The sequence below is a fragment of the Heloderma suspectum genome, chromosome 7 (genome assembly GCF_057233095.1).
Source record: "Heloderma suspectum isolate Gila_16-S chromosome 7, 16-S_ref, whole genome shotgun sequence".
NCBI classification, from domain to species: Eukaryota; Metazoa; Chordata; class Lepidosauria; order Squamata; family Helodermatidae; genus Heloderma; species Heloderma suspectum.
In genome coordinates this window covers 40673951-40949609 of record NC_139464.1, presented here as the reverse complement: position 1 = coordinate 40949609, position 275659 = coordinate 40673951, and the positions used below count along the sequence as shown (strand labels likewise).

The 275659-nt window shown below is 44.9% G+C and overlaps 2 protein-coding genes across 3 annotated transcripts; both read left to right on the top strand.

The window, feature by feature from the left end:
- Nucleotides 1-24550: 24550 nt before the first annotated feature.
- IFT27 (intraflagellar transport 27) lies at nt 24551-35987 on the top strand. 2 transcript variants are annotated; one of them, XM_084809806.1, is made up of 7 exons: nt 24551-24847; nt 30680-30759; nt 31469-31528; nt 32509-32568; nt 33743-33860; nt 34242-34351; nt 34534-35987. In XM_084809806.1, the coding sequence occupies exons 1-7, from the start codon at nt 24814-24816 to the stop codon at nt 34630-34632; spliced, it is 561 nt and encodes a 186-aa protein (XP_084665932.1). In that variant the 5' UTR covers nt 24551-24813; the 3' UTR covers nt 34633-35987. The 2 variants fall into 2 exon arrangements, with proteins under 2 accessions (XP_084665932.1, XP_084665933.1); XM_084809807.1 differs by lacking the exon at nt 31469-31528.
- A 33347-nt stretch (nt 35988-69334) lies between these two features.
- CACNG2 (calcium voltage-gated channel auxiliary subunit gamma 2) lies at nt 69335-219224 on the top strand. The gene is made up of 4 exons (XM_084811738.1): nt 69335-69545; nt 195659-195742; nt 212317-212457; nt 218689-219224. Exons 1-4 carry the CDS (start codon nt 69335-69337, stop codon nt 219222-219224), a joined length of 972 nt encoding a protein of 323 aa, XP_084667864.1.
- The last annotated feature ends 56435 nt before the right edge of the window (nt 219225-275659 follow it).

The window sequence follows — 275659 nt, the reverse complement described above, 5'->3', positions numbered from 1 at the left end:
GGAGTGGGTTGCCATTTCCTTCTCCAGTGTGCCTTACTCCCAGGTAAATGTGTACAGGACTGCAGTCTCAGACAAGGTTTGCTAACTAGGGATGTACGCAAGTCACTTACCTTTTCGAAGGGTGACATTCGTGAGGGGGGGGAGGCGCTCCATCCCTCCCCCCGAAATTCTCCCCAGCTGGCTCCGCTCCACAGCGACTCCACGGAGCCACCGGTTGGGGCCGCCCACAGCCGGACATCCGGCCACTGGGCAGCCTGCACAGGGACACAAATAGTGGCCACCGTAGCCGCCACCATTTGTGGCCCTGTCTTTTGCCATGATAGGCTACGTAAATATTTACGGCAAAAATATCACGACAAAAAATGGGAACGCAAATGGCAGCCGCCGTAGCCACCGCCATTTGCATTCACTTTTTTTTTTTTTGCCGTGATAGGCTATGTAAATATTTACGTAACCTATCATGGCGTATGCAGGGACACAAATGGCGTCCCTGCGTTAGCTGTGATAGGCTACGTAAGTATTTACATAGCCTTGTTGTTGTTCAGTCGTTAAGTCATGTCCGACTCTTCGTGACCCCATGGACCATAGCACGCCAGGCCTTCCTGTCCTGCGCTCTCTCCCGGAGTGTGCTCAAGTTCATATTCATTGCATCGGTGATGTTATCTAGCCATCTCATCCTCTGCCGTCCCCTTCTCCTTTTGCCTTCAGTCTTTCCCAGCATCAGGGTCTTTTCCAGGGAGTTTTCTCTTCGCATTAGGTGGCCAAAATATTGGAGCTTCAGCTTCAGAATCTGTCCTTCCAATGAGCACTCAGGGTTGATTTCTTTTAGTATGGACTGGTTTGACCTCCTTGCAGTCCAGGGGACTCGTAACAGTCTTCTCCAGCACCACAGTTCGAAAGCATCAATTCTTCGGCTCTCAGCCTTCTTTATAGCCCAGCTCTCACAGCCATATGTTGCTACTGGGAAAACCATAGCTTTGATTATACAAACCTCTGTCAGCAAGGTGATGTCTCTGCTTCTTACTATGCTGTCTAGGTTTACCATAGCTTTCCTCCCAAGGAGCAAGCGTCTTTTAATTTCATGGCTACAGTCACCGTCTGCGGTGATCTTGGAGCCCAAGAAAGTAAAATCTGTCACTGCTTCCATTTCTTCCCCTTCTATATGCCAGGAAGTGATGGGGCCAGATGCCATGATCTTAGTTTTTTTAATGTTGAGTTTCAAACCAGCTTTTGCACACTCCACTTTCACCCTCAACAAGAGGCTCTTTAGATCCTCTTCGCTTTCTGCCATTAGGGTGGTATCGTCTGCGTATCTGAGGTTGTTGATAATTCTCCCAGCAATCTTAATTCCGACCTGTGATTCATCCAACCCGGCATTTCTCATGATGTACTCTGCATATAAATAAGCAGGGTGACAATATGCAGCCTTGTCGTACTCCTTTCCCAATTTTGAACCAATCGGTTGTTCCACGTCTGGTTCTTACTGTTGCTTCTTGACCCTCGTACAGGTTTCTCAGGAGACAGGTAAGGTGGTCTGGTACTCCCATCTCTTTCAGAATTTGCCACAGTTTGTTGTGATCCACACAATCAAAGCGTAGTCAATGAAGCAGAAATAGACGTTTTTCTGGAATTCTCTTGCTTTCTCCATGATCCAGCGAATGTTGGCGATTTTCTTGAAGAGATCTCTAGTCTTTCCCATTCTATTGTTTTCCTCGATTTCTTTGCATTGTTCATTTAAGAAGGCCTTCTTGTCTCTCCTTGCTATTCTCTGGAACTCTGCATTCAGTTGGATGTACGCTTTCTCCCTTGCTTTTTGCTTCCCTTCTTTCCTCAGCTACTTGTAAAGCCTCATCAGACAGCCACTTTGCTTTCTTGCATTTCTTTTTCTTTGGGATGGATTGAGTTGCTGCATCCTGAACAAAGTTACGGACCTCCATCCATAGTTCCTCAGGCGCTCTGACTATCAGGTCTAATCCCTGAAATCTATTCCTCACCTCCACTGTATATTCATAAGGGATATGATTTAGGTCATTTCTGAATGGTTTAGTGGTTTTCCCTATGTTCTTCAATTTAAGCCAAAATTTTGCAACAAGAAGCTCATGATCTGAGCCACAGTCAGCTCCAGGTCTTGTTTTTACTGACTGTATAGAGCTTCTCCATCTTTGGCTGCAAAGTGCATAATCAATCTGATTTCGATATTGACCATCTGGTGATGTCCATGTGTAGAGTCACCTCTTGTGCTGTTGGAAAAGAGTGTTTGCTATGATCAGCGTGTTCTCTTGGCAAAACTCTATTAGCCTTTGTCCTGCTTCATTTTGTACACCAAGGCCATGCCTGCCTGTTATCCCAGTGATTTCTTGACTTCCTACTTTGGCATTCCAATCCCCTATGATGAAAAGGACATCTTTTTTTGGTGTTAGTTCTAGAAGGTGTTGTAGGTCTTCATAGAACCGATCAACCTCAGCTTCTTCGGCCTCAGCGGTTGGGGCATAGACTTGAATTACTGTGATGTTGAATGGTTTGCCTTGGATTCGTACTGAGATCATTCTATCGTTTTTATGATTGTACCCCAGTACTGCTTTTCCCACCCTTTTGTTGACTATGAGTGCTACTCCATTTCTTCTAAGGGATTCTTGCCCACAACAGTATATATAATGGTCACCTGAATTAAATTTGCCCATGCTTGTCCATTTTAGTTCGCTGCTTCCCAAGTTGTTGATGTTCAATCTTGCCATCTCATGTTTGACCACCTCCAGCTTACCTTGACTCATTGATCTTACATTCCAGGTACCTAAACAATATTGTTCTTTACAGCATCGGATTTTCTTTCCACCACCAGACACATCCACAGCTGAGTGTCCTTTCGGCTTTGGCCCAGCCGCTTCACTCTTTCTGGCACTACTTAGAAATACCCTCTGCTCTTCCCCAGTAGTATATTGGACACCTTCCAACCTGAGGGTCTCATCTTCCGCCATCATCTCTTTTAGCCTCGTGATACGTTCCATGGGGTTTTCTTGGCAAGAATACTGGAGTGGGTTGACATTTCCTTCTCCAGTGGACCACATTTTGTCAGAACTCTCTGCCATGACCTGTCCATCTTGGGTGACCCTGCATGGCATAGCTTATGGCTTCACTGAGTTACGCAAGCCCCTTTGCCACAACAAGGCAGTGATCCATGAAGGGGATTTACATAGCCTATCACGGCTACAATGAAGAAGCGAATGGCAGCAGGTAAGTGCTCCGTTTTGCGTGCCTTTCGCGGGGTGGGGGGGCGGGGGGCTTCATTCCGCCACGGATTTCGGGGGGCCGAATGCACTGGCATTCGGCCTCACCGAGATCCGTGGCAGAATTCTCTCACATCCCTATCGCAATACTTTTTTCTTGGCCGCCACTGGCCTCCTGTGGCAATAAGATGCAATTACACTGTCTATAACTAGAGCTACAGAGAAACTGGCAACTACTTCAATATTGGTAGATAATAAAGTGTGCCATTGTTGTTTAACCAGCATCCACTGAACAGTCCTGAAGAGGATCATCCCTCTCACCATAGGAATAAACTGGTTCAGTCTATGCAGTCCAACTGGGCTGAACATCTCCAACTCCATAACAGCACATGGTTTACCTTTATCTTTCTTCTTCTGCCAGAAGGTATTGAAAAGAGCTGACTTTTACTGAGTCATACCAATGTTTGTTCTAAGCCTAGCATCATCAGTTATGACAAGCAGCAAGTTTCAAGAGGGGCGGCAGGGTGGGAAGGGAACTTTCCCATCCTGCTATTTGAGATGAGAGCAGACATAAAACTGCGCGCATATTAGAAATGTGATGCTGAGATATACCTAAACAAAACAAAAAAAATCTTTAAGTCTCATTGAAGAACTTTATGGCAATAATTAGGCTGTGTGTTAACATGCTTCAGCCAGCATTGTTTGCACCTTGTTTTTCCTCCTTACAATCAAGAACATCCATAATGATCAAAATAATAATGAGAGTACTGCAAATTCACATTTTTGTAAACAAATGTGAAGGAGGAAGCAGAATTGGTTTGAGAACCACACAACACCCATCTCATGCCAGGTCTCTTCAAGATCTCTTAATGTGGAGAACAGGACTGGAATAAAATCTGCAATTTCCTTATGGTCCCTAGATTCAATATGGATAGTGGTTCATCTCTGCTGTTACCAGCATTCGTTCCAATAGACGTGCAGAGGATGTGTCGTATCAGCATTGCCACCTTCTCCACCCCGGAACGCCCCATTTTCACTGCTCCGCACTCCTCTTCCAAGCGTGGACTGTGGGGCCGTTCCGAGCTGCCTGTGAGGCAGCACGGGAGGGGGGGAAGGTCGGTCCTCAGGGAACTGGCCTCGGAGTGTGGGCTCCAAGGTCGGTTCCCAGAAACCGACGTATCCTATGGCTGTCTAGCTACTGACTAGCAGCCATAGGATTGCTCCCTAAATGTAGTTCTAATCTATTCAGACAATAATTACACATTTACTGAGTATATTTTTAAAAGTTTTAAAATATAATGATAATTTTATGAGTGAAGTCATACCTACCTACGAGGGGGTGTGGGAGCGGGTGGGGGTCAGTTCTCCAAGAACCGACCTATCCTATGGCCATCTAGCTGCTGACTAGCAGCCATAGGATTGCGCCCTAAAGCAGCCCTCCTCAACCTGGTGCCCTCCAGTTGTTCTGGACTACAGTACCCAGCATTCCTGACCATTGATCATGCTGCCTGAGGCTGATGGGAGCTGAAGTCCAAAATATCTGTAGGCCATCAGGTTGGGTAAGCCTGTCTTAACGCAACAAAGTGACTGTCGTTGTTGTTGTTCAGTCGTTCAGTCGTGTCCGACTCTTCGTGACCCCCTGGACCATAGCACGCCAGGCCTTCCTGTCCTACACTCTCTCCCGGAGCGTGCTCAAGTCCATATTCATTGCATCAGTGATGCTATCCAAAGTGACTGTAAAGAGCACTAAAAAAATAGTGTTGCTTATTTTTCCATTTTTCCAACATTTCCAAATATTCCCCCAAAGAAACTGGGCACACAATACCAATTAATGCAGGGGGGGGGGAGGAATATTCCAGTGGTGGGCAGGGCTGAAGGCAAAGAAGGCAGGACCAAAATGCTAAAAAAACAAACGAACAGGACATTTGAGCTTAAATGTCTTATACCTAAGCCTTAGGGGAGGCATTTGGCCCCACCAAGTATAGTGGGCACCAGCTGCTACTGATTTCACCCTTTTAGAATGGAGGTGGTGGAGTGCTTGGGGGAATTGTGCAAAAGCTGGAAACCCCAGCTTTAATGCACATGGCCCATCTGTCCAGGGATATGCGCACAAAGGCTGTGTCCAGGTCCTTCTGCCTCAAGCAGGCTGGGACAATTACGTCATAGTGGTGAGGGGTGTTGTACCTCTCTGCCGCACAGCTACTACTGGTCATTGTGTCCCATGCTGAATGCAGTAATCCCAAGCCTTGAGGACGCAACACATTTTATTGCTGAGCTACAGACCCTTCCTTCAAAGGCCCCACCACTATCACTTTGTGAATCTTCAACTGCACCATTCTATCATCAATGCAAACTTGTCCCAACTGAAGATATTTAGTCATTTCTTTATTGGTTACTTTACTATCCTACCTTTTCTTCCAAGGAGACCAAGGCAGGCTAGATGATCCTCCTCCTCTGCATTTTATCCTCACAACAACCCTGCGAGGTAGGCTGGGCTCAGCATCAGTGATTAGCCCAGTCACACAGTGAACATCATGGCCAAGTGGGGACTTTAACCTGGGTCTCCCTCATCCCAGTCCAACACTCTAAGCACTATACACCAGACTAGCTCTCACTGACAATTTTGCTTGTTGCATGTGTAAGCGTTAAAACTGGAGTAAGGTCATACAACCAGCTGGGAGTCTGGAGCATTAATAACTGACTAATCAAGTGATATGCATCCACATGTGAACCAGCCCTATCTGGCTTTCATTTGAAACCTAATGTTTTGTTTTTTAAAAGGAAGAGCTAGGTTGAAATGGCTTCAGTAATGGTTTATTCTTCATTGCCCAGTGAAATGTTTGTTTTGCCATTCTGGAGAGTTAAAAGACCACCTTCACCCATATCAGCCTGCCCACACTTTAAGATCAGCAAGGGACGCCCATCTCATTCGCTCAGCTATGAGAGCAATTAGGTGGGAAACTACACATAAGAGGGCATTTTCTACACTGGTCCCACACCTCTGGGAGTTGCTATCGGGGCTCCGCCAGGCCCTGAAAACATACTACTCTACTTTGGCCTTCCCCTAATTATGTTTGATCGGACAGGGTTGTGGCTGCAGTTGTCTGATGGAAGTTTTATTTTATGCTGGTGTTTGTTATTTTTTGGAACGTTTGCTGCTGTTCCTGTTTTTATTGTGTTTTTACCATGTTTAATAACACATTGGTGTTTATTATGTGTTTTATTGAAAGGCAGCCAAAAATATTTTAAATAAATAAAATTAAAATTGTTAAAATCTTGAAAACAATCTGAAAGAAAAGTCATTACAAGGCCAATAGCAAGGGAAGGTGACCACCTTTACATGTGGATTTTGGCTGGGTACGGGGCCAGCAACAAAGATCGGCATGGTTAGGCACCTGCTGATGACCCATGCCCCAGCAGGGGCCCACAGAAAAGAGCCCCCTGGAGTTCTCTTCCTCCTCACCACTGCAACCTGCTTGCTCACCCGCCTCTCACTCAGGCCCAGACACCGGTGGTGTGAAGGAAGAAGTAAATGCCATAGCTTGCTTGCTCACTGGCTCTCTTCCTGCCAAGGAAACAAGTGGTAGCAATGATAATAAAGAGGGCGAGGAGCAATAGCAGCTGGTGACAATGGCGGTGAGAAGGGAGACTCTCTGGGAGAGGGCCCATTCACGGTATCTTGCCCATGGGCCCTCCAAACCATGGAGACGGCACTGGCTGGGTACCAGTAAAAGTAGCAGAGTCTGATTTTTCTTTTCTTTTTTTAAAGCTGCCCTGTGGGTACAGTAAGATAGTAGTGGACAAGATAGTACTGGACAAATGCATTGAACACAGGTTGCCTGAGTGCTCAGCTTAGGATAGTACCATTAGGCAAATGCTTCCCTGACACTGGCCCCACCTACATTGGGCTTTTACTCTGGGGCAGGTGCGAGTTGAGGTCCTTCACGATAGATGACACAGTTGCAACTTCACAGCCATCTGTGGTTTTCACCCGGAAAAAGCGGAGTTTGAAGGAGTCGTTTTACTGCAATTTTTTGAGTTTGCTGAGGGTTCCCCTGTGGTTGCGGGCCATCTGTTCCTTCCCCAAACTGACTTTGCATCTTACAGTGGGCATGTTGTAGGCATACATAGTGCTTGCGTCACTCTGCGATGCCCCTTTGCTCCTCCATTGTCAGGAGCACCCTAGCGGCCTCTTTCAGTCTACTCCAATAGCCAACTCAAGACACAGATGAAAGGATTCTTTTCAAGGCTTTAATCCTTTTACAACTTAATGACTCTTTCAGATGCCAATCACCAGCGACTAAGCAAGGAACAGCAGAGTAGCCTATGCGCCGAGTAGGCACTTGGTCCCCGTTTGAAGGAGAATCACTTGCAGACTCTGAACTTATGGGCTAGGGAGAGTTCCTCCCTCTTTCCCTTGGGTCCACGGGACGCGATCATTGCTTGCGCGCCAAACGGGCGCTACGCCTCCTTTCCGCACCCTCCATCGCTCGTCGTTCCTTGCGTCTACGTCAAGCATCTAGCAAGCCCCCCTCCCACACTTTCTCACTGCTAGGATCACTATCTATCTCAGGAATGCTGGCAGGAGGAATCTCTGCCAGCTGCTGTGCCTGTGAGGGATGAGCGGGCTCCTCTCCTACGGATTGCTGTTCCTCGTCAGAATCAGAACTGCTCTGGGGTTCTATAGGCTCAGTTTCCAACGTGACATCCATCCCTTCACAGCTGCGCAGTTACAGAGGCAAAGAGGGGCGTTTTCATCTATTTAATCACACTTCTGCACATTTTTGCAGCTTCGTATCTTCGCAACGGTTGTTTTTGGACTCGGTGCCCAAGGGCTGGGGAGGGTCTTGGGGGAGGAAAAACATCACTCCGGGCACCATCTCAGAGTGTTGGCTAGGCACGTAGCGCTCATGCTTATGAGTGTGAACCATCGCAAGTGTCTCAGGCTGGGGAACTGACAAACTGATGGTGAGGAAATGATGGAGCACAAAACACCCAATTTTACCTAAAACAGGGTCAGAAAGACACAGCAGAGCCCCTCAAATATAAAACAGCCGCTGAAGTGTCACACCCCCACACTCATGGGGGTGCAGTCCCCCATGACTGCAGTCACTCATGGGACTGCACAGTCACTCATGGGACTGCACAGCTGCGCATTTCAGTATAGTGGCAAAAAAAAGAGAGGGCACGGCGAGCCTCTTAGGGAAGCATGCCGTACATTGCGAGTGTATCGCAGGGCATGGTGATTCAAAGCCGCATTGCTACGCAGTTGCGACAGGGTGGGGGATCAAAGTGGTGCCATATAGATGGAGCCACTGTCACACTGTCAACAGAGGAGGAAGGCAACCTGTTTTACCAAAACAGCTGCTGCCCTGCTCCTCATAAAGGTGATCCACCATACTGAACAGTGAAGGAGAGGGTGGACCTTGAGAAAATAACAGAAAGCAGCCAGGCTTATCTTCTGCTAAAAGAAAGCAGCCAACAAAAACAAGTTGTCTAGATGACTGAGCAGAAGAGTGAAAGACGGTAAATTCATTGCAAGATAAAAATGGCTGGGGGTGGGGGAGAGACAGAGAGAGAAAAGGAAAACATTCTGATAATTTGAATGGAGGGGTGGGACAATTGGTCAGGTAGGAGGGTGAAAGGCCACTGCCCAGATGAATAACAGATGAATTTTGTATTTCTTTAACAACGTACAAGATTGTGCAGGAAACAAACCACAAACAGAGACTGCTTCCAGGATTATATATGAAATGTAAGTAACAGATTGTTACAAAAACACTGCCAACCTGGACACACCCTAATATTGCCTACTTCACAATCACATATCCACATTCTGTCTCATCAAGGTTTTCCCTTTACATCTGGCAAAGCTATCGCCTGCTTCTTGACGCTGTCTCCATGCTATTGTGCACTTCTCGTGAAATATCTATAACACAGGAGAAATTTAGATTTGGGGACATTGTAACCTCAAAACATTTTTTGGATTGAATAATGGAAGGTGATGTCATGATTCCATTATTCAGCATTATATTTAATTCATTACCATGTTCAATTTTTTAAATGCATCTAAGGCTATAGCAGAATCTGTAATCAGCTGCGTTGGAGAACGCAGGAAGTTTCCAAGAGAATTTAGGTCAATCTTGCAGTCGCTCACTCAGGGCCTGAATTATAGTATGACTGTTATACACATAAATTAGGCACATTATTTAATGTGGTGTGATTATTTATTGAAAGAACCTACTGCTGTGTGGTTATGCAAGGAGCATGAGTTAAGCAGCTGGGCCTGGGAAGCTTACCTCTGAAATTGCAAATTGCTGGGTGTGTACAACTAGCTTTCTCCTGAATACTGTTTTCAATACTCCTCCAGCTGTGACAAACAGAATCTACTACAGCACAGCCACAGAGGGAGAAGATTCAGAAAACACACACTCTCCAGTGCCCAGTCAACCAAAGGCTTCATAATCTCACTCAGCTGGCTGCTGCTACCTCATTAGCTTCTGCTAAAGTGGACACACCACCATTAAAGAGCTGTGTAGTTTATGTACAGTTAACTTCCTTCTCTCCACAGATATGCCTATTTAGATGTATTTCTTGATACCAGTGATTTAAGGGCTGGGGGAGGAGCTCACACTAGAGCTATTTCCAAATATTATAAGCATGGAAAATGTGCATAGGCAAGCAGCCTGGGGCATGGAGGATCATTTCAGATCTTGAAACTCTTATTTGACAAATGTATATCCCGCCTTTTAAAACATACTGTTTTCAGAAATTCATGTCTAAATAGGGCAAAGCTCTTTTTTTTTCTACCTCGGGTATAACTGCACCACATTGGAACTCCAGGCCAGACTTGAAGTCAAAGTCTTGGCTGGTCCAAGACATTTCTTTTTTACCTGAGGCAAAGGACAAAATGGTGTTTTCCATTTCAGATGTAGCAGCTCACCAGACAACCAGTTGAAACTTACTTCAGTACTGGCAATGGGACATCTTTTACCACACCTGAAGGCAACAGGTTTGTTTAAGGGGTGCAGGGCAGGTAGAGCTCCTCAGTGCTGCTCTCTGGCCCCCAGCATCTGCTGCCTGAGGCAACCACCTCATTCTATCTAATAGTAGGACCAGCCCAACACACACACCCCTTAGACCTTAAGCCACAGATAGAAATAGTCATGTATGGATGAATGAATGACTAGTTGATTTTAAAATTAAACCTACAAAGTTGGAGTACTGTATTCAGTAAGCAGTGCCACCAACAAAGATGAACAAACCATCATCTACAGTGGTCACCACACCTTGCTTCATGATAAGGTCACTCTGGGAGCAATTGCAAACAATATTTGTTCTCCTGCCATGTGGACTGGATTGACACCATAGATATCAGTATGACCCTGTCTGCATTTCCAATAGATCAAGTGCCAGCACAATAGATCAAGTACCAGCTAAAGATCCAAGCAGCATGGAAAGATGGATGATGGGTCATCAACATGCAACTGACTCATCCTCCCAACATCGATCACAAACCCTAGTAACAGAAAATGAAGGGACAATTGAGAGAGCATTTGCTAACTTAAGGAGATGGTTAGGAGATGTTGGGCTGCTAGTTGGGTATTATATCGCTAGAACTAAGTTTCACCCCAAACCTGTTATGGTCATTATTCCAGAGGCCAAGGATGTGATGGGAGGTGAGGGGTTTCCAGATCTGGGATTACAGAGGATTTCCCCCACTAGGGTAAGATCGCTGCATTGTACATATATTTAAATTATAGTACTTCTTTCCAAATGTGCATCTATACATGCAACTTAGCATATGTACGTTTTATGCAAATGCGTATTGAGGAGGAAATTTTTCAGACCTCCCCAAGGAATACAGCAGGCTGGGGGGTCTTCTGACACTATGAGCCTTTATTAAGCAGAGCATGCAAGTATGGGTGGATCGCTTGATCAAAAAATCCTTTCTGAACAGAGCATACTAGCATGGGTGAATCGCACACATGGGAGGTCCACACCTTGGTACAGATAAGAAGTTATATAGTTTGCAATTTCTTGCTGTGCCATAGCTGTCAGCCAATCAGATACTGACATGCTAGTGGGGGCTACTGCAGTTGAAACACATACATACATACATACAGGGAACAAAACCTTCCACCACAGATTTCTTATCTACTTACAACATTCCAGCTTTACAACATCCCAGCACATCCTCTTTCTCTGTTTACAATGCCTTTCGCTTTTCCCACCAGTGGCAACATTCGAAAACACTCAGAAGGAGGCCTGCCTTTTCGGCTGCAGCCTGAACAAAACTAGTTTTTCTCTCTCAGTATCCTCTTTTGTCCTCTTTTTGGCAGTGCATTTCCTCTTTTTTGGTGATGTATAAGTGGCCACCCAGGCTGAGATTGGGGTCCCAAAAGATGCAGTAACTCCAGTATCGGAGTTTTGTTGGGTGGCAGGTGGAAAAGAGGCCACTGGCTTTGGCTCAGGGGATATTGAATCCCTAGGGTCTCCATTTGTACTAGGAGCCACCACCAGATCCTGTGCCCCTTTCTCTTCAGAGGCGGTCTCATCAGGGCTGCAGTCCGAGTGGGTGGGTCCTGATGTTTTTTGGAGAGGAAGACTCCAAAGCAGACTTCAGGAAGAGCTGAGGCTTGGGTAACAGTTGGTGGAGTTCTAAAGGCGAAGCAGCTGTTGGACCAGATTGAAGACTCTCAGGGAAGACTGGCAAACTGTCATTAAAGGTTCCAGGTGGAAGCTAAACCTTACTAGTATATCATGCCCTTGGCAGAAGACCTGTGTATTAACTAGGGTGGAGATTGATAAGGGAATTAACATAAATTTAGTTAGGGTTAGGCACTGTAGCTTCTACAACCTGATTGGTGGTAACAGTAACAATACAGAAACCTTGTTCTTAAAGTAACAGCAGTCATAAATAATCTTTCTTGTTTTATTTCTTTTTAATAAAATACTATATCACTTTGTTTACATTCCCTGTAACTCTGTTTGCCTCACGCCTAATGACCAGCTGCCTTAGATAAAAGAGGTATATTAAATAGGGAGTGTAGATTTGTGGTAAGAGCAGAAGTGAATGGTAGGATAACTTATGTGGTGTTTCTCCATTTTCATATTAGTAGCAATAGGATTTCCCAGTAGTGAAGGGAGGATCCTCCACCCAAACATAAAGCTAAAACAGTGAAATGCCGTGAAATTAAGCTTATTTTAGATGGGTGGTTTTCAAGTTATGTTTCAACGAATCCTGGTGTTCTTTGAAGCTTCTTAGGGGGTCCCTCAATCAGAAGACTAGCAAAGGCAGGTGAGTTCCTATGAAACCCATACAGGAGACAACAGACCTGTAACATTCTGTCAAGAGGCAGTGAGAACTTTCTTTACCACATACCAGCTGTAGCTGTGTGATAAAATGTGTGATAAAACAGTTTGCCCACCACTATCCATCATTCCTGGCAATGGGCAGCCACCGCAGACAGTGGTCATATGTTGTCAGACACATGCTAAGTTTACACAGGATGACACTGAGGTTCAATACACCTGGCCAGTGCCCCAACAGAACTGAATGGGCATCCCAGAATCCTCCACAACACACAGGGATTCCTTGGCAGACAAGTCAATATGGAAAGGGTTGCTTCAAAGCAGAAGGTCTGAAAGCCACTGTTAAGGCAAATGAAGATTCTCCACATCTGGCATTTATACCATTGCTTCATCACATAGGAAATAGCTATCAACTCTAATGAAAGCACCCACTCTTCTAAAGGGTCATGGGAAACATGGAGGGAAGGTGCATAATTGCTTCAAAGAAAGCCGTTTGAATGGTTTCCAACTCCTTGAAGCAATTATCTCCTACCTCTATTACCTATGAATGATATAAAACATTATTGTGCTTTTTATACATACTAACCATCCAGGAGTCAAATACCTGTTTGACACCCTCCACTGCTATAGGGTGCTTCCAGATGGATGACTCCTATTGCTACCAGTCAAAAGGCATCATGCAGCTATTCCATCTTTTCCTTCTTAATGGATTTTTGCTGGAAAGAAAAAAGACAAAAGAAGCGGTGGGAAAAATATCTTAAGAGTGCCAACAGACAAGCCTTTTCCTATGCAATTGCCATGCCTTGTTCATAGAATTTTGCAGGGTTTCCAGATATCATTGTCTGGAAAGCCTGTAAAATTCCATGAATGGGGCATAGAGATTGCATAGTAAAAGCCTTGTCTGGAAGTACCTTAAGATGTGTTTTCTCCACAGAAGCTGAGAGTTCTGAACAGAGTGGGAATTCAGTCGGGCCATTACAAAGGGCAGGCTTGACCTGATTATGATGCTTGGTTGGGCAGAGTGAAGATAATATGCAAATTTTGGATAGATTTGTTGAAAGTGTGTTTATTTTGTTCATAGAATAGTAGGGTTGGAAGGAGCCTACAAGACCATTGAGTCCAACCCGCTGCTCAATGCAGGAATCCAAGTCAGTGCATCCCTGACAAATGGCTGTCCAGCTTCCTCTTGAATGCCTCCAGTGTGGGAGAGCCCACCACCTCCCTAGGTAATGTGTTCCATTGTCGTATTGCTCTAACAATCAGAAAGTTTCTCCTGATGTTCAGCCGGAATCTGGCTTCCTGTAACTTGAGCCCATTCTTCCGTGTCCTGAATTCTGGGATGATCGAGAAGAGATGCTGGCCTTCCTTTCTGTGACAACCTTTCAAGGTCTTGAAGAGTTCTATCATATCTCCCCTCAGTCTTCTCTTCTCAAGGCTAAACATGCCCAGTTCTTTCAGTCTCTCTTCATAGGGCTTTGTTTCCAGTCCCCTGATCATCTTTGTTGCCCTCCTCTGGACCCTCTCCAGCTTGTCTGCATCCTTCTTAAAATGTGGTGCCCAGAACTGGACACAGTATTCAAGATGAGGCCCAACCAGTGCTGAGTAGAGAGGAACTAGTACTTCCCGGGATTTGGAAGCTATTCTTCTATTAATGCAACCCAAAATAGCATTTGCCTTTTTTGCAGCCACATCACATTGTTGGCTCATATTCAGCTTGTGATTGACAACAATTCCAAGATCCTTCTCGCTTGTAGTGTTGTTGAGCCATGTATCCCCCATCTTGTAACTGTGCATTTGGTTTCTTTTTCCTAGGTGCAGAACTTGGCATTTATCCCTATTAAATGTCATTCTGTTGTTTTCTGCCCAGCGCTCAAGTCTATCAAGATCACTTTGAATTTTGTTTCTGTCTTCCAAAGTCTTAGCTAACCCGCCCAATTTTGCGTCATCTGCAAATTTGATCAGCATTCCCTGCACCTCCTCCTCCAAGTCATTAATAAAAATGTTGAAGAGCACTGGGCCCAGGACTGAGCCCTGCAACATCCTGCTCATTACTCCCCAGTTTGAGAAGATCCCATTAGTAAGCACTCTTTGAGTCCAATTCTGTAGCCAACTGTGGATCCACCTGATCGTTGTTTTATCTGGCCCACTTTGAGCTAGTTTGCTCATCAGGATATCATGGGGCACTTTGTTGAAAGCTTTAGTGAAGTCGAGGTATATTCACTTCATTTCATTCACTGTATTATTACATGTTTGTTAGTTTATGGTTTAATGTTTTTTCCCACCCACCAGGGGCTTTATTGTGCCATGATTATAGGATAGGCAGACTTGGGCCAGTTTTCCCTGAGATGGTAAACCTGTCTCTGGGCTATACCACTTCAAACCACAGGTGGGATCACACATAATCAAATGCTCCTGCATACCAAAAAACCCAAAACAAAACCAGGGAGGATTCTGACGTAACCTCTCCCCTGACATGCTAGTTGCCTATGTAAAGGGAGGGGGGATTATAAGGAGTGTAAAATCATGTGAACCCCCCACTTGCAGTGGTACTGCCCAGACACAGGCTTAACACCTCAGTGAGAACTAGGCCATAGACAGTTAACTGTCATCAACAGAGGCAAACTATTCTGTGATGCTACCAAGTTACTGTGGTAATATAATGCTGTTCATCTGGATGCCCATTTGGTTTCTGCTCTGCTGCAGAAATTTTACAGCTGAGAGGTGTTTCATATCCCAAACAATGTATGTAGACTTTCCTACTTTCAAGAAACACTGATTTTTGCTAGATAAAGCATCACTGCATTTACTGGCAAAGCTGCTAAGGTATGTTTCAGCTGACCTCCTTGAACCTGCCATAAGTCACAGACCATGAATCAGAGGTGAAGGAGAAGAAAGATTTTGTGTTGTTATCCATGTCTTTCTGCTTTGCTGCCTTTTACACTTGGTTGCTTTCTCTAACATTCACCATTTACTACAGCCTTGAACACTCACTCAACTTCAGAGTTCATGTTGGATGGCTTTCTTATTAGGGGATAGCATTATGGGCAGAAATGTGACCAGAATTTACATAGGTTTTACATTCCTGTGGCCCACTGAGCCAATGTGCAAATGTGGATCTAAAATTCTGAGCATGTAGCAGCCTAGAGGATACGTACAATATTTTTGTAGTCTCAGAACTGTCCTTGCCCCGTAATTTTCACTAATGATCAAGAAGAGATAATTAGAAAATACTACCATCTCTCCAAGCAGCTTCCTTTTTATTAAAAAGCCCCCAAGTCATTCAAGATGCTATTGACTTTTGCTTCCTGATTCAGGGCTTGTTTGTAACATCAAAAGAGAATTCATATCTCACCCCACCCCCATGTCCAATGCACAAACCTGAAACTCCCAATGTGGGGATAGTTTGCACATGTGAGTGCAGTGGTGTGTTTGCAAACATACTGCTGTGAAGACATTACAAACTAGCACAAAGAATTGACAGGCAGACTCTTATACTACATCTCCCTCTCCCCATCTCAATATCCAAAACTGCCCTTAGGTTCGCTAGATTCAAGCAACCATAATCAAGGCTGTGTGTGGTTTCACAGCAAACAAGCACCACAAGTGGTACGAGGCACAGAATTCATATTGCCCTGGTTCTGATGACATGACAGCCCATCCTGGGTTAATCAACCACTAGGGTTATGCAAGGGTTCCTCGAAGAACCCTCCCCAGCAGGCCACGGCAAGCCACGGTGGGGGGCTGCATTTTGATAATGGCAGATGGTATGTGCTGCTGTGCCCAGAGGGTTAATTAACCATTGATGGACTGTTGTATCATCCAAACTGGCCCATTGAGAACCTCCGCTTTCATTTTAAAAATGAATAAATAATGTTTGAGCTCCAGTCTGTGAAGGTAAGTTTGAAAGTTTGTGGACAGTGTTCTTGGGTGCAATAGTTCAACTAGGTAATTTTAGACCCTGGACTTATGGATGGTCTTATGGTGAACCCCTTTAGATGGGCATGTGTATTCCTTCAGTTGTGAAACACACAATTAACATTTATCTTCCCTACCTCCAGCCAGAATTCCATGCTTTTCATTTGATTCTACTTTCCTGATTTGTTAGAACAAGAAAACTGTTTGTCAACCCTGATTAAAAAAATACTCTGAGTATGTGCAGCTTTCAGTTTTAAACTCATTTAAATCATAGTATCATCATGACTACAGGAATACATTGGAGTTTGCTTCTGCACCTGCTGCTCTCTCAGTGGTCATTTCAGGGGGAAGGGACTGGGCTGGGGGGGCCCAGACTTTGACCCTAAGGTCCTGTCCTAGCTGCACCACTGGTTGGGTGAAATCTCAGAAGAACAACTGACCAGAACTGATTCTTTATTGCTATGATTTCAGCAAGTTGACATCAAAATGTTGCTTTCAGAGAATATTGATAGTTGGTAAAATTTGTCAAGAGTTGCTTGAAAAAAGATCTAGTAGTTGGTTGCTTTCTTGCATTTTTCATGCAGAAAAATAACTTAAGTTATGGCCCAAACAGATAATACTGAGGGTAGGAATCTTAATACCAAAGTTTCTGATACTTTTTATGTATGTATGTATGTATGTATGTATGTATTTAGTTATTGCATTTATATCCCACCGTTTTTCCTCTTGCAAGGAACCCAAGGCAGCTTACATTATCATCCTCCTCCTCCTCTCCATTTTATCCTCGCAACAACAACCCTGTAAGGTAGGCTGGGCTGAGAGTCTGTGACTGGCCCAAAGTCACCCAGTGAGCTTCCACGGCCAAGTGGGGACTAGAACCTGGATCTCCTGGCTCCTAGTCCAATGCTCTAGACACTACACTACACTGGCTCTCTATAATAATAACACACACACAAATCTTATGCTTTTAGTATAAGCTTTTTTAATCATCTGTTTTCCTTTCTCTTTTGCCATCCTCTCTCTTCCTGATCCCCGGCCATTTCTTCCTTTCCCACCCTCCTTATCCTCTGTGTTTGCCCACACTTCTTCTATCAAAGGCTTACACCTCCTTCAGTGTGGGGGTGGGGGAACTCACATTTTAAGAGCAGTGGTTTTACAGTTTGTTCAGAGCATAGGTGCATTGGCACTGTAACTATTTTATTTCAAGGCTCTTGCCAGTTCTAACTCCCACAATGTTTGACCGCCTCACCATTTTGTAAAAACAACAACTGTTAACCTCTACGGATAGAAAGCTAAGGTACAGTGTGAATTGAATCTTAAGAAAATGAGTACAAGAGGGAACTGAACCCACACCTTGCAAGTCCCAAATGAATATCATAAGCAACCTTCTTCACACTTATGTCAAAAGCTCCCTGCCTCACCTTTCTTATTTGAAAGCCTGGCTCCCTCAGGTAGTCACAAGGAACTGATGCATTTTCTAAGGTTCCTCTAGTACAGCAGTTTCCAAATAGTTTTCCAAATCCTCAAGCTTTTTTTCTGCTGTTTTTACATATGTTTGTATTTGTTATTTTAATTTTTTTTTATCATAAGCCACCTTGAGGCTATGGTCCAGTTCAGACAGAGGCTCTCTTCACACCTGGCATTTTATCCCACTACAAACTGGTCCTTTTGATTCTGGATCCTTTCCGGATTTAGACTGGCCCTGTATAAAGGCATCTCTCATAGCTAGTCCCTGTGCTCTATGCCTTTTAATAGCTGGGCGGAGCTGCACAGAACAATCAGGGCAGGAGGGGGCTGCTGCTGCTTCCTGTAACATGATTGATGGCTCCACCAGTCCCTCCACTCCTCCACAGCAGGAGGGAAGTTGGAAGCCCTTCTAGTGGCCCGGATAGGGGTCCATGGGAGCTGGTCCCCTCCTTACTCCAAGGGAGAGACAGTCCTCCCAGTGGCTTACCCCGAGGTTGCTGGTGCTGCTAGTCCTTCTCTGCTAAATATGTCAGTGTGCGATGGAATTAAATGCAGTATATTGCTTGCACTACTGAGTTTGAAGGGTATACCCATTTCCGGGTTCCCAACTACAGAAGTAAGAAATCCACAAACGGACGGACTTGTATACAGTCAGTGCACCAAGCCATCCCTAGCAGCCCCCCAGGCAATTGCTTCACAGGGGACACCTTCTTCATTAGACCTGGCTTGCTCCCCTGCCCCCGTGATGTTGTTGCTCTTCCCCCTTATTCTGGCTTCCCAACCATCCTGCAAGGTGGGCTAGGAGAAGAGACAGTAGCTGGCTAAGTGGGAGGGAGTGAAAACCACCTCAGCATTACTGCCTTATCTAAAACTACTCCACACCCCAAAAGGAAACTATTAAAAATGACCATTCCAAGCTCTGCATGATGAATTTATTCAGGGGAGGAGAAAAGGCACTTTTAATACCCATTGAAATCCTAACTGTCAAGCCTTTGTCCTGTGTGGCTGAGAAGGGAGACTCCCCCATCCAACCTGGGAGGAAAAAAGCCAATCAATCTGGTGAGCAAAATGGAGAGGAAGCAGTCAGTGAAGTCAATGAGGGGGGAGTTCAAAGTGAATGCACTGAAGGGGATGGGGGACCTTAAGACTAGGGATGGCGGAGAATTCCACCATGGACTCCAATGAGGCTGGATTCTAAGAATCCGTCCCCCCAGAGTCCATAGCGGAACAGACTGCTCCCCTCCACTACCCCGCGAAGCCCAGTCAGGATGGACCCTACCTGGCGCCGTCCATCCGCTGCCATCTGTCCCATCCATCCCATCCGCTGCTGCTGTCTGTGGACAGGACGCAAATGGCGTCCAGCGTAGCAGACACCATTTGTGTCCCTGCCTTTGGCCATGATAGGCTATGTAAATCTTTACGTAGCCTATCACGGCAAAGAGCAGGGATGCAAATAGCGTCCGCTACACCATTTGCATCCCTGCTCTTTGCCGTGATGGGCTACGTAAAGATTTATGTAGCTTATCACGGCCAAAGGCAGGGACACAAATGGCATCCGCTATGCCGGTTGCCATTTGTGTCCGCAGACCAGCCACGGCCAGAAGTCTGGCAGCAGCTGGAGCTGGCCAGCGGCTCTGTGGACTCCCCACAGAGCGGAGCCAGCCGGGGAGGATTCCGGGGGGAGGACCATATTGCCTCCCCCCACCTGTGGACCCCCCCACAGGTAAGGGGATCTGTACATCCCTACTTAAGACTGCTACTCTAAGTAGACTTACAATGCACTCCTATGCATGCCTACTCAAAGGCAAGCCACACAGATTTCAATGGCACTTACTCCCAGAAAAGGAAAGCCTGAGTTTATGAGAAGTAAGCATCGTTGTGTTCAGGGGGATCTCAGAGAAGCATTTGGGATGGTTAACCACTTTACAGTTCAAGCGCCCTTAGTGGAATGGGAACGAGGCAGAAACCCCCATGCTCCCACTGATTTGTTGTCATGACAATGTTATTCAACACCATCCAGCAACATCCCCTAGCACACGGCCACACAAAGCAGGACAAAGCGCTAAAGGGGAAATAAATAGGGGGGAAATGGCGATTTCAATCACAAGCACAGAAAATGCCTGGTTTTCCCTGCTCTCAGATAACACAGGAAGAGGGAGTTGTGAGATAGCAGCAGGAGAGCAGCCGCGTCATTTAAAGCTCAGTGAAAACCAGTAATTGAAGAAGAACAATCCTGCTAAAAAAACAAGGTGTGAAGAGAGCCATAATGAACCTAGGCTGATAAACCATGGGTTCTGGTTTCGTATCTTGATTTGGAGAGAGCCTTAAACCTCTTTCCCAGTTCATAAGAGACTGTGATTTAAGAAATGAAGATAGCTTTGCCAAGACTGAACATAGGAGGACCTGAGGGGTGAGGAGGGAACATGTGGACATAAATATTTCCCAAGCTAATAAACTATAGTTACCAATAGGGTAACCACATGCAAAAGTGGACAGGATTCCTGCACCTTTAATACCGGAACATAAAAGAGGGAATTTCAGCAGGCATAGCCTGGATGACAAGCTATACCTGCTGAAATCCCCTCTAATACACAGCTGTTACAGGTGCAGGAGCCCTGTCCTCTCTTTCACCTAGCCATCCTAGCACTGCGGAACTTACAGGGGAGAATCCTTGACTAAGAGGAAGGGTACGTAATTTCTCCTGAACCTGCTAATTCTCTCCAGCAAGTGCCTTCCTTAAGCCATTCCCCCCTAGCCTGGCTTACTTCTGGTTTCAGAGGCCAGCTGAGGGGGAACATCTTTAAAAAGTTATCACAGACGGTATAAGCAGGAGAGAATCTGTAGGTAGTAGAACAGCATGTTCTTCCCAACTGCTGTTTCTCTCCTGCAGATATCCCAAAGCTTCTGCATGTTTCCCTGCATAGTTCCAGCTGATCTATAGCTTTTAACCAAACTTTAGTTGATTAATCAGCGGGATAGATTTTTATTATCTAGGACGAATTTTAACTGGCAGGGCTGCAAGTTGATGGCATACTTGCTTTTTGAGGATATTTTGTGTCTGGTGCTTTACTGCAATGTAGAATAAACACAAAAATAATCAAGATGGCATGGCAGGTTTTATTTACGTTATCTTACACTTTCTTCAGTACCAAAAAACAGGCACCCATGTGGGGTTTTTGGTAATATGCAGATTTATTTTAAATGACTCAGGTAACAATTAAAGCAGTTGACAATCCTACATATACATGCAGCAACTCTGGGTTGTGGTCTAATAACCACCCATTAAAATCTATGCTTGTTCTAGAATAAAGGGCTGCTTTCTAGGAGTGATGGGCAACTAGTAATTTGCAGGCCAGATCTGGCTCAAAAGTATATTTAAATATTTACGTAGGCTAAAACGGTGAATCAAAAAGGGATGCAAATAGCGCCCGCTACGCTATTTGCGTTCCCCTTTATTTTCGCCGTCACAGTCTATGTAAATATTTACGTAGATTAAGACGACCAAAAATAAGGAACACAAATGGCGGCGGCCATAGTCGCCGCCATTTGCGTACGCGGTTGTTGTTTTTTTAAACCCAACCCAGCCATGATAGACTACGTAAATCTTTACGTAGCCTATCACGTCTTTTTTTTTTTTTAACCCAGCCATGATAGGCTACATAAATCTTTACATAGCCTATCATGTCTTTTTTTTTTTTACAAGATTGCAAATGGCTGCGGCGGCAGCCAGTCGGAAGACCAGCCGCCACAGCCGCCGCCGCCGGAGCCGCCGCCGCCCGCAAGATCCACCCCAGGTAAGTCTCATCCCGTCCTGGGGGGGATCCATAGGGGGGCGGGGGGGTGACAGGCCGTTCCGCCACGGAATTTGGGGGGCCGAATGCACTGGCATTTGGCCTCACCAAGATCCATGGCGGAATCCTCTGACATCCCTATTCAAATCCCACTCAGCTAGTCGTCGTCGTCGTGTCCAGACCAAACTCCGCTCCGCCAAAATGTAGCCACTGCCACACTGTCGAGCTGCGGTTCGATCAGGTGGTAGAAGGATTAGCCGGCGCAATGCACCGTTACCAGGGTACGCCCGATTGTACAACCATCTTCAAGGAGGCTCCTTCTGTGTACCCCACTCAGCTAGTGAGTCCAAGCTACTTCAAGGAGCACCTCCTCCCCTATGTCCCAGTCCACCACTTAAGGTCCTCTGAGGGTTATCTGCTGCGGCTGCCTAATGTGAGATTGGCAGCCACACTTCAGAGGACCTTTCCTTCACTGCCCCTCGGCTATGAGGGCAGCGGAGGGTTGCGCCTGATGTGCATTCCAACCATTCAGCTGCAGGTTGAAATGCGCCTGCTGCTGACCTCTTTGAATGTTTTAAAGTGGGAATTAAAGACTCTGTTATTCCGGTAGGCCTTCCCCTTTTACAATCCTTATCTCTCTTTGCTGGTTGTTATATACTGTTTCTAGGCTGTATTGTATTTTGTTATGTGTGTGTGTGTGGTTTTGTTTTTAACTCTATTCCACCTAGAGTATTATGTATGTAGGTGGCTTATAAATTGAATGAATAAATAGTGAACTTGGGCTAGTGATTACCTCTCAGTCCAACCAACTCCACAGGATCATTGTGAGAACAAAAATGGGAGGGAAGCACACATGACACCTTGTACTCCTTGAAGGAAAGGCAGAATATACCTGTAATAAATATGAAATTTTCAACCTCGGAGCAATGTCTGTCAGTTAGGCACAGCTTTAAAGCAGTAAGATTAGGTATAAAATACTCTATACTGGCAGAAGGGTTAGGGTTACTTTTGAAATTGTGAATTGAAATTGTTTTTAGCTATTTGTTTTATATTTTGTATTTTTAGACCTCGTTTTATTATAATGTCGCATTATAATGTTTGTACCGTTGTAGTTTTTGTATTTGTTTTTATGAATGGTTGTGAACCGCCCTGAGAGCCTTGGCTACTGGGAGGTATAGAAATGAAATTAAAAATACTAATAATAATCGTGGCAAGTAGCGACAGTTTCACCCCCACACACACACTTCCTTTTCTCCATCTCTTCAGAGCAGGAATTCTTGGGGTGGGGGGAAGCAGCCGTCTTTCCCTCTGCTCCCACCTCCCTAACCTTTTGCCTCAGAGAAAGAAGCAGTCCGCCCACTACTTGCCTGAGGAATCCTATGGGGAAGGGAGGATCACACAGCCCAGCCCCCGTCCCCTCTTGCAGGCTAATTGCAGAGGCTGTTCAGCAGATGGTAGACTCCACCATGGCCTTGGGGCCAGGTTATCTGAAGGATCGCCTCCTCCTATATGTGCCTGCCTGGACCTTAAGATCATCCTCAGCAGCCCTTCTGCATGAGCCCCTGCCAAAGGAAGTGAGGCCGGTGGCTACTAGGAGGAGGGCCTTTTCTGCTGTGGCACCCCGGCTCTGGGATGAGCTCCCTGGTGAGGTTCGCCTGGCACCGACGTTGTATTCCTTCCCCAGCCAGGTGAAGACCTTTTCATTTTCCCAGGCATTTTAGCTTTCTAGACTTTTAGCTTTGCTTTTAAAATCTGTGTTAAACCTCTGCATCGCTGCTAGGTTTTATTCTGGTTGTATTGTTATAGTGTGGTTTTAATGTTTTTATATTTTATATTGTTTTACTGTGCGCTTGTGGAGTTTGATTTTTGTGAACCGCCCAGACAGCTTCGGCTATTGGGCGGTATAGAAATGAAATAAATAGCCGTCCCAGCCCCCATTACACAAGTATTAAATGCGGCTGCCAGTCAGCGACGAAGCGGGGGCGAAGGGCAGCCGAGGCCAGCGGCCGTTGAAAACGGCTCGGACGCAAAGCGCGCCAAACCCTCCGCTGCCCTCTCCCGAAGGAGGGCGGGAGTCCGGAGAGCCAGCGTCAGTCTACGCAGGCGCGAAAAACTCAGTTCACCTTGCGTGGAGCCACCCCAGACCCAAGAAAATTCATAGGAACTACATAGGGCCTGAGAAGGTCCACTATTGAGGGGCGGGGGAGGAGTACTGGGGACTTGGGCGGGGGGAATAAATTCCGTCCTCCGAATCTTTGGGGCTTCATAGAACCTTCTAAGAAAGAAGCTGAATCTTCAGATTACGGAACATCTTACAACCATTAGGGTTGTTTTTTTTTTCCCCTGGAGGAATTTCAAATCAAAGAAAAGGATAATTCCGTCCTAGTGGTACAGTCCAGCTGAGTTTAACCAATCACAAAATCGGCTCTTTGGCGCATCATAAATTACTAGGTAGAACAAGACGCCACAGTCCACGCATGCTAAATCGCAGCTTTGAATGACATCATCGCTTGCCCGAGAGCGGCGGGGTGGGGGTGACGCTATCGCTGTGGTGGGCCGGAATGCGTTTGATTTAGATTGACACTCAACCCAATCAATCGCTACTTAGATTTCATTTGATCGGCATGCGCTGACAAACCATGAACGGAGAGAATGGATGGCGCCTTGACGAAAAAGGCGGGAAGGTATGACAATGAGAACCAATGGGAATGTAGGCAGGCACGAGGCGTAACCAATCGTTTCTTGCGATTTGGGGAGTCTCCACCAATCGGGGCTTCAGTGGGGGTGGGAAACAGCGTTGGGGTTGCTAGGAGAGGGTTGCTAGGGGAGCGTTGGGTTGCGTTTTTCTGTGAGTAGGGGAAGAGTAGGGTGGAAGTCGGCTCGCTAGTCCGGGACTGCACTCTTGCCCCCCTCCTACAGCGGAAGTCATAGTGGTCCCTCCTGTAGCAGAGTACCCAGAGGCCCTGCGGTCTTCCCATCACCACGGTGTTGTCTCTGACTCCCGTTTAATCCTTACCCTCCCGCAGTAAGTGGAGGCGTCTTCTCTGCCCCCCCCCCCCCGCGCTTCTCATAGTCTTTCATGGTGAAGGGCAGTGTAGGCCATGGTGAAGCTGGCAGCCAAATGCATCGTGGCAGGTGAGTTCCCATTTTAGCCGCCATGGCAGCATTATTTTAATTGTATCTTCTTCCAGGGTCTCGGCATCCCACGCAGTGGTGCAGCTAGGTCATTTTAGCTCTTTGGCTTAGTAGTTGTGTGGAGGTCCCCTTTAGACGGCCATGGGTATTACTTCAGTTGTGAAGTGCACAACTAACGTTTCCCACTGACAGGAACTGCCATTCCATGCTTTACCATTGCTTCTACATCCCGTATATGTTACAACAACAACAACAACAAAAGTGTTTGCCTGATTTAAAAAAGAAGTGCTCAAAAGATGTGCAGTTTTGTATTTAAAAGTCATGTAAATCATAGCACCGCTGGGAAAGACTGAAGGCAAAAGGAGAAGGGGACGGCAGAGGATGAGATGGCTAGATAATATCACCGATGCAATGAATATGAACTTGAGCACACTCCAGGAGAGAGCGCAGGACAGGAAGGCCTGGCGTGCTATGGTCCATGGGGTCACGAAGAGTCGGACACGACTGAACAACAACAACAACAAATCATAGCACCATCATGGCTACAGGAATAAAATGAAGTTTGCTTCTGCTGCTCTGATGTCTTCATCACCTGCTGCTCTCTACGTTGTCATTCGGGGCAGGGGGGCGGATGTTGGCCCCAAGGTCTAATCCTAGCTGCACCAGTGATTCCATGCCAAGAGCTGTTCTCAGGACAGATATCCCCACTGGGGTGAGAGAGCTTAGCTGCCTCCAAGCAGCCTGCCATCTAAGACTGCAGTTATAAGTGGTAGGTACTTAACTAGGAAATAACTTTCTCTGAAATCAGTGAGAATTACTTTTCAATCAACATGGTTAGGATCGGGCTGTATATTACAGTACACACCTCGGATTAATTTTTTGCCTTGTAAATATAGAAACACAGGAGCACGTCAGGCAGGTGCAGTCTGAGCTAAATTTGAGCTACCAGTGCCAAATGCAAACTCCCCAAATTAGGGCATCATGGGTTTTGTCATTCCCATCTTTAATTTAGTTACTGTGATGTGAGTGGTTTGCCATTGTTGTTGTAAACTGTCTTGAGTATAGCGTACATTCTGTGCAATAACACAGAGTATAAACTTAATAAATAAGGTAGCATATAGACTTAATAAATAAGTATTTCAATTCCAGCAGCCAAAAATGACTGTTTCTTTATCAGACAGGAATCAGGTTTCAGGAGGCAACGTTCTTGTAGTGAACATGTAAACAAAAAGAATAGGTAAAAGACAATGTTGGGTCAGGAGACCTCTAGTTCAGTTTTATATAAGTGTGGACTGGAATGTATGAACTGATCCCATCTTAGCATGGGTTTGCCAGATACCATACTGACTGTTGGTTCATCTATTAAAATGTTCAGATCAAGACCCATTGCAGGATTTCAGTCTACAAACAAAGTGTGTGTGTTAGTATTATAACAGTTTTTGAACATGTGAAGATGTCCCAAATATAACAAAAAACACCAAAGCAAAGGAGTGTTGATAAATGTTGTGGTTTGTCACATTTCATTCAGATTTTTTCTTCCATATCTAAACTTTAAGAAACAAATCTTTTACCTTCTTGGATATAGAGAAAATAATCAGTGTATGACACCATTTTATCCCAAAGAAATTTCTTTTCTTGCTGAAATATAAGGTGGCTGGGGGGGCCTAGTCATTAAGGTTTCTATAAATTTGGCCTGGATTTGACAGTAGTTTCTCCTCATGCAAGATATGGTCACATCTTCCACTTCTGTTCAGTGGGTGCCTCTGTCCTGCCATACATCCACATCAGTATAAAGCATGAGTAGGGTGTACGCCATTAACTGTGCTCGTCAATCTGAGTTGGTCAAGCAGCAGCAAAGAGAAATTAAAAGTGCTCTCAACCCCAATCAGCTGATACCAGACTTGCATGCTCTACATATTGCAAAGAGAATGCTATAAAAATAAAAAGATGTACCTGAATATAACAATCATGAGTGGTTTCCACAGCATTCGTCTCAACAAAATGTATATAACAAGGGCCAAGGCAGGAGGTGATGTAAAAATTTAACATATGCCTGTACTACCAGCCCGGATGCAAAAGCAATATGCCAAGGATGCAAAAACAAGGACCACAATGCCGAAGTCTGTTGATTTTTTGTAGGAGTCGATGGAGTTTTAAAATAAACCTCAACTAAAAAAGAAATAGTACTTCTAGGAGAACTGTTTTGTCCCAAACTTGGCAACAATCACAAAACCATGGATGAGAGACTTAGTAATTAAAAGGAACATTAATGTGGAATTTTATTGTTTTAAACTATTATATTGTACATCACCCAGAGTGGCCGTGTGACTGGCCAGTTGGGCAATTAAGAAATTAATTAAATAGATAAATAAATAAACAAACAAACATGAGTTTGGAACTCACTGCAATAACTGTCTTTAAACAAAATCAAAATTATACTTGATTCTCCTTAGTACTAGCCCAGTATAGCCATATTCAGGAGATAGAAGTTGCTGCAGATGCTTCATGCTTCAGACTGGGAGGCGTATTACAGAATTGCCAAAGCACAGGACATTGGTCCCCAATTGTTTTGTCTCAGGACCACTCACACCAGAAACAAGATACCTGCAAATTGAAAAAGAAGCCTTGGCAGTGATGGATATGTGAACACATAAGTTTTAATCTGGTTTTATGATGTGGGAGAGCCCACTACCTCCCACACTGGAAGCATTTAAGATGAGGCTGGACAGTCGGGGTACTCTGACTTGGATTCCTGCATTGAGCAGGGGGTTGGGCTCGATGGTTTAATAGGCCCCTTCCAACTAGGGGTGCACGAAAGTCACTTACCTGGTTTCGCAGCTTGCTTCGTGGTGGGGGGGAGGCGCTTCGCTGCTCCCCCCGAAGTTCAGGCCGGGGGGGAGGCTTCCCGCCTCGCCCGGCCGAAATTCAGGCCGGGGGGGAGGCTTCCCGCCTCGCCCGGCCGAAATTCAGGCCGGGGGGGAGGCTTCCCGCCTCGCCCGGCCGAAATTCAGGCCGGGGGGGAGGCGCCTCGCCCGGCCGCGAAATAAAAAGTTTAAAAAAAAAAACGCCCCCGTGATAGGCTACGTGATGATTAACATAGCCTATCACGGCTAGATCTGCAAAGTCAGCCGTGATAGGCTACGTAAATCATCACGTAGCCTATCACGGGTGACTTAAAAAAAAAAAAAGCGCGTACGCAAATTACGGCCCGCATAGGGAGCCGCCATTCGCGTTCCTTATTTGGTCGCTGTAGTCTACGTATGTAGTCTACGGCGACCAAATAAGGAACGCGAATGGCGACTCCCTATGGGGGGCGCCATTAGCCATACGCGCTTTTTTTTTTTTTAAGTCACCCGTGATAGGCTACGTGACGATTTACGTAGCCTATCACGGCTGACTTTGCAAATCTAGCTGTGATAGGCTACGTTAATCGTCACGTAGCCTATCACGGGGGGAGGTGTTTTTTTTTTTACTTTTCTTGGAATGGCGGCGGCGGCAGCCGGTCGAAAGACTGGCTGCCGCCCCTGCCCCTGTCGAAGCCCTGCCGAACCGCCGCTGCGACCCGCCACCGGGAGCAACATTCGGGAAAGGTAAGTCCCATCCCGGGGGGGGGGGGGGGGGGCGGAGAATTTCTCCCCGAAACTACTTCGGGGGGCCGAACACGTTGGCACTCGGCCCCCCGAAGTTTCGGGGAGAAATTCTCCCCCATCCCTACTTCCAACCCTACTATTCTATGAGTCTATGATTTTATGTTGTAATAGTTTTATTCTTTGCTGCTGGCTTTATCTTGGTTTTATTCTCTGCTGGTTTTATTTTTTGCTTAAATATTTGTACTGTACGTTTTTAATGTATTGTACATCACATGGAGAACTTCAGTTATTGGGTGGTTTAAAAGTACAGTAAATAAATAATAAATAAATGACTTGTTGACTTGACATTCACCTTACAAATATACCATAAGCCTCTTGTATCCCTTTTTGGAGACAATCCCCTTGATGAACTTCCTCCAAGGGTCCAAAGATTTTGTCTCCAGATGGCACAATTCACTTACATGATTGTATAAATCCCTGGGGAAGCATGAATTATGACAGGTACTCTGCCATATGCCATTATATCTCTACAAATAACACTGAGAGCATGAAGTTGCTATCTATGTGGATTTCATTGCAGATGAAACTCATATCAGGCTCTCTACAAACAAGAATTGTGGAAGACTGATAATTTGTGTGACAAAATAAAAAATACTGCTTAAATTGGTAGCCACAAGAAAAACTCAGACTCCAAACTAGCTAAATTTCAACTTGAGTCTCAGTTCTCATGTGTTCAAGAATTTCAGAAGGAGTAATGAACCCACCAGATTCATGAAGCTCACCATGGTTCTACAAAATTTTGAGTCTGAGCTTGACAGACATTTGACTCTCTATAAAGGAAGACATGCGGACTTGGGTAGCCAAGTTTGTGCTCAGCACTGGTCAGTACAAAAGTGTCTTGTATCACAGTGGAATTTCCATGGCTTATGTTGGCAGCTGTTCAATTTACCTCAAAAGACTCTGTTTATCTTGTTGTCATTTACTACTATTCCTACTACTTGGAGACAGCAAAACTACAGAGCACAATCATGGAAAAAGTTATTACTGTGCTAAAGGATATATTTCCTCATTGCGGCATACCTTCCATTTTGAGATTATGGGCCACAATTCTCTGGCATTGTTTTTTATTTTCAGCATACAACCAGTAGTCCACATTTTCCTTGTAATAATGGGGAAGCAAAGCAAGCTGTTTGGATAGTGAAGAACGTCCTCCGAAATATACACACGTGCATAGCTCTCGTGATATACCATTCACCCCTGTGGAGCACAGGTGAAGTCCAGTAAAACAGCTCATGAGTTAACAACTGAATGCAACCCTACCAACCACTGTAGCTGACTTGACTCGAATAGTAGTGAATATAAAATACTTCTGTCAGAAAGATTGACTGATAAAAGCATGTTAGAGGCACAATTTCAGTGGTAGACATGCAAACAGAAATGCCTCAACTCTTTGGCCACAGCAGGAAGTTTGGATTCCAGATACGGGATTTCAAAGAACGGTCCAGACTAGTACAGAAACTCCTTGTTCATATGCAGCGGGGACAATGAAGGGATGTCTCCACCGGAATCAAGAGCACTTCCATCACATTCCTCCTGCTTATCATACTAAATCAGGGTACAAGTCAATTCCATCAGAAGTACTAGATTTGCAGAACACTTACTAAAGACTTTTCCTAGAAAGGAAGGGGGAAAGCAAAATTTCAATAGAATATATGCTTGAATATTTTCCAGAGAAAAGGGGATGGAATAGGAAGAGTTAACTTCTGTCCAGCTATGTGATCTGATCAGGAAGGGACAGCTTTATTTGGAGTTAGTTGTAATACAGCATTCAAACAAATAAAACAGACATGCGTCAACTTCTTAATACAGAAAGGAGAGAAAGAGTTAGCATTCCCTCCCCACCCCCTGTGGTCTGAGACTGCTCATGTTTTTGCCATTTACGTAACAAAAACATGAACATTAATTGCATTCACACAATCAACCTTAAGTCTATTTTGGCTTCAATCCTTTGCAGACTTAGATGTGCTTAATCCTTTTGATCTCAATTGGCTTAGGTTTCCCATAGAAGTCATAGGACTGGTTTCTTCATCTTTTACATCAATTTTATCTTTTGTTAGTATTGCATGTAGTATCTCATTGGAAGAGAAGCAATAATTTCTTAAACTATAGGCTTTCTTAGGCAGAAAGAAAGTGACTTTGTCAAATTAGAACAAAGGTATTTTTTCCTCCATTTGTCATGCAGGTGATTCAGCAGTGGGGAAGAGTGCCCTGGTTCAGATGTTCTGCAATGATGGGGCTCATTTCCAGAAAAACTATACATTGGTGAGCCTTATGGTGGAATGATAGATACTGGGGAGGAGAGGAGGCAACGTAATCTTTATAAACCTGGAAGATAAATTGTATCAAGGGAGTTCATAATCAATGCCAAATGTCTTGGGCATATTTTAGAACAACCTATCAGAAAAGTGCCAAGAGTATCTACAGCCAGATAATGGGCTCACCCAGCCCATTATCTTCCGATGCAGGAGGAGCAGGAGTGTATCTCATTCCATTTTCCACTATGTACCTAAGGAAATGTGGAACAACACCCCATGCAGTGGTCTGTACATATGGCAGCCAAATTTGAGGGAGAGGAACTGTGCAAAACAGGTCTCTGAATGTACAGTCTCCATGTTGAAATCAATATTTGGCATTACCTTAGATGAGCAGAGGAAGGAGGGCTAGCCAAGTAAATGTGTGAACCAGACCCTAAAAAATCTAAAGCAAATGTTAGGCTCATGATAAAAATAAAATTTATATTTTTGTAAGCAAATCATTTTTTAGTCTAGTTTTGTTTTTCCAATCTAGTCCCTAACATCCAATTTTCAAATTTTGAGTATTCCTCTGACTGAAGAAAAACTATCATTTAGAGCTACTGTGAGGGTGATTTGAAAGACCTGAAGGGTTCTGTTGGCTCTAGGCAACCATAGTATGAAAATGAACTGGCTTTCTCTGAATTTTTCTGACATGTTTTCCACACTCTGATTGACAGACAACAGGAGTAGAACTGCTGGTGAAGACAGTACCTATTCCAGTGACAAGTGATAGTGTGGTGAGCCCAGCTATGATTTAAACCGGGGCGGGGGGGGGGGGGGCTAAGAAGCCATTTAAACTTCTCAGTTTTTTTCAGGACTTTGTCTGAATTGGTCTCATTCTGTTGGATGACTCTGACTATGTTTGTATTGAATTATATGTGGAACCTTAATATTAGCAATGCAGAAACCTTAATCATTGGATTTATCTTAAGAACTTTATAGGCATTGAGATTCCTATTTGGTTAGCAGCCATTCCAGGAGGCTGCATTGAGTGAGATGAGAGGGGGAAGCAGGGCCATTCCACCAGCCCTGCTAAAATAATTAATTATCCCCCTCTTCCCTTGCCATTCCTTTTTCCTTGTGTGTCATGCCTTTCTAGATTGTAGGCCTGCAGGCAGGGACTGTCTTGTTTAATTGTTAATATGTAAGCTGCTCTGGAAGCCCTTTTGGTTGACGAGTAGCATAAAATACTTAAAATAAATAAATCTCTCTTTAGGATAATAGCATGTGCCTACGTTAGAATCTTGATTGCCATTTTGTGCATGCAGCAAGCTGACACTGGGAACAGAAATTGAGCTTAGTGGTTTATGGCAGAGATAAGCACTTCAAGATATTTGGACCATCTCAAGTGTACGAAGTCTCCCCCTGTTCTCCCCCAGTACAGGTTTGTGCTACCACCATCTGGTGACTCTCCCGTGGGCGGGTTTGTTTTTTTTTCTAGGATGGGGGACAGGATGATGAAATGTTTGCAACTTGGATATGGCCTGCAAGACTACTCTGGACTATGGAGTGCACATTCTTTAAAAATTGAAATAGTGAATTTATTTATAGAATTCTGTGGGTCACAAATACTTCATATGCTACAAAGTAATTCGCTTCTTGGAAGGGAGACCTTTTTTGTGACCATTGCTGTGTCTGAAGGGGTCTAGTATTTAAAAGCCGTTTGCTTAGTATAGAAGATTCCATGGCTACACATTATTTCTGTTTCTGCTTTCAGGAACTCTTCCTCTTTGACTCAGCAGGCAAAGAACTCTTTTCTGAGATGTTAGAGAAACTGGCAAGTAGAATATAAATCTTCATTCAACAGACGTGCTGTGAAGAAAACCTGACCTCCACATCCTAATTAAAACTTGCATAAGAGCAAGGAATAATCCTTTTGGCCTTCTGTTTTGTTAACACTTGGATCATCTCTGGGGGATAAAATTCCCCAGAGTGCGTAGTATGGTGGGAAAGGGAAGGGGCCAGTCCCCTAAAATTAAGGTGAAAGCAATTATACTACAGCAGAGCAGTGCACCCCTGGCCAATTTCTGGTGTACCACCTAATGCCTATTGGATTAGGACTGTGGACCTTGGTCTGATCTAGCAAAACACATGAGCAAGAATGCATATTTGGGATCATTTCACACTGAATAGTTCTGCCTTAATTGTTCAGAGATCCTGAATATGTATCCTTGCTTTGTAAGCTTAAAACCCATTAGGTTTTAGTTTTTTTAAGTAGACTATGCAAAAACCGAACTTAGCCAACCTTTGCCTAAAACACTGGTAGCTCTCTGCGAAACAAATTAAAATGTATGAAAAAGCGTATTTGCATAAAGGAACACCTTCTTCTGTTACCTTAATATATCTTTGACTTGAACAATATTGCTTTGTTCCTTTTTGTGCTTGGCTTGCTCTCCTAAGTTTAAAACCCTGGGGCAATTACTGTGCAGTTTCGTGAACACTGGGTATTAGTAAGTTAGCTTGCATCAAGACCTCAGTATTGGGTATCCCAGAGAGAACTGTAATCTGAATTGTCTCTTTGCCTCTCTCAGTAGTGCTATTATACCTTCATTTGGGGTATTTTTAGAATTCTACTGTGATGACTTTATTGTATCCGTTTATACTACAGACTATGGTGTTTTGATGCAATATGGGTCAGCCACTGCTGCACCATAAACTCCCAATCCCAATTCACGTCGTTGAATGTGTTTATTTTTTGGAAGGTTTGGGGGTAGGATTCTTGCTGAAACACAGAAATGCACATTCCCCTTTGAATATCAGGATATATTTCAATACAGAATGGATCCTGGGATCCTCTTTATCATACTCTTTTATTTCTAGCCCAGGTTTTCTGATGTTCTATATATACCAAAATTACTTTCTTCTCTCCTTCTGAAATCCCTGTGATTATACTAGCTATTGACCACATCCATTTCAATAGGGTTGACAGTATTTTTCCTCTTGCTGTGCAGTGGGAACAGTCCAATGCCCTGTGTATTGTGTATGATGTCACCAATGAGCAATCTTTCAGTAACTGTGCCAAGTGGCTAGAGAGGCTGCGGACCCAATCCTCTGGAATGCACATTCCAGGTAGGAAATTGTAAATGTCTTTGCATGTATATTTTGTGCTGGTATCTCTTATTCATGAGTTATGGCAGATAGCAGCATCTTAATTCCAAGTGGTTAGGATGACTTTCCTCAGTTTATTCAATCAGCATGTAATGGCACAATCCTGTGCATGCTTAGACAGAAGAAAATCCTACAACATCCAGCATTCCCCAGCCAGCATGGATTGTGCCCTAAAATAAACATGGGAAGTACCTATTCTAGGTGACTCCCTTGTGATCTTTCCATCCATTATCTTGTCAAACAATTTTCCTGTCATTTTTTAACCTGTTAGCCTGCTAGGTTTCATAGTGCTTATTGTTAAAAATTCAGTGTTTCTTTTCCTCTTCCTTCTGTCTTGTATAGGTGTGGTAGTGGGCAATAAGACTGATTTGATTGACAGACGAGTTGTGGAACAAAAACAAGCACAGGAATGGGCACTAACCAATGGCCTAGAGTACTGCGAGATGTCAGTGGTGAGTGTCTTTGTATCATTGGGTGTAGATAAAGAATTGTCTTCACTTTCAGATTGAGAAGCCACTGGGTTGTATGTTGGTATAAGACAATTTAAATTGTTTTCAGCAGTAGTTGTTTCATGAAGTAATCAACTAAGACCTTTTACTGTCTTCTTCCCCATCTGTTTCTTTTTTCTTTTCAGAAAGAGATGGAAAACTATGAAGCCCCTTTTCACATTATGGCAAATTCCTTTCACCGACTATACAGAGAGAGGGTGGAAACCTTTCACTCGCTGGTGTGAGGTGCATCTGAGTAGAATATGCTTAACTTGTTTCTTTATCTTGAACCTGGATATAATCAGATGTTTAACAATCACAAACTAAGGCCTCGGTCCTATGGGGATAGTCAGCTGCCTCCAAACTTGGAGGTGGCCGACTATCCAATGCAGGGTGGGCAGAGTGCAGAGGGGTCTTCTCCACACTCTGGCTGCCCTGCATTTGCAGCAAGACTGCTGATTTCAGCTGTCTTGCCAGAACGGCTCGGAGAGCTTCCACCATCCCCGCCCCCAGGAACGTCCCCTTTTCCCCTGCTCTACGTTGCTCTTCCAAGCACGGACCTGGGGACGAACCACACCACCTATGAGACAGCGAGGGAGGGGACAGGGAGGCGGTTTTCTGGGAACCAACTTCAGAGCACTGGCTCCGAGGGTGGTTCCTGAAAACCGAAAAATCCTATGGCTGTCTAGCAGCCATAGGATTGTGCCCTAAATCATATATGAATGGAAGTTACACTTTTATTGTTTAATTATCATTTGCTTTCCAGAATTTCTAAGCCAAACTAAACCTATAGAAGGAAACTTAATCTGTTTATTACCTATCCTGTAACATACATTTTAAATGGGGTGTTGTTGTCTGTGCATGATTTCACTGTTTAAATACCGTGAAAGCAAGTGTAATGCAACTATCATGAGACATTTTCAAAAATAAATTTTAATCTATAAAATTGACTGGCAATATACCACACTCTGTACATCCCAAAGAACAGCCCATTTACCCTGGTAGAACCCAACCATCAGGAATAAATAATGTATTCGTCACTCTTCTAGAAGAAACCAAAGATGTGAGACATAAAATAGAACCATGATATCCTGAATTGTAGAAACAGCCTCTTAAGGTAGAAGTCCATGGGGTAGTTTCATAGGTTGGAGTTCTGCAGCATTATTATCAAGACTGATATATGTTCCTGACTTCACAGAACATTGTTTATATTTTGATTTGGCTCATTCTCTCTGGCTGTTGGAGGCTATCTGGCTGCCAAGGGCTTTTCTTCTATTATCCTTTATAATTTGAGAATGTACTGCCCTCTGCTGGTGCACAGATCATTTAAGGGGGGGATAAGGGGTAGGAAGCCATTGCCTCCAATGGCTTTGCAAAACATGCTGTTTGATACCATATTGTGTTAGAAAAACTTGCAGGGTTAGGAGTTTCTTTTGCTAAATAGTTTCTTCCCATTTTTGTAGCGATTGTCACATTGTAAAGTTGTAACTGATGGGCTTCTGACATCTCCATGGTGGTATACAAAGAATAAATCTTGTGGGAATGACATAGAATGCACTTGTTACTTTTAAATTAAAAGATTATACTGGAAAGACCTGTCAAAACGTATTTATTTATTCTGATTTTTCTCCTTCCTTATCCCAAGGGCTTAGGGCAGGTTGTAACATGCCGCACATAAAATAAAAGTATAAAAATATGACATTATAAAACCCACACAACCCCCAACAATATTAAAATGTTCCAACATATGCAGAGTTTAGTACTCTGGATATGTTGGAACATGTCCTGCTTGTGGGTTCCTGGTCGACTGCTGGTTGGCCACTGTGTGAACAGAACGATGGACTAGATGGATCCTTGGTCTGATCCAGCATAGCTCTTCCTATGTTCTTATGCACACTTTCTGAAAGCCAATGTAAATAGTAAAGGCTTATGAATTTCAGTATGTCATCCACAAGTGCCAACAAAATATAAGTGGTAAATGTAATAAAAGCAATACTTGAGCAGTCTCATTGGTGATATGAGGTAGAGGTTACCAAGAATTTCTGCATGTGTCCAATTCATTATGTTCTTGCAAGGGCCCATTCATTTCAGTAAGGCTCACCCAAGAGATGTTCTTGGCAAATAATGTAGGATTTGCGATTGATGAAGACAAGCAGCCTGTTGTTTGAACGTCTAATGAACGTTAACATATATTTACTGAAAAAGGAATCTTCATAGACTCAGTAATTTGTGTAGAACCTGCCCTTTAAAGGAGAAGTACAGGAGATAGGTGAACTCATTTCATACAAGGTGATTAGACAAGAAAACGTGGTGGTGCTGTGTTTGGACAGATCTGAATTATGCCAGAAAGGCAGCAGTTAGAAGAAGAATTAATAGGGCTATTGCTAAAAACCTGTAATAAATCTCAGGAATAGTCTTAAGAGAAAGTGAGATTCTGATGCTGGTGCTGAGAGGAGGAAACATACTGAATTTCCATTCTTTCTGTGGCTCTCGCTTGCTTTCTTTGGGTGCTTGCACACAGGCACGGTTAGAAGTAGTCTGCCTTGGTCCCAAATATGCCCCCAGCCCCAGCCAAGTAGGCAAAACATCTGAAGTAGCAACAGCTTCCATGTAACAGATACTACCATAGGTTTATGCACCTTCTAGTGAATAAAAGGGACTGGGGGGTGTTCCATCTTGCAGTTTAAAGACAGTTTCTTCTTTGTGACTCAAAACAGCAGTATGTGCAACTGCTCAGCTGCAGGTTCTGGTTTTCCAGTCCTTTGCAGCATTTGTTATGCAGAATGATACAGCTTTCCAAATGTAATGTTTCCCCAAGAAGCTGCAGATCTAGGAGAGGCTATGGTGTCTTCCTCACATGCTGGCCTCTAATGTTGGCAGCCTAGTCCAGACTTTGCTGAAGTTGCTGCAATATAACTTTTTCAGGTACTGGCTGTTCTTGTTCTGTTTTGGGAGACTTCTCTCTCCCTCTCCACTCTTGAGGGGGCAGTTTCTCTCATTCTTCTGTCACAGCTCCATGTATCTTCCTCGGATCTATATTCTTTTTTTCTTCCTTTCTTCAAAGCAAAACCTGGAATTGCTCTTTTCCCTAGTCTCTGAAAACAAATCAAAATCTGGCAATGTTGATAGGTGAATATGACAGACCCTACATATCAAGCAGAGGTTGGAGAAGGGGTCAGTTTCATGCATCTCTCTCAAGCCACACAAACATGAACTGGAACAACATGGAGCTTGTAACAAGATCTCTGAGTAAGTACTAGAAAAGTGAATAACTTTAGCCAGAAAGTGATCACTAAAAAGGAAATTAATAATAGGCCCAGAAGGTTAATTTCTGTGTCCCAGACATCTGAGAGATTGTGTCCATGTAACTGACATTTAACCTAGGCTAATGTAGTCTTCCCTAGCCTAGTCACCACATCCCTATAAGTACTGCTAGTTAATTATTCCTAGACGCTGCATAGGACTAAGTTGTCAGCTATCTAGAGGTAAATACAACAGTTACCCCTTGATATAGCAAAATGTAAGACTTGCAAAAATCATGACGCAACTAGATGAAGCAGAAGTTAAAAGGGAATGTGTGGGGGAAGTGCTGTTTCTGGCTTGTCTACCCAAACTCTGTGTTTTTTTAGTGTGTGAGCATCAGCAATTTAATTGATTGATTGATTCACTGTTCTGTCCCACTGAGTTGTTTGGTGCCTTGTCTTCTTTAGTTTTCTTGTGTGTCTTCAAATCTCAAATCAAAATTTGCCTTCTCAGCTGCCTCAGCATGGGCCTGGGCTTCTGTCTTCACTGTCTTCAAATCCCAAGTCAAAATTTTCCCTAGAAGCTGCATCGTGGTGGGTCCGAACTTCAGTCTTTCCTGTTTTCCAATAAGTAACTCCCATGTCAAAGTTTGCCCTAGCTGCCTTTCTATGTGTGTGGGTTTCGTCTACTTCTTCATTTCACCCCCGCCCCCCCCCCCCCCTTAATGATAAAGTACCCAATCCTGGTTTTGGACCTATTTCTCTAGGTTAGATTTTAATTTGAATCAAGCAACTAAGGTTGCATTTCCCACCCAACCTCAAGGTGGGACCATTGCACTGGATTGCATGCCTACCCAGCCACAGAGTAGAGGGAGTGAACTACAGCCAAGGAAATCACAACATATTGTCCATCAACTGTTTTAGTTGTCTTTGCTGCCATGAGGCTCAACCAGGTTTGGAAGGCATCTCCCATCTGGATTGCTCCTATTTCTTTGTAATTTAGCAGACTTCATCCCCTCAGAAGGGTGTAGCATTGGTTGCTTCCTTGAAATATGCTGGATGTTCAAGTGCTGCCTCTGCCACTGTATGGTCCACATCCATCATCTACACTGTCTTACAGCATTTTCTGTGACTTTGATGCCAATTGAGCAAAAAACAAAAGCCTTGAACTATTTTTCATTCCTAATAACTACCTAGCCTCTACACCTATCCTTCTGAAATTCTGCAGGTTTCTTAACTAGGGATACCTCTATGACATATACTATTTGCATAAAACCAAAAATACGGAGGGAGGGAAGGAGAAGCAAATGCCACCAACCCCACAAAATTTCAGGACTCTTCTTCCACTAAAACCATTTACCCAAAGCTTACAAAATGTTGCAGGTTTCTTAGCTAGGACAACCTCAGTGCTGGGTCGTTTTCATAACAATTGACCACACACACACACACACACACACACACACGGATAAGTGTATCCTCTTTTGGAAACTGCCAAACTTTAAAATGCTGCTGTTTTGCATAACCCCCTGCACCTATTCATCTGAAACATAACAGGATTATTCCTCTAAGAAAGGGCCACTCTGCCCACAGATTTCATCCAATTGTAACAAAGAAAAATAATTATCAGCTGTTCTCTTTCTAATCCCCCAATCTTTGAAGATGCTTAGCACAGCCCCCACCCCTCCACCCTGTTCCTATTTGTCTGAAATGTGGCAGATGTCTTTCCCTGATAAGGGACTAATAGGCCCGCGAATTTCATCCAGTTCTAGCAAACAGCAAATGAGTTATAGCCGTTTGTGGACTTCCTGTGCCTGTTAGTGGGAGACATGAAACTTTGTTTTTCTGAATCTCATTTCAGGTGTCGTCCCCCCCCCCCCCCCGTCAAATTGGAGGACCACTGGATCAGCCAGAGTTGAATTGGTCTGTTTTCTTAATTGCTGAATCGGGGTCCAAATCAAATCTTTTGGTTGGTGCACATCCCTAGATTAAACCCAAGAACTGTAGCTAAGAAGTAACTGGAAGATTTCCTTCAGTATTGCAAGTGGTGCATAGCTTTGTTTAAGCCTGCCTTGCTAAGGTTTAGAGTTGATTTCCAAAAATGGATACTCTTCTAGGGACTGCTGTTTTTTTTCAGCCCGTTGCAGCTGCTTCCTGCTCTTGGCAAAAGGTCAACTGACTCGCTAACTCTGAGAATAATCTGCAGTTAAACATTCCGTTTGGGTTGGCAAGATTTAATTAAACCAGATTCCTCTTTGAGGCTTAAGTCTCACCCCCACTTAAAAAAAATACTTATGTTGGTGTAGGTTGCTGGGCATCCAGAAGAGGTCAGAAGTTAAATGACATGGGTGCATACCTTTTTGATATGTACAACTGGCTCTCCAACTGAGCCTCTTTATTATGTCAAATGTAGTGGGTCCAGCATATAAGAAAAGAGTTTTGGTTAGCCACTGATTTGCAATGTGCTAGGTAAAAGAAGGCGACCTACCTGTTGAACAAAATATTTATTCAGGAAAATAAATGCTTCAGGCTTTTCAAAAGAAACATGAAACAGCACTCTACCTAATACTTTGTTTTTGGCATATTAAGTTAAACACCATAGGTCAGGGCAACATCTTTAGAGTTACAAGGAATCTAAAGTGATCTCCAGATGTGGCAGGTGGAAGCAAAAATGACAGGTATTGCCAATGGCAAATAAGTCAGACAAACTGCTCCAAGAAGGAACTAGCCCCCACCCAAAACATGGGCACCACAGCCAGGATATACATCAACATTCACTTAATTTCTTACCTATAATAAATATTTGGCAGGAACATAAAATAGTACAGCTGATAAAAGTTGAAAGCCACCTAATAAAACAGGAATAAAAAGAGAAAAAGATTATAAGAGGACAAGCAGCGCATAAATGCAATAGATGCGTTATCAGGCTTCATCCTTTTTTTATTACATGTACAGAGCACTTAGTATATTGTGACGAAGTTAGACCAACTACAAATGGAGCTGGAGAAAAAAAAATCCATAAGATTACTAGTTCTGCGTGCATCCCTTGATCATGCTTTGTTTCCAGTGTGGTATGCTCTTAGTCAGGGGCACATCTGTACCAGAAAGCCAGTGCAAATGCCTCTCACTGATCTCACCACCTTACTCCTCATCAGAGCATGCCCCTTGTTTACATCTGTAGCAGAGTTCAATGGTGTCTGGAGCAAGGAGGAGTAGAAAGAGATAACAAGGCTGTGTTTGGGATGTGCAGGAAAGAGAACCAGCACCAGGAGGCCATTACGTCACCTGAGCGGCCCTAGCTTCTGTTGCTTCCCCTTCCCCTTCCTCCCAAGCATGAGTGTCAGAATGGTGTCTGGGGCAGCTCAGGGAAGACCATGCTTTTTGCCTTCCATTGGCTCAGCGGAAGTTAGGTTTATCAAATGTGTTGTGTTACAGAGGTTCCTAATTCTTTCACTGAGTTGACCCTAATGGATTTTTGTTTGTTTGTTTGTTTAAGACTCTTCTCAATACTAACTATGAACTCATAAGTGATGCTCTCTTGAGGCCCGTGTGCTGCATAACCCCAGTGCCCGGTATTTGCAGCCTAGCAACTAGCACCCCATTTAGAAAACACAAGGTGGCATAAGTGTAGAAATGGGCGTGCTTGTATGTGAGGATCATTTTGTCTGATAGAATTGTATCCCTAGGGAGAAGGGGAGTGGAAGTTAAGCCAAGTTCGTCAAGTGTATGTGAGGCAAGGCAATCTAGGATGGGCACAATGAATTTAGGCTTTAGGAATCTATGAAGGATTAGAGCCCAGTCCTTGGAGTTAATTCACTAAGCCCACTTAAGAGAAGTAGATTGACTGGATCCAGACTGCTGTTCAGCCTTTTGGTCTTGATTGTATGCTTCTGGCTGGATGCGCCTGATCTCATCTGATCTTGGAAGCTAAGCAGGGTCAGCCCTGGTTACTACTTGGATGAGAGACTGCCTAGGAATCAGGCTTCCTGCATTGAGCAGGGGGTTGGACTCGATGGTCTTGTAGGCCCCTTCCAACCCTATGATTCTATGAGCTCAGGATCCACATGGGAACCTAGGTGTGGAAGGTTTCTAAATTTAAAAAATAAAACAAGGTGGAGACAGGCTCAGCAGAAAATTCTTGAGGGATGTTCGTGGCTACATTTATGTCTGTGGTCAACATACCAGATCAACATACTACATTAGACTTGGGTTTAGTGGGAGAGTGTTATATGTCTGTGTCAAAAGCTGAGTTTCAAAACAAAGCTCTTTCCATCCTCTATGTTCTCATGTTTGAAAGCCTAGGGACGTTTCTCTTGGGCAAGGATTGAATCACAGCTGCTGCTGCTGCTGCTGATAGCCCTGTTGCCGAAGTCAGCCTAGTAGTGTGGCTTTCACTTGTTCTCGCAGATAGGAGACACCACTAAACAGAAGTGACAGGGGCTTGCAGGAGCGATGGGGTAGGGAGTATATAGCCAAAGAGTAGGCTTTTGGGCAGCAGGCAGTTGTGTGTACCTCTTCTCTTCTACCAAATTGAAATGAGTTGTGCCCTGCCAATTCTTTCTACATGTCTATAGCCACTACCTATGAACTTCATTATCGAAGCCTGGGAAAAACAACACATTTGAGCTGCTGTGCATGTCTCCCCTTCCCCCTTTACAAAGCCAGTTGTGTATCTCCTCAACGGCTTCCGGTCTCTAGCTTATCAAGCACATTTTAATGTCAGATCACAAGTCCCATCCTGAGTATATCCCCCTCCTTTCTCCTGGTGTGCATTCCTGCTTCTGTGTCCCACTTGATGTTCAAACCACAGCACTGGGGAGCGGTTGGGCTGAAACAGGATAATCAGGATATTACTTGAGTTTTGTATGTGTATGTTTGAGTGGGGGGTTATCCCAGGCAGACACCCCCTTCATCCCCCTATCAGACTGCACTTGTTTATTATACCATCTGTTTTCTCGGTGCTGGAGATGATGCTGGGGATATGTGACTTGGGGCACTCAGGCGGAAACTGGCCTGCACAAGGCCAGGCATGTGTTTGCCTCCTAGCGATGCAGCGGTCAGCAGCAAATTGCCACTGCCTCCTCTCAGCATGGGAGAGTGAGTGAGGGCCTGGAAGTGTTTGAGATGCAGAAAGATGGACTGTGTGAAGGAGACAACATCGGAGATTTGGGGAGGGTGCAGGATTCAAGAAGAATATGGGCTGCGGCAGAAGAAAACAGGCTGATGGACCAGATATAGAAGAGATAAAGGGACAAAACAGCTGAAGAAAATGCAGAGACTAGGAGGTAGGGATAGCCAGAGTTGGTAGACATGGACAAAATGAAAAGGAACAAAGTAGGAGTGTTCCATAGCCCCTTCAGCAACGGGCATATGAAAGTAGCTATGAAGAGCATGAATCAATATTGATGGCTAGACTATTTGTCAGAGAGATTAGGGTAGAGTGAGAGGTGGGTTGTGCAGACAAAGACAAGGAAAAATGACTGAAACAGGAGATATGTATGGCCAGAGTGGCAACTTTTGTGAACATGAGAAAGTGAAGAGTGAGGAGGAGGAGATAAGGAATAAATATGGACTAAAGTGTGAGATAGGATTCCCAGAATGTGAAGACACCATGCCTTCTTTGGCAGGCTACCAGAAACAAAATACTTCCATCCTTAAGATACAGTTAAGATGAAGGAGATAGTTGCCAGTTGTCACAAATCTTGATGTATCAAGGTTCTCCTGTATGTTCTGGAGGGCATTCCAGCACCTTTGGGTTAGCCTAACCCTCTGGATGGCAGGCAGGGTCCAATCACATTGATCTTCCCTCTTGTCTCCAGACCAGCACTGCCTAGTGCGAGTGTAACAGGGTCCTTGCTGAACTCCAGAAGGCTCAGCAGTTATTTAAATCATCATCATCATCATCTTTTTATTCCTCCCATGCTGCATCCAGCCAATATATATTATATATGACAAAGCCCAGCCCAAGTTTCTTTGATTATACAACTTATTACACAAGAGGGGAAGGGGTCTTGTATCACACTTGGTGAAAAATGAATGGCAGAGTTGCTCACAATCCAGGGCCTGCAAATCCCAAATGGGGAAAGAAAAAGGGCATTGCCGTTCAAGGAGCAGGTCTATGGGCAAGAGGTCTCTTTCCCTCACCTCTTCTTCTAATAGCTCTTTGACATAGTCCCCCAGTATCTTCAAATGCCCACTTGGGCTCATAGTAACTGCCCTTCACAGATGGGAAATGGGGAAAAACCAGGAACCTGGGTCTTCCTAGATCTGAGGTCTCAGTGGGTTCAGAAATCAGAGGAGAACCTGGAGGTGGTCTCTGGCAGCTAGGATCACCTGTTTCGCACACAGCTGTTCCCTACATTGTTAGCTAAGGCTACACATATAGCTTAATTATGGGTGGACAGCACATGGACTGCATGTAGCCCACCATAGACATTTGTGCAGGCCCCACCATGACACCACCATTGCTGCCGCCACCGCCCCTGAAATTACAGCAGAATGGGACTCCCAACAGCCCTCCAAGCAGTTGTTTGGCAGATAGTGAGGAGCCTATTTCTTCTGGGAAAGAAGTCACAAGCCCCCTGTGCACGTTTCCCAATTGGTGGCAACAGTGGGGATGGGTGCAGCCCTTGTAGTGTTCTGAGGTGCCCAATGTGCCACCCCCCCCCCCACACACACACACAACCCTCCAAATTTGCTAACCCCTACGTACTGGCAACATCCCACCAAATAAAAGTGAGGCTGAGGTAGTGTCATGTTCTCCAACCTAGACCCAGACTCAGGTTCAGGGAAAGACTTGGATGGGAAGGAGTCACCACTCAAAGATGTTGCCCTACCAGACTCCTTGGGTACAGAAGATGGAATCCTGGTGTAGCCCCCATCAGCTCCATAATACAGTAATGACCCTTTCAGCGGTCAGACAGCTCCTCAGAAGGGGCTGAGGCGAACAGCGGAAAAAGACTGGCGACTCTCCATAAAGCCTCAGAAGGTTTCTCAACCTTGCTGAGATAATATCCTCCTTTGGGACAATATTCCAACCAGCACTTTCTGCAGTGTGCTAGCTAAAGTCCCAACAGCCTTTGCACTGCCTGTTGTGATGCTAATCTGCTATGTCCTGCTTTACCTGATATGACCATGATTTACCTAAAGTGACTTGGACCAATCAGAAAATATATCTGCTGCAGCCTACTTCCCCTAAGATTCAAAGTAGACAATCTGGGCAAGTGGCAACCATGGGTGCTGTTATTCCCTAGAGGCCTCCCAAACCTCTACTGGTGCCATTTCCTGAGTTTTTTAACAGAAGGTAAAATGGAGTCATTGGATCCCATGCTCATTTGAAACCAAGGACAAAAAGGCCTTATCGAGTTGTAAGAGGCACTCCAGGATTTATTCTATACGTTTCTTCCTGCCCAAGAAGAATGGAGATGTTAGAGCCATTTTCAATTTGAAATGATTCAACAAAGTCCTTCAACAGAGGCACCTCAGGATGGAGTCACTAAAGACCATGGTGGCAGCTTTCTCAGAAAAGGACTTGATAGTTTCAGTGGATCTATTAGATCATCACATACCTCTCAGGTACCTTCTGTGGCTGGCCACAGAAGATTTGCCTACCATGGATGACATATCCAATACAAAGTTATGCTGTTTGGGCTGAAGTCTGTACCCAGAATATTCTCTGAAGTTCTCATGACTCTGGTGGTTCACCTGAGAATGAAGGGCAACCACCTCTTATCCCCATTTAGATGACATTCTCTTCTGGTCACCATCTGGGGAGAAGAGAATAGAGTGTCAGTAGAAGTAACAGTCTACTGCACTGAAGCACACAGTGTTATTGTGAATGTGGACAAGAGCTCCCTGATACCATCACAGAACTTGAAGCATCTGTGGTTTCTGGAGCCATTCTGATTCAGAAAGTTTCTGATGGAGGAAAAGCAGAGCAAGATCCTTCTAGCCATCCAAGCAGCCAAGAGTGGAAGGCAGGTGGACCTTACTTGAGGGGGCTTGTGGTGTCCTGCCAGGACTTGGCGGCTTGGTCATGACTTTACAACAGGGATGTCCAGCGGTTGCTACTGCCCCAACCAGAATGAGATGCCAGCCAGGCCAACCTACGGATTCCAATCTCACAGAGACTGCAGTCATCCTGGGCATGATGGCTAGCTGCATTGAAGTTTACCAGTGGAGTCAGACTGGCAGCTCCTGTCAGAATGGTCAGATTAGGCACCAGCCTACGGGGGTGGTGTTCCCTCCTCAGGAACCAGTAGTAATTGGGAGAGATGACACCAAGGAGTCAACAGAGCTGTGTTTCCCCCAGTGGACCTTTGTGCCTGCATAGAGGTATTCAGTGCCCACTCTGCTGCAAATAGATGGTATTTGTGTCTGTGAACTTTGGGGGGTAGCAGGGAATGCAGCACATGTCTCCACAGGCACAGAGACAAAGAGCTAAGATATCAAAGGGACATTCCTGTGATGCTGCCTGAGCGGCAACCTTCTCAAAAGGCTGTGTCATGCAAGACCCTTATTAAGCAGAGTCCAAGTGTACTTGCCATGTTTGCTGACATTTCCTTTTACTGACCAAGTATTGGGAGAAGACACATGGACACGTTTCTAGCCTAGAAAGGGGGACTTGGGTGTCTTCCAGAATTCCCATACAATTTGATTTTACAAATCTCTGGCCCCTTATGTGTGCAAATACATAGTGTGTGCAAAGTGGTGGGGATTTCAAAGATAATTATCTCCATCAAATCTAGATTTGATTATTTGGCTTTCTGTATGTACATATTATAGGCAAACCTGAGTCTAGGTGGGAGAACCTTAGGCATTCTGCTCAGACTAGGCAGTACTTTGTAACAGGCAGTACCACTGCAGTGTCAATGAGATGGTATATGGTGCAATTCCTGTAGTGTAAATAGCACCTTTGTACAGTGCTGGTCCAAGACATTTTGCAGCCTTGAATGAAGCCCAAATTGTCCCCACCTACTCCCGCTTTCCTGGTTATGACCAACACTTTGAAAAGTTTTGCTGCACTTTTCACATCTATCCCCCATGGTATCACCTGAAGCAGATCACTTCTCCCTGCTGCATGGCAAGGCTAGCTCTGTCTTTGGACATGCTTCCTTATTATATAGCACTGTACTTAGAACAGCTAAGAAGAGCTGTAGTGCTTGGTTATGTATTACATTTCTGACTGGCATTAACAACACCAGTGTGTTGCACTTATTCTCAAGAAGTGTGCATGTGACGCCTCATTTAAAGAAAAATTCTTGGGACAGGAGACATGCTTCTTCCTCTCTCCCTTTCTTGGTTTTAATACCAACACTGTTTACATCCCCCCACCCCAAAAAAATCCCAAACCCAACTACATGTATATAAACCTGCCAAATAGAGGTTAATACTTCATGCATGTGATGAAGTGGACAGTGTCCATGAAAGCTTATGCCATAATACATTTGTTAGACTTTAAAGTGCCTCAAGAATCTTTGTTGTTTTTGCAACAATATCCTGTCATTCTATTCTTCTCCCCAGTCTTTCAGTTTCCCTTTCCCTCTAATTGTATTTATGTATTGTTTTTCCTCCTTTTCTTTCACATAATACCTTTTTTATGCAGGATATTCCTTCCAGTTACCCGTGTTTCTTTCCCCTTAGACTAACCTTTTAGCTCAGTTCTTACCCCTACCCCACCTCATTTCATCTGTCTCCCTCTTCTCATTTCCTTTCTCTTTATCTTTCTTGAACTAGGCTGTGAATTCTATCACCGTCATATTGGGACAAGCTGTAAAACTGAAATTCCCAATGGGCTAAGTTGTGATCATTTCATTTTTACATTGTCCTTGGATGTGAAGAGGTGTTTATGCAAGGGGGAGTGAGTGAGGGGGGGGAGTGCAGGCCAGAACTAATGGAGCTTAAGATGAATATAGGTTAAATACAGATAAGACCTTAAGTGTGTGTGTAAAACAGAAGTGTCTTTTTGCTCTTGGCTAAGTACCAAAAACATGGCAACTGAATAGTAGAGCTACACATATAATATATTGGATGCATTATCCATCACGTGAAGATGTGTTACATACAGGCCTATTGTCAAAGGACAATCACCCTTATCCTGCAAAAGAAGATCAGGTCAATGCCTGGATTTTGTGCAAATCTGATACAGAACGGTGCATCAGGATGTGAACCCTCATATGCACTGCGGTGATGGTTCATTCTCCTGAATTGGCTGGATGCATCTCTTGACATACATGAGGATGCTCGTTCTACGTGCTGTGCCTCCAGTTGTGTGGGACTAGAGCTAGATGGAGGCCAATCTCTTTCTGGTGAGACTTTTCCATCTCCAAATCCAGCCTGGACATCTCTCAGATGGCTTCTGTAAAGGAGCACTGGAAAGCAATCAGATGTGAAAGCAAAGCCTAGTGTCATGGTGGAAAAGCAGACTGACATGCATGGCAGCTTCCTTGCTCCAAAAATGTGTATTCTCCACAATATCACAGAAATGTTGCTTGAAGGGTTATAACAACAAGACGATTTAAAACTTCTAAAAAATGTGTACCTACCCACCCAGTGAACCTTTGCATGAACATATTTTCTCTTTAACCTATTTTCCCATTTATTGTCATATTTTATATGTTTGTGAGTGCTTACCCTGAAAGGCAGAGTATGTTAAATTACACAATAATAATAATAATAATATTAACAACAACAATAATAATAACAATAACAATAATTATAACAACAACAACAATAAATACAATCTTAACATCAGTAACATTAAATGTCTATGGCTGCAATTCTAAATACTACAGAGCTTTGACTAGGGTAGTAAGAGTAATGGAATAAACAAATAACATTGTGGAGTAAGCCCTGTTGAACACAGTGAGACTTAATTCTGACTAAACATGATAGGATTAGACCACTAGTTTCTGGGACTCGGGGGAGACTTCAGGTGGGCGGTTGTATCCACATACTTAACTAGCTATATTTTCTTGTCATAATCGCTGGTATGAATAGAATGAGCACCAAATACTAAGCATGTCCTCCCACTACATGTGTATGTGTTTGGCTAGTAGAATATTAATTTCCTTGAACTGAATATCTTATAAAAATCTTAAACTTGAAATTCTGAAAGCTGTAGTATTTGGATATTAACTGTATGTGTCACATTGCAAAACAAACAGATTTTGGGTTTATAAATGAAAAAGGTATGCATTGTTTTGTGGGCAGGAAAGGCATACTGTCATCCTGATCTAGAAATAGTTGTACACAACAATTGGCCTGAGAGAGCAGGCCAAGATGCATATCCCCAACCGCATAGTGCAACATGGCTGAGGATCAGGTTAGGTAAGATGCCTCAGATGCACATCACTAAGGTTTCTGAGGAATTATAGTCTCCAAAACATTTAATAGGGAGTTAGTAACCATAACCAGGGCTCTATGTGCGCTCTGCATTAAAATTATAATAATTACAGCTCTGCACCTGGGCAATCCAAATTTTGCATCAAACAAAGCTGAATTATGGAATGTATGCAAATTATTCAAACTGAACAAGTTGGCATAATTTTCCTTACTTTCCATATTTTATTCTGCAGCTTTTACTGTTTTGCTATTCATGAAGAGGGGCAAGAAGCTATGCAGGACACTGAAGCCTCCCCCACCCACCAGAGCAACTGCGGATCGTGTTCAGTTATCCCACTGGCTTCTGAGATTTCAACAGGTTTTGCCTATGTATCTTCAAGCATCTATATGTATCTATAAGGCTTAGATGTATGCTGTATGATGAGGAGGATAACATTCTTGGGAAGCCAAGTGCTGTGCTCAGTATCACATTTTGTAGATTTTCTGTGTTCCCATAGATTGTATTTATTTATTGAATCATAGTAATTATACCCCAATTTTCTCTTCAAAATATATTCAAAGCCGCATACAAAACATAAATGATAAAAGCACACTAACAAAATCAAAGTCGCTAAAAGAAAGAGAGACTATAACACGGTTGGAATAGCAAAGAAAACTAAACACTAAAAAGCTGTCTGAATAAAAACACCTTACAGAGCAGACTTCCTCAGTTATGTCAGCTGACAGACTATAGGATGTGGCAGAAGCCCCACCGCAGTGACAGCATGCAAAATACACTGCCATCATGACAGATACACCAGTGGAACAGTCCATTGGTGCAGCCATTCCACCAGTGAAGATACACCAGTAAAATGGCAGCACCGGCCATGCTATTGGGCGGAGCCAGGGGCTACTTTAGGCAGCAGATTTTGAGTGTCAGGAACGAGCAGCAAATTCTTCGCTATTTAAGTTGTGGTGTTTTTCTTTACTTCCAGGAAGGGGAGAGGTGCTTGTGAGGTTTTCTTCTTCAGATGCCAAAATACCTTTATCAGCCTAGGGTACAATGCACCTTGACTTTGGATGGAGGGCACCATTTCTGGCTCCACTTCAGGCAGCAAAATGTCTTGCCAAATGGCTAAAACAGGGTAGAGTTCGGGGAGGCGAAGTTTGGGGCAGGAACAGGTGAAGGTGTTCCTAACATGGGATTGAGGCCATCTAGGGATGGACAAATCTGTCATTTTCTGATTTTTTGGATATTAAGTTTGGTTCAGTTTATCCTGAAATTTAAGGGTGTTTTTTTTAAGGTGCATGAAAATGTGTATGCATTTTTGTATGTGTTTCTCCTAATACATGTACTTTTGTATGAAATTTTATTTAATATACACATTTTTGTAATCAGTTTTTCTAATATAATGCATGTTAACATTATTTTCACTAATATATGTACATATTTTTGGATGCATTTTATTGGACAATGCCACTGCAAAATTGAGAGAAGTGTGGATTTCAAAAGCTAAGTGAAGTTTCAGTTCAGATATTGGTTCAAAAGTGCCAAATTAAATAAGTTTGCCTTGAAGTGCAAACCCAACCAGTTTCTCCTCCACCCCTAGCGCTATCAGGGGTACTGCACCTGCTGCCCTGCTGTCTATGAAACCACTGTTCAACCCATTTGTACCCTGCTGGGGTGACTGGCTGGTAACCCCACACATTTGACTTTTCCTTTCACAACTGACTCCATCCTGGATGCTATTCAATAAAGACTTTACTACATGTGTTGTTTCTTTGTCGCAAGAGAGCCATAGATAGGGAATGGAGTTCTTTCCCACCCCTTAGTATAATCTGGCTGTAACTGGGCTCAGGATGAGACTGGAGGCAGGGCAGGAAGCCTGCTGTTCTCAAGACCCATAGTGCCTTCATTTTCTGCTCACTCAGGTTTCCAAGGACTCTCGGGGCACACAGGTGGGATAGGTACTGCTGCCAGAGTGTATGAGGCAATGGGGGGGGGGGTGCTTGCTTATTGTGAAAATGAGGGGAGGAGTTGATCACATGGGTTGCCAGTGGGAGGGGTGGGCAAAAAGGACTAGGGCTAGTTGGTCTATGCAGGAGTCATACTATTGGTCTATGTAGTGTTCCTCCTAATTGTCTAAGTTGTGTCTGTGTGGGAGCCCTTCTCCACCTTTCCTCATGTGGGGTTGTGCCCTAGATTTGAAGTTGGGACCCTTTGCATGTAAAATGTAAACCCCCCATCTTGGAAATTGCATCTGTTTTCTACATATGTAAGTGTCTCATCCCACCCCACTCCTGGATGGAACTGCTACCATGCAACTGTACCTTAAATCTCATGTGGGAGCACTTGGAAGCACTCAAAGTTATCTCAAGCGTTGCTCTTGCCTGAGGAAAAACAGGGGGACAGATCTGCAAACACTGTTCTTTCTTGCACAGCCACTTTTAATTTCAAACAATTTATATAAGAACCCTAAGCAAGTCCTGTTGGGGGGATTGGGGTGGAATGGAGCTCATACAAAAGAATTACTTGAAGGATGACACCTATGCTACAAGTTGCCCAGGACCTTCAGGGGACCCCAATTTGGGATGTATGGGCTTGTCTTTTTAATCGGTTATGCCAATTTTCTCCCTCACAACTGCCGAAATAGTTGGCAATCCCATGGCATTGCTGTGTGGTGGCAACTGTGAAGTCCTAGCTGACCACATTTTTTTACAATGGGTATAAACAGATGCTGCCAGATTTTCTGCCTTCAGACACAACACAGCATAATTGCCTAAAGTGAAAGAGTGATAACAATTGATTATACATCCAAGGCCAGGCAACTGAAATTCTAGCTGCACTGTTGAAAAGGTTTCCTTAAAAACTGGCCATGTAAAACATTCAGCCCTTATGTCCATACTTGTATACTTAAATGTACATATATTGTCAAACAAACATGGAATCAGAATTTACCAAACTTTGCAAAGTTCTCCATATTTGACACAAAAAGGACCTAAGATTTAAAAAAATTGTGTTTGGGAGAAACTGAAACACATTCTTCCGTCAAGGCAGAAGGCTTTGAATTCTTGGCTCATAAAAGCTAGGGTTTGAATCCCTGTGTATTCTACCATGTTAGTGCTGAAGGGTCGCTACCTCCTTTTTTCTCGCAGGCACCTCATCTTTAACAGCTACATGACAGCCAGGTACAACATGGCCCTCTCCATGCTGGGAATAGCTGTACCTGCTGCATTTCGCTGGTGCAGATGAGTGAGAATTTAATTTCAGTTCATTTTTTATCAGAATTTACCAACATCCACAAAGTTCTTGACATTTGGGAGAGAAAGAACTTGAGATTTAAACAATTCGAATTCGGGAGAAAGTGAAACTGACAGATTCACTGATCTCTGACAGAGGGAGGGTCCACACATCACGCTAAGCCACCCTGAGAATAAGCCACCATGGCTTGGTTGTTTGTTTGCTAACCCAACAAATGATTGGGCTTGCTGTAACTTGTTTCCTCTCTCATTCCCCTTCAGGCCTCCCACCATCTCCAGCATCTGTCCCAGGTGCCTTTGCAGCACAACTCATTTCCTCAGTACCTACCTTATTTTTTTCTGCGCTGGCTGGCTGGCTGGCTCTGAAGCCATTCCTGACAATCAACGGTGAAGTCACCCTGCTGGGTTTGGACAACACAACAAGCCACCATGGGTATCAAAAACCCAAAAACAAGCCATGGGTTCTCAGGGTGGCTTGTTCATGAAAAATAAGCCACCCTACAGCAATCGTGCCGGAGTTGCACAACATGACAACCCACCATGGGTGATCAGCTGTGGCAGGGTGTTGTGTTGTGTGAATCAGGTCAATGAGTTTTAGATTCATATCAGAAAATGCAGGGTAGAGAGACATACCAATGGCCTTGCAACTGAGCTCTGATGGCCCAGTTCCAGATCCTCGGAAGTATATAACAGTTCTAATCAAGTACTCTGTATCCCATTGCCCATTCTCCAGTTCCTGGCAGTTCAAGGGCCTTTCCAGACATAGCAGTCCTTTTGGAAGTGCCCCACAACTGAGTGAAATGACCTTGCTCCAGCTAGCCTTCCTACTGTGGGGCAATTGCTCTTTATTGGTTCTCTCAACCCTTTAGCCAGAGTTGCTGCTGGTGAATACCAATTCCTGCCTCCAGCTGGCACAGCTATTTCACATCCTTTAATGGGAGGAAAGTGGTTCCATAGGAGTCACAGGAGCTTCTAGGATGGTCCCTGTAACATCAGCAGGTACATCACATAGCTCCTTTTTACCTATCCATTCTACCCACCTGAGCCATTTTGAAAGCCCTACCATGTTAAAATGCTTTCCCCCTTCCCCTCTCCTTCAAAAATAATTATTTAGAGGCTCTGTAATCACTCTCTCAGCATGACCATTGGCCATGCTGGCTGGGGATGATGGGCATTGTGGTCCAACACATCTGGAGAGAACCACCAGGTTGGGGAAGGCTGACCTAAGCATTAGGATTGATGCTTTCAAGATCCTACTTACTAGCTGTTCCTGTTCCTTTTTCTTCTTCCATGAACTCGTCCAGTCTTTTTGAGGAAATTCTGTGACCCTGTTGGCAGTCACCAAAGCCACTTCACACATGATGTTTACGAGAATAACCATGCCACACTGTTGCAGCAAACACAAGAAAGAGTCCTGGGGTATCTTATGGAAGGACCAACTTGATCCTTGCTTGGTAGAGAGGCCAAGATTCATGGATGGAGTGAATAGTTCCACCTGCTTTGCCAAGCTGCCACTACCCTGGCACCTGATAAAGCTCCTTGGAAGGCAGGGATGGGTGGCAAAGGAAGGGGCTTAGCTGGGGTTTGCAGGAGCTGACTCCTGCAAGTCCCAGCCAAATCAGGCTGCTCCTTCCACATTGCTCACATCACAATCAGGGCTCGAGCAGCATGGGAAGGGACTCAGCTGGGGCTTGCAGGAGCCGGCTCTGGCAAGACCAGGCTGAGTGGTGTGTGGAATCCCCAGTTTATCCCCAATCTTTGATCAGAGATAATAAAGGGATTCCCCCTTTGCACTGCTAAGCCTCTGATGGAGAGTAAGCAGGATAAAGGTGAATCCCTTTGCTATCTCCAATTGGAGATAACATGGGGATTCCTCTCCCTCAGGGGGGCAGGGCTTGGGAAGAGAAGGGAAAGGGGCTTGGGGAGGGTCCTCAGCCCTCTGTGAGCTGGATTGGGCCACAGTGCAGGCTGGAGTAGGCTTGCACAGTGGAGGTTGTCCTCCCCTATTGAATACAGCAGGGCATACTGCCAGGTAAAAACGCATAAGCTTGCACTATGATTTAATTGGCTAAAGGAGGAGGGAAATTTGGAGGAAATAAGATTTGACATCATATTGGGAGCCAATGGGACACAGAAATATGCAAGATCAACTTGAGATGTCAGAAAAAGCCAAGGAGGAAAAGACTATAAAAATGATAAATAATAATAAATAATAAATTTGTGATAAGAAGAGGGGGGAAAATCAATACTAGACAAGTGATGGGTAGAAGGTAGAGAGAACAGAGAGACAAAGGCTGTAACTATGAAAGCATTTGTATGCCCATAAATCCTACTGTAGTCAATGGGGCTGACAAGTTCACAAGTGTCTTCAGGAGTGCCACCAAAATCCCTCAGGTAGCATGAGCCGAGTGCCTCCAGAAAGCCGTAAGAATAACGAGGAAAGTTCTGCAATGGATTACAACAAGAAGAGGAAGCCAGAGTTGAGTAAAACTGGTGGGCTATGGAAAAGCTGAGGGTGGCATTTGCTATGGACCTTGCAATTTGACTGGGCCAACTGGGAAGAAGTCTCTTCACAGGCAGAGTGAATATGGAAATTGCTAGTAGTAAAGAATGTGTGACAGTGTTTAAGCCGAATTCTGTGTCATAAACAGGATTTTGATAACAGACAAAAAGGGCTCATGGAAGAGCCAAGCTTTCTTGAGGATTCAACTATATTTCCTTATATTAGACAACAACCCATGGGATTATGTCGTTGCTAAGTGGTCACCAAAAAGCAACTACACTAAAATTGTCTCCTGTCTCCTTTCATCAAAGAAGCTCAGTTAAAAAAATTCAAATTAGTTACAACCATGGGTTTGGCATACATGTTAGTATTTGTGAAGCAAAACTTAGATGCTGTTAGACAAAGTCCTGGCAGAATTCTGGCCACACAGACTTTTTCAGTGGGGGAGATGGGACAACACAGCCCTAAAATCTCCAGATGAAACCCTGACTTCTAGCATTGTGTGGGGATTACTTCTTCCATCTTACTTACCTAATCCCCACTTTGACTTTTATCATTTTCTTCAGCTCAACCATCATTTGTTTCATCTGATTCCCTCCTGTCATAATTACTTCAACCTTTAAAAAAAAATTCTTCAAGTGTCCCCCTTCACCCCTGGTTCTATCTTTAATCTCCACTTCAGACTTGCCCTTCTAAATCTATCCTAGACCTCTGCTGATGCAATTTAACCAGTAACAAAATGGTAACATCTACACTAAAAGTCTGGGAAACTTTGAGAAATTCCCACAATGGGGTGAAAGCAGACTTACTAGCTTGAGGTGGTGTGGAAATTATCAAAAGAACCAAAAGTATACCTGCTGAAGGTGACTTGACTCCAAGCACAGTTGTATTTAAATGGATTTCAGTTTCAGCATAGAAGTCTTCAGCAGTTTTGATGTGTGATTAAATTTTCTGGGAAACTGCTGTCTCCCTTTGAAGGCTGATGAAAGCCCCATCAATCACGTGCTCATGTGGAACTGTAGAATAGCATTGAGTATGACCAGTGTTCTCTCTGGCGTCTCCGGAATGTTCTGTTTGCATCCTCCCATCTTTCTCAGTACCATATACTCTTGATAGGAGAAGCTTATCCCATTCGCTCTCTCTCTCTCTCTCTCTCTCTCTCTCTCTCTCTCTCTCATATCGTCTTGCTCTTGACACCATCTCTGCGGAAGCATCCAGGCAGGCTGATGTTTTTCACCAGCTGCTGCTTATTTCATTTTCTTTGTTTATTACATTTCTGTACTGCCCAATAGCCAAAGTTCTCTGCGTGGTTCACAAAATAAAACTTAAAACCATAAAATACAATAACATAGTGAAATATAACATAGTGATATAAATGTTCAAAACAGAATAAAACCATAGTAAAAGCCAAGGTAAAAGCTGGCAGTAGTGCAAAGGACTAAATATGCACTAAAGCATTTTTTTTTAGAACTTAAGTATGAAAAAGCCTGAGAAAATAAAAAGGTCTTCACATGGCACTGAAAAGACTACAACATGAGTGTCAGATGAGCCTCTATGGGGAAGGCATTCTAAACCTGGAGTGCCACCACTGAAAAGGCCCTCTCCTTAGTAGCCACCCACCTCACCTCATTTGGTGGGAGCACCTGGAGAAGGGCTTCTAAAGTTGATCTTAGGGTCTGGGCAGATATATATGGGAAGGGAAGATCTTTCAGGTAACCTGGCTCCCAGCTATTTCAAGCTTTGTAGGTTGTTGATTGTGCCTGTGCTGCAACAGTTCAGTATCCCACTATTACCTCCTTCTTTTTCTTTTGGGTAAGCCATGTTTTCTTTAAACAGCAACAAAGGGCAACTTAAAGCCAGACATCAAATGAATGCCTTTCTGGGTTGGTTCTAAAATTTACTCCTGTTTTCCCCTTCCACTCCTTTCTCTGCCTCTTTACTTCCTCCTTCCTCTTCCTGTGCTGTTAAAGGTCAATGAAAAGTAGAGGTTCCTACAGTATGGAGCCTACTTTGTTGGAAAGCTACCAAACATGCTCCTTGTTAGGGTTTCCAAGAACATATGATCAAAAGGCGGAGCATTCTAAGCATGCATGGAATACTTGCGCGTAACAGCTTCTAAGGTACCATTGAGATGGGAGATGTCTGAGCATGATTAATGATTGTGCAGCAGCACTGCTTGACAAAGGAAAGGGCTTCTGAGCATGGGCAGAATGGTCCCACAACACTACTGGACATGATTGCACTTGAGGAGAAACACTGCCATGAAAAGTCAGGGACAGTTTACCCAGTTGTGGATACAATGCCACATTTGCAATATGTGTAAAGAAGGGCCTGCATAGTAGTGCTGGTGTACATCGCATTGTTGATGAAGGGGGGGAAAGAGAATGGCTGAAGGAGGAAGATATGGGAAGTAATGAGTTAAAGCAAAAGGAAATGGCCTGGACCAGGCTTGAAAGAGCAGTGAAGAAGTAGGAGTGAATAGGGATGTCAGAGAAATCCATAATGGAACCAAATCAGTTTGGATTTTCATGAATCCAACCTGAAGATTCCTCAGGGGACTGGCTTTTCACCTGTGGGCAGTTCTGCGGACTTACAGACCACGGAATGTTTTAACTTTTAATATTTTTTTTTAACTTTCCCGAAATATAACTTCATCATAAAAATACGCAAAATTTAAAAATCCACCCCAAAATGAGCATTTCCCACATAGGCTAAAGTGTGAAACTGCACTTTTGCAGGGAATTTGTGCATTTTTGTACATGCGCATTTGCGCAAACACAATTGTGCACATGTGAATATGTTCAAATTTGGAAATAGAAAAATCCTATTTCTGTCCATGAGTGGATGATGGAACAAAAGGCATCTGACAATCTGTGAAACACAGATAGAATGGATTTTACACAATCTGTACATCCCTAGAAGCGAAGTGCGGCAAGGATACTGGACGTGGTTGGGGCAGTTCTCATTCTCAGCCTTAACCTCCTTGTTCCTCTGTTCTCACTTGCACACCCCAAGCCCAAGAAGGAGCCACCCTGCCAAGGCAATTGGCCAATAATAGCCTTCATTCTTGCACTGAGTATCTGGGAAAAGCAGGAAGCAGGTTGAAAAAGGAAAGGAGGGGAACCTAAACTTGGAGCTGGCATTAGTTTCATGTGCAAGTATAGGGTGAATTCCAAAGGGATGCTTTCTTCCAAGTGAGTGCTTTTGGAATGGGTCCAGTGGAGTCATACACTCTGAAAAATATTAGGCTGATGCACTGTTCAACCAGTTGGATTTTGGAGGGGAGGACTGATTTGCTGTTCCTACATACAGGATTGTCTCAGAAGGAATGGCCAGTTCTAACATAGCATGTTCACCTGTATCGTTCTATGAGATCCTCCCCAGTGCTCTGTCATTCAGGGCAAATGTTGCATCAGAAGATGTCATAACCTTAGTCCTGAGCAGCTGAGAGGACTCAGATACAAAGGGGGAAGAGCTAGTCAAGTCCATCTTGTTCACATCCGCCAGCTGAGGAGTGAGACCCAGACCCTGGTCTTGAGCTTGAAACCAGCAGCCTAGAACCTGAGATGCTCAAACCAGGACCCTTAGAAACAGCTTGTCCTGAGGCCTGAGGCCCATAGGCAGCCAAGGCCCATCACCCCAGACATGTCCCACTCCTCAATGCCCACTCACCAGCACAGAAATGTATCAGATGGGAAAAAGAGGCACCAAAGTCTTAGGTTTCAGGTCGAGTGGCTGTCCCTTTAAGGATCTCCTCAGCCCTGGGAGTGGAGCCTGGGAAGGGAAAGGGCCAGGAAAGATTTAAGGTTGGCTGGGACATGCTGGGAGTTGTAGTCCAACACAGCTGGAGGGCACCAGGTTGGGCAAGGCTGATAAAAGGCATCATTTGGAGTAAGGACTTTGGAGCAAGTTCTTTTCACCCTGTGATCTGTCTGTGGTCCTACAAGTCTGAGATCTTACCCTCTTGCCTCTTCTGAACCTGTTTAAGTATGTCATATTGAACTGTCCTCTTCATGGATATGGATTCTTATGATCAACTCAGACAGCTGGCTGGATCTCCCACCTCCCTCAAGGCTGTATGTAGGTTGTGCCACCTCTCAATAGGATAGATGAAAGGGGGGTAGTATTCTGCCAATTTTGGAAGGTGGGGCAACAGGGAAATGGAGGCTACCAACTGGCTATGAGTGCACACCCACCAGCAGAACACTTCCTGCACTAGCTAACTACATAACTACCCCCACCTTGCAAGGAAGGGTGGATAGGAAGCTGCCTCTCACCATGGTACATAAATCAGGTAAACCCAGTGGATGCTGGTGGTTCTCATTTCAGTGGGGCTCTGAATCCATTTGGGCTTTCAGTCAGAACCAGCCAGAACTCTAAAGGTGCTATCCAAGGTGCTGAACCCTGACCTCAAACTAGGTTCAGCACCTTGGATAGCTTTTTTAGAGTTCTGTCTGGTTCTGACTGAAACCCTGAATAGATTGACAGCCCCACGGAAGTCAGAGCCACCAGCCTCCACTGGGTAAACCAAATGCACAGTCTCCCCTCCCCTTGAACCCCCCCCCCCTTTTCAGTAGGCCAGATTTGGTCCTACCACCACTGCTCAAACCACCTGGTTTGATGAACATAATAATTACGGGAAATGGAACATCCAGTTTTAAAACACTGAAATAAAATGGCAGAAGAGCTATTTTGGAAAGCGTGCTTGAATTTGGGGAACCATACACTGCTTTTTGCAGAAAACTGTAAAAATGTCAAAAGCTCATATTTTGAAGCAATATTTTTAAAATGGTAAAATTAAGGAATGCATTAGTTTTCACTTACAAGCTTGACTATACCATATCAGAGGTATAGCTGACATTTTTTCTGCCTTCTTTACTAAAGTGCCATGAGGAAATGGATGATGGTGTTGTGAGAAATCCTATTCAAGTGCCATTGTTCCTGGGAACAGCACAGTTGTAGAGATATGTCTAGCTCTCTCTTTGTGATGCTCAGTTATAAGGAGGCCTAAGAAAGAGGCCCTGAGCTGATCAAGAGAGAGGCCCACTAGAATGGGAAGGAATAGAACTAGAACAGAATGAGCACAGTTACAAAGCATTGCTCCCTCCTTCTCCTCCTCAGAGCTTCTCTCCATGCAGAAGGGACAGAACGTCTGCTGCAGAACAGAGCAGATGCTGATATGGCTCTTGTCGCCAATGGTGCCAGACACGGGCATGCATTTGTTGACAAACAAATCCTTCCGATTGCCCCTGCTGCCATTTGATTTAGTTGGGCTCCATTTCTTCATGGCTTTCCCTTTGGCAAGGGGCAAGGATAAATTAGAAGGAAGGATGCATAAGATTCTAAGAGAAATGAGGAGGCTGATATGATTGCTTGGAATGGTTTGATTCAGGCTGTGGATTGGCCACTTGAAGGCACAAAACACGCAAGGCGGCATGGCACTGTTCAGCTCCTAGCTCAACCCAGCTTTCATACATTTTTATAGGATGATGTGAGCCAAGATTTCACCATAGGATGTATGACATCCCAGGGTTCAAACCTGTACCTGCTGGGCTGAAAAAAAAGAGGGCCAATCAAGACTGACTTGGCTGGAACTGGAGTCAACCAGCACCTGTCAGCAAGTATCAGGGAAGAGATATTGGTCCTAAGGAGTGGGCCACCATGCCAAGAATAATCATCCAGTGATGGGTGAATGCATTGTGCCAGTTAACACCTCAGCTAGTCATTTAACTCCAACCTATAGTAGCTTTCAAAAGAAATGTTTCAGTCCATTTTGGCATGGCCCATATCTGCTTGATCACTTCATCACACTGAACATATTCCAACATGTTTTATATCCAGCAGAAAGGTTTCCATCCATGCACCTCTGTGGCAATCTAACTCCATTATGTTTTGGTTTGAGTTTGACTGTTTCTGTTGTTTTCAGGTCTGTGGCTGGATTGATGGTCAGCATGAGACATTTTTCTTGGTCACATGACCTCTAGTACCTTACAGTATCATTCCCCCTGCCCCAGCCCATGGCACAAGGGTGCTTCCACTTGTCAGCAAACCGACCAGAGCTGATCTGATCCAACAGCCTGCTCAGCCCAGATGTCTTACACTTGAACAGGGCATGGTGAACCAAAATCTCACCACAGATATGTTACTGCCTCATGTTTAAATGAATGGTCACTGTACCAAAACCAAGTAAGCCGATCAGGCTTTTATCAGCTTTGCCTATACAGTCTGGAGGTTCTCAGTGGTGCATTTCCCAAATCCAGAATTGTTTGTGGTTTTTAAGAAGATCTAGAAAGAGAGAATACTATATCTGTGGAGATGGAAATCTCACCTCAGTATTGACCAATCATTCCAATTCACCACCCCTAAACCACACAACATGGTGCCATGTCTGAGTTGTCAGACACCTCAGACACAAATTCCCGGATAAAGGAAGCATCTGCAGATGTGGGTCAGCATGAGTCTGCCTCAGAGATCCTACAGAACCCCAGGGTCCAGTCCACTGGAGAGCATTCTGCAAGCCACCCAAATGAAGAGCAGTTGATACTTGATATACTAATTCCAAAGCTAGGGATTCACACTCCTTAAGCCAGCAGTGCAGAACTAAATCCGGGTGGTGGTGGTGGGGTGAATTGATCCTCTAGGTCTCTCCACAGGCCCACTGACATCATCAATCCGCCCCCACCCATTTCATAGACTCATAGAGTTGGAAGGGGCCATTTAAGCCATTGAGTCCAACCTCCTGCTCAGTGCAGGAATCCAGTTTAAAGCATCCCTATCAGATGGCTCTCCAGGTCTCTGCTTGAATACCTCCAGTGACGGAGAGCCCACCACCACCCTAGGAGGTGGTTCCATTGTCTGACTGCTCGGACCATTAGGAAATTTTTCCTGATGTTCAACCAAAATGTGCCTGTAACTTAAACCCATTATTTCATGTCCTACAGTCTTGGATGATAGAGAACAGGTTGTGGCCTTCTTCTGTGTGACAACCCTTTAGGTACTTGAAAAGTGCTATCATATCCCCCCTTGGGTTTCTCTTCTCAAGGCTAAACATACTCAGTTCCTTCCACCTTTCCTTGCAGGACTTAGTTTCTAGTCCCCTGATCATCTTTGTTGCCTTTCTCTGAACTCATCTCAGTTTATCTGAATCCTTCTTAAAATGTGGTGTCCAGAACTGGACATAGTATTTGAGGTGATGTCTGACCAGCCCAGAGTAGAGTGGAACTATTTCATCATTCTCCATGCTGAGAGGCACAGAGTTCCATGCCTCTCTAAGCATGGAGAAAAGAAACTCAGAGCATTGCCTTAATCAGGCACCTCTTTCATGTGCTGGCTAAGTCCCTGGCTTCATGCACCACTTGCCATCCTGATAGGGGTGGTGAGAAGCACACAAAGGAAGACTCAGCTTGCACTGGAAAGAGTGGCTGCTCCTCCCAGCACTGGCTGAGTCCTCTGCTGCCCACATCCTTCCTGTTATCTCTGACCTGAAGTTGGAGATAACAGCAGGGATTCCTCGGGTGGGGAGGATTCCTCAAGGGGAAGGGGCCTGGAGGAACCCAAGGAGGTTCTACAGGCCAGATACAGAACCTCAGCAAGCCAGACTAGGCCTGTGAGTGAGAGGTTCTGTATCCCTGTCTTAAGTGATGAACAAGTACCCCCAGTTCCATCACCTTACCAGCAACCAAAGGCTCTTCCCTCTTTTGTAAATTCTCAGCAAAGAAGACAGAAAGTGCACCTAGAAACCATCCAGCAATGCCAAAGTACAAAGCTCCAAGCCAGGATCTCTGCAAACTACACATTACAGTGAAAACATATATCACAGTACTCCAACTACCTTTTTTATTTATTTAACAGAAAAAGCCACTTAGAGAGGAGGTGACTAGGAGCAGAGTAGCATGGCAATGTGGGGATCTAGCACTTTCCCTGCCTGTCATTTCCTCACTCTAAATTACTCTCCCCCAGCAGATTCCTCGTCCTACACCATTTCAAATGTGTCTTTTCCTGCATAAACGTACATTTGGAACACAGGGAAGGTGGTGGCTCAATTTGGAAAGGAGAAATGGGGAAAGAGCTGAGCAGACCCTCCCATGCTATCTCTCCACTTCCAATTAACCCTTCCCAAAGAGTATTTTCCTGTTAAAGATAGGAATGGGAAATCAGAGAATTGTTACATGAGTTTCCATGTAGCTGGTCCTAAGATGCAAGGCTTGGGTACTCAGTAGGCCTGGGTCAGATCTACACCTCATGGCATATTGACACAATCCCATCATGGTAACACTCTTGGGGCTGTGGTGTACAGCTCAGTGAAGTTGTCAACCCAATGTGGGGCTGATGTAAAAAAAGGCAAACTCCATGTTAAACATAATTAGAAAAGGAATTGAGAATAAAACTGCCAGTATCATACTGCTCTTACACAAATCTATGATGCGACCACATTTGGAATACTGTGTACACATCTGGTCACCACACCTAAAAAAGAAGATATTGTAGAGCTGGAAAAAGTGCAGGAAAGGGCAACTAAAATGATCAAGGGGCTGGAGCACCTCCCCTATGAGAGAAAGTTACAGCAGCTGGGATTGTTTAGCCTGGAAAAAAGGAGGGTCAGGGGATACATGATAGAGATCTACAAAATTATGCCTGGTGTGGAGAATGTGGATAGGGAGACATTTTTCTCCCTCTCTCAAAGTAATAGAACCCAGGGTCATCCATGAAGAAGACTGGCGGAAGATTCAGGACAGATAAAAGGAAGGACTTCTTCACACAGTGCATAGTTAAACTATGGAATTAGCTATCACAAAATGAAGTGATGGCCACCAATTTGTACAGCTTTAGAAGGGGGTTGGACAAATTCCCGGAGGAGAAGGCTATCAATGGCTACTAGTCTTGATGGCTATGTGCTACCTCCAGAACCAGAGGGAGTATGCCTACGTACACCAGTTGCTGTGGAACATGGGTGGGAGGGTGCCGTTGAGCTCATGTCCTGCTTGTGGGTTCCTGGTCAACAGCTGGTTGGCCACTGTGTGAACAGAACGCTGGATAGATGGGCCCTTGGTCTGATCCAGCAGGGCTCTTCTTATGTTCTTTTGTTCTCATGCTATATCCCTCTCATGTATTTATACCTCGCAGCACACACAATTACATCTGTTGCAGTATTTTGGATAATACAGAATAAAAAGCAGGAAATAACACTAGAAAAGTGGTATATGGAATGTGTAATGTTCCCCAACAGTTATCAGTGCACTTCAGTGGTGATAAAAAGCAATAGTGTAGATCTACCCCTGGTTTTCTGTTTAGGACATGGGTGTCAAACTTCTTTCAGCCTGAGGGCCAAATTCAATTATGGAGAAGCTCTTGGATGCCACAATCCAGTGATGGGCAGGCTGAAGACAAAATGGGACAGGGCCAAAGGCAAAGGAGGTGGGGCTAAAATACACACACACACACACAAATGCCAGCGTATTTTAGCTTGAAGCTCTTACTGCCAATAATTAAGACTTGGGAGAGGTATGTCAACCATTTATAAGGGAGGAAAACCACTGGTGGCTGGTGCCCATTGGGGCTGGTGGGGCAGAGGACAGGGCAGATATACAATATTCTTCTGAGACTGGAGGAGGAGGAGGGCAGTAGAAGATCATGCATAGCAATTGGCAGCTGCATGCTATGTATTGGGGCAAATGTGCCTGGTTGTGGTAGGATTTCTCTGCCACAAGTGGCTGGGGAAGAGGCAGAGAGTTGCCACCCCATTCACCCCAAATATACAGCCACCTCTGGAAAAAAATCCAGGCAAAAGCTGGGAAACCACCAAACAATCAGCAGTCAGTGGAAAGGGAGTGGGGCCAGGGGAAGGGATGTGGCCCTCTGGGGAGCCTGAGAGGGCTGGATTTGGCCTACCCCTTAGAAGCTAAACTAAACTCAACGCATTATCCCTGGGTCAAACCACATGTTATGCCAGAGTTCTGTGACTGGAACTGCTGAAGTCATTTTCTTCTTCATCAAGGAGATGGGGGGGCATTCAGATCAGGGTCATGGCACAGTAGGAGGTGTTTTTTTTAAAAAAAATCCTTCTCCTTATTGTGGCAGCCCTGATCTAAATTGCCTCCTAGAGCTTCTATTTACCATGGAGCAAAAAACACGGGCATGAAAAAAAAAAAGTCCCTGTCTGTTTTCAGCTCTGCGGCTAATAGCAAATTTGGGAGGGTGATTTAAGTCAAGGAACTGGTATGTGGGCAAAGGGTTTAGCCCCTTTCATCTGTGCGATGACCTCAATCCAACCAATTTGCACCTTGGTGACCTGGGTGCAAATCTTTGCTCAGCCCTGTGAATTCCCTAATTATCCTTAGGCAATGAATTATCTCATTCTCAATGCTAGTTCCAATGTAACATTTTCTTTGGGGTTAATCTTGATGAAGCAGTGCACTGTAAAATGATATGTCTAACACCTGTGCCAGCACACTGGTAGATCTATATAAATTATGGAGGAGGAGGAATAATAACAGATTTTTTAAAAACCCTCATAGCTTTTTTTAGGAAGCATCTGAGAGTAGGCCAGGATGCTAGATTCCTACTCTTGGGGGGGGGGGTTCCAGAAGCCCTTCTGAGGATAACTTGAAAGAACCCCTCAGTTCTCTTGTATAAAAAGGGGTGGCAATGAGGATCTTCTTCACAGGGTCTCTGGAAGGAAATACAAGACCACAAGGAAAAGACAATAAAGCATTTTCTTTATTTGTAACTATGGAGGCTAGAAGCTTAGGGGTATTAGAAAATTCAGGATGATATTCTTGGGAAGACGAATTATACCTCAGAGATGCTGTTATGGCCCCACACATGGATGCATTGATCACACATATCTCTGATTACAAGAAAGTTGTCACATCATTTGTCAATATCAATTTTCAATTATTTTTAATCAGGGTATTTGTTAATCCTCAAAAACCTTCTGAGCATGTTTTCCTTCAACTTCAATACATGTAAGAGTATAAAAAATAAAGGAGCCTCTTAATGACGGATATTTCCCCTACTGTGTGTGAACATGACAGGCAAGCCATTTGTCTTCTGCAAACTCTTTAAAGTTTATCAGACCTTTGAGTGATGGTTTAACAAAAACCAACTCAGCCTTTAAAAAGAGGGAGAAAAGGCAAAAAGGCAGCTATAAAATTGTAACACATCTCAATCCCTTCCACAGATTCAACTACCCACACAGCCTTCGGGCAAAACTACAGGTAACCTCAAACAGCCCTTCTAGTCTCTCTTGTTCTCTAATCTAGGAAATGGATCAGAGATAAATGAAATTAGTTGAATCAACAATTAGATGGGAGACATTTTATTTCCTTTACTGTTGTTACATTAACAAGGAGTTATATGTTAAGAACTACGATGTGACTGATGCAATTAACATCCTGAAATGATACTGCTGAGGAAGGGAGGAATGATGATTGTGACATACTTTGATGTCAGCATTGTATTATTTTTTTTTTTGAAAAATAATAAATAGCCTTGGGGCCACTGCTAACAAGTTACAATTGGCAAGGAAACTTAGTAAATACAATTAACTATGATAGGTTTTTTTGTTTCTGTTTTTTTAATGTTCAGCATGCCTGTGGAAGGATATAAGAAGTGGAGTCCCCCAAGAATATTGGGCTGTTGCTTTTTAACTTGTTCATAAATGATCTAGACTTAGAGGTGATCAGTGCAGTATCCACATTTCCTGAAAATGAGTTATTCTGAGTGATAAAAGCAAAAGGGGATTCCGAAGAACTCAAAAAGGATCTCTCCAAAGTGGGTGAATCAGCAATAAAATGGCATATGTGATTCAATGTAAGTGCAATTTGATGCACACGGGGGGGGGGGGACACACACACCCAAATTTCACATTTATACACGCATTGATGGCTGTGACTGACCAGGAAGAAGATCTTTGGGCAGTAGTGGTTAGCTCAATGAAAATGTCAACCCAGTGTGTGACAGCTGTTACTAAAGGCAAATAGTATCTTAGGGATCCATTAGGAAAGGGATTCAAAATAAAACTGCTGATATTGTAATGCCTTTACACAAATTTATGGTGCAATCACACTTGGGATAATGTGAACCATTCTGGTCACTGCATCTGAAAGATACTGAAGTTAGAAAAGGCACAGAAAAGGGCAATCAAAATAACTCTGGGACAACCCCCCTTTGACAAAAGGTTATATTTGGGCCTTTAGGGTTTAGGGGGAAAAGGTGAACAAAAACTTTATAATGATCAGAGACTTATAAAAAATATGCATGGTGTGGAGCAAGTGATAGACAGTTTTTTCTCCTTTATAGTACTAGAACCCAGGGTCATCCAGGGAAGCAGAATGGTGGGAGATTGAGTACAGACAAAAGGAAATATTTCTCCACACAGTGCATAGTTAAAATATGGAATTGCTTCCACAAGATGTGGTGTGGCCACCAACTTAAATGGCTTTAAAGGGAAATTAGACAAATTCATGGAGGACAAGGCCATATCAATATTGAGTCCTAGCCATGATGGAAATATATTTCCTCTATTATTGGAGGTAGCATGCCTTTGAAAGCCAGTTGCTGAAAAGCATGAGCAGGAGGGTGCTGTTACATTCATGTCCTGCTTGTGGACTTCCCATTGGGGCATCTGGTTGGCCACTGTGGGAAATGGGATGCTAGACTAGATAAGCCATGGTCTGATCCATTGGGGCTCTTCTTATGGCTTTATGTTCTCTTTTTTGGAATAAGAATTCAAGGGACAAGATTCTACATATGCATCTCTTCCTTTTTCTGACTTATTTTGCCATTCCCATATCATCAATATATTAATCTGATGGGACACACATGACACAGCCAGAGAGCTTTCAGGAGAAAAAAACAGACACAACATAGATCCACACCCAACGATTAAGGGAGGAACAAAATCATGGATGTAGAGCAGCTGTACCCCCTCCCAAATGTTTTTAGCACACAGCAGAGAATAGTGAGGACATCATTTTCTTTTTGCCAATGTAAATAACATATATATATATATATATATATATATCACATTACCCTTCCATGTTGCATTTTCATTGTGTCCTAGGAAGAGAAACGGCTGACTGAAGTTTTGTGCTGGTCTAATCGTGATGTGAGGGTTGTATTTGGAGCTCTGGGCACGTATAGTTGGAATGAGAAGGAGGCTGGACGGGGTGGGGGGAAGGGAAGGAAACAGGGATCCAGCTACGCCTTTCTCTGAGCTTCTGAAGCCTATGGGAGCAATCATTTCAGGACTTGGAAGAAGGATAAAAACGGAAAAGGACAAGCAGGAAGGCTTTCGCCCCCGCCCTTCCTGCTCCTGAGGGCTGAGGACGGTTACTATCACTTGCAGATGCTGGGGGAAGAGGATCTAGGAAGTGGAAGATTCCCCCCACCCCCACTCCCCACCTCCAATCCCTCCTCAGTTTTCCCAGCAGCACCCCGGGCAAAGAGGTAAAAGAGCTGTTCTTCAGCACCGCGGAGTGATCGGTGCGGGGAGCTGTCCATTTCAGCACCAGCACGTTAACGCAGTCGGTGGGGAGCGGAACTAACGAGGAAAGAAGGGCGCGAGACACCGACGGACGGGCAGCATATCCTGCAGCAAGCCCAGCTGGTTTCCCTTATCTTCAGAAGCGTTGCGGAGAGGGGGGAGGTAGGGAAAATCCGTCTCGATTCTCTGGGAGAAACTCCCCCCTCCTCTGCCCCTTTTGCCCACCACTGCCAACACATCACCACCGCCAATAACAACTGCTGCTCTGCCGCTGCTGCTGCGGGGTGGGGGGAAGCCATGGAAGGCACAACCTCAACACCTGTTCCGCTGAAATCAAGGGCTTACAATACACTGGCAAGTCTGGTTCGGTGGTAGAAACCAAGGAAAGAAGGAAGCAGAGGATCGAAACAAAGGCCAGCAAACAGACAAACACGCAAACAAAACAAACAAACAAAGCATCCACCCCCACCCCCACCAAAAAAAAAAAAAATCCAAGGAAGATAACCGGGAAGGAAAGAATTTTTCATGGCGCAGGCTGCAGAGCTAAGCAAGAAGAGTGAAGGTTGCATCTCTGCTCTTACAGTCTCTAACTGTCTAGGTCCAGATAATGAGAGAGTGTGTTGAGGATGCTGTTTCTGTTGCCGCTACTGCTGCTGCTGTTCCCCTGTTCACTGTGGAAGCCATCTCCAAATTAGCTATTACATATGGAAACTGGAGACCAGAATTTTAGGAAAAGGGATTAAGGCATCTCATTTTGGGGGGAGGGTTATCAATTTTTCTTTATTTTATTTTTATATATATATATATATACATATACATATATATGATATGTATATATATAAAAAAGTATTAACAGCTGGAACATTTCTGTTTTAAAAGGCAAGCCTCTTCCCGTGTGATTTTTTTTCATTTACACTAATTCCGTGGGCTTTCTTACCTCCCTTTTTATATATCTCTATCTATATATCTATATATAGATATATAGATTTCTCTCTATTGATCTCAAATAGATACCCATTATATTATTATTGTTATTAGAGGAAAATATTTTTATTTTATTGTATTATTCACACACACACACACACAGCCCAAGAATCAGAACAGAAGGCGGTTGGGTATTTGTATAATGAAGAATTATGGGGCTCTTTGACAGAGGTGTTCAGATGCTTTTAACCACCGTTGGTGCTTTCGCTGCCTTCAGCCTCATGACCATAGCTGTTGGGACCGATTACTGGCTTTACTCCAGAGGGGTTTGCAAGATGAAAGGTACCGGTGAGAACGAAACCAGCAAAAAGAATGAAGAAGTCATGACCCATTCTGGATTATGGAGAACCTGCTGCCTGGAAGGTATTTGATTCCGGATCTCACCCTTCCCCCCTTCCCCCTCCCATCTCCCCCACCCCACCCTCCCCATTCCACCATTTTCTCACTTCAACCCCAACCGCCATGGAATCAGGGCGCTTGGGGTTAGTTTCTGAGAACAAGCAGGAAAGTTGTCAATATGGAAGGTACACATCTCCATTCTGCTTCAATGAACGCCCCCGCCCCCGTGTCCTTCTTCTCCTTATCCCCTGAAAACCCTGCTAATTGGAATAAACTCGGTATTGTCCAAGCACCTAAGAAACCCTCTTGTGGGGCAACTGTGCGCGTTCGATCTGCCTCTTTCCGGATTCTTTTAAAGCTCCTTTTGGAACGCGCGAGCAAAATGTTTTATTATTGGAGTGCGCGGTTGGCTTCTAATGACAGGAGGAAATAATTGGTTTCCTTTTGCGAATTGCGTTGATGACGATCAGTCTGGGAGAGTGAACGGGGGTGGCGGGTGGCGGGGGGGGGGACTGAAAGCAACTTCCCATATGCCTCCACAATGTTCTTAACGTCAAACCACAAGCTCTTGTTCATGTCTAAGAGGCTACCCAATTTGGTAAGTTCGCTCCGGTTTTCCCGTTGTCTGTCTCCGTCCGGCAGAGTTCAGTTTTCTTGTCAAGCGGGGGCTTTCGTCACGGTCTTTCTCTCCATCCAAAAGTAGCCGCCGCTAACATGATCGGTTGGGGTGGCCTGTTTGCTCTCGTTCGTGTGTGCTCGTTTCAAGAGCGTGTGTGTGTGGGGGGGGTTCTCTGTGATCAAATCTCCAAATGAACAAGTGGTGGAAACGGGAAAGGGGGGGACACCTTTCCTCTCCCCCCCTCCCATCCACCGACTTTAATGGGAAAGTGAACAAGAGCAAAGTCCGTCCCCCCACCTAACCCCCCAATCCGGATTGACAGGTCTGATGGCGAGCAAGCAGAGAAGTCACTACTGCAGCCAGCTTCTGAAATCAGACGCTGTAAAGAGGATAGGGGCGGAGGGACTGACATTGTTTTGCTTTGAAATGTGCTATTCAGCACCGCTGTTAGTATAAGATGTGCAGAGCTGGGGGAAGGGAGGGAAGCGGCTCTTCAGATCGTGCGTGGAAAGACGCGGGAGGGAGAGACTGATGCAAGTGTGTGTGGGGAGGGGGGTGTTTTGTGGACACGCATCCCGCGCCGTAGCCCGTCTGTTTTAAGACCAGAATCTAATTTGGGGAGTGGGGGTGGGGGGGCGCACACGCGTGTACAGGGCTTGGGTTGCGTCCCCGCCTGAAGAGCGAGCTGGTGCAGATCGCTGCTGCTGCCGCCGGTGATGGTGCCCCGGGATGTGATTGGGGGGAAGAAGCGGATCCCACAAAATCGGATTCGAGAGTTGGCGGAAGGGGGGGGGGGATTGTCGTCTGTACAGGAGGGAGGAGATGGGGAAGAGACTCTACACTGTGCGTATGTCCTAAAGGTCTCTCTCTCTCTCTCTCTCTCTCTCTTCCCCCCCCCCCAGCCCATCCACCCCTAAAAGGGGGAGGGGGACTAGGCGAGAAAAAGAGAGCCAGCTGCTCTTTGAAAATGGTTGTGGTCGGGAAGGAAAGCGACATCTCTCCTCCACCCCCCCCCCCAGCCCACTACATCACCCCGGCGCCCACCGCCACCCCTGTTCTTGGTGCAAGCGGTTGAGTGATGGCTGAACATGTTTTGAATAGCTAAGTGACTTCATTGAGCGATGGTCTGTTTGACGCATACTGCATTCGCTGCCCTTTCTCTCTCCAAGCCGCTGCCTTTTCACATATTCTGCAGAGGACCTCCATGCTGGAGACTGTCCGCGCTCTCCGAGCCAGGGCTGGGGGCGGGGAGAGGATCAATATCGGGGAATTAGCCGGAGGTATTTCAAGCACGCGCGCGCGTCCCTCCAGAGAGAGGGATCTAGGCATGGCGATCTCTCTCCGTCTCCAGCCCTCTGTCCTAAAGAGCCTGTCAGCAGCTATTCATTAACATGGGAAGAAAAGGGAACATCCGTTGAATGAAACATTGATGAAAGACCCCCCCCCCCGCGCGCGCGCGCGCCCCTTGTCTTTCTCAACAGCTAAAGGAAAGAGGGCACCTGGCAGCCGAGGGAGGGAGGGGGAGACAGCGAGAGAAGCACCTTGGTCTTTGATCTGCGTGTCTCGCTCCTCTGATTAGGCAGATGGAGGTAGCTGGTGGGGCGGGACAAGGGAGATGGCCTGAAGCGGTATGGAGCGAGCGAGAAGCGGTCCTTAATGGAAGACGAGGGGGATTGTTGCGTATTCCGGTTGCGCTTCTAGATCCGCAGACACATATCTCTGGCTACAAGGCATTTGGCGCGGAGCGGGGCGGTAAAAGAGGAGCGCGGGGGGCGGGGTCGGTCGAGGAGGAGAAGCGGAGCTCTTCCTCCTCCTCTCTACCATTTTGCACGAGTCTCCCCTCTCTTCCTCCCCTCTCCCTCCCCCACGCCTCCGCCTTCCTCCTCCTCCCCTCCCCGGCTCGCCTGGGCTGTGATCACCCGAAGATTAAACGGGCAAGGCCTTTTCCATTGAAAGCTCCTAATGGTCCCCATCCCAAGACGTCGTCGGTCCATTCAACTCTGGACTATGCAGTGCCTGTGTGTGTGCGCGTGTGTGTATTCATTTGGTGTGTCTGTGTGTGTAATTGTAGCTCTGCAAAAGGGGTTTGAGATGTAGAGGCAACCGCCTTGACCCTGCGGGATGTTGTCACTTCGCTTACCCAGTTCTCTCCCACCATAACATGGGGGGGGGGGATGTTCTACATGCCCCTGCGCACACAGACAGAGAGAGGGAGGGAGGGAGGGAGGGAGGGAGAGAGAACACAATCAGACTGCTCCCCTGGTTGTCTGGTCCGTTAAGCGTGGAGCTGAAGTTTACCTGCTAACACCTCTACACCCCCACCCCACCCCAGTGGTGCAGCTAGGGCCAAAGTCCAGGGCATTGGAGGCGAGTGGCTCCAGTTTCGGTGGGTCTGTGATTCCACTCTGGGTTTCAGTCAGAACCAGCCAGAACTCTAGAGGAGTTATCCAAGGTGCTGAACCCTATAGGTTCAGAACTTTAGAGTTCTGGCTGGTTCTGACTGAAACCCAAAATGGATTTACAGCCCCACCGACATTGGAGCCACCAGTCTCCACTGGTCCCCCAGGGGAAGTGGGGCTCAAATGACCGCCCAGAGAGCGGCGAGCGCAGAAGCCAACCCCATTTTGTTCCTGTAGTGACGGTGCGATGACTGATGTGAGTTTCAGATGAAAAAATGCACATGCTCGGAGCGTGTGCGTTTCTCTAAATCAGGGATGGAGAAGAGTTTGGCTGTTGTAGTAGTTCTAACGTAGGAATGTAGGGGCGGTTTTAGAACATGGCGTAGTGATCGGAGAGTGCGGAGGGAGGCGGGGGAAAGACAAATGCTAGTCGTGTGTTTCACAGCTGAAGTACCATGCATGGGCATCTAAAGGGGGGCCCATAAGACAATGAAGTCCAGCATCTAACACTCCCTCGCTGCCCATCCCGGCCCTCGGAGGAAGCCACGAGGCTCTTCAGGGAAGGATGGATGCACAGCACTCCGCCTGTTGCTCGCACAGTCCCGGACGCAGCGCCGCCTCCAACTTTGTCTGGGGGCGGGCAGGGTCGGATGCTGTTGCTGCTGCTGCTACCCCGGGGCTAGTTCGCTCTCTCAGGGCTTGATTTGTTAGGGCGCTTTTGGATACCGGATTGCCAAATCAGGACAGCAAATCGCCCACTCCGCCTGGGCCCGGTTGACCTCCGGCTCTTGGCCCGATGCAGGGCAGCAGGGGTCTTTTTGATTTTCAGATCGTGGTGAGAAGCGGGAAGAGATGTGTCGTCTTCCTTTCCTCTCCCATCACCTCGCCAGAAAAATTACCATAAGAGCGCAGGTTATGAATGGCTCCAAATGAAAAGCAACCCACCCGCACCCCCACCCCCCATACACACATCTCTCTCTCTCTCTCTCTCTCTCTCTCTCTCTCATCTTTCGGTTGCACCCCTGAGAGATTCCTTTGGTCTTTCTGAAGAGGGAAGGCATCAGTTTGAAAGTTGCCCACTGGGGAAGAAAGGATTCTCCCATCAACACCACCAACACCAACGCCTTTAAGGCTTAACTTTAATACTGCATGTGGAAAGGAAGGTTGAGGTGGAGTGGGGAACAAAGAACAGAACAATATTTTATTTTATTTCCCAAAGGAAGACCGGGCTTTCGTCATCTGCCAAGGTCACTTATGCTTATAGGGTTTGAGGTCTTGGGGAAGGAGGGCTGGTTTGGATGGCCACTCTTGTTGTTGTCGTCGTCGCGTCCGTTCCCCCCCCCCCCACCGCAAATCTGTGGTTTTAGGGCAGGATCTGATTTTTCCATTAGAATGTACAAAAATGTCACCCAGAGTAGGCTTGTCCCTATATCAGTGCTCAGTTAACCGGGGGGGGGGAGGACAGAGGGGAACAGGGCCCCTACCTCCTACTTTTTGTGATGGCCACCTTTGCTACTTTTTTTTTTTTTTTAAGGCTATGTGGGCTTTGACTTTGCTAAAGTGCAGGGTGGGGAGTCAGAAGGGCTTATGTATTTAATTCAGTGCCCCCCTACTCCCCCCTCCCCATATCTTGGATTGTGATGTGGGGTGTGATACATCTTCCAGGTGGGAGGCACTCTGGGCTTTTACTAAATAAGGGTCAAATCTACATGGCACAATGTAAAGCTGTGAAGGATCTTTCCACATTATCTTTTTTCATGTAACACCCTCCCCCCTCCATTGTACTGTTGTTACTCATTTGATGAGCAAGACACAAACGTCTTGCCTCAAGAGAATGCTTCTATTGCAGGAATATCACATTTTCCGTGCGCTCCATCAACGATATTTTGGTCCTGCAGGGGAAATGTGATTGTGCCGCCCTGCCAAAAGCACGGCCATTGCTAATGTGAGGCATATGATTGCACAAATGAGACAGGCCCCTAGTGGATACTGGACATCCTCAGCTGTTGTCCATGGCAAGGGTCTCTCTAGCCTGAGGCTATTGAACTTCCAGCATGATTTGTGTCGGTGTGTTTGGACATCCAAGGACAGCAAATTGCATGAGTTCCAAAGAACAGGGTGGGGTGACCTCCAGCACCACCAGCGCCTTTCCAGATGGAACAAAGAGGGGGATAGACTGATATTGTTAGTAAGGGCATTGGAGGATGGTGGCCCCAATGTCAGTGGGGCAGCATATCTGCTGGGGGGTTCAGTCAGAACTCTAAAGGAGCTGTCTAAGCTGCAACTGAAACCTGGCATGGATTCACCACCCCACTGACATTGGAGCCACCAGCCTCCACTGAGTAAGGGATGATGCAATTCTGCTCCCACCATTCCCATGCTCTAGGTGACCTTTTACAGCTGCGGTCCTATGGGAATAAGCCTCGCTGAACACCAAGTTACTTACTGCAAGTAAACACAAGTAAATGCAGATAGGACTGAGCTGCATAAGAGTGTGTGTGTATGTGTGTGTGTGTGTGTCCAGGGATCCTGTTATACCCACTATAATGTGGGACCAGTTAGCCTAGTTTTTGTTTTTATAAATTTCCAAACACCAGGAAGCCACCAGCATTCTCCATAACTTTGCCCGAACCACCTTCTGAAGCCTCCAGCATTATAGCCCACAACTCACCTATTACTCTTCTGTTAAAAGGGGGGGGGGATAGCAGTATGGCCATCCCCACTCATTATGTGTTGCCTGGATATCACACTACAGTTGGTCTGACTCAGTATAAGGCAATTTCCTATGTTGCTAACATTCAGTTGGGTCAGACTTTGGTAGATTTTCTGAATAAAGTTTGTGGAAGAGCTGGGATGGCCAGCTGGTGGCCTGCAGGTCAGATCTAGTGCCTAAAGCCATTTTTTCCTAGCCCTCAAAGGTCCTATCAAATTTTCATCAAGATACAGTAAAACATTTGCCCGTAGGTTTGTTTGTCAAGGGGGAAAAATAGTTGTGCAAGTTGTTAGGAATAGATATTCCACACTGTAATGTTACATCTGTGGTTTTGTATGTAATATACATGTGAGCATTTTAGTTTAGTTTATTATATTTCTATACATCCAGAGTATGTATGAGGGAAAGTTACCACAGCTGGGATTGTTTAGCTTAGAAAAAAGGCGAGTAAAGGGAAACATGATAGGGGTGTACAAATTATGCATGGTGTGGAGAAAGTGGATAGGGAGACATTTTTCTCCCTCACTCATAATACTAGAACTTAGGGTCATCCATGAAGCTGATTGGTGGGAGAGACAGGGCAGATCAAAGGAAGGACTTCTTCACACAGCACATAGTTAAACTCTGGAATTTGCTACCACAAGATGTAGTGATGGCCACCTATTTGGATGGCTTTAAAAGGGGGGTAGACAAATTCCTGAAGGAGAAGGCTATCAATGGCTACTAGTCCTCATGTCTATATGGTACCTCCAGCATCAGAGACAATGTGCCTATGTACACCAGTTGCTGGGGAACATGGGCAGGAGGGTGTTGCACTAATGTACTGGTTGTGGGTTTCTGTGGGCAGCTGGTTGGCCACTGTGTGAACAGAATGCTGGACTGGATGGACCCTTGGTCTGATTTAGCATGGCTCTTCTTATGTTCTTATGCTCTGCTTGAGTACATGTGCTCCATAAAGATGGATCCATAAAGTGTGTGTGTGTGTGTGTGTGTGTGTGTGTGTAAAACCCAATGGTTTTTTCCTAGAGAAAAATGCATTTTCAGGATGCATTTTCAGTGATTTGGAGTGAAGAAGCTGCAGATGTGGGTAGCACTAAATGATTCCTCCACAGGGGAACCCAAGGAGTCTCCGTGGGCCAGATGCAGCCCATGGGCTGGTGGTTCTGCATCCCTGACATAATCCTTTCTCTGCCCATCACTTCTCCTCTCCAAATCACCACCTCCCAAATTGTTTTTTCACCTGTGGGTTCAAAAAACATGTATTAGCCAGGCAGGGCCATTTCTTAAGGACAGGGGGGGGGGGAACAGGGCAGCCACCTTGGGCACCAAATTCTGGAGATGCCAAAATGGACTCCCAAAGGTTGTGGCAGTGCTCTGGCCCCTCCCCCATGCTGGACATCCACCCATCAATGTCACCCAGAGAGCCTGTATGCCTGCCCAATCCATGCTCTGAGGCGTATCCCAGGGTGAGAGATTGATTGGTGGCATATTCTCCAGGGAGCCCGGCCAGGCCCAAATGCCTCACCAGGGCCACCTCACCCAGAATGCCTCACTTTAAGGAAGGACCCCTTGAAGCCAGCATAGAGTGGAAGGCAAGCAGCAGGGAGAGTAAAGAAGCGGAAGAAGATGGCAGCTGGAAAAGAAGAGGAGGTTGGAGTGAGAGGATGTAGTGGCAGTGGCTGGGTAGTATGGAGGAGAGAAGAGGGGAGCATGGCTGGGAAATGGGGGGGAAAGAGGGGGCAGCAGGGGCAGGTCCCATGTCCACTGGGCCCCAAATACTACCTTGCCAATGTACCCAGAGACTGGCCTGTCACAAGGGCAAAGTCTGAAGCCCTTGCTGCTAGATGTTGCTGTTAAAAATTGGTAACTTTATTACAGAGTCTCACCATTCTGGGGGAGGTCAAATTTGTGTGACAAAACAACAAACCCCTTCACACTATCTGCAGAATAGAATCACACACACACACAAATTCAGGAGTCAGCCATCCCTAGTTTAGAAGATCATTGAGGAAATGGCTGATAATATGCTGAGCTTCTGCTATGAATTCTTTCAAGGAGAGTTACTTTGATCCTCAAGAGACTGGTTTAATCAGGGCTCTGATGAAAATAGATGGAAAAAATATCCTAAAAAATTACTGAGGTAATTATGATTACTGATTACTGAACTCATGTATATGAAATGTTCTGAACAGTTAATGTGTAAGATATGAATGCTATATATAATTTTATTAAAAATAAACAGGGTTTGGAGTGGCTGGAGAGGAAGGTGTAGAGATTTATGTCTGGAGTAGCCTTCCCCAACTTGGTGCCCTCTAGCTGTTGTGGGCTTCAGTTCCCATCAGCCCCAGCCATCATGGCCAATGGTCAGGAATCCTGGGAGTTGTAGTTCAAAATATATGGAGGGCACCAGGTTGGGGGTGGCTGGTCTAAAGCAGGGATGGGCAAAAGGTAGATTTCCAGATGCTTGGGACGTCAACTTCCAGCATTCCTGATCATTGGCCATGCTGGCAGGAGCTAATGAGAGTTGAAGTCCCAAACACCTGGAGATCTACCTTCTGCCCACCCCTGGACCAGAGCATCTTCTCATAGTAAAGGCAGCCAACCCTTGTGACTGCCTCAGTCCTGGATTCTCTTCTGTTTTATCCATCAGTTAACTATCACCTAATCCCAGTCCTTGGGTTGAAATGGGTTCACATTCCATATTCATCCAAGGGAAACAACAGCTTCATGCAAAATGATATCATACACAGATATCAGTTCTGTGTAAATAAAACCATGAAAGAAACCAACACCTGAAGTTAAGAATTGCCATCAAAATTTGCCTGAAGTTAGAGTTCTTAGAGCTGACATGAACATTTTGCCTAAAGTGACATTTGAAATGAATCTATAGGTTCCACTTCAGGTAAAAATAGCTGAAGAATTCTGAGAGAAGCAAACTGAAAAAAGAAAACTTTTTGGAAGGGGGGCAGGAGGCAGTTAAACACCCCCAGATGTGATAAATTATCTAAAAATGCTGAGTACAATATCAGGTTTTAGTGTTCTTCTTCATAGGCACTTCTTCTTCAGCCTCCCTCAAACTGGTGCCCTCCAAATGTATTATACTACCACTCCCATCATCCCCAGGCAGCTGGGAATGATGGGAGTTATCTTCCAAAGCATTGAGAAGGCACCAGGCTGGGTGAGGCGGTGTAACATTGAAGTTCAGACCTGTCGTGAAGAGCTTTCTTCCTCTTAGCAGGGCCGAGCAAGAATTTCAATCCTGAGCTTCGTTTCTGTACTGACATTCAGAAATATTATTTTCCTCTTCATCTTAACTCACAGTTCCAAATCCACCTCTAGAGTATTAATCTTCATCTCACTACTTTAGGTTCCCCATTCAGTCTCCTTTATCTACCTGTATTAGAACCATCACTTTCCCCCCTGCCTTTAGGCCATTTAGGCTGTGGTCCTATACACACTTACCTGGGAGTAAGTCCCACAGAACTGAATGAAGGTTATGCCAGAGTAGATCACAGTGTTAGTCTTTTTGCTTCAGTAGTGACTAGTTTTCTGAGTTGGGCAGCTGGAAAGAGATCTTTTAAGTTTTTAATTGCTCATTTGTATGTCAAGCAGCTGAAATTTGCAAACTCGCATCAGCCATGTTGTCTGTTCCCGCACTACTTTTTCTTTGATGGCCATTTCCCTCTCAGCCTCTACCTATTAATTTTGATGAATGTTATTTCTGAGCTCTGGTTAAATCTCCATAACTAGGGACTAATTTAGCCATCCTTTCACAGAGATCCAGAAACTGAAAGTGATTGGCTCACTGAGGCCTTGTGAAGCAAATGGAAACAAATTTGATTTTCTCTCTCATGGCACAGTTATTGGTTTTGTCATATCATTACTACCGGAGAGGGATTGGTCTTGGAGGTTCTTATGTGGGGAGGAGAGTGGAGAGAACAGTGCGCCAAGAGTACGCATGAGTGATGCACAAGAGGTTAGACATCCCTGTGGATTTGCCCTGGTGTGAAGGCAAGTAATTGAATGGAGGCTGGTGTCGTAAAAGAATCCCAGCCAAGAGACCCTTCCTAGAGGAAATAATCGAGCTTATTGCTTCCTCTTTGCAGCTTGTTATAGCCGAGCAGTGCAGTGGGTGCATGGGTTTGAGTGCAATTTCAACGATCACAAAAGCCAAGCATTGACACAAGAAGGGGGCAAGGGGAAGGCAACCAGGCATGAGGCAGGACTCCTTTCTCACTTTTCTGACATTTCCCTGACCTGCCTCGAACCCCTGCTATTCCACCTCAGTTCCCCATATTTTCCTGCTGGCTATCATTGTGCCAAGCTTCATCTCCTGGCTCCCTCGTCTGAGTTTCCCACCTCAAGGCCCCTGCGTAATTCCGCAGATGCACCTCAGCCTCGGCTCGCACTCTGCATTCGAATCCCTTTCATAGGAATCAGTCCTCAGCAGAGATTTGTCAATAGACCCCCGATCTCAACTGGCAGGAATAGCTGCTGTTCCAGACTGGCAGTCTGCAATGCTTCCCTTCCTCAATTTTGCCAGTCCAAATTCCCGCTACTAGTGCGAAGACTCACACCATTTTGCTCACGCACACCCAGCCTGTTTTCTCAGGCTCCATGCTGTTCCAGCCTTAGATTTCCTCTGAGCACAACACAGTTAATTGCTGTGGATTAAGGCAGGGCGGCTGTCTCTTTGCAAGAGGCCCAGATACAGCACGGTGCCTCCCACAGAGCAGCAAGTGATTTTGCCCAGCGCACTGCATACATGACTGGCTGCTTGTCCATGTGCAGCAGGGGCTGGGTAAGGGCCATAGCTCGATAGGCGAGTGCATGCTGTGCATATCTAAAGCCCATCCTTGGCATCTCTGGTTTAAACAAAGCTCTCAAATAGCAGGCCTGGGAAAGCCTTCTGTGGGAGAACCCAGAGAGCTGCTGCCCATCACGGTAGATGGCCCTGGACACAACAAGCCCTTTGGTCTGAGTGAGCATAAGCCAATTCCTTATATTTGATACAGGCAGGTTTGGCGTGGGGTAGTTTCCGTTGTTCTTGAAACATGTCTAGAAATGTCCGAACGAAGGGGGAAAGATGAACTTATTTTGGAAGACTGACATAGAGGCACATGTTTGGTGGACTTGGTGGCAGTGGTGTAGCAGCGGCAGGGCTCTCAGGTTGAAGCACCAGGACCTTTTGATTAGCGCGGATGATGACATCATCTGCCCCACACACCCCTCAGGCTTCCCTGTTCCCTCTGAGCTTAGCTGCAATCCTCACAGTAGCTGGTGGGGCGGGTGGGGAGGGGGGAATTTTCTCAGCAAGAATATATTGTTGTAAGCTATTCCTGTTGCGATGCAAGGTTCTTTGTGGTTGCTTCATCTTAAATGGGCAATTAAGACTCATGAGCATTAATCATCATCATCATCATCCAGGTCCTGGTGGAGATTAAGGCTGAATCTACACCTAGCCGTTGTACCGTTATCATACTGCAGTGATAACTATTGTTGCACATGACACCAATGGGCACCAATAACTGTCACTGCAGTATGATAACAGTATAACTGCTATGTGTAGATTCAGCCTAAGATGGCTAGAACAGGTTTGTTGCTACAGAACAGGGGTGCAGAGCCTGTTTCCATCTGAGGGTCAAATTCCATTTCAGAGGAGCTCTCTGAGACTGCATTCAGTGGTGGATAGGGCTGAAGGCTAAAGTGGGGGGACCAAACATGCCAGCATGTTTGAGCTTCAAGCTCTTACTGCCAGTAACTAAGCCTTAGGAAAGTCATGTCAACCTTTTAGAATCAGGGGGAAAAAAACTGCAGAAAAGCCAGGATATCACCAAATGATCAGTGGTTAGGGGAAAGGCTTCACTGGCTACCGGTCTGATTTTCTGGGCAGAATTCAAAGTGCTGGTTATGACCTATAAAGCCCTACATGGCTTGGGACCCGGCTACCTAAAAAAATCTGCCTTCTCCCATATGAGCCTGCCCAGTCCTTAAGATCTTCTGGAGAGGCCCTCCTTTCAAGACCGCCACCTTCAGAGGCACATTATGTGACAACACGAGAGAGGGCCTTCTCAGTGGCCATTCCCTGGCTGTGAAACTCCCTGTCCAGAGAGGCTAGGTTCAGTCCTTCTCTGTTGTCCTTCTGCCAGCAGGAAAAGACCACTTTATTCAAGCAGGCCTTTAATGTGTGAGCAGGCCTGTTAGGTTGGAGGCTGTTTTTACTCTGTTACTGTTGAGTTTTTAATTGTTTTTGATTGTGTTCAATGTATTTGTTTTATTCTTGTTTTTATCAATTTTTACTAGTAATTGTAAGCTGCCTTGAGTGCCATTTTTGGTACAAAGGTGGGGCACAAATGAAAATAAATAAATAAATAAATAAATAAATAAATAAATAAAGGGGATGGTGCCAGCGGAAGGGGCATGGCCCTCTGGGGACCCTCGGAGGGCCAGATTTGAAGTTCTGCACCCCTGCTATAGATCATCACAGCTGCTTGCATTTTTGGCCTCTCCTTTGGGGGCATGGCTTAGGGGATTGTTATGATGAGCACCTGCACTTCAACATTTACCACTACACCACTGCTTGGTAGTCCTCTAAAAATTGTTCCCTGGTTTGATTTAAAAACAAACCCTTAAATCCTGAAGAGTGTTTTGGAGAATCGTGGCAACTGATTAGGCTCAGATGAAATGGCTATTGTGAGGTACGCAGTCCTCAAAGATGAAAAAGAGCTAAATACAGTACAAGAATGAAGAGCAAACATCAATGCTCCCACTGTGCATGGGTTGATGGATAGGTTAATGTTGTCCTGAAATGCACCACAATTGGCTGCTTTCAAAAGAGTGGGAGGGAAACATAGTGAGAGAGACGAGAAGCTACAGAGTAGCAGCAGCACATAAAACGATTGCATGGAGATACCGAAAACACTCTGACATCTCCGGGGATGCCTCGAAATATCTGTTTTGAAGATTAATTTTTTCTTCTCCCCCTTCCCAAGCAATCTCATACACATTCCCGATTCCTGTAGCCTTAAGTAGACTCTTCTCTGGAAGCATGCATTTGTGTGTGATTTTACATTTGGACCAAGGAAAAATGGACCAGGAAAGCCATGCTTTCTGAACCTCAGAGCACCAAGGCATTTGTCCCTGTCCATTGTGTTGTGTGCCAATAAATTACCAAATGAAGTGGGTGGTGTATCTTATTTCAGGGAGAGCCTGGCCAGGCCTGCACCATTCTGGTGCTATTCGCTGCCTTCTGAGAGTCTGCATTTGTTTGGGAAAGAATGCTGTTTGGCTCAATAAATCTTCTCCTTCCAGAGGGGAAAAATGCTTTACCAAATCATTCAGCTGCCATTTGTTCCCCTTCATACTTTTTCTACAAAGATATAAAAATAATTAGGGTAGGTCAAGAAACATTAAAACACACACACACACACACACACACACACACATCCAATGAGGTTAACCAGACAGATTTTATTTATTTATTTATTTATTTCATTTCATTTCTATACTGCCCAATAGCCGAAGCTCTCTGGGCGGTTCACAAAAATTAAAACAGATCTTTAAACTACAGCTACTTTAAAAAAAAAAATGTCAGCCATACTGAAAGTGAGGGAAGGAAAGAGGGAGGGACAGTCATATAAGAGTCCCATGCCAGTTTTTTTCTTAAATACATATATTGAAAATTTGATAACCATCATCATTATCCAGCTAACCTATGCATACATCATTCTTGACAGGATTCATAATCCTTGAAGGAAGCTCCCTGACCATCCTAATTTTTATGTTCTTTCTTAAGATTGTTTTCAATTAAAACTTTTTTAAAAAACCCTCAGAGGCTGGCTTGATGAAAAACGAAGTGCTGCTCTTCAGCGCCATCTTTATTTAAGTTCCAAAGAGTGGTTTTATATTTTGGAGCTCAGACCCCACTTCTGCCTTATATCTAGGTTCTCAGGCAAGTTCCTTTTATTTTAGTTAGCCTTCTGGGAAATGAGTGTTTTGTGACTGGTCATGCCCACCATGGCAGCCATTTTGTGAATGTGCAAGACCACCCCCATGGCGTTTTGCGAGAGCACCCACAACACTCGCAAAATTCCAAATGTGCCCACTGACCCCAAAAGGTAGGGGACCTCTGAGTCAGGGCCTTAGCAAACATAAAGGACCAAGCCCCAAAATTCTCTTCAGGTCTCCTTTGATTGGCCTGTCTTCATTCTCTCCACTCACCTCTCCCTCTCTTTCTCCTCAGTGATCTATTCCCCATTCTTGCTTGCATTTCCATCTCCCTGTTGCTTATATATTCCTTTCTTTTTTGTTTTTTACACTACTGCATTCATGCTTTCTGCCACTTTTCCATTGTCCCCTTGTTTCATTATCAGCTCTGTAGTCCTCTCCATCTCACTACTTCTCACCACCGCTGTTTTGTTTTTTTGTTTTTTTGTCTTCTCCTTCTCTTCGATGATGCGACTTCTTTTGTATGATGGTACTTTACTTCTGTTTTTCTCCCACCTCTTTTAAAACTGCCTCTTTGATCCCTATCTCCTCAGCTTGAGCCCTCTTTCTTTCTTCCAGCTGAGGAATAGGACAGCTGCTGTTGTTCATAAGGGTAAGGAGAAACTATCTTCTGTGTTACTGTGCCACCTCCACATGCCTTTCTCCACTCATGACTCCCTCTTCCATCAACTCTAAGGAGAAATTGGACCTGGTTCTCCTTTTCTCTTTCTCACTTGCTTTGCCTATAGGACACCACTTCTATTTTGCTACCTTCTTACCTTTTTTTGTGGTAGGTAGCAAATATGTCAGCTTGAAGGAAGCATTCTCTCAGGCACAAGCCAAGTATTAGCTTAACCACTGCACATCACCATTCCATATTGGATAAAGTCATGAAATTTTATTGTGGGGTGGGGGTAGGGTATTTTAAGTCCTTAGATTTAAATGTAGTCTAGAGTTGCCATGTATGCATTGCCAAAAAAGATAACAGTGATTTACATTACATTTGCTATGTTAATGTATGTGTATAGATGAAAATTTAGAAACAATTACTATAATTTAAACAGAAATACAATACATGCCACCATAAACAGGTCACCTAGGTGCATGCTCAATCTGCTGTCCAGGTGCTGACTGTGGATGATGGGCAACTTCAAGGCCCCTGTTGTCTCTCCCTTCTGATGGTTCTTTATCTTTACACTGGACTTGGACTGGCCAGCACTTCAAGTAGAGGATGCTTTAGATTACTGTCCTCTGACAGCTCTTCAAATAGAAGACTGTTCTTTGTAAAGTAGGACACATGGCCACCCCAAGACCCCTTCTGAATTTCTCATAGTAATCACATTTGGCAGTAATACACAAGAAGGATAACTGTACAAAGAAGTACTAAGGTATTTCTGAAGCAATTGAGGATGTTTTAGCCTATGGAATGGCAGTCCTTTACCCATCACCATCATAAACTTTTAGTTAGCTTTCCTACCCTTACAGCTGAAATAGTTTCCTTTGCAGAAACACTCAATCAGTTTACAACAAGCTTTAAAGGCCTCTGGTATTGTTATCCAGATTGATACTTGGGACATGTCTGTTTTTGGCCCAGCCAAAGTATTCCAGAGGAGAAGCCAGCTGAAGTGACATGGTGCCCGGTAATTCAAATTCCAGATTCATAGACAGCATGTTGGGGAGCTTCCTAAGTCGGGGAGGGGACAATTTGTCCACACCTTGACTCCTCTGGTGGGGGGAAAAATCATTCTGACCTTGTTCTCAGAGGTGAGATACTTGTTTTGTCATACATGAGAACAGTCAGTCTTTCTAGCGATAGGAGTCTTGCTGTACAACAGGACCGGCCCAAGACATTTTGCTTCCTGAGGCAAAGGACAAGATGGTGCCCTCCATTCCATGTACAGAAGGTGGCAGTTGAATCTTGTGTTGACACTGATGATGGCACAATGTCATCCTGAGGGAAACAGGCTAGCTTAGGGGGTGCAGGGCAGGCTGTGTAGTCTATATAGTTCTGTCCTTCAACACCTTGCCTCCACTCACACCTCACCCCTGCATATGCCACCTGAGACAGCTGCCTCACTCTTCCTAATGGTAGGGTCAGCCCTGTTACAAATGTCTCTGCAGTAACTTCATATGACTGCCAAGTCTGCTGGCTGATTCTTTGCCTTTACCCATGAAAGAAGAAGTTACATGTATATAACGCTGGGTAGGCTCTTGACCTTGGTTCTTCACTGGCAGATAATTGCTATTAAAGTAGTAAAATAGGAAACTCCTATCCAATCCAAAGGCTACCCAGATGTCTGTCAGGTCATGGAATCTGCCAACAAGAATGGCAACTACATCTGTGTCTACAATGCATATCTGGATAATTTTAACACCATGGCCCAAAGCATGAGCCACTTCCTCATGCTAGCTACCGAGACATTTGAACCCATTGTTAGTACAGACTCCCTTCTGTAATGTATACCTGTGCCTGGTTTACATGTGGCAGTTACAACTTTGGAAGTCATAAACAAGGAAAAGCTCCTGATTGTTCAATACGTCATGTAAGAGGATGCTTCCACTTGCATGGCATTTATGTTTGACTTGGACACTTTTCTATGTCTTCCCCTTCTCTCCTGGATGGATTCACCCAATTGGTGTGTTGCCATTTGAAGAATTTGTTTCTGGTTTTACCAAAGCCCCAGTAATAATGATTCTCAGACTCCTCCTTGGTAATCACTCCCTCTAAAAGCAAATTCAGGGAATAAATGCCAACACGATTGAAGCCAAAACAGGGCTACATCAGCAACACCAGACAGGCCATTTAACAAGATCAGCCTCGAATGGTCTTCTTTCTGTCCCATCAGCCAGGACAGCTAGACTGGTGGGGATGAGGGAGAGGGCCTTCTCTGTGGTGGCCCCCATGCTGTGGAACTCCTTCCCTAGGGAACTCGGCCATACCCCCTCTTTAATAAGCTTCCATCGCGCATTAAAAACATGGTTGTTCAGGCAGGCATTTGGGGTGGGTTAGGGTATTTTTAGTATGATGTTTTTACTGTAGAATTTTATTGTTTTAAACTGTTCTATTATACACTCTGTACATCGCCCAAAGTGGCTGGGTGACCAGCCAGATGGCTCATTAATAAATTTAATAAATACTGAGAAACAAGAAGGAGGTATCAGTACCAAAGTTGGTATTTATATCCATCTGGTAATGGTAATTATGCTCAGCTCAATAATCAGTCCAAAGTCCTCCAAAAAGGTCCAGAGCTCCAAAGCCATGTGGGCCTGAAAGCCTGACCTTGCTAGGGTGTTGTGTTATACTGTGAACAATCTGTAGCTGTGAGGAAGGAAGTAGAAAGATCAACATTTGTTCTAAATAATTTGTTTACTTTAGAATGAATTGTATTTTTTCATCACAAGAAAAATGGCCATGAACCTTAGCACTAACACTTTAGGGATTTGTGAGGAGTATTTCCAGACATCTTGAGAATGAATGGCGAACCTTGTTTGCTTGCACCTTTACGTTTTGTAAGCTCCCACTCTCCTCATTCACTAAGGGCAGCCTCCATTTTATGTTACTTTTCGCTTGTCAGTCACCACCCCTATTTTGTCCCTATTTTCCCTTTGGGAAGCTTTCACGCCCAAGACAGTTTTCTGCTTGAGGCAGAGCTGCAAATGGCATTTCCTCCCTCCAAAGTCAAGGTGCATACATAGTACCCAAGACCAACCAAGTGATTTGGGCACCTGAGGGACAAAATCCCATAATCACCTCTCCCCCTCCTTGGCAGTAAAAAGACAATAAAAAATTAATAACTAACAATTTGCTGCCTTTTTATGACACCAAAAATTGTCTGCCTGAGGCTGACGCCTCAGCCTGCCTTATGGTAGGGCCGGCCCTGGCTGGGGTATCTTTTAACATTTAGTGTGAGTTGCCCATCTTTAGTAGGGTTGCCAGTCCTGGGGCTTCAGTCACCTCTCCTTGGTCTCTAGAAGTTAAATCTGTGAGTGAGGGCAGGAGGGGTGTGAGAACTGGATGCATTTTGTCTCTGTTGCACATGCATGTAGCTGCATGAGCACAAACACTAATGCAACCTGCAGTGCAGAGCCAGCAATTTCCCCTGCTCCAGCTGGTACACTTCATTGTAGCCTGCTCGGTGTGCTAACAGCTGATGATGATTATGTTGTTGTTGTTTTCTAGTGTATCTTTAGCCACCAGAAAGGACACTTCTATCCTGTTAAATCAATGAAGGACAGGCTGTTTCAGAGGAAATGAATTCCACATAATCTGAAGAAGAGACTTCAGCTATGCCTACTGATGTTTGGGGAGGGGCTCAGGCAGTGATCCTTGGAGTGACAATCTGGATGTCATAAGTACACAAGACTGACCCTGTTTTCACCTGGGAAATGTTGTAGCATGAGAGACTTTGAACAAGGCCTTGTGATTCTGACAGTGTCAGCAGCTGTCCTAGTTTGACAGAGGTGACAGCCAAGCCAGGACTTTTCCACTGTACGATGAACTGGGGAAGGAGAGTAAATAGAAGCACATATGAGGAGGGGGAAATAATGTTTTTCTATGCAATGTGTGCATGTGGAGAAGGGTGGCCATTTCTGAATCACTGAAAGAGAGGACTAAGAGGAGATCAATGTGCATAAATTGTGCATATGCTCATTTATATGTATAGATGCAAATTTAGACATTATTCCTATAATTTAAATAGAAACACAATACATCTCACCATAGTGTGAAAGACTGTGACCAGGTGACCTGTGTGCTTGCCCAGTCAGTCTGCTGTTCAGATGCTAACTGTGGATGGGCAATCATTCTTATGGTTCTTTATCTTTAAACCGGAATTGGTCAGGATAACCCTTGAAATAGAAGATGCCTTCAAATTAGTGCTGTGCTTGATTCCTCCATTTTTGGTATTGGGGGTGGGGGGAGCAAAATGTAAACTCTGATGAAAGAGGCCTGGAGAGGTAAGAATTTCAGAGAATTTTCTCCTTGGGGAGGGGGACAGGGTTTTCACACACCTTTTTTAGTGCAGGCAGTTCTTGAGGGGTCCTCTTTCTATTTTTTTTTTAAATTTTGAAAAAAACACTCCCTGCACTTGCAGGAGCCCAGGACTCTTCCCTAGCCTGGCAGTTCTGTCTGACCATGTGACCTTGCCCTCTCCAATAGGCATTCAGGAAGAATTCCCAGCTAAAAAAGAGTCTTGGGCTCCTGCAAGTGCAGTGTTGTTGTTGTTGTTTTTAAAAGCATAAAACATAGAAAGGAGACCCCTCAAGAATTGCCTGCACTTAAAAAATGTATGTGGAAACCCTGTCCTCCTGCCCAAGGAGAAAATTATCCAAAATTCTCTCCCTCCCTGCAAAAGAGCCCCCCAAAACCCTATGCATCTTTTGCAGGGAGAGAATAAGTACCTGAAAATAGGGGACAGTATTCAGCACAGCACTACTTCAAGTAGAGGACAATCCCTTTGCAGCCCTTCAAATAGAAGATCGTATTCTGTAGGAGAGAAGGAGACACCATAGCTCAGTGGTAGAGCACATGCCTTGCTTGCAGAACATCCCAGGTTATATCCCTGGCACCTCCAGGTAGGCATGAAAGCTCCTGCCTGAAACCCTGGAGAGCTGCTACTGGTCAGTGTCACAATACTGAGCTAGTTGGACCAATGGTTTGACTCAGTATATGGCAGCTTCCTATGTTCCTCTGTAAAATAGGACACATGGCTACCCTAAGGTGGTGGAGGTGGTTCTAAGATGTGGAAAACACAGTGAGACCTGGCTATTAACCAGTGCTTGATTTCTAAGAAGATAGGTGCTGGGGCCCAGGTCTCTTAGGAAAACATGCTTTTTGTCCCTGAGAGCCCAAATCCGTTATCCTGAGTTCATGGAAATATGGACTGGTTACTCAGTGGAGCAGAGTAAAGCATTCTGCATATCTTCAGAGGCATCTTCCTTTGGTACTAGCTCACATGTCATGAGGGCTGGCTCTACCATTAGGCAGAGTGAGGCAACCACTTCAGGTAGCAGATGTTAGGTATCATGAAAGGGTGGCAAATTACTGGTTTTTAAAATTTGTTTATTATTGTATTTTTACCGCTAGGGAGGCAGAGAGATGCTTGTGGGATTTTCTGCCTCATGTAGCAAAATAACTTGGCTGGCTTTGGGTACTATGCACTTTGATTTGCGGGGGGAGAGGGGCACCACTGCTGCTGTGCCTCAGGCAGCACAATGTCTTGGTCCAGCCCTGCATGTCACAGGTCTCAACCATGGTGCTAAAAACAGATTCTGGTGCTGAACATGAGCACAAATTAATCTGTGGCTGCTATCAACACACATGTACATACCAGCACTTTGATCCTTTCTGATGCTACACGGTCCCAGCTGGAGGTAAATAGATGATGGGCTTATATGGCACTTGCATTACCAGAGTGCTTTACAACCTCACTCTACTCCTGTAGGGGTAGATAATTATGCCCATTTCTCAGATGGAGGGACTGACACTACAGACTTCCATTGTATTTGTAGCTGACCTGAGATGGGCAAACCCAGGCTCCAAGTCCAACATTCTTGCTTCTTTTGCATTTATGAGTGCATTTGTCAAATCAACTTCAGACATGAAACCAATGTCATTGGTTCCTATCAGTTTGTTTTGCTGTTTTAAAATACATGCGAGGCTGCCTAGTTTTTTCTCTCTCACACACACTGGTGTAACTCATGAGTCACTCCAGTGAGGGAGGAAAATAGAGATGATTTTATATTTGGTATTGAAGCAGTTTTAGCAAGAACAGAACTGGGCACTTATATAAGAAGCTGTCTTATACTGAGTCAAACCAGTGTTCTATGGACTGTCTGCCCTGACTGGCAGGAGCTCTAAGGATAGGAATCTTTCTCAACCCTGCTACCAGAAATCCTAAAACTAAAAAAGCCGGGAGTTCACCAGGGGCCTTCTCCTTGCAAGGTGTGTCACTGAGCTAAATCCTTCCTTGTACATCCTCATTATTTAGAAGTATTTAGTATTTCACAGGATTTAGAAAAATGTAGCAGTATTTTAGGAATTGCCATTTCCAATCTCCTCTGATCTTTTTTCTGTGTCCTTCATTACAAAAATCCAGGTCAGATTTAGCTGTGATATAAGGGCTTCTTTACATTTTTCTTTCTTAAGTGTTGCCCCAGGACATGGGTTGAAGATAGCAAGAGGGAATGTCCTATTGGTCAGAATTTAAGCTACCCAGAGGTATGTGGGGTTTAAAACATGAACCAATAACCACTGGTCACATCCAGGAGAAGTGACCAGATATTATCCTTCCTCTATGAGCTACTTCTGGCTACTTCTATATACTCTGTTGATTATAGGGCTTTTGAGGTCTTTTGAAAATCCTTCCATGGTATCTCAGTCCAAGGTGACTGAAATATCAGTTCCTCTTGCTGTTTCCAGAATGCAAAGGGACAAAGGCTGGGCCAGCATCAAGGGTAGGCATGGCTAGGCACCTGCTGAGGGCCCATACCCCAGCAGGGTCCCCTGGACATGCTCCTCCTCTTCACCATTGGATCTTGCTTGTTCACCTGCCTCTCATTCTGGCAGTAGATGCCATTGCCTGCTTTCTCACTGGCTCTCTGCCTGTCAAGCAAACGAGTGGTAGCAAATGATGAGACAGAGGAGGAGGAACAGCTGGTGACCATGGCAGTGAGAAGACTCACTGAAGAGGGGTCCCATTGAGAATGTCTTGCCCAAGGGTCCTCCAAAACCTGGTGCTGACACTGGACAAAGGGGTGAATTTGTGACCCATATGATAGACAGGAAGGCCTGTACTACCTGTACTTTGATGACAATAACCTCAACAGGCATCATCCTTCTGAAATCACCATTACTAGCTGGCATATGTCTCTCTATCTCTCTGTCTATCTGGGTATGGGTGTACACAGACACACTCCAAATAGCTGCCTAAAGAAATACATTTTCCTGTAAATACATAACCTGTGTGAATGAACTTTAAGCACTTGCCAGCCAATGGCGCTCCAGCAATATTCTAAGGCCCCCTACTTCTTTCATTGATAAACTCCTATTGCTTTACAGCTGCATGATCTTTGGTGAAGCAATTCCATGCCAGCTGCTCACAGATCTCTCCTAAGCCATAATCCCTTATTATGAGATTGGCAATTTGTTTCTCTGAATGTGCAAAAATGGCAGATGTGCTCTTTGGCTCTGCCTCTCAGCCCCCCAAACTCCCATCTGCCTTTGTCTCATGCTCCCTTTCTTCTTTCTAAGCCTTAATTTACTCATTGTCCCTTGCCCTCTATGCACCTGCCTTACTTTTGCCTTAACTTTTACCTTGCTGGGAATGATAGGAGTTGTAGTCCAACATGTAGTCCAACCCCAGGTTGGGGAAGGCTGGGCTAGTGGCTTTCATTAAGTGCTCCCTATCATTTGAGCACTGATCCAAACTCCTCCAGCCTAGAGTTCACACAAATTATACACTGGGCTCAGCAGGGCTTTATTCTCTCCAGGCATGCAAGCAGAAAATGTCAGGTCTGCAAGCTCTTTGTTTTATTTTTTGGTTGTGAATGTGTGTGTTTTCCCCCAGCTGCTCACTAACAAACCATGGCTGCTTCTGCTGAGAGCTGGACAGACATGCAGAGTGCACTTATTGAATGGCTCTTATTGAATGCCAGCCTGAACGGTCCCTGCCCAAAGCTGCACATTCTACCTCTCCTTTCAGTTGAATGGACTTACAGCTGTTGCTCAAGTGAGGCTCACCCAGGCATAGGGCTGCATCAGCAGCTCCCAAACAGACAAAATGGAGGCTGTGGAAAGTGAGGAGGAGGCCTCAGAAGCTAGAGATTGCCACTCAAGATGCCACAAATTAATTCAATGCCTGGGGTAGAGGCAAATGGCTTGTGCAAAAAGCTAGACCATAGATACATGGCAACATATGCTGAGCTCACCATTTGGCATGGCAAATGGTTCCTATTACAGATGTGCATTGGATTCAGATTAAGCTGGGGTGGCTCTATACTGGGGACAAATGGAGCAGCAACCCTCTGCCTCTTCCCCACCCACTTGTGGCAGAGAAATCCCACCATAAACAAATATCTTTGCTCCAATGCATGACATACAACTGCCAATTGCCATGCATGATCTTCTACTGCCCTCCTCTGACAATCCATGCCCTCTGCCCCACCAGCCTGGATAGACACCAGCTGCCACTGGATTAAGCCCAAAACCTGAGCAGAATCAGGGCCCTTTTGACCATTTCTGGTGCTTTCCAAGGCAAAAAGTGGGCTTCCCTCTGAAGCCACCAGAACTGAAGTCAGGCCAGAATGAGTCTTCATTACAAATTTGCATGTGGAGATGCGGACATTCAGGGCACATATGGAGGGATAGGTACCAATCTTTTAAAGCTGGCATGATCTCTCTCTTCTCTGAGAAGCTGATGCATGGAGCAAGTGGCTTGGCTTTCAAATGACAGAGGGCATGAGTTTCCTTTCCACTGTTCATCGGTATTAGGGACATCTGTCCAGTTCCCTGTTCCCCAAGCATCTTCTGGTGACAGAGGCATTTTTCCCTTTCCACAAAGAAGCGAATCACAGTAAGTTAAGGTCAGCATGCATTCATAGTTTAGACTATGAATGATCAAACTGAAAGAGAATGGCAAGAGATGAGAGTAAGCAAAACAAATGATAGTCCGTGAGAAAGCAGGAGCCGTAAAGGTATCAAAATAAAACCAGAGCAAGTAAGGTGAAAGAAATGGGTGGGGGAGGGCAGAGGCAGCAGAAGTGAAGATTGTGTAGGGAATACATATACAGACTTGAGAGAAGAAATTATAGAGAAACATATTACTGTGAGGTTGCTACCTGTGTGTGGGTTTGCCTCCAAGCAATGCTGGATCACAGTCTGGGGCTGGGCAAGGAATGGGGGTGCTGCTAGTTCATCAATGGAGGTGAATGGCTAGGAAAGGGTTAGAAAGCTCTCTGGAGAATTTGGAAGGCAAAACCCATCAACAGGTGGCCATTTCAAGTTTTGGAAGTCTGGGCCAGACTCAAGGTTTTATTGCTAAGATATAAAGCCCTAAACAACTTGGAACCTTGTTACCTGAGAAGCCGCCTTCTTCCCTCTTGATCAGGGGTGGGGAACCTCAGACCCAGGGACCAAATCTGCTCCTCCTGAGACTCCAATCCAGCAGGCTGGGGTTCCCCAGATGGCCCCACCCCCTTCACTCGACTTCTTTCCCCAGACTGCTAATTGTTTGGTGGTTTTCTGGCTTTTGCACAGTTCTAAAAGGTTGAAATACCTCTCCTAAGGCTTAGTGACTGACAGGAAGAGCTTAAAGCTGGAATTTTTGGTGTTTCTGTTTCCACCCCTTTTGCCTTTCGTCCCACTCACCACTTGAATGTGGCCTTCAAGAGCTTCTCTGAAGTTGAATTTGGCCCTAGACCTGAAAATGTTCCCCATCCCTGCTATAGACCCGTTTGGGCCTTGAGGTCATCTGGTGAGGCCCTTCTGGTGGTGCCACATGCTTCTGAGGTCCACTCCACTGTTTTTTAGAGCAGGGCCTTTAGCACAGTGGCACCCACTAGGTGGAATAATCTCCCCCCTCAGATTAAACCAATGCTTTTTATCTTTAGGCAGATGTTGAGGACACATCTGTTCATGCAAGCCTTTCCTGTGCAATTTAGCCTACCATCTCATACATCTATAGATACAATATACTGTATGTATTGGTTTTATATGTTTATGTTTTATGATTTGGGTACACCACTTCGAAGTCTGTAGATCTAAGTAGTTTATAAATACTCATCAGTGGAATAAAATAAAAGAAAGGTGGCACCCGCCTCCCTCAGCCAAGGGAAAGAGGATCATGGATAAGAGGGTTAGAAAACCTGTGGCCATCCAGATGTTGTTGGACTCCAACTCCCATCAGTCCCATTCATGTCACTACTGATTGTTGGGGATGAGGTGGCTTGTACACCAACCACACCTGCAGTGGAGGCTGGTGGCTCCGATGTCAGTGGGGCCGCGAATCCGCTCCGGGTTTCAGTCAGAACCAGTCAGAGCTCTGAAGGAGCCATCCAAGGCATGCAGAACCCTTTAGAGTTCTGACTGAACCCTGAAGCAGATTCACCACCCCATTGATATTGGAGCCACCAGCCTCTGCTGCACACCTGGACACAGCTTCAGCTTCTCCACCCTTGATATACAAGCTCCTTCTGAGTATCAATAGAAGCAGCTGGAACAGAGACAGAGCTTTGAGCTGAAAGCATGTTGGGGTTGCAGGTATGTCTCTCTCTGGGGATCTGATGTGGAGTAGTGAATCTGCAGCCTGGCTCTCGCCACTTGCCTCCAGCTGTGTATCTGTAAATAAACCCAATATTACAAAATCTCTGTTACAAGATTTCCAGATGTCTCCAGTGATCTCTCCTGCAAAAAGAAAGCAAACCCAGGTAGCGCTGCCCCTGGAACTCCTCAACCCTTGGGGAAATGAGGAGCATGTAACAATAAAGAGAGCAGCCTTCCCCAGCCTGGTGCCCTCCAGATGTGCTACACAGACCTTCCCTTTCAAAAAAAAAAATCAACACAGACTGCTGATTTCTAGCTGTTTCTTTCTTTGCACTCTCAGCAACAGTGCCCAGACTCCCTCGATGCGAACCATGGCAATCAAAATGTTTTTTTTAAAACACGCACACACACAGTGCAATCCATTTGTAGTATAGAAACAACCTTAGGCATGGTGTTGACAGCAGGCTGTTATAAGCATCACAATTCCCATTTAAACAGCAACCTTTTGCCATGCTCCTGTTCTTCCCACTGCAGTGCAGGTGAAGAAAAAGTATGGCAAGACAATGTCTTCTGCTGAGGAGGAGTTGATATCAGAACTGTTACAGTTGCTCTTATGTCTGCTCTGTCTTATCCTAGCGGTAAACTCTTTAAAGAGTCTTGCACAACTCCTGTTTTCAGTGGGGCTGGGACAGGACATTACCAGTGAGGCTAGGACTTTATTCTTCTTAGAAGCTTGACATCCTTTGCCATAAACGCTCTCTTTCAAATTAGTTTCCACCCCTCATGGATGCGGGGAGCCACGGGGGCAGGGGAAAGCTTGGAGAGATGATGGCAGGATTTCTGAAAGACTTAGGAATCAGTGAGGATTAAAAACGACAACAATAATCCTATGTTCCATTAAAAAAAAAACTCACGCACTTTAAGTCAATATCATGGTAGAATGAAGGGGGGAGGGCCCATTTTGAGGGTTGCAAATTGTGAGCAGCTGTTAAGTCAGTTGAGTGGAAGATTCAACTACTGAAACAGACTTATCACAATCCCCAAACATGTTAATAAAATATGCAGATTAGCTGCAGATCTCCAGCTCATAAATTTCCAACATGGTCCTTGGTGCCAAACCAGTCCCCCAACCCTGTTCATAATTAAAGACAACAAACTGCAGGAAGAGAGGCAATGATTGGCAGTGCCAGAATATCTGTGACTCTCAAATTATGATTTTGACTTCCTTGCTTTGGAAAGTATTCCCAGTGCAGGTCAATAACTTTTCTCAGTATCCCCAGCAGAAAAGAATAGAGCACCACTGGTTCCTCTGCAGAACATTACTTCCCAACCAGTTCAACATACCCACCAGTATATTGGCTTTAAACTCACTACTGGCTTGACAGCCCATGGTGTTCCAGTATAGGACAAGCTGATCAGACTCATTGTGATTTGTAAGCAGATAGTCCCAGTGGAGGCTGGTGGGTCCGATGTCAGTGGGGTGGCTTAATCTGCTCCAGGTTTCAGTCAGAACCAGTCAGAACTCTAAAGGTGCTTCTGCACCTTGGATAGCTCCTTCAGAGTTCTGGCTCGTTCTGACTGAAACCCACAGCGGATTCACTGCCCCACTGACATCAGAGCCTCCACTGGACAGTCCCAAAGGTTGCAGCCCTGTGTACACTTACTAGGGAGCGAGTTCCACTGAACACAGTAGGCCTTGCTTCCAAGTAAACATGCAAGGGATTAGGCTGCATAACAAGAACTTCCAAAAGGAGAGCTGTTACGACTTCTGCCCAAACCCTAAATTCTAAAAACAGCTCATCGTCTTTCCAATTATTCCAGAAATGCATTGGTGCACCCTTAACTCAGTCTGATGGTCCTGACATTCCCAGTTGTATTAGGTGTACATGTTGTGTACATGTAAAAAGAGCAGTCTAGATTAGCCTTCCCCAACCTGGTGTCCTCCAGATGTTTTAGACTCCAACTGCCATCAGCCCCAGGCAGCCAGGCCAATTATCAGGAATGCTGATAGTCCAAAACATCTGGAGTGCACCAGCTGGGGGAAGGCCGGTCTAGATCTTGGTTCACTGGTTGCATACAAAGAACTTCCAGGGAAAGAAGGTACAGTAAGTCCTAAGGATTCTTATGCAAATATAGCAGTTTCCTGCATGCAGACGGAGGTCAGTGTGCTCGGATCAGAATGCCCAGCAGCTGTCATGGGCACAGTCTCAGAATCAGAAGGAGCTGGGTGGTTTGTGAGGAAGAAATATATGAATTGACCTTCTGAATCAGAGGTAAGGTCCATCAAGTCTACCAGCATTCTGTCTCCCAACTGCAGCTGGCCTGATGTCCCTGGGAAATGCAAAAGTAGGACATTGTTCCTGCCCTATGGGATTTTCTTCTGAGAGATCTATGGCTAGCTCCATCTCAGGCAACTTTTAGGAGGGTCTTTTAAAAACTCATCTGTTCCCTTTGGCTTTTAATTGAAAGTGTTTATGATATTTGCTGCTGACAGGTATTTCAAAATTCCATTTGATTAGAAGTAGGTTGTTTAAAAGCATTGCTTATATTTAATGTGATTTTATGAATATGTTTGTGATGCCGAATTATATTGTTTTTATGCTTGGGAAGACCATGGTCTTGAAAGACAGCTAAGAAATAGAGTAAATAAATATGATATAAGATTATTTATTTCATCCCCATCTGTGTATCATTATGGGGTTAGCTGATCCCAGCATATAATAATCAGGGATATACGCCACTGAGCAGGGCTGTTCCAATCTTGGATCTCCTGGTTGTTCCTCCATAGATTTGTCTAACTCCTCTAAAGAGCACCTAAGAGAAGTGCCTTAGTTCATAGGTAGAGCACCTGCTTTGCATGCACAAGGTCACTGGTTCAGTCTCTGGCATTTCCAGGTAGGGCTGGGAAGGATCCTTGTCTGAAGCCCTAGAAAGCTATTGTTAACTCATCATAGACAATATGGAGCTAGACGGATGAATCGACTGTCTCAATATAAGGAAGCGTCCCATTTTCTGGGTGTACATTGCTATCTCATAGCAATTCATCCATTAAGGGTGCAACCCTATGCATGTTTAGACAGAAAAAAGGTCCTACAACTCCCAGCATTCCTCAGCTGGCTGGGGAATGCTGGGAGTTGTAGGACTTTTTTTCTGTCTAAACATGCGTAGGATTGCGCCCTAAGACAGCCTTCCCCAACCTGATGCCCTCCAGATGTTTTAGACTACACCACAACTCCCAGCATTCCTGACCATTGGCCATGCTGACCATGGGGATTGTAGTCCAAAACATCTGGAAGGCATCAGGCTGGGGAAGGCTGCATTAAGGCAAAATAGGTGTGGTATGAAGAAGTGCTTATTAGACAGCCCTGAACAAACTGTCTTATCAGTTTTGTTGGGTTGGAAGACTCCCATAAAATCTCCATGCAAAAGCATCTTTCCATTACTGCCAAAGCAGGGGGCTGAGCTGTTTTAATCCACCATCCCAGCTGCTGCGCAATGCCCTTCTTATTTTGCTGGCGGAGCTGAGAGGTCAAAGCCCTCAATGGAGCATGAAGACCCAGATCCTCAATGCTCTCCCTCAGGGGCATGACTCAGAAGTGCAGCTTGCCTGTGGCATAGGCGTCATGGTAATAAATAGAAGATTTTCATCTGCAGGGTTGTTGCTAAGTTTGTTTAATTTAAGGAAACAAGGCCCAGCAGGATTTAATGGCAGAGAAAGCTTGACGTTATGGGATGCAGGTCCCTGGAAAGGAGTATAATTGGCAACGAACCTGCATTTTCCACCATGTAATATGTGGTAATATTTTGTAATATTTTGGGGTCATTACACCAAGAGCTTCCCACTAGTGCTGTGCCGAAAATTTCTCCCACTTTTTTTTTTTACCATTCTCATTTAATTTGACAGAAAAGAAATTGCTTCCAAAAACAAATTCAAAGGAGGAGAAATTTCAGAGAAATTCTCATGGGTTGGGTTTGGGGTTCTTGTCCTTACTTTACTTATGAGGTGGCCATGGAGTGTGCGTGACTGTCCTGTCTTTCATTGTATAATAGTCTCTATGTAGCCTCCTCAGCTATGTAGCCTCCTCAGCTTCCCACACTTCAGTTAAAGCCATCATGAGGAAGACATCATGAGGTAATTCCTCCCATGGGCTTTTTCAGTTCAGGAATGGCAGGTAGCCTGGGAGGCTGCAGAGCAAGGGAAAGATGTGTAATAGAGAGAGAAAACACACACAGCACCCTCAGCCAACTCGCAGTGATTAGGCGAGCTAAAAAACCAAAAGAAATTCAAAACTCTGCCTCAGAAAAGTGGAAGCCTCAGCATAGTTGATGCTGTTGCCACTTGCAAGAGCAATGCAGTAAACCAAAAAACCCTTAGGAGAGAAGAAAGACCCTGTGCTACAACCCCTGCCATTAGGGAGCCCTACCTGTGAGAAACTGTTGCAGAATTTCTCCTCCCCTAGGACAAATTCAGTGAAATTGTCCCCCCAATTTCTCTGCCCACAAATAGGCTGGAGAACGTTGAGACACCATTTGTGCACAGCTCTACTTCCCATTGTAGTTGTTAGAGTTGCTCTGTATTTCCTAGATGAGTCTTCCCCATCCTCAAGCCCTCCAGATGGGTTAGACTGGAACTCCCATCATTCCCTGCCTGTTTGGGAATGGCAGGAGTTGCAGCCCATCACATCTGGAAGGCACCAGGTTAAGGAAGGGTTGTCCTAGATATTCTTCCTCAGCCTTCCCCAACTGGGTACCCTCCAGATGTTTTGGACTACAACTCCCAGAATTCCTTCTCATGAGCCATGCTGACAGGGATTGATGGGAGCTGAAGTCCAAAACATCTGGAGGGCACCAGGTCGGGGAAGGCTGCTCTACAAGCTTTCTAGGGGCTTTGTACAACCGGAGGGGGTACAAATTAGTCAAATTCCAAAGGGGTAGGTACCCATGTTTGTTGCATCAAAATCAACAGAGTCTTGTAGAACCTTGAAGATTAGTGGTAGTTCCTAGGGTTGTATTTCTGGTGGGTGGTCCATTTTTGCTGCTGAGTAAATGACCCAGTTCTCACAATCATGGTGGGGAAAACAAGCCACCATGGTTTATTTCCCCTGCTGCATGTGCTGGTCGCATGCCAGTTGCTTGCCAGGGGATTCACATGAAATGGCAAGCTACACCAATGAGAGTGATTATGCCAATCCCCCTGGTATGTGACCTGGCACATGCAGCAGGGGAAATAAGCCATTGCGACTTTTCCCTACCACCCTGGTCACGCAAACCAGGCCGTTGGTTCAGGTTGGAGGGTTGCTTGCAACACAAACAAGGGTTCCACTCAAGACCTGTAAAAGGGAAGGAATCATCTTCCACAGCAAGTGAGGAACCTGTGGCCTCCCAGATGTTGATGAACTCCAACTCCCATCATCCCCAAACACTGGCCATGTTGGTTGAGTGTGATGGGAGTTGGAGTTCATCAACATCTGGAAGAATTGAATGAAACCTGGCCAAAATGTTCAGGGCAGACATGTCTGAATGTGAAAAATGTTCAGACACACTTATGCAAGAAAACGCCCACAAAGGCTAATGTAGTGATTTACCACGTGACAGTGAAGGCTTAAAACGTGGTTTTCTCTTCTCTCAGATATTTTAAGTTTGGTGACTTCAACGTGGTGCCAAGTTCAAACAACCCCCCCCCTCATGAGGTGGTAAAGGTAGAAAGAAATGCACATATGAAGCAATCCTTGGACTTCAGACTATTTGCTACACTCAGTAACATTACCTGCTTTGAGCACCATTTTTGTTAGAACGATGGGATATAAATCAAGAAGAGAGAGAGAGTTCATCATTCTTGAACTGGCAAGGGGGTTGGGGTGGGGGGGAGGTTGTTGTGTGAGCATTGTCCTTGCTGCCTTCTATTGAGCTCCACCCTCTTTACACTCACAGGCTCCTGCTGACTTTAGTGACTTATAAATACTTCCAGGTGATGTTCCCTGAGGGGAAAACCTGATGATGTGATTCCTTCTTGCTTAAGTATACCTGGAGTTGCTTCTCTGATATAGGCATTGAGGTGGACAGCATCTTCCCCTACCCCCTTGCAGCCTCAGTTGGAAAGAGTTTCATGCCGTCTTGGTGCATGTGTTTCTCTTGCTTAGGGCCTAGAAGGAACAAAAAGCTTTGTGTGTTTTAAGGAAGGGCCAGGCAACAGGCAAGGGCCATGCTTGGCAGCTGGAAGGTAGGTGTGTATTAAGGAGAGAAAGAGAGAGGTGCCATTTTAAGATTTTGCACAGGGAGCACAACGTTACTAATGTCATTTCTGACTACAAAGCAGAGGTGTGTGCCAACGCCCAGCTTCAATGCAAACCCTGATTTGGTACTTTGGAAAACAGCCTGATTTGGCATGGACTGGTTAGGAGTCTGTCCATTTCAACTCGGAACTGAACCTGAGTCGAGGTTCAGAAATCCACACCTTCCTGCTTCCTGCTAACTATCATGGGAAATCAAAAAATGCCTACAACATTTTTTCTCTGTGTCAAAATTGGATATTTACAAGCATAATAGCCCCTTAGGAGGCAATTATGCCTGGGAAATGTCAGAAAAATAGGTTCGGGTGTCTCTGTGTCATGTGCCTTTATATTGTTTTTGGAGGGAGCATTTAAGGGAACTGACAATTACATTTTTATTTCTTGGCAGAATTGGATGAACTTTGCAGTGGCAGTTATCCCTTCTGAGCGGATTAAGCCTACCACTGTTCAGATAAATAGGTATAGGCTTTTGTATGCAAGAGCAGCCATTACATTTTGAGGGTATCCCAAAGAGGACAGACTTATCCCCCTATGTTTGTTTGTCTAAGTAATTAAAGTATTTAAATCCCACTCCTCAGCCAAAAAGGTTCCTGGAGCAGCTTACATGGAATCAGTAAGACAAGGAAGTCCAAGCCTCCAGACTTACTATCTAAAAAGACACAACCCACAAGGAAAGAGGGATGGGAAGGGAAGAGGAAAAACAATTGTTCAGTAGGATTGGTGGAATGGTCCTGCCTTCCCTCTCATCTCCCTCTGTTACAGCCTGCTGGAATGGCTGCTGATGGTGACAGTTCCTTGTGGACCATTGTTCTGAAAATGACAGACAGCTTAGAGGTGTCCCTAAGTAAGAGACCTGAAACATTTCTGAAGGATAGTTTCAGCAGTTCATTTGAAAGGGGAGTCCTCAGACTTTTTTTTGTTTTTTTTAAGGGGGAGTGACTTTCTCTTCTCTCCCCACTGTTGTTTGGGAAATTTATATGAAAATGGCATACATCATAGATATGTCCCCAGGCAAGAAACCTGCAACATTTTAGACGGAGAGCTGCAGGGGCTAGGGAGTTATGACAACTGAAAATCAGTTTAATACTTTTTTTCATAGTGAAGCCTGGTGGCATTGGAAGAATGGCAATCTCAAAGTCTATCCTTGCCCTCCCTCAAAGCACAGTGATTGGAGCTCCTGGTAAAACATGCCCTAGGATTAGTAGGCAGACATGTCAGTCACTCAAGCTCCCTCCCTCCCCTTCCCCTGCTAATATTCAGTGTTCTGACAAATGAAACCAAGACACTGTTTGCGGGAGGCGAAGTCTGTGAGGCTCCAAAGCACAAGCCACTAATGAAGCCTCATTCTGGGGCAGCTTCAGTTCTTTTGGCTTCGGAAGGAAGCCCACTTCACTTTAGGAAGCAGCAAAACTGGACTGAAGTGGCCCAATCCCTCTCTCGTAATACTAGAACCTGGGGTCATCCCATGAAGCTGATTGGTGGGAGCTTCAGAACACATAAAAGAAAATACTTCTTCACAGAGGCCACAGTCAAACTACCACAAAATGTAGGGATGGCTACCAATTTGGATGGCTTTAAAAGAGGATTGGGCAAGTTCATGGAGGAAAAGGCTATCAATGGCTACTAGTCCTGCTACCTCCATTATCAGAGGGTATACCTATGTACAGCAGGTGCTGGGGAATGTGGGTGGGAGGGTGTTGTTACACTCATGTCCTGCTTGTGAGTTTCCCATGGGCAGCTGGTTGGCCACTGTGTGAACAGAATCCTAGACTAGATGGACCTTGGTCTGATCCAGCACGGCCATTCTTATGTTCTTCATTCTGCTTTGCCCAAATCTGATGCACATCCCTATTACAACGTTTATCTTCCATGTTATCTCTTAAATTGGAAGCTTTTTTTTCTAAGGCTTTCTGCAGGGCAAGGGGGAGAATTTCATTGGGTTTAAACCTTCCCTCTTCACACACTGTGGTCCTAATGAAAACTGGGTCTCCCACTCTGACATAGTTCCTAGACTAAATTAAGGTCATTTGTAGCTTGGCCTCAACGACACTAGTGGGGTAAGATAACAGAAAAATGCCTCATTCCTTCAGCTATCCAGTCCTTTTATTTTCAGATACTATGATAGTCATAGAGTCCAAGAAAACCAGGGACACAGTTTATCTTCCCTGCCTCTCCTCCTGGTGATAGTATAGGTCATGCCAAATCTATATTGGTTAAATTCACCTTCCCCAACTTTGTTCCCTCCAGATGTTTTGGACTACATCTCCCAGATTCCTGATGAATGGCTATGCAAGTTGGGGCTGATGGGGAATTGAAATCCAAACATCAGGAGAACACCAGGTTGGGGAAGGTTGGATTAAATGATGTATTTGTATGTTTGTCCTCTTATTTATCAAGATTGGTTAATCTGATCCTAATCTAATTTTCACAGCACAGTTTCAACCAAGGAAAGTTTCTGTGCAAAAATTCTGTGGCAGGGGTGTATGTATAGAAGCATGTAATTCAGGTTCAAAATTCATATAAATATCTTCTACAAACATATAATTACACATATAGTAAATACAATCATGCAATTATACATATAGTACATGCAAAAGGAAATAGTGCATATTTAAACATAAGTAATGGCATTAATAATTACATGTTAATCATTATTAAATTATTAATACATAATGATACTGATAAATATTAACTAATAGTAACAAATAAAATTGATTATGGTTACTGCAGTGGATAGCCAACCAATTATGCACTTTTTAAGAAAAGCATCAAATATACACCACTTGTGGTCACACAGAGTGATCATTTTCAGATATATTTGCAGATATTTTGCACCTTGAATTACTCTTTCATTAATAAACAAAATGAAATTATGCTCTTGGATGGGCAGCATGACCATTTTTTAAATATTCCACTTTGCTTGTGATTTCAAAAGGGAATGCCCCTCCCCCACTGCAACACCTATCCACATCCACTGGAGAATTTTGGGACAGAGGCCTCCCTTAGTGTAAGCTGAATGTACCCTGAAAGTTAGGTTAGTATCAGATTGCCTGATCTTGATTTCTAAACATGCAATCATACACATCATTTTACCTGGATAGATTTGACATGGCCTTTACTGCCTCAGAGCGGTGGGAAAATGTGGATCCTGGATTTTTTGAGACTCTATTGCTAACATAGTACCTGAAAATAAAAGGGCACGTTGGTTGCCAGAAGTGACCTTTTTTTTCTACTCTCCTACCCCACTACACAGCAAAGGGGGATAAGAGGGAATTCTTAGCAATAGCAAGATACTATAGATGACAGCACCTTGGGGATCTTAAATGTAGCCATATTTAATACAGGTAAAACTGGCTTGTAAATAGGCTAGTGACCTGTGGTGAGTAAAAATTGCATTCAGGCCACCAGGCAGGAAAGCTTTGTTAAACTAGAAGAGAGCCATTTGATTTCTTTTCAAGCCATTGATGACCAGCACAGAGATGTGTGGGCAGGCAGGCTATTAAAATGTTGCCTGCTATTCATTTTTATGGATGTATTTACAAGGCTAGTGTAAAAGCTGCAAGAATTCTCCCACATGAGCTTTTATGTGGGATGTGTCAGCACGGGTTCATTTAATCAAATATAAAATATGGACGGTGTAAGACTGTCACACCTTCCATAGATTGTCATCTATGGCATATTATTATTAGTCTGTGCCCAATATAAAAAGGTTGCAGAAAGTGATGAGATGTAACCAGTGCCAGCCCCAGGTTTTTGAGGGCCCTTGGGCAAGACACCCTGAATGGTCCCCTTCCCTGATGAGCCTACCTTCTCACCACCATTGCCACCAGCTGCTATTGCTCCTCACCCAGTTGCTTGCTTGACAGGCAGAGAGCCAGTGAACAAACAGGAAGTGGCATTTACTGCTCCTCCTCCTCACCATCACCATTATCTGGGCCAGAGCAAGAGGCAAGTGAACAAGCAAGCAGGTCCACAAAATTATGCCTGGTGTGGAGAATGTGGATGGGGAGACATTTTTCTCCCTCCCTCAAAATACTAGAACCCAGGGTCATCCCATGAAGCTGATTGGTGGGAGATTCAGGACAGATAAAAGGATGTACTTCTTCACACAGCACATAGATAAACTATGGAACTCGCTACCACAGGATGTAGTGATGGCCACCAATTTGGATGGCTTTAAAAGGGGGTTGGACAAATTCCTGGCTATCAATGGCTGCTAGTCTTAATGGCTATGTGCTACCTCCAGTACCAGAGGCATTGAGCCTATGTACACCAGTGGCTGGGGAACATGGGTGGGAGGGTGCTGTTGCGCTCATGCCCTGCTTGTGGGTCCCTGGTCAACAGCTGGTTGGCCACTGTGCGAACAGAACGCTGGACTAGATGGACCCTTGGCCTGATCCAGCAGGACTCTTCTTTTGTTCTTAAGCAGTTGCAATGATGAAGAGGAGGAGTAGGGCCAGAGGGCTCTTGTCAGTGGGCCCCTGCATGTGTGTGGGCACTCGGCAGGTGCCCACCCATGCCTACCCTTGACGCCAGCCCTGGATGTCATGTTTTATCAAATGAACTGTTGCAAGCAAGGAGGGTTCATGAATTTTACACTCGTATACACACACATATTCCCCTCCACTCAGCTGGAAGTGTATTCATGTACCCTGGTGTCTTGTAACTGTGGTTCTACTAAAGAGTGGAGAAAACTGAAAGAGACAGTAATGCACAATGGGAGATGCATCACCTCCCTCAGCTCTTCCTTACACTCCTGGCTTGGCAGGAGGGAAAGTACCAACCAGCCCCAGTTGAGTCACCCAGCAACTATCCGAGCAGCAGCAGACTGGCTACCTCAGCTAAAAGCGATGATCAGAAACGTAAAAAAATAAAGTGATTCAGAGTTACGGTCTCAGAAATCAGATTTGCTTTCCTTGAACATCAGCCAATTGAACCCCAGCTGATTTGCAATGAGCAACACAGACATACACCACAACAAGGAGTACAGCAGAGCAGTCCCCATTTGCTTGAAAGGAAATGGCATAAGGAAAGAGGGATGTATTTAATAATGCTTTTGTGGGTTAGCGGGCCATGTAATTGGCTGAATCACCCAGTGGGTGTGCTCTCTAAGCCAGTCAGAGTACAGCAGTTCAATAAAGCCAGGGCGAGCCACACTGCTGCATCATCCAGCGTAGGCTCTTGAAAATGATTATATCATTTGCAATAGTCAGCTAACCACAGGATCAGTGCCATGGGTAGTGCTGTGCTAGGGTGATGGCTTTACATTGGTCATTTCAGGTTCTACAGCACCACGTAGATTTCAACTGAGTCACAGACTCACATCAAGGTTGCATTGACTTATGGCTACCTATCCATTCTCAACAGAGAGGCCCTTTCTTCAGGGTTCTCTCTTACACTGGATTTGTTAAACTCCCATGAGACCATCTAAAGGGCATGATGGCAACAACATGTTGTCTCCATCAAAAAACATCTGCTGCTTCCTACCCCAGATGTGGCTACTCTTTCAACATCAGTGGAGCCATATATTGCACAGTAGCCTTGAAAGGAAGCACTCTCTTGCTTTACACGGTTTCTAGACCCAAGGATTTTAGGCACAAGAAATCAAAATCCTATAATGGTTGTGGGAGGTCATTTGTCTAAGTGACACTGAAGACATGGATAGAATTTACACCATTTGGAAGCAGATAAACAGGAGCCTGTGCAATGTACAGAAGGTTACATTCTGTCTGAGGCATAGGGCTAAACTACATGTTACATTAAGGGCATGGCTGGCTGGGGAATGCTGGGAGTTGTAGGTCTTTTCTCTGTCTAAATATGCATAAGATTGCGCCCTAAATGTGTAGTGTGTAAGTGACCCTAGCTTTGTTTTACTTTAGTGTAAGCATGTGGGGCCCCACTCTGGATCAGGACCACCATGTGCAGCTAGGAGGGGGGTTAAACCAATGGTACCAGCTAAGATCTTTTTTCTTTCTTTAGCTCCCATGCGGGGCAAATTGAAGGGGGAAACCAGCTGGGTGGGAAGGTTTAAACCCCCATACCAGCGCACAATGGTCTAGATCCCCACACGCTTGCACTAAAGTAAAATAAACAGGATCACCTGCTTGCTATACATTTAATATAGCATGTAGTTTAGCCCTAGTTTCCACAAACAGCAGTTCACATGGTAAAATAGTGTCTGGACTGTACCACTTGAAACTGCATGTGGGGGACTGCATGACTGAAACATCCTGATAATTTATTTATTTTAAAGTAAACCTCATTGCACATAGAAAACTAAAAGTCAGGGAGAAGGTATCTAGTCTGGTGCTCTTCTTAGGCTGCAGTTCTTTACACACCTACCTGGGGGTAAATTCAAAACTTAATGGGGCTTACTTCTGAGTATACATGTATAGGATTGTAGGGTTCATATGTTTGCTTTCGATTTGTAAAGCCCCCCCCCCCCGGGAAATATTCAAACATACACATCCCACCAGTAGTTTGAAGTTGTACAGCCTAAGAATCATTTTAATTATTTATACATACATACATACATACATACTATTTATAGGCTGCCCTATAACAGAAGTTCTCTGGGCAGCTTACAAAATAAAAACAAGAAAAAGTTAAAATGATCCCAATGACAATTAAAACACAATAAAACGCAGCACATAAAACACAACTATAGGGTCAAGAAGTATTTCCAGAAGAGTTTGAGACAACTCAATCAATTCCCCCGCCCCAGGTGTCAATTGTAAGTTTATGGCATAATGAGTACACTGTTGCATTGTTTAATTTAGCCCAAATTTCCCACTGGCCTATGAATCCAATATGAGAACTTTCCCTCTGTGATCAGTTACCTGCCCCAGGGATGGCAAGACCCTTTGTAACATCTGATCATCCGAGATGATGAAGCTGACAGAGGGCCCATGCTTCAAGCTTCCTGCTGTCCCAAGGAGCATTGCAGGCCTAGAGCCACGCAGCTGATTCACTTGACAAAAGCAACACAGACCTCCTGTGACATCAGAGTAGATCAGCCAATAGGGTTTTGAGAGTTAGGGCAGGTAGAGGAGAATGCAGGGCCTTAAGAGACGGGTTCAGCAAAAGTGGTTTTGCTAGTAGGCCTTTGTGACATATTGGTTTGTCTGCACCTCTAATGCTGTGAGGTAGGACATGCTGCAAGGCACCCTTTTGTCTATAAGCCTTAGAGGTAGTGCTGCCACCACTCACGTCTACTGTTAATATCCTTTCGTCTGCCCATGTAAGAAAACACAGCTTTTCTATGAAGAAAAGGATAGAGCCCTTCTTCAGGGTTTGCTTTATACTCCTTAACAACCGGGTTAGTGTGTTTGCCAAGCAGTCCAACACATGGCAGGCTGAGGTCCAGGCTAGGCAAGAGAATGAAATCAACTCTAGTTTCCAATTCAATATTTGTATTAAAGAATCAAGCAGACTGAGTGATGTTCAGAAATAGCCAGTTGCTTTAAAATTCAATGAGTGATTGAACTAGCTCACTAGGACTCACTGATCAGGATTCTACGGGCTTCTACCACATGGGGCTTTTATCTTGCGACTGAAACTGGTTACTCACAAATGTTTGTCGGTCCTTTACATGATGTCATCAACCTCCAGTGCCTCTCCCATACTTTTTGATTATTTCTGCAGCTTTATTTGAAACAGAAATAACGAGGTAATACAAAGAAGCAGTTTGAATTTGTCCCTGTAGAGGAAGTGGTGCTATGACAACAGCACCATCTAGTGGCTGTATAATAAAACATATAGAATTTCCAGATAAAGCCAATCCTCTGTGGTAGGGAGAAGGAAGTGTGTGTAAAGGAGCCTATCGTAATCCCGCAAAGGATCCAGAAGCAGATGCCCTGGTAAAGTTGTGGGATAAAAAAAACTGCTGTAGAGAAGCCCTAAGAATAACTCTCTGAAACTGTTTACAGGTGAGGCGAGGCCTACACCTAGGGCTTCTGGCCTAACCAGGCTGACATTCCCTCTTTGTGCAAAGATAAAGGAAGTTTCAAAGATATAGGTATTCCTCCAGGAGGGTGGGAGGAGGCAAGGGCAGAGCAGGACAGCTCCCAAGGAGGGAAATTCAAACTAACCAATCAATAGCCTGGGAGGACCTGATTATGCATCCTCTGAGTGATCTCTACAGTACCTACCTAGCAAAATGCTGAGCCAGCCTGGAATGTGTAGAGATATAAATGTTGGGTTCTATCTTAGCCTGGCCGTGTTCTTTGCTCTGCAATGTCTAGAAAGGGAAAGTTTGGTTGGTTCATCAGAACCTTTATATAATATAATGGTTCAGGAGTGGTTAGGGTTGCCATGTTTTTCTGTCAGGGAGAAAATGAATCTGTTGATTTTCTTCCTGTTTTGCTGCCATTAAAGGCACATGGATGCTACTGATAAAAGGTGCTGGCAACCCTATGAGCGATTAGCTCAGGGTGGAGAACCTGTGCCCCTCCAGACGTTGTTGGACTACAAGTCCCATCATCCCTGACTATTGCCTATGCTGGCTGAGGAAATTGGAATCCAACAACATCTGAATGGTCACAAATTGCGCCCCCCCTCCCCCGGATCAGTTGAGTAGGTCCTGAAATGTCTGAGATAAAGATGAATAAGGGACTATTAAAGGCCCAGGAGCACATGCCAAGGGTAGGCATTACTAGAATGGGCGAGTCTTGAAAAATCTGCATCTTACACAAGCGTTCTGTTTGATGTAGGGATGTTCTTTTTCAGATATGAATATGCTGAAAAAAGTGGCTCCCCCATGAAACCTGAAGCAACACAAACAACCTGAGAAATAAAAGAGATTTTAAAGGGGGAAAACCCTTTAATAAGGCACATTGGAATCAGCTTTAAGTTGTATCTCAACGCTCCATAGTGAACTGCCATTCTAGCAAGCCCAGACAAGAGTTTAGGAAGTGCCATGGCGATGACATGAGTGGCTGTCATACAGGACACACCATCTGGTTTGGGGGTTATAATTCTTAGTGCCAGCTCTTCGTTTCTTTGGGCAAACCTGCCAGGGTGGGACACCACAAATTCAGCACTGGCTCTGCCAGGATATCCTACAGGAAGGAATGAGCATGACAGAAAGAAGTTCTTGCTACTGCCATTCATATCAACCGCCCCACCCCGCTATCTCTTTTCCCCCCAGAAGTTATTTGACTATATTTGATTATTTCACCTCTGAAGCAAAAAATGTTTGATTCTCTTTGGTTGCTGGAACCAAAGTGGAAAGAGAAGACACCAGGGTATTGTGTTTGCTGTAACTTCAAATGTATCTTGTGATGAAAAGAAAAAGAGAATGTTGCATGCTACCACCTCCCTGAGTGGCAGGAAGTCCCAGGGCAGCTTTACAGAGGCAGCCTCCGTGCGTGCGTGAGAGAGACAGAGAGAACTGGAGACTCGTATTTTGCAATACCAGTCTTTTTACGCATCTCAGGGCCAGCATCAGCAGCCAGTGTACTCAGGCAGCTGCCTGGGTCCACGTACCCTAGCAGGACCCATTTGTACTGATGCTTACCCTGCCTTGCCTGCCTGTTCCTCACCACCACCATATTGAGTGCTGCCAATTGCCCCCACGGGTGGGCTTGCCTGGAGGCATTAGTAGGATGTCCACTGATGCACTGCCAAAACAGAGAAAGACATGTCACCAAAAGAGAGGACAAAAGAGGATGCTGATTTGCCTAAAATGTACATGTGCTAATTTTACATGTATAGATGCCAATTTAGAAAGAATTACTGTAATTTAAATAGAAATACAATACATCTCACCAGAGATGAGATGTATGTGACCAGGGCTAGATCTACACTACTGCTTTATAGTAGTATTGAAGTGCACTGATAACTGTTGGGGCACATTGTACTATTTTCCTAGCATTATTTCCCACTTTTTATTCGGTGTTATCCAAAATACCGCAACAGATGTCATTGCGTGTGCTACGAGGTATAAATGTGCAAGAGAGATATAGCATTGCCATGATGGGATTGTATCAATAAGACACAAGGTGTAGATCTGTCTCTCCCTTCTTACAGTTCTTTATATTTCAACTGAACTTGGACTCAACAGCCCTTCAAACAGAGGACTGTCCTGTGGCAACCCTTCAAACAGAGCTTAACACAAGGAGCGACCATTTCACATAACGTGTTGGGTTAAAATGCTGAATTGGCAGTCTGTTCACAATGATGAAGAGTAGGCAAGCAAGGAATTGAATCTGTGGGCCTGCCTTCTTGAGTTAATATTTCACCCCTGTGTTACATCAAGGATTGTATTGTTCAGTCGTTCAGTCGTGTCCGACTCTTCGTGACCCCATGGACCATAGCACGCCAGGCCTTCCGTTACATCAAGTAGCCAGATCCTAACCCGTATTGCCAACCAACTCCCAAATGATCTGTTTCTCTCTCTCCCTCTGCCAGATTATAATCTCTCTTTTCTCCCCCTTCACCTGAAAAACCAAACCTATTTCCACTCCAGCCCAAATAGGGTGGGGTTTCCCTATTAGAATAATATCCCTACCTGGCTTTGGTTGTCCATGAAATAGCATCCATTCTTAGTGGGCAAGCCTTACCAAAGCTAAAGGGAGACTTTGAGTATCAGGAGGACAGCACAGTGATATTATACAAAGGAAAAGAAGACATCCCTAGGGCTGGTCCAAGATGTCCAGACATGGTCCAAGATCATGTCCTTCACCTGAGGCGCCCCCTCCCTATTCCATATGTTTTAATTGTGTTTTTAACGTATTTGTTTTTATGTTGTGTTTTAATTAAGGGGCAATCTACATTACAACTTTAAACTGGTTTCAAACCTGTTTTTAGCGATTACGGCTACCAAATGCAGGAATTCTGGGAGTTGTCGATCTAGGAAGAGGGGCCTCTTGGGCAGGGGACAGGGCTCTCTAGCCAAGAATTCTCAGTACCCTCATGAAACTGCAGGATCCCTTTAGATAAACCAGTTTGAAACCAGTTTAAAGTTGTAATGTAGATTGCCCCTAGGATTTTATTTTTAATCTGGATTTTATTGTTAGATGCCTTGAGTGCCATTTTTGGGTGGAAAGGTGGGATTTTAAATAAAATTAATTAATTAATTTCACAGAAACCAGGTGGACTGGCAGTTAAGAATATAACACGTCATGCTGGAGCAGACCAAGGGTCCATCTAGTCCAGCATTCTGGAGGTAGCACATAGTCATCAGGACTCATAGCCATTGATAGCCTTCTCCTCCATGAATTTGTCCAATCCTCTTCTAAAGTCGACCAAATTGGTGGCCATCACTACATCAGTTGGTGGCCATCACTACATTGTTGAATCTTGCTTCAACACTGGTAATGGGGTAGTGTCCTTAACTACACCTGAGACAGCAGACTAGTTTAGGGGGCCCAGGAGAGGTTGTGTGGCATACACATCTCTGTCCTCAAACAGGGGCAAACAGGAGTTTGAGGAGGAACTGCCGAGAGGCTGCTGCCACTGCCCCCCAGCATCTTTCACCTTAGAGCAGCCCTGGACTACCCCCTCTAGAGGGTGGGAAAGCCAGGCTGCCTTGCCTAGCAGGAATCTTGGGGCTAGATCAGACACTCTGCTCCTGTGTCAGAGCGCTGGCATCAGTTTAAGGGAGCATTATGTCTTCATATAAACTGAAGGTTATTTCTGAAATCCCTCAACAGGCCTTTTGGGAAGGTGAGCAGAATTTTACACTCCAATATTTGGCAAAGGAAATTAAACACATATTCTTTCATTTACTATGGAAGGGATCAGTGATATGGTATTGCTGTTTCCATGGGATCTAGTAGTCTGGAAATCGTTTTTTATTAAAAAAAAAAAAAGACATTAACTTTAAATCCTAGAAAGAATATGTTCTACAACTGCAATATTTACAGTGCAGTCCTATACATGTCCACTCAGAAGTGAGCTCAGTGTATTTATTATGTATCTATCCAAAGTATTTTTAACTTGTCCTTCATCCTATGATATCAGGACAGTATACAAGAGGCATTAACAAAACACCCAAATATGCCACAATGTAATATGTTCAGTGGAGATTAGTCCCAGCCCAGGAAAGTGTATATAGGATTGCCACCTAGTTGAGTTAATCTAAGCCATATCATTTGGGTCCAGGGTAGCTGAAGGAGTGCCTTCTCCTGTACAAGTCTACCTGCTTATTAAGATCGGCAACAGACACACTCTTGGGCAGAGGCAGGTAACCTGGTGCCCTGCAGATGTTTTGGACTACAGCTTCCATCAGCCCTAGCCAGTGTGGCCAATGGTCAGGGATTATGGAAGTTGTAGTCCCAAACATCTGCAGAGCACCTGGTTGCATACTCCCACTGTTGCATGTCCCAATGAGCCCTGAGAACCATCTGGTTGAGACTAGTTTTTTTCAGGAGATATATACACAGAGGGCTTTTCAGGAGCTATACATACACACGGTTTAGAACTCCATTCCAAGGGAAGCTCACCTTGCTCCCTTTTTAATATCCTTTTGTCACACTGTAAGTATCTTCCATTCTAGGAAGGCTTTTGCTTAAAGGTGCAATCCTCTGCATGTTTAGACAGATAAAAGTCCTACAACTCCCAGCTTCCCCCAGCCAGCATGGCTGGCTGAAACATGCTGGGACTTGTAGGATTTTTTCCAGTTGAAGCATGCATAGGATTGCACCCTAAGGGTGCAATCTAATGGCCGCTAGTCAGCGGCTAGGCAACCATAGGATAGGTCAGTTCCCAAAGAACCAACCCCCACCCCCTCCCATGCTGCCTCATAGGCAGTGCAGAGCAGCCCTGTACTCCATGCTCATAAGAGCAGTGCAGAGTGGTGAAAACCGGTCGTTCCCGGGAGCGGGACAGGGCAGGGAGGTTGGAAATGCCAGTATGACACATCCTATGTGTCATTTAGCCGCCGCTTCCTACTCTCCGAGGTCCCGCTGCTAGACAGCTGAAATCAGCTGTCTAACCGCAAAAGCAGGGTGGGGGGAGCGAGGAGGAGATCTGCGCCTCACCACTCCTCCCACCCTGCACTGGATAGGCAGTCGCCCCCAGGCTCAGAGGTGACCGTGGATCCACATAGGATTGTTCCTTAAGTGTTTTAATTCTGTTGGAAGCTGTTTTAATTGTTTTTATCAGGTGCCCTTTGACTACTATTTTAACCACTTCTGCTCTTAATTTTTAGGAGGTCTTGTGTGTTTTTTAAAATGGGATTGTTATTTTATTGTTTCAGTAGGCAGTGCTTAGCCACCTTAAAGTCTTTTCAAGGAGAGATGGGATAAAAATATTTTATATCAATCAATAAATAATAAACAAACAACTCATTAAAAATCTTGTGATTTTTTTTTAGTGCCCTTGTTTCATCAGGTAGCAGATTTTTTTTTTAAGTTAGCTATTTTTAAAATATGAATACCTATAAAAACAGCAGGTTTCCGGTGCCATCTTAGAAGGGGTATTCTTGTAAGAGTGCCTACAACATGTGTGTACATCATTTAAAAAGAAAGAATGCTTTTTCTTCTGAACTTGATTATACTAAGGCTGCTGAGAAACAGTAATTCAACTAAAACATTGTGAAATTGACAAAGTAATCTGACGAGAAAGAGATTCGTAACATGGCCCTTTTCCTAACTCTGTCTTGCCAAATAGTTTCAGAGTTTCATCAGGGCATTAACGGTAGTAAGTCCCACTGAACTTTTGTTTTTGACATCCCTGATTCCCAGTTTGTTGTGTTATAGAGACCAAAGACAGTGGTTTATAACAAGCACTAAATCACCATCGTGCAAGTGGTGGGGCCCGCTTGCACAACACAATCAGCAGGGTGGAAGAAAATCAGTAGGGCAGAAGCACCCCGAATTCTGCCTGTTGACTATTTTTCAGGAACTGGGAGAAATCAATGCAATGTCTGGAGTTCAAATCAGCCCTTCCCAACCTTCTTACATAGAGCTCTTTCTTATGCACAACTAGATCTGTCTGCACTGGCTCTTTGCCATGCATTCAACAGGTTTGGTGTGAAGTTAACACACATCTTCCCCATCACGTCTGCATAAGTCACAGTGTAAATCAGTGCAAGGTCTGAGTTATGATTATGCTTAAAACCACTCAGAAGGGGTTAAATTGTGTCAGTGTCACAAAGTACAGTCCAATTATTTGTTTAATCCTGGAGCTGTCTTCACAAGCAGTATAGGGTGAAGTTAGAGCAGTTGGAGTTCCTTCGTGACAGATGACATCGTCACCAATCTGCTGGCAACCAGCTGCTTCCCTCTTGAAAAGCCGCATTTTCTGAAACTCCTTTTACTCCAATCTTTTTACTGGAAGTGGCTCCCTGGCGGTTTTACCACAGTGTGCCATGTCTCCCCCCACACACACACTGCCAATAAATCCTGGGCATGCCTCTGTAACCTGGCAGTGACGTGGTCAAGGGGGTGAGACACCCCATTCCCTCTTGTTTCCCCAATGGAAGTAGTTTTTCCCATTCTCATTGAGCAAGTCCCCAGAAGCGCAGCAGCAGCTCCTCTCATTACTGCAGTAGTGGGGACATTCGTTCACCTTAGCTAGCCCGCTTTTAATCTTTAACAGATCCCTCCTTCTGTGCATGTTTCCTCAGAAGTAAGAAATAAATCTCACTCCCCTGCAGTGAAAGGGTTAAAGGATAACTCTAGTAACTGGTCCTAAAGCACTCTTCTATGTTGTGCTTCTTTGATGTCCTGTAGTTTCTCTGATGTAAAGTCCCTTCTTGGGGGCGGGGGGGGGGGAGCTTCTCATTGTGAGCAGGGAGAAAGAGAAAGGGAGAAAGGGGGGGTTGGAAGCAATAGGCAAAAGTGCACACATTGGGGGGAAATGTGGTGGGGGGTGGTTTCGGGAGTCTTCAGATGCTGCACTGGAGAACTGGGGATTTTGGTTTCTTCAGGGAAATCTGCACACACAGGAAAATTCGTTACTCTCCATTCATAATGTAGTAGCAGCCGGGAGTCTGGCCCATGGCAAGAAACAAGCCTCTCTCATTGGCAGGTGCTGCTCAACTAGTTTGATGACTAGTTCAGTTCTACTCACCACACTCCACGCTGAAGTATGTTCCTTTCAAGCACTGAAAACCAGATTTTAAAGGTACAGTACACTCAGTTTATCTTGCTTCGTGTGTCCCTGACGGATCAAAACCGACTCCATGACAATCTGGGTAATACTCCAAAGTGCTTCTCATTCCGTTGTCGCGAAGATCCTCCCCCTGCCCACCTTGATTCTGCAATCATTGTTGGATGAAGAGTTTTTTCCTAAAGATGTTTTATAATTCAGCAAACCTTGGGGTTCCCCCAAGCCTGATGATACCTCCCTATTGTGCTGTTTTGGCTACATAAATCATTGAAGCTCATGCCTGAACATCAGAAATAGAGGGAATGATCCTGTTTATTTCCATGCTTTGAAAGATTTCACCTGCTAATTCCTGCAGATCAAACTGGTGTTAAAGACCCATCAGCAGGCCAGGCTGGATTTTTTTCTGAATAGCTGGCAACCATAGAAGTAAAAGGAACAAATTATAACACACATTCAGTGTAGGGGGGAAAAGGAAGGAATAGATTACATAAGGAAAATGCAGACTAAATCCTGACAAAGTATATTGGGAGTGGTGGTAGAGGAAACATCCTTTAGAAAAATGCATCTAATGAAGAGGGCTTCACCATAGATCTACAAGCATTACCCACTTTCCTGGGAGTAATCCCCATTGAAATTAATGGGATTTACTTCTGAGTAGACAAGCATAGGATTTCCCTGACTGTTCCTAAGGCACCACAAGACTCTTTGCTGTTTTTTTCTGCAACAGACTAACAACAGATTCTGGAAATTATAGGAAAAGTGTAATGCAGACAGTTATCCAATATGGATGAGAGGCAATAGACTCTAATTGGTATAGACAACCGTTATTTATCTTATGGATTTAAAACTACCAACACAATTAACAACATGTAAACCAAACCACAGAAGGGGCCAATCCACTGTTGTTTACATGATAATGTGTCTGTTATCTGTCACTTTTTGAACTTTCAAGTTATCAGTTCTGTTACTCTGAGTCCACTTCTTTCTCATGTCTTGTTTTTCCATTTTCTTTTCTCTCTTTTTTTCTTCATCTTCTCTCTCAGGTCACTCTTCGCCCTTACCAACTGTCACAACTGACTTTTTCTCCTCTTGCTCTCACCTCCCTTCACTTGCCCCACATTCTATAACCTCAAAGCAGTTGGCATCACACACACATACACCTCCAAATAAATTGTTTGTTCTTCCATGCAATCTGAGGTCAGAAGTAAGACTGGAAGAGGGTCTTGGAAGTCAATTCAAATCATAGAATCATAGAATAGTTGGGTTGGAAGGGGCCTACAAGGCCATCGAGTCCAACCCCCGGCTCAATGCAGGAATCCAAGTCAGAGCATCCCTAACAGATGGCTGTCCAGCCTCGTCTTGAACGCCTCCAGTGTGGGAGAGCCCACCACCTCCCCAGGTAATTGGTTCCATTGTCGTATTGCTCTTACAGTCAGGAAGTTTTTCCTGATGTTCAGCCGGAATCTGGCTTCCTGTAACTTGAGCCCATTCTTCCATGTCCTGCACTCTGGGATGATCAAGAAGAGATCCTGGCCTTCCTCTCTGTGACAACCTTTCAAGGACTTGAAGAGCACTATAGTAGAGTAGAGGGGAACTAGTACTTCCCGGGATTTGGAAGCTATGCTTCTATTAATGCAGCCCAAAATAGCATTTGCTTTTTTTGTAGCCACATCACATGGTTGGCTCATATTCAGCTTGTGTTCGACAACAATTCCAAGATCCTTCTCGCTTGTAGTGTGGTTGAGCCACGTATCCCCCATCTTGTAACTGTGCATTTGGTTTCTTTTTCCTAGGTGCAGAACTTGGCATTTATCCCTATTAAATGTCATTCTGTTGTTTTCTGCCCAGCGCTCCAGTCTATCAAGATCACTTTGAATTTTGTTTCTGTCTTCCAAAGTATTAGCTATCCCGCCCAATTTTGTGTCATCTGCAAATATGATCAGCATTCCCTGCACCTCCTCCTCCACGTCATTACTAAAAATGTGGAAGAGCACTAGGCCCACGACTGAGCCCTGCGGTACCCCACTCATTACCTCTCCCCAATCGCAGAAAATATACACACACACACACATTTCTCACATATATATATGTGAGAATATATATATTCTCACATAGTGGGGCCGCAGTGGCTTAGTGGTTAAGACGCTTAACTGCAGACCGGAAGGTCGTCAGGTCAGCAGTTCGAGACCCGAGTGCTGCGTGACGGAGTGAGCTCCCGTCTTCAGTCCCAGCTTCTGCCAACCTAGCAGTTCGAAAGCAAGAAATTGCAAGTAGATAAATAGGTACCACCTCGGCGGGAAAGGTAGCAGCGTTCCGTGCACCTCGGTGTTCAGTCATGCCGGCCACATGACCACGGAAGCGTCTTCGGACAGCGCTGGCTCTTCGGCTTAGAAACGGGGATGAGCACCGCGTAGAGTCGGACACAACTGGTTGGGGACACCTTCACCTTTTATATATATATATATATATATATATATATATATATATATATATGAGAAAGGTAGAAAGTCTAACAACAGGATATTTACAAAAATATTTTGAGCTAAACATTATAGCCCTCATAAGTAGTTGCGCTGCTAAATGGATACCGTAGTGACAGTCTGAATGTCTGGAGATGAAAATTCCTTAGGAGAAAAAACAGAGGTATGACTGCTGTGATGCTTATGAATTGCCCTCCAGATTAAGGCCATTTGGACTAAGAGTTCTGGGTCTGTAGAAGTTTTCCTTTCTGTCAAGCATGTCAGTGCCCTTTGTTCTTTTGGAAGCAACTGTAAATCAGAGAGACTATGGGCAGGTGAGTTGAAATGTCTTGCAACAGACTGCTCCAGTTTTTATGGTAAGAATCACAGATTTGTGTTTACAGAATCTTGTTCTTAGGTCTGTCGAAGTTTTCCCTATGTATTGCATAGGACTATGGATGTACGAACCCCCTGCCCTGACATCCAGGTCCAGGGATGTCCGCAGCAGGGAAATCTAGGCCATTTGAGGCCCCTTGGATTTCCACAGAGCCTTACCACTTCTGTCAGATTTCGTGGGGCAGATTTCCTCTGTTCTAAATGTTGTGATAGGCTAATGGTAACCACCATTAACTGTTTATGCCACCATTTACATAGAAGGAAGTGCTTACAGCTGCAAAGGCCATAAACTATGCAATTTACAGCCATAATTTTCCCACAGTTGGCTAATGGCAGCTGCCATTAGCATATTGCAACATTTAGGATGGAGAACATTTAGGATGGAGAAGAGCCACCCCGCAGGGAATCCAGTGGACCCTGAGGTGAGGTGAGCCGGTCCACTGCAAACTTCACAGGTCGAATTCTTGAGAATCCGGCCTTATTTGAGTCCGCAGCAGATTTCTCTGCCATCCCTACATATGACATCCATTTTTTTTATCATATATATATATATGGATGGATGAAGAAAAATGTGGCATATAAGGTACATTGTATTTATGCATGCATGCAGCCTCCATTGGTTTACTCTGATTTACAGGAAATGGTGAAAGCTTGGGACACTTTTTGTCCCACTTCAGCTTTTGGAGCTTTATCTGGGACACTGGTGCGCATGAGAGAGAGAGAGAGAGAGAGAGAGAGAAGTTGCTGTTCTACTGAAGAACTGTTGACAACCTTAAAAATAGAGATTGAAATCTATGGCAATGTGAAGAAGAAGAAGAAAAATCTGTGTTCTCTTTGACCTTCCTAGGCTGAATTTTCTGTGAAGTTTTCTTCTCTGTTCTCAGATGCAGTGTGAACTCAAGGACTATTTGTGCCAGAACATGGTGCTGCTTCAGCAATAATGTCTAGGAAATATATCCATGTGTTACCATCTCTGTTCAGCTCCATAATAGTATGTTTGAGGGCAGCCTCTCCCAACCTGATAGGGAGTTATAGCTGAGCAGTAGAACACCTGCTTTGCATGCAGAAAGTCTCAGGTTCAATCCCTGGCATCTCTAGGTAGGGCCAGGAAAGAATCCTGCCTGAAACCCTGGAGAGCCACCACCAGCCAGTGTCAACAATACCGGGCTAGTTGGACCAGTGGTCTGATTCAGTATACAGCAGCTTCCTATGTTCCTAACCTGCTGTGCTTTTCATATGTGCTGGACTACAGCCCCCATCATAAGATGATGGGAAATGTAGTCAGTGCCAGCTCCTGGTTTTTGAGAGGTCTTGAGCAAGACACCTTCAGTGGGCTCCCTTCCTTAATGAGCCTACCTTCTCACCATCCTCATCCTCTTTCCCATCATTCCTATCTCCTATCTATTCCTATCTATCTATTCCTATCTATTCCTATCTATCTATTCCTATCTATTCCTATCTATCTATTCCTATCTCCTATCTATTCCTATCTATCTATTCCTATCTATTCCTATCTATCTATTCCTATCTATTCCTATCTCCTATCTATTCCTATCTATCTCCTATCTATTCCTATCTATTCCTATTCCTATCTCCTATCTCCTATCTATTCCTATCTATCTATTCCTATCTATTCCTATCTATCTATTCCTATCTCCTATCTATTCCTATCTATCTCCTATCTATTCCTATCTATCTATTCCTATCTCCTATCTATTCCTATCTATCTCCTATCTATTCCTATCTATTCCTATTCCTATCTCCTATCTCCTATCTATTCCTATCTATTCCTATCTATCTATTCCTATCTCCTATCTATTCCTATCTATCTCCTATCTATTCCTATCTATTCCTATTCCTATCTCCTATCTATTCCTATCTATCTATTCCTATCTATTCCTATCTATCTATTCCTATCTCCTATCTATTCCTATCTATCTCCTATCTATTCCTATCTATCTATTCCTATCTCCTATCTATTCCTATCTATCTCCTATCTATTCCTATCTATTCCTATTCCTATCTCCTGTCTCCTATCTATTCCTATCTATCATTCCCACCTTCTCACCATCCTCATCCTCTTTCCCATCATTCCTATCTCTTGCTAGCTTGACGGGCCGAGAGCTGGTGAGCAAGTAGGCCGTGGCATCTACTGCTCTTCCTTCTCACCACCATCTTTTTCTCGGCCAAAGCAAGAGGAAGGTGAACAAATAGGATGCTATGGTGAAGAGGAGGAGCAGCTCCAGGGGGCTTTTGTCATTGGGCCCCTGCTGGTGTGTCAGCAGGTGGCCAACCATGCCTACCCTTGCCACTGACCCTGATTGTATTCCAACACATATGGATGTGCCAATTTGGGAAAGCTCTTCTGGTGGCCAACTTCTTCACGCTGTGGCACTGGGCTCTCCCCAATAGCAGTGGTGTCATGGCTGAGGGCCTGGTCATGAAGTGGCTTGGCTGGGGCAGGGGGGTCCAACTGTCCATTCCTGCTCTAGGTACAAGATCAGGCAATAGGTACGAAGCACTTATTCCACTCTGTCATTTATTTTTTTAAAAACAACGTCTTATGTATATGATGTTTTACAAATGTTGAGAAGACAGGCTCCTGTCCCATGGGCCTTACAAACTGAAAGAAATGAGACAACCAAGGAAAGAGTGGGAAGTGAAGGTGGTGGTAAATAGGGAAGTTACAGAGACTTGGTTACATGCACTTCATCCTTGATACAGTAGGTTATGTGTAATTGGTGGAGCACTAAAGATCTGCTGTGCCATGACCCATTCAGTAGCTCGGGAACACGTAGTCCAAAGCTGCTGTCTGAAGCATACTTACCTGAAAGCAAACATCGTTGACATCCAGGGGACCTAATTCCACGTAGGTGTGTTGTGGGTTAAGATGTAAACCTTTTTCGAAGCACTGGCAGCAACAGTATTTCTTGAAGATCGCTGCATTTCTTTCTGTCTTTTCTCTCTTGCGCTTGCTGCTGGAAAAGAAATAAGTACATGAGATTAGGACTAGTGACCTGAATTTCCCTTCCACTCCCCTGACTCCTTCACTGTGCACAGAAACGATCAGTGTTCTTGCTCTCGCTAACGCATAGCAGACTCCACTTGTAGAAGCTTGCCAACCGCCATTGCAAGTTGCAATGGTGACAGTTGAATCTTGTGGACAATAATTTGTGGACGTGTGTGTGTAGATGTATGTGCATATAACAGATTTCCTCCTCCCTCCCCCCGCCCTGCTTTTGCAGTTAGACAGCCGATTTCCGCTGTCTAGCCATAGGACTTTGGAGTGTGGGAAGTGGTGGCCGGACGACACATAGGATGTGTCATACCAGATTTCAGACTTCCCCACCCCGCCCCTGGGAACGCCTCATTTTTGCCACTCCGCACTGGTCTTACAAGCCTGGAGTGCGGGGCTGATCTGCGCTGACTACGGAGGCAGCACAGGAGGGGGTGGAGGCAGCACAGGAGGGGGTGGAGGTCGGTTCTAGCCACTGGCTGACAGCCATAGGATTGCACCCTTAGGGTATCTTCACACAATGGCCAGTGTTCTATACAGGGTCCTTCTTGGATAATATTTAGGGAGCACGTGGAAAGCACATGAAAAGGAGGTGATTATGAAAGGATAAGTGATAAAGAGAGTCATGATGAATTTTACTGCCATTGTATCACCTGTATACATTTGGACTGGGGCATTTGGACTATTTTCCCACACTTCCAATGTCTTCATATTTCTTCACAGAGGCCAACTCTGGAGTGAGAATCAGTTCTGCCTCTCCTCTGTGTGTTTTGACTGGGATACCAGAGATCAGCGCGGGGCTCGTGCTTTTAGGCTTTAGTGGGGATATCTGTCCCTGTGGTAGGCAGTCTCTCCACACTTCCCTTTGGCTAATTCTGCAGCTGTCACTCTGCTTCAGAATTAGCTTGGCTGAGGATAAAAGGACTCCCTGGCCCCTTTGAGGTCTCTCCTGCAGCCCCATTAGCACATTTCCAGATGATTATGTAGGGCACCACTGCAAGCATTGTTAACGGAGGGTGGTCTCGGAACCACTACAGGCGTTCAATTTAGCAACTGTATTTCATCCTTGCTTTAAACGCATCTCATTTAGCTTGACCACTTTCAGATGAGTAACTGAACAAGACATTTTCTCAGATGCTATGCCAGTATCTCTATTCAAACTCCTTACCTTGGGTTTTGCTTCAGTGGCAGCTCTGTCTAAACCTCCCTGCTCTTCTAGGAATTTATGAGTTCCTTTGTTCCCTCTCCACAGAAACCACCCTAATACCTTCTGAAGCTGAAGTAATTTCCTGCACTTGTGGGAACAAAGTAGGAAGAACCTTCTGCAGCCACATCCTAATGGCTGAAGGGTATCAATACCTTTAAGAAAGTGGATCAGCTCATAAACCTCAAAACACCTTCCTGTTTCCTATACAAATGAGCATTCATAGTTGTTGCTTGAGGCTTGGATGAACCTGACGCTTTATGCCAGGGGAAGCAGGGGTAACATGTGGCCCTCCAGAAGATGTTGGTGGACTACAACTTCTATCAGCCCCAGGCAGCAGTCAGGAATGATGGGAGCTGTAGTCCAACAACATTTGGAGGGGCACATATTCCCCATCCCTGCTTTATTGCTTTATGCTTGCTGAATCAAGGTGTCACTTGCAAGTGTTTCTCCAAGCAGTGATGTGTAGGCCCATCCCATGCATTGGGTCAGAGATGTGTTTCACTGAGTTCAATGGGTCCTACTCCCAAGTGAGAGTGCTTAAGATTGCAACCTAGGAGAAATTAGAGGCAAGCAGGCCTAGAAAGGGGTGCTGCCTTAGACCGGTCTGACTTTTTATTGATGTAAATCCAGTATTGTCTACACTGACTGTCAAAGGTTCCCCAAGGTCCCAGGAAGAGCGGTCTTTCTAGTCACCCTCTATGTCTGAAGTCTCCAATGTGATGCCCATGGACACCTCCCTTGGCATCCACCAATCTCCCTGCCTCTCCTGTTTTTGATTTCTTAAGGGTTCTTTTTAATAATTATTTTTTAACTGGGAGGCTGGCATGCTGGACAGTAAAGGATTGCCCTTCAGCACCATCTTTATTTGGGTTCAGAACAGTGGTTTTGTGTTTTGGACTCCATCTCTGCCATGTATGTAGGTTCTTGGGCAAGTTAATTTTCTTTTAGTCTCACCAGTTTGCCTTCTGGAAAATGAGTGTTTTATGACCAGCCATAGCCACTGTGGCAGCCATTTTGTGAATGGGCAAGCCCCCCCCCAGCAGCCATTTTGTGAATGGATAAGCCCCCCATGGTGGCCATTTTGTAAGAGCGCCCATGACACTCAACATTCCAAATGTACCCACCAACCTAAAATGGTTGGGGAGCCCTGTTCTACCCAATTCCCTAGAGATGTAAGGGGTTGAATCTGGCACCTTCTGCATGCAAAGCATGTGCTCTACCACAGCTGCCCTTCACAGCTGCACTGTTTCTAACATAACAGGCTGCTATCTAGCACCTGTAGGATGATATGGTCATGTCATCCAGAGAGATCTCAGAACAAATCTTTGTTCAGCCTTGGTTTTGCTGAGAGCTGCTAAGTGTCACTCTTTCAGCATGATCCTAAGTATGTTTACTTGGAGTTCACTGGGATTGTTTCCCAGGTTAAGTGTGCATAGCACTACAGCCTTAAGCCTGCCACCTTTTTTTCCCCTGGCCCCACTCCTGCGCCTTTTACAAAAACTGGCAAGCAAAAATTAACCAGGTGATGCTTTTTTCTGATATGGAGATAAAATTATGGGAAAGGCTTAATTTTTCCAGGCCAGTTAAAGGCACAGGAGCAGAGCCAGAAAAAAGGTGGCAACTGCACTCCAGACACAAGCCAAGGGTTTACTTTCACCACAGCTGAGGGTTCATTTGAGGCTGTGTGTGCATTCTCCTCACTCACCCCCAGGGTAAACCATTACCCTTCCCATGAGCATATATACACTTCTTCCAGAAGCCCCCAGCCTAGGGTTGCCAGCTCATGTCTTAAATCAGGCTCCTGTGCCTTTAATATCCATATGTCAGGGAGACAGCATTTCAGTACTAACTTGCCAAAACACAGCACTGCATGTGGCAAATGTTTGCCTACTATAGGAGCGCCTGTCAAGAACAGCTGCTGGCAAGCCTACCCCAAAACAGGTCACTCTCCCTATTCCACCTGAACATTAATATTTTGCATGAGTAAGGAATTTGCAGCTGGGCGTGTGTGTGTGTTTTTCCTCCATAGAAGGAGGTGAAAAATCATTGTTTATGCAAAATATCATCTTCCTCTTTCAAAGATTGCATATGGGTAATCTACTAAGTTTCAGTAGGCGAACAAGAGAAGTGAATTGTTTTGTTCCATTTTCAATGAATATAATTGTTCGCATATTTTTCTTTTGTTAAACAGGTGAATTGAAGCTGCTGTGTTCTTTCCCACCAATGTGCCTATTAAAATGGGACATCAGCAACCTGATCTGACTTTTGTGTAACCTCTCTTAGAAGGGGGAGGGGGAGGGGACAGCTGTATCTGGCAGAGAACTGTGAACAAACTGTGAATTGCGAGCTAATGGGGGTGGGGGGAATCCCACTTGCTAACAATGTTGTGACACTCAGTGATGCAATGCAAGTTTCAGCCTTTGAATTTATAAGTCCAGATCCTGAAAAAAAATCAGCTATTTGATTCCCATCACACTGGGACTGGTTTATTGTTCGAGGAGCCCAGATGAATGTCCAGGATAAGGTGGGGGCAGGAGGAAGCCCATTTGCAGCAGTCCCAGATGGAAGGGGCTTTTCCTTCCTCCAGGAACCGATGCTCTCATAGAATCACAGAATCATAGAATAGTAGGGTTGGAAGGGGCCTACAAGACCATCGAGTCCAACCCCCTGCTCAATGCAGGAATACAAGTCAGTGTCCAGCCTTGTCTTGAATGCCTCCAGTGTGGGAGAGCCCACCACCTCCCCAGGTAATTGGTTCCATTATTGTATTGCTCTAACAGTCAGGAAGTTTGATCCTGATGTTCAGCTGGAATCTGGCTTCCTGTAACTTGAGCCCATTATTCTGTGTCCTGCACTCCAGGATGATCGAGAAGAGATCCTGGCCTTCCTCTCTGTGACAACCTTTCAAGGACTTGAAGAGCACTATCATATCTCCCCTCAGTCTTCTCTTCTCAATGCTAAACATGCCCAGTTCTTTCAGTCTCTCTTCATAGGGCTTTGTTTCCAGTCCCCTGATCACCTTTGTTGCCCTCCTCTGAACCCTCTCCAGTTTGTCTGCATCCTTCTTAAAGTGTGGTGCCCAGAACTGGACACAGTACTCCAGATGAGGCCTAACCAGTGCTGAGTAGAGGGGAACTAGTACTTCCCAGGATTTGGAAGCTATGCTTCTATCAATGCAGCCCAAAAGAGCATTTGCCTTTTTTGCAGCCATATCACATTGTTGGCTCATATTCAGCTTGTGATCGACAACAATTCCAAGATCCTTCTCGCTTGTAGTGTTGTTGAGCCACATATCCCCCATCTTGTAACTGTGCATTTGGTTTCTTTTTCCTAGGTGCAGAACTTGGCATTTATCCCTATTAAATGTCATTCTGTTGTTTTCTGCCCAGCACTCCAGTCTATCAAGATCACTTTGAATTCTGTTTCTGTCTTCCAAAGTATTAGCTATCCCGCCCAATTTTGTGTCATCTGCAAATTGGATCAGCATTCCCTGCACCTCCTCCTCCAAGTCATTAATAAAAATGTGGAAGAGCACTGGGCCCAGGACTGAGCCCTGCGGTACCCCACTCATTACCTCTCCCCAGTTTGAGAAGGTCCCATTGAGAAGCACTCTTTGAGTCCGATTCTGTAGCCAACTGTGGATCCACCGGATCATTTCATCTAGCCCACTTTGAGCTAGTTTGCTCATCAGGAGATCATGGGGCACTCTCGTGGTGGTGGTGGTGGTAGGGGAAAGCGCCTTCCATCAGCTGCAAGAGGGAGGAACTGATGTCATAGGAAGAGCTGGTTAGCTGGCAAGGGAAGATGGCAGCAGTGGGAGGGGTGGGTGAGAAATCTATTGAAGCCTGAAGAGGAAGCTATTTAATTTCCCACAGTCAGTGGAGAGAAGGCAGCCCTGGACAAAGAAAGTGCCATATTAGAACGGATTTCCTATTGCAGGGGTTTTGAGTTTCCATCACTAGTAGAGCCCTCCCCAACCTGGTGCCCTCCAGATGTTTTGGAATACAGCTCCCATCAGCCCCACCCAGCATGGCCAGTCATTGGGGATTGTGGGAATTGTAGTTCAAAACATCTGGAGGACATACAGTTTGGGAAAGCTGATGTAAGCTAATACTAAGGCACAAGGTGCAAGCTATCACCCTCCTTCTCCCTCCACCCACCACACTGAGCTTGCTACTCCATGAGCGGCTACAGCCATCAGGAGAAGCAGCACCTCCCCTTCCCCCTACCAAGGGGGCACAGATTCCCCATGCCTGCTCTAGGTGAAGCAGGAGAAAAGGAAGGGGTACCTCCTCTCGCCCATTCCCTCCATGGTTCTGGGAGAGCCCCTGCTTTGCATGCAGAAGGCCCCAGATTTGGTCCTCGGGAGCTCCAGGTAGGGCAGGAAAAATTCCTGATTGAAACCCTTGAGAGCCACTGCCAGTCAGTGTTGACAGTACTGGACTATGTGGACTATTGCTCCGGCTCAATCTAAGGTAGCTTCCCATGTTCCCTCCCTCACCTGTTGTGCGGCACACTTCATTTCTTTCCATTTATTATATTTCTATACTGCCCCATAACCAAAGGTCTATGGGCAGTTCACACAAATTTAAAAACCATTAAAATACATTATATAATGTATAAAACCATTCACATAATGACATAGAACAAATAGCACACATGACAACAATAACAACAACAACAACAACATATATCTAAAACAATTTAAAATAATCAGCCAGAGACAATCAAAGGGATTCATTATATGCTGCCAAATGCCTGAGAGAAGAGGGCAGTTTTAACCTGGCATGAAAAAGAGGACAATATTGGCACCAGGTGATCCTCATCAGGGAGACCTTCCATAATTGGGGGGCCACCACCAAGAAGGCCCTCTCCCTTGTTGCCGCCCTCCAAGCCTCCCTTGGAGGAGGCTCCTGAAGGAGGGTCTTGGATGCAGAGCGTAGTGTGCAGGTCTATTCATGCTGGGAGAGGTGTGAGTCCGGATCACCACGTCTAAGTAAAGGAAGGAACCAACAGCAGGACTACAGAGAGAATGGCTAAGAGGAACCATGTCTGCCCTCTCATGCTATAGCTGGAGATGTCCAAGGATTGTCAGACCACAGGTCTATCTAGCTTAGTGTTTCAGTGAATGGCAGCAGCACTCCACAAGGTGTCAGACAGCAGTCTTTCCCAGCTGTACCTGGAGCTTTGGGGCATTGAATTTGAGTCCTTCTGCATGCAAAGTATGGACTCTACCACTGAACTATGGCCCTGGTACCAAAATGCCTATGACTGCTATCAAATATCCATTTTGCAAATGTTTTTAGTGCTGGGTTTTGCTTTGCAGCCAGTTTGTGGGGTTTTGTTTATTTCAACCACATTGTGAGTCAGTAGACAATTTTTTTAAAAAAATGAAATTTATTGTTGCACGCCAATCAGAAGTTGTTAGAGATGCTTCTGTTCTGGGAAATATAGACAACCATCATTCATATACATGATGGTGTAACAAAACCATAAGCCTAAGCAAATAGGACTTTATTGTCATCATTTATTTCATTTGTTCTCCTAGCGTTGTTAACACAGCAGTGGTGGCTGGTGACTCCAGTTCTGGAAGGATGGTAATTCCAGTCTGGGTTTTAGTTACCACCAGCCAAAACTTTAAAGGTGTTATCCAAGGTGCTGAATCTTATCCCTAAAAATGTTTCAGCACCTTGGATAGCACCTTTAGAGTTTTGGCTGGTGGCGACTAAAACCCTGAATGGAATTACCACCCCTCCAGAACTGGAGTCACCAGCCACCACCGTAACACAGTTATTGTTTTCCCTGGTGGAAACTAAAAACACCTACTCTGAGGTAGGGATGGGAGAGAAATTTGTTCAGTACTTACCTAATTTCACACATTTGAACCAATACATGAACCAAAACTCAAGTTCTCTTTCAAAATTTGGACTTCTCTGATTTTTCAATGGAGTTCTCCAGTCAAAACATTTGTACAAAAATGTGCATATTATGGGAAAGTGCACACAGAATTGCACATATTAGTGAAAATAACATCACAAAATGCAATCTATTAGAAAAGTTGTTTGCAAAAAGTCTGTATATTGAGCAGAATTATGTACAAAACTGCATTAAATTTGGTGAAATGCACCAAAAATGCATGCAACTTTTTATGCAAACTTTTAAACAAAAAAGATCCCAAAGTTCAGTATGAACTGGATTTAAGATGAGAAAAAATCTCAAAGTTCAGAATGAAATGAACTTAAGATTGAGAAACTGAGAAACCAAAACAGAAAGAATCATCCACCCCTACCCTACGATAGTAATGCCACCAAATTTCATAATAAGTTGATCTGCTGGTTAAAACTTATCCATTCATAGTGCTCACCCTTTGAAGCAAGCTTGGATCAGTATTTGATGAATTCGCTATTAAGTTCAGAACTGATTGCAAGCTGTGGCGCATGTGTGGTCTGCATCTAAACAACTCATTTCTGTACATGCCTGGCTCTTCCTTAGCCTAAATGACCTGATGCTGCTCCCTTTCTCACTGCCACAGCTGTGTCTCCACGAGGAGGAAGAGGAGTCACCATTCTTCTCTGTCTCCTCCAGCTCGGTGACAGATGGCATGTAAACATCACATCGAAAGGGCATGCGAAAACAACCAATTGGGAAGAGGGTACATAACATGGTGGCACATTATGTCATGCTGTAATACGCGTTTCCAAACTACAGCTCTCAAGATACACTTTGATATTGCACGTGTGCAAAAATTTGTATACATGGAACAATTATTTGTATCAAAGGAGAACTTTCATCCAAGTTAATATGGGTGAATTTGTTACTTTTCAAGGATGAAACAAATTCATCCACAATACGTTTGCTCATCAGTACTCTAAGGTTGTATGTCTGTAATCATAAAAATCAGTCCGTTGTTGGGATACTATTAAGGGGGCTGTTCTGACATTATCCAGCAGCATGTTGCAGCACCAGAACATCAGATGCTCTGGATCATGTGGGAGGAATCCATGTCAGAGCTCCTCCCACATCCAAGCTTTTAGCATAGAAATGAACAACATTGCAGCAGCTCCTATGACATTATGATAACATCACAACGGGCCCATCACTCTTTCCTGTATCAATGAACATTTTGATTACATAGATAATTTCCATGATATATTAGAAGGAGAGGAGATCATATGACATCGGATGCAGAGGAGGAAATAAAGGAGGCGAACGTGGCAGTCTTGTGTTCATTCTGGATGTAGGTGGAGCGGGGAAGAGCTAAAAGAAAAGAAGGGATGCAGTGATGAAGTTTGGCTAAGTACATGAGATAGTGACAATTCTTCAGAGCATAAAAGTTTGAAAGAAGAGCTCAGGCTTCCTTTAAGAAAACTACTGTGGAAGGATTTGCTATGGAAGGATTTATTATTAGTTCTTGTTGTGAAATTCCACTAGGTCCCTGACTGTCTTGTCTTTCAAATCATTTTGACTATAATATTGTAGAATGCCCACCATATATCAGTGTGCCCTCAATTCAAGGTACAAATCAAGTCTGGAGTTACAACAATGGCAGTTCTATATTTTCTCACACGGTTGTTTCCTTGGGTTAATCACCTTGGGCACTATTTTGTTGTTGTTGTTTATTTGGTCAGTCGCTTCCAACTCTTCGTGACTTCATGGACCAGCCCATGCCAGAGCTTCCTGTCGGCTGTCGCCACCCCCAGCTCCCCCAAGGTCGAGTCTGTCACCTCCGGAATATCATCCATCCATCTTGCCCTTGGTCGGCCCCTCTTCCTTTTGCCTTCCACTTTCCCTAGCATCAGCATCTTCTCCAGGGTATCCTGTCTTCTCATGATGTGACCAAAGTACTTCAGTTTTGCCTTTAATATCATTCCCTCAAGTGAGCAGTCTGGCTTTATTTGCTGGAGTATGGACTGGTTTGATCTTCTTGCAGTCCAAGGCACTCTCTGAATTTTCCACCAGCACCACAGTTCAAAAGCATCTATCTTCCTTCGCTCAGCCTTCCTTATGGTCCAGCTCTCTCAGCCATAGGTTACTACGGGGAATACCATTGCTTTCACTGTGCGGACCTTTGTTGTCAGTGTGATGTCTCTGCTCTTAACTATTTTATCAAGATTTGTCATTGCTGTCCTCCCAAGAAGTAAACGTCTTCTGATTTCCTGGCTGCAGTCAGCGTCTGCAGTAATCTTTGCGCCTAGAAAGACAAAGTCTGTCACTGCCTCCACGTTTTCTCCCTCTATTTGCCAGTTATCAATCAAGCTGGTTGCCATAATCTTGTTTTTTTTTGAGGTTTAACTGCAACCCAGCTTTTGCACTTTCTTCTTTCACCTTCGTCATGAGGTTCCTCAGCTCCTCCTCGCTTTCAGCCATTGAAGTGGTATCATCTGCATATTGGAGATTGTTAATGTTTCTTCCAGTGATTCTAACTCCAGCCTTGGCTTCATCAAGCCCAGCATGTTGCATGATGTGTTCTGCATACAGGTTGAATAGATAGGGTGAGAGTATACAACCCTGCCGTACTCCTTTCCCAATCTTAAACCAGTCTGTTGTTCCGTGGTCTGTTCTTACCGTTGCTACTTGGTCGTTATACAGATTCCTCAGGGGGCAGACAAGATGACTTGGTATCCCCATACCACCAAGAACTTGCCACAATTTGTTATGATCCACACAGTCAAAGGCTTTAGAATAGTCAATAAAACAGAAATAGATGTTTTTCTGAAACTCCCTGGCTTTCTCCATTATCCAGCAGATATTGGCAATTTGGTCTCTAGTTCCTCTGCCTTTTCGAAACCCAGCTTGTACATCTGGCAATTCTCGTTCCATGAATTGCTGGAGTCTACCTTGCAAGATCTTGAGCATTACCTTGCTGGCATGTGAAATAAGTGCCACTGTTCGATAGTTTGAACATTCTTTGGTGCTTCCCTTTTTTGGTATGGGAATATGAGTTAATTTTTTCCAATCTGTTGGCCATTCTTGTGTTTTCCAAATTTGCTGGCATATGGCATACATCATCTTGACAGCATCATCTTGCAAGATTTTAAACAGTTCACCTGGGATACCATCATCTCCTGCTGCCTTGTTATTAGCAATGCTTCTTAAGGCCCTCAACCTCACTCTTCAGGATGTCTGGCTCTAGCTCACTAACCACACTGTCAAATCTATCCCTGATATTATTATCCTTCCTATACAGATCTTCCGTATATTCTTGCCACCTTTTCTTGATCTCTTCTGCTTCTGTTAGGTCCTTGCCATCTTTGTTTTTGATCATACCCAGTTTTGCCTGGAATTTACCTCCGATGTTTCTACTTTTCTGGAAGAGGTCTCTTGTCCTTCCTATTCTATTATCTTCTTCCGCTTCCGCGCATTGCTTGTTTAAAAATAATTCCTTATCTCTTCTGGCTAACCTCTGGAATTTTGCATTTAATTGGGCATATCTCCCCCGATCACTGTTGCCTTTTGCTTTCCTTCTTTCTTGGGCTGCTTCCAGTGTCTCAGCAGACAGCCATCTTGCCTTCTTGGTTTTCTTTTTCTTTGGGATGTTTTTTGTTGCTGCCTCCTGAACAATGTTGCGAACTTCTGTCCATAGTTCTTCCGGGACCCTATCTACTAAATCTAGACCCTTAAATCTATTCTTCACCTCCACTGCATATTCATTAGGAATATTAGTGAGCTCATATCTAACTGATCTATGGGTCTTCCCTATTCTCTTTAGTCTGATTCTAAATTGTGCAATAAGAAGTTCATGATCTGAAGTACAATCGGCTCCAGGTCTTGTTTTTACCAACCACATAGATGTCTGCCACCTTTGGCTACAAAGGATGTAGTCAATCTGATTTCGGTGTCGACCGTCTGGTGAAGTCCATGTATAAAGTCATCTCTTAGGTTGTTGGAAGAGAGTGTTTGTTATGTACAGTGAGTTGTCTTGGCAAAATTCTATCAGCCTATGTCCTGCTTCATTTTGTTCTCCCAGACCATGTTGTTGTTGTTGTTCAGTCGTTCAGTCATGTCTGACTCTTCGTGACCCCCTGGACCATAGCACGCCAGGCCTTCCTGTCCTGCGCTCTCTCCTGGAGTGTGCTCAAGTTCATATTCATTGCATCCGTGATGCTATCAAGCCATCTCATCCTCTGCCGTCCCCTTCTCCTTTTGCCTTCAGTCTTTCCCAGCATCAGGGTCTTTTCCAGAGAGTTTTCTCTTTGCATTAGGTGGCCAAAATATTGGAGCTTCAGCTTCAGTATCTGTCCTTCCAATGAGCACTCAGGGTTTATTTCCTTTAGGATGGACTGATTTGACCTCCTTGCAGTCCAGGGGACTCGTAAGAGTCTTCTCCAGCACCACAGTTCGAAAGCATCCATTCTTCGGCGCTCAGCCTTCCTTATAGTCCAGCTCTCACAGCCATACATTACTACTGGGAAAACCATAGCTTTGATTAGATGGACCTTTGTCGGCAAGGTGATGTCTCTGCTTCTCACTATGCTGTCTAGGTTGGCCATAGCTTTCCTCCCAAGGAGCAAGCGTCTTTTAATTTCATGGCTACAGTCACCGTCTGCGGTGATCTTGGAGCCCAAGAAAGTAAAATCTGTCACTGCTGCCATTTCTTCCCCTTCTATATGCCAGGAAGTGATAGGGCCAGATGCCATGATCTTAATTTTTTTAACGTTGAGTTTCAAACCAGCTTTTGCACTCTCCTCTTTCACCCTCAACAAGAGGCTCTTTAGATCCTCTTCACTTTCTGCCATTAGGGTGGCATCATCTGCATATCGGAGGTTGTTGATAATTCTCCCAGCAATCTTAATTCCAACCTCTGATTCATCCAACCCGGCATTTCTCATGATGTACTCTGCATATAAGTTAAATAAACAGGGTGACAATATGCAGCCTTGTCGTACTCCTTTCCCAATTTTGAACCACTCGGTTGTTCCATGTCTGGTTCTGACTGTTGCTTCTTGACCCTCATACAGGTTTCTCAGGAGACAGGTAAGGTGGTCTGGTACTCCCATCACTTTAAGAATTTGCCACAGTTTGTTGTGATCCACACAATCAAAGGCTTTAGCGTAGTCAATGAAGCAGAAATAGACATTTTTCTGGAATTCTCTTGCTTTCTCCATGATGCAGCGAATGTTGGCGATTTGATCTCTAGTTCCTCTGCCTCTTGGAAACCCAGCTTGTACTTCCGGTAGTTCTCGGTTTGCATACTGCTGAAGCCTAGCTTGTAGGATTTTGAGCATCACCTTGCTGGCATGTGAAATGAGCGCAATTGTGCGGTAGTTTGGACACTCTTTGGCGTTGCCCTTCTTTGGAATTGGAATGTAAAATGACCTTTTCCAGTCTTGTGGCCATTGTTGAGTGTTCCAAATTTGTTGGCATATTGAATGCAGCACTTTAATCTTTTAGGATTTTAAATAGCTCAGCTGGAATACTGTCATCTCCGCTAGCTTTGTTGTTAGTAATGCTTCCTAAGGCCCACTTGACTTCACTCTCGAGGATGTCTGGCTCAAGTTCAGTGACCGCACTATCATGGCTATCAGGGACATTCAGATCTTTCCTGTATAGTTCTTCTGTGTATTCTTGCCACCTCTTCTTAATCTCATCTGCTTCTGTTAGGTCCCTGCCTTCTTTGTCCTTTATCATGCCCGTCTTTGCACAAAACATTCCCTTGAGATCTCGGATTTTCTTGAAGAGATCTCTAGTCTTTCCCATTCTATTGTTTGCCTCGATTTCTTTGCATTGTTCATTTAAGAAGGCCTTCTTGTCTCTTCTTGCTATTCTCTGGAAATCTGCATTCAGTTGGATATATCTTCCCCTTTCTCCCTTGCTTTTCGCTTCCCTTCTTTCCTCAGCTACTTGTAAAGCCTCATCAGACAGCCACTTTGCTGCCTCCTGAACAATGTTACGGACCTTCGTCCATAGTTCCTCAGGCACTCTGTCTATCAGGTCTTATCCCTGAAATCTATTCCTTACCTCCACTGTATATTCATAAGGGATATGATTTAGGTCATACCTGAATGGTTTAGTGGTTTAATTCCAGGTGTCGTTTGACTACCCACCTTAGCATTCCAGTCTCCTGTAATGAAAATAACAACTTTTTTTGCGTACTATCCAGTAGGTGCTGCAGATCCTCATAGAACTGATCTACTTCTGCTTCTTCATCATCTGTGGTTGGGGCATATATTTGGATCACTGTGATGTTAAATGGCTTACCCTGAATTCGAATTGAGATCATTCTGTCATTTTTTGGATTGTATCCAAGCACTGCTTTAGCCATTTTATTATTAATTATGAAGGCTACTCCATTTCTGCTGTGGTCCTCTTGTCCACAGTAGTAGATCTGATGGTCATTTGATGTGAAGTGGCCCATTCCAGTCCATTTCAGTTCACTGACACCCAAAATGTCTATATTTAATCTTGACATCTCTGCAATAACCACATCCAATTTGCCCTGGCTCATAGATCTTACATTCCAGGTTCCTATGGTGTGTTGGTCTTTAGAACATCGGATTTGTCATTCACCACCAGCACTGCTAGCCGTCCTTTCGGCTTTGAGCTAGCTGCATCATCACATCTGGGGCTAGTTGAACTTATCCTCTGTTCCTCCCCAGTAGCATTTTGACCATCTTCCGACCTGGGAGTCCCATCTTCCGATGGTATACCGACATATCTCTGGTTGTACTGATCCATTTAGTTTTCATGGCAAGAATACTGGGGTGGGTTGCCGTTTCCTTCCCCAGGGATCGTATTTAGTCTGACCTCTCTGCCATGACCTTCCCGTCTTGGGTGTCCCTTCACGGTTTAGCTCACGATGTCACTGAGGGGCTCCAGCTCCAGCACCACGACAAGGTAACGATCTAAGCTTCCTAATTGTCCCTTTGGACTTTTCCTGTCTTATGGAACATTTGAACAATGATACATAAGTCATCTTCATTTTTATATTCATTTCACCTGCAGATGCTCAAGCAGCTTTTGGGGTGCTTTTTGTCTTATTCAGGAAGGGTCATAAGCACATAAGTGAAACTTATATGCTGATTTTCTATTTTAGCTCTTCAAAATCAAGACTGAATAAGGAATGAAGTTGGTGCAAAGGACAGTGGTTTGATGTAGCAGTTCAGGTCTCACAGCATTTGTGTTAACCAGCACAACAGCTGAGTTCTTGAAAAGGTCTATGCTGACTTGATGTAACTAGCTTGCAAAGGAACTGAGCACTTGTGAGGAGTCCTGGTTTAATCTCGCTGTTCAGGTCTTGCAAAGAGCTTTTGTCTTATCTTCCCATGGGGTGAGAAACTCCACTAAAGAAATACATGCTTTGCAGCACAATAGGAAGCAAAAGGCAATACATGAAATTCAAAATCTGTAGTAAGAGCATGCATTATAAAGTATAATACTAAACAGTTTGCTGCCTAAATAGGTAGACTTGGCTGATCTAGAATTTATTGCTGGCTGAGGCTGCTCAAGCAGATTAATAGATCTCTGAGGCTGAAATCATATGAATATATTTTAACATGCAGTTTCCTTCACTTTGGGCAAAATGCACATTAGCAGCTGTTAGCATGAATGAATATTGTTATTATTTCCCATTGAACAAGGATTGATGAATCTTTTTACAGTGAATATCCTGTCTACTAGTTTATGATGATAGTGACCAAAACTAGTAACTATCATATTGACCTATAATAACAACAGGAAGTATGTGACACATTAAGTAATGTTGTTTTAGGGAGACAGATTGGAAACAGCTGATTCTGGAAGTCTTGGAGGTTGTTCTGGTTCAAACAAATGCAAAGCGTTAATTTCTACCAATGTCACTTTCACCACTACTGTATCCAGGCACCATGTTCAGGCATTGATGGAACAGTGACACTCTTTGTCCTTCTGTTGTCCACAGAAGGCTCAGAGTTCATGGATTTTATAGAAGAGTTTGACAAAGGCTAAAGCTGACATTAACTAACCACACCCTCTGCAATTCTCCAATCCAGCCATCCAAGGCCCCATGGAATAAATACTGGAGATGACATATCCCCTCCATTTGGGGTGAAGGCCTCAATCCATACACAGCCTCAAATTCCACACCTCCAGCTCCTCATCTTCAGATACAAAGATCTTATGCTGTGTGTATGCATGTGTGTGTGTGTGTGTGTGTGTGTTTTCTAGTGATACATTCCATTTAGCTTTAGCTTCATTTGCACTTTCTCATATAAGATGTAACTGATGATTGCAACTGTTCTAACCATTGCTTCTCTTTGGTTTGCCAGGATCAGCACAGGGCAGTGAAGTCCCTAGCTAGCCAATCACCTTCTTGCTGGAAAACATAGCATGGGGGAGGGAGGAAGACCTCCAGAGGTGCCACCACTATTTTCAGGTAGCATTGTGTGCTTTCCCTCTCCAGCAAGATGTCAATTGGATCTAAGGCTCCAACCACACGGGGATACAATATATACCTGATTTCATCTCCTCAACATGGGCATTATAACCCAATGCACATGCTACCCCTTCAACCTGAAAAGTTTGCTGTCTTATGCTGTGCTCCAGCTCTGTTTACAAGGAAGTTTCATAAAAGATATAAAATCTCCTTTCTGTCTAGCGATTCAGACCCAGACTCCCTGAAGATCTCGCTCAAGGCCAATTCACACAACTGTTTGCATGGGGGAGTCCATTCAGCTTTCTTTCCTGTAGGGATGATCGCTTTTTGGAACACATCTCCTCTGTCTATTGTTATGCACCAGGGCTGGCCCTCCCATTAGCTGGGGTGAATCCCCCACCTCAGGCAGCACAACAGCAGGGACAGCACATCATGCACACCTGGGAGGGCAATGCTTATTCAGTTCCTTTGGAAAGAGGTGTCACCAGAAACTGATGACATTTTTGGTAATCTTGGGGTTCATTTACAATATACAGTCAGGGCCAGAAATATTGGAACAAGGGTAACTGTTTTGGCAGTTGGCCTCTGCACACCACCACATTGAAGTTGAAAGGAAACACACCCAGATGGGAGCAAAGTCAGGACTTTCAGCTGTAATTCAAGGGGTTTGACAAAAGTGGGGCATTAACCATTCAGGAAGGACAGCCAGTGGCATACACACACCCATCGTTGGTGGCTCATAAGTAATGGAACAAACCAACATCATTTCAAACTTAAGGATCGCCTTTAATACCTGGATGAAAATCCTTTGCTGTCAATGACTGCCTGAAGTCTGGAACCCATGGACATGACCAAATGCTGAGTTTCCTCCCTTGAGATGCTTTGCCAGGCCTTTACTGCAGCTGCCTTCAGCTGCTGCTTGTTTGTGGGTCTTTCTGCCTTCAGTCTTGTCTTCAGTAAGTGAAAAGCATGCTCTATTGGGTTGAGATCAGGTGACTGACTTGGCCATTGAAGAACATCCCACTTCTTTGCCTGGAGAAACTGTTGGGTAGCTTTTGCTGTATGTTTTGGGTCATTATCCATCTGCAATATGAAGCGGCATCCTACCAGTTTGGCAGCATTCGGCTGAATCTGAGCAGAAAGCATAGCCCTATACACTTCAGAATTCATCCTGCTGTTTTTATCAGCAGTCAGGTCATCAATAAACACCAGTGATCCGGCTCCATTGGCAGCCATACATGCCCATGCCATAACACTGCCCCCACCACATTTGACAGATGATGTGGCATGCTTTGGATCATGAGCTGTTCCTTTCTTTCTCCATACGTTTCTCTTCCCATCATTCTGGTACAAGTTAATCTTGGTTTCATCAGTCCAAAGAATCTTATTCCAGAACTGGGCAGGCTTCTTTAGGTGTTTGCTGGCAAAGGCTAATCTGGCCTGTCTGTTCTTGAGCATTACCAGTGGTTTGCACCTTGCTGTGAGGCCTCTGTATTTACATTCAAAAAGCCGTCTCTTGACTGTAGATGTTGACAATGACATGCCTACCTCCGCAAGACCATTCTTGACCTGCCTAGATGTTGTGAAAGGGTTCCTCTTCACCATGAGCAGCATTCTGCGGTCATCCACTTTAGTTGTCTTCCGTGGTCTTCCAGGCCTTTTGCAGTTGCTGAGCTTGCCAGTTAAGTCCTTCTTTTTCAGGATGTTCCAAACTGCTGTATTGGCCACTCCCAATGTTTTTGCTATCTCTCTGAACGGTTTATTTTGTTTCTTCAGCCTAATTATGGCCTTCTTCACTCGCATGGAAACCTTTTTGGACCTCATGTTGGGGGTACCAGTGAACAACTACCAAATGCAAATGTAACACTCAGAACCACCTCCAGGCCTTTTATCTGCTTGCTTGGTAACTCCTGGAAACAGGCCACACCTGGCCATGCAGCTGCTTGTCAGCCATTTGTTCCATTACTTATGAGCCACCTGTCAAGGGCTCCTTGGAGGCCTCTTTCAGTCTAATCCAGTAGCCAAGTCCAGACACAGACAAAGGGGTTCCTTTCAAAGCTTTATTCTTCTTTTACAACTTAACAACTCTACCGTTAGCAACTAGATCTGAGCAGCAGAGTACCTATGCCCTAAGTTGGAACAGTTGGTCCCCGTTTGAAAGGGAATTACTGGCAGACCCCTGAACTTAAGGACTAGGGAGAGTCCCTCCCCTTTTCCCTTGGATCCTCTGGGCGCAGCCGTTGTTTGCACGCCAACCGGGCACTACGCCTCCTTTCTGCGCCCTCCATTTGGCGCCGCTCTCTGCGTCAGCGTCGCGCGTCCACCAAGACTACTTCCTGCGCTCGGTCACTCCCTGTACTGCTATCTAAGCTAGAAATGCTGGTGGGAGGAATCTCCGTCAGCTGTGGGCCCTGGGAAAGAGGAGCGCACTCCTCTCCCAGGAGCGACTGCTCTTCCTCAGAATCAGAACTACTCTGGGATTCTATGGGCTCAGTGTCCACCCTGACACCACCAATGAGGGTGGTGGAGGTGTATGCCACTGGCTGTACTTCCTGAATGGTTAGTGCCCCACTTTTGCCAAACCCCTTGAATTACAGCTGGAAGTCCTGACTTCACTCCCATCTGGGTGTTTCCTTTCAACTTCAATGTGGTGGTGTACAGAGGCCAACTGCCAAAACAATTATCCTTGTTCCAATATTTCTGGCCCTGACTGTACAGGTGGAGGATAAGTGGAGACAGCATAACATTCCCACAAGCAGCAAATCCACTGCTCCACATCAGATCACACAGCAATGGCAGCCTGGGACCCAGATATATGTTTTGCCTCCTGCCCACTGTCTCTGCCTTTCTATCCCAAACTGCTATTACTCCTCTCTTCCTTTTCACAGAGCCCTTCCTTAGCCCCTCCCATTAGTCAAGGAGGCTCAGGAAAGCCATGTCACCATCCTACAACTTCTGTTAGCATTTTCCTGTTCAGGACTTTCCAGAGAGCTCTAGGTATCAAGAAACTATTTTTTTACACAATTGGCTCCCACAGAGAGTACGGTGGCCACTTACACATCACCAAAAAAGAGGAAATGCCTCACCAAACAAAGAGGACAGGAGAGGATATAGTTTGACTAAAATTTGCATTTGCTAATATTATGTATTGAGACTCAAATTTGGAAAGCACTGCTAACATTCTATAACTACTATAAATGTCAAAGGCTGTGATCAGTGTGGCGGCTTCTGTCCTATAGAACTCCCTGTGGCACGAGCGCCCTTGCTGCCTTCTGAAATCTTCAAGTAGCCAGAATCAACACACAGATGATAGGGCTCTTTTCCAAGGCTTTATTTCCATTCAACCTAATGATGCTTACAGATGCTAATTAGGGATGGCAGAGAATTCCACCATGGATTCCAGTGAGGCTGGATTCTAAAGAATCCATGGTGGAACGGCCTCCTGCCCTCCCGCCCCCCCACGGAATCCCCCCAGGACGGCACTTACCTGGAGCGGATGCAGCGGATTCGGCGATGGTGGTAGTTCCAGCTGTGGCTCCGGCGGCGGCAGTGGCTGGTCTCCTGGCCGGCCACGGCCGGGCTGCTGCCGCCGCCATTGCCGTCCTGGCTTGCAGCCATGATAGGGTACGTAAGAATTTATGTAGCCTATCATGGCTGGATAAAAAAAAAAAACCCAGCGTACGCAAATGGCGGCGGTACAGCAGCCACCATTTGCATGCCCTATTTTTGGCCGATTTATCTTATGTAAATATTTACGTAAGATAAAACGGCGAAAAATAAAGGAATGCAAATAGCGCCCACTACACTATTTGCATTCCCCTTTTTTTGGCTGTTTTATCTTAAGTAAATATTTACGTAAGATAAAACAGCCAAAAATAGGGCACGCAAATGGCGGCCGCTGTAGCCGCCGCCATTTGCGTACGCTGGGTTTTGTTTTGTTTTTTTTAACCCAGCCATGATAGGCTACGTAAATTCTTATGTACCCTATCACGGCTGCAAGCCAGGATGGCAATGGCAGTGGCAGCAATCTGGCCATGGCCGGCCAAGAGACCAGCCGCCAGAGCTGCCGCCACCACCACCGGAACCGCCGGCTGTCAAGCATTCCGGGAGGGAGGACCAGATTGCCTCCCCGCCATCGAGGATTCCATGGGGAGGGACGGAGCGCCTCCCCCCCACCATGAAAGATTCTGCGAAAAGGTGAGTTTCGTACATCTCTAATGCTAATTGCATGAGCCTAATGAGAGAAACTTAAGAGAGCTGCCTACTTGGGGTTTCTAGCCTTAGTGAATCAGTTGATCTCTGTTCGGAGGCAAAGGCGGGAAGCCTCTGAACTTAAGGGCTAGGAGGTGAAAGTCCACCCCTTTCCCATGGGGCATTGGGGTGCAGCTGTTGACGTCACGCCAAGCAGGCTGAGCGCCTCCTCTCGGTGCCCTCCGTCTCCTGCTTGTTCCTGTGCCGGCGCCTAGCATCCCGAAGCTCCAGTTGTCCCTCCTCCTGCCTGCCAGGGTCACTACCACTCTCAGGAATGTGAGCAGGGAGGGGATCTCCCTTCAGCGGCGCCTCTGAACAGTGCACGGATTCCTCTCCCATGGTTTCTATCTCTTCCTCAGAATCAGAACTAATTTGGGCTATGGGCTATCTATGGGCTCCGATCCAACCCTGACATTCTGCCTCTGGAGGGCAGGTAGATTCCAACATGGGTTGTTCTCAGTGCTTCCTGAAAGCAATTCGTTTCCAGGAAGCCTTCCTTGATTAGCCAGCCTCAGGTTTAGTGGCACTCTGTTTTTTAAAGAATAATCTAATATTCATGTTTTATTTATTTATTTATTTATTTATTCATTACATTACATTACATTTTAATCTTTTAATCTTTTGTTCATTTTATCTCTTCTTATTCACTGCTTCAAAATCTGTTTAGATGTGGAGCAGTATACAAATGCTGTAAATAATAATAATAATAAATAATAGTAATCATGTGACCTGTGTGTCTGCCCCGTCTGCTGTCCAGGTGCTCACTTTGTATTGGCCACTTTAGGGCCTCTGCTATTCTTTCTTATAGTTCTTTTTTCTTTCAGCTGGAGTGGGGCTGGATAGCCCTTTAGGTAGAGGGCTGTCCTCTGTAAAGTTACCCTAATAAAGAGGCCTTCATTGCCCATTGAGAAGCATCCTCCAGCCATTAGCGTTCTTTTGCTTCACAAAGAATATGGCCAGACCATCATCATTCTTAAAATACTTTTGCAGAGTTCAGCAGGATGCTGGCCCTTTACCCATTTCAGCATACACCTTTATTATAAATCATAGAATCATAGAACAGTAGGGTTGGAGGGGGCCTACAAGGTCATTGAGTCCAACCCCCGCCATCGAATCCAATCCCCATGAAGTCTTAGGGCTTCACCACACAAGGTTAAATCCCGCATTCTTACTAGGGTGTCTGCTTCCGGATTCTTTGTGGGATTAAGATCAGCTCGTTTACACAGGCTGACAAGTACTGTTTTTATTTCTTGGCAAATTCTATATGTTCCATTTTACAACCACTAGATGGCACTACTATTACAGTGCCATTACGGAAGTAGACCAGCAAGTAAAGCACTTCAAAGTGCTTCCTAGAAAAAAAATTCGGACTTTCTCCATGCTTTACAAAGGTGGGATAAAGGTTATGAACCATGGGAGAGGTCCTGGGGCTTGACGACATCATATAAAGGACCCGCAAACTTCTGTGAGTAACCAATCTTGATCACACAATATAAGCCCATATGGAGAAGCCCTTAATCCTGACTAATAATCCTAAACCCTCCCCCCCCCCGGAAAAAAAATCAATTTCAGGAGTAAGGGTGCTCCCAGAAAAGGCTTTTGTAGCACCATCAGCCTGCCTCATTCATGGAATTTTACAGCGGGCCCAGATGTTGACATTTTCCACTCATAACTCTCCTGTGTTTTCCCACCACTTCTTCAGTCTTTTTTCCCTACAGCAGAAAAACTGTTAAGTAAAAAAGATAGAAATGCTTCCCAATGCCTTCTGGTTGCTAAAGCTAGGAGCCCTTCATCTTGAAGCACCCTAAATCCCAGTCTCGATGGACTCATCATTTATACATTATCACCCCATAGCTCAGGAGAAGAACACCTGTTTTGCATGCAGAAGGTTCCAAGTTCATCCCGGCTTCTTCAAGTAGGGCTAGGAAAGAATCCCGACTAAAACCCTGGAGAGCCATTGCTGCCAGTCAGTGTGGACAATACTGGACTAGATGGGCCATGGTCTGATTCAGTATAAGGCAGCTTCCTATGTTCCCCATGGTGCTCTTGGAACCATTAACTCACTCCTAGAAACTCAGAGTGGAAATACACATTCTGGGAAGTTCTGCAATTGGGGGGGGGGCTTTTTTTAATGCAATGCAGTCACTGAAGTGAAAGACTGATGTGCTGTGAGGAAGAGGGCTTTAATCCAGGCAGTTTCTCTGCTAGAAATCTCTCCCGCCAGCTACTTTTACTCCCACCAAGGAAAATATTTGGGTATCCTATCCATGCCTTCTCCATTATAAGGGTAAAAGCAGCTGGAGGGGGTGATTTTTAGAAGACCAACATGAGGGGAATGAGTGTTAAGCCCCTCTCCTTCCATTCTAGCATTACACTCCAAATTTCAGCCTCAGCAGCTAAGGAGGGCAAAAACACTTGGAAGAAAACCATGGAACTGCTTGCAATGTGTAGTTCCATCCCTCAGTCACCTACTAATGTACTATAGTGAACTATGGCATATTTTCTGGATTTTCTTGGGCTATTTAGTATTTGTGCGAATTGGTTATCTCTTTATTTTAATGGGGCCCACCCTTTTTAATTTCTGGTATATCTTAAGGTACTGTCCTTTCTATTTCCTTATGATTCTTTATTGTTGTCTTTATCATGATGTATATTTTTGAAATTGCTTCAGACTACTGATGATAGACTACTGTTTTTCAGAATTGTGACCTCTAAGACCACACAGAAGCCGAAATAAGTCGATCACCAAAATGTTGCAGTCCTAAATAATGTGCCCAGTTTGGAGGAGTAGAGCAGGCTATATATTACTGGAAGGCAGAGATCCTTACATTTCCAGTGGCATGCAGCATAAGCATTGTTCAGGGTTTTTTTAAAATCCTGGTGATTGATTCGTGAGTTATCAGACCTTGAAAGTCACCCTGATTTCTCAGCCGAGCGCCACTTTTATATACTGATCCATGATGGAGGATTGCAAGTCTGAGACCAAACCCTGAATATGTCGTGCATATGTAGCAAGCCAGCCAGAGTAAGCACTTCATTTGAATTTTGTCAAGATTAGCATACTGCAGCAATGAAAGAATATGCTGAATCACAGCCTCAAAACATCCGCTTACCATGCCAGTCCATAGGCTCTTGCCACACGTAACTCCCACTGCCCCCTCCCCCCGCGTGCACATATTTTAGCAGGGTGAGCATATCTCCAAAGCTCTCCTAAAACAGCCTTAAAAGATTCCATGAGAAGCAATCAGGACTGAAGAGTCACCTCCTCCTTGAATGTCAAAAAACTTAAAAATAAGGAGATGGATTTTCAGCTTAACAACATATAGTGGAAAACAGCATAGGGAAGAGTGGCTGATGCAGAGCAAGGACAGACTGATAGAGAATGCTGTTCAATACCAATGGGAAATGCTTCCAGCATACTCCTTTCACAGTGTAGTCCTATGCGTGTCTGCTCAGAAGTAAGCCCCATTGAGTTCAATTAGGCTTACTCCCAGGTAAGTGGGCACAGGATTGCAGCCTCAGTTACATGATAGTACAGCTCTACACAGCTTGGGATCCAGGGACCTGAGCTGGGTTGCCGTTACCATCAGAGGTCCTCCTCTCTGAGTGCCTCCGCCATCTGAGACAATGCAGAAGGCGCTTGCAGGGATGGTATTCTTGCTTGTGGCACACCCTGCCTTTGGAATACTCCCCCCGAGGTAGACTCACCTAGTTCCTGCTCCTTTGTCCATCAGGCAACAACCTTTAAAAAAAAAATCCCAGACATTTAAATCTTTAATTCCTGTGACGTTTTTAATGCTGCTTTCACACCTGCTGGTGTATTTATGTTGTCGCTGTTTAGTTATTTTGTTTATTTTATATTTTTAAAACTGCACTCCCCTTCATTCTACAATACAATAAAACATCAATCCATAAGAAATGAGAGGGAAAAAACAACAACTCCTCAGCTAAAACACAAGGTTAAGAATCAACTAAAATGCCCAGGCAAGTTAAAACATCGGAGGGAGCAATCCTATGGCCACTAGTCAGCGGCTAAATGGACATAAGATGTGTGGCTTTCCGGGAATCAACCTCAGATCCCGCGCTCCGAGGTTGGTTCCCAGAGAATTGACCTTCCCTGCCTTCCACACTGCCTCACAGGCAGTGCGGAACGGCCCTGTGCTCCGTGCTCGGAAGAGGAGCGCAGAGCGGCCAAAACAGGGCATTCCAGGGGCGTCACAGGGCGGGGAAGGCAGAAATGCTGGTACGACACATCCTATGTGTCATCCGGCAGCCCCCTCTCCACCTTCCAAAGGCTAGACAGCCGAAATTGGCTGTCAAGCCACAAATGCAGGGCAGGAGAAGTGTGGAGGGGACAATCCCCTCTGCGCTTCTCCTGCTCTGCATTGGATAGGTGGTTGCCTCCAAGTTCAGAGGCGACTGCCTATCCTCATAGCATTGTGCCCTTAACCTGGTGCCTGAAAGAATGCAATGTTGATGCCAGGCGAATATCCCTCAGGAGGGCATGCAGAGTTGGGGCGCTACCACAGAAAAGGCTCTCTCCTTCTTGCCTTCCTAATGCATGTCTCTTATTGAGGGCTCTTGAAGAAGACCCTTGTCCAATGATTTAAAGGTATGGGCAGGTTGGTGTAGGACGGGGTGGGCAACTTTGGTGGATCCGAGGCTTTTCACCTCCTGGACCCCCCACACCACCCAAAAAACAGACTGCAATCCCAACACTACCACACAGTTGAAATTTGGTAACAAACTGCTAGAAAGTCATAAAAAGGACATATTTAGGGCACAATCCTATGTATGTTTCGACAGAAAAAAGACCTACAACTCCCAGCTTGCCCCAGCCTGCCATCAAAACTCAGAAGCAAAACACTTATTATTTTTGGCAGTGCAGCAGCAGGGGCCACACAAGAGGATGGGGGCCAAATGCGACCCCCAGGCCATGTGTTGCCCACTCCTGATGTAGGGAGAGGTGTTGGGCTCCAAGCCATTTAGGGCTTTAACAGTAAATATCAGCACTTCAAATTGTGCTTGGAAGCGAATGGGCAACCAGTTCTATTTTTATCCTGCTTTATTTCTTCTTTTTAACTTTCTGATTTATTGGTATTACTGTCATTTTTGTAATGACAGTAATTGAAGGGTGAAAAATAAAAATAATAGTAACTATCATAATAAATCTCTAGTGGGTCTGCCTCCAGCTTCTGTGGCCCACTGTGAAATTGGGTGATGTGCAGTTTAGGGGAAGCAAAATTGCTACATAATTCATAATATGTGTCGTTGGCAGGAGTTCTTCAGAAATGTCAGTCCATTCCATGCTTTCCTAAAAGCCAAACAGAGGCCTTCTTTATCAGGTTGATGGGAGGGAGGAGGGGTCCTCTATGCTCTAAAATACAGAAGATGGCCATGAAAAGCGGGGTCTTCTCAGGCAAGCAAAAGTTTTTCAGATCCCTGCCTCACAATGTAGGTCCCCGACAGTTACCGAGAGAAAGATCTTTATGCAATCAGATCTGTTCAGCTTTTTGCACTGCATTAAACAATAGTCCCATCATGCAATGCAGAGCTGCATCCAATTTCCTTAGAAGGGTAGTGCAGGCATAACAGCAGCTGTACTCAGACTGTCAGAGTGTGTGTGGTGCCTCTCTCAAAATGCTTCTAAGCTACCACTCAGCTAGGGCAAAAGTTCATGCACTGAATTTCTTGAGATGCCCGAGATGAAAACAGGATCTGCACAATCACACGCTACCCACTTTCGGAAAGATTCAGCTCTCTGAACCAACCCTGGTCAATAACTCAACAGGCGATCGGCTGCTTAGGACCCAAACATACAAACTATTTGAGGTCATGCAGTGTAGTCAGACAATGGTGAGGAACTCAAGGGTGTAATGATATACACAATGAATATTTCATACCAAGAGATGCCTGGTAGTTCAGGGTGACCTGTTACTCCTGGTTCATGGAGCACTGCCAAAGCAGAGATGCTGCAAGAGGCTTCTCCATCAATGAGTTCCTTCTTCACCAGGGACGGGGTGAATTTTGGGTGTGATCATCATGATCATTGCTCCACACTTCATGCAAAGTGCCACAACCACTTTCTCTGACTGGCTGCTTGCTTTCCTGAATCACAGCGGATCTCTACTGTTCTTTCCCACAGCAAGCCAGACTTTCAGTGGATACCTTGGTGAAAACCAGAGATCTATGAGGAACACGGTCTTATGAACATAAAGAAGGACATATTGAAATTTCATTATTTGCATTGCAAAAGCAAGCAGATGAAACTTAGCAATTGCTAGCTTTGCGGCTGCAGCCTTAATTCTGCCCAGTGGTGCATATTCATTATGGGACAATCTAAAACCATCACATACCGTCGCCAGGGCCTCCTGCATCATTATGTTTGCCGGATGCACAGAATAAAGCTTTGATGAGCAATTGTAAATCTAGCAGTTTTGAACATTGCAGGCCTACATAGTGGCATTTTTTAACAGAACGTGTTTGAGTGAGAGACGAGGCAGCGAGAGAAGGACAAATTGTGTCCAATGGGTTGATGATCACACACATTCTTGCCCCAATCCAGCTGAGGTTAGTCAGCACTAAATCCCATTGAAAACAGTGGAACAAGTTAGTTCTGTGGCTTCGAGAGGGATTTCATCCTGGCTGGACTGGGGCCTCTATATTGTTTCTAAGGATTGTTGCAGATGGATCCCCGCAAATTTCAAGTCTGGAGTAGGAAATGCCATTTCAGATTTCAGTGCTGGGGGAGACAAGGAGATTTCAGTAGGTGCATAACATCCACAGCAAGGGTCAAAAGCCTGATATATTCAAAATTAAATTGCAGTTCCAGTTGCTATATATACACATATATATTGCCACTTTTGGTATCTGTTTAACATCACAGCTACTGATGAGGGCAGAAGCTAAAAACTTTAGCTCTAGATATATTTTAAAATTACTCTGTTGTTAGTCTTTCTATCTTTGTTATATATTTTAACTTATGGCCGACTGCATCCACAGTGGATCCAGAGCCGCCTTGTTGCTTTGCTCTTGTGCCATGGAGCCTGGCGGCTCCGATGTCAGTGGGGCAGTGAATCTGCTCCAGGTTTCAGTCAGAACCAGTCAGAACTCTAAAGGAGTGATCCAAGGTGCTCCGCTGATATAGATACAGATAGTTAGGGTGCAATCCTATGGTCCCAAGGAAGGTGGCCCAGGGCCATAGGATCCTGCAGACCTTCCCATCCATGTGCAAAAAAGGGAAGCCCACAGGTGGAGAGGGAAGTCCACTGTGGAGCTCTACCCTTGCCTTCAGTGGAAAGTTCTACCGCTGCTGATTTGGCAGCAGTAAGGCAAAAGGGGGGCTTTGGGGAGGGGGGCAGGAGCAGGTTTCCCGTAATACTAGAACCCAGGGTCATGCCATGAAGCTGAATGGTGGGAGATTCGGGACACATAAAAGGGAGTCCTTCTTTACCCAATGCATATTTAAAATCATGGGATTTGTTATCACAGGATGTAGAGATGTAGAGATGGCTACCCAGTTGGATGGCTTTAAAGGGGTATTTAGACAAATTAATGGAGGAGAAGGATATCAGTGGCTACTAGTCCTGATGGCTCTATGCTACCTCCAGTATCAGAGGGAGTATGCCTACGTACACCAGTTGCTGGGGAACATGGGTGGGAGGGTGCTGTTGTGCTCATGTCCTGCTTGTGGGTTTCTTGTGGGCGGCTGGTTGGCCACTGTGTGAACAGAATGCTGAACTAGTTGGACCTTTGGTCTGATCCAGCATGGATCTTCTTATGTTCTTAGGTCAGGCAGGGTCAGGGGGAGATTAGGCAAGGCTTGGGATCCACTGGATCTAAGTCTCCCTCATTCTGCAGACATGCCTTCAGAATGGGGTGGAATTATGCCAGACCTGGAGGTTTTTTCTTCTTGGAAAGAAAATGGTAAAAAGCCTCCCCCCAAACTCAACACCTTGCCCAAAGCTTCCACCCTCGTTGGAGCAAGCCTAGCAGGGCCTAGGAAGTGGCAGCACCTCCACACCCTGCTCTGTGCTATCTCCATAGGATTGCTCTGCCCATTATTTAAAATTAATGATACACCACTGTTCATAAAATATGTCATGAATTCTGTGCAATTGTAACAGCATTTGTTGTGGGTGCATTTTCGTTTTGTTTTTTGTTTGCAGCTCACAGTAACCTGGGATATAGAGTGTTCTTGAGAAATAATCACTCATGGTCTGAAAAAAAAAATCTCCCACAAGGGAACTACAGGGGTGGGGAATATGTGGCCTTCCAGATGTTGCTGGACTTGCAACTCCCATCAGCCCTAGCCAGCATAGCCAATAGTGCAAGGGAAAATTATGATGCCATTTTTGTTCTTTGCATTTTTTTTAAGTGCTTCCTTTTCTGGCTATTATGATTCTTACCTTTTGGAAGAAGACAAAGGCAAAGCAAGAAATGGTTATGTTAAAAAAAAATCCTTCTAACAGCAATCCATTTAATTACATCTGCAAAGCTCCTTCTTAAAAAATCCTAAATCCAGAATGGTGCCTGGAAATTTCCTTGCAAACACCACTGATCTACACATGCATAGAAATAAAAGCATGGTTGCAGTCCTGCTTTGTCTGTCCTGCATAAAAGAAAGAGCTGTCCTGCTTTGTCTTGATTATAGGTAGCTGCTCTTAATAGAAATGAGCAAAAGATGCCTCTGTGCCATTTCATCTCAGTAAAATAATGTAAAAAACGGTAATGTAATGCATCTAACAGCATATCCACAAAACCTCCATGAAACTATGAACATAAGAATGCTTAAGTGAGGTAGAGTTGGCTCCTTGCATGCACAACTTTGGGGTGACATTCTAGGGCACAGGCAGGTAACCTGTGGCCCTCCAGATGTTGTTGGCCTACAACATCCATCATACCTAACCATTGGCCATGGTGTCTGGGGCAGATGGGTATTGTAGTTCAGCAGCATCTGAAGGGCCACAGGTTTGCCACCCCTGTTCTAGGGCCTGAAGAATCCAAAGCAGCCTTCCCGAACCTTGTGCCCTCCAGAGCCACAGACATGGTTGCCGTGGATGATGGGAGTTGTAGCCCAATGATACCTGGAGGGCCTCAGGTAGAGAAGTGGCCATGCTGCCTGGAGCTGATAGGAGTTGTAATCCACCATCATCTGGAGGGCACTAGGTAGAGAAGTGGTGTGAGTTATAGTCCGATACATAAGGGTGAGGAAGGCTGATCCTCATCAGGGTGAGGAAGGCTGATCTGAAAAATTGCTTCCTGATCATTTCCCTTTTCTCACTTTCCCTTTTCTCTTTGGCAAGGATAACAATGATTCTTGAAGAGATCCTTTTATATACTAAAGAATACCACTGCTGAGGAAGGAAATAATTTATCTCAGTTTTTAAGCAATAGAATTCCTGGTAGTTTTTGTGTCTATTCATTGTGGCACAGACGGGTTGGATTACTGAATACAATCTTTACGTCATTGCCTTGATGAGATACAGAGCACCCTTCCCCAACCTGATGGCCTCCAGATGTGTTGGACTACAACTCCCATAATTTCTAGGAGTTGTACAGCTCCAACATCTGGAGGGCACCAGGTTGGGGAAGGCTGATATAGAGTCATTGCCAAGGTACAAGAAAAGGACAAGCACCTCTCATGCACCTGTAGGCACATATGTAACAGATCAGGATAAAATGCAAAGTTATTAGGCAGGAGAAGAGAGGAAATCCATTTATTGCAACTGCAGTCTTTCCATTTGTAATAGTCTTGTTCTGTCTGGTTTCATCATCTGCTCTTGTATTCACTGTTAACTTACAAAATAAATGCATGTTGGGGTACACATAGATGTCTCTGCATGCGTGTACACTAAGGCTGCCATTTCTTTTTATCAGACAGGACAGACACAGGTTTTAAAATAGCTAGACCAAAGAGAAATGAGGCCATTCTGGCTTCTTCCACTCCAAAACATTGGTAATCCAGTCATCTGCTGTTATATTATGGGATTTGTTGCACGCATGTCAGAAGAATAACCGTTCACTGACCCACTGAATGAAATGGTAGAAGGGGAAACCCCGGTGGGGCTGAAATTCTCTTTATCCCTGGCATCTTAAAATAAAAGCAACGTGATAGGGGGCAACCTGTGGATGTCCTAAAGAGGTGCTTGAAGTGAGTGATGAGCCGGATGAGAGCTAAAAACTGAATCTCAATCCATGCAGCAGTGCTGTAGGTTAATGACCTCTCAGTCTAGGGCAGAAGTATTCCATCAGACCTTTACGGGCTTGTGCCTTAAAGACTGTGCTTGCAGGTTTGGGGTGCTCTTATAGCCATCTTTTCTGCTGGATATGCAGGTGACCTCTGTAGCACATACCGCCTTCCATTAGTTTGGGCTCCCCTGCTCTGGACACGGTCAGCCAAGCAAGGTGACTGACGGACTGTGCATGGGGCAGCCTTGGAGCAGCTTGGGGAAACTGCAGCTGGTACCAGTGTGGCTGTGAGGGCAGGACTTTGGGGCAGGAATCCAAGGTGCCTGCGGCAGAATGAGCATGGCAGGGCCCAAATGCAGCAGGGCTGGCATACTACATGTTGACATGAATGAAGTAACATTAGGGATATACAGATTGTGTAAAATCTATTCTGTCTCTGTTTCATGGATTGTCAGGCATGTTTAGTTCCTTCATATGCCTATAGATAGAATTGCAATTTTGTTGTTGTTGCTGAATTTGCGCAAATTCGCATGTGCAAAAATGCGCAAATTTCCCCAAAATGCGCATTTGCATGCTTTAGCCTATGGGGAAAATGCACATTTTTTACCAGGATTTTTTGGGGGGTGGAGTATATTTTTCTATGACAAAATTTGCATAAAATTCCGGAAAGTTTTTTTTTTTTAAGTCCGTAATGCTGTTCCTCTGCAGAATCTGCAGGTTGGATTCATAAAAATCTGAACTCATTTGGTTCTGTTGCAGATTTCTCTCACATCCCTAAGTATATATGGTGATATATATCTGTAGATGTAGTTCAACATATGTACAGAGTGTCCTTGCCAGAGAAATCTCCCTGGCATTTTCTCTGTATACATTTAGACTTTCCTCTTTAACCAGGCATTTAACCTTTAGTCTGTTGCTTTATTCATTTTACTGCCAGCTCCTCAATAGTTTAAATATTTTTAATGTTCAATATTGTATTCTTTTGATATTTGTATTGTTGTATTATTTATTTACTTATGGTTATTTTGTTGTTGATGATGCTGTTGTTTGGTTTTTTGATTGTAAACTGCCCTGAGGGTAGCTGGGCAGTATACAAATCAAATCAATAAATAAGGATTCATGATCTGGATATGCCTTCTGAGATGTGGTAGGTTAGAAAATGAGCACCCTGTCCTCGCAGTTTCGGAATTCCTGTGTTGTAATGGCTCCAGTAAGATGCTGTGCAAGTGCCCTTCCCCTATTGACAGAGATCACTGTGGCTCGGAAATAAACATCAAACACACATGCCTGAGCTAGACGCCTTGCCTGCACTCTCATTCTCTTTCTGCCTCCCGCCTTCAACAGCATCCTACAACTGACTGCCACCTTCTCTGCACCTAGGTGAGAGACTGATCAGCAGCTGTTGGCTCAAGCACTGAATGTATAATTTATTCTGTCTCCATCTCTAAAAACAGTTTAAAGTTGCTTTGATGTTGTTTATCTTCATTTACAAATAAAAGGTTTGGATCAAATTGCCAACCCTTTCTAAGGAAGGAATTGGCTTATTTCCTCAGGAGTGAGGGGAGCATGGCAGAACCTCTAAACTAGCCTTCCACAGCCTGATGCCCTCCACATGTGTTGGGTTACAACTCCCATCATCCCCATGCAGCATGTCACTGTGCTGCCTGTAGATGATAGTAGTTGCAGTCCAACACATCTGGAGGGTGCTGGATTCAGAAAGGCAACCCTAATGTATGTGCATATGTTGTTTCATTTAAATATTTGCAGTATACATTTCCCATATTGCATTCTGGGCTGAGCTTAATCAAAATATGCAGTAGAGTGACAAGAATGTAACAGCCATGCTGGATCAGCCCAAGGGTCAATCTAATGCAGCATTCTGTTCACACAGTGGCCAAAACAGCTGCCTGTGGGAAACCCACAAGTAGGATAGGAGTGCAAGAGCACCCTCCTGCTCACGTTCTCCAGCAACTAGTCCAACTTCTAATCCTAGGGCACATTTTACCAGGGGCTCCAATGAAGGCCAACAATGAAGGCCCGTATTATCTGCTTGCATTTCCTTTATACAAGTTTTTGTTCCTTTTTGTTCTCCTTATTTGGGCAAGACTTCCAAGTTCTAAATGAAGCCTTCTTTTCTGTAATAGATTCTTTCATACTGCTCATAACTATGCTGGTGACCACTTGGACTTGGTTCCCCCTTTCCTGGCCTGCAGCATACATTCTAGCTGGTCTTCTATTATTGTGCTTTTGATTAACCCCCAAACATTTTGGAGAGATTTAACCCTCTTGACACCCCCTTTCAACTTCCTTTTTACCAGTTCCCTCATTTTAGAGAATCTTCCTCTTTTGAAGTCAAATGTGATTGTGCAGGACTTCCTTGGTGAATTTTCCTCTTACATATAAATTAAATGTGATAGCTCTATGGTCAGTTTCCATTTGGTTCAACAACACTCACTTCTCATACTAGATTCTAGGTGGGATCACTTAGGATTAAGTCCAGAGTCATCTTCCCTCTGGTCGGTTCCATGACCAACTGTTCTAGGGCACAGTCATTTTGGTACCAATAAATTTAATCTTTTTGGCCAGAACATGCATTTATCCAGTCAATGTGAGGGTGACTGAAGTCACCCATTGCTACAACACTTCCTAACTTTAATGCCTTCCTGATTTCATTCTCCATCTCAAGCTCACCCCTGAAGATGATAGCATGTCCCCAGTACTAAATTACTTTTGAGGAAGTGTGTGAAGGTTTGAGCCCTACAGAGGCAAAGGGGGGTGGAAAGGTCAGGCTTAGAGGCCTGGGGTTTTGTTGGGAGGGGGTATCCCTGAGAAGAGAAGTTTCATTTCCCTGGTTAAGTTTCAGTTTCACTTACCCAGTTAAGTTTTATTTCTTCAGATTTGAAGCAGTACTTTCGGTTTTGGGGGAGGAGGGTATAAAAAGAGAGAGTCAGAAAGTGCAGGGCGGTGAGAGCAGACTCAGAAGACCAGAGCAGGAAGGAGCAGCCTAGAGGAGCCTGAGTGCAGCTAGGGTAAAGAACTTGGGTTTTGCAACTTTTATTTTCTCTTAATGCCTTTTGTATCACTCAGCTCTATTGTGTAAATACCCTTAGTTGTGATTTGCTTGTTTTAAATTTACCAGCAAACTGTTGTGTTAAACCCCAAGTGTCTGCAGTATCAATCACCCCATGTCTATAGCCTAAACCCCACATTATTAGGAAGGGGAAGTTTAAAAGAAGGAAGATGGGACTCTTAAGGAGGCAAGAAATCCTTAAGGAGTTGCTCAGGGGGTCCAGGTCATATGGGGAACCCTGACAACGTGTATTGATAGCCACATCAATTCTGTGGAAGAGCCTGTCCCCTGTATGGTTTCTAGTTTGTCTGACACTATGCCCTCTTTGATGTACAGAGTGACACCACCTCCAATACACCCCTCTCTGTTCCTTTCTATAGAATTTGTACCCAGATATCACCATATCCCTCTGGTTCTTTCCATTCCAGCGGGTTTCCATTATGTCCACCATATCTATATTTTCCCTTAATACCAAGCACTCCAACTCTCCCACCTTGGCTTGGAAGCTTCTAGCAGTAGGACAGAACACCTATGAGGTCCCTCTCCAGATGTCTCTGGCATATGCACTTCCTGCTATGGCCCATAGGCCTCTCTGATTGGTTATCACGTTTTACCATAGGTCATGACTTATTTCCTTCCTGTTCTCATCTAGACAATTGGAAACATTTCCCCTTGGAATGATTCAGCCCAAACTGAATGCTTTCCAGCTCCTGGACACTTTCTCCCAATGCTCAGTTTAAAAGCTGCTCTGCCACTTTTCCTGTGTTAAGCTTCAACAGCCTGGTACCATTCTGGTTCAAGGGGCACCCAGCCCTTTTGTACAGGCTCACCTATGCCCACAGTCTTCCCCAGTGCCTAACAAATCTAAGCCTCCCTCCCTACAACACTGTCTCAATCCAGGCATCAAGGCTCCTCAGCTTCACTTGTCTAGGTAGCCCTGCACATGGAACAGGTAGCATTTCAGAGAAAGCTATCTTGGAGGTCCTGGCTATCAACGTTCTACCTGGCAACCTAAATTTGGCTTCCAGGACCTCATGACTACATTTCCTCACATCATTTGTGCCAAAATGCACCATGACCACTAACTCCACCCCAGCAGTATCTATCAAGTTTTCTAGACAACACATGATATCCGCAACCTTCACACCAAGCAGGCAATTTACCATGCAGTCTAGGTGCCCATCACAAATCCACAGTCTCTGTCTCTGACAAGGATGTCTGACTCCCAATTACTCAACAATAGCACCAACAAAATGACGCTCTACCTCTTTCCTCCCCTCGTGTCCTAAATCTTACTAGTGAAATGGAGAATGCTTGGGGAGATTAACCAGGAATGGATTTTTGTGTAGAAGGACTGTGAGCTTTCTGGTACTCAGAACAAATTCCTGGGCTGGGGGGTGGAGGGAGGGGGTCTTCTTTAATTCTAAGGGTGGAATCCTATGTGTGTTTAGACAGAATGAAGTCTTACAAGTCCCAGCATGCCCCAGCCAGGAGTTGTAGGACTTTTTAAATGTCTGAACAAGCATAGGGTTGTGAGCTAAGTGTGTATCTTTTGCACCAGACTCCAACTGGTGGATCTCAGGGTTCTAGTTAAAAAAAAAAAAAAAAAAAGATCCCACAAGCCTGAAGTCTAATCCGAAAGTGAGAACGACAGGCTTTTATCGAGCAACGCAGATCGGCTCACACAAGCAAACTGCCCTGTTCTTCTGGGACACAGAAGCCTGGAGGCACTCCGGAATATACTGCAGCCATCTTGCTGGCTTGGTGTCCTACTCTGAGTCATCATCTCTCCCTGAATCCATGCAATTGGCTTCGGAACTCCTCTATCAAATGCAGCTTTCCTAGCCTCGCAGCCAGAGCACTGTAGAGCTCTTTCAGTGTGTCTGCATCCACTCTCTCTGCTCGTGTCCCACATTGCACTGGACTCCACAAGCCTCCACATGTCTCTAGCCTGTCTCCTCCATCCTCAAGCAGCTCTTCCTCCCTCTCTCCTTGAGCTCCCCTCCCTCTCTGAGACTCTACCCTTTCAAATCCTGACTGGCTTGTTCTTCCATTTCTATTTTGCCTCCCGGCACTGATTCCACTGCACTGTTTAGGCACACTCTTAATGGACTTTCCTCCTCCCAAAAATTCACTTCACTGAATTTAATATAATACATTTTATATAAAGTAACAATACCCCACCCTGTGTGTGTGTGTGTGTGTGTATGTGTGTGCGTGTGTGTGTGTATGTATATGTATATGTACACATAAGGGCCATGGTGGCTTAGTGGTTAAGACGCTGAACTGCAGAACGGAAGGTCGGCAGGACAGCAGTTCGAGACCCGAGTGCCACGTGACGGAGTGAGCTCCCATCTTCAGTCCCAGCTTCTGCCAACCTAACAGTTCGAAAGCAAGAAATTGCAAGTAGATAAATAGGTACCGCTTCATATTGGAGATAACAGCAGGGCATGCCTTCAGAGGGGATTCCTCCAGGTGGTGGGGCTTGGAGCCTAGGTCCTGCCCCCTGGTGAAACCCCAAGAGGCCCCACAGGCTGGATTAGGGTATCCTATGGGCTGGATTAGGTCCACAGGCCAAAGGTTCTGCACCCCTGGTCCAGGGTGACCATATGTCCTATTTTACAGAGGACAGTCCTTCCTAAAAAGGGGGCACCCAGAACTGGACACAGTACTCCAAATGCAGCCTGATTGTTATAAAATAGAGTGGAACTGTAACATCCAGTGATCTGGACACTATGCTCTTGTTAATGCAGCCCAAGATTGCATTAGCTTTCTTAGCTGCCGCATTGCACTGCTGGCTCATATTTAGCTTGTGACCCACTAAAGAAAACTAGGTCCTTTTCACATGTATTCCTGCCAAGCCAGGTCTCCCCCATCCTATATTTGTGTCCTTGATATTTTTTACCGAAATGCTAGACTTCACTTTTATCTCTGTTGAATCTTCTGTTGATTCATCCCAGCTTTCCAGCCTATCTAGATCCTTTTGAATCTCGATCCTATCTTCTGTGGTATTGGCTGTCCCCCCTAGCTTTGTGTTATCTGCAGATTTGATAAGCATCTCCACCCTCATCCAAGGCATAATGAATAGCACAGGGCTGAGGGCCGAGCCCTGCAGCACTGCTCTTGAGACCTCTTTCTGGGAGGATGCTGAGCCATTAATTAGCCTTGTCATGAGGGGTGTCTGTACATTGCACATACGCATTTTTACAAAGCACACTCTTGGCAAATCATCACACTTTGTGCAGGTCTCTTAGACCAGAGGAGGGCAGAAGGCAGATCCTTTGAATCTGCTGGTAGTTCTCTGGGTGTTCTGCAGTAGATTAGCAAGAGTTTCTGAGCCCTGATTGTTTAACATTAGCAGTGACAAAATGATGCCAGTGCCACCACCCTAAATTATGCTACTGAAAGGATGAACGCTTGGAAAAAGCAGGAGTGGGTTTTTTGTGTGCAAAGTCTGTTGAGCTCTGTTTAGGGCTGGTGCTCAAAACAAATTCCTGGGCTCAGAATTCTTTCATTTTAAGTGTATGTCTTTTGCACCAGGCTCTGGTTGGTGGATCCTGGGGATCTAGTAAAAAAAAACAAAGTAGATCCTGCACGCCTGAGTCTGTCTTAGACCGTAGGGCTGGACTGATCCTTCTCAAGCCATAGACTGGAGCAAAAAAGGAAAATTTGTCTCTCTAACTGGACACATTCGGTTTCTAATAGAATAATACAGCCCATGGTTGAAAGAACTGCTATGTGAAGTGTGCTTCTTTACCAACTAGGGTACCCACACTTTGTAAAAACGAATATCTGCAATGTGTAAAAGTCCCTGCTGACATAACAAGCCCCAATACGACACCGTGCAGGTTTTATTGCTCCGGATAAGCTCTGAGCGAATGAGCCCCAGGTGTATACAGACTCACCTAATTGCTTCTTCATTTGCAGGACTTGGATTTTTCTGCATTTCAAGCAGCTAGGAAAGTAAGCTGTACTGACAACTTCAATGAAAGCTGAATAGGTTATGCAGACTACCTAAATGATAGGGTTCCTTGCCCTGACACACCAAATGAATTTGATTTTAGTTATTGGCTACATATAGATAGACATAGGTATCTCAGTGCTGAGTTAGGGTACTCTGTTCTAATTGAATAATAGTGTGATCCCATTGTGGTGTAGCAGTTAGAGTTTTGAACTGGGACTCAGGAGATCCGGGTTCTAGTCCCCACTTAGCCCTGAAGCTCGCTGGATGATTTCGAACCAGTCACTGACTCTCAGTCTAACCTACTGCACAGGGTTGTTGTGAGGGTAAAATGGAGAGGAGGAGGACCATGTAAGGTGCCTTGGGTTCCTTGCAAAAGGGGAAAAGGTGGGATATGAATGTAATAAATAAATAAATAAAGCAGCAGATGACTACTAGCCCATGGGAATTCCATTTTGACCCCAGAGACAGTGGTCCATCAGTTGTATATGACAATATCATCATTTTGGGTGGCCCAAAGACTTATATTTGGTTAATTATGTTGATTACACTGATCTTGTCCAGTATCAAAGTAGGTCGAACTACTCCAAGATGGAGAAAGTCAATTCTGTATTGTTATACAAATCTGTATTGGGTTTGGCACTTCTCACCTCAGTGGACTGGAATGAAGCAGAAACAGCTTATCACAGCTCTGCTAAGCACAGCTTGAAAAAACAGAGCTTATCACAGTGCAATTATGTACATGCCTACTCAGAAGTAAGTCCCATTGAGTTCAATTAGACTTTCTCCCAGGTCAGTGGGTATAGGATTAACAGCACAGTTCTATACGCCAGGAGTGCAGAGATTCTTTCAGCCCGAGGGCCAAATTCCATTTTAGAGGGGCCACATTCAGGGGCCACATTCTAGTGGTGGGTGGAGTCAAAGACAAAAGGGGTGGGGTCCAAGGCAAAAGGAATAGTGTCAAAAATACCAAGAGTACTGGCCCGTTTTAGCTTAAGGCTCTTAATGCAGTAACTAAGCCTTGAGAGAGGCATTTGAACCTTTTAGAATGGGGACAAAACTACACAAAAGTCAGGAAACCACCAAATGATCGGTGGTTGGGGGGAAAGAGGTGGGGCTAGGGGAACGAGTGTGGCCATCTGAGGAACCCAGAAGGGCCCAATTTGGCCCCCAGGCTTGAGGTTCTGCACCCCTGCTATACACACTTACTTGTGAGGAACTACCACTGAACTTAATGGGGCTTACTTTTGAGTATGCAGCCATCAGATTGCACTGTAAGGATGCAATCCTATGCGTGTTTAGACAGAAAATGCTTTAGACAGAAAAAGCATCATGGCTGGCCAGGGCATGCTGGGAGTTGTGGGACTTGTTTCTGTCTAAACATGCATAGGATTGCACCCTAAATGTATTAAGCTTTTCTTAGAGTGAACTGGCCATGATGGTGGCTCAGATTTTGATGAATGGATTTCAGATAAATAATTCTATATTAGATGAACCTCTCTAGGAGTGGGACTGAGGGAAGACAACTTTGATTATCAGTGGTTGAACATGGGTAGAACCTATATATTTATGACACATGCACAAAACTAGAAGGATAATTTTGCATAAATATTGCTAGCTGGTACAAGGGACAATACACTGGAGCAAAATGGCCGCCACAGGGACAATGTTGACAGCAGAGCTCATGTGGGACAAGCTAACCCACAGCAATAACTACCATATTTAGGTTATTCACCAACCAGTGTATGAGGCTGAGCCCTAATACTGTGTAATGATCAGGGTAGGATATTGAGAGAAATTCTGACCCAAGTGCACATATGAAGCTGCTTTGACTGACTCATACCATTCCTCCGTCTAGCCTAGGGCTGACATTGAGCGCTGGCTGCAGATCTTTGAGGGACCTTGGGCAAGGCACCCTCAGTGGGTGCCTTCCCTCAGATACAAAGCCAGCCCTATCATCAGGCAGACTGAAGCAGATGGTTCAGGTGGCAGATGCTGGGAGATGGCAGCCAGATGTTGGAGAAGAGACCTGTGTGCCATGCAATGTGCTCTCCACCCCCTATGTTAGCCTGCTGCCTTCAGGTGCAGTGAAGGAAGCTGTCCCATCATTAGTGTTGAAGACAGATTCATCTGTCAGTCCACTTGGCTTTTGTGCATGGAATGGGAAAGGGGTGCCATCTTGTTCTTTGCCTCAGGCAGCAAAATGTCTTGGGCCTGTCCTGCTCAGATAAGTCTGCCTTCTCAACGCCATTGTCACCAGCTGTTCTTGCTCCTCCTCCTCTTTCTCACCAATGCCACCACCTGCTTGCTTGACAGGCCGAGAGCCAGTGAACATGTAGGCAGTGGCATTTACTGCACCTCCTTCTCACCATCACTATTGCTTGGGCCAGAGTGAGAGGCAGGTGAACAAGCAGGTTGCAATGGTGAGAAGGAGCAAGTCCAGGGGGCTCTTGTAAGTGCCTCAGCACATGTCCAACCACACCTACCCTTGATGCCAGCCCTGCTGACAACACTGACTGGCAGTGGCCATCCAAGCGCTTAGGCTGGGGTAGGGAATCTATGATTCCTAGTGCTGCCAATGAAAGCAGCAGCATTGTGGAGCTATTCTGTCTTTTCTTCCTCAATGGCCTTTCTGCAGTAAGAAAAAAGATGGAAGAAGTGATGGGAAAACCCCGGAAGGCTAGAAACTGAAGATGTCGATATATATTCAGCAAATGGCAGGGTGATGGCATGATAAAAAGCCTCATCTGGAAGCACCCTTGGTCTGGATCCAACCCATTGGCTTTTAGCATTTGAAAAACTGGGTGAAGCTCAGTTTAAATCACCCAGCACATACCATTGTAAACTAATTGTGAAAGATAGTGAAAGAAAGGCAGTGGGCTCTCCCACACTGGAGGCATTCAAGACGAGGCTGGACAGCCATCCGTCAGGGATACTCTGACTTGGATTCCTGCATTGAGCAGGCAGTTGGACTCGATGGTTTTCTAGGCCCCTTCCCACCCCACTATTCTATATTCTATGAGATCACAAAAAGTACCATACTAACTAATTGTGAAAGATCACCCAGTCGGTGCAATGCTATACATGTCTATTCAGAAGTGAGTCCCATTGAGGGAAGTGCGTGTAGCAGCTTTCCCCCAACCTGGTGCCCTTCAGATGTGTTGGACTGCAACTCCCATCATTCACTCTGCACACCCTACGCTAACCTGCTAGGAATTATAAGAGTTGCAGTCCAACATATCTGGATGCCACCAGGTTGAGGAAAGCTGGTGTGTAGGATTGTAGCCAATAACAAACAGTAAAATATAAGGTGGTTAGAATATAATTCTCAGAACAAGAATTTTGCACAGCAAATCTGTTCTCCTCTCCCACTGTCCCTTTATCTGGCTGTTCCTCTCCCACTGTTGCAACTTCACATCCTTCACAGTGTGCCTCAGCTTTGCTTTGCCACTTTGGGGAGTGGGTCCAGGGATCAGCTCTGTGTCCATCTTGGCAGGTATTCCATACAGCACTTCCAGCTAAGCAAGAGATGTTCTTTTGTCCCCTTCTCTGCTGGAAATCTTCTAGTGCTGGGTTTGATACAGAAATATTGTTGTTAAGCCAAGTTGTTCATTATTTTCGGAGGCAATTAAATGTGTCTCTGTTCGTGCAAGCCACTTGCAACAGTGTTTCAGTGAGACAACTGATCAATGGGGAAACGGAGAGCCCTGAAGGTGTGTTTGTATCACTGAACTGACATGAGGTGGCATTTGGTATGGACAAAATCAAGATGAATTTGGAGTTCTGGTTTTGCAAAGCTGCAACTGGGCATTAAAATGAGAAAATTCCTTAGTAAAGGAAATTTGAATCCAGTCAGGGCTGGCCCAGTCATTAGACAGAATGAAGCAGTCCTTTTAGGTGGCAGGTGCTGGGAGGGGGCACCAAATTGGTGGAGAAGAGAGCTGTGTGCCAGGAAGTCTGCTCTGCACCTCCTAAGCTAGCCTGCTGCTTTCATGTGTGTTGATCTCACTCCCATCATCAGTGTTGAAGAAAGATTATCTGCTAGTCCAGTCAGCTTTTTTTACATGGAATTGGAGGGGGTGCCATCTTGTTCTTCGCTTCAGGCAGCCTAATGTCTTGGGCTGGCCAAGAGTCCAGGACTAATGTCTATCCCAAAATTAGCCTAGTCAGATGTCTGTATGTGTGTGAGAGTGAGACAGGTAAACCATTCCCGCTCCATCCAACTAGCTTGTTTCTCTTACCTGAACATGTGTGTCTGTGACTCACCTGACCAAAAGATAAAACATCGGCTGTATGGACAGACCCCAGTGAGCAAGATATTTATAAATTCCATCTCAGTGTTCTGGGCTTCAAGAATTAATTAATGGGTTGTGGTCCCTGAAACACCCCTAAAGCCAGATAACACAAAGTATCACAAAATATATATTTATTGCTCAAGCAGTATTAGAGAATAACAAAACTTTGCAATGATGAAACAAGCAAAATACATTACTACAAAGAATACAAGGGGGATAATTAGAAGCATAATAGAAAGAGTGGCTAGCATATTTCTTATTAAAATTAAAGTTCTATTCCTCTCACGCAACAAAGCAGCCATCATTAAGATTTTGCAATTACCTATCTTGCAGGCATGGTCAGCAGAACTTAGGTAATCATGTTTGCTAGACTTCTCCCAGGATCTCTCCACTCAACCAGGTAAAAATGTTAGTACTTATAAAATTCTACTTAGAAATAGCTCTGGTTCCTTTATCTTAACATACATCTATGCACTTTGGCTTTTTGGACTTAGCCATAGCTCCTAGGCATGACCTCAGGAGGGCCTCTCCATAACGAAGCCAGACTTACAGTTAAGTTCAGAAGCACCCTTGCAATGGTTCAACTCCTCATGAGGTAATGAGCTTTTTCTTTCCAAGAATTAACCAACCCACCCATGGCAAGCTCCTTAGCCCCAGTTCCAAGAACACAATTTGCGCTTATAGCTAGCTTATAGCATATATAGCTAATCACTCTATACTTATAGATAGCATGCACAGAATATAATGAATAATGCTTCTATGAAATACAATGAATTCTTATCAATAATACATGGTACATTAATACTTTGTGACAAGAGAGGGGGCGGAGATAATGTATTCATTATAGCAGAACTTCTTAGAAGGTCGTTGTCATTTCTCATATTTCAAAAGTACAGCTAAAATTTTAAAATTACATTACATCTTCCATTTTGGAAATTCTATTATTTTTATAAAAATGGGCTGGGAGTAAGGTAACCTCCTATGCATTGCCAAATAAAGAGAATACAAAAGTGCACAGCTATGTGTATGCTAATGTATATGTATACAGGCAAATTCAGAAATAATTACTATAATTTAAAGAGAAATACAATACATTTGACCATAGACAGGAAGACTGTGACCAGGTGACCTGTGTGTCTGCTCAGTCTGCTTTCCAAGTGCAAACTGTGGATGGTCTTCTTCAAGGCCTCTTCTGATCCTCCCTTCTGATGTTGCTTGGTCTTTCAATTGGACTACGACTGGACAGCCCTTCAAATAGAGGACTGTCTTCTGTAAAATAGGATACATGGCCACCCGAGTGGGGCACATGTTTTAGACAGCCAGATGTTGAAAACTAGACCTGCATTCTAGTTCGAAAGTTGAGCTGAACATTCAAGGGTGTTTCTGAAAAAGACAAGTAAAAAATAGAATACAAATCTGGAGGTTTGGGCTTGAAACCACTACTGGTGCTGTTGTTGTTGGGAGAGGACACAAAATGCAGCAACAGGTAAGATTATAGAACACACGCAACAAGGAAATTGTGAATTTGTGTTAAGTCACCCGGCCCCAGGACACACAGTCCCCTGAGTTTTTTGCAGGTTCTGCTTTGAACAAGCAAAAGGCAGGCAGGCTCAGCAACAGGGTCTGAGAGTACTAAGGCTCCTCCTTGATCAGCCGCTGTTCAGGTGAGTGTACAGTAATGACAGACACACTCGCAGGTCCAGAAAAGGAGAAGATGCTGTTTTGAGCATTATGGGAAAGCAACAGACCAGCCAACATGGATGTGGAGTGAATCAAAAATGCGTAGCTAGAGCGGATACCAGCTTTAGGCAGCAGCCACAGAGGCAAACGAGGGCAAAAGAAGGCAGCAAGTTAGGAGGCTACAGTCTAATCCAGCCTTCCCATCCCTGGTGGCCTCTAGAAGTGTTGGACTACAACTCCCATAATCAAACTGGCTGGGGATGATGGTACTTGTAGTCCAACACTTCTGGAGGGTGCTAGGTTAGGGAAGGCTGAATGATAGATGTGGGTATGATCATTGCAGCATTCCTTTTCTAACAAGGCATGTCAGCTGCTGGTGTCTGCTAATTTTTGACAAATACTGGAGCTCAAACAGCAACAGCTGCCCTCATCTGATTTACTGTCACCATCTTTACTTTTCTGTTTTGTTGGCGTGTGGCAGAGTTACTGTCCTTTTAAAACTGCACGGCAGGCAGAAATCCAAGGTGTGAAGCGTTTTGTAGCATAGAAATGAAACACCGGGGAGAGGGGAGACTTCACCTCTTGCATTTATGATTGTCACACAGCTGCTAAAGGCACAGTCTGTCAGGGAATGTGTCTGTCGGGGGGGGGGGGGAGTTGCAAATTTAATTTGTCTGCCAATGTATTTTCTCTGTCCTACTTGGGGCCTGGTTCTCGCAACGTAGCTGGTATGTGCTCAGTTTTGACATTCTGAATATTTTAAAAGTGTGAAATGTGTGAGGATTAAAAAACAAAAAGAACACTTTATGACATCTAAAGCTGAACATGTGCCTTCTGGACTATAGCAAGGTTATTATTTTGATTTTCAAACAGTCTTGGCCAGGATATGATACACATCAGACTCCATAGGTGTGGCTTGCTACTTTGACTGCATCTCTTTTTTGTCCACTTACAGCCCAATCCTACGTATGTCTAGTTAGGAGTATGACCCATTGAGTTAAATGGGACTTACTCCCAGCTAAGTGAGTATAGGATTGCAGCCGTAAAACAAATGTGCCTTCCCCCCACACCATCTATGAGGTTTAAGGGGTAGGTACAGCTCACCTGAACAGACTGATGAAAGGCAAAAATTTGTGTAATAAATGGAGCAGCAAAAATGGGGGTGGGGTTATCGCATTTTATCTTCACTACAACCCTGTAAGACAGGTTAGGCTGAGTGAGAGTGACAGACGCAAGATCTTGCAGCAGATTTCATGGCTGAGCAGAGATTCATGTTTTCCCAGCCCAAATCCAACACACTTTTCACTACCCTAAACTGTATCCCATCAGTGCGCTGTTGGCTGTTCTGTTTCAGTCAGCGAGCTCTGTTGCAGTGAGGGTCTAGCTTTGTTGGGCACTATGAGGTCCAATTCACACTGAACACTTGGGGAGAGTCAGGCTTAATGGATTCCATCCAAGCAGAAGTCAGGTTTCCCAGAGAGAGGAAGAGAAATGAAGCAGCACCACGGATAGCTCTGAGTGATGCATGAAATAGAAGGCAGACACACTTGCCTGTATGTTGCTCCAATACGCAGCAGATTATGACTGAGCCTTAAGTATGGTTTTGGCTTCCTTTAGGATGGTTAGCCCAGTCTCTCTATTGACTGAGGCTAGAGATGTACAAAACCACCCCCGTCCAGTTTATCCAGGTGCCCGCCCAGCCCCTGCTCCCACTTGCCTGTTCCCAGACTACGCTCTAGCCCCTCCCACATTCAGTGAGCAGCCCACATTCACCACAGCAGCCTTGTTGAGCTCCATAGTCACTATTTTAAAAAAAATGGCGATCACAAAAATGTGCATATGCACAGAAATGCGCATTTGCATATGCCCTTCAAAAAATGGCGACCGTGGAGCTTGATGAGGCCACTGGGGTGAGTGTGGGCTGCTCACCAAGTGTGGGCAGTGGGTGGATGGGGGTAGGGGCTCGGTGAGTGGGGCTTGGGGGTGTGGGCAGGGGGTGTCCCGCTGGATTCCCGGACAGAATCAGGAGCCCACACCATCCCTAACTGAAGCCTTCTCTCTTAAAGAGACTAGTCTGTTTCAGCAGCCTTGGTCTGTAATGGCTCAAAAGTGGCCACAGTGTGGTGGTATCTTCATGGCTAGAGTCCTCAGAATCTGAGATCAGCAATGCAACCTCCCCTGAATACAGGGGAGCAAGTCCCTGGGGCCTTCCTAGAGAACTAGAGCCTATGGGGGTGAGAACCCCATGATGCCCTCCTGTAGCCAAGCTCTCTCCCTAATCTGTTAAGTCAGGAGCTTCGTCCACTTGGGACAAGGGGTTGGACTCCTGAACCATGACATTGGTGTGGTAATGGCCATGTTAATTTTCCAGCTTCAGAGGGTAAAATTTCAGATTTAAAGAAACTACTGTATTAAATTAATCTCTGTTCAAGTAGTGGGAGTGAAGTTGTGGGTTGGGGGACAGCTTTGTTGGTCAGTGATTGAACTAGGAGGAAAGGTTATGCGTGGATGCTATCTTTATACAATGCCCTCAAAACAACAAGAGGGAGATTTAAAAAATTCAGAAATGCTGTGAATTGGTTGAAATACCTCACTGAGTTGGGCTGAATGCAATGGCTTTGAAAGTCATTGTAAACAAAAGGAATATGCACAGATGGATGCTCCACAAGTGTGTGCACAGATCAGTCCACTATAGCTTAGCTAAGCTCATGTCATAGCATTCCATGGGTAATTCCACATATTATGCAGCTGTCCTTAAGTTACTCTACAGCAAGAAGACATTTTCTTTTTTAACAAAGCCATCAAGTCAAAATGCCCAGGATGTGAAGAAACTACTTATTGGATAATGATATATTTTAGTCAGGGAGTAGCAACATAGATAGATAGATAGATAGATAGATAGATAGATAGATAGATAGATAGATGATAGATAGATAGATAGATAGATAGATGTGAAAGCTAAGAATTGCTTTATATCAGATGCCACTGACATGGTGCTCTCCAGATGTGCTGACTACAACTCCCAACATCCCCAGCCAGCATGGCCATTGGGGATTATGGCAATTGTTGTCCAACACATTTGGAGGGCACCAGATTGGGGAACACTGCTATATAGAGAGATTGAGATTACTTTAGCAATGACTGTGGTATAGATTTCTATACAAACTATGGATTTCTGAGGAAAAAGGCTGCTCTTTATCCTTACAGAAAAAGGCATAATGAGATTTCGCAGATGGAACCTTTTCACTTGAGAAATGTTCTTAAAGACTGAGCGCTCAGTCATGATATACAGTACACAGATGTTGATGCCTCTCCTGCAAGAAAAAACAGCCATGGCATATTTATTTGAATTTACCTAAACTTAAAATCTCCTCACTGATTAGCATTGATGAAAGGCTTTTTAAAGGAGGAGGAGGAGGAGGAGGAGAAGGAGAAGGAGGAGGAGGAGGAGGAGGAGGAGGAGGAGGAGGAGGAGGAGGAGAAGGAGAAGGAGGAGGAGGAGGAGGAGGAGGAGGAGGAGGAGGAGGAGGAGGAGGAGAGATGCATCACACATCAGGCCCAGCTGTCACCACCTTAATCAGTGTACCCTGAAAAATGTATTCTCTGTCATTTGAATTCTTAGGTCATATCCACAGTACAAACATCTATTGCTTTTATCCCCTTTGAACTTCCAGTGGCTATGGAGAAGAGCAAGAAGGATATTTATTGCTCTGTTGGCGAAGGCATTCCAGTTTCAGAGATGTAGCATGGCTTTTCCCCAACCTGGCACCCTCCAGATGCACAGGACTACAATTCTGATCATTCCCAGCCTGGCTGGGAATGATGGGGGATGTAGCCCATCACATCTGGAGGGCTCCATGTTGTGGAAGGCTGATGGAGCATTATCAATGGAATCGTCCCTCCCACAACAGACATCAGCTTCGGGGTGGATCTTTGTTGGGGCAGCAGCACCAAGGCACAGGATTCATCCCCTCTCCCCATGCAGTAAGATCCTGATCAGCCCTCCCTCCCATGCAGTCATTTTAAAAAACATAGATGACATGCATTCCCCCTTTTCATGAATCATCTAATTTGGCCCATATCTGATTCCATGCAAGAGGAAAGCAGAACCTCTCCAAATCATGGTGGAGCCACTACTTGGTCTTGTGATGAGGAAGGCAAAAGAAGGGTGGCCTTCACCTGCCTCCTGCCCCAAATTCTCCAACCTGGCCTTTAAGCAAATTCTGCAAAAATGCTGGTGGCCCTTACACAGGCTGGTCTCTTAACATACCCTTGAGCTGCCGCTGCTTCCCAGATCCAGGTACACAATGTACACTCCTGCTCACCTGGTGGTCCAAGCAGCAATAGAGCCCTCCTCAGCAATTGCTTGCATTCTCCCCACACACACACAAGCAGCAGGCACCTTCCTGGCCTGGGGCTCCAAGCTTTCTGGAATTGTTCCTCTTTTGAGTCTGCCCTTTCTGCCATCTCCTTGCAGAACAGGCTACCTCAGCTGCCTCTGTAGCTATTTCAGCTCAGTTCAGCGCCCCTTGACACCCACAAGACTTCGAGTCCAATTTACAGTAAACCAAGCATGAAATTTATTTAGGGAAAGTAATAGGATAGTCTGGGATTGGGCAAGATTAGAGAGATGCAAAAACAGCATTCTAAGGTGAGCAAAATACAAAATGCAGCTTCTGTCCTAATGCTTTAGACTTCTGTCCTTGAAGATAAGTTTGCTTATCAAGTGTACTGTCATGAGTCATGCTGCTGTGCTGAGCAAAGTGGGGAGATTTCTTTTCTCCCTAGGCTTGGGAGCCTGGCCATTGATGGGGAACAACAGGCACCAATGTTCAATTTGGCTGCTCTTAGTGTAAAGCCAATGTGGAAGGTACCTTGAGTCATGGTCCTCTGCAGGGCAGGAGGGAGCTCAAATTGCTTTGCCCACTTTGATGGTGGAGTGTGCATGTGCATGCATGCACTACAATAGTGCAAGAATGCAAGTTTAGATTTTCATATTGCTAAGGATTTTGATTTTGTGGCCATGCCACAAAATGATGGGAATTGCTGTTCAACACATCTGGAGGGCATCAGATTGGAAAGGCTGGGTGAGGCTGAAATTACTTGGTTGTGTGTACATCTTGCACTGTCTGATGCAGACAGTAGCAGATTCACAACATTTTCAGCTTCATCCAGACTTCCCCAATCAGGTACCCTCTGGATGTGCAACTTCTGTCATTCCCAGATTATACGTTAACAGAATACTGCAAAGTACACCATGCTCTAGTCCCCTCTCCTCTGAGACAAACATTCCTCACCATAGATGGCCCACTGTTCAAGGAAGAGGTAGAGGAGGGGGTAAAACAACACTAAGATATAACTCTGAGCTCCCACTGACATCAGTGGGAAAGACTCCAAAAGTCTGCACCAGTGACAGCTGGTGACTCCAGTTCGGGGGGGGGGGGCTGTTTTAGTTAGCAGCACTAGCCAAAACTCTCATGGTGCTATCCAAGGTGCTGAAAGGTATTATCCAAGCTATGGTTTTCCCAGTGGTAATGTATGGCTGTGAGAGCTGGACTATAAGGAAGGCTGAGCGCCGAAGAATCGATGCTTTCGAACTGTGGTGCTGGAGAAGACTCTTACGAGTCCCCTGGACTGCATGGAGGTCAAATCAGTCCATCCTAAAGGAAATCAACCCTGACTGCTCATTGGAAGGACAGATACTGAAACTGAAGCTCAAATATTTTGGCCACCTAATGCAAAGAGAAAACTCCCTGGAAAAGACCCTGATGCTGGGAAAGATTGAAGGCAAAAGGAGAAGGGGATGGCAGAGGATGAGATGGCTAGATAGCATCACCGATGCAATGAATATGAACTTGAGCACGCTCCAGGAGAGAGCGGAGGACAGGAAGGCGTGGTGTGCTATGGTCCATGGGGTCACAAAGAGTCGGACACGACTTAACGACTGAACAACAACAACAAACTGGAGCTGGGGGCTTCCTTTGCAAATCTGAACAAAGGGTAGGCAGTGTTTCAATGGCACAGGCTTGATGTGGTAAAGCAGCCTTCTTCAATCTGGTGCCCTCTGGATGTGCTGGACTGTGACTCCCATCACGGTGGGAATTGCAGCCCAATACATCTGGAGGGCACCAGGTTGGGGAAAGCTGTTGAACTACTACTTCCTCTGTCAGCCTTCTTCAAAGGCAAAAGGAAAAGGGGACGGCAGAGGATGAGATGGCTAGATAGCATCACCGATGCAATGAATATGAACTTGAGCACGCTCCGGGAGAGAGCGCAGGACAGGAAGGCCTGCCGTGCTATGGTCCACGGGGTCACGAAGATTCGGATGTGACTTAATGACTGAACAACAACAACAACACACCCATTTTGGGAACTGGGTCCAGCACCTTGGATAGCACCTTTCAGCACCTTGGATAGCACCGTTTTGGCTGGTGCTAAACCCCTGAATGGAAGCACAGCCCCTCTGGTACTGAGTCATCCCCCACCACCGGTCAGCACTGAAGATGGAATCCTTGCCAACAGCTCCTTTTTGTGTGTGGGGGAGCAGGGGGCGACCCACCTTTGTCTCTCACCAAGGTTTACTGTGAGTAGGCTAGCCATCCCCATGACTCCAAAAACTGTATGATTCACCATTTCTCACTCCAGACCCTAGGAAAGGAGCCAAGATGGGTTTACAGTCCATGTGGTAAAATGGAATCTTCTTTATACATGGAGATACCAAGGATGGGAGTATTTTTGTTACTGAACAATCTCATCTCTTGAGAGCAGAGAAGCTGAAAGGATTTGAGGCATCCATTTAGTTGCACCTGATGCTAGTTCCTCTGGTCTGATGTTCAAGAGCCGCTGGTATGTACTAGCTCCTGATGATTCATGACTTGTAATTGGGTTCCTTAGATTGAGTACCACTCAAAATATTGATTTTTATTTACAAGAAATAACCAGTGACCTTTAAAGAAGGTGCTATTGCCTTGAGGACCCATGATTAGGCCTTTAAAAAAAAAACAACCTCTGCTTTGCAGTCTTTCAGTGGCCCATCTGACAATTCATTTTTGTATATTCTTCATTTACAGTTTTGGATTTGGGGATGTGTGTGTGTGTCCGTCCCCCTCACCCCACCCCACACACACACACACATACACACTTACCTATTTATATTTTGTGGGGAAGCATTTGCTTTTGAACGTCTTGGAACAACAGCAGGACAGGCATCAAGGGCGGGCATGGGTGGGCACCTGCCAAGTGTCCACGCCCCACCAGGAGCCCACTGATAAGAACCCTCTGGATTTGCTCCTCCTCTTCACCATTACAACCTGCTTGTTCACCTGCCTCTCCTTCTGGCCCAGACAACGGTGGTGGTGGTGGTGGTGGTGGTGGTGAGAAAGAGGAGCACTAGTGCCTACTTGTTCACTGCCTCTCTGCATGTCAAGCAAGCAAGTAGTGCAGTGATGAGAAAGAGGATGAGGAGGAATAGCAGCTGATGACCATGGCTGTGAGAAGACAGACTCACTCAGGGAGGGGGCCCATGGAGGGTGTCTTGCCCAAGGTTCCTCCAAAACCTGGTGCCAGCATTGGACAAATTTGTAAATTTGTGACCTGCATGATAGATGGGAAGGCCTGTACTGCCTGTGCTTTGATGGCAATAACCTCAACAGGTGTCCTCCTTCTGAAACCGCCATTACTAGCACTTATGACTGTGAGAAAGTAGGCTTACCGAGGGAGAGGGCCTACTGAAGGTATCTTGCCCAATGGACCTCCAAAACCTGAATTTGATACCAAACAGTGGGGAAGAAGCAGCTAATTCCCTCCTGTATCAATGTTCAAGAAGGGTGTTAGGTTTTCAACGCTCAGTGTTGTTCTCATCCATGCTACCCAACTAGGTTCCCTTTTAGCCCTCTCTGGAGAGGAGCACAGGAAATCTTAGCACTGTTTTTGAAAAGCTCAAAGAACAATAGCTGAGATGATCCACCCTTGTTTAGTTGTTTGATCCTGCTGTCCTGTGAAATGTGAGGGAGAGATCACTTAGCACATAATGGCTAGCATGTTTGTCAGCAGAATCACTGCCCTGTGGGGTCTTTTCGAAGTGTGGCATGAAGAGCTTTGGGCTCCTGCGGGTACAAGAATCCCCATCTCTATCTTACTCTCTTTTACCCTGCAAAATAAATTCTGTTGCAGCAGAGCAGCTTCTAAGGCCCTAGCCAAAAAAAAAAAGAAAAGGAAAAAGAAAAAGGACCACATCCTGCAGGGCTGCCTCCTTATTAGGGAGAATTTTGTTCCATTTCTGAATGTCCAATGGTGCATACATTCCACCTTCTATCCCTTTAAAAAAAAAATGCCTGTCTTCCAGAACTTAACAAAATTTGCAAATTTTGTCATAAGCAGGATAGAAAGAATTTAAGATTTAGGGCACAATCCTATGCATGTTTAAACAGGAAAAAAGTCCTACAAGTCCCAGTATTCCCCAGCTAGCATGGCTGACTGGGTAATGCTGGGAATTTAGGACTTTTTTTCTGTCTAAATATGCATAGGATTGTGCCCTTAAAAACTTTGAAGTGAAAGTGAAGTGAGAAGAAGTGAGAAAAAGTGAAGCTCACAGATCAGTCCATCGAGGCCCAGTGCACTGAGTGCTTTGTTCTTAGGAGACTGGGTTTGAACCCTACATATTCAACCACATTCATGGTTATCACCCCTTTTTTCTGAGAGGCTCCTCATCCCTAACAGCTACATGGCAGACAGGTACAACATGGTCCTCCCCATGCATTTGGCCAATGCAGATGAGTGAGAATGCTATTTGGTTCACTTTTGATAAGAACTTATCAAAATGCAGAGATTTCTTTCTAAGTGAGACAGAAAGAGACAGATTTTTAAAAAAAAATCTAATGTGAAAGAAACTGGAATGGACAGATTCATCCATTCCTACTCTTTATCTCTTCCCAACCTGGCTGGAGATGGACAGAAGTTTGCTTAAGCTGAAGGTGGTATCATAGAAGCATTGTTTCCTATGGTATACACATTTCTTTCTTTTGTCCCACTATCAACTCTGACTTATTTACTCCATTTTCTTAGCTGCCTTTCAAAACCATAGTATTTCCAAGGGGGCTAACAAGAACAACAACTAAAGAACACAAGCATATTAATGAAGTAATATGCAATAAAATACTGTAAACAACACCAGTTTCAGTAACGTAGCAGTGAATAACACAACATTTTCAAATCCAGAGAGAACAGATGAATTTTTAAAACCCACTTCACAGCAACCACAGATGGAACCAGCCATATATATCTGTTTCAGGTAGGAATCCCAGCACCAAGACAACGCTGTCTCTAGTGTCGACCATCCCACTGATCTTGCCAGCAGGCAGGTCCTCTGAAGATGATCTTAAACAATTTTGTTGTTGTTCAGTTGTGTCCGACTCTTCGTGACCCCATGGACCATAGCACGCCAGGCCTTCCTCTCCCGGAGCGTGCTCAAGTCCATATTCATTGCATCACTGATGCTGTCTAGCCATCTCATCCTCTGCTGTCCCCTTCTCCTTTTGCCTTCAGTCTTTCCCAGCATCAGGGTCTTTTCCAGAGAGTTTTCTCTTCGCATTAGGTGGCCAAAATATTTCAGCTTCAGCTTCAGGATCTGTCCTTCCAATGAGCACTCAGGGTTTATTTCCTTTAGGATGGACTGATTTGACCTCCTTGCAGTCCAGGGGACTCGTAAGAGTCTTCTCCAGCACCACAGTTCGAAAGCATCAATTCTTTGGCATTCAGCCTTCCTTATAGTCCAGCTCTCACAGCCATACGTTACTACTGGGAAAACCATAGCTTTGATTAGACGGACCTTTGTCGGCAAGGTGATGTCTCTGCTTCTTACTATGCTGTCTAGGTGTGCCATAGCTTTCCTCCCAAGGAGCAAGCATCTTTTAATTTCATGGCTACAGTCACCATCTGCGGTGATCTTGGAGCCCAAGAAAATAAAATCTGTCACTGCTTCCATTTCTTCCCCTTCCCTATGCCAGGAAGTGATGGGGCCAGATGCCATGATCTTAGCTTTTTAATGTTGAGTTTCAAGACAGCTTTTGCACTCTCCTCTTTCACCCTCAACAAGAGGCTCTTGAGATCCTCTTCGCTTTCTGCCATTAGGGTGGTATCATCTGCGTATCTGAGGTTGTTGATAATTCTCCCGGCAATCTTAATTCTGACCTGTGATTCATCCAACCCGGTGTTTCCCATGATGTACTCTGCATATAAGTTAAATAAGCAGGGCAACAATATGCAGCCTTGTCGTACTCCTTTCCCAATTTTGAACCAATCGGTTGTTCCATGTCGGGTTCTTACTGTTGCTTCTTGGCCCTCGTACAGGTTTCTCAGGAGACAGGTAAGGTGGTCTGGTACCCCCATCCCTTTCAGAATTTGCCACAGTTTGTTGTGATCCACACAATCAAAGGCTTTAGCATAGTCAATGAAGCAGAAATAGACGTTTTTCTGGAATTCTCTTGCTTTCTCCATGATCCAGCGAATGTTGGCGATTTGATCTCTAGTTCCTCTGCCTCTTCGAAACCCAGCTTGTACCTCCGGTAGTTCTTGGTTCTCATACTGCTGAACCCTAGCTTGTAGGATTTTGAGCATAACTTCGCTGGCATGTGAAATGAGCGCACTTGTACAGTAGTTTGAACACTCTTTGGCGTTGCCCTTCTTTGGAATTGGAATGTAAACTGACCTTTTCCAGTCTTGTGGCCACTGTTGAGTGTTCCAAATGTGTTGGCATATTGAGTGCAGCACTTTAACAGCATCGTCTTTTAGGATTTTAAATAGCTCAGCTGGAATACTGTCATCTCCGCTAGCTTTGTTGTTAGCAATGCTTCCTAAGGCCCACTTGACTTCACTCTTTAGGATGTCCGGCTCAAGTTCGCCACAACAAGGCAGTGATCCATGAAGGGGTCTTAAACAATAGTCATCCATTATTACACAGTAGAACATTAAAAGCTGAGATAGATGTCAAAACCACATAAAACCAAGACCAATATGATAAAACATCTCATAACAGCAGTTAAAAAGCTTGGGGAAATAAGTAGGTGCTTCACCTGGTGCTGAACAGATAGCAAAATCAGTGTCAGGTGATCTCACTAAGAAGGGATCCCAAATCTGAGGTCTTACCATGATAATGCCGTGTCTTGGGTCACAACCCACCTCACCCCAGATAGCAAGGGATGCCCAAAGAAGGGCCTCTGAAGAAGATCTAACAGCCAGACAGGCTCATGTGGAAGCAACCAGTCCCTTATTTATTGATTTGTTTACCCAATTAATTTTTATATATTTTATTTATGTATTTATTACATTTGTAATCCACCCAATAACTAATGTGCTCTGGGCAGATTACAAACAGTTAAACAACCAAAATGCTACAGAACAGTTAAAAATATAAAATATAATACAAATATTTAAAAGAATAAAATACAATATAATGCAAGACAATAAACAGCACAGGAATTGATAAAACAGCCATAATAACCTAGAACACCTGCCTTTCTGCCAAAAAAAAAATGGCACTCATAGGTGCTAACAATAAAATGCAAAATAAAATCTTAATTAAAACAGAACATAAAAACAAATCAATTAAAAGCACAATTAAAAACACAGCAATAAAAGAAATAAAGAGCACCCAACCTATTAAAAAGCCCATCAGCTACAGACCAGCGTATATGCCAAAGGCCTGCCTAGTTACACTGACCCCAAGCCACGTAATACGTGACATTTACTTGTATAATATAACCTAGATGCACAGTTTGAGGTTCCTGCTCTCAGAATTTGGAACAATTGGCGTGGACCACACAGGGCCCTGTGTCTTTGTGTATGTGTGACAGGTGAAACAGGGGACCAAGGATTCTGTCCCTCATTTCAAATCTCTTTCTCTGTGTGTAGCACTTACAGCTTTGGAAGGCTACAGAATTTCAGAGCACACATCCTGAGATCACCAGTCATCAGTGCCTGTTATCATGTTCTCCAAACAACTTGTGTAATTATGGGACAGGTAGAGGGAGAATGGAACCAGGAGCATAGGAGAAACTGGACTGAAAGATGCCTGTATAATTGGCTTTGCTATATTCTCTAGATTATTTCCCAAGAGCTCTGAAGTATATTTTATTATTAATAATAACTTTTATATAGCTCTTTCCATCTTGAAGGACACTTCGCATACTTCATAAACTAATTAGGCAGATTCTGTCTCACTTACAGTGCAGATCCAAAATAATAATAATACTAATAATCCTCAGGAGGTAAGCAAACACTCCAGAATTACACCCATTTAACTAAGATAGAATCTACTCCAGCTGGAGACAACCTTTTTTCCCCCCCAGAGAGCTGAAGGTGCTTTGTAAAAAGGATTGCAGTTTGTGGTATGTACAGTCATCTCATTTTCACCTCTGCTCAAGCAGGGTTTGCAGGCTTTTGATTGTTTCAAAAAAAAACACCTTTGACCAGAGACAACAGTGAGTCAAAAGATCCGTGTGGTAAGGAATAACTCCAAAATCCACAGTTGGGCAATACTTGTATCGGGACCCACTGAAATGCCACAAAATAGCAAGCAAGGTATTGACTTGCTCATTAGAGGGGCTGTAGCTTAATGGCAGAGTACATGCATGGCATGCAGAAGGCCTCAGGTTCAATCTCCAAAATTTCCAGGTAGGACTAGGAAAGAGTCCTGGAGAGCTGCTACCAGTCAGCATGGACAATACTGCGGTAATGGACCAATGGTCTGTCTCAGTGGCAGGTTCGCACATAGCAAGAAGCCACCATGAGGAAATTTCCCTGCAGGGCTTCTTGTCACCACAGCAGCCACCATTTTGAATATTCAAGTTGTGGCAGGGGCTGTAGCTTGTCATTATGTGTGAAGCCAGAGAGGGTGGGTTGTGGGGGTGCTTGACAAGCCACCCACAACCCTAAAACAGCCCTGGGTTCTGGGTGGCTTGTCAAGCACCCCAACAACCCTACATTGCCAGATTCACATGTAACAAGAAGCTACAGCACACCCCCACCACAGCTTGGATATTCAAAATGGTGGCAGCCCCCACCCCAACAAGAACTCCCATGGGGAAATTCCCCCATGATGGCTTTTTGTTACATGTGAACCTAGCCAATTCACATGATCGTGGTGTGGTTAACAAGCCACAGTGGCTTGTTAACACACACTCACTGTACATGCTGGTCATGTGCTGGCTGGATTTCCCTAATTACAGCTTGCCTTGTCATCTGAATGGGAGGCGGGGGCATGGCTTGTTTGAGGGGGCAGCAACCTCAAATAATCCATGGGCTTCTGTTGGGCTATTTGAGGGTTGCTGCCCCCCCCCCCCCCCGCAGTCATGCCACTTGGGTTCAGATGACATGGCAAGCCACCCCAATGAGGGTAATTAGAAAAATCTGGCTGGCACACATCCAGCCTGTGTGGTGGGGAACTAAGCCACTGTGGCTTATTTCCCTCACTGCGATCGTGCAAACTGGCCCAGTACAAGTATACGTTGCTGAACTTTTGAGTTCTCCAGAATGCTTCACTGGGCATCTTTCTCAAAGCACTTCCCACTGTCTTTAAAAACTGTAGTCTGTCTCCAGCCTCAGAAATCCAGCAGATAGCAAGGAAAGAAGCAACTGTAGTGGAAGATGTAGTAGTCTTACAGTGGCCAAACCTTCATTTCTTAGGGATATAATGGCTCAGAGTGACTGGTAGGTATTTCCTTAACGAGACCTAATGGCTGGGAGATATAAACACTCTTCAGTCATTTCTCTCCCCTTGATCAAAATCCCATTGGGGCAGAGGGAAGAGAGCAGGGCTGCACCTACTGCCCCACCCTGCTGTCACATCCCCTGTGCTGCCCCCACCCTCAGGTAAGTTTCCCACGTGATTTTGAATCCTGAATGCACAGAGCTCTAAATCTGGCCTGCAGCCTCATCACATAGAGCAGACTCCCTGCTTCAGACATTCCACCACAATGTGTGGGCAGCAGGGGGTGGTTTGGCAGGGGATATGGGGTTGGCCAGTGCTGTGCCCCCCCCCCACCACCATGCAACTGAAAGAGTCTATGCAGAAATCCTCCCTATCATTTTTGTAATGTAAAAGCTTTTAAGGGACACCTCCCCCATTAAGGGGGACTGGTCTAAGATCTCTGTATTGGAAAAAGAAACAGGAGAAGCAGGTCGGAGCATGACACAAAAGCAGAGCACTGGCCCCCAAAAAGGGGGGAGCTGAAAACATCTCGGGGTGCCTGGTGCCTGTCTCTCTGCAGATCTGATACGGGGTAGCACAGGGGCATTGAAGGGCCGATTACCATTTTGGAGAAGCTCTTGGGAGCTACATTCCAGGGCCAAAGGTGAAACAGGAGGGGGCTGAAAATACCCCAAATGCCAGCCTATTTTGCTTAAGCCTTAGGAGGGGCATCTCAACCTTTTAGAATGGGGAAAAACAGCACAGAAGTCGGAAACCACCAAATGCTTGGTGGTCAGGGGTGGGGCTAACTGGGAACCCCAGAGGTCTGGATTGGGACCCCAGGGGATGGTCAGACATGGCCTCCAGGCCTGAGATTCTTTGCCCCTGGGGTAGGAAATCAGCTGTATAATAAGAGCGTGGAAGCTACTTTACGCCACCTGTGCTCTCGGTATAGGTTACAGCTCACTGGTAGAGAACATTCCTTGCACACAGAAGATCCCAGTTTCAATCCCTGGCATCTCCAGAGAGTGCTGGAAAAGACCCCGGAGAGCCACTGCTGGTCAGTGTAGAGAATGCCAAGTTAGATGCACTGCTTCATGGGGGGGTGCTGTTCCATCAAGGGTGAGCTGTTCCACGTGCTTCCCCCGCCCCCCAAGACTTTAAAAGCAAGGCTGGAGCTGCAGCTTGGAGGGCTCTGCTTCAAGGGGAGGCGCTGTTCCAACCAAGGCATTTCTTCCCCCTCATCTGCTCTGCCCATCCCCCCAGCCTGGGAAACCTTATAAGGATCCCTGGATTATTCCAGTTCTACTCTGGCATTTTTGCCGATGGGTTTTTGCTTTTGGATATGTAGAAGGTGTGCAGCCTGCAGGGTTTTTAGGTGTTTTAGTTTGAAACAGCTGTTATGATATTTCTCCTTTAAACTTGTATTTAGTGTATTGTTTGAATATTGTATTTGTATGTTTTTGTGAGCTGCTTGGGGGGCCTTTTGGCCGAAAGGCAGCATAGAAATAAAGTATGACATAACTTATAACAGACAGACCCATGACTTGCTGTAAGGCAGCTTCCGGTGTTCCAATGTCTATTTGTAAATCAACCAAATATTACAGAAATGCCCTACGTGTCCAGTGCTTTCCCCTTCAAAGGAAACAAAACCCAAGTAGTGCCATCCCTGGAACTTCACACAGTTGAGGGAAGTGGGAAACACATAACAGTAGACACTGAAGAAAATACCTCCATGCTTCACTGTCTTTCCCCATCTTACTTACGCTGTGCTTCTGCCTGTTCTGTTAGCCTGTGTACCTTAAGCATTGACAGCTTGGGACATTTTGATGGCGTCTTTTGTCCAAGGCTGCCATAAGCCACTCCAGCACTTGTCTGTCTGCTGTGGCTGGTGAGTGCTGACCCATCAGTGATGCTTTCAGAACAATACTCTCTCTTCTGAGTTCGGTGTCCTCCCACAGTTGCTTAGCTGAAATGTGACACAATTATAGACTTGTGCTGAAAGAGCAGCAGGAAGCCTTCCTTAGACAACTATCTATCTATGCTCTCCGTCTTTCTGTGATATGTCACCATTTCCCCCCCCCAGTTTCCAACTTGTCTGTTGCAAATGTGTGATAGGGACATATAAAATCATGAATGGGTTTGAAACAAGGGTGTGCAGTTATGAACTAGGAGCAGCTGTTTTAACCTCCCATGTCATACAAAAAAAAACAGGAACTGGATGAAATTAACATGCGGCAGAAAGCTTTGATCTCACAATGCATACAACTGGCTGCCACACAAGAACATAGGAAGAGCCCTGCTGGATCAGACCAAGGGTCCATCTAGTCCAGCATTCTGTTCACACAGTGGCCAACCAGCTGTTGACCAGGAACCCACAAGCAGGACACAAGAGCAACAGCACCCTCCCGCCCATGTTCCCCAGCATCTGGTGCACATAGGCTCACTGCCTCTGGTACTGGAGGTAGCACATAGTCATCAAGACTAGTAGCCATTGATAGCCTTCTCTTCCATGAATTTGTCTAGCCCCCTTTTAAAGACATTTGAATTGGTGTCCATCACTACATCCTGTGGTAGCAAATTCCATGGTTTAACTATGTGCTGTGTGAAGAAGGACTTCCTACCACAAGGCAGTGGTAGCGGCTAACAATACAGCTGAGATCAAAAATGTACTAGGCAGTTTCATGGAGGATAAGAGCACTAATTATCCCAGGACGGTGAAGGCATATAGTGTCATATACTCATGATATCCTTGAAAGTTAAGAGGACTGAATACTGTATATCAGGGGTGGGGAACCTCAGGCCCAGGGGCCAAATCTAGGCCTCCTAGGGACCCAGTCTAGCCCTCCCAGGGCACCCAGATGGCCACGCCCCCTTCCCTGGCCCCACCCCCTTACCCCAACTATCAATCATTTGGTGGTTTCCTGGCTTTTGTGAAGTTTTTTCCCATTCTAAGAGGTTGAAATGCGTCTCCCAAGGCTTAGGTACTGGCAGGAAGAGCTTTATGCTAAAATGTGCTGGTGTTTTTTGTTTTTGGGGCCCCACCCCTTTTGCCTTTGGCCCCAGCCACCACAGAAGCCCAAGAGTTTCTCCAAAATGGACTTTGGTCCTTGAGCTGAAAGAGGTTCGATGCCCCTGCTGTATATGGAAACCCTAGAATGGGTAAGCGCCATAAGACTATGCCCTCTGCTACTCTGTGCTGTGTACCGCAGAAATGCACACTCTGTATTGTGAAACACTCACACCTTATTCAGTACTGTGTATATTGTGGGATTCTACAACAGCACATCTATGCCTTTGTACTTGACTATCTATTCCTTTATCAGCAGCTGGATTGATGATTGAACCCTATTATTTACATAGCAGTGGCATGTTTGCTATTGAGAAAGCTGCCTCCAGGTTTGAGACTGTGGTTTTCTTACGGCAGTCTTCAGGGTAGCATGGGCAGAGATTTTGCTTCCCAGTTATCCTTATTTCTTTTTCTTTTTTGCTTGTTTTACTCTCATGGAGAACTGTACAATCATGCTGAAGGCACCCTAGTTCATATCCAGTCAGATGAGTCATTTGGAACTATCCAAAAGCCACAAGGAATACATAAGAAGCCCATGAAAATACCAATAATTTTTGATGGCTCGGCTGTCAAACACATAACAGCAGGAACTGAATCAAGAAGGAAGTTTCCAACCACTCTTGGTCAGTTACTGGAGAAATTCCATGATGAACACATGGAACTTTCATTGTTTTTTCAGCAAAGGTATAATTCACAGCATTTCTAATTTTCTTTCCCCCTTTAACCAGTTTTTTTCTTTCTTCCACCTCATTTCTTATTTGTGTTTCCAGTTCTTTCTTTAGTATATCCATATATTTAGCTTTATTGTGCTTGAGCTTAGACACATTGGGCTGGACTTAGACACATTGGGCTGGACTTATGTTCCAGACTTAGGTATACTTAGAGCAGTCCCACTGAAAATGGGGTCATTAACCTAACTTAAGTCATGACTAACTTAAGTCATGACTAAATTAAGTCCCATTGGTTTCAGTTGGTCTCCTCCAAGCCTGGATCCAACCCAGTGTGTTTCAAACAAACATCAATCTGATGTACATGAGAAAAGTGCAGAAGCCTGGCTCCATTTGAGGACAGAGAACCTGAAAGTTCTCTGGGTATCCAGTACCAAAACCTGTACAACACAGGGTTACAATCAGAGAGATTGTCAGTTGTTGTTGTTTCTAACCTTGGAGATAGCATTACAACCCAGGGCTGGACTAACCATAAAGACAAACTACACAACTGTTGAAGGTACCAAAATTCCAGGGGTACCAACCCGCCTCAGCAATGTCCTGGAAAGAAAGGCACCGTCTCCAGTTCTGAAGGAGGTGCACAGGGGCACCTCATTGATGTCCTAGAGCAGCTTTCCCCAACCTGGTGCCCTCCAGCTGTTTTGGACTAGAACTCCCAGCATTCCTGATCATTAGCCATGCCACAGGGCCAACCAGAGTTAAAGTCCAAAATGTCTGAAGGACACCAGGTTGATGAAGGCTATTCCGGCAGATGTGATCAAGAACCTTCTGATCTCCCCTGGCTGCCCAGAGCAATTGTGAATGGGAGTGTCAGGGTAGACACTGAGCCCATAGAATCCCAGAGTAGTTCTGATTCAGAGGAAGAGCAGTCGCTCCTGCGAGAGGAGCGCGCTCCTCTTTCCCAGGGCCCACAGCTGACAGAGATTCCTCCCACCAGCATTCCTATATTAGAAAGCTGTCCAGGGAGTGACCGAGCACAGATAGCAGACTTGGTGGATGCGTGGCGCAGACGCAGTGAGCGGCGCCAGATGGAGGGCGCGGAAAGGAGGCATAGTGCCCGGTTGGCACGCACACAATGGCTGCGCCCCAAGGATCCAAGGGAAAAGGGGAGGGACTCTCCCTAGTCCTTAAGTTCAGGGGTCTGCCAGTAATTCCCTTTCAAACAGGGACCAACTGTTCCAACTTAGGGCATAGGTACTCTGCTGCTCAGATCTAGTTGCTACCTGTAGAGGTGTTAAGTTGTAAAAGAAGAATAAAGCTTGAAAGGAATCCCTTTGTCTGTGTCTGGACTTGGCCACTGGATTAGACTGAGAGAGGCCTCCAAGGAGCCCTTGACAGGGAGGAAGCAATGGACATTAAACCTGAAAATGAAAATAATTGTATGCTGGCTAATTCTTGATTGTTTTTACAGAAAAGAACAATATAAATATTACAATTAACTAAATTAAACAATCAACATGGCTTAAAGTGAAAATAGAAAAATACGACCTGGCAAAAAATGAGAACTGTGTCAGCACCCAGCACTCTTAGGCAGCTGTCGGACCCAGTACAGCCCATCTGCATGCCATCATATTAAATTTCCCAGAATTCCCCCAATGTAGCATGGCTTCAGGGTATTGTGGGAAACAAAATGGTGGCTTGTAACCCACTAGCTGTTCCCAGGTAAGCTTGTTTCTGAGACCCATGGATAGAAGAGGGGGGCCCAGCAGAGGGCTCTTTGCCAAGGGCTCCCTCAAACCTGGTGTCAGACCTGCAATACATCAATAACAACAACAGCCAAAGAGCAGCAATTAAAGTATTAATATACAAATGTACAAAACAAAACACCTCCAGCAGTTAGCATAAAAAGTTTAACACAGCAGATCATACATTAAAAGCTGACTGGAATAAATTGAAAAGTCTTTACTAACAAACTAAAGACCACCAAAAGGGGAGCCCAGAATTATTGATATACTTTACAGCAAGGGTGGGCAGAAGATAGATCTCCAGATGTTTGGGGCCATCTCCCAGAAGCCCCTGCCAGTATGGCCAATGGTCAGGAATGCTGGAGGGTTGAAGTCCAAAACATCTGGAAATCTATTTTCTCTCCACCACTGCTTTACAGCTTATGCCAGCCTTTCTCAACATGGTCCCCTCCAAGGGTGCAAGAGAGATTTGGGGAGTTTCCTACAGATAGCTAATTGCAGACTGAGCCTGTCCTGTCTAGCTCAGCTCAAGTTTTCCAAGGAAGCCAATCAGAAGCAGTTGCACTTACTAGAAGAACAAGGCAAAGTCATGTACAGCTATGTGGAGCAGCAAGGCCTTCAAAGACCCTGGACAGACCTGTGCTGGATCTGTTGCCCCAACAACAGGCAAAGACCTTCTGAACTTCTGTTAACTCCGCCCCCTCTGAGGAGGTGTAGCCTTCTTAAAAGGCTGTTGCCCATTTCTTCAGCCGCTAGCTCTTATGGTATGGATGTGGTAAAGACTGTATCAGAGGGGTGCCCTCTGAGCCTCAGGAGTCTGGTAAAGCCATGTCCTCTGTCCTGGAAGGTTCCGGAGTAGCCCTCTTCCCCTCTAAGTCCTCCTCTGAGCCAGGAAGGGGTGGCTGGGATTGAGGCCACAGAGCATAACAGAGCCCAAACAATATTATATAACCTTCTTGAAACACGAAAGGGTCAATGGGAGGGCTCCTCTTATTACTGACCAGTCCAAAAGTACAGTCCCTGAGGCTGGAGAACTGCTCCACAGATCAAGTGGAACTTATTTCTGAGCAATTGTCTATGGGACTGGGCTGCACAGCTGCCTCCTTTGCACATTTATCTGGGAGAAAACCACACTAAGAACATAAGAAGAGCCATGTTGCATCAGACCAAGGATCCATCTAGTCCAGAATTCTGTTTACACAGTGGCCAACCAGCTGCCCACAGGAAACCCACAACCAGGACATGAGTGCAACAGCATGCTCCCACCCATGTTCCCCAGTAGCTGGTGTACATAGGCATACTCCCTCTGGTACTGGAGTTAGCACATAGCCATCAGGACTAGTACCAGTGGATAGCCTTGTAGTAGCAGCTGACAGCAGTTGATAGCCTTGATAACCGGGGGTTGGACTCGATGGCCTTGTAGGCCCCTTCCAACCCTACTATTCTATTATTCTTGATTCTCCTCCAGGAATTTGTCTAACCCCTTTTACAGCCATCCAAATTGGTAGCCATCACTGCATCTTGTAGTAACAAATTCTATAGCTAAACTATGCGTTGACTCTGTTGGACTGACTTTTGAGTAAACATGCATAGGATCAGGCTGTAAGAGTCTTACAAAGGGCCTTTTCAGATCACCAATGCAAACAAACAATTGTTCACTTGTTTCAGAGGCCTGTAAGCCGGGGGGGGGGCAGGGGGTGCTGCTAAATAATGAAATGCGTCACCTCATCTTAACAATAGGTTTTGCAACTGGCTTGTGCACCAGATTAGCAGCGGCTCACTTTTCAGGAAGAATGCCTCTTCTATTTGTCAGCCTGCAGCAACATTATCCAATAACTTGGATTAGAACATCATAGATAATGTAAAACACTGGCAGAATTTCTATGGAAAAGGCTAACAGCTCTACGCTTGGGAAAAGCAGAACTGACTAACTAACTTGTGATTTACCCAAGGGCATAGATCAGACACAGTTCCAACAAGTGAGACCCGTGACAAAATGTTGTAGTGGGGAATGCTGCTGCTCAGGATTTCAGCGACTCCATCCCGTTCCCCCTTCCCCTCTGCTGTTTTCCATTTTCCCCCAAGTCAGTCAGCATTTTGTGACCTCATGCTCCATCCTCCCTGTGCTGTTTTGGCAGTGGAGGCTGGTGGCTCCAATGTCAGTGAGGCAGTGAATCCATCCCAGGTTTCAGTCAGAACCAGTCACAACTCTAATGGAACTATCCAAGGTGGTTCCCCACCTTGGACAGCTCCTTTCCCCACTGACATCAGAGCCACCAGCCTCCACTGTGTTTTGGGGTGTCCCCCCCCCATTAGGGTTTTTTTCTTAAAGATTTTTGTACTTCTGCAAATCTTGGGGTTCGCCCAAACCTGCTGATACCTCTCTCCTGTGTGTGGATGCTGCCATTTTGGCTATATAAGCAATGACACTCAAATGTCTGAACATCAGAAATAGAAGGAATGATTCTACAACCACTATATTCAGCTAAGGCTGAAACTCTGAAGACTACTTGTAGAAAGTACACAAGATTTCAATATATAATCTGGAAGCCTTGTTTTTCTATGTTCCATTTCAATGTTGTTTTAATTAGTGCTGTGCCAAACATTTCTTCCACGCATTTTTGACCATTCTCATTTAATTTGATAGAAAAGAAATTGCTTTCAAAAAGAAATCCAAAGGAGAAGAAAATTTCAGAGAAATTTTCATGGGTTGGGTTGCATGTTCTTGTGCTTACTTTACTTACAAGGTAGCCAGTGACTGAGTGTGTGTGCACGTGTGTGTATGTGTTGCCTTTCATTGCTCAATAATCTTTCTGACAGCCTGTAGCATTCTCAGCTTCCCACACTTCAATGAAAGCCCAGGGGAAGACATCATGAGGTAATACCTAGAGCTTTTTTGGATCAGGAAGTGCTGGCAGCCTGGGGGAGACAGCAAAGCAATGGAGAAGTGTGTAATAGAAAGAAAGTGTGTGCACACACACACAATGCCCTTGAATGACACTAAGTATAGGGCATGGTGAAGGATGCAAAATAGTAACCAGGCTACCAACACATTTGCTGCTGTTGCGACTTACAGTGGCAACACAAAAAACAAAAACCCTGAGGTTAAAAAGAACGAAACTGTGCTGCAACCACTGGTGATGGTGAGCCCCACCTCTGACAAACTGAGAATTTCTCCTTCCCCTGGAGAGATTTGACAGAATTATCCCCCTAATTTCTCTGCCTACACAGGGTAAAGAATTGTGCAAGGCCATTTGTTCACAGCTCTAATTTTAATGTTTTAGTATAGTTGTATTGCTCTTATGTTTTTATGTATTATTATTTGAATTCTCGTACACCGGCTTAGTGACATCTGTGGAAAGGCGATCTATAAACACTATAAACAAATAAATGGATGCGGACTTTCTCCCAGAGGTCTTCAGAATCTCAGCCCTAGCTTACAGTGACTGGTGAATTTGCATGGTTTCTTATCCACTACTATTTCTTGACTATTCAGTATTGTCAAATACCCATTGTGTTATGTTGTTCCATTTTGTTTTTCCTTATGTTACATATATACATTATTTCCTGTTACATATATACATTATTGACTTGTTATCCCTAGCCGTTCACTCCTTCTTTCTGTTGGTTCATTGTGGATAATCTCCTTCATGCCTATGCATGTGTCACAGACCTAGCACCACAAACAGAAGTTTTGCGTTACCTCAAATCTGTTCAAGCGCAATGCTTTTTCCAAGGGAGGCAGTTCTACAGCAAACCATCAAAAGCTGAGTGATAATCACATGGTGGATATGCATGTATGGCCCTCTCCATAGAGTTCTAGCAGTGCTGCCAAACTTGTGGTCAAGCGAAGCTAGTGGTAACCACAATCAGAAACAGGGAAAGCCAAAATTAAGGTCTGGAATTGTTACAAAAAACAAGAGCGATCCTTTGTCATTTGTCTTTCTCTTGCTCTCCCTAAGCCCTATTTAATAATTTGCAGACAATTTTCTAAAGGCATTTTATGCCTTCCTCTTACTTATAAGAGGAAGGCATGTGGTTGTTCCTAATGGGTTGTTTCAATACACTTATAATTGAAGCCTTCCTATCTGACCACATGACTCAAGGGCCTGTTTGTAACTAGTTATGTACTGAAGGCTCATCTTCTAAATGGTAACTCTCTCTCTCTCTCTTTGACGGGATCGGAGCACTGGCTATCTGAAGCGATTCCATCTAGGACACCTGCTTAATGGCCAGCACTCTTTCTTTGAGGGGAAAGGATGTGATTGCAGCCACTGAGAATCCCCCACAGAGACCACTCTTTGTGTTTCCTCTTCCTGACACGCACACTCCAACTATCCCTATTTCTCTATCCCAAATAGAGCACTACCTTTTTGCCTTTGGGGTGCCTTTTAAACATTTTGTTCATGTTCACACACATGGATCGCTGTAGGTTTCAGTCCACTCTTCCAAGTAGGTTGGCCATTTACACATTGCCAAAAAAGAGGACAAAAGAATACAGTGATTTGCATAAAATATGCATGTGCTATATATGTATAGATGCAGATTTAGAAAAAAAAATGCTATAAATTATATAGAAATACAAGACATCTCACCATGGTAGGAAACACTGGTAGGATGACCTATGTGCCTGCTCAGACTGCTGTTGAGGTGTGAATTGTTGATGGGCCCCTTCTGGCTCTGCCTTCTTATAGTTATTTTATCTTTAAACTGGACTTGGACTGGGCAGCCCTTCAAACAGAGGAGGACTTCAAATAGAGGACTATCTTCTGTCAGTGACAGCCCTTCAAATAGAGGATTGCTGCAAATAGCGGATGTAAAGTAGGACATATGGTCACCCTAATCCCAGGCCTCTCAAGATGAAATATTTGAAGGGGTCATTTATTCATTCATTCATTCATTCACTCATTCATTTATAATATTTAGACAGGCTGCCCAATAACAAAGTTCTCTGGGTGACAAAACACAAAATATTGACATACATTAATAAAATGCAATACCCCAAAATGGCAGCATAGAATGTCTTGTTGGCAGCAGAGAAATAAAACTAAATTATACATCATAACTTTCAGACACAACAATCAGGGCAGATTAAAAGTGGATTAAAACTGACAGCCTAAAGATCACAATTTAAAAAGGCCTGGGAGAATCAAAAGGTCTTCACTTGGTGTCAACATTACCATAAAGAAGATGCCAGGTGATCCTCTCTAGGCAGGGCATTTCACAATTGTGGTGCCACCACCAAAAAGGCTCACTCCCTCTTAGCCACCTGCCTAACTTCACATGGTGAAGATACCCAGAGCAGGGCCTCTGAACAGGTTCTAAAGGTCTGGGTAGGATGCATCTAGCACAAGTACATGTAAAGCAGGAGTGTTGACCTTCTTTCAGCTTGAGGGCTGAATTCCATCTCAGCGAAGCTCTAGTGGGCTGCATTCCAGTGGCTCTTACTGCCAGAAACTCAGGCTTAGGAGAGGCTGAGGCTCTATACCCCTGATGCAAATCTACACATATGGAGAGAAAATGCCAGTGCACCTGCTTCTGCCCCCTACCAATCCAGATAATAGATGTTGCTGAGTGTGTTTGAGGTGCAGCTACAGTATTACTGAGTTTATTGTGACATTCAATGCTCCTACGGTGTTGGGTTTTAAGGAAATGTTTATGAGCAACTTACTAACACATCCTCTTTCAGAAGCCAGTTCAGGACAGGCTAGTGCAGACAAGCAGAATAAAAAGCACTGGAGGTGGAGAGGAACCTTCAAGGAATGTGTAACTCCGTGTAGGTGTAGGTGTGTGTGTGTTCCTTCCGATGATCCTTGGTGTGAGGAGAAGGGTGTTACAACTACACAAAACCATACCTATTTTCATCCGTAAAATGTTGGAGGGTATGCTGATAACCTGAAAGCTCTGGAAGAGGTGAAGGGCACATTAGTTACAAAAGTTCACCGTTTCTGGAGATCTGGGTGCAGAGATGCCAGGAGTAAACACACACACACACACATACCTGCAGATAGAAATTGCTTGCATGTTAAGTATTACAGTATAGTATTATTTATGTGCCTGTGATTGAAGGAATCATAGAACTCTTACTATCAGAGCTGTAAAAGAGACTCAGGGGTGCTACCAATTAGAATGCATTGTGCAGCTATTCCGACATTTCTCCTTAACAGATTTCCTGCGGTCAGAAAAAAAGATGGAAGCAGCAGTGGGAAAAGCAAGAGAGGATTGCAAGTGGCAGTTGACATTATCTGGACCCGCTGTAAAATTCCACAAATGAGACAGGGTGATGGGTTGATAAAAGCCTTATCTGGAAGAATCCCATGATGCCACTGCCCCTTTAAAAATTGGTCCTGACAGCTAGTGTAGTGTCTTGGGTTACTGAGGATAGCAAGAAGCAGATTCTCTTTCTCCCTTTTCTGCTGCCATGTGGGACCTGGTTGCCTCTCCTCTCCCAGCTCAGAGGCTATGATTTCAAGATAGGCTTGGGCTCTGGCACCTGCCAGTTAAGCACTGCTTGAAAGGAAGGAAGCAGGTAGAGTGCATTAGTAAGTACAGGATCTCTCATCTCACTGGAGCACCTTAGGGCGCAATCCTATGCATGTTTGGACAGAGAAAAGGCCTACAACTCCCAGCATTCCTCAACCAGCTTTGCTGGCTGGGGAATGCTGGGAGTTGTAGGCCTTTTCTCTGTCTAAACATGCATAGGATTGCACCCTTAGTCTCTTTCCCTCTCTCCTTCAAAGTCGGCTCTTAGGTTTTACAAAACGTTTTGCAGCTCCAGTGATTAATATTTTTGCACCTTTTTGGTTTCTACTAGTATATCAGTAAAAAAAAAAAAAAAAATCTAGAGCCTTCACTTCCTAGGGATGCTACAACATAAAACAAGGTGCTCAGGAGATCTAGGTCAGAGGTGGACGAAGTAGATCGGGATCTATGGTAGATCTCTGGGTGATTTGCAGTTTATTGGCTAGGGTTTCTGCCTCCCAACTGTTTAACAATAGCTACAGCAAAGTAACTTTTCCCACCTCTATTAGCTTCTGAAATGAAGAAAGCCTGGCGTCACCAGAGGTGGACTTTTGCGTGAAAGGACTGTGAGCTCAGCTCAGTTCTGGTACTGAAAACAGATTCCTAGGCTCACTCAGAATGTGCTCAGAAGCACATTCTAAATGTATATCTTTTGCACCTGACCCTGGTTGGTGGATCTGGATCACCACTGATCTAGATAAAGTTTCTGTCAAGTCAACAACCAAAACCCTGTTGTTAACCTTCCCTAGCTTGGGGCACTATCCCAATATTTGGAATGTACAAATTCAGTTCCTAAATACACTACAGAATCCACACATGACTTTGAATGACCTCCACACATCACCGCACCAGTAAAGTAGCAGTCAAATGGAACATCATGATGGCTCCAGCCATGCATCTTCAAAACTTGTCGCATTGCATGGGAATCACAATCTGGCCCAAAATGAGTAGGTCAAAATTCTGGATATTTGGTTAACACAGAGGAAAGCAGAGGGAAAAGTAGGATATAGGAAATAATTGGGAAAGAGAAGTGTGGATGTAGCTTGCCAACTTTTGCCCAGCCAACTATGGAAATGTTGCAATGGAGCTGAGTAAGAGGAGAGGGAGGTTTCAGTGCCCATGATTCAGTGTTGATGTCACATACTCTTTAAAAACTCATGTATTGTTTGACCAGTGAGGCATAGGCTGAACACCTCAGTCACAGCTGCACTCAAGTGTCAGCTCTATAAAATGGCCACCCACCTCCTCAGACTACTTGAGGATGGGTGAGTGTATATAAAACAGCAGTCACGTGAAGTCCCCTTTAAATCACTACACTTGGCAAGCCCATTCATTTTGTGGTAGCCCATCAATAGACTCAGGCATTTTTCTCCATGATAATGCACACCATTTTTTTCCCAAGTACATGGCAGCACAATGAAAATAACCCATGTGGCGAACTGTCGCACATGAATGGCTGAAATGTACTGGCGTTACTGAAATCCTTGGGATGCAACATATTGCTACCGAACCCATATACTGAAATTGTTTGGGAAATGAATTTGTCCTGGCTATGCCAACAGGAACTCATTGGCTATGGGTTTATTTCTCAAATTATATTTCAAGTTTGGGTTGGGCTGGGTTTAATTCTCATGGTTTCCCACCTTCCCAGAGGGCCTTGAGAATTCTTGGTTAAAAACCCCATGACACTTCAAGGAACCATAGTTCCCAAGCTTCTCTGGGAAGAAGGAATGATTACTAAGGCAGCTTAAGTCTGCAATGTAGATACTAAGGGCCAAAGTAGACCTGACGTTCTTCACATCTTTAAGCCTGGCATGCATGATTCTAAAAAAATAAATAATCAGGAGGTGTGACAGCCAGAGCTAGATTGAGACCATAGCATAGAGGGAGGCTTTAACTTTTTGCTCATGTAATGGTCCTGGTCTGAATTATGCACTGCACTGGCTATTTGAAGTGGGTGCCAATGGGAGCTTTCCTCCCATTGCAAATATCCAGCACCCCCCAATTCAAGATGGGATCACAGTGGGGGCAAAAGGGTCACACATCCTTCCACCCATGCTTTTTTTTAAAGAATGCATGCCACAGCTAAATATATGAATAGTATCCACCTACTTTGGGTCTAACGTGGCTACTCTCCTGAAATTCAGCTTAAATGTAAATTCTTTAGCAATAAAGGCATGTAGTGAAATGAGAGAACCATTTAGAACTCTGAATTTTTATATTTTTTATCAAAAATAAAAGAAACTCAGCCCAACACATAAATTTAGACTGTGGACCAAACCAGGAGGGTAGGGGGTCTTACCAGGAGGGTAGGGGGTGTCATTAGATGGCTATGGTTAAATGGTATTATTTCCACTGTGAAGCACATAACTTCACATTTCCCCACACACACCACCACCATTTTATGCTTTACAACAGCTTCTACATTCCTGATACATTTCAGCAATAACAACAGAACAAAACAAAACACCTGCTTGCCTACCCTAAGACAGACAGACAGACAGACAGACAGACTCGGAGCATGTCCAGTTTCACATTTTAATTTCATTTAAATCATAGCACCATCATGACTACAGGAATAAAGCAGAGTTTGCTTCTGCTGTGCTGATGCTAAACACATTTCCTCAGGAATAAGCCCCATGCTGTGGGAAAAGATAATATATATTTCAATAACAAAATGATAATCTATAATCTTGTACATGCCCCGCCAGCCAGCCACTGACAATAAACTGGTTTTTTTAAAAGAAAAAAGAAAAAAAGAAAGGATGCTGTGTCATCCCTGGTGAGCCCCATCACCTGCCACTCTCTGGGGAGTCATTTGGGAGGCCCCTGGATTATGGGGCCCTGAACTTCAACCCTTAGCTCCAGCACTAGCTGCACCACTGGACAATGTTTTTCAAAAGAGTAGAAAGTGGCTTGAGAGACACTTTGCTTCCCGAGGTGCACACTAGGAACGGGCGAACATGTAATGTTCGAGCTCTTTGAGCTTCTCCAAATTCTTCCTAGAGGCTTGTTGTGCCTCGTTTGTGTTCCAGAAGATGAACATCTTTTTCTTTTCAATCGGGAAAAATGTGCATTTTTCAATTGGGAAAAGTGCATTTTTAAAAGTGTGCAATTTCCTCATTTGAAAAAAATATGCATTTTTTAACATATGCATTTTTCTCAACTGAAAATGCACGTTTTCCCCCATAGGCTAAAGCATGAACATGCAGGTGGGGGGATTTGCACAAATGCGCATTCACGCAAATGCGCGTTTGCACAGGTGCACAAGGGCACATTTTCAGGAGTGCTCATTTGCGCAAGTGCACATTTCTGAAGGTGAACGCAAATTCAGAAAATTGCCTTAATTTCCCAGGAGTTGCATTCCTACTCATGTTCAGGGCTGCAAATGGGACACGTTCGCATGCTTTGCAAACATGAATGAAATTCTCATACATCCCTCGTGTACACACATATGGGGTGGGGGGGTTGTTTGCTACTTTACACAGCTCAGAGAGCTATACTCTCATTGTCACTCACATACACCTGATCTGAGACACAGCAAGTTAAAACATTCACCCCCTGCCCTTTGCTTCCCCCAGGTGCCTCCCTGCTGCCTCTCTCTTGCTACTGCTGTTGTCATTTTGATTGGCATTGTCCTAACCACCTGCTGTCATCACTGACTTTGTGAATTTAATTTGCTTGCACAGATAAAATGACCATCATACATGGTAATGGTAGGAACAGTGTATGTGGGTATCAGTCATCAGGTTGTAGTGGACAGCAAGCATCAACCTCAGTAGATTGCACTAAGCCCTAGCATAACCACACCAACCATGAGGTTGTAAGTATTGGGGCATGTATATGGGGATGTAGCTCTGTGTGCATATAATATACTGTCTCAGTAATAACTGCCATGTGCAGAAAACAGTGTCATTTTGACCCTGAAATCCTACACTGGGGCCCTACAGAAGATCTCTAGAAGAACCTCTTTCTGGTCTCATACACAGTTTAACTAAGTGTCATGATGTTTGAATGTAGGCCATATTTTGTTGCTTTGCATATGAATATAAGATGTGCCTCTCTGTGTATATGAATCCTTGTTATGTATTAGGAATTATGCTTAAGCAGGTGTGGATGGAAGCACATTGAAGCTCCCTTAGGGCACAATCCTATGCATTTTTAGATAGAAAGAAGTCCTACGACTCCCAGCCGTAGGACTTTTTTCTGTCTATACTTGCATGGGATTGCACCCTCAGTTTGTATAAAGATATGTATGTGTGATTATGTGTGCTTGTGTAGATATGGAAGAGGGCACACAGTACCTAGAACCTTTCCAGATGTCAAACGCATATTTTATTCTTAGCACTAAAGTAGCCTTAACTGAACCCAGTTCCAATGGGTCAATATCTCATTCCTACAAAATGCATGGAAAGAACGGTAGTTTTGCTACAAGCTTTGGTCTAGACCAGATGGATAGCCAGTTCGATAGTCTTTTTTGTTTTTAACCATCAGGGGAGATGTGTTCTTCGGCACTGGAGATAGGGCCCACAACCTTTAAAGAGCTAAAAAAGAAAGAAACCAGGGTTTAAAAAAATAGAAATGTTTTTAAAATATGGTATATTTCTGTAGGAAAATTTGTATATATTTGGGTTATGTTTTAAAAGGGGTGCATGTGGGCACCACATTTGAGCAGTTCAGTGGGCAGCACCTAGCATTTAAAGGCACAATCCTATGTATATTTGAACAAACAAACAAAACTCCTACAATTCCCAGGATTCCCCAGACAGCCATGCTGGCTGGGGAATGCTGGGAGTTGTAGGGCTTTTATCTGACTAAATATGCAAAGGACTGCACCCTACATTGTCTTTTCAACAAAACAGAGAATGTTAATTGAATGCTCACAATATGGCCCAGGCTCAGCATGGCAATAGCATGGACATTTTCAAGTAGGTATCTGTGACACTGGTGTAATCATCACCTTCCACACACAATTCGCTATTGCAATACAAACACTTGCTTAGAGGGGCAGGGGGAGGAGAGAATCACATTTTCTCAACAACGGACTATTGCAGTCTGAATGCTGGGGAAATGCACTACCAGGAGTAATGGTGTCTGGATTCCCTGCAACAAATGAATTGTGTGTTTACTGCATGCTGCAACAATCTTCTGAAAAGGCCCCTGGAAAGAAAAACAGAGAGGATAGAAGGGGAGCAGTTGCCTCAGTTTTTTGGTGTTCTCATGTGTTGTTTCCTCTCTTGTATTGTAGGGAATTTCAAAGGTCTGTGTAAGCAAATCGATCACTTCCTCGAGGACACAGAGTATGAAGCAGACACAGCAGAATATTTCCTCCGTAAGTCTGCAGCTTCTTTTCCTCCAAACTGATTATCATGTGTGCGCTGGGTGCCCTTCGTTCTCTTCTGATGACATTATACAAAGCTCGTTCCCTTGAGGATGGGCACACTGGATGAAGCAAAATGTGAAAACCCCAAGTGGAGCATCTCTTGGGTTTTCTGTGTATCTCCTGTGCAAAGTTCTGCCAACAGTTCTGTCTCATGCTTCTCCTGGTTCTCCTGCTCATATACCCTGACTTTTTAAAATTGATAATTACATTGTGTGTTTAAAAAAAAATACTTAGGATAAATGTTTTTCACTGCTAAGAAGGCCTCCTGACTGCACAAGTCACTGCCATTAAATTAATTTGTGGGATGGGCTAGCCTTCCCACTGTTTCTCTCCAGGTACTTCCCCTGTTCTGTACAGTAGACCTAGTGTGGCGTAATGGTTAGAGTGTTGGACTGGGACCTGGGAGATCCAGGTTCTAATCTCCACTCGACCATGAAGCTCACAGGGTGACTTTGGGCCAGTCACTAACCCTCAGCCTAACCTGCCTCACAAGATTGTTGTGAGGAGGAGGATCCCGGACATCACCTTGGTCTCCTTGGAGGAAAAGGTGGAATATAAAAATAACAAATAAAATAAATAAATCTTCTGCTTCTGGTGACTACCAGCATCCCAATTGACAGCATACACCAAGACTGGGGTGCCAGCAGTCCTGATGATCAACGGAGAAAGCTGCAATGGAAATTGAGGGGAAGAGGCTCAAAGCCAATTCAATTGATGTTACTTTTCTAAAACCCAGGTACAAAAAGCACCAGAATTGAAATAGCAAAATGCACACTTGTAAATGGCACACACGCGCACATACGCGCACATTAAAATGGCCATTAAAATGCTACAATAAACACACAGGAGGGATTATTTCCCAATCACTCCCTTTGTCTTTAATTCAGGTGTGCCATTTTGAATTAATAGTGCCACGCAGTATTTTCGCCATTTAAACTGTGGTTTGAGATGCATGTACCCAAGTTTAAAAAGTAAAGCGGGGATTGGATTTTCTTTTTAACAGCAGCATCCGTAGCCCTCAGGCTGCCAGTTGTGGAACTAAGCACCTAGGAAGGTGTGCCAGTTATTAAGCCAGTGCAACACCTTCAGACTTCGCATGATGCTCTTCAGTGACATCATGATGATGGTAACGATGACGCATCTGTTTGGGATTCAGGATGTTTGTCCTTTCACCCCCTCCCAGCTATATACTGATGGGGTCTAAACTGGCAGTAACCACCAAGGAAAGAGATCTTAGGGTCATAATGCAGAGCTCACTGACAGCAGCAGCATAGGGCCATAGCAGATGTTAAAAGCGACACAGAGCGGCTGCCCAGTGGCGCAGTGGTACATTTTGAAGTGTAGGTGCTCATCTTGACCGTTCCCATAGCCACCTCCCCGAAGAGAGCCCCAAAATTCATGCAGCTGTGTCAATCCATGTATCAACGAACCAGTTCTAGCAGTTTTCATCTTCACCAGGAGTAGGTCTTTGCAAAGCTAATGGGTCTTAGTTGCCTATTCAAGGCAAGGCCAAGCCACCACAAAATATTTTGTATTACAACAAGGGCAATAAATTGTTACTGGGAAATTGATTGCAGCTAAGCTCAGAGGGAATTCTGGTGTGGGAGGGTGACAGATGACATCAGCATCACTGCTCGTCAAGTGATGTCACTGTGTCCCTGTAAGCTTTGCTCCACGGCACCACAGCTGCTGCTGTTCCATGTCCCTCCCTTCACTCTCTCATAATGTACAGAGCAAAGGGCTGGATGCGCCTGATCTCGTCTGATCTCAGAAGCTAAGCAGGGTCAGCCCTGGGTAGTACTTGGATGGGAGACAGCCTGGGAATCAGGCTTCCTGCATTGAGCAGGGGGTTGGACTTGATGGTCTTGTAGGCCCCTTCCAACCCTATGATTCTATGATTCTGTTGTGAAGAAAAGGCACCCCTTTTTCCACAAGACCTAATTTGTCCCATTTGATGCAGTTCCAGTTTAGCACACAAGTGTCAAACCAAGAGCACTTGAATGCCACATGGATCCCTCCCTCCCAAAATGCACTGGTTCTAATGCCACTGGACACAGCAAAATCTAAACTACTGAAAAAATCAACCTTAAAGTGGCTCTCTGGGGAAAAGAGGTTGTTGTTGATCCCTTAGCCGCAGTTAGGACTGGGCAGAACCAGAAATGAAGGACTAATTTCACTCATCCTGGAAGTTGCTGCTTTGAGACCAAACTACCCATTAGGCTTCAGCCTTATAAAATGTTCACCTGACCAAAGCCGGCATCAAGGTTGGGCTCCCGCTGAGGGCCCACACCCCAGCAGGGGGAGCCACTGATAACAGCTCTCTCTGGACTTGCTCCTAGGGATGTATGAATCCCTTATCTGCCAATCCAGGGGGAGGGGTCTGTGGGGGGGGAGGCGATCCATTCCTTCCCCCGGAATCCTCTTCAGCCGGCTCCGCTCCGCAGCGATTCCATGGAGCCACCAGCTGACTCCGAAGTGCCAGCAATACGGCCACCATGCCATATCACTGGCTGAAGGGGACTACTGACTGCAGATGCAAATGGGATGCCATTTGCGGCCGTTAAGGCCTTTGTTGTTGTTCAGTCGTTCAGTCGTGTCCGACTCTTCGTGACCCCATGGACCATAGCACGCCAGGCCTTCCTGTCCTGCGCTCTCTCCCGGAGCGTGCTCAAGTTCATATTCGTTGCATCCGTGATGCTATCTAGCCATCTCATCCTCTGCCGTCCCCTTCTCCTTTTGCCTTCAGTCTTTCCCAGCATCAGGGTCTTTTCCAGGGAGTTTTCTCTTCGCATTAGGTGGCCAAAATATTGGAGCTTCAGCTTCAGTATCTGTCCTTCCAATGAGCAGTCAGGGTTGATTTCCTTTAGGATGGACTGATTTGACCTCCTTGCAGTCCAGGGGACTCGTAAGAGTCTTCTCCAGCACCACAGTTCGAAAGCATCAATTCTTCGGCGCTCAGCCTTCCTTATAGTCCAGCTCTCACAGCCATACATTACTACTGGGAAAACCATAGCTTTGATTAGACGGACCTTTGTCGGCAAGGTGATGTCTCTGCTTCTTACTATGCTGTCTAGGTTGGCCATAGCTTTCCTCCCAAGGAGCAAAGGCCTTAGTTTAAGGTAAATGCAGCCATTTACGGCTGCATTTACCTTAAACTAAGGCCTTTATGGCTGCAAATGGCATAGTGGACACCATTTACGTCTGCAGTCAATCCGCCCAGGCAGCAATACAGCAATGGCGGCCGTATCGCTGGCACTCCAGAGCCGGCTGGCAGGGAGGATCCGGCCAGCGAGGATTCCTCCAGGAGGCGGAGGTCAGTCTTCCGATCCTCCACAGACTCCGGGGGGCCAGATTCTTTTGAATCCAACCTCGCTGGGGTCCGTGGAAGATTTCTCCCCCATCCCTACTTGCTCCACCTCTTCACCGTTGCAGCCTGCTTGTTCATCTGCCTCTCATTCTGGCCCAGACAAAAATGATGGTGAGAAGGGTGAGCAGTGGATGCTGCTCCTTCTTTGCTTCCTTGCTCTCTGTGGGTAGCAGCAGTGAGGGGGAGGAGGAGGAGCCGGTGACAACGGTGGTGAGAAGGTAGACTCACTGAGAGAGGGGGCCCATTGAGGGTGTCCTGTCCAAGGGCCCTCCAAAACCTGGAGCCAGAGCTACACCTGACCAAAGTGCTTCAGACCAAAGCACTTCGGGGAGGTCCAACACCTTTGGGAGGGAAAGCAGCTGAAGGGAGTTTCAAGGGAAAGGAAGCTGGCGGGGGAAGGGTAAAGCACCCCATCCCCAATGCTGCTTCTCTCTACCTCCTGAGAGCACTTTGCAGTGGAGAAGGGGCCGTTGAGCTAGCCTTATATGCAGCTGCGCTTATAATGTGTAGCCTGGCCGTTCAGTCAAAGCTCAAGAACCAACAGGCTATTACCCCTGATAGCTAAGTGGAACTTCCATGTTTAGAGGCAGCATACTCCTGAATACCAAATGCAGGAGAGAATCATATGTGGAAGGCTGTCACTTTCTCTTCCTGCTTATGAACTCCCTAAAAGCATCTGGCTGGCAGCTGTCGGAAACAGACTACTGGGTTAGATGGACTTAGGGTCTGATCAAGCAAGGCAGGTCTTATATTCTTATGTTAAGAAGCATGGCTTCTGGGCATGGGGTCCTCCTTGTTCTTTGTTTTGAATAACTGGCAGGGCTGGCATCAGGACTTGGCGGCACCAGGCACCTTCTGAGGCCCACACTCCAGCAGGAGCCACACAGCACTCGCCCCAGAGCAACCTGGTCCTGCTGTTTCTCACCCTTGTTGCCACCTCCTGTTTGTTGACTTGCTTGCTTGTTTATTAAATGTATATACCACCCAACTGGCAGAGGCCCTTGGAACCTAAAAAAGGAGACTGTAGAGTTGGGAAAAGGGCAGAAAGGGGCAACTGACATGATCAAGGGGCAGGAGCAAGTCCCCTATGAAGGAAGGTCACAACACCTGGGTTTGTTCAGCATAGAAAAAAGGTGAGAAGGGGAGACATGATAGAGGTGTACACAATTATGCATGGGGTGGAGAAAGTGGATAGGGAGACATTCTTCGCTTGCTCATAATACTAGAACCCATCATCCCATGAAGCTGATTGGTGGGAGATTCAGGACAGATCAAAGGAAGGAATTCTTCACACAGCGCAAAGTTAAACCATGGGATTCGCTACCACAAGACGTAGTGGCAGCCACCAATTTGGATGGCTTTAAAAGGGGGTTAGACAAATTCCTGGAGGAGGATGTCATCAATGGCTACTAGTTCTGATGGTTATGTGCTACTTCCAGTATTAGAGGCAGTATGCCTACATACACCAGTTGCTGGGGAACATGGGCGGGAGGGTGCTGTTGCATTCATGTTTTGCTTATGGGTTTCCCATGGGCAGCTGGTTGGCCACTGTGTGAACAGAATGCTGGACTAGATGGACCCTTGGTCTGATCCAGCATGGATCTTTTATGTTCTTATGAGCAGTTTACAATTGTAAAAAACAAAACAAAAAAACAATAAAATAGCAACCAAAACAACAAATGCAACAATGAAAATAGCAAAATATTAAAACAGCCTTCCCCAACCTGGCACCCCCTTGATACATTGGACTACAATACCCAGCATCCCCAACTATACTGGCTTGGGGTGCTGGGAGTTGTAGTCCAACACATCTGGAGGGTGCCAGCTTGGGGAAGGCTGCATTAAAATAATAAAATATTAAACACATGAAAGAGCAAGCAGTAAAGTTAATAATCAGAGCAACAGATTAAAAATTAAATGCCTACTGGAAGAGGAAGGTCTGAACCTGGGGTCTAAACGTATTCAGCGAAGATGCCAGAAGGATCTCCATGGAAAAGGCATTCCACACAGATGGGGGCTACTACAGAGAAGGCTCTTTCCCTGGTTGCCACTATTGCACATTGTGGGTGGTGCACCCAGGGCAGGAACAGATGGGAGAAGACTCCTCTTCAGATAGACTGATCCTAAGCTATTTAGGGTTTTAAAGATCAGCACCAACACTTTGAATCAGGCCAGTTCACCTGCCCTCTCCGAGCAAGTGAACAGCATCAGGATTCAGGACCAAACAGAAGGAGCAGTCTTGCCCTCTCCCTCCAGCTGGTAAGTGAATTAGACCCGGGATGGGCAGAAGGTAGTTTGTGATCTACTGGTAGATGATTCTATGATTCTATGACCTCTGGCTGATCTGCAGAAGATCAGCAAGGGTTTCTGAGTCACATTTGTCTAACAGTTTAAACAGCTATAAAGTTTTTTGCGAGTTTGGGTTGCTGAAAAATAATGCTTGTGGAAAACCAGGAGTGGATTTGTTTGGGACAGAACCTGTAAGCTTGGTTCTGGTACTAAGGCTGCCCTTCCCATAAGGTGGGGTGAATCCCCCATCTCAGGTGGCAGATCAAGAAGGGCAGCAGAGCCTGCATGCCCGCTGCCAGGAATCCCAATACTGCTGCCTCCACCCTGTGCCTCTCAATGTCAAGCATAAGGTGCTGGCCCTCTGGAGAACCCTGCCGGCCACTCTCCTGCTGCAGCAAATTCCTGGAGGAGGCTGTCATCACTGGCTACCTGTCCTCATGTCTATATGCCACCTCCACTATCAGAGACAGCATTCCTATGCGCACCAGTTGCTGGGGAACATGGGCGGGAGGGTGCTGCAGCAGGAAAGCAGCGAGTGTGGTTCTCCAGAGCAGCAGCAGCTGCCACCATCGTCCGCCCACCCTGTGCCCCACTCTGGATAAGGCAGAGGTGGATGGCTGTTCTGCAGAGCCATGCCAGGCTCTCCCCTGCTGCAGCCAAGGCCTCTGCAAGAGAGCTCCTGGCACAGCTCTCCCCAGAGCCGGCTGAGCCAAATGCCTTGCTCTCAGGGGCCCTTTTCCACAGCAAGGAATTGGCAGGGAGGGGGCCCTGGGGACCACCTATGTTTTTGCAGTCTCCAGGGCCACCTCCCCATCAACGCCTCACTCTGATGAAGGACCCCTCCGAGGTGAGTGGGGCATTGAGGGGAAGTCAGACGGCGGGCAGCAGAGGCTGGTGGCTCCGATGTCCGTGGGACGGTCATTCTGCTCCAGGTTTCAGTCAAAACCAGGCAGAAGTCTAAAGGAGCTATCCAAGGGTTGAAGCTCCTTTAAAGTTCTGACTGAAACCCGGAGTAGGTTCATCACCCCACTGACATTGGAGCCACCAGCCTCCACTGACAGCAGGAGTTGGCAGAGCGCACTCTTCCCCGCTCCCGCAGCGGCACACAGCAGCTCGTGCTCCCCCACCAACCCCCACCCCCAGCAGTGCGTGTGGCAGTTCATGCTAGCCTCCCCACCCCCCTCCGGTGGCAGGAGGCCTTGCCCTGGCCTTGCTGAGTGGAGTGTGCTCAGGGACACCCTGTTCCTTATGTCCACTTGTCTGAGCCACACTTTGTACCTACCTCTGGTCGGTGGACTTCAGGGTTCTAGCGAAAAACAAAATAGATCCTGCAAGCCTGGAGTCTGGATTAGGCCCAGGTGGATAGGGCCAGTGAATGGGCTGTAACAGCAGCAGCAAGGAGGAAGGGGGGTCAGTGAAGGGGGGGTCACTGAGAACATCTGGACCACAGGCTCAAAATCCAGGGGTGGCACTGATACCTGGATCTAGCACATGCTAATTAACTCACAAAGAAGTTGAGCTATACCGCTTGATTTCAGTAAGTACTGTAGTTTCTGAGCAGCTAAGTTAAAGAACAGCTCTTCTGTAAAATGTAGCTATAACTGAGGTGCTGGACAGCTCAAATCTAAGGTCCTGCAAGCAAACCTTGCAAGAGGTCCCTGCCACAAAATTTACAGAGTAAAATAATAAGGGTTGTATCCAACATTAGTCCTGCGTAGAGCAGACCCATTGAAATGAATGGACTTAAATTAGTCATGACTAATTTAAGTCTCATTCATTTCAATGGGTCTACTATTAGTAGGGATGACATCACAAACAACCCTAAGGGTTTAAATCTACCATTCAGCCTCAAAGCAGGCCACATGAAACATCTTTTTAAAGAAAATATTTGGTAGTACAGTCTAAACTAATGCAAATATTACCATATGCACCTGTCTCTTCTTGACTTTACTTTCATCATGGAGTAAGTAACACAGAGGTTGGAGACTTCAGGGTTAGGAGGAGAAACCTAAATGTCCTCCTTCCAGATTTCCAAAAGTGTGCAAGGAGGTATTCTGGGGGATTTTGTTAGTGGTGAGGATTCACAAAGAAGGTGACAATTTTATATCCACTTGCCTGCAAGTAAGCCCCATTTAACACAAAAGCACCTAGTTCTGAGTAGACATGTAGTAGTAGGTGTATTCATCCCAGGACACCTTGCGGCTGAGCTTACTTTATTGATTTTATCTATATAGATATTTATATGCTGTTTTTCAGGGCCTACACAGGGCCCCCAAAGGAGCTTGCCAAAAATAAAAAAACCTTAATTCAGAGAGCAATCTTGTTGGTGGCAAAGTCATGATGTTGTGACAGCTACCAGATTGGACAGCTTTAAAAGATTAAACGAATTCATGGAGGATAAAGCTATATCAGGGTCAGTTTGCCTCTCAGTATGGGTTGCTGGAGAACACAAGCAGGTAGACACTATTGCACTCCTTTCCTGCCGGTGGGCTTGCCATTCAGGCATCTGGTTGGCTCCTGTGAAAACAGAATGCTGAACTAGAGAGACCCTTTGTTTGATCCAGCACAGCTCTTCTGATGTTTTTGAAGACTAAAGATGGCTTTGCACATTCCTTTAACGTGTGCGTGTTGTGGGGAAGGTTTATAAGACCCAGTGCACCGTAGTGGATAGAGTGCTGAATCTGGAGCAGGAAGAGCTGGATTCCAATCCCCACTCAGCTACAAAGCTTTGGAGTGGTCCCAGGAAATACTTATTCCTAACCTGTGATGATAAAGAAATGATAGCCTGAGCTGCTTGGAGGAAAAGCAGGATCGAGATGTGATACATCAGTGATCTTCAGCATTTTGAAGTTATATAGTTCCTGCCCAGCCTATCTTAAGGAGCGCCTCCAGCAACACCAGACAGGCCGCTTAACAAGATCAGCCTCAGATGGCCTTCTCTCTGTCCCAACAGCCAGGACAGCTAGACTGGTGAGGACGAGGGGGAGGGCCTTCTCTGTGGTGGCCCCCACTCTGTGGAACTCCCTCCCTGGGGAACTCCGGCATGCCCCCTCTTTAATGAGCTTCTGCCACAAATTAAAAACGTGGTTGTTCAGGCAGGCTTTTGGGGTGGGCTAGGGTATTTTTAGAAATATGATGTTTTTAATGTCAAATTTTATTATTTAAACTGTTTCCATTATTGTACATCACCTACAGTGGCTGGGTGACCAGCCAGATGGGTGATTAATACATTTAATAAATAAATATTTTTCAAGCAGGAGCCACTGTGGCTCCAAGCACCATTGCAAGGGCCACACTCTATGCAGGTCTACATGGCTCACTCGCTCTCTGACCAGCACATTCAATTTCCCATCTGCCTCCAGTGGCTGTGCAGTGCGTCGCTGCAGCTAGCCAATCACATTGCTCTTTGTCTCTTGGGCTCCTCCCCGCCATGGCTAATGGGCTGATTGCTCCTGAATTCTCCTCTTCCTGCTGCCCCACAGCCACCTTACAGCTGATGAGCAGCAGGTCTCCTGACTCCCCACCCCCAAAGCCTTCTCCAGTCGCTCAGAGCACAGCAGCCGGCCCACTGCTAAAGCAAACAACAAGGGAACGCTAGAGAGTCCCTGCTGAGAGTAAGCAGCTACAGCCAAATGAGAGAGAGAGAGAGAGAGAGAGAAGCAAGAGCCACATTTGAGGTGATTGGGAGCCACCCGTGGCCCTCAGGCCTTGCAGTGAAGAACACTGTGATAAATATACACCTACAGCTGCACATTCAAAGGAGTGGGCCTACAGTAATTCCTGGTGACCAGCATTTGGTGACTTGTTTCTTCTCTTCAATGACATTTTTTACACTGCTCTTCATCAGAAGATATCATGGTGGTGTACCCAAGGAGGAAAGCCAAAAATATCATAGCATCATAAGACATATAAAACATGTTACAAAATACAACCACAAAACACATTCAAAGGCAGCAAGACATCACAGAGTCAGCTACTAAAATGCCCAGGCAAACAACAAAAGGATAGTAAAGTCAGGGCCAGCCACGTGGGGAGGGTGTCCCACAAATGGGATACCATAACAAAGAAGGCTAGTAAAGATTTGTCATCAGAAAACAATGTGTCTTGAATACAGGTCTATGGGATTCATCACACCGAGCTTTTATCCTGCGATTAAGATTGCTCCTTCATGGAAGTTTGTCGGCTCTTTACATGACGCCATAACCCTCCTGCACTAAATGCCCTTTGTTCCATTTTTAAATAGATCACAGATAATGAGCTATCTGATATGAGCTATTACCCCTTTGTGTTCCGCTTCACTTTCCTCCGTGAAAAGACTTAAAACAGCAAGAAGAGAAGCAAGACCAATGAAAGATAATGGAAGACTCAGATACAGGGAGAAGGGGGGTGGGGAAGGAAGCACATGTAAAGGGAGTCAGTGGTGATCCTGCATTTAAAATGGAAGCAGAAAGCCCTATTTTAAATGCAGGATTTTAGGCTGGTGTAGAAATGCCCTATATGTGTGGTGCTGAGTGAGCAGAAGTCCTACAGAGAACCATGTGCATATTGAAGGCACGTGGGCATCTGCTCTGTCTTGGGAGCGGGGCGTGTGGCACAGATAAAGAGGATACTGTCCCCCTTTCCACTTAATGACCTGACCTCTGCCTCTCACTGCCCCATTCCAATCAACAGCAGCTGTGAGAAGGGAACCCCCTAACCCAATGAATATAGGAACCCATCTGGCCTAGCACTGAGCACCTTCTCTTGTGAGGTTCTCGCAAGCTGCAATTGAGAGTGTGCATGTTTAGAAGAACAAGGGGAAAGTTGCCAGTTGTTTTATTTTCTTTGCTGGAAAGACTCCTGCATCTTTTAACAGGTTCACAACAGGCAAGAAGTAAAGTCATCAAGCGCCGACTTTCCCTGCGCAAAGCTACAATGATGGGAAAAAGCAACACCGGTGGAGTGTATTTGTTTATTACATTTATATCCCACCTTTCCTGCAAGCCACTCAAGGCAGTGTATATAGTTTCCCCCTTTTTTATCCTCACAACAACCCTGTAAGGTAGGCAGAGAGGTAGTGACTGGCCCAAGGTCACTTCATGTGCTTTATGGCAGAGTGGGGACTTGAACCTGCATCTCTTCAGCCCTAGCCAGACAGTACACCACATTTCCTCTCTTGGCAGCCCAGATTCAATAAATGTGTGGAATTATTAGAACAAGGATGCAGGATTCTTTGTGATATCATTTATTTGTAAAGCTAGAAGAATGTATTCTCTTGATTCCCAATTTATTTACTTGTTTGCAGTTAGGGCTAAGGCTGTACCTTCTCATTACCAGGCTTTCTAATAGCTGGGCTGGAAGCTTGTCTTGTTCAGTTGCCAAGGTCCCCATCATAAATTTAGGATGAAGTAAAAGAGCATTGGAGGGTTTTTGCTGAGTAAGCCTATCAACCTGTAAAAGATTGCAGTGATTAACTCTTGATCTTGTTACCACCAGTCAGTCAAGCAATACTTCAATGAAACTATTAGAGACCTTCAATCCACCTCCTGGGATGAGGTGGGGAGATTATTTAACACTGGGTATATCCATAAGTGTTGGACATATAAATCAGCTGTGGCTCATTTTAAAGATTGAGTCTGCTCTTGTGGCTTTAACAGAGGTTTGATATGCAGAAATCAGGAGGTGAACATATATATGGCATGGAGCTAAACATCTACTAATTGCTGCAGATCAAACTGAACCATACCTGGTGAGGGGCCATAGTTCAGTGTGATAGAGCCCCTGCTTTACATGCAGAAGGTTGCAGGTTCAATCCCCAGCTTCTCCAGGTAGGGCAAGGAAAGAATCCTGCCTGAAACCCTGGAGACCCACTGCTAGTCAGTGTCAACAATACTGGGCTAGAGGGACTAATGTCTGACTCGGTATAAGGCAGCTTCCTATGTTCCTAAGATCTTCCTCTCCATGCCTCTCCCTAGTCACGATGGCTATGTGCTACCTCCAGTATCAGAGACAGTACGCCTATGTGCACCATTTGCTGGGGAACATGGGCAAGAGGGTGCTGTTGCACTCATGTCCTGCTTGTGGGTTTCCCGTGGGCAGCTGGTTGGCCACTGTGTACAGAATGCTGGACTAGATGGACCCTTGGTCTGATCCAGCATGGCTCTTCTTATGTTCCCTCATGCAAACACAGGGGTTAGCGCAGGTAGGAGAACCAGGTGCAGAAGCTTTTCCCCATAAATGCCAAATATCCAGGACAGACTCCCTATTATTTATTTATTTGATCTATTAATCACCTTATAGCAAATAGTTCTCAGGGCAACTTACATACAAACAGATAAAATACAAATAAATTCCAATAAAATGCACATCAAAAAGCAGCACCAAAAAATTAATTAAAAGCAGCAAAGACTAAAACATATCAAGCAGCAACTACTAAAAGACCTAAAATGTCTGACAGAGATAAAAACCACTTTAAGATATAGACCAGGCAGCAAGAATATACATTTTAAAAGCCTAAAAGAATAAAATGCATTGACAAGACTTTAGGGTAGGTGCTAGGCAGACCTCTCTCAGGAGGGCATTCTACAACTGGGGAGCTACCACCAAGAAGGCCCACTTATGAGTAGCCACTTGCTATACCTCAGTATGTTGGGTCACTTGGGGCAGACCCTCTGACGATGATCCTATGGCATGGGTAAGAAAATATGGGAATAGATGATCCTTCATATACTGTGCCCCCCCCCCCAAGCCATGAAGGGGTTTATAGGATAAAACCACTTTGAACTGAGGATAGAAATGAACCAGGATCCAGTAAAGATGGTACAATACTGGCACCATATGATCATAGCCAGTCAGCAATCTTGCCACCATATTTTGTACAATGCATTCTGGACTGTCTTCAAAGGCAGCCCACTGTACAATGGATTTTGCAGTAATCTCATAATCCCTACACATTTGTACACTTTTCTACAGAGCTACACAACTCTGCAGTCAGCAAGCACCCCGCCTTGTTTCTGGAGCTCGGTTAAACACACACAAAGAGGCCTGGTTCGTGCGACACACCAGGCTCACCAGGGGTTGTTTAACCCACGATGAGCAGCAGCACATGCCAGCTAACCTTTTGAATATGCAAGCCCTGATCAAGGTGATTGGGGGGAGGGGGTGGCACGTCATGTGAACCTGGCCACTGTGGATTATTTGAGGGTTAAAGAACCATCACACAACCCTCAGTTTGTAGTAAGGATGTGTGAGGGTTATTTAACCCTCTAATAACCCACAGTGGCCTGGTTCGCACAACAGGGTACTCCCCTAATCGTCCCAATTGGGGGTTGCATATTCAAAATGTCTCCGGGCATGCTCCATGGCTTAAACAACCCCTGATGAGCCTAGCGTGTCATGTGAACCAGGAGAGAGAGAGAGAGAGAAGTACAACATGGTAAATCATTTAATTTTCTCCACCCTTCTAGCCAAAGAGGAGCTTATGTATGGGAGGGGGCTACAAATATGCAGGGTTGTGAGTGAATCCACACTCTGTAATAGCAATGAATCATGCACATTGAGCTTAGTTTGCATTGATAGGCTTGCTTTTGCATAATATATTCTGAATGATGGTCCTTTCCTCGCCATCAAAATTGGCCCAGAAAAGCCCCCCTGTCGCTGGCACAAGTTTCTTTGATGCTTTTGTGTTGGACTAATTAAAGGCATATGAGAAAAAGTAAATGGTGGTACACGCACCTAAGGTATCAAAAAGGTCCCGCAGTACATAGGACATCCTCTGATGGTGAGCATCTCCTGGCATTTGCTGACATTCCCCACTGTTAAATCTCATTAGTGCTTCCCAAAAGTCATTAGTGTAGCATAGCACCTCTCTGAAACATGGCCAGAAAACTCAGAAAGACAAGAGATACTTGTCTTGTCCATCTCATACAGATTTTTAAATCCTCTGGACCTGCACCGCATTGTTTCCATGTTTTCCACAGCAATGAGCTGTGTGTTGAGCACAGAATACATGTATTGTAGTAGTAGTGTTGTAACCTGTATGGGATGTATAAAAGCTGGACCGAGATTTAAGTATGTGTCCCTTTCTATTGGGAATTGGTTCAGCCCCCCACCCGCCAGCCTTTTCCTCCCTTTATTTGTGTTCTGTGCATTCGCACAAAATTCATGCATTCTTGAGCAAAACAACCAAACACCTGGCCAATCGGATGGAAAACAGAATTGCTTGGTGTGTGATCACCTTTTGTACTTGACAAAGCAAACCAAAAGAGCCAAAAGAAAGGTGAGAGAGGACACAAGAACTGAAGGTTGCCCAGCGCAAAGCGAGCACTACGGCCCAAGTACGACTTGAAGATAACTCGGGTACTTGTTTTCATGTATGTTGTGTACAGTTTAACATTTAGCACCCCCACCCCTTCAAAGTGGTATAACTTGATTCAAGCGGGTGCAGGAAATGTTTTGAAATGCAAAACTTTCCAAAAGCTCCCAGCACATTTTGAGCTGTATCAGCACTTCATCAGGGGACTGGTGACTTTGTTTTTTAAAAAATCTCCCTTTGCGTTCCCCAAGAAAAACTGCATAACATCAATTTCCTGCAGGAAATAGAAGTTGTGGAGCTCCTCTTGGAGAACGAAAAGGGAGATTTTAAAACAAATAAATGCTCCCCTGATGAAGAGCTAGCACAGCTCAAAACACATTGGGATGTGTTGGGTAATGAAACAAAACTGTTTTCTTATATTTGCTTAAGTCACTATGCCCTGCATTAGGATTTGTGCTGCAACTCTTTTCATTTGCCATTTGACCTGTATAGATACAATTTCTGTTGGCATATATGCCCATTCCTAGATGTTTCATTGTAGAGACTGCAGATCAACTGCTGTATGAATCAACATCCAGCCTAGTACTAGCTAAGGGTTATTTGGCATAGTAGCTCATATCTATCCATTCGGGCCCATATTTACCACTGGCAAAGGTACAATTCCTAAGGTAGACATTGGCCACAATCCATTTCCTGTCACATACAACTAGTCATGCATTAGTGGTCTTGCATGACCACATGAAAAGTTGCATCCAGCCCTTTCAGTGGGGCCCAGGTGCAAATGTGCATGCAGATCACCTCATGTGCTATGCGCATGTCAGCCTGCTACCGCATCGCATCTCCCTTGCCAGATCAAGGCAACGGCCTAACTACATGCAGCAACCAAGTTATCCATTAAGTCAGTGTGACTAAACATGACAATTTAGCTTAGAATCACATAGTCCTCCAAGAAACAAAACAACTGCTAACAGTTTCATTTTACCAAAGTGTATCTTGTGAGCTTCCTTACTTCCTAACACCTGACCTGCTATTGCATCATGGGATATGCTCCTGTGAATTAGCAGGACCGAGACTCAGTTGGGATGGAGGACCCAGGAAAAAAGAGGACTTGACATAGGAGCCCGAGAACAAATCAGAACTAAAACACCTCGGAGATTTTTCTTCCTTAGATAGAAAAGGGAGAAATTTCTGATTTTTAAAAATATATATAGGGGCATGTTTGAAAGACTATTTAACCTAGTTTAGTTATACCTTAACACACATTTAATACAGTCATCTTATTTTTCAAACTGTCAAGATGACTAGACAATGGTGAATGGATGAATTTTATCCATGTTTCCAGTGCACATTTATTTGTGACCTGGTCATTCTAATCCATATTAGTGCTTTTGAGGACTGAACAACCTAGATGCTGCTACTGCTATACATGTTACGTTTGAAGCAGGGAACATGAACCCCAATGTTTCTTACAGCAAACATGTAAAGTATGGATATCATACACATGTACACATTTCTTTTTCGATACACAATGGGAGGGGCAAAGGGGGAGAGGAGGAAGGACATATATGAGCAAAGGGCTGGATGCGCCTGATCTCAGAAACTAAGCAGGGTCAGCCCTGGTTAGTACTTGGATGGGAGACCGCCTGGGAATCAGGCTTCCTGCACTGAGCAGGGGGTTGGCCTTGATGGTCTTGTAGGCCCCTTCCAATTCTATGAGTGCGGGTGTGACATCCACACTTTACATATTTGCTACAGGAAACACTAGTGAAGCACCATGTTTCCTAGAGCAATTGCACTGTGCAGAGCTGCCCATATTCTGCATTTCTTAATCTGCAATACATGACATGTATGTATGTCCGAGAGTGTGTGTGTACACATTGTTTAAGTACCTGCATGCTTCTGCCATCTGCTGGCTGGAATATGTAGGATGGGCGTGAATGAGAGCAGGCACATGCAGCTGCCTTTGTGTGCGATACATATATGTCTTCCGTGTGTGTGCCTGCCTGCCTGCACACGTGTAAGCAAGGATTTATCTGTTGGCTCCCTTAGGAGAGTACTCCACATCCAGTTCTGCAAATATCTGAGTATTTTCACAACGCTTCTGCTGACTGCAGTTGTCACTCTGTACTGAGTAACTACATTGCACTGATGGTGGCTTCCTGGCCTTTAGATTTCACTATTTGATCCGAGGGATATGCCTTTGGGTTGTCGGTTTGCAGAAAGGACCTGGGTAAACCTCTGCTACCAGATGCCATTTGACTGGTCCCCAGCCCTAAGTGCACAGCTCGTTTCTGATATCCAGTATGTTGACAGTTCATTTGTAACAGCTCTCTTCTTCTGTTGACACTCTGTTTTTCTCTCTTCCTTCTGTCTCCTTTACCGCTGGCCTTCCAATTCCTTTGCTTCTTTGCTCTGTCCTTTTTGTTCATCCTTGTGGCAATCCTCACCCTCCCTCCAATCTCTTCCTCTCCATTTTTCTCCCATCTGTTTCGTCGTCTCTTCCCCTCTCCCCTTGCCTCATATGCATGCTGCTATTCCTCCCCTTCCTCCCCTCCGCCCCTTCTTTGCTTACAGGGGCTGTAAGGGCCTCTAGTATTTTTCCGATCCTGAGTGTGATTCTGCTTTTCATGGGTGGACTCTGCATTGCAGCCAGCGAGTTCTACAAAACCCGGCATAACATCATCCTTAGTGCCGGCATCTTCTTCGTGTCTGCAGGTAAAGGGCTGAGGGACGAGCGGGCTGCCCATCTGCGGGATCAAAGAACAAAAATCACAAGTGAGGGACAGACTCAGTGTGGGGGGAGGTCAAAAGAGCAGACGGTTGCCAGAGCAATGGGAGGGGCCAAAGAGGAAGCGGAGGAAGGACATGCAAACATTTCCACTGCTACAGTGGCACAACTCCTTATTTCTGAGTCTGAATTAATTTACTTGAGATGAAAGAACAGCTCTTTAAACCAGAGAGAGAAAAATACAGAGAGAGAGAGAGAGAGAGAGAGAGAGAGAATGCACATCTCCATTCCACATTTTGGGATTGCAGCCTGTTCTAGGTGAGAGCCAAATTAGATGTGATCATAGAAGATCCGTATATTTAAACTCAGGTCAGCTCCAGTTCTGTATAGGGCTGGGGGTCGGTGGTCTCATTTTTAGAGCAAATGTGTATGTGGATGAAGGGAGCCGAACCTACTCTGTGCTTGCCACTTGCCCCCCACCCCAGAGCCCTGTCCCCACAAGTGCTTTCCTGCCAGCCAAGCTCAGTTCCAGCATTGGGGTTCCGCTGAGGATAGGAGTGACCGGGAGAGGACAGACTTTAGGGACGTATACTGTGCACCACTTACAATAACAGGATGAAGGACGGTATGCAAATGTTATAAATAAGCTTCAAGTAGGTGAGGACACAGCACGCACACACCCTGCAAGCCTCATTTTTAGAGCCAAAGACTCTCACTTTAGACATGATTCAGGCAATCCTAGGGTGAAATGAACGGATCTTTGGCTCTCATGTCTAGCTTGGCCCTGGCAGTGCAAAGCCTCTCAAGTTTCAAAGAGGACTCACTTGCAGGGTTTCACAAATGCTGAAAGTAACAGAGAAAATCCAAGAGTGGACCCCAAGCCCTGCACTGCCCAGTCATTTGGCATAGAAGAGCAGCATCTATCCCTTCTGTGGCTGTGTAGAAGGGACAGAAAAGGGTCCCCTCTCCTCATCAACTCCCTGCTGGACCTAGCATTTGGGCAGAGGATCTGGGGTTATATAGGTGGGCACTTCATCTTAAACATAGCGGAGAGGCTATGCTGCTTCTTCCTTTCTGCGGGAGACTTCCCATCCTTCCTTTCAGCCACAGATATGCTGGTGTTAAGGGCAATCTATCACCAGCAGAAAATAAAGAACCAACAGCTATTAATTATTTATGCATTATCTGCAAGGTTGAAGAATAAAGAGCAGCTCAGGAAAGCGAGGAAGTCATTTTTCGCATCTCAAGCTTGATTGTCACTGAAGAGTAAACTTTTGTCTTGGGCAGTACAACTTCAGCTTAGAGGTGGGGGATCACATGATTGAATGCTCCTCCATATCCCCAAAAATTCCCTCTGCACAGAACACTAGATATCAAGGGCAAGAGTTCTGGTCTGGCCTTCTCCCTGACATGCTGGTTTTCTAGGTGCAAGAATGTATTTATTTGTTTGTTTGTTTATAATTTTTGCATGGAGGAACATTTGATCATGTGAACCCACAACTGCAGTTGGAAGCGGTACAGAATAGACACAGGTTTTCCACTAGGGGTCAAAAGAGACAGGGCCAGGAGTTTCACCTAATGTCAAAGTTGTGCAGAAGCACCAAAATTCAGCTTTGCAACATCCCCTTTTGAGCAATGACAGGTCCCTCTGAAAATGTTGGAGTATGTATTTAAGCTTCTTTTTTAGTGGCCTGTCCTACTGTCTGTGGCTTTTGCCTGTTGCTTCTATTTACTGAATTATCCATAATGCCATCCAATGATGAAAGTGGATTACATGTTATTATTTTCCAAAATGCCTATAATATTATGCATACTCTGACCCAGTTCGCATGATCACCATGGCTTAAACACCGTGGCTTAAACACCGTGGCATGCCAGGCACCATTTTTTACCTGCGGAGGCACAACTTGTCATGTCATCCAAACCAGGGAGGCATGGCTTGTTTGAGCAGGAAACAACCCTCAAATAACCCATGGCCTGTTGTTGGATTGAGGGTTGTTTCCCTCTCAAACAAGCCATGCCACCCAGGTTTGAATGACACAACAAGCCATACCTGGGTGGGTAATTAGTCAAATGACACCCAGCACATGCCACAGCTTAAACAAGCCACCATGGGGTTGTTTATGCCATGGTGACAGTGCACATTGGGCCATTCTATACAGTAGGGGGCAGCTGTTGCCATCAAGCCCTGTTTGCAGGCTTCCTGAAGGCATCTGGCTAACCACTGTTCTAAACAGAATGCTGGACTAGCTGGACTGTTGGTCCAATCCAGCAGGGATCTTGTTTTCTAAGGTCAGTGATGAATACGAGTGAATATTTGTAGTGGTACTCGGTACCTGTCCATTCCTCCGTACTTTCACTATTATTATTACTATTAGTTTTACTATTTTTTATTGATATTGGAACCTTTTTCCCCAAAAGAAATAGAGGTCAACAACAGTAATATACAAAAGAGCCGACTTATACCACCATTTCCTCTTCCTTATACCAGCAAAAATGGGTGTCCAATCATTAAAATTTGTTGCCTGTTCCAGAATTGTTTAAACCACTTCCATTGTTGCTCAAACTTAGCAGACGACCTTGCTCCTACACCAGCTCTAATAATCCAAATTAATTTAGAATTGCAAAATTCTCTGATTCTTAGGATTTTATTAGTTTTCCTATGCTTTGCAACTATCATGTGATAAAGGAGTATTTTCTTATCCTTATCTCGCAAGCCCTTTAATTAAAGTTTGTTCCTACTTTCATTATTGGCTTTTTGTATATATTAATGCTTGTGCATGGGGTTTTCTTTGGAAGCCGGATGGGCTGCTTCAGTGCATCTGAACCCTGCAAGACCTCACAGTGGTCACTGGCAGGCTCAGGTGAGGGTCACGGGTGGCCACAAGTGTATCTAGTCCTGATTTGGACTAAAAGCTGCTCTGAAGTGCAGCAGACAGAAGGTGCTGCTGTGCTGGCAGAAGGCCAGGCTCTCAGTATTTATAGCAGGCTTCACAAATCCAAGGCTTCATACTTCCTGCCAATCACAGGAGTGAATACCGCACACCCCTCTTCCCTTCCACACTTGAAGAGGACTAGGGCGGCCATTTGTGCATTGCCAAAAAAAAGGGGGGTGGATAAGGGAGGTCACTGATTTGCATAAAATGCGCATGTGGTAATTTATATGCATAGATTCAGATTTAGAAAAAAATATTATAATTTAAATAGCAATACAAGACATCTCGCCACATGGGGAAGACTGTGCCCAGATGACCCACAGTCTTGCTCAGTCTGCTGTCCAGATGCTAACTGGGGATGGGCAATTTCAAGGCACTTGCTCTACCTCCTTGTGGTTCTTTATCTTAAACTGGACTGGGGCTGGACAGCACTTCAAACAAAGGACACCTTCAAATAGAGGACTGTCCTCTGTAAAGTAGGACACATGCACAGAGACCATGGTAACTTACTAGGCTAGGTAACTAAGACATTATGGGTGAGTTACTACCTCATTAATGGCATACTCATGTTCCTAGAACATAGCCCAGAAGTAGTGCCACTGTCAGGACAATGCTCAGGATGAAGAGCACACTGAACCAGCTCTCCCCAGTGTGTTCTGGGATACCTGCTGGGGGGAAACAGCTGGCGAAGATACATCTTATCATACCTACTTAGGTCTAGATGGAAATTGCATCAGGAGCCTGAACAGGTGGGAAGGGCATTGTTTTTTTCCTTCATGTGCCCCTCTACATCCTCTGAAATACTAATATAAAAAGTATATCATTTAGGGATGCCTGTGGCTGTCAGTGAGGTGTTGGGCCCAATAACTATGCCAGTAATGTCCACCACCACTCACACTACCAGAATTCACACCACTATACTGAGTGCTGAAAAAGCATTCTTTTGCTGTTGTACTGGCTTCTCACACGCACTCTTTGCAACAGTATGATGATCTGTAACATGGGAAATGCCCATCCCCATAATTCCATAGGGAGAAAACACAGCAATGAACTGCTCTGGAGAATTCAGAGAGCAATAGCATTTCAAGGACTTTAAAAAGCTGGCCTCTTGGAGGAGGAGGAGGAAAAGTAGTAGTAGTAGTAGTAGTAGTAGTAGAAGAAGAAGAAGAAGAATCACCCTTTATTTATTTATTTAAAATATGTTTAGGCCATTGAAAGTGGCACGCAATGTTTAAAAACAACACCTTGAGATAAACTCAGTTCCATAGCACTTTGCAGAATTGGTACTGGAGCTTTGTAAAGTATTATGATCAGCAGCCACATCGATACCCTGCAATATTTGCCAGCAGTTACGCTTGCTGCATTAAACCAAGAAGGAGGGTATCTGTGTCCTGCAAAACATCAAAAGGTCTTCAGTGTCCACAAATCTCCAACAAAGAAAGCAGATTTTTACATTTAGATTTTGAAAAACGTACAATTACATACTACTACTTCCTAGGTGGTGGGGGAAGAGGGTACAGTACAGCAATACAGTAAGGCCTAAGAAGCCAAGGGGGCAGCGGCTGGCAGTCACGACTGGAAATCTGCTTTTGGAGCAGATTCACAGCCTTGGATTGGAGAACAGAATCAGCAAAATTTTGGTATTAGCTGAAGTTACATACCCAGCCTTGGTTTCTACGGATGGGTTCAGGGCCAACCCAAGATACTTTACTGCCTGAGGTGAAGAATTGCCCACTCCCATTCCATGTTCAAAAGCATACTGGACCAGCAGTTGTATCTTTCTTCAAGACTAGTGAAGGGACAGCCTCCTTCACCATACCTGAAGGCAGAAAGCTAGCTTAGGGGGCACAAAACAGGATGCTTGGCACCTGCTCACTGGTTGATATTGCTCAGTTCACTGTCTCATTCTAACCTATCTCAGAGGTTTGTTCTAAGAATAAAAGGGGGGATATATACTGCCCTGAATTCCTTGGAGGAAGGTAGGATAAAAATCTGATAGACAGAAGGGAACAGAATAATTAGAATAAAACATTAATAGAATACTGTCCTTTAAAAGGCTTTCATGGCAGCCATTCTGTGTGTGTAACAAATGTGCCACCTATTTGTGAATCTGAAAATGGTTTTCCTCCCCAGCTAGCATGTTCATTGAGGCTGTGAGTGCTGCATAGAATGTGGTTATGAGATCTTTTTAAAAAGAAAGCAGCAAACAACAACGCTACACTCTTGCCCCCTGTAGCATTGCCCTATGGTTTTACAGATGATTAGCTTCTTTTAAACTGAAAAAGGGGGAAAAGAAGTACACCTGATTCTCTTTCCTCTCCCCAGCACAAGACCGCCCCTTCTTTCTTTACGTAGAAACATAATATTATACTGGATTGGCAGTAGTGTTGGTACAGCTCTAAAAGAAAAGAAAAAATGCAGGTCCTTTTCAACTGTTGTCTGGAAAGATGCTAAGTAGTTTACAAGACCTCCTCAGGTATCCATTACACATACATTAAGGACAAGTCTACAACAAGTAGCATTCATGTCCTCTTTGTGGGTTTCCCACAGGCAGCTGGTTGGCCACCGTGAGAACAGAATGATGGACTAGATGGACCTTGATCTGATCCAGCATGGCTCTTCTTATGTTCTTAAGTCACATGATCCTTTTAAAGCCAATACAAGCTGCCCTTTTTTCCCCCTTTTTTGCATGTTGACTGATCTTGTGAACTGAACCCTTGTTGAGACTGTAGCCCCCTTCATGCACTATATGCATAAAGGGGCTCCACGCTATTAACAAGAAGCCCTCAACAACTCATTGAGCATGGTTGTCTATAAGGGGTTTCCTATGTTGAGTGTGGACTTCAGTGAAGAGATCCCAAATTTGTGGAGTACCTACACATGTTTACATAGTCGTGCATGCCTCTTTTCAGATGCTCAACACATGAACTTCGAGAGGGGGCAGTGGGGCCCCACTTCCCATTAATACTTCAGGCTCCAATCTCACCACAGTCTAGAAAGTTCTCCAAAAGAAGGTGGAGCCAGGAGGTAGCATCATGAACTTGATACGTGTTGGAACTTTCAGAATATCCAATAAATGCCACAAAAGCAGCCTCGGAGGTTGGCTGGGCAGCACAACTACCATGTTTAAAACAATGTGAATTGGCCCTTAGAGGGGGCTAGCTTTGGGCCAAAATATCTGGGTATAACAATGCAGAAGAGTCTATGAGGCCTCTTCAGCTTATATTTGGTGTACTTAGAGGACAGTCTGATGGTCTCTTCTCTCTTGCCCTTTGTCCACAGGTCTGAGTAATATAATTGGCATCATTGTGTACATATCAGCCAATGCTGGAGACCCCTCAAAGAGCGACTCCAAGAAGAACAGTTACTCTTATGGCTGGTCCTTCTACTTTGGGGCCCTGTCCTTCATTATAGCCGAGATGGTGGGAGTGCTGGCCGTACACATGTTTATTGACCGGCACAAACAGCTGCGTGCCAGTGCTCATGCCACGGACTACCTCCAGTCCTCTGCCATCACCCGCATACCTAGCTACCGCTACCGCTATCAGAGACGCAGTCGCTCCAGTTCGCGTTCCACTGAGCCTTCACACTCCAGGGATGCCTCTCCTGTCGGGATCAAAGGGTTCAACACCCTCCCATCAACAGAGATCTCGATGTATACCCTGACCAGGGACCCCTTGAAGGCTGCCACGACTCCCACCACCACCTACAATTCAGACAGGGATAACAGCTTCCTCCAGGTTCACAACTGTATCCAGAAAGAAAACAAGGACTCCATCCACACTAACACAGCCAATCGCCGGACCACCCCCGTATGAAGCCGTCGAGAGGGGCTGAAAATGGGGGACAGGGAAGGTGGGAGTGGGTCTTGGGTGCAGGATGGGAGGGAGCAGTGGGGGAGGGCAAGGGGGGAGAGAAGAAAGCAACCATGGGGAAACCTTCCAAAAGCAAAAAAAACACAAAAACAAAAACAAACTTAAGTGAAGCATCCAAAAAGAAACCAAAAAAAGTTCAAAAAAAAAGAAAAAAGAAAAAAACGTTAAAAAAATCAAGAGAAAGAAATTTAAAAATAGAAAAAATAGAAAATAAATTTAAAAGAAAATGCATGATTTCCCATGTACCATTATTTTAACATTTAATAAAAACAGATTTAAAAAAGGAACCGAGAAATAACAAAAAAAATTAAAAAAAACAAGTGGGAAGAGGAGGAGGCAGCTCTTTGGATTGGGGGGGGTTACTCTTTAATTTTTTTTACTTTGTTTTCTTTTCACTTTTAACCCACTGGACTTGCAGGTTCCTGAGGATCTCCAGGAGGTAATAAAATGCTGTGACTTTGGTGTCCTTGTGGATGCCTTTGTTTGTACATGCAATGGGGCCTGCTTCAACTTACTGAACCCCCTGGAGTGACTGGTGATTCAACATGTTCTTATCAGTCCACAGGGCTTAACAGTGACCTTCCTGTCCTTGGGGATCAGAGGGGTTAATTTTGATCACTGATCTCCAGGTCTCCGGAAGTTAAGGCTGATCAGCTCAGCCTTACTACCCTGTGACTATCCTGGGGCTAACAGTGACATTGCAAAAAAAAAAAGCTTCATAAAAAAGTGGCAACTTTTTAATAAAAGAAAACCAACTATAAATACATGTAAATATAATCAGTGGATTTACTTGCAAGAAAGCCAGATAATATTTTTCTTTTCATCTTTTTTCCAGCTTGAAAACTGTGAAAACTAAAATCTTAGGGGTTGAAAGGCTTCTAAAGAGCAAATGGAAACTGAGTCCATTCAACAACAACTTTTAAAAGCCACCCAGAACTTGGCCAGCTGGTTGGAGTGGGTAGCATTCTCCCTCAGACCATGAGAACTTTGGGCCAGGGGAAAAAATCTCTTCCCAAGGAGAGAATTATGCTGCTATTGCTGGGGCCAGAATACCAAACAAGGATTAGATGTTGCCGTGTAGACTTCTGCTCACATCCCCACACAGACAGGCAAATATGCTGCTACCCTGCGCTCACTCCCCGGCTTAAAAAACAGAAGCTGACAGGCAAAATAGCTGCTATTTCCCACTGATGTCAGTTTGGTTTATACTGCTAGCTTTCCTGCTTCATGGATAGGTTTTGCCAGATTTATTGGCATCCCTCTCATGCATACCCTACACATCAACCAAGATTCAGTTCCCATTCTAAATACATACTACTAAAAAGTTATTCCCTGACTTCATTGTCTTGCCCGTGCCTGCCACACAAAGGTTCACCCCGCCTTACATAGTGACCCACCAGTAGTGTTGCCATGTTCACTATGGGACAGTTTGGTCCTGTCCTTTTAAAAATAGTCCAGAAGAGACCATTTTGGTAGGTACAGCTTTTTCCACCACTGCAGCACAATGGTAGGGGAAAGTGCAGCTGTTCAAGTTGTTCCACATGGGCTCTGGCAGCTTTACAGTCTCAGCAGAAAGGGAGGGAGGGAGAGAAGCAGGAAGTCCCTGGAGCTCAGCCTGTTTAGGGAATCCATTTCATCCTCTTTCTCCCCACACTAGCCATTTTCTCTCACTGAGGATGTCCACGGCAGAGAGAAAGCAGGACTTAAGACGAAGTCTACCAGAGCAGTGTTGGGGTGGGAGCTCTTGAGAAGGCAACTGTATGGAGGAACAAAGTGGCAGCATAAAAGAGTTGGGGGAAGAGGGACCCATGACTATTGTCTTCCCTGGACCCAAAATTTCCCTCATAGGCCTCTTGGGACTCTCCAGGTTGAGCCCACTTGCTAAAATTTATGGCCATAAAGAGTCAATGCAAAACTCTACCACAGGCCTACAGCTAGGCCTTGCCAGACCCTCATCGGAAAGGGGCTCCTGTGCCTTTAATAGCTGAGTAGCAAGCAGGCGGTCGGCAGGTTCCGCTTTTCCGCATCACTGTGGTCCCCCTTCAAGTTGAGACGCATCCTATCTCGTATGTGCTCAGCACAATTGTCGCCAGGTGAAGGGAGAACATCTAGCGTTTTTAGGAGATACCCCTCCTATCTCTAACTTTGCTGACAGACCTGGACTGCCCAGTCCAAATTCTTCCCTCGCTCACCTCAGTGGTAAAGTTCCACACTCTTTCTGGAGCGAGGGCATAAATGCTGTAAGGCAGGGGAGAGTGCAGCCTTCTTGGTAACAAGCCTGATTCTCCTTGCTTACTACTCATTATTACCTACTTCACTGCGGTCCCTCCTGGTTTATACATCCGCAAAAAGGGAGAGGAGCACACACATAGCACGCTTCCTTCTTACCCACCCCCCAAACACACACACAGACTCCCAGTCCCTCATAGACTTCAGTCACAGCATACCCACAACAGGTATCCAAATTGTCATAATGTTCATGAGGGACATTTGGTGCCATGGCTTTTCTTTTCTTTTTTGCTGACAGCAACGTTTAATCCAGCTCCCTTTTTAACACTGCTCCTGGGAGAATGAAGAGAGCAGGGTCTGACAAGGTAGCAGGCGGGAATAATGGGTTATGCCAGCATGGCACCAAGTTAAGATTTTAGGTGCAGATCCGTCTGGGGCCAAAAGAGATGGAGTGAATTCTCCATAGTCCTATGACGCCAGAGCCCTTTATGTTGCCTTAAAGAAGCAAGATTTCAGGCGTTATGGTTTCTTGAGTGGGGTCCAGTCATTCCTCTCGGCACCTTTAGACTCTCATTTGATTCTTCCTGTTCAAACTAGCGCTGCTCAGATTCAAAGAGGCTTTGCTTCGCACAGCGGCTCAGCTCCTGCAGAAATTTAAATGGGGGTCAGAAAAAGCAACCTGCACTACCCACCTGGTTTAATGCTGCTTCCTCCTACTTTTCTTCTCTTACAGAGGAGAGTGGAGTCCACCCCGGGCAAGGTAGGGAAGCAGCGTGTGGAGCACTGAGCCACTGTGGCAGAATGAATTCTCCCCACGCGTCTGCAGATAGGTCCGTCATGGCTGAAGAGCCTAGATGTACAGCTCGAGTGACATTAGTAATCAATATGGAACACCCCATTCTATAGTGTATGTCTAGAACTCCTGCTAAATCCCAAACCTCAAGCCTGCTAACCTGTAACAATGAAAAGGGCAGAGGGGCTTAAGTAAACCAATATCCAAAGCCCCAGAGATGAGTTTAAAAAAACCCCAAACTGGTTTCCTGTACTCCAGCACAGGCAGAGGATGGTATTTTGGTTGAAACCCAAAGCTGCTTTCAAGAACTTGATATCTGTAGAGTTCTTGAGCATTTCTGATTGAATAAAAATGAATGAGGGCTTGTGTATGCGTGAGTGAGTGAGTGTGGATGGGTGTGTGTATCCCTGAGTGTGTGGGTGAGAGAAAGAGAGAACAGAAGTAAGAAAGATGGGAAGAAGAGGGAGGACTAGGACTGGTGGAGAATTTTTTTTCCAAGGATACTGCTTATGTTCAGCTCAAACCAGTTCGAGAAACAAACCTCCATTTTCTTTTCTTTTTGTGTTTTTTTTTTTTCAGACTGTTAAAAAGAACAATTTTAAAAAGAAGAAAATTTAAAAAAAAAATCCTGGTACATGAAATAAAGATTTTTTTAATATAACTTGGTCCTTGTTTATGTGGGTTTGTTTAGAGGCTTGAAACAAAGGAATGCTTTTCTTCATGGAGAAACCCCTGAGGAAAAGGATCTAAATGGAAGTGAATGGAGGCCATTTTGTCATGGTTGAAAACCTGAGCAGCAAAAATCTAGTTTTGCTCTCAGTATAAGGAATGAAAGCTGTGGAAACAAGAAAAGGGAAGAATGCAAGGGGATGGGTGTTGCAATTTTTCTGTTTGAAGTATATGTAATTAATTGAACTTGTTTGGTCTTCTCTGACAGGCAATTATTTTGGGTATTTTTAATTTCCACTAAAATATCTAATTCGCACAATACACTGTTGGCTTGCGTAGATGAATATTGCTGTTAAAGCATCAGTTCCGAATGGGCCCTGAAGCTGGAGGTGGAAACAGATCCTGTGAGGTAGACAATATTCCCTTTTACAGTCATACCTGCTTCACTAAGGCCTCAGGCCTTATTAGTGCTTTTAATACATATGATTGTTTTACCACCTTTTTTTTTACGGTGCTTCCCCTTATAATGAACATAGTTGATTGGACAATTTAATTTCCATTTTACAGAAGGGGAACTGGGCCTCATTAAGAGGGTGACAGAGGCCAGACAATGATGCCACCACAAAGTTAGGACTTGAACCAGGTCTCCTAAATTCAAGGCTTAGGGTGCAATCCTATGCATGTTTAGATAGGGAAAAAAATCCTACAACTCCCAGCATGCCCCAGCATGCTGGGAGTTGTAGTATTTTTTTCCTGTCTAAACATGAATAGGATTGCACCCTTAATTATCTTTATTTATTTTTATTACAATGTTTATGTTATCTTATTTACAAACATTTCCAGAGTGCCTTACAATAGGAAGACATAATAAATTCTGACAATGCTAAGAACAAAACAGTAGCAGGCCGTATAAAATCAATAAAAGTCACAAATCCAGAGCCAATTTAAAACACCCACACAAACCAGGAGGAACAAATATCTTTAAAAAGTCCAATTAAGATGCCATTATAATCCTGATCCAACAGGATAGATTCCACTTGGCACCTGAAATAAAGGAATTACCTGTTACACCTCTGCTTAGGGAAGGAATTCCATAAGGTGGGTGCCACTTCTAAGAAGGCCCTTTCGCCAGAAATCACCCCCTAACCTCAGAAGGTGGAGCAACCAGAGATAGGCCTCTGGTGACGGTCTTAATTGCCAGTCAGGTTCATGCAGGGAAAGGCAATCCTTCAGATACCACCACCACCCCTAATCCACAGGATTGTACTGACACCCTTTCATAGATATATTTGAAAGAGGTGCTCCCCAGATTCTCTGTTAGTACTCACGGTCTTGGAGATCTAAGCTTCCATACTGATGTGCCATAATGTAACATACTTATGGTGCAATCCTATCTATGTTTAGACAGAAAAAATGTCCTACAATTCCCAGCATGCCCAGCTAGCCATGCTGGCTGGGGCATGCTGGGAGTTGTAGGGCTTTTTTCTGTCTAAACATGCATAAGATTGTGCCCTTAAGAACTGATAACACATGACTAGAAAAGAGAAAGCAGAACATGCTTTTTCATAAGAAACCTGAGGAGCAATGTAAAACTCACATACAATTGGTTTTTAAAAGGACCGTTGATAACAGAGCACCACAAACCCACCTGAATCAAAGCTTAGACGTTTTCTAGTCTTCATAGCGGCAAATAAAATATTAAGTATATAACTGTGCTACTTGCCCTACAAATTTAGAATACCAGTTAACAACATTCACTTAGGGTGCAACCCTATTGGTTGTGCCACGGCGATCAGAAGCCCCTGAACTTGGAGCGTCGGATCATCCAGTGCTGGTCCTCCCACCCTGCAAATTTTGCAAGATGGGCTTTTCAGCCCGCCTAGCAAGGGCACTTCAGAGTGGGAGGGAAGGAGGCTGGGGGAGCCTCAGGATAACCTGTATTCTGGCCTCTCTGGTCCCTTCCTGCCCACCAGAATGTCGCCTTTCCTCCTCTTTTGAGGTCACCTTTCTGACTTTGGGGGGGAGCCAATGCGGTTCTTTCTGCACGGCTGCAAGGGGGCATGGGAGGGGGGTCAGATCTCCAACTCCCCCTTCTGAGGTCGGAGCACTGTCTCTGTCCTCGGAAGGTGGAATCTGAGCAATTCTCATGTCCCTGGGAACACTCACCTAGGGACCACAGGCTTGCTCTCTTAAAAAATGTTTTAAATGTCGGTTATCAAGGCATTCAGATTAATTTTTTTTTTTTTTACGGGACAAAACCTAACTTGCGATTTATAAAATGCTGTTATTTTTATAATTGTTTCAGTACCAACAGCGTGCGTGCTTGCTGCTGCACAAAACAATGCTACTGTTCTCCACATACTTGCTTTGGAAAAGGCCTTTACAGATTAATGGAATTTTATCCTGAGCAAATGTGTGGAAGATTGGATAGATTCACACAATTGTCTTTTGCCATTGCAAAGGGACTTTCTCTAGTCATTTTCTGGTAAATAGCCTTTTGAATCTTTATCTCATAAATAGTTCAACCTATGTTTAGATTAGAGTGGGCAACTTTGGGTGGTCTCGGGGCCAATTTCCACCACCCAGACCCCTCAGGGGCCACACTCTTGCTGGCAGTGGCACAGCAGCAGCAGCAGCAAAAAAAAAACCAATTTGCTGCCAAAATTCAGTGGCAAACCACTGCAGAAACTCAAGAGGACCATTCTTAGCTTGGAAACAAGCTGAAATGGGCGCTTTTGAGTCTATAGTGGTTTGCCACTGAATTTCAGTGGCTAACCACCAATTTTTTTGACACTGTGACAGCCGCCACCAAATTTCAGCAGCACGGGGGCAGCAGTGGGGGAGGCAGAGGTTGCATATCACACCACAGGGGCCTATATGTGGCCCTTGGGATGTGTGTTGCCCATGCCTGGTTTAGATCATGGACCAATTCTTGTTCTGGAAGACTCGACTAACACAGCTTGATCCCCGGATCTGCACACATGCTCAACCACTGATAAACCTGATGCATGTGGATGTCTACCAGAAAAGGTGAGTGTGAACTCCTCATCCCCACAAATCAGATATGACTGTGTGAATCCACCTTCACAGGACAGGACCAGGGGCAGGACCGGATTTGATGCAAATGTAGCAAGAGTTGGGGAAGAGTCACCAGGTAAATAAACAGGAAAGAATAGACCAGCCTTCCCCAATCTGATGCCCTCCAGTTGTTTTAGATTATAATTCCCATCATTCCTTGACCATTGTCCCTACTGAGGCTGATGGGAGTTGTAGTCCAAAACATCTGGAGGGGCACGTTGGGAAAGGCTGGAATAGACTGAGAACTGTGTGATAAACCAGAAAGGCTTTGTGGAAGACAGGGATTTAAAAGAGAACAAAGGGAGAAGACTTGATATTTGGAGTTGGCAGCCCTTGAAGTTCTGTTCCGGGATTGTTATTTCAAGCACAGGATGAAGCAGTTATAACCAGTGGTTGCTCCAGATATGAAAAAAATGAGAGCCAGTGTGCTGCATTGACTAGTGTGCTGGGCTTGTACCTACTTAGAACCAAAGTTCAGATTCCCACTCAGGCCCAAAACTGATTGGATGGCCTTGTGCAAATCCTTGTTGCTCAACTTAACCTACCCCACAGAGCTGTTGTGAGGCCATTGTGAGCTTTCCAGAGGCAAAACAAAATGCAACATTTACAATTAAATGATCACAAGGATGGAATGATAAGGCTGACTCTTGACACAATGATGTAAAGTAACGTTGAAGTTGTAGTGTGTAAATATGTGCTTTAGACAAGAGTCAAGATATCTTATCTGAATGGTCAGGGCTTGACTCAAAATTCAAGGCTGACTCCTGCAAAGTGCACCAAAATTGCACATTATTGATCCAGAAGTCAAAGTTAGGCCTTCTTTCAGTCTATCCTCCTACTATGTCTTCCTTCACTCTACAAAATGTATCAACACCTGTTTGGATTTTGACAACGTGCTTGCTTCCAGAATTCAGCTGGAAGTCCACATTCAATAATCCTGCAAGCAAAGGGTTGCTGTTGTTTTTCAGCAGACGACCTTCAGTATCACCCTGAAAGGCTGAAGAAGTAGCAGGTATGTATGGAGTACTGGACAGCATTGGACTTGGAGTAATAAGGCTTGAGTTCAAATCCCCCCTCAGGGCTAAACTAAACATGATAGTGACAAACCCATGTCTTTAAAAATGTGTCTGTTCCAAATGTGTAAAGCGGGGCTCGTGATTTAAAGTGCAAAAGAGGCATGCTGAGCTCTTTCCCTGACCTTCTTTGCCCCTGGAGTCTGTTCCCCAAGGTCATACCGTCTCCCTTCCCCAGCTGGGCTCTTCTAGTAGAAGTGAGCCTGATTGCGAGAAAAGCATCTAGGGAGAGAGGCTGCAGGAGGAAAAGTGGAAGGGTGGGGGAGGGTTTAGCATGCCCTTCCCCTACATGCCCCTTTTGCACTTTAAACAGCACCCCCCATACGCACACCTTACATACCATTGGAGTCAATTTAAAGACACAGTTTGGTTGCTCTTGTGTAGTTTGGCCCAGGGACGGCTCCATGTGTGAGGGGCCCTCAGCAAAGCATCCTCCAGTGGGCCCTGTCCTAATCTGGTGGGCCCCAGGAAGCTTACCTGGTGGTGGTGGTGGAAAGGCTGCACTCAGCTGCAGAGCGCTGCAGAGTGGCAAGTGTTTAGGTCTGAGCAGCCATTTAAAGCTCCCATCATGCCCCAGAATTACACTGCATTGTAGGAAACTGAAATGACTCCTATCTAACTGCCCAGCGCAGGGGCCAGAGTAGGGATGTACGAACGTTCTGCCACGGATCTCGGGGAGGCCAAATGCCAGCGCATTCGGCCCCCCGAAATCGGTGGCGGAACGGCCCGCCACCCCCCCCGGGACAGGACTTACCTGGGGCAGATCTTCCTGGCGGTGGCGGCTCCTGCAGCAGTTCAGCGGCGGCGGCAGCTGCGGCGGCCGGTCTTCTGACCGGCTGCCGCCGCCACCATTTCCAAGTTAAAAAAAAAAAAACGTGATAGGCTACGTAAAGATTTACGTAGCCTATCACGGCTAGATTTTAAAAAAAAACACCGTGATAGGCTACGTAAATCTTTACGTAGCCTATCACAGCTGACTTAAAAAAAAAAAACGCACGTACGCAAATGGCGGCGGCCATGGCCGCCACCATTTGCATTCCTTATTTTGGCACGTCTTAGTCTACGTAAACGTTTACAAAGACTAAGACAGCGAAAATAAGGGGAACGCAAATAGCGTAGACGCTACGCTATTTGCGTTCCCCTTATTTTCGCCGTCTTAGTCTACGTAAATGTTTACGTAGACTAAGACGTGCCAAAATAAGGAATGCAAATGGTGGCGGCCATGGCCGCCGCCATTTCCATACGCGCATGTGTGTTTTTTAATCAGCCGTGATAGGCTACGTAAAGCTTTACGTAGCCTATCACGGCTGACTGCAGGGACGCAAACGGCGGCGGCTATGGCCGCCGCCCTTTACGTCCCTGCTAGCCAACGGCCAGATGTCTGGCTGCTGGCGGAGCTGGCCGGCGGCTCTGCAGAATCGCTGCGGAGCACAGCCAGCCGGCCAGGATTCCGGGGGTGGGGAGGAACGGAGTGCCTCCCCCCCAGCGAGGATTCTGGGGGAAGGGACGGAACGCCTCCCCCCGCACCATCAGCATAATCCCCGAAAGGTAAGTACCTTTCGTACATCCCTAGGCCAGAGACAAGGCGGATGTCAGCATAGCAGTGCCCCCTGCTGGAGTACTGGGGGTCCAACAGCTGCCTGAGGATGCTGTGTGCTCACTGGGGGACAGCACCGGCTCCAGGTTTTTGAGGGCCCAGAGGCAGGACACCCTCCATGGGCCCCCTCCTCAGTGAGTCTACCTTCCCTCCAGCATTGTCACCAGCTGCTATTGCTCCTCTTCCTCTTTCTCATCATTGCTACCACTTGTTTGACCAGGCAGAGAGCAAGTAGGCAGCAGCATCTACTGCTCCTTCTTCTCACCGCTACTGTTAACTGGGCCAGAGTGAGAGGGAGGTGAATAAACAGGTTGCAAGAAGAGGAGGAGCAAGTCCAGGGTGACTGGGCCCCTGCTGTGATGTGGGCCCTCGGCAGGTACCCAGCCGTGCCTACCCTTCATGCTGGCCCTGCTGAGTGACCTGGGGCCAGTCACCTTCTCTCAGCGAGCAAAGGGCTGGATGCGCCTGACCTCATCTGATCTCAGAAGCTAAGTAGGGTCAGCCCTGGGTAGTATTTGGATAGGAGACCGCCTGGGAATCAGGCTTCCTGCACTGAGCAGGGGGTTGGACTCGATGGCCTTGTAGGCCCCTTCCAACCCTATGAATCTATGATTCTAATCCACCTCATAGAGTTGCAAGCAAAAGAGGAAGAAAATCCATGTATGACACCCTGACCTTCTTGGATGATGGGTGGAATACAAATAAGACCAATAAAAGTCTCGAAACTTCTGTTGTTCTTCCTTAAAATCATATGATTTAAACTATAATTGGTCATATATTTTTTACCAACATAAAGCTATGATTATGATTTAATCCACCACCAACCCCTCCAAATTCTCATTTCAACTCTTGATTTGAGGAGATGGATCTTTTAATATCACAAACATTATGAAACTTGGACACAGTCATCGCTTCATCGCTAGAATCAGGAAATAATGGAAAAGGTAAATTTCCCTGATGAACTTTTTGGGTCAGACTACAAATAAGTTCTTTAGCTAAGATTATAAACTGAAGTGCTTTAAAGATATTACTAGCACCAAAATGTCTAGAATCAACAGATAAGTGACTCCTTCCTGACATAATACTGACAGAGCACTCCTATGCATGGTTACTCAGAAGTAAGTCTCATTGAGTTTAATGGAGGTTACACCCAGGTATGTGTGCTTAGGACTGCAACATAAACAAGTTTTTATGGAAACATTTAGGGTGCAGACTTATGCATGTTTAGACAGAAAAAAAAGTCCTACAGTGCCCAAGTTGTGGGGCTTTTTTCTGTCTAAAACATGCATAGGATTGCAGCCTTAATTGATTAACTGAACCAACAAATTGGTAGAGGCTGCAATCTGATGAACACCTGGGAGTAGGTCCCATTGAACTCAATGGGACTTACTTCTGAGTAGGTATATATAGCATTGCACTGCAAACGTCTCCAAAATTACTTTTAAAAGTGCACCTGATCAATGAGGCATCATTTTGTTTGTTTTGTTACATCCATATGCTGCCTTTTTGCCAATGCATTCAAGGTCTGTAGCTTACTGGGAGAGCACACGGTTTGCATGCAGAAAGTCTCTGGTTCAATAATCCCAAGTATATCTAGGTAGAGCAGAGAAGGAGTCCTGTCTGAAACCTTGAAGAGCCACCACCAGGCAGTGTAGACAACAAAATACTGTGCTAGACAGAGTGATGATCTGACTCAGTATAAGGCAGCTTCCTATGTTTGCAGTGTAAAACATTGGCATATAATCTCATTTATACATTTCAAAAGGGATGGGAAGAGATGAGGTAAATAAGCAAATTCAGGTACCAGTTCCTATCAAGTCTAGAAGAGGTCATTCTCTCTCTCTCTCCCTCTCCCTGTTGGGGTGACAGGACAAGGAAAAAGAGGGTGCTTCTAGCTTATATCATGCCATTGCCCCGCCTATTCACAGAATTTTACAGGTGGTCTAGACATCCTTGTTATCCACTTGTAATCCCCCCCCCCAACCCCTTCTAATTATTAGTGGTAGAAATCCTCCATCAGGAAGCACCCAGAGTTGGACTCAGGAAGGGAGGCTCAGAGCTCTCACAGGCTTGCACCATTGCTGGTTCTCATCTTACCTCTCTGGAGGAGTTGGCTCAACAAGGAAGAAGGCCAATTAGCCAACACAAGTTATTTCCAAACAGTTGTATGACTGCAAATGGTGCACACTTCCATGGGAGTAAGCCCTATTGAAATTAGTGGGGCTTACATCTGTGTAAGCTGATTGAGAAAGTGTGTTCCTTTTCTTCAGAATGAATGCTTTTCTGCATATCCAAATGTATGTGAATATAATCTGTTAATGATCCGTTGACTAAAAGCCATACAACTGATTGACTAAAATTTAAGCAAATAAGGGAGCAATCCTATCTAGATAGACGGCTGCCTCCAAACTCAGAGGCGACCACCTATACAAAGCAGGGCAGGAGAAGCACGGAGGGAATCGTTCCCCCCACGCTTCTCCTGGCCTGCTTTTTCGGCTAGACAGCCGATTGCGGCTGTCTAGCCATGGGAGGACCAAGTGGGGAAGGAGGCTGCTTTACAAAACATAGGATGTGTTGTACAGGCAGTTACGATCTCCCCACCCCAGAACACCCCAGCCACTCCCCTTTCCAGCGAGTGCAGAGGATTGGGCTGTTCTGCACTGCCTCCGAGGCAGTGCAGAATTGGGGGGAGGTCAGTTCTCCGGGAAATGACCTCAGAGGGCGGGCTCCAAAGTCAGTTCCCAGAAAACACCATATCCTATGGCCATCTAGCCTCTGTCTAGCGGCCATAGGATTGCTCACTGACAGTCCTACTTTTTATGAATGACAGCTTCCACAATGGAATGGAATATCATTCCATGCCTCTCTGTCTATGGCAAGCCCATAAACACATCTGCAGATTTGCACTGAGGAATTTTCTCATCACAGATACCCCAAGTAGGCTTCCCCAACCTGGTGCCCTCCAGATGTCTTGGGCTACATCTTCCATCATCCCCAGTCATCTTGGCCATTAGCTATGCTGGGGATGACTGGAAGTTGTAGTCCAACGTATCTGGAGGGCACCAGGTTAGGCAAGGCTGCTCTAGTGTATCATGATATCTGTACATGGTTTCAGATCAGAGCAAGAGATCCAGTGGCTAGTGTGGCTTCTAGGGCAATTCATGACTTATTGTCCAACTTTTTTCTTTCAGCTCAGCACATTTTGTGGCCCAGGTCATTCTAGCATCACACGCTGCTCAGACTGCCACTCTGATCTGATGTATTATTTTACTCCACTTTTCTGTCCAAGAGCTGGATACACAAAGCAGCATCCAATAAGATATAAATAACAACCCACTATCATAAAAACAAAGAGTTTAAGAAATTTTCATGGAGATGAAACAGTCATCAGATTAAATGCGAGCAGTTGTAAAAGGAGAGCAAAAAAAATGAGCAGGGCCGTCCCTACATAGAGTGAAGTAGCCCCATCAGGCAGCAGATGCTGGGATGGGTGGAGAGCAGTGATGAGACGTAGACATGTCACATGACCTGCCCAGAGTGCCTAAGCTAGCCTGCTGCTCTCCAGTGCAGCAGAGGATGCTGTCCGGTCCCTAGCCAGTGCTGAAGTAAGGTTCAGTTGGTAGTCTGGAGGGTGTGGGGTACCATATTGTTCTTCCTGTCAGGCAACAAAACTTCTTGGGCCAGCCCTGAAAATGACCAATGCATATATCAGAATTGGGAAGAACAAGTCACTAAGGAGAAGGTATACACTCCAGAGAGAAAAGAGAAAGCATGGTCTGTAAAGTTATTTTAAATATACAGTAGACAAAAGGGTAGCCCCTCCTGCCTCCACCAGCATGATATTTGTGTTCCTGTTATTTATTATTTATTGCATTTCTATCCCACCTTTTTTCCTCTTGCAAGGAACCCAAGGTGGCTTACATGATCCTCCTCCTCTCTGTTTTATCCTCACAACAACAACCCTGTGAGGTGGGTTGGGCTGAGAGTCTGTGACTGGCCCAAAGTCACCCAGTGAGCTTCCATGGCTGAGTGGGGACTAGAACCCGGATCTCCCGGCTCCCAGTCCAACACTCTTGCCACTACACCACACTGGCTCTGTTAGCACCTTTTCCCAACCCCACCCCTCATAATTCAGTACCAGTAGCACAATACCATGTACCAGAAGGGGAATGGAAGGGGAAATAGTGTTACTTCAGGAGTATAGTCTTGCTTATTTATATACTTTTATTTATTCACACCATTTGTTTACTGCCCAATTAACCATGTACTCTAGGTGGTTAACAATAAAAGTTAGAAACCATAAAAGCAATCAAGAAAGCCCTGAAAGTCAAACAGAATGAAAACCAGCCACAGTAGAAACAGAACAAATAAAAGCAGCAAGAGCAAAACATTAACAAAGCAAAGCATTGAGGACCTTAAAATGATTTTGAAGTGCCTGGAAAAATAAAAAGGCCTTCATCTGGCATGTAAATTACCATAACATAGGTCAGGCAAGCATCTCTTGGAAGGGTGTTCCATAAGAGAGGTGCCACTGCAAAAAAGAAAAGAGGAAAAAAAGAGCTTTCTCTGGTACCCACACACTGTACCTCATTTGGCAGGTCTCCCCTACAGAAGGCCTCTGAAGAAGACCTTAGGGTCCAGGTAGGTAAATATGGGAGGAGGCAGTCCCTCAGGTAGCCTGGCCCAAAGCCATTTAGAGCTTTAAATTGGGCCTGGAAATGGACTGGCAGCTGGTGCAGATGGAAAGGTACTGGCATAATATGATCAGAATGGCCAGTCCCAATTAGTAATCTTGCTGCCATATTTTGGACCAGCTGAAGTTTCTGGACTGTTTTCAAAGATAGCTCCATGCACAACATATTGCAGTAATCCAAAAAAGAGGCTACCAGAGTATGGGTAAGTGTAGCAAGGCTATCGCTGTCCAGAAAAGATGACAGTATGTCAGGCTAAGCTGATAAAAGGTGTTCCACACTACTAAGGCCATTTACACCTCCACTAATAACAGAGGAGAAGGCTATCAATGGCTACTAGTCCTCATGTCTATATGCTACCTCCAGTATCAGAGGCAGTATGCCTATGTACACCAGTTGCTGGGGAACATGGGCAGAAGGGTGCTGCTGTACTCATGTCCTGCTTGTGGGTTTCCTGTTAACAGCTGGTTGGCCACTGTGTGAACAGAATGCTGGACTAGATGGATCCAGCATGGCCCTTCTTATCTTCTTATAGATCAGAGAGAACACCTAAAATGTAAACCTGATACTTCAGGGGGGGTGCAACCCCCTCCAGAACAGGTTGAAAACCACTCAACTGGGCAGACAAACCACCTAGTAACAGCACCTCCATTTTTTTCTGGACAGAGTCTCAATTTATTGGCCATCATCCAGTCCATTACCGCACTCATGCATTAATTCAGGACATCCACTGTCTCACCTATGTTAGTTGAAATGGAGAGAGAGAGCAGGGTGTCCTCTGCATACTGATTCCACCTCATTGCACATTAGGGTGGCCACTTATGAACTGCCAAAGAAAGAGGACAAGCATCTCCAAAAAAGAGAACAAAAGAGGGCATGAATTTACATAAAATGTACATATGCTAATTTCTATATACAGAAGCAAATTTAGAAATAATTATAATAATTTAAATAGAAATACAGTATAATCTCACCATAGTGTGGAAGACTGACCAGGTGACCTGTGTGCCTTGCTCAGTCTGTTGTCCAGATGTTGTTGACGGGTAACTTCAAGACCCAGCCCTTCCTTCTGACAGTTATCTTTATACCAGCTTTGGACTGGACAACCCTTCAAATAGAGGACACCTTCAAAATAGAGGACAGTCTGGAAGCCCTTCAAATAGAGGACTGTCATCTGTAAAAGAGGATACATGACCACCCTATGATCTCCATAGGACTTCTCCCAGCAGTTTCATGTAGGTGTTAACCAGCATGGGGGATAAATAGAGCCTTTTGGAACCCCATAGTGTAACTGCCAAGAGTCAGAGCATTAATTCCTCAACAGCACCTTATGGAAACAACCATCCAAATAGGAGTGGAATCACTTCTAAAAGTGATTCCTGAGATCTTCTTTTAGACTAATAGCTGTCAGGTTCAACAAGAAATTAAAAGATGGCTATAAAATGTCATTTGAATCTAAAGTATTTTGTAAAACATATTCAGTATGTAGATGTGGGATATTAGTATATAATACTGCCACATCTAATGTTCTTAATACTGTATTCCTCTGTAACATGAAATCCTCTGCTTTGGTAATAAAGTGTTTTCTTTCTCTAATATAAGAAAGACGATAAGGTATGATCTTTTAAATAAATGAATCTACCTGTTTAGTCAGAGGCTCCAATGGATCCTGGCCCCAAAAAGATAGGTCTCCTTGGTATTGGGCAGCCAGTTTTTGTATTTTATGGGATCATATAAAAATCACCAAGATCCTTGGATACCCATTGACGAAAAAGTCAGCTGTTTTATTACTCCTTCTAATGTCGAACATAGGTGGTGAGTGCCTCGAGGACTGTAGCCAAAACAGGGCCCACATGAGAGAGGAATCAACATGCTTGGGGGACCCCAAGTTCTACAGATGATAGATAGATAGATAGATAGATAGATAGATAGATAGATAGATAGATAGATAGATAGACCTAAGGGGGCAAACCCTCAAAAACAGTTGAGTGAGCACTAAGCCTGTTCAGTAGCCATAAAATATAGTAACAGCTGGAAAAGAAAAATGGAATATGTGAAGCAGGGAGAGCGGAATGCTCTGTTTGAAGGAAATGGCTGTCTGGAACCCTCAACAGGAACACTCCTTGTAGGAGGGAGAATATTTTGGTGCAGGTCCCACTGGTCATCAATATAATTCCAGGCCAAAGCCTCTCTACTGCTAATATGAATAACATTCGAAATCTCCTTAGTGGCACCTCCGCTAATAGTTGCAGAATTTCTCATAGCACTCTATAATATGTGAAGTTAAGGTTTAAACTACCTTTATTCAATTATCTCTAACCTGAGCTACAATAGCTCTTGTCCCCAGGTTTGAGGATGATAGAAGTGTTGGGACTGCTAGAAAACGAGGGGGTTAAAGCAGCAGGTTGGCTACCTGGTCTGACACTGATAGATTGCAGCTTGTCCTCTGTATTAATAGCACTGCAGTTTTCTCCTCCTCCCATCTCTCGCTCTTCTCGCCTGCTGCATCTTGCACAGATCAATACCGGGGCCTCAGATTAAAATTCCACAACTAACTCACTTAGTCACTTGTAAACACCATCCCTGCCCCCTGTCTCCCATCTTCTGTCTCCCCATCATTCACGCATCTTTCATCTTCCTTCCTCACCTTTCTCTTTTCTCTTTACTCTTGAGTCTCTGTTTCAAATGCATGTGCTGTAAACTCCACCTTCCCAAGGGCTCAGTCGCTGACTGAATAACTCTTGTTCACTGCTATGTTTTGAGACCCCTTTCTTACCTCTCTGACCCATATAACACACAGTCTGTCTTCAGTAATACTCATACAGATGCCCAGACCTAAGTTGGCACTTCCTGCAGTTTCCCTAATTCAGGGCTGTGTGCAATATGTGTTTACACAGCTCAGGCACAGAATTAGATCTTGGGTGCAGAATTCACCATCTTGAGAATTTCACTGGCCATTTTTAAAAACGTTTCTAGCCCCTAAGACTATGAAGATAGGCTTAAAAGCATATTATTCAGAACAAGAAAATATCTGCAAGTATGATTAATTTGCACAATTTATGCAGGTTGCAGAATTCAGCTTTTCATGTCACAGAATTTGCCTGTAATCAAGCTGCATTTATGCCCGTCAATGTTCTGGATCTGTATTTACCTCAGGTTTGGAATCCTACTGGTATAAAAACAGTTGGAGGAAGTTTCAGTGGGAGAGAGGTTGGCAGGGGATGGGTTAAGCACTCCCCTCCCTCCTGTCCCTTCTCCAGTCAAACCAGCCCCTCCCTAAGGTGCTTTGCCACAGAGAATGGTCCATAGGAGCTTTGCTATACACAACTGCCATTTAACATATTTAACATATTTGCCCCAAGCCCCCTTCAGAAGTTTTCCTGCACAGTTACAAGGTATGGAGGGGGAGCAGGGCCGCCCCCAATGTCTCTGTCCTCATCAGCTCCAGCCCTGACCTTCATACATCTGAGGTGAAGGTCTGAAAGGGGATTCTTCATGCTTTTAGCTGAACACACTTAGAATCCTCCACAGCCAGATGTTGCTTTGTGCAACCGGGAACCCTACACAACAGGGGTCCAAATCACAGGGAGAATGCTAATGTGCAAAGCATCCCCCTTCAGATCCTTGGTCTCAGCATGCAAAGGCTACAGCTGGTGAGGCTGGGGAAGTTGGAGGCAGGGGGCCAGAGCTCACGGCCCCACTGCCTTCCATGCACAGTGTGAATGTGTGGCAGGAAAACCTCTGAAGGGGGCTTATCTAACAGTTCAGTCCAGTTAGAACAGTACACCCTGTCACACGTAGGCCCAGACTATACATACATTATGCGGAAGAGCCATGATGGGATCTTCTGAAGTTTTCATTTTTTTAATGAAATGCAGCCCAGGGGTGAGGAGGTGCTGCCAATTTGAGCACGGCAGTGGCGCAGGGGAGGAGATATTTAACTCTTCCCCCTGCATTGTTTTGTTTTCCCTGAACAAAGTCGCTTCACTCCTTCTCTCAGGCTGCTATTTAACCTGTGTGACAGAGAGAAATATCAGGGATGATTTTGACTGGTAAAGGGGAAAAGAGTTAAACCTGTGCGCACGCGCACACAGCATGACTGCTCTGATCCCACCTCGCAGCTGCATTTCATTAAAGAAAAAAGAAAAAGCATCCCATATCTCCTGTATAACATGCAGTTTGGCCCTTAACGTAAAGCAGCCTCCCCAAACTGGTGCCTTCCAAATGACTGGACCACAACTCTCATCATCCCCAGACAGCATGGCCAGCAGCCAGGAATGATGAGAACTGTATTCTGACACATCTGGAGGACACCAAGTTAGGGAAGGCTGACATAATGGGTAACTCCATCCTTGATGGATAGCTGCCTCTGTTTACTTCTGAGTTCTTTCATGCTTTGCTGTATCTTCTCCACCAGAGCAGAACATAGCAATGATCTTGGCTCCAGGATGCTAAGCCCTGACGGCACAACAGTTGTAGTTGCCATCCAAGAGGTCTGAAAGGTAGTAAGATGGTCACTTCCAGCTCAAATATTCAGAACTCGAGTTTAAAATCCCCTAGAAGTGTTTATGAAGTTTTTCTATGTTTGGTGCTCAAGGATTTGTTTATGTACCAGTTGGTTACCAGCAAACAGAGTTCATGGAGAAAAATCAAATCTAACAAAAAGGTGTAAGTTAACAAACTGCATTTATTGAAACACTCAAAGTGTTATATCTTTTATATTTGCAAAACTTCCCGAAATACAATGTCCTTGGTATAAACTCCAGGGCGGCCACTGTAACACCCTTGTTCTGGTCTATCAACAACTTGAATTTTGAGGTTTGCCAGTGAATGCACTGAGACTTTAAAATGTTATTTTGTTAAATTTAACAGCTACAGACTTCCTTTCTGAGCAATAACTAAACTTTGACTGGGTTACTGCTAACTGCAGAACTCTCTTAATCCCTTCATGATTTGTTTACTGGCCATATGTTACTGGCATATCATTGTACTTTGGACTGCACCTCTGCTTATAAAGGTGTACAGAAACTTTTTTTGTGTTCATATTTCATTTTGCCCCAATTTGCAATTAATTATGTTTGCTTAATTATACTTGACTTTTTATATTAGAAAGAGAACTTTATAGAACATTGTTATAGAAAATAGCCTAGTTCTTAAAGAAAAGCTTTATGAACATAAATAAACTCCCAACTTTGAATTGTAGTGAAAGATGTTGTTATTCGTGGAATCTACATGTCAAGAGCTTTCCAATGAAGTGTGCTTCATGAGAATCTGTCAAAAGGAAGGCAGTTAAAAAGGGATGACCAACTAACTCCTGACTTAGAATTATATATATAAGATTGGTTCCATGTGAAAGCTAATCAAGAGTTCAGAAAAAGAATGGCTGGGAATCTTAGCAATAGGACCACTCAAATGGCTTATCTCTTTCCTGAAAGTTAATTCTATGCCCCTCACTTACTGGACACATGGCTTGTCCCTGTTAGCCTCTAACACAGCCTTCCCCAACCTGGCACCATTGGCCATGCTGGCTGGGGATTATGGGAGTTGCACTGCAACACATCTGGAGGGCACCAGGCTGGGGAAGGCTGCTCTAACACTTCTTTGCTTGTTGTTGTTGTTATATTTATACCCCGCTTTTTCCCCAATACTGGGACATAAGGCAGCTTACAAACATTTACTTTTCCTTCTCACCATTGCCCCAGTTCCTGCCAAATTTAACTGCAATCCCATGAGTCTTTTTAAATGCTGTTTCTACACCCTGAATTAAACACTCACTTGCATAAAGGAGTCTAGCACCAAAATCTGAATTTTCAAGCTGTTAGGATTCCTTGATTTACAATTTTGATTTCTGCTCTTCAAATCTTTTTTCTTTGCCTCCCCTCCAACTCTTGACATCCTTTTTGCACACCCATCTCATTCATCATCTTCCCAGGTGAGTCTCTCTTCTCATCTACTAACTCGGCTACCAAGGGGCTTCCCAAAGTTGGCCATTGATCTACTCTGTTGTCTTTTTTCTCTACCCATCTCATTTTAATATGTTAAAAGGCCACCCCTTGACAAATTATCATTGGAAGCCTGATCTCTTTTGTCTTGCAGTCATTTCCAATGTATAGGATGGCCTCCTAACTGATTGGCCAGCATATTGTGCTCCTTGTTGCCTTTGACTACATGGTATTCATGTTAGGTGTGTTTATGGTATGAACATCTATACATGTATGAGAAATCTGCACAGTCTCAGATATATATTTAAGTAATGTAACAACAAAATTGAGTTTTGAGGCTGTACACATTCTCAAGATCCAGATAAATTGATTTGGCAAGGAGTTCAGCCCATTCCAAGATATCATCATGCTCTTTTTCTTGTTTGATTTGGAACATAGCAAGCCCTCTCCACTCTTGCAAGCTAGTATGAAAGCACAAACAGAGCCCCCTACTGTCCCTTTGATCTGCATGTTGGTGAGGTGCCAGAGGAAGCCAGTGGGAAGCCTCATCACAGAGCTAATAATTACAGACATTCAGCTCCCCTTTTCAACTTGGCCTCTGTAGATCAATTCTACAACCAGGCTACATGCTAGGACCAACAGGGATGTTGGTTCCAGAGAGAATGCAAGATCCATATCATCAAAAGTAACAGCTGCATGATTATAATGGAAAACACATACTACATTTTCAGTGTAAATGCTGAACAATCAACATGGAGGTGACCAATGGATGGAAGTAGCGACAGTTGTCCCATCATTTTCCTCTTGGTTCCTTGCAAGAGGAAAAAAGGCGGGGTATAAATGCAATCAATCAATCAATCAGTCATCAGTGCTTGGTATCCTTAAGGCGATGGAGGCCGGTGGCTCCAATGTCAGTGGGGCGGTGCCTCCGCTCCGTGGTGTCAAGTCATTTGAACAAGTCATTTTAGGGATTGGGTTCAGCACCTTGGCTAGCTCCTTTAGAGTTTTGACTGGTTCTAATGGAAACCCGGAGAGGAATCATGGCCCCACTGACATAGGAGCCACCAGCCTTCACTGTCTGCAATATCTTGCTACATTTTGCAAGATGTTTTGGGATTCATCACCACTGTGGTGGTTGAGAGGATGGAGCAAAGCAGGAGACAGCCCGGGGACACACATGAGTGACACTGTGACAGCCAAAGCCACGGAACTGTTCACTCCCAGGTGATGAGGTGACAGCCGAGGGGACACAACTGCTCACTCCGAGGCTATGGGAGTCCATTCTCATGGTAGAGAAAGCTACGGACTTTGGTAGAACTTGGGTGATTGCATGCTGCCATAAACCTGGAGCTGCTCTAACAGCCATTGTCTCTTTTCTCTTCAGACTCAGCGCAGATGCTGAACTAGATGGCTCTTCTTACATTCTTTTGCTAACCTGACATGGAACAACATTTGGTTCCCCTTCCCCCAGAGGAAAACCACAATCCCAGGCTGCTAGATAGTTCAGCTGCACATGTAAATCTTTGTTCTGCTCGAAGACATTCTGCAGTGCACTTGCGCAATGTGGAAGGCAGGAACTCCACCCCATGTCATATCATCTTTATGCAGGGGCTTCTCCAGTTCTCCCCACCCATTTTCCTTACCCTTTGGCGCCAGATGAGGAATGTTGCTGCTGCTGCTGCTGCTGCATACTACGCTTTTATCCCTCTGAGCTTAGGATGACACGCATAGTGGCCTTCCCTCCCAATTTTATCATAACAACAACCCTGTAAGGTAGGTTGCCAGTGTGGTATACTGATTAGAGGGTCGGACTGGGACTGAGGAGACCTGGGTTCAAGTCCCCACTCGACCATGAAGCTCATTGGGTGACTTTGGGTCACTGACTCTCAGCCTAACCTACCTCACAGGGTTGTTGGGAGGATAAAATGGAGAACAGGAGAGTCATGTATGCCACCTTGGGTTCCCTGCAGGAAAAGGCAGGGTATAAATGGCCGCCTTGAGTCCCAGTATTGGGGAAAAAGGCGGGATATAAATAAATATAATAAATACATTCAACAGATAAATACTCAATAAAGACGTTAGGCCATCCCAAAACCATGCAGCAAGATTCATGCCTGAGCAGGCTAACCTAACTCACACTCATGAGCAGTCCTCGTTCACACTGAATCCACCACCTCACACTGGCAGCTATGTGGTCACCGTTTCACTCCACCTCTGTTCAGTAGAGGCTGGTGGCTCCGATGTCAGTGGGGCAGTGACTCTGCTCTCCAAGGTGGATTCACTGCCCCACTCACATCAGAGCCACCAGCCTCCACTGCCTGTGTTCATCACCAGTTCACATGATGGCATTCCCAGAGTGACGTCACTGAGCATTTCAAATGAAGCTGTCAAATTGAGCCTGGCCTTCAATGCAGAGCTTGCCTCTGGGACAGGGTACCCCCCAACGGGCTACACAAATCAGCAGTGCCCTGCCAGCAGGAAGTCTCCTGGCCTGGGTGGGATGGATCTGCAATTCTCTTCTCCAGAGAAGAGTAACAGCTTGATCTTTGTGTCATAAATATGGAGCATGGGCCGGCTGTATACGCTAAACCCCGAAGGACTCTTGTTAAGGGATGAGGTAATCAGAAGTTGAACTGAGAGACAGGGAAGCGAGGAGGCCCCAGGGCCAAATGCTGTACAGTACAAGCCCCCAGGGCACCAATCCTCCCAGTAGACTGGGGCGGGCTCAGTGTAATAGTGATTAATAATAATACTCAGCATTTATAAAGCACTTTTCATGTTCAAAGCTCTTTACAAACATCAGCTAATTAATCTGTCATATTAAATGCTGCTTTTAAAGGGCTGCAGATCAAAGCAAGGTCTCATGGGTGGTCTGAGCTCGTATTCAAAGGTACATTAAGATTTTCCTGGGAGCTAGTCTCTCGCAGTGCTTGCCTGAGTCTTCCATCAATCGATCCAAGACACTCAGAGAGAATTCAGTTCTCCATGTGTGGATCACTATGTAGTCAAAACTGCACCATCCACACACAAGAGGAAAGTAGCAGCAGGCTTGGAGTAGCCCCTGTGTTTGCAGAAGTACAAAAAAAACTTTAGTGTGTGTCGGGGGGGACTAAGGGGGCGGACTCTAAAATTGTCCACTGAGGACTGAGCATGCTTAGTCATGGAATACTGACAGGGGAAAAAACCTGGAAGGAGGGAGATGGAATGGAAAAGGGCATTGCTGGTTGAACCCTGAAGAAGGACACACTGCAACATCTTGTTGCTGTACCATACTATTTCCAAATACTTCTCCCTTTCCTGTGTAGCGTATGATGCAGGGCTATTCTTTCATATATAATGGACAACCCTATGTTAGGGAGCCATAAAGGCTAGTTTTTCAAGAGCCCATCTAGACCTTGTAACACTGAAACACACGAGTTCATGCACCATAAATGCAAACTGTTTTTTTTTTCTTGTCCTACCATTAAATCAGAGGGCTCCAATTAAAATCAGTGGCCCTTTTCCAGCTCTAGTCACTCTTTGTCACACATGACTGGTGATCTCAGGACTTTTCTACATGAGGCTTTTAACCTGCGTCTTTCCCGAGGCGTCTGCTTCTGGATTAAGATCATCTCCTTTATACAGATTTTTTTCAGGGATTTTTCTCTCTTAGCCTTTCTTTATGTTTCATTGCATAACCACTAGATGGCACTGTGGTATAGTGGAATTGTGCAATTACACAAACGTCTCATTCCGCCATTTCTAAATGATACCACACTTTCCTCAATCTAAAAAAAAAAGCTGGGGAAATGGTTGCAAAGAGCAGGAGAGACCCTGGAGCATGATGACATCATGTAAAGAACTGACAAACTACTGTGAGTGAGCAATCACGAGCTCATAATAAAAGCCTCATGTAGAAAGGTTCTCAAATAAGAAAGCTCTTCTTTCATCTACATAAGGTACAGCCATCAAGTTCAGTGGGGACTGGATGAGCATCAAGGTGTGCGTCCACATAAGCTCCACATAGAGGTGCTGGAGAAATCTGCTGTGGACTCCAATGAGGCCGGATTCCCAAGAATCCAACCCAAGGAGTCCACAGCAGACCAGCCCCCCTTACCTGCGTGTCCTTCGGAACTTGAGTGGAGTGGCTCTCAGGCTTTATAAAAGGCGAAATAATGGCAGTTGCCATTAGCCTACCATGGGAAAATTACAGCCATAATTGGCATATTTTATGCCATTGGCAGCCATGAAACACTTCCTTCTACCTATAGTGCTGCCATAAATGGACTGGACGTCAGAGGGTTCACCCATCCCTAGCTCCTCCTACAGATCCCTGTAGCTGAGTTGTGGCAAACTTTCTGTACAGCAAAAGGATCTCACCAGAGGGTTAGCAAAAGAGCAAATGAGGCTCAATATAAGCAAGTGTACATTGGGGCAAAAAAACAAAAACAAACCCTGAACTGATGGGGTCTGAACTTGCAGAGACTTACGAGGAAAGAGGTAGTGGGGTTGTGAATAACTCAGTGAGCAGGTCAACTCAGTGTGTGCCAAGGGTAGAAAAGGCAACTTCTGTGTTGATAGATTATTAAAAGGGATTAGAAAGTAATGCTTCCATATACATCTATAGTAAGCAGCATTTGGAATACTGTGTACAGTTTTAGTCAACCCCATCTCAAAAATGAAGTCATGGAACTGGAAAAGGCCCAGAAAGGGGCAACCAAAATAATCAAGGATTTCTTTTATATATGGAACCTTCAGGACAGCTCAAAATCAGAAACATCGTAAAATCAATGAAAGCAAACAAAGTCAATTTAAAAGCACAGACACAACAAAGCCCTAGCAGCACAACAATAAACAGCAACCCAAGTGAAATGACAAATTAAATGGGCTCTGAGCACATCTTCTTAAAAGGCACATCTAAAAATGTTAGCTTTAAGCCAGGTGTGGGCAACTTGCAGTCCTCCAGATGTTTTGGACCACAATTCCCATTTTCCCTCAACATTGCCTATGCTGAGCTAAGGCTGATGGAGCAGCTCTAGGCTGAAACATCTGGAGGGCCACAAATTGCCCACCCCTGCTTTAAACTGACACGGAAAAGCACTGGGTGAATCTCAAGGGCCGCTGGTTCCACAGTGTAGGTGGTGGTGCCACTGACATGAAGTCCCTGTCCTATGCACCTCTCTTCCGTTCTTCACCTGGTGGAGGAATACAGAGCAGGACGTTCCCTGTAGACTGCAGTGTGCAGGAAGGTTCATGTGGAAGGAGATGGATACATACTGACTGGAACAGGTCACCACCAGTAAGCCCCCGGTTAAGGCGAAACTCATTCCAACTCATCCATTTCAACACCAGACTGTTATAGTGGTGGTTTTCTATCAGTAATTGCTGTGCACCGACTTCGGTGGTGCATGAACTACACCTGTTCCTGAATAGGGATAGCCTAGCCACGCTGAGCGATGCACTGGTAACCTCACAATTAGACTACTGTAATGTGCTCTATGTGGGGCTGCCCTTCTGTGTGGTTCGGAAGCTGCAACCAGTGCCTAACACAGCAGCTAGGATGCTCAGTGGACCACCGAGTTTACACATATTATGCCTATGTGAAGAGAACTGCACTGGCTGCTTATTAGCTGCCAAGCCATGTTCAAGGTTTGGTTGTTGACATTCAAAGTCCTAAACTAATGTGATTATTTAGTAATGATGCCTCCTATTAGACAGGCAGTCAGCAGAGAAAAAACAAAAAAGCAAAACAGAATGAGCACTTATGAGTCCCACATGCACACCAGCCATCTTAGAACCATGAAAGAAGACCACAGCTTTCTTTACTGAAGAAAAGAAAACAGGTATACTCACAAATATTCTTGCATATACAATGCAGGTACGGCGTAGAGTTTCAAAACAGTTTGTTCCGTCCATTTTGTGTTCTATTACACTGGCAGGAGCAAGGCAGCAAACACATGCGCTCCCAGCAATGGAGGAGGTCAGAGAGGGGGCGGGGGGAAGGAAGAGGGAGAGCAAAAGGAAGAAATTACAGGAAACCACACTGTAGGCTAAAGAGATCCTAAGGCTAGCTGTGGCCTGAATTCCCATGAACTAATTAACTGCAACACTGCCCCCTTCTAGTAACTTGCAGACAAGGTTACAATATTCCCAACATAAACAACTCGGGGCCAGGATAGCTAGTTGGCTGCCTTCCTCTATATACACCAAATCAACCCTGAGATCTTCCAAAGAGGCCTTCTTGGTCGTCCCATGACCAACAGAGTGTCACCAGGACATGGCACGTAAGCAGCCTTCTCGGTAGTGTCAGCCACCCTCTGGAACACTCTCCCATGTGTGGTTCAATAGGCGGAAACTGGCAAGCCTCAAATGCCTCTTGAAAACACATTTGTTCACTCAGGCTTTCCCCGACTTGTAATCAATTATAACACTGCTCTGTTTTACTGCTTTTTTGTAATGTTTTAAAGGTATTTATTGTTTTATACTGGTTTTATACTGGGTTTTTTATTGGTATTATGTAGTGGAGGCTGGTGGCTCTGACTGAATACCTGACACCTTGGTTAGCTCCTTTAGAGTTCTGACTGGTTCTGACTGAAACCTGGAGCAGATTCCCACTGACATCGGAGCCACCACCCTGCACTGGTATTATGTGTTTTTATGTAAACGGCTTGAAAATCCTGGGATGTCAAGTGGTATAGAAGTAACTTAAATAAATAAATGCACTCACAGCTTCTTTTCAGTGGAGCAGCTATGGCTGGACCTAAGGGTTGAAGACCAGGGCCCCACAGCCCACAGGGCTGAAATAACCAACCAAAGAGTGGCAGGTGATGGCGGCAGTGGCAAACAGGCCCAGTGTCAGCACTTCGGCATGCTGTCACTGAAAGTCTTTCTATTTGAGGCTTTTATTGTGCGCTCGTGATTGCTCACTCACAGTAGTTTGCTCACTCACGGGTGCTTTACATAACGTCATCATCCTCCAAGTCCTCTCCTGCGCTTTGCAACAATTTCCCACTTTTTTTTTGGATTGAGGAAAGTCTGGTATTATTTAGAAATGGCAGAATGAGAGTCTCGTGTAATTGCGCAATTCCATTATACCACAGGGCCATCTAGTGGCTGTATAATGAAAGCAGATGAAAGTATAATGAAAGGCAAGAGAAAGTAAAACCTTGGGGGGGAAAGCATGAGCAAAGGAGCTGTCCTTAATCATAAGAACATAAGAAGAGCCCTGCTGGATCAGACCAAGGGTCCATCTAGTCCAGCATTCTGTTCACACAGTGGCCAACCAGCTGTTGATCAAGAACCCACAATCCTGCAAAGAATCAGGAAGCGGAAGCCTTGGTAAAGGTGCAGGCTAAAAGCCTCATGTAGAAATATCCTGACACTGGACACCACACTGGACATCCTTTCCTTCATATTATTTCCCCCCCGAAATATATATATATATATATATATATAGGGGCAGGTACATGGTTATAGATGCTTATTTTATAATTTTTACTTTTAAAATATATTTTCCTTTTCTACAACAAAATATGTATTCCCAGCTCAATGAGTTTAGCATCAGAGCAACAGAAGCAAACTCGATTTTATTCTTGAAGTCACAATGGTGCTATGGTTTAAGGGTACAATCCTATGCATGTTTAGGAGGCCTTTTCTCTGTCTAAACATGCATAGGATTGCGCCCTAAGTGACTTTAAAATGCAAAATGGCACATCTTCTTCCTTTTCTTTTCAGGGTTGGCAAACAGGTTGTTTGTTTGTTGGTTTGCTCTAACACATCAGAAATGTAGAAGAAGTTGTGTAATGCATAGAACGGTGTGCAGGGAGGGGGGGAGAAGATAAATGTTCATTGTGTGCTTCACAACTGAAGTAAGGTCTAAATCACATAGACACACCCACCCTGCCTATTTTCAAATGTACGAAACAGTCCTGACAGAGTTATCTGAAGGCTTTTTACAAATTCCTGCATTGAGCAGGGGGCTGGACTCGATGGCCTTGTAGGCCCCTTCCAACCCTACTATTCTGTGATTCTATGATTCTATGAAATTCTTCTGAGGAAGGCTACAACTAACATACTGGGCCAAAATGCATGGAGCTTCTTAAAGAATAAAACTATGTTCTTCTGCATTTTATTTTTTTGGATCAATTTTGGATGCTTTCCAATTTTCTCATACTTCCTAACACCCATTCTAACCCAACAACCTGTACCAGTTATTATCCTATGTGGACTTTGGGACATAGTTCATCATCAAGGTCACAACATCATCCACTCCGTGATTTACCACCTTCTAATCAGCACTTGATCTCTCCCTCTCCCAACCCCCTGCCTACCCCCTGCCCCCAGTACCTGAGTTTCCATGTCCATGCTTTGCAAGGAACAAGCCCTTGGAGGTCGCTCACTATTTTAAGGAGGGCAGGAGTAACTCTCATGAGTCACTGCAGCCAAGTCAGTAGCATAATCTGGCAGGCCAACAATACAATGCAGGGTGCCAAAAATTTAGGTCAGATGACTTCCAATCATAGCCCTAAAGAACGTTACACCCATGACCTGAGCCTTGAGAAAACAAACATGATGAGTGGTTCTCCTTCTCTCTCTCGTCACCATCACCACCACCCAAATTCTCATTTAAGTCCTGCAGTCTCAGATTCCAGCGTTACAACAAGTGAGGCTGGCCTTATCATGAAGCAACTTGAAGCCATGGCTTCAAGCGGCAGAGTCGTAGGAGGGGGCATCTTTTCTTGCCTCCATCCTCTAACCTCTATCTCTATGTGTCGTTAAGAAAAGGGCAGCAGCAGGAGCTCCAGATCAGAGGGTGAGAAAAGGAGAGAGAACATGTTAATTTCACTTTTTGTTTCAGCTTCAAAAATCTAAGGCTGGTGCTGACAGCAGCCCCAAACAGTTTTCACAGGTTTTTATTCCTTGGTTACTTTCGGGTGCCAAAGAGCAACGGTGCTCAATTTGTCGAGGGCCATAGAATTACAGCAGCAGACTGCCTCACAGCCATTCACCCCTTCATGTCTCTTTGTTTGTTGAGGCTTGCACTGTCCCATACTAAAAGGCTTGGAACTAACTGAAAGCAGGGCCAGCTCAAGACATTTTTCTGCCTGAGGTAAAGAACAAGATGGCACCCCTCCCATTCCATGTACAAAAAACCAACTGAGCCAGCTGATGAATCTGCCTTCAACACTGATGATGGGACAGTGTCCTCCATTGCACCTGAAGGCAGCAGACCAGCTTAGGAATTGTAGAGTAGGCTGCAAAGTACACAGCCCTCTCCTCCAACACCTTGCTGTTCCCTCCTGAGATTACTGCCTCACTTTGCCTAATGGCAGGGCCAGCCCTGGCTGAAAGCTAGAAGTAACCATAGGATAAGCGATGAAGTGGGAAAGTACACTGAAGTCAGAAGCCCTGTTCCCTTCTGTCAGATGGGGAAAGCAGCGGCCCACTTCTCAGTGTCATGAGCTAAGCATGAGTGAGACAAAGAATATTAGACATTTTGCATATGAAAAGGAAGTAAATATATATACCCCTCTACTACTCCATGCTCACTCTATGGTCTTGCAAGTCTGAGATAGGATTTGTTTTCTTTGTGATAAAAGCTCAAAGCCCTTTGTGTGGGACCTTGGTTTACTATGAAGGCACTGGAATGTCCCTGGGGCACCAGAGAAAATAGTGTGCCTGGACCTGTTGTTGTTCAGTCGTTAAGTCGTGTCCATCTCTTCCTGACCCCATGGACCATAGCACGCCAGGCCTTCCTGTCCTCCACTCTCTCCCAGAGTGTGCTCAAGTTCATATTCATTGCATTGGTGATGCTATCTAGCCATCTCATCCTCTGCCGTCCCCTTCTCCTTTTGCCTTCAGTCTTTCCCAGCATCAGGGTCTTTTCCAGGGAGTTTTCTCTTCGCATTAGGTGGCCAAAATATTTCAGCTTCAGTATCTGTCCTTCCAATGAGCACTCAGGGTTGATTTCCTTTAGGATGGACTGATATGACCTCCTTGCAGTCCAGGGGACTCGTAAGAGTCTTCTCCAGCACCACAGTTCGAAAGCATCAATTCTTTGGCGCTCAGCCTTCCTTATAGTCCAGCTCTCACAGTCATACGTTGCTACTGGGAAAACCATAGCTTTGATTATGCAGACCTTTGTCGGCAAGGTGATGTCTCTGCTTCTGACTATGCTGTCTAGGTTTGCCATAGCTTTCCTCCCAAGGAGCAAGCGTCTTTTAATTTCATGGCTGCAGTCACCGTCTGCAGTGATCTTGGAGCCCAAGAAAATAAAATCTGTCACTGCTTCCATTTCTTCCCCTTCTATATGCCAGGAAGTGGTGGGGCCGGATGCCATGATCTTCGTTTTGTTAATGTTGAGTTTCAAACCAGCTTTTGCACTCTCCACTTTCACCCTCAGCAAGAGGCTCTTTAGATCCTCTTCACTTTCTGCCATTAGGGTGGTATCGTCTGCATATCTGAGGTTGTTGATAATTCTCCCAGCAATCTTAATTCCAACCTGTGATTCATCCAACCCGGCGTTTCTCATGATGTTTTCTGCATATAAGTTAAATAAGCAGGGCGACAATATGCAGCCTTGTCGTACTCCTTTCCCAATTTTGAACCAATCGGTTGTTCCATGTCTGGTTCTTACTGTTGCTTCTTGGCCCTCGTACAGGTTTCTCAGGAGACAGGTAAGGTGGTCTGGTACTCCCATCACTTTAAGAATTTGCCACAGTTTGTTGTGATCCACACAATCAAAAGCTTTAGCATAGTCAATGAAGCAGAAATAGATGTTTTTCTGGAATTCTCTTGCTTTCTCCATGATCCAGCGAATGTTGGCGATTTGATCTCCAGTTCCTCTGCCTCTTCGAAACCCCGCTTGTACTTCCAGTAGTTCTCAGTTCACATGCTGCTGAAGCCTAGCTTGTAGGATTTTGAGCATAACCTTGCTGGCATGTGAAATGCAATTGTTTGGTAGTTTGAACACTCTTTGGCGTTGCCCCTCTTTGGAATTGGAATGTAAACTGACCTTTTCCAGTCTTGTGGCCACTGTTGAGTGTTCCAAATTGGTTGGCATATTGAGGGCAGCACTTTAACAGCATCATCTTTTAGGATTTTAAATAGCTCAGCTGGAAGACTGTTATCTCCGCTAGCTTTGTTGTTAATAATGCTTCCTAAGGCCCACTTGACTTCACTCTCTAGGATGTCTGGCTCAAGTTCAATGAGCGCACTATCATGGCTATCAGGGACATTCAGATCTTTCCTGTATAGTTTTTCTGTGTATTCTTGCCACCTCTTCTTAATCTCATCTGCTTCTGTTAGGTCCCTGCCTTCTTTGTCCTTTATCATGCCTGTCTTTGCACAAAACATTCCCTTGATATCTCTGATTTTCTTGAAAAGATCTCTAGTCTTTCCCATTCTGTTGTTTTCCTCGATTTCTTTGCATTGTTCATTTAAGAAGGCCTTCTTGTCTCTCCTTGCTGTTCTCTGGAACTCTGCATTCAGTTGGGTATATCTTCCCCTTTCTCCCTTGCTTTTCGCTTCCCTTCTTTCCTCAGCTACTTGTAAAGCCTCATCAGACAGCCACTTGGCTTTCTTGCATTTCTTTTTCTTTGGGATGGATTTCGTTGCTGCCTCCTGAACAATGTTACGGACCTCCGTCCATAGTTCCTCAGGCACTCTGTCTATCAGGTCTAATCCCTGAAATCTATTCCTCACCTCCACTGTATATTCATCAGGGATATGATTTAGGTCATACCTGAATGGTTTAGTGGTTTTCCCTACGTTCTTCAATTTAAGCCAAAATTTTGCGATAAGAAGGTCATGATCTGAGCCACAGTCAGCTCCAGGTCTTGTTTTTACTGACTGTATACAGCTTCTCCATCATTGGCTGCAAAGTACATAATCAATCTGATTTCGATATTGACCATCTGGTGATGTCCATGTGTAGAGTCGCCTCTTGTGCTGTTGGAAAAGAGTGTTTGCTATGATCAGCATGTTCTCTTGGCAAAACTCTATTAGCCTTTGTCCTGATTCATTTTGTACACCAAGGCCATGCTTGCCTGTTATCCCGGTGATTTCCTGACTTCCTACTTTAGCATTCCAATCCCCTATGATGAAGAGGACATCTTTTTTTGGTGTTAGTTCTAGAAGGTGTTGTAGGTCTTCATAGAACCGATCAACCTCAGCTTCTTCGGCCTCAGTGGTTGGGGCATAGACTTGAATTACTGTGTTGTTGAATGGTTTGCCTTGGATTCGTACTGAGATCATTCTATCGTTTTTGAGATTGTACCCCAGTACTGCTTTTCCCACCCTTTTGTTGGCTATGAGTGCTACTCCATTTCTTCTCAGGGATTCTTGCCCACAGTAGTAGATATGATGGTCACCTGAATTAAATTCGCCCATGCCTGTCCATTTTAGTTCGCTGATTCCCAAGATGTCGATGTTCAATCTTGCCATCTCATGTTTGACCACCTCCAGCTTACCTTGATTCATTGATCTTACAGTCCAGGTTCCTAAACAATATTGTTCTTTACAGCATCGGATTTTCTTTTCACCACCAGACACATCCACAGCTGAGTGTCCTTTCGGCTTTGGCCCAGCCCCTTCACTCTTTCTGGTGCTACTTGGAAATTCTCTCTGCTCTTCCCCAGTAGTATATTGGACACTTTCCGACCTGAGGGGCTCATCTTCCGGCGTCATCTCTTTTAGCCTTGTGATACGTTCCATAGGGTTTTCTTGGCAAGAATCCTGGAGTGTGTTGCCATTTCCTTCTCCAGTGGACCACATTTTGTCAGAACTCTCCGCCATGACCTGTCTGTCTTGGGTGGCCCTGCATGGCCTAGCTTATGGCTTCACTGAGTTACACAAGCCCCTTCTCCACAACAAGGCAGTGAAATAGCAGAAGAAGTCGGGGGGAATCTAAGTTAAAGCAGTGAGCGACCAAGAATGAATCCCTTGGCAGCTGCAACCGCTGCAGTCTCTCCCAAGTCCTGCTGTGATGTGGACTCAGGCAGTGCCTTCAAAGTCAGGCAAATCAGATAAATGGCCGTGTTTGTAGTCTCAGAGCAGCTACGATACTCTACAAACACAAGCTAATTTCAGAAATCAGAGATTGTGCCTGATCAGTGAGAACAAGCTCTATACGTTAAGAAAGACGTTGACTTTCTCTTGTTTTTTATTTAGGGTGCTTCCAGAGGGAGGGCTCCTAACGCTATCAACGAGAAGGCTATGTTTTTCTCCTTAATAGATTTTCTGCAGTAAGAAGAAATACAGAAGAAGTGGTAGGAAGAACGGTAGAGTTATGAGTGGAAGAGGATGTTGTCTGGACACACACACACACACACACCCCCCATAAGATTCCATGCATGAGGCAGGGTGATAGCACCATAAAAGCTTCTTATATCACATCTTTCACCCAAAGAGCTCAAGCCAGTGTAGGAGGTTCTCCCTCCCCCATCTAACAACAACCCTGTGAGGTAGGTTAAGCCAAGAGAAGGGTAACTGGCCTAAGGACACCCAATGAACCTTGTGGGGTTTTGTTTTGAATCTGGATCTTCCGCCCATCCTCCAGTCATAATCTATGACCACTATAGCTCTCATATGGGAGCCCTGGGTTTAAATCCCCACTCAGCTCCCTGGGTGATTTTGAGCCAGTCACAATCTCTCAGCCTAACCTACCTCGCAGGGTTGTTGTGAGGATAAAAGCAGAGGGGAGGACTATGGATGCTGTTTTGAGCTCCTAGGAGGAAAGGCAGGATATAAATGTAATCAAATACCTTTCAAGCCAAGCCACAGATCTCTGCACACACTTCACGAGGATCATCATGTGCTCAACTCAAAACAGATGGCCCTGGCTGGTGCATGATAGTTTGGCAGGTGGGCAGAAGGTAGAGCAGGATTCTCCAACCTATTTGGGCCAATGGGCACATTTGGAATTTTGAGGCAGTGTCATTTGCACTCTCATAAAATGGCTGCTGTGGCGGCTTCCCATTCATCAAAATGGCCACCATGGTGGGCGTGGCCAGTCACAGAGCACCTATTTCCCAGAAGGAGAACTGATTAGACTAAAAGAAAAGTAATTTACCCAAGGGGTAGGGAGCCTGGCAGGCACCAAGGGAGATGTCCATGGGCACATTGCTGCGCATGGGCACCACATTGAGGACCCCAGAGGTAGAGTAAGGGGAGATTTAGATCAAAAGGTTTGACAAGCATCTCAGGACATTATTGTTCCATTGCCTTCAGCAAGGGGCATGAGTTAAAAGGGTCAAGAAAATATAGTCACCTCTCTAGGCAGGTCCTTAGTGACATTAGTGAGAAACTGGCATGTGAGAAGCTATAAATAAAATATAGGAATGAGCTCTCCAGGGATCTGTCAATCAGAGCAACTCGGCTCCTATTAATTTTGTCAAGATGCTGGTCTAATCTCCACTTCTCCCCATCCCACCTCAAATACACACACTTCCATTTCTTAGGAAGCAGTGCCCTCTGGTGGGAGCATCACAGCACTGCAGCTCATGCCTGTCCATCTCACCACCTCCACACACACATATACTCAGGATAATAGAGGACCACCTTTGATCTTCAAACTCTCTGCTCTTGCCAGCCTCCTTTATTCCAATGGGGCTTATGCCAGAATAGTGCAGTATGGCTGGGGCTGATAATTTATTATCTGTGCTCTGGCAGTAACACAGCACAATGTGTTCTAGTCACACGCCTATGATATCCTTTGAAATGAAAGCTTCATAAGGAGAGGTTTTAAGCGAGTGCTTCCGGGCAGCATTGGTAATAGGAGGACACATAGGGAGGCCTGAGACCAAATGATTAGGCCAATGTGGCATACCTACCCCACTAGGGCAGAGGTGGACAGAGTTTAGGCTGAGGGGACCTGCTTTGTTTTTCACTAGAACCCTAAAGTCCACCAATCAGAGCCAGTTACAAAATAAGCAAAGGTAGCTGTGCTGACCATAAGTAAAATCCCAAAATCCATATTAGTGTAATACCCTTATTAGGCCAACCAAAAGATCTCTCTCTCTCTCTCTCTCTCTCTCTCTCTCTCTCTCTTTCACACACACATACACACACACACACACATATAAAATGTGCAAGCTTTCAAGATCTCCAGATCTATTCATCAGGCTTTTTTTATAACATCTTGCCTGATGAAGAGATCTGGAGATCCCAAAAACTCACACATTTTTGGTGACCCTTTGGTTGACCTAATAAAGGTATTGCACTAATGTGGAAGATGCAAAATAGTGGCTCAAGAAGGCAGGCATTGAACTGCAGAAGAAGGCACCTCTGAGCCTGTGCTCAGCCCAGGGATTTGTTTTCAGCACCAGAACTGCTGCTAGCACACAAATCGACTCCAGTTCCCCCCACCCTGAAGAAAAAAAATGCTCTTGCTTTCAGCAGACTAATTTAGCAGTGGGGGGGGGGGAAGCTTGTTGCTGTTATTGTTAAATGACTGGGAGTCGGAAACCCTTGCTGATCTACTGTCCCTTGGAGATTTGCTCATAAATCCTGATCTACTTTCTACCTGCCCCTGCTTTAGGAAAGCTTGAGATGGTGGCACGACAAGAGGGAAAATTCAGCTATTCTGCAGAAATATAAAATTTGCAAAAATCTATACAGTGGCAAGTCAGATCTGGGATGAAGGAGTGCAAGTCCCCAGGCCTGTAAGCAAGTTAATAGTAGTTTAGAGAGGCTTAGAGATCCATAATGCTCTCTGCTTTGGTTCATTATTAAGTTCAATTTCCTTGCAAGTGGGATCCTTGGCTTGTAAGATGAGTCAAAGGTCAATATGGCCGCCTCAGCACATTCCATGCTAATGAGCTCTGGTATCGTTTATCTTATCAGAGCCTTGGATGTGCCTGGGAAGTGGAGCTCTGTTTGTCTTAAGTGAAGTCTTAAACTTAGTTCCCAGCACAGACACCTGTTTGTCTTAAACAGGTGTCTGTGCTGGGAACTAAGCACTGTTAGGCTATGCTGGGGAAATTGCAGATGAACTCTAATTAATGTTTGCACCTGTCATATTACCTCACTGCTATGTCTGAATAACATATATGATATAAAAGTCTTCTGGGAGCAGAGCTCTTTGTTTAGAGAAGCCATCTGATCCAACCATTGGGTGAGCCTGTGTGCTGTAAGTACTCAATAAAGTCTCCTTGTAAGCAAACCTGGATCTGTCTTATCACTTTCATGGCACCTCCAAACCTTAGCAGCCCACAGCCAGGGCATACAAGGAGATTAGAAGACATTCCATGGTTATGTGAGCAGAAAACATAACAGACTGATTATGGCTGCAATACTATGCACACTTTTTAAGAATAGACTGATCAAAGCAGCATACACAATGGCACTGAGGTGTACAGTAATCATAATATATAGACAACTATGAAAAAACAGGGACATAAGAAGCAGCCTTACACCCAGTCTAAAGTCAGTATTGTTGAAACTAATTGGCCACGGTTCTCCAGGGGTTCAGACGGGAGTCATCTCCAGCCCTACTTGGAGATGCTGGGGATGGAACCTGGGACTTTCTGCATGCAAAGCAGGTGCTGTCACTGAGCTACCACCCCTCTCCAATTAAAACACAACTTCTCAAAATGTTAAATACTACACAATCCTAACCAAGGCTAATCAGAATGCAGAATGAAAGGTCTCCTGATCTGCCTGCTACAAAGACAAGTAATGCCATAAAAGCTCTCCTAAAATAGCACATCTTGCATCAGTTTCTAAAAGTCTGCAGATAGGTAAGGACAAGCCAATTCACTCTTTAAAAAGAAGTGACACAGTATATCCACTGGAGATCCCAGCATCTCCTTTATCATAAAGTTGCTCTAAAAAAACTGGGCAAGCATTAGAGAGTCCATGCTTCAGATCTCACATGATAATCCATTTTGAGTCTTTCCTCCCTATCCCTTGAAAGCAAGTATGGGGGTGAAACAAGTGTTGAAACTTGAAATGCAGAACAGTGTTCTGCGTGTACACACCAGTTGTCATTCCAGTAATTCAGTCTTCAAGGCAGATCTTGCATTGCAGCGTGTTTTATATCTTCCCTTCACCTCTTGAAAAGGGATTGTAAAGGATGAGCTGGCATTCCAACTTGAAATGCAGATGGTATCCTGAACACCTGTATCAAATTCCTCTCTGATACCTCCATGTTCATTCAAGTTGTTGTGTTACACATAAATAGAATGTCAAACAGGCTAGTTGAAGCAAAGGCTCTTCACTCAGCCACCTAACATACAACCTTTCAGTATTCTATTCAATTAGGGAAAGTACGTAGCACCTTAGGGCACAACCCTATGCATGTTTAGACAGAAAAAAGCCTACAACTTTTTGGGACATGCTGGGAGTTGTTGGACTTTTTTCTATCTAAACATGCATAGGGTTGCACCTTTAATCATTCTTTTTCACATTCTCTAGGCAAGTAGCCTCTAACCCTTTACAGCTGACTGTCATGTCACACTATTTGAGTTTGTCTGGGGGCAATGATGCTTTCTGAGATCTTCTCTTGTGGTACAGTCCCACGCCCCACAACTGCATCCCATGTAACTGTTGCTCCAACAGTTCATAGAACATATCAACATGCTAATCACATCATACTAAAAGCAAGCCACTTCCACCAGGTCAGAAGGATCTTCCACCGTGGAGGATCTTTAGGAGTTGTATGTTGTCCTGAGAGGCCAGATCCACCCCTTGAGTCATATCATTACAATCCCATCATGGTAATGCGATATCCCTCTTGCACATTTATACCTCATAGGACACACAGTGACATTTGTTGCAGTATTTTGGATAATGTGGAATTAAAAAAACAGGAAATAACACTAAAAAGTAGTATATCAAATGTGTAATGTGCCCCAACAGTTATCAGTGCACTTAAATACCACTATAAAGCAGTAGTGTAGATCTAGGGCTTCTTCACATGGAGCTTTTATCCTGCTATTGAGTTTAGTTACTCGTGGAAGTTTGCGGGCCCTTTAGATGACGTTGTCAAACTCCAGGTCATCTCCCACACTAAATTACCTTTATTCCATTTTTTTAAGGATTGGAGATAATGGGCTATCAAATTACAGCGCTTGAACTCTGCTTGAGTTCCCTTGTGAAAAGAGGAAGAGGCTCAATAAGAGGACCTAGACCACAGCGCCATCTAGCAGCTGTATAATGAAACTCAGAATATGGAAGAATCAGATGGGGGGGGAAAGTGGGGGGGGGAACGCATGCAAAGGGAGTCCTTTGTGATCCTGCATTTAAAATGGAAGCAGAAAGCCCTGTTTTAAATGTGGGATTTTAGTATGGTGTAGAGATGCTCCTAGCCATGGTTGAAGTGCTGATTTAACCTTGCCTTTCCCTAACCTCTTAGAAAGGGCAAAGAACCAGTGGGTGTCTATTGTATACTCATCAGTTCAGGTATCAAAACTCTTGCTGAAGCATCCTCATCCACCCAAACAGAAACTCTCTTTTAAAAAAACCCTGAAGGATTTCTCCTTCATCACTCTCTTGTTGTTAGATGCTTAAACACTGATTTTGTATTTGCTGTAACATAGGAACGGGCAGACGACAGGCTTGTGGGATCTACTTTGTTTTTCACTAGAACCCCCAAGGTTCACCAAACAGAGCCTGGTGCAAAAGACATAGACACTTGGAATTCAAACATTCTGTGCTCAGGAATTTGTTCTGAATACCAGAACGGAATGGAGCTCACAATCCTTCCACACAAAAATCCACTCCTGGTTACCCCAAGCTTTCTGCATTTCAGCAGCATAATTTAGACTGGGGAGAAGAGGAAGAGCCATTTTGTTGCTGACATTGTTAAATAAACAGAAGTCGGAAATGCTTGCTGATCTATTACAAATGATCTACCGGCAGAGCATGATCTACCGTCTGCCCACCTCTGTTCTAATCATGCCACAAAGAGATAAATTCAGATTAACTAGCCCATAATTTCCTGAGTCCCCCTTTTTTTAAGACAGGCACTGCAGAGTATTTGGAACACATTAGGGAGGTGAGGATGAATACTGACACTAGAGAGGGAATGGACGCTGCTGTGGCAGCTGTTTTAATTAGGTGAGAATCGCAGTTGTACAGAAAGCAGGTGACACGTTTTGTAGTGAGGGACAGGGGGGGTGGGCACAGTTGCCAGCTGTAGCACAGACTAATGGGTGGTCACAGCCAAAATGGTTTGTGCCCTAGTCCAGGGATCAGTGACCTGGTGACCTTCAGATGCTTTAGACTACAAGTCCCATCAGCCCTGGTCAACATGGCAAACCATCAGTGATTATGGGAGTTGCAATCTAAAACATCTAGCAGGCACCAGGCTGCTTAACCCTGCCCTAGCCTGAGGGCACTGGTCTTTTTTTCTTATAGAGGGTAAAGCAAGAGACAGAAGTGGGTTCCATGAAGAAGGTTGGGAGCAAAGTTTGCTTCCAGGGCTAAAAGAGTTGAAAACAGAAGAGATGGCTTTTCTGCCCATACAACTCCCCATCAACACAATTTTAAAGAGGATGGAAACTTTTTTTTTTAAGGGAACATAAGAGCCATACCAAGGGTCCATCTAGTCCAGCATTCTGTTCACAAAGTGGCCAACCAGCTGCCAATGGGAAATCCACAAGCAGGACATGAATGCAACAGCACCCTCCCGCCATGTTCCCCAGCAACTGGTGTACGTAGGCAGACCACCTCGGATACTGGAGGTAGCATACAGCCATTGAGAGCCATCTCCTCCAGGAATTTGTCTAACCCCCTTCTAAAGCCATCCCAAAGCTGCTGTTTTTTACCCTCTTCTGGCTGCTCCACCACTTGGTAAAGATAGGATGGGCAGGTACCAAGGTGGCTATTTGCACCCTATGCCTCAGCACTACCTATGACTAGCCCACACACATACACAAACTGTCTTCACATGGAGCTTTTATCCTGCTGTTGAGACTGGTTACTCATGGAAGCTTGTGGGTCCTTTAGATGACATCATCTATCAATGATGTCTCCCACACTAAATGATCTTGATTCCATTTTTCAAAAGATCAGAGATAATGAGCTATTAAATTACAGTGCTTGCTTCCCTCAGGAAAAGAGGAAGAGCCGCAGTAAGAGGAGCTACACCACAGTGCCATCTAGCGGCTGCATAATGAAACATATGAACACTCAGATAAGGGGGGGGAAGGAGGGAGAAAGGCAGGGTGAATGGTCCCTCGAATGAATTGTCACACAGCATACTTTTTGCATTGCCACATGACCCTTTTTACAATTGTTTTTCTCTTCATCAATGAGGATAACGCTTCTTGTATCTGATGAAGTCCATGCCAACATAGGTCTGTTCGTCTTTAAGGTGCCACAGGACTCTGTTGTTTTTGCTACAACAGGCTAACTTGGCTACCCCTCTGGAAATGGATAAAAGCTGTTGATGATGAACCTCTTTCAGAAGCCAAATTCCATTTTGGAGAAGCTCTGGAGGATTGGAGAGATGTGGGTGGAGGTGAAGGGGTGGGACCAAAAATATCAGCATGCTTTAGGAGAGGCTTCGCCTTTGTGTGGCAACCTGTGCCTCCACCTTCTGGAACTGGCGCTCAGCATCCTTCCTTGACACCACTGGCAAGGAACAGTTCTCAGGGGTCCCACTTGGCAGTTCCTCAGACTATGCTGCTGTTAAAGGCCCCACATCATCTTCTCCACGGATGCCAGAGTTGCCTGGGGTTCAGCTAGTGTACACACAGGGAGTGTACGCTTTGCCAGGTCAGGCTCTTCATCTGATGAGTCATCCGAGCTGATGTCAGGGTCAGACATGATACCAGGGCACCTTGGAGGGCCAGAATGAGACTCCAAGAGGGACAGATTTAGCCCCCTGGCCTGAGGTTCTGCACCCCTGCCATACACCTTGACCAGTCACACAGCCATAGCCATATCAGCACTGAAATTAAGTTTAACAGACATTATGGCTGCCTATATGCTTCCAGGCTCAATTTAAGGTGCTGGCACACCTCTCCCAGAATGAACCTACCTGTACTCTATGTTTAATTTCTAAGGTCCTCCTCCATGTGCCTCCTCCAAGGGAAGCTCAGAAGGTGGCAACAAGAGATAGAGCCTTCTCAGTGGTGGCCCCCCATCTGTGGAATGAGCTCCCCAATGAAGTCCGCCTGGCACCAACACTGTTATCTTTTCAGCACCAGGTTAAGACATATCTCTTTGCCCAGGCATTTGGAAGGACATAACGACATTTAATCAGTCCTGAATGTGTCTTTAGTTATGACTGACTGTTCGAAGTTGTTTTTAGTTATATGCTGTTTGTGCATACTGTCTGGGTGCTTATATGTAAATGGCTTTTAAACTTTGTATATTGTATTTTAATGTTTTAACTTTGGCAAACCACCCAAAGAGCTTTGGCTATGGGGTGGTATAGAAATGGGAAACAAACAGAACGAACTTGAACTCTTAATATAGGAGGGAAATTATGACTTGATAGGTATAACTGAGACTTGGTGGGATGACTCTCATGACTGGAATACAGCAATTGAAGGATATAACTTGTTCAAAAAGAACAGGAGGAACAGAAAGGGAGGTGGGGTCGCACTGTATGTGAAAAATACATATCTCTGCACAGAAATACAGGAGGAGGAGCTTGGTAGCCCCATCGAGAGCATCTGGATCAAAATAAATGGAGCAAAGAATAAAAGGAACCTGGTGGTCGGAGTCTATTACTGGCCACCCGACCAAGGAGAAGACGAGGATGAAACTTTTGAAAAGCAAATAGCCAATGTTTTAAGGAAGCATGATGTAGTAGTAATGGGGGACTTCAATTTCCCCGATATTTGTTGGGAGACAAATTCTGCAAAACATGGTTGTTGTTCAGTCGTTCAGTCGTGTCCGACTCTTCGTGACCCCATGGACCATAGCACGCCAGGCCTTACTGTCCTGCGCTCTCTCCCGGAGCGTGCTCAAGTTCATATTCATTGCATCCATGATGCTATCTAGCCATCTCATCCTCTGCCGTCCCCTTCTCCTTTTGCCTTCAGTCTTTCCCAGCATCAGGGTCTTTTCCAGGGAGTTTTCTCTTCGCATTAGGTGGCCAAAATATTGGAGCTTCAGCTTCAGTATCTGTCCTTCCAATGAGCACTCAGGGTTGATTTCCTTTAGGATGGACTGATTTGACCTCCTTGCAGTCCAGGGGACTCGTAAGAGTCTTCTCCAGCACCACAGTTCGAACGCATCAATTCTTCGGCGCTCAGCCTTCCTTATAGTCCAGCTCTCACAGCCATACATTACTACTGGGAAAACCATAGCTTTGATTAGACGGACCTTTGTCAGCAAGGTGATGTCTCTGCTTCTTACTATGCTGTCTAGGTTGGCCATAGCTTTCCTCCCAAGGAGCAAGCGTCTTTTAATTTCATGGCTACAGTCACCGTCTGCGGTGATCTTGGAGCCCAAGAAAGTAAAATCTGTCACTGCTTCCATTTCTTCCCCTTCTATATGCCAGGAAGTGATGGGGCCAGATGCCATGATCTTAGTTTTGTTAATGTTGAGTTTCAAACCAGCTTTTGCACTCTCCTCTTTCACCCTCAACAAGAGGCTCTTGAGATCCTCTTCGCTTTCTGCCATTAGGGTGGTATCGTCTGCATATCGGAGGTTGTTGATAATTCTCCCAGCAAACTTAATTCCGACTTGTGATTCATCCAACCCGGCGTTTCTCATGATGTACTCTGCATATAAGTTAAATAAGCAGGGTGACAATATGCAGCCTTGTCGTACTCCTTTCCCAATTTTGAACCACTCGGTTGTTCCATGTCTGGTTCTGACTGTTGCTTCTTGACCCTCGTACAGGTTTCTCAGGAGACAGGTAAGGTGGTCTGGTACTCCCATCCCTTTCAGAATTTGCCACAGTTTGTTGTGATCCACACAATCAAAGGCTTTAGCATAGTCAATGAAGCAGAAATAGACGTTTTTCTGGAATTCTCTTGCTTTCTCCATGATGCAGCGAATGTTGGCGATTTGATCTCTAGTTCCTCTGCCTCTTCGAAACCCAGCTTGTACTTCCGGTAGTTCTCGGTTCGCATACTGCTGAAGCCTAGCTTGTAGGATTTTGAGCATCACCTTGCTGGCATGTGAAATGAGCGCAATTGTGCGGTAGTTTGAACACTCTTTGGCGTTGCCCTTCTTTGGAATTGGAATGTAAACTGACCTTTTCCAGTCTTGTGGCCACTGTTGAGTGTTCCAGATTTGTTGACATATTGAATGCAGCACTTTAACAGCATCATCTTTTAGGATTTTAAATAGCTCGGCTGGAATACTGTCATCTCCGCTAGCTTTGTTGTTACTAATGCTTCCTAAGGCCCACTTGACTTCACTCTCTAGGATGTCCGGCTCAAGTTCAGTGACTGCACTATCATGGCTATCAGGGACATTCAGATCTTTCCTGTATAGTTCTTCTGTGTATTCTTGCCACCTCTTCTTAATCTCATCTGCTTCTGTTAGGTCCCTGCCTTCTTTGTCCTTTATCATGCCCGTCTTTGCACAAAACGTTCCCTTGAGATCTCCAATTTTCTTGAAGAGATCTCTAGTCTTTCCCATTCTGTTGTTTTCCTCGATTTCTTTGCATTGTTCATTTAAGAAGGCCTTCTTGTCTCTCCTTGCTATTCTCTGGAACTCTGCGTTCAGTTGGGTATATCTTCCCCTTTCTCCCTTGCTTTTCGCTTCCCTTCTTTCCTCAGCTACTTGTAAAGCCTCATCAGACAGCCACTTGGCTTTCTTGCATTTCTTTTTCTTTGGGATGGATTTCGTTGCTGCCTCCTGAACAATGTTACGGATCTCCGTCCATAGTTCCTCAGGCACTCTGTCTATCAGGTCTAATCCCTGAAATCTATTCCTCACCTCCACTGTATATTCATCAGGGATATGATTTAGGTCATACCTGAACGGTTTAGTGGTTTTCCCGACGTTCTTCAATTTCAGCCGAAATTTTGCAAGAAGCAGCTCATGATCTGAGCCACAGTCAGCTCCAGGTCTTGTTTTTACTGACTGTATGGAGCTTCTCCATCTTTGGCTGCAAAGGACATAATCAATCTGATTTCGATATTGACCATCTGGTGACGTCCATGTGTAGAGTCGCCTCTTGTGCTGTTGGAAAAGAGTGTTTGCTATGATCAGCATGTTCTCTTGGCAAAACTCTATTAGCTTTTGTCCTGCTTCATTTTGTACACCAAGGCCATGCCTGTCTGTTATCCCGGTGATTTCTTGACTTCCTACTTTAGCATTCCAATCCCCTATGATGAAGAGGACATCTTTTTTTGGTGTTAGTTCTAGAAGGTGTTGTAGGTCTTCATATAACCGATCAACCAGGAAATTCCTGACTTGTGTGGCGGATAACTTCCTCCTACAGAAAGTAGAGGAAGGAACTAGAGGATCGGCTATCCTTGACTTGATCCTAACCAACCGAGATGACTTAGTGGATAAAGTAGCAGTTACAAGAACTCTGGGGGAAAGCGACCATGTTGTACTTGAGTTCTTGGTTCTAAGGGAAGCAAAAGCCGAGTGTAGTCAAATGCGTACCCTGGATTTTAGGAAAGCTGATTTTCATAAACTCAGAACAATGATCAGTAAGGTCCCATGGCAAGTGACGCTAATGAGAAAAGGAGTCCAAGATGGGTGGGAGCTTTTAAAAAAGGAAATTCTCAAGGCATTACAAACAATTCCAACAAGAAGAAAAGGTGGAAGACAATGGAAGAAGCCAATGTGGCTTCACGAAAAGCTTAGGGATGACCTGAAAACAAAAAAGGACACATTTTCCTGTTTCCCGCCTCCCAGCTGAGCAGAGCAGAGCAGAGCAAGCTGCTCCAGCTGGTCCAGGGACTACAGAAGCAGGCAAGCTCCCAGAGAGCGAGCGAACAGGGTGAGCAAACAGGAGTTGGCCAGGGGAGTTGCAGTGGTTGAAGAGACAAAGGAGACAAAGGAGACAGAAGCTAAGAGGTAAGTGGGCTGCAGGAAGCCCAGGGGGCTGCCCTTTATCCTTCTGATTGGCTGTGAGCTCACCAGGTGCTTCTGAGAGCTCCAACTGAATTGGAGGGGTGTGGCCAGAGTACTCCCGGCAGCTGACTGGGCGGGAAGCTTCAGTCTGTTTCCCACCTCCCAGCTGAGCAGAGCAGAGCAGAGCAGAGCAGAGCAGAGCAAGCTGCTCCAGCTGGTCCAGGGACTACAGAAGCAGGCAAGCTCCCAGAGAGCGAGCGACCAGAGCGAATGAACAGGGGGAGCAAACAGGAGTTGGCCAGGGGAGTTTGGCAGGGGAGGTCAAGGGGGAGGCCCTAATATTTTTTTATTTATTTTTTATTTTTTTAACTAACTTTTTTCCATTTATTTGTCTTGTAACACACACTTTCACACCAGTGGGACTCTGCTTTTAACCTCTACTGAGTAGAGGAGCAGGCACAGGCTAGTCTAGAGCAATCACAAAGCTAGACACAAAAAGGGAAAAGAGCTATGGAAGGACAAGACTCTCCAGTGGTGGTGACCTGCAAGGTGTGTGCAATGTTTGTTTTCTTGCCTGAGAACAACATGGCCTACACCTGCAACAAGTGCAAGTTGATCACGCTGCTGGAAGAAAAAGTAAGTGGACTGGAGCGGCAACTGTCGACCCTCCGGAGAATAAGAGAACACGAAGAGTTCTTGGACAGAATGGGGAAACTACAGCAGCAAAGGGAAGACCAGAAGCTTGAAGAGCAACAGCAAGATGAGGCAGTGGGAAATGCTGAGGTGAAGAAAAATGGAGTAGAGGATACTCCTTGGAAAAGGGTGACAGTTAGGAGAAGAAGAACTAGACACCACTCTGCACCAGTGGAACAAGTGGAGCTGTGGAACCGATTCCAGGTACTTGCGGATGAGACTGGAGGACAGCCTGCAGAGGAAGAATCACAGGGGAACCTGCATGAGAGTGAGCAAGAGGCTGAAGGTCAGTCAAACAGAGGTGATGAAACCCAGGCCTACAAGAAGAAGAAGAGAAGAGTGGTAGTAGTGGGACACTCCTTGCTGCGTGGGATCGAGACCCAAGTATGTCGCAAAGACCCGTGGACTCGCCAGGTATGTTGTCTCCCGGGAGGACAGATTAGAGACGTGACTGAAAGGTTGCCTGCACTCATAAAGCCCACTGACAGGTATCCCTTTCTTCTCATCCATGTGGGAACAAATGAGACCGCCAAGCGGAGCTACGAAGAGATCACGTCAGACTTTGAAGCTTTGGGAAGGAAACTCAAGAACTTTGGGGCCCAGATAGTTTTCTCATCCATCCTTCCAGTACTTAGAAGAAGGATAGAAAGGGAACGAAAAATACTCCGGGTGAATGACTGGCTACGAAGGTGGTGCCGATGAGAGATATTTGGATTCTGGGACCACGGGCTATACTTCCTGGAAGATGGGCTGTTGGCTAGGGACGGGTTGCACCTCAAAGGATGGGAAGAATGTGTTTGGCCACAGCATGAAGAACTTCATCAGGAGGGCTTTAAACTGAATCCTACAGGGAAGGGAGATGTAATGTTGGGGGTAACAATGGACATAGGCGCGTGCACTGCAAGGCAGAGATCAGCTCTGATAGTGCCCAATAATAGTCTTCAGACACATGTAGGAAGAAAGCCAGACTATGAAGCACATGGTCTTCGATGTCTATATACTAATGCCCAGAGTATGGGAAACAAACAGAACGAACTTGAACTCTTAATACAAGAGGGAAATTATGACCTGATAGGTATAACTGAGACTTGGTGGGATGACTCTCATGACTGGAATACAGCAATTGAAGGATATAACTTGTTCAAAAAGAACAGGAGGAACAGAAAGGGAGGTAGGGTTGCACTCTATGTGAAAAATACATATCTCTGCAAAGAAATACAGGAGGAGGAGCTTGGTAGCCCCATCGAGAGCATCTGGGTTGAAATAAATGGAGCAAAGAATAAAAGGAACCTGGTGGTCGGAGTCTACTACTGGCCACCCAATCAAGGAGAAGACAAGGATGAAACTTTTGAAAAGCAAATAGCCAATGTTTTAAGGAAGCATGATGTAGTAGTAATGGGGGACTTCAATTTCCCCGATATTTGTTGGGAGACAAATTCTGCAAAACATGGCCCCTCCAGGAAATTCCTGACTTGTGTGGCGGATAACTTCCTCCTACAGAAAGTAGAGGAAGGAACTAGAGGATCGGCTATCCTTGACTTGATCCTAACCAACAGAGATGACTTAGTGGATAAAGTAGCAGTTACAGGAACTCTGGGGGAAAGCGACCATGTTGTACTTGAGTTCTTGGTTCTAAGGGAAGCAAAAGCTGAGTGTAGTCAAACGTGTACCCTGGATTTTAGGAAAGGTGATTTTCATAAACTCAGAACAATGATCAGTAAGGTCCCATGGCAAGTGACGCTAACGAGAAAAGGAGTCCAAGATGGGTGGGAGCTTTTAAAAAAGGAAATTCTCAAGGCACAATCACAAACAATTCCAACAAGAAGAAAAGGTGGAAGACAACTGAAGAAGCCAATGTGGCTTCACAAAAAGCTTAGGGATGACATGAAAACAAAAAAGGACACATATAGGAAGTGGAAAGAAGGCCAAGTAACAAAGGAAGAGTACAGGCAGGTAGCACAGAATTGTAGGGATGGCGTCAGGAAGGCTAAAGCTGAGAATGAGCTGAGGTTAGCAAGGGATGCTAAAAACAACAAAAAGGCTTTCTTCAGCTACGTGCATAGTAAAAGGCAGAGGAAAGAAATGGTGGTTCAGCTATTAAATAAGGATGGCAAAATAATAACAGATGACAAAGAAAAGGCAGAGGTGCTCAATTCCTACTTTGGCTCAGTCTTCTCCCAAAAGAGGGTCTATGACCCCCCTGGCAAAGGCGAAGTACAGGCTGAAGGGGCAGGATTGCAGCTTGAGATCGACAGGCATATGGTCAAGGAACACCTAATTACTTGGAATGAGTTCAAATCTCCAGGGCCAGATGAACTGCATCCTAGAGTCATAAAGGAACTGGCAGAAGAACTCTCAGAACCGCTGTCTATTCTCTTTGAGAAATCATGGAGGACAGGGGAAGTGCCAGATGACTGGAGGAGGGCTAATATTGTCCCTATCTTCAAAAAGGGTAAAAAGGAGGAACCTGGGAACTACAGACCAGTCAGTCTGACATCAATCCCTGGGAAAATTCTGGAGCAGATGATAAAGCAATCCATCTGGAAGCACCTTGAAAACAATGCAGTGATGACTCAAAGCCAACATGGATTTGTCAAAAACAAGTCCTGCAAGACGAATCTGATCTCATTTTTTGATCAAGTAACCTCCCTTGTAGACCGTGGGAATGCTGTAGACATCATATACCTCGACTCCAGCAAAGCTTTCGACAAAGTGCCCCATGATATCCTGATGAGCAAACTTGCTCGAAGTGGGCTAGATGAAACAACGATCCGGTGAATCCACAGTTGGCTACAGAATCGGACTCAAAGAGTGCTTATCAATGGGACCTTCTCAAACTGGGGAGAGGTAACGAGTAGGGTACCGCAGAGCTCAGTCCTGGGCCCAGTGCTCTTCAACATTTTTATTAATGACTTGGAGGAGGAGGTGCAGGGAATGCTGATCATATTTGCAGATGACACAAAATTGGGCGGGATAGCTAATACTTTAGAAGACAGAAACAAAATTCAAAGTGATCTGGATAGACTGGAGCGCTGGGCAGAAAACAACAGAATGACATTTAATAGGGATAAATGCCAAGTTCTGCACCTAGGAAAAAGAAGCCAAATGCACAGTTACAAGATGGGGGATATGTGGCTCAACCACACTACAAGCGAGAAGGATCTTGGAATTGTTGTCGATCACAAGCTGAATATGAGCCAACAATGTGATGTGGCTGCAAAAAAGGCAAATGCTCTTTTGGGCTGCATTCATAGAAGCATAGCTTCCAAATCCTGGGAAGTACTAGTTCCCCTCTACTCAGCACTGGTTAGGCCTTATCTGGAGTACTGTGTCCAGTTCTGGGCACCACACTTTAAGAAGGATGCAGACAAACTGGAGAGGGTTCAGAGGAGGGCAACAAAGATGATCAGGAGACTGGAAACAAAGCCCTATGAAGAGAGACTGAAAGAACTGGGCATGTTTAGCCTTGAGAGGAGAAAACTGAGGGGAGATATGATAGCGCTCTTCAAGTACTTGAAAGGTTGTCACAGAGAGGAAGGCCAGGATCTCTTCTTGATCATCCCAGAATGCAGGACACAGAATAATGGGCTCAAGTTACAGGAAGCCAGATTCCAGCTGAACATCAGGAAAAACTTCCTGACTGTTAGAGCAATACAACAATGGAACCAATTACCGAGGGAGGTGGTGGGCTCTCCCACACTGGAGGCCTTCAAGACGAGGCTGGACAGCCATCTGTCAGGGATGCTCTGACTTGGATTCCTGCATTGAGCAGGGGGTTGGACTCGATGGCCTTGTAGGCCCCTTCCAACCCTACTATTCTATGATCTATGAAATGTAAATAATAATAATAATAATAATAATTCTCTCTTCTCAGGGAACTCTGGCCAATTATGTGATATGAGGGGGGAACGACTGAACAACAACAACAAATAGCTCAGTGGTAAAGAACGTAAGAGCCCTGCTGGATCAGACCAAGGGTCCATCTAGTCCAGCATTCTGTTCACAGTGGCCAACCAGCTGCCCACGGGAAACCTGCAAGCAGGACATGAGTGCAACAGCACCCTCCCACCCATGTTCCACAGCAACTGGTACACAGAAACATACTGCCCCCAATACTGGAGGCCAGTGGGGGCTCCATTGCTGGAGGCAATATATAGCCACCATGACTAGTAGCCATCGATAGCCTTCTCCTCCATGAATTTGTCTAACCCCTTTTTAAAGCCATCCAAGTTGGTGGCTTGTCATAGTGAATTCCACAATTTAACCATGGTCAGCCTCCTGTTCAATCAGTAGCATGTCTTCTTAAAGTCTTTTTCAGCCCTGGTATCAGAAAGATCTCTGCTAAAGGCCCTGAAATGCTCCTGCCAATCAGAATGGACCATGCTAAGCTAGGGATGTCTGGTGCGCGAAATCTAGCCCTCTTGGGGCCTGAGGGATTTCCCTGGAGCCCTGGCTTGGAATTCACAGACTCTCCCGTTGTTGTGTGCAAGTCTTCTTTCTCTGTGCTGCACCACCAGTAGGGAGAAGGGAGACTTTTGCGCACTGGAATTGCCCGCTGCCTATTGTTGCTGCTGCTGCTATCGCCCACCAACCACTCTGCACAACTCTCTCCAGGTCGTGGACAAGCAAGCCAGAGTCTGGGGGGCCAAGTCACCAAAAGCTTGGAGGGCTTGACCAAAAGGGATTCCTCCAACAGAGGTCTGCCTTAGTGATGAAGCAGCTTCATCCTATGTAATCTGTGACCAGTTTTCTCTAGCTATCCCTGAAATAGAATATCCAGCTCCTCAGCAAACTACAGTTCCTAGGATTCCTTCGCAGAAGAGGAACACATGTCTGTTAAAATGGTATAAACTCCCCAAAAAACCAGGATAGGAGAAACAGTATTACTGAATATACATTAAAATTGGGGTAGACAGGGGGACAACATTTACAAGACAGATCGTTTACATGAGATTCTTTGCTTGAGTAAATGCTTCTCTGTATAAATACATAGACAGCTTAGCCAGAGTGAAACTTGCCTGTTAAAGAATTAAGTACATGCTTAATTCTACAACTTAAATCGATATTTCCAAAGAGTATCATCCTGATGGGAATGACATTGATGGGGTCATACAATACCAGGACATAAAGACCACCTTGCATAGCCCGGTCCTATGCATTTTTATTCACTTCCGTGTATGCTCAGGTTTGCAGAGATGCAGCCTGATCTCAGGCACATTTACTTAAAAATAAGTCTCAGTGTGTTCAGTGGGGCTTAGTCCCAGGTGGAGTGGTTAGAACTGCATTGATTTCAAAGGAGCTTAGCTGTTCCTAACTTTTGCTGGATTTTTTCCATTACTTGGAAGCACATTCCATTACACCTAGAGTGGGCAATTCACAGCCCTCCAGATGTTCTTGGACTACAACTCCCATCAGTCCTAATCAGCATGGCCAATGGTGAGGGATGATGACAGTTGCAGTCCAACAACATCTGGAAGACCATGAGCTGCCCACCCCTGGTTTACCACCTGCTGAACAGAGGAGAACTAGGAGAACTAGGAGAACTGGAGAACTGGAGAACTCAAATGCTTGCACACTGTTTTATGACATTTTGGTTGTCTTTGACCTAAGAAAGCATATAGCAGCCAACCCACCATGGTGCCCACCAGATGTTTTGTACTTCAACTCCCACTAGCTCCAGCCAACATGGCCAATGGCCAGGAATGACTGGAGTGGTAGCGCAAAGCATCTGTAAAGCACCAGTCTAGGGAAGGCAGCGTATAAGATAAAAGCCATACAAAGCAGATACAATAAACTTTGATAACTACTTATTAATTAAAAGTTCAGTAAAAAAACAAAGTTTACCAATTAAAAAAAAATCAATAAAAACAGAAGTTATCCCCCCCAAAAATTAGGGAGCAATCCTACCGGGATAGGCAGCTGCCTCCAAACTCGGAGGCGACCGCCTATCCAATGCAGAGCAGGAGAAGCGCAGAGGGGATTGTCCCCTCCATGCTTCAGTTGCCCTGCATTTGTGGCTAGACAGCCAATTTCAGCTGTCTAGCCGCGGGAAGTTGGAGCAGGGGAAGCGGATGCCCGTTGACACATAGGAAGTGTTGGAAAGGCACTTCCACCCTCCCCGCCCTGGCACGTCCCCAGGAATGCCCCCTTTTTGCCGCTCCACGCTCCTCTTCCGAGCACAGAGCACGGGACCGTTCCTTGCTGCCTACGAGGCAGTGCAGGAGGTGGTGAAGGTCAGTTCTCAGAACCAAACTTGGAACGCAGACTCCGAGGTCATTTCCCGGGAACCAACCTATCCTATATCGCCATCTAGCCACTGACTAGCAGCCATAGGATTGTGCCCTTAGTTAACTTTTATTTAAGAGTAATTAATTATTATAATTTTTAACAATGTTAGGTAAAGTTTCTGTAGATGTAAACGATCAACAGTTGTTTTTTCAGCTTTTATCTGGAGCACCAGGGTCAACCTGCAGTCACAAAAATGTTTTAAAGGCAAAAAAGAAATTGGCCTGGCTTTGAATACAGTTATTCAGCAAGGATATTATATGCAAGAAATTGAAGATTACAAACTTTACCTTCGTTGAAAGAATGGGTGGACAAAACCTGGGAATTTGCTGTTACAGCTAAATTAATGTGCTACGTAAGAACAAATGAAAAAAGAAAACAATAATTTCATCATAAATTGCAATCTCTTGATTTGATATTGTAAAAATAATTATACCTAATACACATTTTTAAAAAATATTTTGATCCAAATCTTTGTTTGTTTCAAACTTTAATTAATGACTTAGATAAAGTCATATACAGATGTAGATCAGAATCCTATTGTAGGGCAAGTTTCCTCTCTTTTTTCTAAATTTATATTAGAACTTATTACATTCAAAATAATGATGTCTGTTTCCTTGTATCTTATTTTTAAAATAAAATTGATTACCAATGAAAAATTAACAATAGCTATTATTCCTTGTCACTTTCCTTTATGCAAAAAGTGTATCTATCTTAAGCGTCGTTGTCGTCCTGGCCTCAAAGAGAGTTACTAAGATTACCACAGTTCAAATTATGTCTCACAATTTTTGTTGGAACAATCATGTTGGTAAATGTGACAGGCTTTCCAGTTCCATGGAGCTCTTGCCTGAAGTGTTCTGTGAAACCCAAAATCTTGTTATGCTCTCCAGTGCTGAATGAGCCAATAAAAGGTATCACCTGAACCAAAAAGCAAAACCAAGCAACATAACAGTGATTATGGCTACATGGAACATTTTTCCAAGATCAAAAAAGAGGCAGTCAATTGACCAATGAAACTGATAACAATTGACTGGTCAATTGAGCAGTATGCCAACTTTAAAAGAAGCTGAGTTCCTGCCATTTCCAGGCATCCTTCTTTTAAGAGAGAAAATTACAAATTAAGGATTCAATAGTTTATATTTTAGTTCATCTGATTCAAATTTGGGAGTGTCATGCTAGTTCAAACTAGACTTTTGGTTCTGATGCTCAAGGCAGCTACATTTCTAGTCTGGCTCACTCTGACCTCCTCTTAAGAGGCCATATGCCAAGGTGGGCAGCCTGCGGTCCACATTCAGCCCTCAGCCTAATTTCAAAAGCCCTCGGCCTGTGATCACTTCAGACCTCTGGCAAAGCACACTGAACCTTCCCTGGCACCAACACTGGATGGGAAGAGAAAGGGAAAGAGAGAGAAAAGGGGATAGGAGAAAAGGAGTGACCCGCCCACTTTGGGCTCTGGCCCTGCCCACCACAAACATGTGGCCCCCAACCAATTACCCATCAAGGAATGCAGCCCCCTGACAAAAAAAAAAAGCTGCCCACCCCTGCAACATGCTATTGGGGAACAAGAGCAGAGAGGGTCTACTGCCTTCGTGCCCTGCTGGTGGATTTCCTGGGAGCATCTGGGTGGCCACTGTAGAAGACAGGATGCTGGGTTATATGGACTTTGGCCTGGTCAAGCAGTCCCCGATGTTCAGATCTTTGTAGAGCCCCTTCAGCTTCTGCAGTATCCTTTCTAGCTGCTTAGCCTTGTCCCTGATATTGTGCTACTAGTCAAAGCACCCTGTGTAGCTATTCCATCATTTCTTCCTTAGGGCGCAATCCTATGCATGTTTAGACAGAAAAAAGTCCTACAAATCCCAGCATGCCCCAGCCATGCCCACTTTTTTTCTGTCTAAACATGCATAGGATTGCATCTTTAATGTATTTGTTGTTCTTGTTTGGTGGTGGTGGTGCTAAGAAAACAGATGGAAGCAGCAGTGTGAAAACATGGGAGGCTTGCGTGATGATTAGACAGCGATATCGGGAACCTGGTAAAATTCCATGAATGAGTCAGGGCAATTGCATGACAAAAGCCTTGTCTGGAAGCACCCGAAGGCAGAAGAAGCAGTGGGAAAAGGTGAGGATTATAAGAGTGCTTCCAGATGCAGGGCTCCAGCACTACCTGGAAGGCATCGTGCAGGAATTTGGTCTTTTTCTCTTTAGCTCAACTTTCCGCAAACTGGGGCCCTCCGATGTGTTGGATTCCAATTCCCAGAATTCCCAGCCAAAGGTCACATTGGCTGGAAATTGTGGGAATTGCAGTCCAAGCCATCTAAAGGGCAGCAGGTTGGTGAGAGTTCCCTTAACTGATCTTCTGCCAGAAGGGAGAAGACGGAAGTTATGAGTGGAAGATGATCTGGTGTAGACTCGCCCGGCCTGGCCCGCCTAATGAAATTCCATGAATGAGGCAGGGCGACTGTATGATAACTACCTGATCTGGCTACTGCTCCAGTGCAGGGCATCCCCTCTTCACTTCCTACTCCTTTTCTCTGAGGGAGGGGACGAGCAGCGACCTACCTTGCCCGGCTCCTGGGCTCGATGGCTCCTTCCCGTCATATTAAGTGCCCATTTGCCAGGTGGAGATAAATTAAGACTAAACAGATGCACAGCAACAAGAAGATAAGAAAGATCAAGAGCCAGGTCGACTCCATGACCGGGGAAGCTCCAGGTGTTTCGTTTTCTTTAAAGTGAAACAAACGGCCCTGGTGCTACTCTCGCTCGCCAACACTCAGAGCTACAGAGTCCTTGAAGAGGCCGGGATGGTGCAAAAGCCCTTTATTTAAAACAACAACAAGCCAAACACTATGGCATGCTTAGAGACACCTGAGAAGGATATTTTAGGGCAGAAACAATTGAAAACATATTATTATTAACCCCGTAATGCCCAGAAGACATACAGAACGGCCACTTCCAAATGAGCCAAATCAAGCAAATTCACCAGACACATGTAACTGCACTGGACTGCTGCAAAAAGCTACAGAACTTCCACAGAAACCATGTTCAGGCACCCATGCCAGGCAATAGTCTGCATTCTTGAAAAATGGCCCAGAACGGCCACTTCCAAGTGAGTCAAATCAACCAAATACTGCAGTCACACATGACTATGAGAGGGATGTAATAAGCCACAAAATTTCCACAGAAACCATGTTCGGATACCCGTTCTGGGCAATAGCTGACATTCTCAAAAAATGGCCTGGAAGGGCAACTTCCACATGAGTTAACTCAACCAAATTCTCCACTCACACATAACTACTTAGGAGGCATAGCAATAAGCCACAAGACATCCACAGAAACCCTGTTGGGATACCTGTTCTGGGCAATACTCTGTACTCCAGAAAATGGCCTGGAATGGCAACTTCCAAGAGAGCCAAATCAACCAAATGTATCAGCCAGACATAACTTCATGGGACTAATATAATATGCTACAAAAATGTCTTAAAACCATGTTCCAGTACTTGTTTCAGGCAACAGTCTGTATTTTGTACTATGGCCCAGAACAAACTCACCAGTCACACATGACAAAGTGGGAGTGATACAATAAGCCATGAACAAACACTACCACTCTATATTAGAATTAAAAGCCATCCTTAATGCGTATTACAATAATATAACAGAATCAAGCCCACCCCCAAAACTACCTACCCTTGTTGACTATTGCCCAAGACAGCTATCCAAATGTGGTTTCTGTGGAGGTTTTGTGGCTTATTGCATGCCTCCCATGTACTTATGTGTGATTGATAAATTCAGTTGATTTGGATCATGTGGAAGTTGCTGTTTCAGGCCATGTTTTGAGAATGCTAGCTATTGCCCAGAACCAGTATCTGAACATGTTTTCTGCTGAAAGTTTGTGGCCTATTGCATCCCTCCCATGTAGTTAGATGTGACTAGCAAATTTGGTTGATTTGACCCATTTGGAAATTACTGTTCTGGGCTATTCTGTTCTGTTCCAGATGTGTTCTGGGCATTAAGGGTTAATAATATAATTTTTCAAGGGTTTCTGTCCTAAAATATTGTTCTCAGGTATTAACACATGCTGTAGTGTTTGGCATGTTTTTTTTTCAAATAAAGGGGCATTCCAGCTCATTTTGTTCCATTCCAGCTTTTACTTCATCCCTGACAGGTTAATCTCTAAACAGGTTATTTCCTGGGTGCCCTCAGAAGCAATTATTAAATGTCTTCAGGTGAGACAGTAACGGCTGCTGCTTATAGAAATCAGTGGGAAAATGCCAGATTTTTATGTAGCTTTGATTGATCACCAACATCTCCACGCACACAAACCCCACGACCCCAACCAATGGTTATCACACTGAAGAAAAGAGCACATACTTTTTAACTCAGGTCTTATTTTGTGTCACGTATTTTTAATTG

Excerpts from the sequence above, each read along its gene's own strand:
- IFT27 (XM_084809806.1), top strand. The coding sequence starts at position 24,814 with ATGGTGAAGCTGGCAGCCAAATGCATCGTGGCAG. Across the intron at positions 30,760-31,468 it reads TCCAGAAAAACTATACATTG|ACAACAGGAGTAGAACTGCT; the intron begins GTGAGCCTTATG and ends TCTGATTGACAG. Across the intron at positions 33,861-34,241 it reads CTCTGGAATGCACATTCCAG|GTGTGGTAGTGGGCAATAAG; the intron begins GTAGGAAATTGT and ends TGTCTTGTATAG.
- CACNG2 (XM_084811738.1), top strand. The coding sequence starts at position 69,335 with ATGGGGCTCTTTGACAGAGGTGTTCAGATGCTTTTAACCACCGTTGGT. Across the intron at positions 195,743-212,316 it reads CACAGCAGAATATTTCCTCC|GGGCTGTAAGGGCCTCTAGT; the intron begins GTAAGTCTGCAG and ends CTTTGCTTACAG. Across the intron at positions 212,458-218,688 it reads CATCTTCTTCGTGTCTGCAG|GTCTGAGTAATATAATTGGC; the intron begins GTAAAGGGCTGA and ends CTTTGTCCACAG.